General features: G+C 46.2%; 1 protein-coding gene and 1 long non-coding RNA gene across 2 annotated transcripts; both read left to right on the forward strand.

The window, feature by feature from the left end:
- The first annotated feature begins 3,701 nt into the window (after positions 1 to 3,701).
- Positions 3,702 to 124,363, forward strand: LTB4R (leukotriene B4 receptor). Its single transcript, XM_069238276.1, has 2 exons — positions 3,702 to 4,007; positions 117,510 to 124,363. The coding sequence occupies exon 2, from the start codon at positions 117,527 to 117,529 to the stop codon at positions 118,649 to 118,651; it is 1,125 nt and encodes a 374-aa protein (XP_069094377.1). The 5' UTR covers positions 3,702 to 4,007; positions 117,510 to 117,526; the 3' UTR covers positions 118,652 to 124,363.
- A 94,713-nt stretch (positions 124,364 to 219,076) lies between these two features.
- Positions 219,077 to 230,925, forward strand: LOC138301936 (uncharacterized). The gene is made up of 3 exons (XR_011205174.1): positions 219,077 to 219,132; positions 224,333 to 224,425; positions 230,065 to 230,925. It is a non-coding gene; the product is annotated as an uncharacterized lncRNA (long non-coding RNA).
- The last annotated feature ends 57,433 nt before the right edge of the window (positions 230,926 to 288,358 follow it).

Genomic DNA, 288,358 nt, shown 5'->3' on the forward strand with positions numbered 1-288,358 from the left:
TGAGGCCATAAGTGTAGGTAGGTCGTAATGTCAGCACTATTTATAGCAAACTGTTTGTGGTACTTTTTTTCTGTTTGGGGTCGCCAGTGAAAACCTGGCGATGTCGAACAGGAAAATATTGAAAAATGCCTCCCACACCTTGGGAGAAAATTCCAAGGGTGTCCGGGGCAATGATTGTTTTGTTTTTCTCAATCTGTGGTTTGTTTTTGGAAAACAAAAAAAGTGTTTGCTGAATAACTGGCTGAAACATGGTGGCCTCTCACCAAACTTTCAGTGCCTTCAGAAGAGCCGCCTTGGTGAAGGCTCCTCTGCACGCATGAAGATCTCCACAGGGCAGACAGAGATCTCTGGATATGGTGGGCGGTGGAACAGCCAGGGTGGTTATGATAGCCTGATACCATGATGGATGGCGAGCTGCTTACCACGCCGAAAATCGGGCCCTTGGTCTCTCCCCTATTCACCTTTTCTCCTCTTCTCCCTCTCTTTCTCTCTTTGTCGCATTGACTCCTGTTCCTATCACGTCTGACTCAGGGTTTCAAACGTTTCTTCTGTCTCATCTGTATGTCCCTAAATTTGGCATCCATCATGCGCCCAGACCTGCCCTTTTCTCCACCTCAATGCCTGGTCTGCTGTCGCTGGTGTACCATATCTCTATTCCTTTACACCTGGCTACCTCTTTGTCTCCTTTTCTTTATCCCCCACCTCGCTTGCTCCCTTTTCTCTCTCTTTCACACACCACAGACACGGGCATACACGCTCTCTCCACCGCCACCTCCACTCTCTTCTTCTCTTTTTCTATCCCTCTCTCTCGCTCTCCTCTGGCTTCTGCATCCTATCCAGCTCCACACACTGTGCTCAGTCTTATCACCTGGTCTTATTTCCTCCTTTAATACTTCTGCAATACAGTCATCTGCCCAATTGCTTTCCTACTCCTTCTCACTCGCCTTAATCTCCACCTTCAAGATCACTCCAGAAACTGCTCGTAGATCAGGAATCCCTGTAGCTTGAACAGGGCACATTTATCCCCCCCCCCCCTCCCTCAACGACCCCCACCTCACTAATAGCTTGTGACGACTGAGATGTATTGTATACATGGGTGGGTAAAGGCTCTTCACCCTCCCACACAACAGCATCCAATGTCCACTACTGTCCTGTTTACCATATTTGTCATTTTCGATTCTGAAACACTATGTTAGTGCTCCTGATAAATGAATACTCTTCCTCTCTGCAGTCCTTTATGAGTTCTCTCTTTTAAGCCTACATGCCTACCCCCTCTCTATTCCCAGGCTAGCTCTTTCTCCAGTTCTGCAATCTAAGTTCTGTAATGTTCTCTGTGTATCAGTCCATTCCCTTTGAACCCCCCTCCCCACCAACTCCCAGTCCTTTCTTAGTGTGTCTTGCTGCTTACCTTAGAGTTTGTGGAAATGGTCACCCGGAAGTGCTCCATTCTTTAGCAGTTGGACTGGAGAGGTTGTTAAAAGAGTGACTAGTGCATGATACCACAACTGGCCTCAAAACCCAAGCAGATATCATCACAAGAGGAATCTTCTGAAATGTCTGTCGTTATTAACTGTTTTTAGACAGGACTAGGCAAAGAGAACTGTGTTTATTTCTCTACACTACATGGCTCTTTAAGACTGGTGGTGTTTTTGGCACTGGAGAAAACGGACAAATAAACAAATAACGCTTGTGCACTTTGATAGGGCATCAGCACTATCCCTGTTGTGCAGGGGGTCCCCAAGCCTCTAAAGGAGACCCCATTCAGCCCAAGGTCAGAATATCTGAGATATGGGAGACTCAGGGGCCCCTCAGAACATTCTGCAGGGAGCCCCGCCACTTTGCGTTATGCCACTCACACCTACATGCTTACTTCTCTCTCCCTGCTTTCTGCGTGTCTCAGGCTACTGCCATTCCTCGTTTCCATTCCCAGCCTCAAAACGTATTCTCTCTCTCGCTTTCTCTCTCCTTCTTCTTCTCGAGCCATTAACGGAAACGGTTGCAAAGCAAGTACGCAGATCAGCGCCCCTGCACGCTGGCAGTCTGTGCACCGGCTCCCTGTGACAGCATTACGCACTGGCATTCCGGTGCACGGGACGTCTGGCTGCGCCTACGCAGCCCTGTCCAAAGGCAAACATTTACAGAAAAATCTTTCTATGCATGCACTGCACCAGTAGCAATCTGCACATTTCTGTACACTCTGAAAACAGCAGAAGGGCAGACAGGTATGTGCAGGAAGCCATGCACACTGACAGCTCTGCTCATGGCTGCAAGGCATACTGCCACCCCTGGGCACTGGAAGCCTTCAGCAGAGCTGTACATAAGAAGTTCTGCCTTCAAGCCATCATGAACACAGGCAGTGTCATGAGCTGGCAGATTTGGGCAAAGTCACCTTTGTACATTGGCGTTGTTGTGCAAGGACGTCTTTGTATACAATCATTCTTGTGCAAAGGCAGTCTTGTTCATAGGTATCTCTGTATAGGGGAAGCATTGTGCACTTATATCCATGTCCTAAGCAGTTTTACAGTCTTGTACGTTGCCATCTTTGTGTAAGCGCATCTTTGTGCAATTCAAGTACCAAGGCACTTCAAAGTCGGCATAGAAGTGTATTGGAGAGGAGACTATCATGGAAGCAGACAAAAGCTGAAACAAGGTAGGAGAAACTGGTTGTCAGTATGGGATGTAGAGGAAAATGGGGGTTTCAAGTGTAAATAGTAAATCAGTTGGAATTGGAGTGGTTTTATTGAAGTTAATGAGAAGCTTCAGAAGAAACTGGATGACAAATTGACAGCAGCAGGAGACAAAACACAGAGTAATGAGGTAACAAAGAAAATATTATGTCTGATAAGGAGACAGACTGAATGAAAATCCGGGGGCCTAAGAGTGAGTATAAATAGAAGCAGAAAGAAGCCACAGCTGTGTTTTGTGAGCCATGGTGAGATCAGCATCCACCTTCGCCATCAGAATCCGATCTACATTCTCAAGTACTGGACACAGCAAAAGAGGGCAAAAAGAGAAGTCCCAGGGCTATCCACGGCCACCAAGGGACTGATGAGACTACTCATATTTAAAGATTTTATTGCCAGGAAGTGATTAATAGTTTGAGATATTTTATCAATATCTGAACTTTTTGAAAGGGGTGGATTGCAAGGTGACAGGCATGTGAGTGACTTGTGGGAGTGGGCTGAGAAATGCCAAGCACTTGACATGGGTTGTTTTAGAGGGCAGGTGTTGAGGGACGATGCTTGGAGCGAAATCGCTGACTCGCGCTTTGCAAATTCCTCGAGTGAAGCACTAAACCTTTATTTTTGTAAGAACCTTCTCAATTATTTCCAGTATGTGCGCAGTTTACTTACCTGTTTCGCATAATAGTTCTCAACTATCCAAAAATGATGGGTGGCGCTATATGAAACTTGTAGCCATGAAAATAGATGTCGAAATATCATAAATAGGTAACTAAGCAATGTACTCTGAAACCTTGTACTGTGCGAATCTTGTTACCTCGTGCATAAAAAAGGGAGATGCCGACTTTTTACACACCTTCAATAATACTGCCTAACGTTATAGTGAACAGTACCAGCCTAGGCGCTGTTTAACAGACATTCTCAAATAAATCCATCGAGTTTACATCACCGACCAAATTATGACTGAACAGGCCCAAGGGGGTTAACTCGTGGGCTGCGGTAACACACTATTTCCGCAGCAGGTCCAGTCACCCACTGAGATACCTCGCTGGCACTGTCAGTGCCAATCTTGCCCAGCATCCCTTCCCTGCCAGGCCCTAAGGTGCCAGCAGAAGAGCCGCACCTGGAGCGCTGCCGGGGCTGACACACCCTGCGCCAGAGATGTGGCAAGCCTATCGTGAGTGACTTCCTCAAAGCACTTATCAGAACATAAACCAGAAGCAAGCGGCAGAGAGCGCGAGCTAGCAGAAGACTACCATCGGTGCGCGAGGGAGCCGCCCGCAGGACGACGCGAGTTCATCTTTCACGCGCAAGGAGGGCAGCGAGGTAAGTCTGGGGTCAGAGACCTGCACGTGCTCGTTTCTGTAGCCCTGGGTCCAGTGCACATCGTCGAACTGCTTCGAGGCACTGGCCCAATCTTCGCTCGGAGAACACTCATAAATTGATGATGGCACGTCACTTGGAGTGTGCATGTTTATGCGCAACATTGAATAGGTAACCTAGCGTGGCTTGGGTTCAGGTTTGGAAATTAGAGCCCCAGGCATGGGTTAGAAAGGTGACTGACAGAGAGACGTGGGAGAGTCCCTTTGGTCAGTTGTAAAGCATCCTAGAAATCGCGGGCGAGGCAGTTTAGTGTCCAGTTCTGGTGGCCTCCTCTTGCGCTTAATTATGGATGCCTATTCTGCATGTCCAGGGCCACTGGAATTATGCGGCAGGGAAGGCCATATTATGTGGCAGGGGTTAGTAAATTATGGGGCAGGAAAAGGGATATCGTGTGGAATAAGAGCGGCATATTTAGTAAAAGTATTACTTCATTATCATTTTTAGGGTTGAGCCTGCGAGAGCATGTGCTAGAGCATGTGTCTCACATGCAAGACTGTTGTGTACAGTAAGGGGTTTAGAGCCCGCTTGTGGCTCACAATTTGTTGGTTTGCATGGCACTCTTCTTTACAGCCTCCTAATTAGTCAAGGCTCGTCTGGCATCATTTCCGGTCCTCGATGTGGAGCAGGGAGGAAGCACTGATTGATTAAACTTAATTAGTGCCCATTCCCTGTTTTGTGTTTTTTAACTTCTAGTGCCCTGCAAACAGAAGGCTTGTGACTGGCAAAAACGTGCCCAGCAGGGCTGTTGGACTTTTGCTTATGCAGGGTCATCCCCAGTCTTTTTGCCTCCTGCCTCCTATTTTTTTTCTGACCTGTTGCTGTTGGCTTTTCAACTCTGAGCACTTTACCACTGCTAACCAGTGCTAAAGTGCATATGCTCTCTGTGTAAATTGTATGTAATTGGTTTATCCATAATTGGCATATTTGATTTACTAGTAAGTCCCTAGTAAGAAGCACTAGAGGTGCCAGGGCCTGTAAATCAAATGCTACTAGTGGGCCTGCAGCACTGGTTGTGCCACCCACATAAATAGCTCTGTAATCATGTCTCAGACCTGCCACTGCAGTGTCTGTGTGTGTATTTTTACACTGTAAATTCGACTTGGCAAGTGTACCCACTTGCCAGGCCTAAACCTTCCCTTTTCTCACATGTAAGGCACCCCTAAGGTAGGCCATAGGTAGCCCCAAGGGCAGGGTGCTGTGTATGGATAAGGTAGGACATATAGTAATGTGATTTATATGTCCTGACAGTGAAATACTGCCAACTTCGGTTTTCACTGTTGCAAGGCCTGTCTCTCTCATAGGATGATATGGGGGCTACCTTTAAATATGATTAAAGTGTAGATTCCCCTAGAGAGTAGATGGACATGTGGAGTTTGGGGTCCCTGAACTCACAATTTAAAAATACATCTTTAGTAAAGTTGATTTTGAGATTGTGCGTTTGAAAATGCCACTTTTAGAAAGTGAGCATTTTCTTGCTTAAACCATTCTGTGACTCTGCCTTGTTTGTGGATTTCCTATCTGGGTCAGTTTGACTGTTGGGTTGTTTTTCACCTCACGCTAGACAGTGACACAAAGGGAGCTGGGGTGTAACCTGCTTTTCCTGATTAGCCATCTCTGCTAGGAGGGAGGGGTGGAGTGGTCACTCTCATCTGAAAGGACTGTGTCTGCCTCTGACAATGCAGACTCCAACCCCCTGGTGTGTGTCTGAGGCCTTGCCTGGGCAAGGCAGAATTTCACAAGTAGGTGTGAGTCCCCTTTGAAGAAAGGTGACTTCAAAGACTAAAATGGGTATAAGAAGGGCACCCAAATCTACAGACTTTAGAAACACTTCTGGAACCAAGAGGAACCTCTGCCTGGAGAAGAGCTGATAGCTGAGGAAGAAGTGCTGCCCTGCCTGTGACTGTGCTTTGTGGAGTTTTCCTGCAGTGCTGCTTCTGCCAGAGCCTTCCATCTTGTGAAGACATCTCCAAGGGCTTGATTTAGAGCTTGCCTCCTGTTGTTTGAAGTCTCAGGGACAGCAAAGACATCTCTCTGCCAGCACCTAGAGTCTCTGGAGAGACTCCTGCTCTGACAAGTGGTGCCCTATCCAGTCCCTGGGCCCTTGAAAGGAAAGCTGGTGGAAATCCAAGGAAATCGACTTTGGACGACTCCGGACCGACGCCGCTGCTGAATCCGGTAACGCGCCTGCATCCAACGGCGTGACCCTCGCTGGAACGCGATGCTCTTCGCAGGCCCGACGCCGCTGCAGCCCCGCTGAAGTCCGCGACTCTGTGGAAGTCATCGCACCACGTTGTGACCGACGCCGCTCGAAGTGCACGGATTCAACGTTTCGCACAGACGCCGCGATCCCCGACTTCGCGCATTGGCTTGTTTTCACTCTTCACCAAAAGTACTGTACTTGGGGGTCTACACGGTCCGTGTCCAGCGCCGCTGGTGTCGGCTTGTTGGGAACGACTCCGTCACGACGCCGTGTTAACATCTCATCGAAGCATTTTTGTTTCTAAGCACTATTTTTGAGTTTAATCTTTAAAAATTCATAACTTGACTTGTGTATTTCAGATTTTAGTTGTTTTGGTCTTGTTTTGTTTAGATAAATATTTCCTATTTTTCTAAACTGGTGTTGTGTCATTTTATAGTGTTTTCATTGAGTTACTGTGTGTGTTGGTACAAATAATTTACACCTAGCACTCTGAGGTTAAGCCTACTGCTCTGCCAAGCCACCAAGGGGGTAAGCAGGGGTTAGCTGAGGGTGATTCTCATTTACCCTGACTAGAGTGAGGGTCCTTGTTTAAACAGGGGGTAACCTGACTGTCAACCAAAGACCCCATTTCTAACAAGGGCTAACACAATTCCAAAGTTTTATTTGTTAGAGTCAACTTTCTTTTATTTTGCTAAGTTGTCTTTTCACACTTCCAACTCATGTTTTCTTTTGTTTGGTGAGTGCTTGTCTCAAAAGATGGCAATTAACTTGTTCCAAATTTTGCAAAGCTACAGTGTTTCTTTATTATGTGTAATCTCTGAAATGATGAATTAACACATAATTGTGCAGTACACCCCAATCCACCCCACTCCAATCCACCCCAATCCATCCCACCCCAACCTAATCTGCCCCTCTCCAATTCATCCCACTCTAATAAAAAACAATCTGCACCAATTCAAAACAATCTGCCCCACTCGAATTCAAAACAATCTGCTCCACGCCAATCCAAAACAAAATGCCCGACTCCAATCCAAAACAATCTGCTCCACTCCAATCAGCCCCAATCCAAAACAATCTGGTCCACTGCAATCTGCTGCACTGCAATGCAAAACAATCAGCCCCACTCCAATCCAAAACATTCTGCCCCACTCCAATGCAAAACAATCTGCCCACTTCAATCCAAAACAACCTGTCCCACTGCAATCCATTTCAATCTGCCCCACTCCAATCTGCCCTTCTTTAATACAAAACAACCTGCTGCACTCCAACCTGTCCCACTACAATCACAAACAACCCACTGCAATCCAAAACAATCTGCCCCTCTCCAATCCAATCCACCTCACTTTACCCCAATCAAACCCACTCCATCCCAATTCACTCCACTCCAATCCACCCCACTACAGATCAGTCAAACCAAATCCAGCCTAGTCCAATCTACCCCACTCCAATCTAATACCCTGACCCCAATCCACCATGTCCCACTACAATCACAAACAACCCACAGCAATCCAAAACAATCTGCCCCTCTCCAATCCAATCACCTCACTTTACCCCAATCAAACCCACTCCATCCCAATTCACTCCACTACAATCCACCCCACTACAAATCAGTCAAACCGAATCCAGCCTAGTCCAATCTACCCCACTCCAATCTAATACCCTGACCTCAATCCACCATACCCCAATCCACTCCAGCCCAATCCACCCCAATCCAGTGCAATCCACCCTTCTCCAATCCAACTCACCCTACTCCAATCCAACCCACTCCACTCCAATAATCCCAACCACTCTAGTCATCCCACTCCACTCCAACCACCCCATTCCAATCCTACCCACCCCATTCCAATCCAATCCCCCACTTCAATCAAGTTCATTGCTACCCAATCCACCTTACTCCAATACAATCCACTTTTATCCACCCCACTCAGTCCAGTCCACATTAAATCACCTTAATCCAGTCGAGTCCACCCGCTCCAAACCACCTTAATCCACCCCACTTCAATCCAGTATACCCCTGTTCAATCAATCTGCCCTACCCCAATCCAAGCCAATCCACCCACACCAATCCAATCTACACCACTCCAATTCAATCCACCCTCCTCCAATCCAATCCACCTCACTCCAGTCCAATCCACCACAATCCATTCCACTCCAATCCACCCCAACCCAAGCCAATCCACCCCAATCCAGTCCACCAACTCAGTCCAAACCACCCCACCACACCCTAATCCACCCCACTCAATCCATTCCACCCCACTTAATCCAATCTACCTCACTCCACTCCACCCCAATCCGATACACCCCAATCCGATACACCCCACTCCAGTCCATCCCACTCCAATCTATCTAACTCATGTCCACCCCACTGCAGTCCAATTCACCCCACGCCAATCCAATTCACCTCACCTCAATACAATCTACCCCTGTCCAGTGCATCCCAGTCCAGTCCAATCCACCTACTCCAGTGCATCTCACTCAGTCCACCTCACCCCATTTCAATCCACTCCACCCCTCCCCACCCCACTCCACTCCACCCCACTCCAATCCAATGCACCCCACTCTACCCCAGTCCATGCCACCCCATCACAGTTCAGTCCACCGCACTCCAATCCAATCCAAACAGCCTACCCCACTCTAATCCACCCCACTCCAGTACAATCCACTCCACTCCAATTCACTGCTACAATCCACCCCAGCCCAATCAAATCCACCCCAGTCCATCCCAGTTCAGTCCACCCCATCCCACCCCACTCCAATTCAAGCCATCCACCTCACCACAATCCAATCCACCAAACCCAACCCAACCCACTCCAATCCAATCCACCTCAACCTGCTCCAATCCATTCCACTCAACCCAACCACAATTCAATCCAATCCACACAACCCAAACCCACTCCATTCCAATCCAGCTCACCGTGCTCCAATCCAATCCACTCATCTCCAATCCAGGCCACCCTACTCCGATCCACCCACTCACCCGAATCCACCACATTCTACTCCAGTCCACCCACTCTATCACAATCCAATCTACCCCACCCTATCCCAGTTCAGTCTGGCCCACCCCAGTCCATCCAGCCCACCCCAGTCCAGCCCACCCCACCCCACCCCAGTCCAATCCACCCACTCCAATGCAATCCACTCACTCCAATGCATTCCACCCCACTCCAGTCCAATCTAATCCACCCACTCAAATCCAATCTAATCTGCCCCACTCAGTCTAATCCACCCCACTCCAGTCCAATCGAATCCACACCATTCCAGTCTAATCTAATCCACCCCACCCTCATACATTCCATCCTACCCACCCCTATCACTCCAGTCCAAACCACCCACCCAATCCAATCTAATCCACCCCACTCGAACCCACCTCACCCCATTTCAATCCACCCCACACCAATTCACCCCACTCCACTCAAGCCACCCTACTCTAACCTAATCCAGTCTACCCCATTCTAAACCTATCCAATCAAATTCACCCCACTACCTCAATCCACTCCAACCCACTCCATCCCATTCCACCCCACTCTATGACACTCTAATCCTCCTACTCCACTCTATGACATTCAAACAAATCCACACTGCAACACTTGACTCCCACACTCCACTCTGACACTCCACGCCACTAACTTTCAGCCATGCTGCACAGGAGCTACAATAGTGTAACACATGGCAAAACACATTGCCAAATGCTCTTGTATAGGCGAGACCTATGCTTTGCCAATGCTTGTTACAACTGTTAACTCCGTCTGGACATTGGTTGTAACTCATTATCACCAGTTTAACACCAAAATATAGCAATAAGCAACAGAAAAGTGATCAGTCAACCTTTGCGAAGGGCCTCCCAGTGTGCAACAATTAGCGTCCCTGTGTTTTTAGTGACTTTTGAACTGTTTGAACCAGAAACAAATGTTCTCATAAAATCTGCAGATTATTCAGCAGATGGTGGGTTATGTGGCAAATGTGGAGAATCCATAAGTATGCAAGAAATGTAGCAGCCACACAATCACATAATTCCAGTGGCCCTGTATGTCACGCCAACTGCTATGCATCCATTTCTTGCAGTGATGCCTGTAGTATGGGATCTAAAATCTAAAGGATATCTGTAGGGCTAAAACCAGTTCTGGATGATTCATCTGATGTGTGTACAGCTCGATTTCCAGTCCTGCAGCACAGAAAATGGAGAATTGTTACAAGTTTTTGAGAACACCTCTGGGGTAATGTGTTGGGTTCTACAGTCTATACCATGAGTACTGTATTGTATTGCAACATTTATATAGCACTTACTACCTCTATGTGTGGGTCTGAAGTAGTAGCCGATATGGGTAGTGTGCTACATGGAGGATGTGTGGTTGGATGTGTATTGTCTTTGTTTTGAACTTATGTGGGACGTGTTTACATGTCGTGAGTGATGACTACCAAGGTGAAGTTATTGTATTAGGGGGTGCAGTGCTTAATGTGATGGAGGAAGAAGTCTGATAGAAAAGCACTAAGTTTATGGTGTTCACTAAACTGGCACCTTTGAATAAATCTACAGGTCCTTTCATGCTGTTTCTAATGATCACAGTCCACTTAACTGGTTACTACATTGGAATGTCCATTCTGAGATATTTTGTTTGAAGTTCATGGTCCTGAGCAGGCATAGGTTTGAGGGTGAAGTGGAGACATCTGCTTGGATTAAATTTGGTAATGTCACATATCAGACTGTCATTGCAAGATGTCTAGAAGTGTGGCTTTTTGGGACCTGCAGTGATGGACTTATTTAAAGTCCTCTGTGATATTTCTGTTCAGTTATTCCTGACTCTTCAGTTGGTGTTGAGTGTTTTATTGCTGTGGACTGATACAGGACTGGGAGATGGACATGACCTGTAGCAGTTTCATTTTATAGAGGGTGAGTGTAAAGCAGTGTTAGGAAATTATTATGCTGCCTGTATGACCTACAATCAACTGCCCAACTGCTAAGTGTTATGGTATTAGTATTAGTGTGGACCAGGAGGGTCATACATTGTATTGTAATTGCATTTAAATAGTACTTACTACCCCTGATGAGGGGTTAAAGCTCTTTACCCTGGGCACCAAAGGTTGGTTGGGCTTTTTGTTGTTTATTGGGATTAGGCTTGTCCTCTTAAGGAAAGCATTCCAAGCATGCATGCTAGTTTTTATATGGAAGATTAAAGTAATAGTAGTAAGATGTAATCTTTAGTGGGAGCGGGTTGTGAATTCATTAGTTGGCTGGCGCAATTAATAGATGTGCTACAGGAGATTAGGTATTGCTAGGTTGCATGGGTATGATCCTTCAAGGAGAGCTTGCGATTTTTAGATGAGGTGTGAGCAAATTGCAGAAATTCAATAATATGGGATTAAGGCAAACATGATTTATAATAGGCAATGCTCAGAGAGAGGTGGAGCATTCAGAGGATGGAAAATAAGGGGAGATTAATTCGTACAAAACGAGAAGCAACAATCATATGTACTAAATCAAAGTCAGTTTTCATTGGAATACAGAGGAGGCTTTTATTTTTAAATTTCATGTAATGTTAGGATGTAAATTGTTAACAAGAAAAATTATTGCCCCGTGAGTTAGTACTATATTAGGCTCTTTTGATAAGCACTAGAATCAGGTGAAAAGCTGATGCCCCTGGAAGGCTACTGCTAGACCACTGTTTTAGCATGAACAGCTAATGTGTTGAAGGGCTTAAAGTATGCATAGGGAAACATTGAGAGGTATACACTGTGCTCAAAGGCTGCAATAAACTCATGATCAACAAAAAAGAGTATAATGTATAAATAATTAAAAAATTGAAAAAGAGATTATGTGGATGTCTTTTGATATTTACCCTTACACTTTGCTCACATTATTGATTACAAAAGCAAAATGAGCTCCATTTTGGTTGCCCCTGGTTGTGGCAAGACACAAGATGGGGATGAGGGGTGAGTATGAGTTTTGCCTGTATTCCTGTCCCTGGAAGGTGGAGATACAGACAATGAAATGAGCAATATGTACACAGGGCTGCCTTTAGCAAGTATGCAAAACTTATAACCATGGGGATGATGATTAGTTTTTCTTTAGCTCTGCTACTTAGTAGATGGTAGGGGCAAAGGAAGAGGCTGTGGTTTCTGTTGTTTAAGATGAGGAAGTTTTTAGGACAGGCCTACCCTTTGAGTGTCCCTAATTCCTGATTCAGAAGGGTTAATTAAAGCCAGGTGCAGAGATCTCACACTTCATTGTGCTCATGTTATGGGTGCTCCTTTCTTGAGCCAGTGCTACTGGCTGTAAGAAGTATCACTTTACACAAAGGCAGAGAGCCTGAGTAGGACACTTGAAAAGTACTAAAACAAACTGGTTCTTCAGCATGAGACAGCCATAGACTGTTGGAAAACCACCATATTTCCTACTGTGGTAAAAGCCTAAAATTGTGGGGACTTTTGCTTTAAAATGTCTGGCTTTTTGTTTTTGGCTGTTATTGTTTTTTGTTCTGCACTTTCAGAATTTCTGATTTGGTAAATCAGAAATATATTCTGCACTCACTAGGTGTTAGTTATAACATCCTGGGACTTTTGACTTGAAATGTTTGAAGTGATTTCAAATCCAGTTGCTTCTGTTACAGTCTCTAGGTATGTATTTAAGAACCTTGGGGCCTCATTTACAAGGCCTTAGCGGCACATTGCACAACCGGAGCATCATTTTTTGTTATGCTCCGGTGGTGCAGTGCACCAGCCCATTTTTACATGGTCACACAATGCCACCTTGCATGGCTTTTCATTGTCCTGTAAATATGGATCCTTTTCACACATAAAACTGCATGAAAGTAGCATTCCATGGGTGTTGCTTGGGGTGTCCTGCAAGTCTGGGAATGCATCAGATTACTGTGCCAGCTCAGGGGTGGTGCAACACCTCTTGTGATTATTGTTGTGCAGGAAGGTGTCTATTTCTGCACAAAAACAATCATCCTCACAATGCAGGCACCCTTGCGCTGTGGTGCAAGGGTGACTGCATTGGCGCATGGCAGCAATTTGTGCACCAGCACAGGGGGAGAGGACATAAATGCGCTGTATCTTGTAGATATGGCGCATTTCTGCCCTTTCCCGGTGGTGCAGTGCAGCGCAGCAAGCCACTTGCTGTGCCGCCCTGCACCACGGGCCTTGTAAATGAGGCTGTTAATGCCTTGATGACTGAGATGAAATCTCATGGCTCTATGTTTAAAATATATAGACTCAAGAATTTTGGGTGTGATATCTTTGAGTTCCGTATTCAGAAACCCACTGTGTTTGGAACTGAATCTCCAGGTATTTATTTTGAATGTCAGTTCTTTTAATTTAAGATTGTTCTTTTTTTGTTTTACTACTTTTGAACAGTTTTTATTTGTTTCACATAACAAAACCATAAAAAAAAAAAATTGAAAACTATTACGTCATTTAATTGCTTTATGACAATGTGTTCACTAATTTGAGAATTATATATATTATATATCTTAAACCTTTTTAATAGAACACTTCTCTGTGGCTTCAAGCAGTACAGCAACTCGAATATCCCCTTCTTGGTATCTGTAAAGAGGCATAGCCATCAGTAGCTGGAATATAGTTTCTTGCTTGATATGAAAAAGCAGCAAGCTGGGAACCCCTGTGTAGCCTGACTATGTGCCAGTAATGTCTAGCAATAGTAACCAGCCCAGGTTTAACAATCTCAAAACCTCTTTCCGTCAGGAAATGTTCATATGATCCCGAATTCCCATCCAAAGGTAGTGTCAATGTCGGTAGAAGAAAAGCATCTAATCATCATAGTCACAGCTGACTCTCAAACTCATTTCTCTAAGTTCAGCCTTTAAGAATTTGTAAACTTCAATGTGTTTTCAAGTTGTGTTTTTGTTAAGCTTTTTCAAGAACAGACGTGTTGGGAAATGTTTCAGGTCGTCTAGAGATGATATTACCTGTAGAGTCAGTACACATCAAAGATAAGACTCGGGACAAAAAGTGGTCATCATCCTTTTAAATCTCACTCAAAGATGCACGTCTACCCACGTATCTAAAATGGAATGAGCAAGGACTTGGATGCTGGAGGAAATACTATTGTTTTCAACTTTTGCAAAGGTCTGAGGAAAACTTTCCAGTTTCACTTACTTTGCAAACGTCTTCGCACCCGGACATCCACAAGAAGCCATAACAATTTATGTTGTGTTCATCTTTGATTAACACTAAAAATGTTTCTGCAGAGACACACTTTACTGTTAACCCGTTCACCAGGGCTGTGGAAATACTGATGTAGTATTTCTGCACTCACAATTATAATAACGAAGTTAGTGTTAATTCTGGAATGCAGGATTTCCGTGGTACACCAAGTATTCCCAGGCACCAGTCCGAAATTGGGAATTATCGAAGGATTTGGGAATATCACATCCGATTTCCATGTTAACTCGGAACATTTTTGCCCCATTTTTACTTTTAGATTTCATTAACATTTAGCTGTGGAGTAAAGATGCGAATTATTAATTTGGAAATCTGTGCAAACCAAAGTAACCTTGACGCCACTGGCGAGATACATTTTTTGTTTTTCCCTTTATTTGTACAAACAGTAGCCAAGCGTGTCTGGCTCTTAAAAGCACCTACATCGAGCTCAAAAGACATACCTGTGTATTATCATCACAAGCCAGTAGTACTCGCCACATGCAATGGGTACCCTGACAGAAGTAAAGGAATGACACCATAAACGCTGGGCAACAGACCTAATGCCACAGCATCAATACTTCAAATAACATATCTTCCTTTTAATTCCAAGAAGGCCTATATTTTGCAGAAAAAATGCCACCATATGACATGGTTACCATTAAGGGTCGTATAAAAACCACGGAAGTCACCGTGCATCTCCAAAACACAGTCAGTAGTGCAGCCAGCCAATCAACTGTCTCAGTAATTGCAAAACTTCACGTCTGCCAGGCCCACTAAACCCCCAATCAGTCATCAAGTACAGTGCCATCAACTATTTGTTCACTGGGAAGGTAAATACAGTCAGAGCTCATATCGATAACACCAGACAGCCAGTCACCTTCCTTCCATTTCCTGCCACTGGAGTGGAGTTCACTTCCATGAGAAGTCATTGACCGCTTCTGGCACTGAATTCACCAACATCCTTAACTCTCTCACATCCACCACTATAGAAATGGCATTATATCACACTTCACGTAGTTGATACACGATTACCCCACGTTGGGTGAATGTATGTCAGAACAATGCATGCTAAAACAACGCATGCCTGAACAACGAGGTCAGAACAACGACCGCATTGTTACCACTAATGCCTTTACCACGAATGCCTTAACAACGATTTTTCGTTGTAAAGGCATTCCTGGTAAAGGCATTAATGATCGGCATGCATGGTTCCCGCATGCGTCCCCCCTTGCCCCCACCCCCACCCCCAAAAATTACCGCAATCCCCCACCCACTTCCCTAAAACCACACCAACACCCCACCCTTGCCCCCAAAACTACCCCAACCCCCACCTCATCCCTAAAATTACAGCAACCCCCACCCTGCCCCTAAAACCTAAAACCACCCCCATCCCCCACCCCGCCCCTAAAACAACCCCATCCCCCACCCCATCCCTAAAACCTAAGCTACCCCAAAATCTAAAACCACCGCCCCTAAAACTACCCAGAGCCCCCCACCCCGCCCCTAAGACCTAAATCTCACCTAACCCCCCACCCCACCCCTAAAATTACCCGACCCCCCCACCCACCCCTAAAACCTAAAACCACCCAACCCCCACCCCTAAAACAGCCCCAACCCCCCCACCCCATCCCTAAAACCTAAACTACCCCAACCCTCACCCCTAAAACCTAAAACCACCCCAACACCCCCACCCCTAAAACTATCCTGAGCCCCCACCCCGCCCCTAAAACCTAAAACCCCCCCAGCCCCCACCCCCCTCAAAATTACCCACCCCCAACCCACCCCTAAAACCACCCCAACCCCCACCCCATCCCTAAAACCTAAACTACTCCAATCCCCACCCCTAAAACCTAAAACCACCCCAACACCCCTGCCCCAAAACTACCCTGTGCCCTCCATCCCGCCCCTAAAACCTAAACCCCCCAGCCCCCTGCCCCGCCCCTAAAATTACCCGACCCTCAACCCACCCCAAAAACCTAAAACCACCCCAACCCCCACCTCTAAAATTACTGCATCCCCTCACCCAACCCCTAAAACCACCCCAACCCCCACAATTAAAAACCACCCCAATCCCCCACCCCTAAAAACCGAAACCACCCTGACCCCCCAGAACTAAAAATCCCCCAACCCCACACCCCGCCCCTAAAACTAAAAATATCCCGACCCCCCCAGCCCCTAAAACTTCCCCACTTACCTGATCGCGTCGTCCTCCTCAGCCGACTCCCTTCTTTTGTGCCTTAACCACACATGTGCGTGGGTCAGCACATGCGTGGTTAAGGCACCACACAGCAAAGTCGTGGTTAACGAAAGCGTTGTTCCGCTTTCGTTGTCCACGACTTCGTTGTTACGGAGTCGTGGTTAAGGCCGCTTCCCATGTCTGTTGTTTGAGTCACATGTGATTTTACTTTTTTTTTCGCAAAATGCGTCCTCATGTCTAAAATGGACGAGGTTGCATTTCATGCTAAAAAACTGTGCAAAATGTCTGATCAGCCCTTTGCGTAACAACATGTGCTTTTTCTAATTTTTGGGACTTGCTGTGTATTTTCCGCAAAATAAATTACACAAATTTTACCCAGGCCTAAGCCAATACCTGAAAAGTTAATTTGGCTTCACCAACACAGTCCTGCATTGTTTAAGAAAATCAAGAGATCACGTACATGCTGGAAGAAGAGTCACAATGTTCGTACCTAGTTAACTTCAGAACAACAATCCGTGCCTAAGTCTTAGCTCACCTCGATGGAGGTAAATGCTCTGCTCTGTATTTTCCCAGGAACCTCACTGTTTCCCCTAAAAGGCATCCTGCACACTGCAGCAGGTCTCATCAAAAGCCAAAAGAAGTTCGACCACATCACATCATCACTGAAGGAGCAACACTGCTGGTCTTTAAAAACATACTCTTGCAAACCTGGCTCAGAAAATAACCACTTCACGTGGACAGCGCCACACCTGGAGCCGGGACATCTCTAGAGTGGAAACTACAAAGCAAAAAATATATTTAAAAAATAAAGCAGGATTTTTCCATCCATGATCAGCAACAACTTCACCATCAACATCAGAACTGACCCTGACCCTCTTGAAATCTAAAAAAGAACCGATGACACATCTGACTGGAGAACACTACCTGTAAACACAATAGGAACTTAATAACCCCAATATTGTCCATAATCGTAAGCAATCATGAATCACATTCTGAACCTACCACCACATGTTCAGTTGATCTTCAGTTAGGTTTGCATTTTGTAAACACCATTACATATATACGTGCCTGTGCCACGGATACTGAAACATGTCGAGGCACATTGTACACCAGGTTTGAATGCAGTTATGTCAGTGATGACCTATGCTATGTCTAAGATGAGTATCATTATGTAAGGGATGGCCACTATGGTTCCCAGGGTGATTACTTTACGTCAGGGCTGCCATTATGTCGGAAGTAACCATCATATTGGCTAGAGATGGCACCATAGACCAAGGTTGCTAACAGTATGCTTTGGCCACCTATATTCCTGTTGTGTCCTACAATATGCCAAGGATTCACACTATGTGTAAGGGCCACTTTCAAGTGATGGGTGGCATCACAATGGCCATAATGTTCTATGGTCAATTACAATATGCCAGAACCTTAATGTCCATGGTAATCAACATGCAACCAGAGATGGCCTCCATAACACTATGAGGCACTGTATGCTCTGGATTTCCAGAATTCGATAAGGTCACTAATATTTTCCCAAACGCCAAGGAGACCCTACACATCCTTCACTGGAAACAGACACACATCACACAAACATGCACACATACATTCACACTCTTCTATGCTCAAACGCACACACACAAACGGTAAACCTCTCCACTTACTTGCATATTGGCAGTGTTGATAGCACTGCGTGCCATTGGGATCCTGGTAAGTGGAGAAAGTAGGAATGAGGAGTAAGGATACTGTCGCTTTTTCACCAAAGCCAAGTAACATTATACTAGGGCTCCATGGTGCTCAGGAAGGTTTTTTGCTACCTAAAGTTAAAATATATGCAGAAGTAGCTGCTGTTTTTAGGGTCAAGCCTGCCTTGCATGTGCTCGTGCATGCGTATCGCAGCAAGATGCTTTAGTTATTAGAAAAAAGCTCGGAGCCCTGTCGACGTCACGTCAGTGTTTTTCATTGGTTCGTGGGCTTGCCAAGTAAAATCTGCTTGCTTTCATTAGTCGAAGGCATGCATACGTCATGCCTTTTCCGGTGGCTAGCCCTCCTCGAGCGCATAGACCAAGTACAGAAAACATGCGAGGCTCGCTTTTTTCTTTTGGATCGTGGACTACTTTTTCTCTATTTTCCTAGCGCGATTTCGCTTGGCAGAAGTCGAGCGCTTTACACAATTAATTTCACTTTTCGGGTTACGTACATAAAAGCACTTTTGCCGATAGATGAAAAGTTGGGTTAGGAGTTTGCAACGCGATCAGCTCTAACATGAGCAAACGCGAGACCCGTTGCATTGCAAATGCTTGTTTTTCCAGTTGTGGGTTTGGAGCGCATTTTAAGGCGACATGCGCAAGGAAGACCAAACTGTTAGCCTCTAAGGACAAAATACACTTGCACAGTTTTATACAGAACATCTAGCACACAAAAAATACTTTAAGGTGGCATAGGCTAAAGACATCAATTATATTTGTTTAAGTAAGGTGGAGTAAGTGATGCTCAATATTAATAATAAACATGTGGTTTGATGTTCCTTGAGTAAAATCGTGGTCAAAGATTACGTACTAATCATCACATACGTTTATATTAATACAGTAGAAAACAAATGAAAGCCTCTATTTAGTCGCGAGGCAGCAGAGAACTTAGATCAGCCAACATGAGTGTGTCTGTGTGTGTGTCATCCACATAGCTGCGGTTGCACACACATTCTGACATGAACACAAGACCTATCGACCCCTCAACTTACCTGCAAAATGAAAATACTGATCTTGGATTTGCAGTGTTTCCTATAGATCATGAAAACACCACAAGGTGTCATCGGGTCCCAGGATGCATGAAGCAAGTGAAGGAGTCGATAGAGAGGAGGCGCAGTTCCACCACAGCCACAGCCACAGCCACGCAAAGCTAAGCTTTTTGGATTGGAGAAATGCTTCCAGCAGCTCTCTCTGACGCTTGATACCTCAGAGTTTCTGCTAACAATACCCACGGTAGCAGCAGGCAGGCCGTGGGCTACTGGATGCAGGGAGACATTTGCTATTTTAATAGCACTGTGGCACATGTAAGCCTTTTGTGATAGCACGAAAGGTGAAACCGCAAGTCACTGAAATCCGGACTGACTGACAGTGAACACGATGACGTGGAATCTGCTGGCAAATATGCAGCAGTATCCCTGCCAAGAGTCTACCAGAATGAGGTAGCCAAAAACTACAGTACCACAGTCAAACCCAAGAAGGGCCTTTCTTGTCCCAGCTGTGGTCTGTTCACTGTTTTAAGGAGAACTGCACAAAGATGGCCTGGCTGTTTGCCACTGATGACAAAGAGCAGTTGTGCTATTTTGAACACTTAATTCACCCCCCACACAAGCTGATTTCTGTTGGCATAAACCAGAGGTACGTGGTGAGTGAATATCCCCAAACAACAGGGTAATTCTAAACGTAAACAATAGGCCGTTGTCATGCTTGATTCTACGTTAACTCCACTCCGAGAGTAACCATCATTCATGCACTCATTCGTCTTACCCATTCATTTATCTATGCACTCACAAATTATTCACCATTCATCCACCCAACCACCCGTCCATGCATTCAGTTATTGCATCCACCTATACACTACACACCCATCCATGTTCTCACTCATTATGCATCAATGCTGTTACTCACACAAAATAAATTGCCTATCAATAGACTTTCATTTAAAAAAAGCCAGATCCATTTGATTTGCAATATTTATTGGATGCAAGAATTGAAGAAATGAGGATAGCTGTACCGATTTTACCTCGGTGGTCAGAAGAAGAGAATATATTTATTTACCTCTAATAACACTTCCACCTTGTGCTAAGTACCCAAGAACCTAATTTTGCACACATCCAACCATTCTTCTGTCGCTCAGGAGAACAAGCGCCTTCTAGTCTCCAAACAGATTTAGACAAAGATGCACGCTGTTGGTTCCAGAGCATCTTTCAAAGAGAGAGGCTGCTGGTACTTAAACCTTGCGGTTGAAAGTCATAGCAGTGGACAAGAGCGCTTCTTCAGTTTCCCTTATTACTTCCTCTGCTTCTTGTAGATTTTGTAATCTTTCTCTGAGCTAAAATCAGCTTCCCTTCAAGCGACATATAGCGGAAAGAGATATTTCGAAAGATATTTCATGAACTGTTTACATTTTATTCACTGTGCTGCACTCATGCCTCGTTGAGCAAGTACCCCATGTAATGTTAGGTGGTGGGTTGTGCTGTAAATGACTAGCGTCATCCAGATCATAGGGCCTCATTACGACCCTGGCGGCCTGCGGTAAGCTGGCGGTAACACCGCCAACACCGCCGTGGCGCAATAGCCACGGCCATACTGCCGGCCCCTCCACTATACCGCCAGGCTTTCACCTGGCAGTCATAATGCTGCCCTGGGGATTATGAGTCCCTGACCGCCAGCGTGGCCCGGCGATAAACACCGCCATGGAAAGGCTGGCGGTAAGGGGGACTTGGGGTGCCCCTGGGGGCCCCTGCACTGCCCATGCAAATTGCATGGGCAGTGCAGGGGCCCCCAGGCATAGCCCCATCGCGCATTTGCGAGACGGGTGCTACTGCCTCCACTGCACATCAGCATTGCCGCCGGCTCTATTACGAGCCGGAAGCAGTGTTTATGTGACTTTTCCACAGTGGAAAAGTCATAATAGGGAGCCAGAAATACCTCCGGCACTGGCGGTATTCTGTCTCCCGCAGCCTCGGCGGTCTTTTTGTAAGACTGCCGAGGTTGTAATGAGGGCCAAAGTGTTCTGGACCAGATGCATAGAACCAACTTTCACTGGTGGGTGCTTGCCTGAATCCCTGCACTTGGCCACATGACGCAGTGTGTGAGGACAGTGGGTCATTTTATGAAGTATTTAGGCCAGTGCAGTGTCACACAAAGAGATGCAAAGTCTTGAAATAGAATTTACATCCAGCATAAATCTTGATTTTCTACGGGAAGTAGCCTTAAAGTAATGTACAGAAGTGCTTTGCGCTACTTTATGCTACTTTACATCAAAGGGGCATCCATAGATACGTATTCCAATACAACCACGCGTGGCTTTTTTTGTTGCAAAGCCCTAGCTACTAAAAAAAAGATAGGGCTGTGCATCAAAAACCTACACTCTCCTTGAGACAGGCGTAACGTTTGATAAATATGTTTCTTTTCTCCAAATTGTCCTACCTCTGCATGACGAAGTAAAACATTTTTTGATCCATGTCTAAGAAGTAGGGCCCTCATTACAACCCTGGCGGTTGGTGTTAAAGCGGCGGTAATACCACCAACAGGCTGGTGGTAAAAAAATGGTATCATAACCACGGCGGAAACCCCCAACACATACAGTCACTTTAACACTCTGACCGCCACGGTGGTAGCAACAAACACTGCAGCGGTCACCGCCAACAGACAGGCGGGAGACAATGTACCGCCAACCCCATTACAAAACGCCCATCCGCCAGCTTTTGCGGGGTGGTAGCAATGCCATCAAAAGCACAGAGGAAACAGTACTTGGAAAGGAAACCACTCACCTCTCAACACTCAACAAAAACCAGAACACCATGGAGCCCGAGCTGCACGTTCTGCCCATGCTGGTGTATCTTCTCATATATCAGGAGCACCAACGGCAACGACGACGACCACAGTGAGTACAGCACCTAGTAGACAGGGGAGGGGGGAGATAAAAGAGAGTGACACACACACGCAACACGCAACATCCCCACCCCCATCCTCACCCCCAACACAATACACACAAACACATGCAACAACATTACATATACAGCCCGTAACCCTCTGGAAGAACGCAAGAACAAAAGGAATTGAGTCAAATTAGTGTAATATTAGAATCCAAGAGAAATACGCTCATAAATAAATAAACAGTATGTACAATATATACAGTATATACAAAGTGAGGGACAATGTCCACATAAAAATAGTCTGTGGCCCACTGGACCATAACACATAGGCCAAGCCCTTAGTTGACTCCTGCCTCAAAATAGAGAGAACACTGCAGGGGCATCAGGTCGCAAACACATAGGCACCTCAGGGGGACGGGGAAGGGGGGCACCTCAGCCGGAAGATGGTACAAAGCCACTGTTCCTGGATGGGGCTCCATGGCCACAGCGATGTCCTGGGGAGTGCATGGCCACAGTCTCGGAAGTCTCTTCAGTGGGTGATTTGCCCACTGCCTGGTCCAGGGGAGTGCAAAGCCACAGTCTCTCAAGTCTCTCAAGTGGGTGGTTTGCCCACTGCTTCGTCCTGGGGAATGCAAGGCCACAGTCTCTCAAGTGGGTGGTTTGCCCACTGCTTGGTCCTGGGGAGTGCAAGGCCACAGTCTCTCAAGTGGATGGCTTCATCCACTGGTTCTGGAGGGGGCATTGTGCCCAGTGTGCTTCATCCTGCCAAGGATAGGGTGAGTGGATGCATTTCTCCACTGGTTCTGGAGGGGGCTTTGTGCCCAGTGATGCAGCACATGGGGGGTGCCAGGTCACAGTCCCTCACCTGGGTATCAGACCCATGAGATTTGCAGTGGTCAGGATGCATGATAGTCCATGGAGGCAGGGCTACAGTCCATCCGCCGGTGGCTACGGCTGCACATTGGTGGTAGTGGCGGTGCTGATGGGGGTGCTGCCAGTGGTGAGGTTAGGCTCCAGCCTTTCCCCTGCAGCCTCAGACGGCTGCCTGCTGGGGCTGCTGCTGCTGGCAGTGGTGCCACTTTCAGCGGTGCAGGTGGCGGTGCCGGCCGCGGTGGAGGTGCCGGTGCTGCCAGTGGTGGGGGAGGCTCCAGCCCTTCTCCTGCAGCCTCGGACGGCTGCCCACTGGGGCTGCTGCTGCTGACAGTCGTTGTGCGTGTGGCGGTGCAGTTGGCAGTGCTTGCGGCAGTGCTTGCGGCAGTGCTTGCGGTAGCGCAGGTGGAGGTGCAGGTGGCAGTGCTTGCGGTGGTGCAGGTGGCAGTGCTGGCCGCAGTGTAGGTGACGGTGCTGGTTGTTGTGCTGGTAGCCACCAGGCCTTCACCTGCAGGCTCAGACGGCTGAAGTGCTTTGGCTTGTGTTTTCTGCCCCTTCCTGCCCATGGCAGATGGTGGAGTCACCTTGGCTCTGGCAGCTGGAGTCTTTGAGGTGGCCTTGCAGGGTGGTTGTGACTCCTTTCCCTTACTGGATGCTGCCCCTTTCTTCACTTTGCCAGGTGGCAGAATGTTCTTTGCCTTGGCAGGGGTTGGTGGCACAAAGGCTGGCCTGACGGGTGCCCCCTCTGAGCCTTCAGGAAACACAGCGGACGTTGACTTGGTGGCTGAGGTGCTGGGCTGGGTTTTGGCTACCCTGCCCCAAGGGGAAGGACGGGAGGAGGGAACAGGTCAATGTTGGCTAGCAAAATCTTCTTAGGGACACTGGGGTGGGAAGAGGGTGAAGGTTTGGGAGTGGAGGAAGCGGGAGTGGTTGTATGAGGTGTCAGGCTGCTGTGTTTGGGTGCAGGTGCATGAGCTGGATGCTGTTGTGAGGTGGATGGCTGGTGGGTGGGTGTGTGCTTGCGTTTGTGGACTTAGGGAGTAGGGGCCACAGACACAGTGGGAGAGGACACAGGGGATGTGTGAAAGGATGTGGGGGTGGTGACTGCCAGTGAAGGGTGTATAGTGATGGGCATGATGGTGATGGAGGTAGTGGATGAGGATGTAGTGCATGCAGGTGTGAGTGGAGACAAAACTGGGAGGGAGGTGGAGGGTGAGGCGGAGGGGGACACAGTGGAGGCAGTGGCTGTTGGTGTGTCTGCATGGGGATGGTGCTTGTGTGAGTGCCTGTGAGATGAAGTATGGTGCCTGTGTTTGCCTGAGCCACTATTGTGTGTTGATTTGGGTGAATGCTGGTCTGAAGGTGTGCTTGGGATAGGCTGGGGTTGAGGGGATTGGGACTGGGTAGAGGAAGTTGGAGGGGGGAGTCCAGAGACAGGGACAATGGCTGCCATCAGTGCAGAGGCCAGAGCCTGAAATGCTCTCTGTTGGGCCGCCATGTCAGAGTGAATGCCCTCCAGGTATGCATTTGTTTGTTGCAAATGCCTCTCAACACCCTGGATGGCATTCAGTATGGTTGACTGCCCAACAGTGAGGGATCTCAGGAGGTCAATAGCCTCCTCACTGAGGGCAGCAGGGCTGACTGGGGCAGGGCCTGAGGTGCCTGGGGCGAAGGAGATGGCCACCCTCCTGTGTGAGCGGCACGGGAAACATGCTGAGGGGCTGCTGGGAGGGCGGTGCTGGTGGGGGGGCGGCGGCTGTACTTGGTTTTGGGGTGTCCGCCACGGAGCTTCCATCAGAGGAGGAGTCACTGTCTGTAGTGTCCCATCCTGTCTCTGTGGTGGTGCTCCCCTTGCCCTCCGTCCCACTGGTGCCCTCACCGTCAGTGGATTAGGCCTCCAGGCCCATGTGGGATGCAGCTCCCTCCTTTGCCTGTGCCTCTGTTCCTCCGCCAGATGATGCTAATGCACACAAGGACAGGGTGACAAAACAAAGAGGGAGGGGAGAGACAGAGGATACACTTGGTCAATGCCAGCAACAACACTACCGTTGGCATACACAACACACAGGGAGCTGCCCTATGCACTAGGCCATGCACTACTAGTTACAATGCTAGTCACCAGCCATGGGGTACATGGCATAATGCCATCAGCTGCACACCTGAAACCCACCGGACCCTGCCCAGTAGCAGATGCCCACTGTAAGGAAATGCCTCCTTGGCATGGTTACCCCCTAACTTTTTACCTTTGGTGATGCCAAGTTATGATTTGAAAGTGTGCTGAGGCCTGCTAACCAGACCCCAGCACCAGTGTTCTTTCCCTAAATTGTACTTTTGTCTTCACAATTGGCAGACCCTGGCATCCAGGTAAGTCCCTTGTAACTGGTACCCCTGGTACCAAGAGCCCTGATGCCAGGGAAGGTCTCTAAGGGCTGCAGCATGTCTTATGCCACCCTGGGGACCCCTCCCTCAGCACAGACATACTGCTTGCCAGCTTGTGTGTGCTGGTGGGGAGAAAATGACTAAGTCGACATGGCACTCCCCTCAGAGTGCTATGCCAACCTCACACTGCCTATGGCATAGGTAAGTCACCCCTCTAGCAGGCCTTACAGCCCTAAGGCAGGGTGCACTATGCCCCTACAGTGTCTAAGCAAAATCTTAGACATTGTAAGTGCAGGGTAGCCATAAGAGTATATGGTCTGGGAGTCTGTCATACGCGAACTCCACAGCACCATAATGGCTACACTGAAAACTGGAAAGTTTGGTATCAAACTTCTCAGCACAATAAATGCACACTGATGCCAGTGTACATTTTATTGTGAAATACACCCAGAGGACATCTTAGAGGTGCCCCCTGAAAACATACCCGACTTCCAGTGTGGGCTGACTAGTTTTTGCCAGCCTGCCACACACCAGACATGTTGCTGGCCACATGGGGAGAGTGCCTTTGTCACTCTGTGGCCAGTAACAAAGCCTGTACTGGGTGGAGGTGTTTCTCACCTCCCCCTGCAGGAACTGTAACACCTGGCGGTGAGCCTCAAAGGCTCACTCTCTTTGTTACAGCACCACAGGGCATCCCAGCTAGTGGAGATGCCCGCCCCTCCGGCCATAGCCCCTACTTTTGGCGGCAAGGCTGGAGGAGATAATGAGAAAAACAAGGAGGAGTCACTGGCCAGTCAGGACAAGCACTAAGGTGGCCTGAGATGAGGTGACTCTGACTTTTAGAAATCCTCCATCTTGCAGATGGAGGATTCCCCCAATAGGATTAGGGATGTGCCCCCCTCCCCACCGGGAGGAGGCACAAAGGGGGTGTAGCCACCCTCAGGGCTAGTAGCCATTGGCTACTAACCTCCCAGACCTAAGCACACCCCTAAATTGAGTATTTAGGGGCCTCCAGAACCGAGGAAGATAGATTCCTGCAACCTGAAGACGAAGAAGGACTGCGGATCTGATCTGAACTTTGCAACAAAGAAGCAACTTTTAAAGACCACACGTTTCCCGCCGGATGCGTGAGACTTTCCACTCTGCACCCGACGCCCCCGGCTCGACCTGCGGAAAACTAACTCTACAGAGAAGACTCCCCTGCGACTGCGAGCCTGTGAGTAGCCAGAATTGACCCTCCTGAGCCCCCATAGCGACACCTGCAGAGGGAATCCAGAGGCTCCCCCTGACCGCGACTGCCTGCTTCAAGGAACCCGACGCCTGGTAAAGACACTGCACCCGCAGCCCCCAGGACCTGACAAAACCAAACTCCAGTGCAGGAGCGACCCCCAGGTGGCCCTCTTCCTAGCCCAGGTGGTGGCTACCCCAAGGAGCCCCCCCTTGCCTGCCTGCATCGCAGCAGAGACCCCTGGGTCTCCCACTGAAATCTATTGCAAACCAGACGCTTGTTTGCACTCTGCACCCGGCCGCCCCTGTGCCGCTGAGGGTGTAGTTTCTGTGCTGATTTGTGTCCCCCCACGGTGCCCTACAAAACCCCCCTGGTCTGCCCAACGAAGTCGTGGGTACTTATCTGCTGGCAGGCTGGAACCGGGGCACCCCTATCTCCATTGAAGCCTATGTGTTTTGGGCACCACTTTGACCTCTGCACCTGACCGGCCCTGAGCTGCTGGTGTGGTAACTTTGGGATTGCCGTGGACCCCCAACGGTGGGCTACCTTCGACCCAATTTTGAACCCTGCAAGTGCTTTACTTACCTGTGAACCTAACAAATACTTACCTTCCCCAGGAACTGTTGATTTTTGCACTCTGTCCATTTTTAAAATAGTTTATTGCCATTTTTGCCAAAACTGTACATGCTATTGTGATGATTCAAAGTTCCCAAGATACCTGAGTGAAATACCTTTCATTTAAAGTATTGTTTGTAGATCTTGAACCTGTGGTTCTTAAAATCAACTAAGAAAATATGTTTTCTATATAAAAACTTATTGGCCTGGAATTGTCTTTGAGTGTGTGTTCCTCATTTATTGCCTATATGTGTGTACAACAAATGCTTGACACTACCCTCTGATAAGCCTACTGCTCGACCATACTACCACAAAATAGAGCATTAGAATTATCTCTTTTTGCCAATATCTTACCTTTAAGGGGAATCCTTGGACTCTGTGCACACTATTTCCTACTTTGAAATAGTATATACAGAGCCAACTTCTTACACCCACTAACACCATTGGGTTTGGAGTGCTTCAGACCCTGCCCAACGAGGGACCTACCCTGCCATGTTCGCCCTGGTCTAGGGGCACCCACAGTCCACATCCCCGACCCAGATGAAACCTTAATGAGCGCCAACTCATGAATCTGAATTTGCACTCACCCCTTTGTGGCTGCTGTGATGCCCTCAAGTGCTCATCCAACTCCGGATAGGCCACGCCAGGATGCAGAACATCAGGGGGGTCAGGGCACGATGGGCACCCCTTCCTCATTGGGAGGCCAGCCCCAGCTGGGCCTCCACCGTCTTCCTTGCCCAGCAGCGCAGGTCCTCCCACCGTTTGCGGCAGTGGGTGCTCCGCCTGTCAAAGACCCCCAGGGTCCGCACCTCCTTGGCGAGGGCATGCCAAATACCCTTCTTCTGATGGGTGCTGACCTGCAGGAAAAATAAAGCAGAAAAGGGATTAGTAATACCATCCGGACCGTCACACTCATGGCCCACCATATCCCTCCCATCCACTAAGGCACATACATTGACCACCATACATGCAGCACTCTGCCCAGGTTGGCATACACACACAGCATTCCATACATTCATGGCCCACGCATCATGCACACAGTGTACTCACCTGTTTGTCTGAAGGACTATAGAGTAAAGTGTACTGGGTTAGGACCCCATCCACCAGTCTCTCGAACTCCTCCGCAGTGAAGGCAGGGGCCCTTTCCCCAGACACAAGAGCCATTGTCGCTTCCAGACACAGGTCACAGCAGCTCTTGCAGTGTAGGTCCTCTCCTGTTGAAGGTCAGGTAGCAAGTGAGTGAAGAGATAGAAAATGGCGGTCACTGTCACCACCGGCGTACATCACCATTGGCTCCTAGAACCCATAGGGCCCAATGATAACCAAAGCGAAATTGCGCGGCAGTCGTTGACCGCCTACCGCAACGGCGCACTAAAATAGCAGAATTACCTCATTTCCACTTTTCCCTCCTTACAGGTCAGGCAGCCGCCATTTCAGGGGGGCACAGGCGATGGCACCTAACTGCGTCACAGCAGACATTGGCACATCAACTGACTCTCGGATTCACATACTGGTTCTGTAAATTAAGAGATGCATCATTATTGCAATTGATGTGTGAATATGACCCTCTGCTCACCGTTTTCCTCCCTAGGCTTCAACCGGTGAGGATGAATATGAGATGGAGACATCCTCCAGTGTACAGACCCCTGGTGGACCTAGCGACAATGGAGGACAGACACATTATCCTAACATACAGACTTGATCAGGCCACAATCTAAGAACTGTGTGCCCAATTGGAGCCAGACCTGATGTCAGCTATCCACCAGCCCACAGGTACAGGTCCTGTCAGTGCTCCATTTCCTGGCAAGTGGTTCCTTGCAAACAACTGTGGCCATGGCATCAGGGATGTCTCAGCCAATGTTCTCCAACGTGTTGACCAGAGTGTTGTCTGCCCTTCTGAAACACATGCGCAGCTACATCGTATTCCCCCAGGTGGAGGATTTGGCCACAGTGAAAGCTGACTTTTATGCCCTGGGACATATCCCCAACATCATTGGTGCCACTAATAGTACACATGTAGCATTTGTCTCCCCCCCCCCCAGAGAAATGAACAGGTGTTCAGGAATAATCAATCAATCAATGCATTTATAGAGTGCGCTACTCAACCGAGAGGGTCTCAAGGCGCTGGGGGGGGGGGGGGTGAGGTTACTGCTGCTCGAAAAGCCATGTCTTGAGGCGCTTCCTGAAGGCGAGATGGTCCTGGGTAGTTCTTAGGTGTGCGGGGAGGGAGTTCCATGCTTTGGCTTCCAGGTAGGTGAAGGATTTTCCTCCTGCGGTGGTTCTGCGGATCCGTGGGACGGTGGCGAGGGTGAGGCTGGCTGAGCGAAGCTGGCAGGAGGGCGTGTAGAACGAGAGGCGGCTGTTGAGGTATTCGGGGCCCATGTTGTGGAGAGCTTCGTGTGCGTGGGTGAGGAGCCTGAAGGTGATCCTCTTGTTGACAGGGAGCCAGTGCAGGTGTTTCAGGTGGGCGGATATGTGGCTGTGGCGAGGGATGTTGAGGATGAGGCGTGCGGAGGCGTTCTGTATGCGTTGAAGACGTTTCTGTAGCTTTGCGGTGGTCCCTGCGTATAGGGTGTTTCCGTAGTCCAGACAGTTTGTGACGAGGGCATGGGTGACTGTCTTTCTGGTTTCGGTGGGGATCCATCAGAAGATTTTTTGAAGCATGCGTAGGGTGTTGAAGCATGATGACGAGACGGCGTTGACTTGCTTGGTCATAGTGAGGAGGGGGTCCAGGATGAATCCGAGGTTGCGTGCGTGGTCTTAGGGGGTTGGTGCGGTGCCCAGAGCCGTGGGCCACCAGGAGTCGTCCCAGGCGGAAGGGGATTGTCCGAGGATGAGGACCTCCATCTTGTCTGAGTTCAGCTTTAGGTGGCTGAGCTTCATCCATTCCGCGACATCTTTCATTCCTTCCTGAAGGTTGATTTTGGCGGTGGTTGGGTCTTTGGTGAGGGAGAGTATTAGCTGGGTGTCGTTGTCGTAGGAGATGATGTTGATGTTGTGTTTGCGTGCGATGTTGGCGAGGGGGCTCATGTAGATATTGAAGTGGGTTGGGCTGAGCGAGGAACCTCGGGGTACGCCGCAGATGATCTCGGTGGGTTCTGAGCGGAAGGGCGGGAGGTAGACTCTCTGGGTTCTGTCGGCGAGGAACGAGATGATCCAGTCAAGGGCCTGTCCTAGGATTCCAGTGGTGCGGAGGCGGGTCAATAGGGTGCGATGGCACATGGTGTCAAAGGCAGCCAAGAGGTCCAGGAGGATGAGGGCGGTTGTTTCTCCGTTGTCCATCAGAGTTCTGATGTCGTCGGTGACTGTGATGAGGGCGGTTTCTGTGCTGTGGTTGGCCCGAAATCCTGATTGGGAAGGGTCGAGCGAGTTGTTAGCTTCAAGAAAATTGGTCAGCTGCTTGTTGACGGTCTTCTCGATGACCTTGGCCGGGAAGGGGAGAAGAGAGATGGGGCGGAAGTTCTTCAGGTCATTGGGGTCAGCCGTGGGTTTTTTCAGGAGGGCGTTGACTTCTGCGTGTTTCCAGCTCTCGGGGAAGGTGGCAGATGAGAACGAGCTGTTGATGATGCTCCGGAGATAGGGGACGATGATGGAGTCAGCTTTGTTGAAGATGTGATGGGGGACCGGGTCCGAGGGGGAGCCGAAGTGGATGGTGTTCATGGTGATTCTGGTCTCCTCAGAGCTGATGGGGGTCCAGGCGTTGTGTAGTGGTGGGGGCTGTTGGTACGGTGGTGGGCGGCGGGGTCTGGGGTCCGAAGCTGTTGTGCAGGTCTGCGATCTTTCGGTGGAAGAACGTAGCGAGGGAGTTGCAGAGTTCTTGTGAGGGCGTGATGACGTTGGATCTGGCGCTGAGGTTGGAGAGCTCTTTGATGATGTTGAAGAGTTCTTTGCTGTTGTGGGTGTTGTTGTCTAGTCGCTCTTTGAATGAAGTCCTTTTGGCGGAGCGGATCAGCTGGTGGTGTTCACGGGGGGCGATCTTGAGGGCTGACATGTTTTCTGTGGTGCGTTCTCTGCACCAGGTTTTTTCGAGGGTACGGCAGGATTTCTTGGATTCTTTGAGGGCGTCCGTGAACCACGGGGGTTTCCTGATGCAAGTCCCACTTGGGTGGCTTTTAAGTGGAGCGAGTTTTTCGGCACAGTTGGTGATCCACTGTGTGAGGCTGAGAGCTGCGTTGTTGGCACCAGTGGTGATGGCTGGTGGGTTTTGGTTCAGTGTAGAGAGGAGCTGCTCTGTGGAGATTTTGCTCCAGTGTCTGCTGGGGATTTGTTGTGTGCGATGGTGGAGGGTCTCCCGATTGAAGGTGAAATGGACGCATCTGTGGTCGGTCCAGTGTAGTTCAGAGGAGTGGCTGAAGGATATGTGGTTGCTGGCGGAGAAGATGGGGTCGAGCGTGTGGCCAGCAATGTGGGTGGGGGTGTTCACCAGTTGCTTGAGTCCGAGGTTGGCGAGCAGGGTGGCGGTGTGGTTGTCATTGTTTTTCTCCAGGTGGAAGTTTAGGTCCCTGAGGATGATGTAGTCTGGTGAGGCTAGGGCGTGCGTGCTGATGAAATCTGTGATGGTTTCGCTGAATTGGGCGCGTGGGCCCGGGGGCCTGTAGACAAGAGTTCCTCTGAGGTTGGTTCTGGGGTCGGTGTGGATCTGGAAGTGTACGTGTTCGGCGGCAAGGGGGGTGTCTTCGGTGGTGGTCGTGATGTTGATGGAGTTCCTGTAGATGATGGCGATTCCTCCACCGCTTTGGTTGATGTGGTCCTTCCGGGCGATCTGGTAGCCGTCGGGGATGGCTATGGCGATGTCAGGAGCTGAGGAGGCGTTTATGCAGGTTTCTGTGATGAAGGCGATGTCTGGTGTTGTTGTGTCCAGGAGGTCCCATAGTTCGATGGCGTGCTTGTGGACGAAGTGTGTGTTGAGGAGGATGCACTTGAGGTGGTTGTTGGCGCGGGGGCGGGTGGGAGGTCTGCAGGTTCCGTGGAATGTGTACTTGCAGGCTTGACAGGTGAAGGGTCCATGAGTACGTTTAGGGCTGGCTTGGTAGCAGGTGGCTGTTCGTCCAGGGTTGAGGGTGTTGAGGGAGGCGGCGTCGTATCTTAGTCGGGTGTTTTGAGCGCGGTGGGGGCCAGGGGTTCTGGCGCTGGGCGCGGTCCATGCACAGACGGGCGCAGACAGGCTTGCCATAAGAGGGTAGGGTGGGAGGAGGGGTCAGCTGGGAGGCGGGAGGGAGGACAGTGAATGGGAGCAGGGGGGCAGGGCCGCATGGGTGGCAGCGGCGGGAAAAGCGGGGAAAGTGGGAAAAAGCGGAAAAAGCGGGAAAGCGCACAGAAAAAGAAAAAAGAAACAGTGGAAAGCAAATAGCACAAGAGAAATGGCACGAAACAGTGGAAAGCAAAGAGCACAAGAGAAATGGCAAGAAACAGTGGTAAGCAAAGAGCACAAGAGAAATGGCAAGAAACAGTGGAAAGCAAAGAGCACAAGAGAAATGGCAAGAAGCAGTCGAAGGTCAAGAGAAGAACCTGAAATACCTGAAAAACCTGAACACCCTGGGCAGGCGGAGTTGCAGCGGCGGGGAAGCGACCTACCCGAGGGTCAAGGTAGGGTCAAGAAAAAGCTAGGGTCAAGAAAAAGCTATCACTCTCTGAATGTGCAGATGGTGTGTTTGGCTGACCAGTACATCTCCCATGTGAATGCCAAGTATCCTGGCTCTGTGCATGACGCCTTTATCTTGAGGAATAGCAGCATCCCATATGTGATGGCTCAACTCCAGTGGCACCGGGTGTGGCTGATAGGTGATCCCAAGGTCCCCACCCAGTATATGTTGGTGTCTGGGTATGGGTTGTCCCTAAGGGTTAGTGTGTGTCTAACAGTTGTCCCTCAATATTTGCAGGTGACTGGGGAATATAGTAGTGAAGATTTGACCTACCAGAGTCCTGCCCTCCTGCCACTCCTGCGAGGCCCTCAGGGTGCATTATTTCCAAGACTTGCTCCTCCCATGTTGTTAGTTGTGGGGGAGGAGTTGGGGGTCCACCGCCAGTCCTCTGTACGGCTACCTGGTGTCTTGCAACCACGGAACGCACCTTCCCCAGTAGGTCGTTACACCTCTTCCTGATGTCATCCCTTGTTCTTGGGTGTTGTCCCACGGCGTTGACCCTGTCTACTATTCTCTGCCATAGCTCCATCTCCCTTGCAATGGACATCTGCTGCACCTGTGAGCCAAATAGCTGTGGCTCTATCCAGATGATTTCCTCCACCATGACCCTTAGCTCCTCCTCTGAAAACCTGGGGTGTCTTTGGGGTGCCATGGATGTGGTGTGAGTGGTATGTGTGTGGATGTGTGGGGTGATGTGTTGGGGTGTGTGCTGTGAGGTGTGTGGATGGTGTATGAGTGATGGTGTTCTGTGGCTCAGATTGAGTAGGTGCTCCTGGGTTGTCTCTCTCTCTGTTCACAATCTTTTTTTTCATTGAAAGTGTTGTGGGTAATGTTGGTGTGTGCTTTATAGTGGTCTGAGTGTGTGGTGTGTGTATGTGTGTCAGGTGTGTGTAGTTTGAATTGTCCAATGTGGTGTAGTTTTGTAAGTGTGTGTGTATTTTGAGTGCGGCGGTGTGTACCGCCAATGGTTTACCCTGGTAGAAAGACCACCACAGTGATTCGTGGGTCCTGATACTGTGGGCGTATTCCTGTTGGCGTAACGGTGTGGGTTTTGGTACCACCATTTTATCACTGACCTTTGGTCTGGCGGACTTGTGTGGGTGTCTGTATAGTGGCGGATTTCTCTGTGTGGGTCATAATACCCATAGCGATATACCGCTGCAGTCACGGTATGTTGGCGGCTGTCAGCATGGCGGTAGGCGACATTTACCGCCAAGGTTGTAATGAAGGCCTATGTCTAGTATTTTGTACTGGAAGGATACCCTTCCATTCCAAACCCTATGCTGTATGCTGCATTTCCTGCAAAGCACATTGTAAGGAAATTAACAAATATGCATCCTACGATGCGCTTACATAGTATGTTGACACTATATATGCTATGTACATATATACAAAACAAATAAAGTGCAATGTGGGACAGTGTACATTTTGTAGACAGGGTTTTGTGTTTTCAATGTTTAATTTGATATGCTTGAAAAGATTCATTGGTGGGGGAGTGGCTTGCTGCGAATGGCGTAGGATGGAGGTCCGAGAGCTCCGGTGCACCTGGCCCCATCTTGGCCAGGTATTTTGTGCAATAAAGCTCGGGGTTGAATCCCAGTACCCATGAGAACATGCAGCAGTCACTGAGGAGGCCATAACTGTGGATCCATTCAGTGGACTGACCTCTCGGTCGAAGGATCCGGAGTAGGAGGGCACCTAAGATGGCACCTGTGGTGTGGCACTCCTCCAGGGAGGGTGGCCCGCACTGATTGCTGTAGGCTGGGAAGTGCTGTGGGTGTGGTCGGTGTGGGCCGAGGACCCCAGGTAGCTGCCTTTGTTTCAGAGGAGTGGCAATGTCCCTGTGGGGGACGCAGGAGCTGGGGGCCGAGCGGAGGCCGTGGGACTGCGCCCATTAGGCCAAGGCCGCGCTGGGAGATGGCAACGGCCTGGCCACCCTATGGCGGAGGTGGGGCCTGCCCCTTTGGTGATCTGGGGCCTGCCAATGGGCATGCTCACCTGGATCTGCTGGGCACCTAGAGTGCGAGGAGACCTCTGGGGGACTGAATTCTGGAGAACTGCAGGATTGGACTGGGCTGGGTGGTCTCACTGAGGGCTGCAAGTCCCAAGACCAGGCCCTAGGAGTGTGGTATGGGTGGGGGCTCTCGCTGGCCAGCCCCCCTAAACAGCTCAGGAATAGCACCTTCGGCCACCCCAACTGCAACAGCAACAGGAGGTGAGGGGGCGGTGGGAAGGCATGTTGAGTGCAGGGGGCAGCTTTGGGATTGTCTGGTGCTGGGCCCTCGAGGCATGGGTGGTGGTGGGGAAGCCATAGGGTCTAGCTCCTGTTGCCCCTGACATCAATATATTGAGCCAGGGGCACCACGACCAGACACAGCTGCGGTAGCCTTGATCTGTCTATGTGGGGTGCCCCAGAACTCACTATCCTGTGGGGATCCAGCTGCAGCTGAAGGGCGATGGGCCCACGGACCGTGATCGGTGGGAGGGTGCCCACTGTGTAGGGGAACTGCATGGGCCGAGGACAAGGACCTACACAGAGGCAGCTGGTTCACCTTGTGTGATTTACTACTCGTTCACGATGGCAGTGACAGGAGGCATCTCCTTAAGGGCCACGGGAGTGGGTGTAAACTCTGTCAGTCAGTGAACTGCTGTTACCCCATGTAGCTCCACCAGCAAGTGCAGCCCGTGTCTGACAGAACTCTGACCCCGGTCAGAAGTTTGAGGCCCTCCGCCACCCGCAAGCACCTGCCTGTTCCTCATTCCTGGTGTCTAGTGGGAGATCTTTGCTATTCTGCTATGCTGCCCACCGGCCCTCAGCCTCTTTTCTCTGTTTTTATCCCTTTCGTGCTCTTCTGCTTACTGCTTTGTGCCCTTGCGCTTTCTGTGCTTTTTATATCTGATTCATTTTTTTGTGTGCTTTTGACTATGATTTCACAACTTTTCTTGCAGTTTCGCTCATTTCTCTTACTTTTGCTTTTTTCCACTTTTTCCATCTCTCTCGCTTCCCCCTCCCCCCTGCTGCTGCCCCTGCAGCCCACCCCCCTTTTTCACGCTGTTTTTCCTGCTCCTGTCTCCCAGCTGTCCTTTCCACCCCCTCTCCCTACTTAATGGTGGCTGTTGTGCGGCCACTCACAGCGTGCACCATCGGCGTGCCGAATGTGCGCCAAAGGCAAGCCTGACCGTGCCCGACCGCGACCAGCGCCAGGACCCCTGGACCTCCTACCCACCACCTCTACACGCCAACAGCACTCCACGCACTCAACCCACGACGCAACAACAACTGCAAGCTCTCATCACCAGCCGACACCCACTGACCCTTCAGCTGCCTCAGTTGCCTCCAATCCTACACCACCAAGACCTGGAACCTGGCGCAACCCACCCGCAAAAACATACCGAAACCGAAGACCCGGAAATGCATCCTCCTCAACATCCTCGCCCTCCATAAACATGCTACAGAAATCTGGGACCTCCTGGACACCACCACCCTGGACATCACTTTCCTCACCAAGACCTGGACTAACACCACTTCAGGCCCTGACATCGCCATCGCCATTCCCTAAGGATACAAGATCACCTGTAAAGGCCCCCTCAGCCACCCCAGGGGTTGGGGGAATCGCCATAGTCCACAAGTCTAACATCCATCTGAGCATACACTCTCAAGACCCTACAAGCCTGATGGAACACTTTCATTTTAAACTACAGACCAGCCGGATATCTACCCTCAGGGGAACCCTCATCTACCACCCACTGGGATCCTGCGCACCCTTCTCCGACTCCATCACTGACTGCACCACTGCACAAGCCCTTGCAGCCACCAACTACACCCTGATGAGAGATCTCAACCTACACCTTGACAATCTACAAGACCCCAACACTGCATCCCTCCTAGACAACCTCTACAGCATGGGGCTCCGACAGATCTTGATGGAACCAATGCACTCAGCAGGACATAACCTCAATCCCATCTTCACAACAGAAACCTACACTACCTTCAGCCACATCTCCGAATTTCCATGGACAGACCATTGATGCATCCACTTCACCTTCAACACACCCACTTTCCTCAGACCGCAGCACCAACCATCTCGTAGAACCTGGACAAGAATCACCGATGACCAGATCACTGCCACTCTCGCCAACTCCACCCCCTCCATCGCACACAACGACGACCCGAACACCGCAGAAAGCACCTTTCACAAATGGATCGCCGACTGCGCCAACACCATAACGCCCCTCAAAAAGAACACCACCACCCACGCCAAGAAAGCCAGCTGGTTCACCTCAGAACTCTGAAAATCCATACGCACTTATCAACGCCTTGAGAAAATCTGGAGAAACACCAAATCCACAGAAGCCCAAAACAATTTCAGAGCGTCCACTCCCGCACACCACCAATTCATCAGAAGCACCAAAAAGAGAGCAATACAAGAGAGAATCTCCTCACACTCACACAACAGCAAGGAACTCTTCAGCATCATCAAGGAGTCACCCAACCCAACAGTGAAACAACAGACATCCCACCCTCACAGGACCTCTGCGACAGACTCAACACTTACTTCCACCACAAAATCAAGACCATCTATGACTACTTCAACAAGGACAACCTATGCGCAGAACCCCCTCCACTGGAATCCGACACCAACAAACCAACGATCACCAACTGGGTCCCACTCACCATCGAAGATACTATGCAGACAATGAAGTCCATACACTCCGGGGCCCCCACTGACCCATGCCTCCACCACATCTTCAACAGAGCCCTGACAACATCGCCCCCAAGCTCTGCCTCGCCATCAACCACTCCCTAGCTGACGCCTCCTTCCCCGACGACTGGAAACATGCCAAGATCAACCTCCTCCTCAAGAAACCCTCGGCAGACCCCACCGATCCCAAGAACTTCAGGCCCATCTCCCTTCTCCCATTTCTAGCGAAAGTCATTGAGAAAGCCATCAACAGTCAAGTCTCCACTTTTATCGAAGACCACAACATCCTCAATGCCTCCCAATACGGTTTCAGAAAAAAACATAGCACTGAAACTGCCCTCTTGGCCGCAACAGATGACATCCGTTCCCTGCTGGACAAGAGAGAGACGGCAGCACTCATACTGCTAGACCTATAGGCGGCCTTCGACACAGTCTCTCACCACACCCTGAGACACAGACTTCCCGAAGCTGGCATCAGAGACAAGGCCCTCGACTGGATCCAATCCTCTCTCTCTGGCAGAACCCAATGAGTGAGACTCGCCCCCTTCCTCTCAGACCCCACACCTACCACCTGCGTAGTTCCCCCGGGATCCTCCCTCAGTCCCACGATGTTTAACATCTACATGGCCCGCTGGCCGCCATTGACAGAAGCATCGGAATCAACATCATCTCCTATGCCGATGACACCCAACTCATCCTCTCCCTATCCAACGAACTCAACACAGCCAGACACAACTTCCGCGAAGGCATGGGAGCAGTTGCCAAGTGGATGAAAAACAGCTGCCTTCAACTCAATGCAAACAAGACAGAAGTACTCATTATGGGCCCTCAACCCGACGTGTGGAACGACTCCTGGTGGCCACCTACCCTCGGAAGCCAGTCCACGCCCATGAACCAAGTCTGCAACCTTGGGATCATCCTGGACTCCAAACTCAACATGGACTGCCAAATCAGCTCAGTCACATCCACGCGCTTCCGCACCCTCCGCCTCCTACGCAAGACCTTCAAATGGATCCCCCTCAAACAAAGAAAGACCATCACACACGCCTTCATCACCAGCAGACTGGACTACTGCAACGTGCTCTACACCAGGATCAACAAGAAACTCACCCGCAAACTACAGAACATCCCGAACACCGCTGCCAGACTAGTCCTCGAAGATACTATGCAGACAATGAAGTCCATACACTCCGGGGCCCCCACCGACCCAGGCCCCCACCACATCTTCAACAGAGCCCTGACAACATCGCCCCCAAGCTCTGCCTCGCCATCAACCACTCCCTAGCTGACGCCTCCTTCCCCGACGACTGGAAACATGCTAAGATCAACCACCTCCTCAAGAAACCCTCGGCAGACCCCACCGTTCCCAAGAACTTCAGGCCCATCTCCCTTCTCCCATTTCTAGCGAAAGTCATCGAGAAAGCCATCAACAGTCAAGTCTCCACTTTTATCGGAGACCACAACATCCTCGATGCCTCCCAATACGGTTTCAGACAAAAACATAGCACTGAAACTGCCCTCTTGGCCGCAACAGATGACATCCGTTCCCTGCTGGACAAGAGAGAGATGGCGGCACTCATATTGCTAGACCTATAGGCGGCCTTCAACACAGTCTCTCACCACACCCTGATACACAGACTTCATGAAGCCGGCATCAGAGACAAGACCACCAACTGGATCCAATCCTCTCTCTCTGGCAGAACCCACTGAGTGAGACTCCCCTCCTTCCTCTCAGACCCCACACCTACCACCTGAGAAGTTCCCCAGGGATCCTCCCTCAGTCCCACAATGTTTAACATCTACATGGCCCCGCTGGCCGCCAGTGACAGAAGCATTGGAATCAACATCATCTCCTATGCCGATGACACCCAACTTATCCTCTCCCTATTCAACGAACCCAACACAGCCAGACACAACTTCCGCGAAGGCATGGGAGCAGTTGCCAAGTGGATGAAAAACAGCTGTCTTCAACTCAATGCAAACAAGACAGAAGTACTCATCATGGGCCCTCAACCCGATGTGTGGAACGACTCCTGGTGGCCACCTACCCTCGGAAGCCTGCCCACCCCCACGAACCAAGTCTGCAACCTTGGGATCACCCTGGACTCCAAACTCAACATGGACTGCCAAATCAGCTCAGTCACATCCACGTGCTTCCGCACCCTCCTCCTCCTACGCAAGACCTTCAAATGGATCCCCCTCGAACACAGAAAGACCATCACACACATCTTCATCACCAGCAGACTGGACTACTGCAACTTGCTCTACACCGGGATCAACAAGAAACTCACGTGCAAACTACAGAACATCCCGAACACCGCTGCCAGACTGGTCCTCGACCTGCCTTGACACTGCCACATCTTTCAACACCTTCACACACTACACTGGCTTCCCATAGAGAAAAGAATCACTTTCAGGATCCTCACCCATGCATACAAAGCCCTCCACAACACCGTACCAGCCTACCTGAACAGGCTACTCAACTTCCACATACCCCACAGGACCCTACGCTCAGCCCAGCTCACTCTCGCCAAAGTACACCGCATCAGGAAAACAAGAACAGGGGGATGCTCTTTCTTCCACATCGCAGCCACAGCTTGGAATGCCCTTACGTTCCACCTCAGACAGACTAACCCCCTCCCCAAGTTCACGAAGGAGCTGAAGACGTTTTTTTGAAGAACCACCTCACTGATGGGTGCCCCATGCCACCCCCCCCCCCCCCAGCACCTTGAGACCCCTGCGGGAGAGTAGTTAAGCTTAACAAACACTGATTGATTGAGATGCACTACTGGGACTGACTAGATAGCATTGTGGTGTGTTCACTTTGAGGAGGCCCCAGAGTGCCTAGCTTGTTTGTTGTGCGCTGTCCTTACCTATGGCCTTGTATGCCTCTGCCTAAATACTACCCCTGCTTCAGCCCTGGAGTGAACTTTGGGATATAGCTGGCACTAGACTAATGAATGACGTCAGTGGGTGCAACACTAATCCTGATCCCCATGCTCGCAGAGATGAGGTACGTTGAAGCCCTGCAGGCAGATCTTTCTCTTTGATCATTATACGAGGAAAGTGACCCCCTGGGGATGGCACTGTAGGCAAACTGACATCCTCCCTTTGTAACTGTCTGCTTGCACACAACAAACAACTGACTTTGAAGCCTATGCTGTCCCTCTGCCGCTTCTGTGTAGTTGTTCACCATGGGCAAGAGTACAGGAAAGTGTAACATGGACAGAGGTGTCCGCCCATGACCAGATTTGAGCTCTGACCAGCTCGGAGATATGACCTTCCACAACACTAGGAACCCGTTTACAACTCCCACCTTATAAGACATCCTTGGGTGACTTGTGGGGCTCTCACCAGGTTCCGTTACCCAGAATCCTTTGCAAACCTCAGAATTTGGCCAAAAAAACACTTTTTCCTCACATTTCGGTGACAGAAAGTTCTGGAATCTGAGAGGATCCACAAATGTCCTCCTAGCCAGCGTTCCCTCAAGTCTCCCGATAAAAATGGTACCTCGCTTGTGTGGGTAGGCCTAGTGCCCACAACAAGAAATGCCCCAAAACACAACCTGGACACATCATGTTTTCCCAAAGAAATCAGAGCTGTTTTTCGCAAAGTGCCTAGCTGTGGATTTTGGCCTCTAGCTCAGCCGGCACCTAGGGAAACCTACCAAACCTGTGCATTTTTTAAAACTAGACACCAAGGGGAATCCACGATGGGGTGACTTGTGGTGCTCTCACCAGGTTCTGTTACCCAGGTTCTGTTACCCAGAATCCTTTGCAAACCTCAAAATCTGGCAAAAAAACACTTTTTCCTCACATTTTGGTGACAGAAAGTTCTGGAATCTGAGAGGAGCTACAAATTTCCTCCTACCCAGCGCTCTCCCAAGTCTCCAGATAAAAATTATACCTCACTTGTGTGGGTGGCCCAGGTGCCTGCAACAGAAAAAGACCAAACAGCTGTAGAGATTGAGGGGAAGGCACAGAAAGTTGATAAGCATATATTTATCTTTTAAACATCTTTAGGCTGACTCTGCTTTGGGGACCCTCACAAGTGAGATATCATTTTATTTGGGAGACTGAGGGGAATGCTGGGTGGTAGGAAATTTGTGCCAGAGCGGTGATCCTACTAAGAAAAGTGAGTAAAATATGCTTTTGTAAGCAACTTTTGAGGTTAGCAGAGGGGTCTGGGTAAGAAAATGTTGGGGGATCCACGCAAGCCACACCTCCCTGTACTCGTTGGGGTGTCCAGTTTTAAAAGATGTCTGGGTTTGGTAGGTTTCCCAAGATGAAGGCTGCACTTGGGACCAAAAACATAGGTGACCTCCCAAACACAGGTAGTTTTGTAATAGATCATTTTGATGTGTCCACATACTTCTGTGATGTTCCAAACACTAAAACTGTGAAAAGAAACGCACTTAGGTTATGTGAAAAAGACCCCTCACCCACCAACCAAGTTGGTGGCATGCTTCATCATCGGGGTCCCACCCGAGACACCTAGCGTGTCAAGGGTGTGCTGCGACGCCTGATTACAGCAGAGCAGGTTTAATCATTTTTACAAACATGGTTCAGTAGATCAAATTTTATTAACAAGAAATTTCACAAAATGAAATGCACTGTTAATAACAGAAAGGCCAAAAAACTGAACCAATGACTCACAGCTCGTGAGCTGTAAAGCAGCGACAAGGCACCAACCGCTTTACAGTCAATTCACACACCTTTCATACAAGACATGCACAAGACCATTCAAGCCGCCAGCCACGGGCCCAGCACATCACAACACTCGCATTAACAGACAGCGCCACTCAAGGGCCCATCAGTTTCATACGCCCACATGCCTGATACAGCAATCACACCAGCTGATGGGAGTGTGTGGACCGGTGTACGGCTGGCACCTTCAGCCAAGCGCCACTCCACGCACACTGCCATCACTTTTTTCTGTTTTGAAACAACAAAGAAACTACTAATTAATTATAAATAAGTACAAAACTACAAACACAAACGCTCTAACTGAATACATGACAGTAATGCCAACAGTGAAAGTGAACATATGAAAATATAAAACAGCAGTTTATGCTGATGATAGTTCCCAATAATTCTTCTGTGTGTGGTAACTCCTGAAACAGCCTGCCACACACAGCCCAGGCTTTGAAGGACTGTCTGGGCAGTACATCCTTCTGGCTTTCCCTCTGGATATCTCTTCGGGCACAGACTCTACATTTCTTAGCGGGATAGTCTTTTTTGGGAGTGGGAGGAATCTGATCAGGAAAGTGGCGATCTTTCAATCGAGCCACATCCTCCACAACTGCTAATCTAGGAACTCTTGCATCATCCACCATAAGAAGGCTCTCTATCACTGACTCCTGAAATTTAACACATTTCATCCTTGACTAAGGGGAACAATCCTTAAACACAATAACAGCATTAAAAGTTGCTAGATTGAACAAATAAATAGCCAACTTTTTATACCACATGTAAGACTTACGAACAGCAGTGTAGGGTTCCAACCTCTGATCTACTCTATCAACACCACCTATGCGCTTATTGTAATGTAAAATGCACACAGGTTTGCGCACTTCAGCATCTTGACCCCAAACAGCCACAGGTGAAGTACTCTCATCATGGATGGTAGTTAACATGTATACATTCCTCCTATCTTCAAATTTCAGAGCTAGCAGCTCATCATTCCGCAAGGCACTGCACTGTTCCTGCTCAAGTTTTTTTTACAGACAAGCACCCTTGGATAGCCTTTCCGGTTAGAACGGATTGTGCCACAAGCAACAGTGTCCACTCTGAAAAACTCCTTGAACAACTGAACTCCATTGTAGAAGTTATCTACATACAAATGGTGACTTTTGTTAAACAGTCGTCTACCAAGTTCCCACACAATTTTCTCACTAACTCCAAAAGTGGGTGGACAACCAGGGGGGGTCAAAACTGAAATAACTACCAGTGTGGACCTGGAAATTATAAACATATCCTGTACTACTTTCAGACAGCATATACAATTTAATTCCAAACCGTGCCCTCTTGCTAGGAATGTACTGCCTAAAAACCAAACGACCCTTGAACAGGACCAAAGACTCTCCACTTATTTCTTTGCCTGGCACATAGACCTCTGAAAACCAATTTACAAAAGGATCAAGGACAGGCCTAATCTTAAAAATACGGTCAAAATCGGGGTGATCTCATGGCAAGGCTGAAGCATTGTCTAAAAAATGCAGCATCCTAAGAAGAAGCAAATACCGATTACGAATCATGGTTGCAGGAAATGTAGCCGTTGCCATCAAGGGACTAGTAGACCAATAAGAAGCCAGTGATGGCTTCCTTATCAACCCATCCAAAAAATCAAACCCAATAACTTTTTCATCTCTTCCAAATTTGTGGGAATCCAATGGGTAGGTCTAAGTCTGGCAGAGTTGTCCCTCAAATACTGCTCCGCTTACAAATTAGTGTGCTCAACAATCTCTTCCAAAAATACATCATCCATAAACAATAGGAAAAATGTTTTCTACACCCTGGGAGACTAGTAAAGGCAGACAACTGTGGCTGCTCCATGTTTGGGGAAACCCAGGTGTCAGGTCTTCCAATGGGAAGCCTTTCAGCCACTGGCTGCTGCACCATTGGCACATCAATGTCCTCCTCGCAAAACAGGCCCTTCATCTGCAATGAGAGTGGCTTCCTCATCAGAAGACTCCTCTTGGACAGAAAACTCACAACCAGCACTGTCTAAAATAAGTAATGAACAAAGTGTGGCTTTATCACAAAGAGTTATGTACTCAAAAACTATACCACTCACTTGCCTGAAAAAGCTAGACTCACCTGCAACTATTCTGCATAGACACAGCAATCACCAATGCTATCCCACTAAAAAGAAAAAAGAAAAACATATTAGACATAAGACAACACAAATATCATTGTGCACAAATCTAAGGACAATTTCACACACAATCCTGTATTTAGTACACCACCTACAAAAATGTCATTCATGAATGGCAACAATACTCCTTTGGAGTAAATTTACGTAAAACATGCTACTACGTAAACCGCAAATGTCTAGTGGTCTCTGGGGCAGATGGGCCTGAAAAAAAAGGCTGATCTGCCCACCGGGGGGGGGGGGGGGGAGGATAACTGCCCAAATGTGTTTCTCCCCCTTTGGGGGGCCACCCCCCACGCAAAAAAAACAAACCGCACAACATCCCTGGTGCCATTGTGGCTTCTACCCCCCCGTGGGCAGATCGGCTTAAAAATAATGAGCCAGTCTGCCCCCAAGGGGGACAGAAACGGCATACAATATTATGCCCCTTGGGGGAGCGGTCCATGCCCAAGGGGCCGCCCATCTTCACAAAAAACACACACACACAGAAAGACAATCCCTGGTGCCTAGTGGATTCTGCCCCGTTGGGGGCAGATGGGCCAACAAAAAAAGGCCGATCTGCCCCAAAGGGGGGGTAGAACTGCCCAAAAGTGTTTCTCCCTGTTTTGGGGGCGATCCTTGCCCAAGGGGCCGCCCGCCACACAAAATGAACAAACTGTAGAACATCCCTGGTGCCATTGTGGCTTCTACCACCCAGGACAGATCGGATTAAAAAAAAAGGAGCCGATCTGCCCCCAAGGGGGGCAGGAATGGCATAAAATATTATGCCCCCTTGGGGAGAGTGGCCCTTGTCCAAGGGTCCGCCCCGCACAAAAAACACACACACAAAGAAATCCCTGGTGCCTAGGTGATTCTGCCCCCCTTGGGGACAGATGGGCCCCCCCAAAAAAAGGCCAATCTGCCTCCTAGGGGGGCAGAAGTGCCTAAAAATGTTTCTCCCCCCACATACCTGGTGACATCGTGGCTTCTACCCCCCCCGGGGGCAGATCAGCATTAAAAATAATGAGTCAATCTGCCCCCAAGGCAGAAATGGCATAAAAGATTATCCCCCCTTGGGGGAGCAGCCCTTGCCCAAGAGGCCGCCCCTGCACAAAACACACACACACACATAAACAAAATACCTGGTGCCTAGTGGGCATTCCTGCTGCCCGATCGCATTGCGATCGGGCAGCAGGAAGGCTAAAAGAGGCATTGAGGGAAAGGAGAACCCTTTCCTTTCCCCGATGCCGCTTTTGAAGCAATCGTCTCCACCCGGCCGAAAGAGAAACTTACCTCTTCCTCCCTCAACGTGCTAGAAGCAGATGGTTTCCAGTGGGTCGGACGGCCTCTAATGATGTCAGCGTGCGATTGCGCACTGACTTCATTAGATGGGGGCGGGGGTGGGGGTGGGAGTGGAAAGGGAAGCGATTCCCCTTCCACCGCTGCCCTGGGGGGTGGGAGGGAGGCCCTCGGGGGGAGGGCCAGAGCTTCCCCCGAGGGCCGGGTGCAGGATGTAACGGTGCTGCCCAGGACGTAACCGTTACGTCCCAGGTACCCCAGGGGTTAAAAGTTACATGTATCTGGACGGTTGGTCCTATGGGAGCCCGGCAGTACCGAATATTTCTAAAATATGGCCTTCTGATTGGCTTTTACTCTTATCAGCAATTCTGGTACAATGCGACTGGGACTCAGTTCCATGGTACTGAGTGATCTGATTGGTTTCCGCAACTCTGAATTTTTTTTTACAGCCACTCTCACAGAACTCAGGGACTTGGTGCGTATGCCCTGAAAATGTTTTTTAAAGTAGTATAGGGGTGCAGGACACCAGGCACTTCTTCGGGCAGGAGCACAGACAGATGTTTGCAGTTTAAAGTCACAGTGCTGTGATTCAAGACTCCTGTTAATCATATATGAATATTCTAATAAACATGATTACTTGGTCAAGGTGTTTGTAGATTGTTTTTGCCCTTTTGAAAATCACAATTAAACTTCAGATCACAGCATTTGTGCTGTTGAAAAAAATGATCCACTGGAAACGTGAGACACTATTACAACTAACTGACCTCAAGGCATTGGCAGGCCAAACACTGAGATATGGAAATGAGAATAATTGACAAAGAGGAGAAAACTGCAAATGATTCACGCTTCAAGATGTGATTTCAATCATGGAGCAGCCATTTTGAGTAGCATATTGGTCCCCCGATTTAGTGAAAAAAATCACAATTTGAATTTGAGGAACTAAATTCTCAGAGGGTTAAACACAGGTGTAAAAGACAGATGGGGTGACAAAGAGCGGGATAGAGCCAAAGAGAGAAAGGGAGCTGGACAGAGACAGACCAAGAGAGTTTGATACAGAGACCGAGTGAGAGAAGGAAGTGAAAGGACATACACATTGAAACCCCTGTTTCACAAGTTATGGCTTACGTTAGACCTCCCATCCTTTGGGAGGTCTTCCCCAAATTCCTTAATCCTTTTGTTTGTGCTGATTTTGTTTTTGTAGGCCTTAGGACTCAGCGCATGTTATCACTGCTAACCAGTGGTAAGGTGCTTGTGCTGTCTCCTCTAAACATGGGGAATTGGCTCAAACCAAATTAGCACATTTAATTTACTGGTAAATCCCTAGTAAAGTGGGACTACCTGTACCCAGGGCCTGTAAATTATCTGCTTCTAGTGGGCCTGCAGCACTTTTTGTGCCACACACTTAAGTAGCCTTTTAAACAAGTCTCAGCCCTGCCATTGCAACCTGTATGTGCAGATTTAAACAGCCATATCGACCTGGCAAAACAAACCTTTTGCTAGGCATATGCCTCCCTTTTTAATACATATGTCATCCCCTAAAGTAGGCCCTAAACAGTCCATAGGGCAGGGTGCAGTGTATTTAAAAAGTTGGACAGGTACTTCTAAGTATAACATGTCCTGGTAGTGAGAAACTCTTAACTTCGTTTTTCAGTACTGTGAGGCCTACATTTCTCAAAGGATAACATTGCATTAACATATTACATTCAATAAGTGATAGCTTTCAATTGCGAGCAGATAGATAGGTCAAATTTGGTGTCTTAGGAATTTTAATTTAAAACCCTCTCTAATGGTAGAGCCAAATTTTAAGTCACAATTCTGAAAATGCCACTTTTAGGAAGTTGACATTTACTTGTGCCAACCATTTGGTGCCTGCAACCTGGGTCCTGGGTCACATGACTGAGTATAGCTGGCAGTTGGTCTTTGTGTATTACTTTCAGACAGTGAGAGAAAGGTGTAATAGGAGTTGGCAGGATGGGCTATCTCTGATAGAGGAAAGGAACTATCGCCTATCACACTTGCACATCACAAAGACTCAGCACACTCACAAAGGGTTTCACACCAGTCTATTGTGCCCCCAGACAAGATGGGGAGAGGACAGGGAGGCAGGAAATTCCAAACACCCCTGGGGGATGAAACCTTTAGAATCTTCTCCTAGTTCAAAGCTGGAACCAAGTATAAATATTGGACCCTTAGACTCAACTCTTCAGTACAATCTGGGACCCGTGGATACTACATAGGGACGCCCTGCTGCAGTGCTGCTTGAGGCCTGCCCTGGATGCTGGAAAGTAATACTGGACCTGCACCCTTCATCCAAGGCAGAAGTAACTCCAAGGATCAACAGAATTACCTCCTGTTCCGAGCTACCGGGTCACAAGAAGCTCCAGAGGCTCACTGCATCTGCCCTTCTGCCTGGACCTGCAAATGGAACTGCCAAAGTCCTGCTGGCCTCTGCTGGAATGACTTTCTGATCCCCAAGAGGTGTCCCTCAAGCCCTGGTCCCTTGGGGTGGCATCAGTTGAAACTCCTTACCAAAGAAAAGGAGAAATCATGAAGTTTTGGGCTCATCGTGACCATGAACAAGCCTGTTTGTGCCAAGGTCTTGCCTTCTGCTCCAACCACCAATGCAAAGCTCCAGTGAACCCCCACTCTTAATATTACAGTAACCACCAGTGACAACCGACAATGCAAGATCTGCATCTCACACAGCAGCATCAACAGCCAGAGGTCACTGTCAATAAGAATCTTAAGCCACGGCCGTCTGCGACGCTGAACAGGATCTTCGTGCTACAGCCACGACCTTCGGTAACACACAACCTTCTGTTTACTCTAGAGTGACAATCATCTGTGACACTCTCCTTGCCTCTCCTGACTCCCTCCTCCGCGTACCAAACTCTTCACATTAGACTTTCAAAGGTAACTCTTTCAGATGGACTAACCTGGTCGCTGTTTCCAGCCCGCACCTCATCATGGTCGGCCTGAACTTGTGACTTTTAACCGGTCTCAAACGAACAGATAGCTGCTAGTGGCACTTTGTGCTTTTAGGTGCTATACTTACCCAAAATCTTTAAAATAGTATTTCTCCAGTTCTACTGATCTACCTTTTGTCATTCTGATGTGAAATAAATGTACTCTATTTTTCTAAATTGATTTGGGATTTTTCTGGTGTGATTTCACTTTATTACTGTTTAAAGTGCTTCATAAAAACTTTATAGATTGCCTCTAAGTAAGCCTGATTGCCTTTGTGCCATGCTATCAGACACGGGTTGCCCCCTCCAACGATTAACCCATTTTTAGGTTTTCCGTGGACACGTGCATGTGCGCATGCTTGTTAGGTTTCACTAGCACGCACGCTTCTACGCACGCTTGCGAAATCTTTTGTTAGTAAAAAAAAAACACAACTTTACCTGCTTTAGATTGGCCAGCACATCATCTTCACATCTCTTCCTGTTGTCACCTTCGTCTTCTTCGCCGATCTTACCGTCTACTTGCCTGTGGACCAAGTGCGCTTTCTGGTTACATCCTATTAGACAATGGCCAGTGTCCTTTCTCTGGCTGCGACACTGAAGGTACTTCTCTTTTCTTCTTGCATGCCATTGTCTTTCTTTGCTGACATCTTCTTTCTTTGCTGCTGTGTTCTCTGTCTTCTTTCTGCGTTGCTGTCTTCTTTTTTCTTACAGCAGGCCATCTTCTTACTTCGCTGATGTCTTCTTTCTTTAAAGCTTTCTTCTCTGTCTTCTTTCTTCGTTGACGTCTGTCTTCTTTTTTATATCTGCATACTGTATTCTGTCTTCGCTGTCTTGTTTACCACATGCTGTCTTCTGTCTTCTCAGATCTGCACTCTTCTCACATCTTCTGTCTTCTTCGGCCTTCTGTCTTCTTCGGCCTTCTATCTTCTTCCGTCTTCTGCTGTCTTCTGTCTTCTGCAGTCTTCTCTTCTTTCTTCTAACATGCATGCCAATACGTTTCACATTTGTCTTTTCTTCTATGTAACTGGCTTACAAATATTAGAAAACTGTTCTAACAATGGTTGTTTTTAATTTAATAAAATAAACATTAGTATAACATTTCTCTAATATTTGTAAGCCAGTTACATAGAAAAAAAGACAAAGGCGAAACTTATTGGCTTTGCCAATGCTTGCTCTACAGCTTGCAATATCTCACAGCATCCAGTATGCACAGTGGACTTTGTTACCAATGGTGAGTAAAAAGTGACAATCCAAAAGACTGAAACATGGCCAGAGGCATGAGTTAAGGCATGCACTGTATTCCATGCGCTTGTTGATAAAATTAATTCAAAAGAAAAGAAACGGTTCTATATAGAGATGGTCAAACAATAAGATGTATAAAAAATACATATTTAACAAACATATCTTTAGAAAGATAAAAGGACCACAACATAAAAATCACTAAAATGTACCTGAGATCTTACTCACGTACTCCTAGTGACCTCACACATGCTGTCACAGTTGACAACATCCATGACATCACTATAAATTTTTTCAGTGTTTCATTTGGACTTAATATGCTGTTATTTTACTTTGTCCAAAATATCAACTGGGCAAAGATCTTAACTATGCCCTTTGCCCAATCCTCTGCCACTCCAATGTGAATGATAGTTGGCACAAGGGTAGAGCAAGGACTTAGGTATTCTGTGAGCCCCCCCAGTGCTCTCACAGTCAGCTGCATATCAACTTCAGCCATGCCTAGTGTTCATTAGCAATATCCATACCACAAGCTCACTGCCGACCACCCACATATTGCACCTAACCACAACAAAGATCTCTGAAGTCAGCTTTCAGGCATATGCAGCAGGCCCTGGGTGGTAGGTACTGAACTTTGCCAGACTCTGAGCTCAGTTATTATTTTTTTCAATATACCGCTAGGCATGGCCATGCTGGACTCGCTCCTCATGCCCTCAGAGCCGAATGGGAATAATGTCTGTACGCAGCAAGTGCTTGCTAAAAGGTGTGGGGTAAGACCATGCATTGTGCCCAAACCAGCAGTCCTTACTACCTATTTGGTCACTGAAGATATTTTAGTTTATTTGTTTAAACATCGAAGACCTCAAAATGAAGTTTGCAAACCTAGGTCGTGTTGATTTGAACCTTGTTAGGTTTATAAATCACTTTAACCCTGCATGATGACTAAGTAAGTTAACCGCCTTCTATCCATTCAAATAATGGTACAATGAGTACCTTAGAACTGGTTACTGGTAACATATGTTATTCACTGCACTTAAAAATGACAGAAATACGGTTTGAAGGACTCTATAAAAAATGCCATTATTAAAGATCCTGCATGATATTATTTTATATTGTGCACAATTATTTTACAAATTATTGTGTCCTGAACCTCGATCCATAAAGTTATTTTCATGGAGTATAGCGGGGGCCAATAAATTGAAGCATGACCCAAGCCTGGAACAGTTCTTACGTAATTTTGATATCATCTGCCTCTAAGAAACCTGGTGTGAAATTGAGAATAGAGTTCTCAAGCACAGTGGAAAAGGCAAAAACTAAATGTCATCCAAAAGGAGGACTATTAACATGTATTTAACCAGCAAAGTACTCAACGTTAGTCAACTAGATCTGAAAGTAACCACATGCTAACAATCATTATCAAAAATTGGGAATCAGGGCTGAAGCAGCCTCAATTATAATATTAAACATTTACATCAATCTGAGTGCTGCACAAAAACAAAATCTAAGTAATTCCATGGAAAGCAAACTATTAAATCTACAGGTGACGTATGGCAACATTCCATGGATCGTTACAGGCGACTTCAATATAAACATGGCAAATCATGGCAAAAGAAGCTCACGAGAAAGACTCCATGACCTGGGGCTGGGCATTCTGCCTGAGATATCGCATTTTATGACAATCAACAAAGGTGCTCATCTGCTCCAGCAAGCCTTGGAGGCCCTAGGGCTAAGGGCGCTTCGTGGCGTATTTGCAGCAGACTCGCTAATGGCCTCAACTCAAAAGGCAAGGAATACAGGATCGGACTTGGACTACGCTTTCATCTCAGCCTCGATATTCCAGGACATCCAGGGTTTTCATATAGAGGTCAGATGTGAGAGTGATCATAATCTCCAGGTCACGGAAACATCCAATACAAATCAGCAAGCGGATCTTTGAAGAATGTCGGAACACAGGATCTGAGGAGCCACTGGCTATATATAAGATGGTCCAAAATATCCATGGAGACCTACAAGGCATGGAAAGCAACCTTACCAACAGAGCAAATGAGAAATCGGGAAGCTTTTTCAAACTGGGAGGATATGTTGGCTTAATTGACAAAATAACTCGATCCCCAACAATGGCAATCCTTTTTGCAGGGGGCCTGTAAAAAGCAGTGGTACTGATGACGCAGAAATAAAGGGTTTACATTTATTGACGCTTAAACGTAGTGCTGCAATAATCAAGAGTGACTTTAACCGAACTAATAAAGATTGTACGGGGACAAAATGTGCCCTCAGAGTAGTTTGCCAACATTTATAAGCGTGCTTTATATAACGTGATGTATTAGAATTTTATGAATCTAACATAATCGTAAACGTGTGCTATGATTTGCTTGTTTGAAATGTTTTAGCTTAGCATAACTTTAGTGCAGGCTTCGGCCTAGTTGTCTGGTCTCACGATTTAGATGCTCGTATTTTTCCAATGTGCTAATAAACGTGTATTTCTGCTTGAAGCTGTACTTTTCCACTGAGATCGTTCACATGCTTATCTTAAGGTTTCGTGCCAGCCTGGCATTTTTCTCTTTGCTCCAAGGTCAATCTGCAGGTGCGGACAATGGAAGCTCTGAAAATGAGTTAATTGGTATAAAATGTTGCAACTTGCGTACCCGTCTCCAAGGATAATGTATGCTTAAGTAAAAGCTTGAGAACTGTTGTTTTTGATTGGATAATTTGAAGCCAACCTATGAACCCTCCAATGGAAGACCCTACTGGATTTGAACTGTTGTCTATTTAAACCAGGTGCACGAGAAGAAAGTAGCTATTACCCGACATTGCACCCATTGCGCCATTTTATAGCTATTATGGCCCATCTTGCTACGACGCCATTTTGAAAGAGACTTTGATGCTTTCTCTAATTGAGAGAAAGAGACTTTAATGATTCTTACCCTAGAGACTTTAACTTTGATCCCTTTGCATGAAGTAGTAGTTTTATCTTGCCGCCGTGAGGCAATTGCCCCGTCCACCTTGCCCCTTTGCCCCGTTCCATGCTGATCGAGAAACGGTACCTGTGAGACGAAGACTTCCTTGAATGCTGATTGAAATTGGTAAATATGAAAGGACATTGTACAATTGCATTGTGTTTCTTTTAGGTAACCAACTGCTGATTTTTTATAAGATCCCTAGCTAGGAGTTTTCCAAATTAATGTTGCTAAATTGTTTTGCATGAAGTCCCACATGCCGATGCTAATTTGAGGTTAGATGAGGATTCTTTTTGTTGCACGATGCAATTTGAGACCTTGTTATGCTGACTAAATGTATGCAATTAGTTCATTACAGATTATAGTTTTAGTGATTTGCATTGCTATTATCGAATGCCTTGTTATTCAAATGCTGCATAGATTGCATCTTTTCCGCCGTTATGGACAGCTATTAATGTTCATTTACGTTTATCATTTGGTGTTGAGACACATCTATATCGTGCTAGCTTTGTTAATATAGGGAAATAAATTCATTAACTTTGAATAAACTGGTGTGGTTATTCATGACTGAAAGGTCATGGTGCGCCGAAATGTATTCTGGATTAATTGTTAAGTGTTATGTTGATCATGGCATTGCTTATGTTCGTTATTGATTATTGATTACATTAAATTGACTGATCTCGGGTGAAGAGAGTTCCACTTAGCCAAAAGATTCATCGGCCTAAAGAGCGTCCAAAATACAGGTAAATTATTAGTATGGAACGCTCTATCAGTACTCCCAGGCACTAAGGCAACAGAGGCAGAAACTCAAGAAAGCAGCCAGAAGCCTAAAATTCCACAGTACGGAAAGCGCACAGTTCAAGCTATTCTTGGTAATACGAAAGGAATATAGAAAGGTGATATGGTAGGTAAAACAGGCCTGCAATGACTAGGGGTGGGTGAGATTGGTAGAAGCTTGCAAGGCAAAAAACAGCAAGCTTCTATGGTCCATTATCAACCAACTCGAGCGACGGTCTACTGGAGACCTAGGAAACACAGTGACAGAGAAACAGTTGGTGGAGCATAGCTCTAAATTGTACCAGAATCAAAACTCAGTAGAGTACCACACTTAACTTATGCGGCACAAAAGATCAAAGCCAGATTACGATCCTGCAAAAACAGTGGAGCTCCAGACTTAAACCCAGTATTAAAAAATGACAAAGCTTTGTGAAGTAGTGAACTAACTAAAATGTTCAACTTTTTTCTAAGTGAAAACAAGATACCAGATTCATGGAAAGGGGCAGGCATTCGTCCCATCTATAAAACAGGCCCATATGGGAACCCCAACAGTTACAGCATGGTCCCCTTGGTTTAAATTGATGCAAATATATTTGCAGGCCTATTATTAGAGGACCTGGAATCCTGGGCATCAGAATCAAATCTAATTCCTCTGAATCAAACAGGCTTCCACCCAACATCGAGCACCAATGACAACTTGGCAGCTCTAGCCATGTTGGCAGAAAAATACACTAGTCTGCACAATTGCAGGCGTGATTTTAGCCATGAAGGGTGAATGCCATATTTTATACAAGGTAGTATCCAAAAGTGTGAAGTGAGTTCTTCTGATATGTATGGGGACCATTTATTTTTCAAGTTATGAAGAAGATGTGCTCTACGGGGGGTTGAGTAATTTATAGATGCGTGATGCAGTGAGACTAAGCTTTTTAAGATTCCCAAGAAGGCTCTGTAGGTCTGGGGTGTGTGGTTCTGGCAGCAGTATAGTGGCTATTTTAAGTTTTAGAAAGTTTTAGAAAGTTATAATTTTCAACTGGGGAAATGTCGTAACAAGAGTTTAGTTCAGTGAAGGGTGTGCCTTGGTCACCTACTGAATTTATCCCCCTTTTAGACCACTGTTCCCAAAACAGAGTTTAACCATTTAATTTAATTTTGTGGTTGTGCCAGAGGGAAGATAGAGTGGAATCATTGAAGCAATTTTTTAGAGTTTTATCAACTCGCAGGAGGGCGGAAGTTGTGGTGGTTATTGTGGCGAGCAAGTGGGCCAGGGGAAGTTTCTGAGGGTTTCTAATGGTAACTGTTGCACACAGGGGTAGCTGGGACAGCAAGTGGGACTTCATTTTAAGACAGGGTAGAGAAGGTCATCTATCTCTCTGAACCACCAGCTGCCCTGTGCTGCTAGGAAGGCTTTATGATATCTGTGGAAGACAGGCATGTTCAGGCCACCCCTGTTCTACTTCAGTTTGAGGGTAGGTCCTGCGATCCTGGCTCTCTTCCCTTTCCAGCGAAAACTCGGGATGAGTTTGTCCACAGCTTGAAAAATAGAGGTGGATAGGTTTATGGGGCGCATACACAAGAGAAAGTTGATTAGTGGCCAAACCCAGTAGGAAGGTCCTGAAGCCCTGGGGTACCACCAGCATACGAGCTGACCCCGGCTCAGGAACCTTAGGCTCACTATACAGGAGGCCATCCTCCCAATAAATCAGGTGAGTACCTGGCGCCCCGCCAGCCGCCTGGGCTGCAGCCTGCTGCCGCAGTCCCTCAAGAGTAGGGCATTCCTTCTGCGCTGTGCAGAATACTTCCCTGGTGGGTCCCCCTTCCTGCTGCCACTGCGACAGCTCAGGGACCTCCCCCAGTTCAGCCACCTGTTCCCCTGTAGGTTCCGGGGCATCACCCTCAGGCTCTGCCTCCTCCCGGACCGTGGGAACTTCTGGGGCGGGTTTCCCGCGCCTCCTGCCTTTCCTCTTCTTGGCGGTCCCCTGGGCCACTGTTTCAGGCTCCAGGGGTTCTTGACTACCCTGATTGGCTGCCATAGACCGGGTGGATACGCATACCCACCCAGGCAGACCCAACATCTCCAAGTGAGACCTGTGTTCCACCTCCTTCCAAGGGGAATCCTCCAGGTCGTTGCCTAGCAAACAATCAACAGGCATGGTTGGACTCACAGCTACTTTCCAGGAACCTGAGACCCCCCCCCATTCAAAGGGAACCTGCGCCACTCTGCAGAGGCGCTCAGAATTGTCTACTGCAACTACTTGGTGAAGTACCCGGGGATCAATCTGCTCTTCAGACACCAGGTGACTCCTCACTGTAGTCACACTGGCTCCTGTGTCTCTTAGAGCCTCCACCCTCTGTCCATTGATGGTCACCCATTGCCTGTACTTCTTAGTGTTATCAGGCACTAGGTTTCTCTGGACCATCTCACTGTCCCCTAGTGAGACAAGGGTCATTTCTGCTGGTTCCCACCCACCTGAAACCAACTCCTCCCCAAGCGCTACACTGGCCAAACCCTGGGACGGCGCACCAGTGGGTGCCGGTGTACTTTTGGGGCATTTGGGGTCCCCCCTCACATGACCCACCTGGTCACATGAATAGCACTTACGTAGGGGACCACCTGCCATTGGCTTCCCTTTGGAGAACCATGTCTTCTTTTCACTGGGGGGTTGGGAATCCTTACCCTGGGAATCAGTTTGGGGCCCTTTAGAGAACTCATCCTGTTTGCCCTTACCCCCCCCTTTCTTCTGAGAGGGACCCTGCCCACCCTTGGCGTGGTCTCCCCCATACCTCTTTTGGACCCTGGTGCTCTCCCAGCGGTCCGCTTCCTGTGCAAGCTTCCTGGGGTCAGTCAGCTTGCTGTCAATGAGGTGCTGGCGCAGCTCTGGAAAACATAAACTGTACAAGTGCTCCCAAGCAATTAAATTGTAAAGCCCCTCATACGTGTTTACCTTACTGCCCTTCACCCAACCATCCAGTGACCTGCAACAAGAATCAACACATTCCAACCATGTTTGGGATTCCTTTCTCTTGTAGGATCTAAACTTCTCTTTGTACTGCTCAGGGGTGAGACCATACCTGGTAAGTAAGGCCTCCTTCATGGCAGGGTAGGTGAGACTCTGAGCATCCCCTAAGGCCGTCAGTGTGTCCCTCCCCTCTGCCTCAAAATGTTTCCACAGGGCTGCCCCCCAATGAGCTTCAGGGACCAGGTTCATGTGGAGAGCTGACTCATAACCCTTGAACCACAAGTAGATATCATCCTCCCTCTTATAATCCCTCACAAGGTCTTTTGGGATGTGTACCCTTCTCTCAGGCTGCACTGTAGAATTGCTGCCACCATCCCTACTGGACTGGCTTCTATGATCTATCTCTTTCAAGCTAAGCTCATGAGCCATTGTTATCTTCTTCTCCTCAAGGGCTAGCCTTCTCTGCTCCAATTGGTACTCCCTTTCTGCCTGTCTGTCCTGCAACTCTTCAGGTGTCAGACCCTTGGAGGATACACTGCTACTTGCCCTAGAGATTCTCCCTTGAGACATAGCAGGCCCACCCACTACATCAGTGTGAGTGACTTGCAACTCCTCTTCCCCCTCTGGCTCCTCATCTGTGTGCCCCTCAGCTGCTTTGGCTGCCACCCAGGCCCTCAGCGCCTTTTGCAGCTCAACCTTCTTGGATGAGCTCTCAATGGGACAGCCAACATTCCTACAAAACTGCTTCAACTGAGCCACCTTGTAGCTCTCCAATTTCTCCAAATCAAAAGCAGTTTCAGCTAGGGCATCTCCAGACTGAGACATGATGAGAGGTTAAAAAAAAATATGCACAGTTCCAAAAACAGAAAAGCAAGTTCTCAAATGAAGTTTCAGCAAAGTCAATCCCGGGATCAGCGAAAAAAAAAGAAACTGAATGCAGAGAAAAACAGTCCAAGTAAAAAAACAAAAATCACAAGACTAGTAGTATGTGGTCACGTAGTGGTCTGAGATCAAAACAGTAGTGTACACTTAATTACTGTATGTCAAGTACAAATACAAGTCCAAATCCCGACCGCTGGTCACCAATGTTAGAAATGGGGTCTTTGGTTGACAGTCTGGTTACCCCCTGTTCAAGCAAGGACCCTCACTCTAGTTAGGATAAAAGAGAATCACCCTCAGCTAACCCCTGCTTACCCCCTTGGTAGCTTGGCAGAGCAGTAGGCTTAACTTCAGAGTGCTAGGTGTAAAGTATTTGTACCAACACACACAGTAACTTAATGAAAACACTACAAAATGACACAACACCAGTTTAGAAAAATAGGAAATATTTATCTAGACAAAACAAGACCAAAACGACAAAAATCCAACATACACAAGTCAAGTTATGATTTTTTAAAGGTTTAAAATAAAAAGAGTCTTTAGGTAGTTGTAACACCACACTAGCGCTGCTAGCGTGAAAATGTACCTGGTTTGCGTCAAAAATAACCCCGCACGGGCGGTGTGCGTCGAAAGTAACCCTGCACGGCTGTGTGCGTCGAAAACAACTCGGCACGGCGGTGCGCGTTGAAAAAGCCAGCCACACGACGATCCGAAAGTCCCGCGGCGCAGGGTGCGATCTCTCAGCCTCCGTCAGCGATGCTGCGCGTCGTTTCTCCTGCTCCGGGCGTCGGTTTTTCGGTCGCGTTTCCTGCGGCGTCGTTTCTCAGCTGCGGAACCGGCGTCGCGTCGTTTTCTCAGCCGCGATCGGATTCGCGTCGATCTTTTCTCCGCACGGTGCTCGGTGCGTGTATTTTTGTCCTTAGGCTGCCAGCCTCTCCTTTCAGGGTCCCAGGAACTGGAAGGGCACCACAGAGCAGAGTAGGGGTCTCTCCAGAGACTCCAGGTGCTGGCAGGAAGAAGTCTTTGCTATCCCTGAGACTTCAACAACAGGAGGCAAGCTCTACATCAAGCCCTTGGAGATTTCTTCTTCAAGATGGAAGGCACACAAAGTCCAGTCTTTGCCCTCTTACTCAGGCAGAAGCAGCACTGCAGGAAAGCTCCACAAAGCACAGTCACAGGCAGGGCAGCACTTGTTCCTCAGCGATCAGCTCTTCTCCAGGCAGAGGTTCCTCTTGATTCCAGAAGTGTTTCTAAAGTTTGTAAGTTTGGGTGCCCTTCTTATACCCATTTTAGTCTTTGAAGTCACCTTCCTTCAAAGGGGACTCACACCTTCCTGTGAAATCCTGCTTTGCCCAGGCAAGGCCTCAGACACACACCAGGGGGCTGGAGACAGCATTGTCAGAGGCAGGCACAGTCCTTTCAGATGAGAGTGACCACTCCACCCCTCCCTCCTAGCAGAGATGGCTAATCAGGAATGCAGATCACACCCCAGCTCCCTTTGTGTCACTGTCTGGTGTGAGGTGAAAAACAACCCAACTGTCAACTGACCCAGACAGGGAATCCACAAACAAGGCAGAGTCACAGAATGGTTTAAGCAAGAAAATGCTCACTTTCTAAAAGTGGCATTTTCAAACGCACAATCTCAAAATCAACTTTACTAAAAGATGCATTTTTAAATTGTGAGTTCAGGGATCCCAAACTCCACCTGTCCATCTCTTCTCTAGGGGAATCTACACTTTAATCATATTTTAAAGGTAGCCCCCATATTATCCTATGAGAGAGACAGACCTTGCAACAGTGAAAACGAAATTGGCAGTATTTCACTGTCAGGACATATAAACCACATTACTATATGTCCTACCTTATCCATACACTGCACCCTGCCCTTGGGGCTACCTAGGGCATACCTTAGGGGTGCCTTACATGTAAGGAAAGGGAAGGTTTAGGCCTGGCAAGTGGGTACACTTGCCAAGTCGAATTTACAGTGTAAGAATACACATACAGACACTGCAGTGGCAGGTCTGAGACATGATTACAGAGCTACTTATGTGGGTGGCACAACCAGTGCTGCAGGCCCACTAGTAGCATTTGATTTACAGGCCCTGGCACCTCTAGTGCACATTACTAGGGACTTACTAGTAATTCAAATATGCCAATCATGGATGAACCACTTACATATAATTTAAACAGGAGCACTTGCACTTTAGCACTGGTTAGCAGTGGTAAAGTGCCCAGAGTAACAAAAACAGCAAAATCAGAGTCCAGCACACATCAACAACCTGGGGAACAGAGGCAAAAAGTTAAGGGAGACCACGCCAAGGATGAAAAGTCTAACACGTGTCCCCCCCAGCTAAAAGTGGGGAGCAACTACCCAACCTCATGGGAGTTCTCATCACTAAGGCGGAAGAACCTGGACAGACCATCAGCATTGGCGTGCTCTGTACCGGGTCAATGTTCCACCGTAAAGTCCATCCCCTGTAGGGAAATGGACCACCTCAACAGTTTTGGGTTCTCACCCCTCATCTGCATTAACCATCTGAGGGGTCTGTGGTCGGTCTGAACTCGGAAGTGAGTCCCAAACAAGTAGGGTCTTAGCTTCTTCAGTGCCCAGACCACAGCAAACGCTTCACGTTCTATGGCACTCCACCTACGTTCCCTGGGTAGTAACCTTCTGCTAATGAAGGCTACGGGTTGATCTAGGCCCTCTTCATTTAGCTGTGAGAGTACTGCTCCAATACCATGCTCTGAGGCGTCTGTCTGTACAACAAACTCCGTGGAGTAGTCAGGTGCCTTCAGCACCGGTGCTGTGCACATGGCAGCCTTCAGGGCATCAAAAGCGTTCTGGCAAGCCTCTGTCCAGATCACTTTCTTGGGTTGCTTCTTAGAAGTCAACTCAGTTAAGGGGGTAACAATGGTACCATATCCCTTAACGAACCTCCGATAGTATCCTGTGAGACCTAAAAAGGCTCTCACTTCAGTCTGGGTCTTGGGAGGCTCCCAAGCCAGAATCGTGTCAATCTTAGGCTGTAGGGGTGCCACCTGGCCACTCCCCACCTGGTGTCCTAAGTACACAACAGAACCCTGCCCTATTTGGCACTTGCTCGCCTTAATAGTGAGGCCTGCCTTCTGCAGGGCCTCTAACACTCTCCAGAGGTGTTGCAGGTGTTCCTCCCATGTGGAACTAAACACAGCAATGTCATCCAGGTAGGCGGCACTGAACTCATCCAGTCCTGCCAACACCTGGTTGACCAACCTCTGAAAGGTGGCAGGGGCATTCTTCATCCCAAAGGGCATCACATTGAAGTGGAAGTGCCCATCGGGGGTAGAGAATGCTGACCTCTCCTTTGCCCCTTCAGTTAAGGCAATCTGCCAGTACCCAGATGTTAAATCAAACGTACTGAGGTACTTGGCAGCTCCTAACCGATCAATGAGCTCATCAGCTCGGGGGATGGGGTGTGCGTCAGTCTTGCTGACCGCATTGAGACCCCGGTAGTCCACACAGAACCTAAGTTCTGGAGTGGCACCAGGAGCAGTAGCCTTTGGGACCAAGACCACTGGGCTGGCCCAAGGACTGCTGGAGTGCTCAATAACCCTTAGGGCTAACATTTTGGAGACTTCCTCCTTAATGCAAGCCCTCACCCTGTCAGTCACCCTGTAAACCTTATGTTTAACAGGTGTACTGTCCCCAGTGTCCACATCATGTGTGCACAGGTGTGTGACTCCTGGGATCAGGGAAAACAGTGAGGCGAACTGTCCCAGCACGTGGCGACAGTCCCTCTGCTGTTCCTCAGTCAGGGAGGGGGAGAGGATCACTCCCTCCACAGACCCATCTTTCTCTCCTGCAGACAGGAGGTCAGGAAGAGGCTCACTCTCTTCCTCCACCCCGTCATCTGTCGCTAGGAGCATGGATAGCTCAGTTCGCTCAAAGTGTGGTTTGAGGCGGTTGACATGTAGGACCCTCAAGGGGTTCCTGGGGGATTGCAAGTCTACCAGATAGGTGACCTCGCTCTTTCTTTCCACCACCTCAAAAGGCCCAGTCCACTTATCTTGGAGAGCCCTAGGCTCTACTGGTGCCATGACCCACACTTTTTGTCCAGGCTGAAACTCAACCAGAGTGGCATTCTGGTCGTACCACCGTTTCATGTCCTCCTGGCTTGCTTCCAGGTTCTCCTGAGCGAGACGCCTGAAGCGGGCAGTCTGGTTTCTTAGTGCCAGCATGTAGCTAAATACATCCTGGGGTGGTTTACTAGGAGCTTTCTCCAAAGCCTCCTTCACCAGACTGAGCGGTCCCCTCACAGGGTGGCCATAGATGAGCTCAAAGGGGCTAAAGCCAAGTCCCTTTTGAGGCACCTCCCTGTAAGCGAACAGAAGGCATGGCAAGAGGACGTCCCACTTACGCCTCAAGGGCTCTGACAGGCCCTGAATCATGCCTTTCAAGGTGCGGTTGAATCTCTCAACCAGACCATTACTTTGGGGGTGGTAAGGGGTGGTGAACTTGTAGGTTACCCCACACACCTTCCACAGAGACTTCATATAAGTGGATATGAAGTTTGTACCCCTATCAGATACTACCTCCTTGGGGAACCCCATGCGGGTAAAAACCCCCATCAAGGCACGTCCCACCACGGGGGCGGTGACCGTCCTTAGAGGAATAGCTTCTGGGTACCGTGTGGCATGGTCCACCAAGACCAGGATGAACCTGTTGCCCAGGGCTGTCTTGGGATCCAGAGGCCCCACAATGTCAATTCCTACCCTTTCAAAGGGAGTACTGACTACCGGTAAAGGTTGGAGGGGAGCTTTGCATTTCCCCCCACTCTTGCCACTTGCCTGACAAGTCTGACAAGATCTACAATAAGCAGCTGACTGCTTGTTCATCAAGGGCCAGTAAAAGTGGGAGACAAGCCTCTTATAGGTCTTGTCCTGCCCTAGATGTCCTGCCAAAGGCACATCATGAGCCAAACCCAGTAGGAAGGTCCTGAAGCCCTGGGGTACCACCAGCATACGAGCTGACCCCGGCTCAGGAACCTTAGGCTCACTATACAGGAGGCCATCCTCCCAATAAATCAGGTGAGTACCTGGCGCCCCGCCAGCCGCCTGGGCTGCAGCCTGCTGCCGCAGTCCCTCAAGAGTAGGGCATTACTTCTGCGCTGTGCAGAATACTTCCCTGGTGGGTCCCCCTTCCTGCTGCCACTGCGACAGCTCAGGGACCTCCCCCAGTTCAGCCACCTGTTCCCCTGTAGGTTCCGGGGCATCACCCTCAGGCTCTGCCTCCTCCCGGACCGTGGGAACTTCTGGGGCGGGTTTCCCGCGCCTCCTGCCTTTCCTCTTCTTGGCGGTCCCCTGGGCCACTGTTTCAGGCTCCAGGGGTTCTTGACTACCCTGATTGGCTGCCATAGACCAGGTGGATACGCATACCCACCCAGGCAGACCCAACATCTCCAAGTGAGACCTGTGTTCCACCTCCTTCCAAGGGGAATCCTCCAGGTCGTTGCCTAGCAAACAATCAACAGGCATGGTTGGACTCACAGCTACTTTCCAGGAACCTGAGACCCCCCCCCATTCAAAGGGAACCTGCGCCACTCTGCAGAGGCGCTCAGAATTGTCTACTGCAACTACTTGGTGAAGTACCCGGGGATCAATCTGCTCTTCAGACACCAGGTGACTCCTCACTGTAGTCACACTGGCTCCTGTGTCTCTTAGAGCCTCCACCCTCTGTCCATTGATGGTCACCCATTGCCTGTACTTCTTAGTGTTATCAGGCACTAGGTTTCTCTGGACCATCTCACTGTCCCCTAGTGAGACAAGGGTCATTTCTGCTGGTTCCCACCCACCTGAAACCAACTCCTCCCCAAGCGCTACACTGGCCAAACCCTGGGACGGCGCACCAGTGGGTGCCGGTGTACTTTTGGGGCATTTGGGGTCCCCCCTCACATGACCCACCTGGTCACATGAATAGCACTTACGTAGGGGACCACCTGCCATTGGCTTCCCTTTGGAGAACCATGTCTTCTTTTCACTGGGGGGTTGGGAATCCTTACCCTGGGAATCAGTTTGGGGCCCTTTAGAGAACTCATCCTGTTTGCCCTTACCCCCCCCTTTCTTCTGAGAGGGACCCTGCCCACCCTTGGCGTGGTCTCCCCCATACCTCTTTTGGACCCTGGTGCTCTCCCAGCGGTCCGCTTCCTGTGCAAGCTTCCTGGGGTCAGTCAGCTTGCTGTCAATGAGGTGCTGGCGCAGCTCTGGAAAACATAAACTGTACAAGTGCTCCCAAGCAATTAAATTGTAAAGCCCCTCATACGTGTTTACCTTACTGCCCTTCACCCAACCATCCAGTGACCTGCAACAAGAATCAACACATTCCAACCATGTTTGGGATTCCTTTCTCTTGTAGGATCTAAACTTCTCTTTGTACTGCTCAGGGGTGAGACCATACCTGGTAAGTAAGGCCTCCTTCATGGCAGGGTAGGTGAGACTCTGAGCATCCCCTAAGGCCGTCAGTGTGTCCCTCCCCTCTGCCTCAAAATGTTTCCACAGGGCTGCCCCCCAATGAGCTTCAGGGACCAGGTTCATGTGGAGAGCTGACTCATAACCCTTGAACCACAAGTAGATATCATCCTCCCTCTTATAATCCCTCACAAGGTCTTTTGGGATGTGTACCCTTCTCTCAGGCTGCACTGTAGAATTGCTGCCACCATCCCTACTGGACTGGCTTCTATGATCTATCTCTTTCAAGCTAAGCTCATGAGCCATTGTTATCTTCTTCTCCTCAAGGGCTAGCCTTCTCTGCTCCAATTGGTACTCCCTTTCTGCCTGTCTGTCCTGCAACTCTTCAGGTGTCAGACCCTTGGAGGATACACTGCTACTTGCCCTAGAGATTCTCCCTTGAGACATAGCAGGCCCACCCACTACATCAGTGTGAGTGACTTGCAACTCCTCTTCCCCCTCTGGCTCCTCATCTGTGTGCCCCTCAGCTGCTTTGGCTGCCACCCAGGCCCTCAGCGCCTTTTGCAGCTCAACCTTCTTGGATGAGCTCTCAATGGGACAGCCAACATTCCTACAAAACTGCTTCAACTGAGCCACCTTGTAGCTCTCCAATTTCTCCAAATCAAAAGCAGTTTCAGCTAGGGCATCTCCAGACTGAGACATGATGAGAGGTTAAAAAAAAATATGCACAGTTCCAAAAACAGAAAAGCAAGTTCTCAAATGAAGTTTCAGCAAAGTCAATCCCGGGATCAGCGAAAAAAAAAGAAACTGAATGCAGAGAAAAACAGTCCAAGTAAAAAAACAAAAATCACAAGACTAGTAGTATGTGGTCACGTAGTGGTCTGAGATCAAAACAGTAGTGTACACTTAATTACTGTATGTCAAGTACAAATACAAGTCCAAATCCCGACCGCTGGTCACCAATGTTAGAAATGGGGTCTTTGGTTGACAGTCTGGTTACCCCCTGTTCAAGCAAGGACCCTCACTCTAGTTAGGATAAAAGAGAATCACCCTCAGCTAACCCCTGCTTACCCCCTTGGTAGCTTGGCAGAGCAGTAGGCTTAACTTCAGAGTGCTAGGTGTAAAGTATTTGTACCAACACACACAGTAACTTAATGAAAACACTACAAAATGACACAACACCAGTTTAGAAAAATAGGAAATATTTATCTAGACAAAACAAGACCAAAACGACAAAAATCCAACATACACAAGTCAAGTTATGATTTTTTAAAGGTTTAAAATAAAAAGAGTCTTTAGGTAGTTGTAACACCACACTAGCGCTGCTAGCGTGAAAATGTACCTGGTTTGCGTCAAAAATAACCCCGCACGGGCGGTGTGCGTCGAAAGTAACCCTGCACGGCTGTGTGCGTCGAAAACAACTCGGCACGGCGGTGCGCGTTGAAAAAGCCAGCCACACGACGATCCGAAAGTCCCGCGGCGCAGGGTGCGATCTCTCAGCCTCCGTCAGCGATGCTGCGCGTCGTTTCTCCTGCTCCGGGCGTCGGTTTTTCGGTCGCGTTTCCTGCGGCGTCGTTTCTCAGCTGCGGAACCGGCGTCGCGTCGTTTTCTCAGCCGCGATCGGATTCGCGTCGATCTTTTCTCCGCACGGTGCTCGGTGCGTGTATTTTTGTCCTTAGGCTGCCAGCCTCTCCTTTCAGGGTCCCAGGAACTGGAAGGGCACCACAGAGCAGAGTAGGGGTCTCTCCAGAGACTCCAGGTGCTGGCAGGAAGAAGTCTTTGCTATCCCTGAGACTTCAACAACAGGAGGCAAGCTCTACATCAAGCCCTTGGAGATTTCTTCTTCAAGATGGAAGGCACACAAAGTCCAGTCTTTGCCCTCTTACTCAGGCAGAAGCAGCACTGCAGGAAAGCTCCACAAAGCACAGTCACAGGCAGGGCAGCACTTGTTCCTCAGCGATCAGCTCTTCTCCAGGCAGAGGTTCCTCTTGATTCCAGAAGTGTTTCTAAAGTTTGTAAGTTTGGGTGCCCTTCTTATACCCATTTTAGTCTTTGAAGTCACCTTCCTTCAAAGGGGACTCACACCTTCCTGTGAAATCCTGCTTTGCCCAGGCAAGGCCTCAGACACACACCAGGGGGCTGGAGACAGCATTGTCAGAGGCAGGCACAGTCCTTTCAGATGAGAGTGACCACTCCACCCCTCCCTCCTAGCAGAGATGGCTAATCAGGAATGCAGATCACACCCCAGCTCCCTTTGTGTCACTGTCTGGTGTGAGGTGAAAAACAACCCAACTGTCAACTGACCCAGACAGGGAATCCACAAACAAGGCAGAGTCACAGAATGGTTTAAGCAAGAAAATGCTCACTTTCTAAAAGTGGCATTTTCAAACGCACAATCTCAAAATCAACTTTACTAAAAGATGCATTTTTAAATTGTGAGTTCAGGGATCCCAAACTCCACCTGTCCATCTCTTCTCTAGGGGAATCTACACTTTAATCATATTTTAAAGGTAGCCCCCATATTATCCTATGAGAGAGACAGACCTTGCAACAGTGAAAACGAAATTGGCAGTATTTCACTGTCAGGACATATAAACCACATTACTATATGTCCTACCTTATCCATACACTGCACCCTGCCCTTGGGGCTACCTAGGGCATACCTTAGGGGTGCCTTACATGTAAGGAAAGGGAAGGTTTAGGCCTGGCAAGTGGGTACACTTGCCAAGTCGAATTTACAGTGTAAGAATACACATACAGACACTGCAGTGGCAGGTCTGAGACATGATTACAGAGCTACTTATGTGGGTGGCACAACCAGTGCTGCAGGCCCACTAGTAGCATTTGATTTACAGGCCCTGGCACCTCTAGTGCACATTACTAGGGACTTACTAGTAATTCAAATATGCCAATCATGGATGAACCACTTACATATAATTTAAACAGGAGCACTTGCACTTTAGCACTGGTTAGCAGTGGTAAAGTGCCCAGAGTAACAAAAACAGCAAAATCAGAGTCCAGCACACATCAACAACCTGGGGAACAGAGGCAAAAAGTTAAGGGAGACCACGCCAAGGATGAAAAGTCTAACAGTAAATATGAAAGGACATTGTACAATTGCATTGTGTTTCTTTTAGGTAACCAACTGCTGATTTTTTATAAGATCCCTAGCTAGGAGTTTTCCAAATTAATGTTGCTAAATTGTTTTGCATGAAGTCCCACATGCCGATGCTAATTTGAGGTTAGATGAGGATTCTTTTTGTTGCACGATGCAATTTGAGACCTTGTTATGCTGACTAAATGTATGCAATTAGTTCATTACAGATTATAGTTTTAGTGATTTGCATTGCTATTATCGAATGCCTTGTTATTCAAATGCTGCATAGATTGCATCTTTTCCGCCGTTATGGACAGCTATTAATGTTCATTTACGTTTATCATTTGGTGTTGAGACACATCTATATCGTGCTAGCTTTGTTAATATAGGGAAATAAATTCATTAACTTTGAATAAACTGGTGTGGTTATTCATGACTGAAAGGTCATGGTGCGCCAAAATGTATTCTGGATTAATTGTTAAGTGTTATGTTGATCATGGCATTGCTTATGTTCGTTATTGATTATTGATTACATTAAATTGACTGATCTCGGGTGAAGAGAGTTCCACTTAGCCAAAAGATTCATCGGCCTAAAGAGCGTCCAAAATACAGGTAAATTATTAGTATGGAACGCTCTATCAGTACTCCCAGGCACTAAGGCAACAGAGGCAGAAACTCAAGAAAGCAGCCAGAAGCCTAAAATTCCACAGTACGGAAAGCGCACAGTTCAAGCTATTCTTGGTAATACGAAAGGAATATAGAAAGGTGATATGGGAGGTAAAACAGGCCTGCAATGACTAGGGGTGGGTGAGATTGGTAGAAGCTTGCAAGGCAAAAAACAGCAAGCTTCTATGGTCCATTATCAACCAACTCGAGCGACGGTCTACTGGAGACCTAGGAAACACAGTGACAGAGAAACAGTTGGTGGAGCATAGCTCTAAATTGTACCAGAATCAAAACTCAGTAGAGTACCACACTTAACTTATGCGGCACAAAAGATCAAAGCCAGATTACGATCCTGCAAAAACAGTGGAGCTCCAGACTTAAACCCAGTATTAAAAAATGACAAAGCTTTGTGAAGTAGTGAACTAACTAAAATGTTCAACTTTTTTCTAAGTGAAAACAAGATACCAGATTCATGGAAAGGGGCAGGCATTCGTCCCATCTATAAAACAGGCCCATATGGGAACCCCAACAGTTACAGCATGGTCCCCTTGGTTTAAATTGATGCAAATATATTTGCAGGCCTATTATTAGAGGACCTGGAATCCTGGGCATCAGAATCAAATCTAATTCCTCTGAATCAAACAGGCTTCCACCCAACATCGAGCGCCAATGACAACTTGGCAGCTCTAGCCATGTTGGCAGAAAAATACACTAGTCTGCACAATTGCAGGCGTGATTTTAGCCATGAAGGGTGAATGCCATATTTTATACAAGGTAGTATCCAAAAGTGTGAAGTGAGTTCTTCTGATATGTATGGGGACCATTTATTTTTCAAGTTATGAAGAAGATGTGCTCTACGGGGGGTTGAGTAATTTATAGATGCGTGATGCAGTGAGACTAAGCTTTTTAAGATTCCCAAGAAGGCTCTGTAGGTCTGGGGTGTGTGGTTCTGGCAGCAGTATAGTGGCTATTTTAAGTTTTAGAAAGTTTTAGAAAGTTATAATTTTCAACTGGGGAAATGTCGTAACAAGAGTTTAGTTCAGTGAAGGGTGTGCCTTGGTCACCTACTGAATTTATCCCCCTTTTAGACCACTGTTCCCAAAACAGAGTTTAACCATTTAATTTAATTTTGTGGTTGTGCCAGAGGGAAGATAGAGTGGAATCATTGAAGCAATTTTTTAGAGTTTTATCAACTCGCAGGAGGGCGGAAGTTGTGGTGGTTATTGTGGCGAGCAAGTGGGCCAGGGGAAGTTTCTGAGGGTTTCTAATGGTAACTGTTGCACACAGGGGTAGCTGGGACAGCAAGTGGGACTTCATTTTAAGACAGGGTAGAGAAGGTCATCTATCTCTCTGAACCACCAGCTGCCCTGTGCTGCTAGGAAGGCTTTATGATATCTGTGGAAGACAGGCATGTTCAGGCCACCCCTGTTCTACTTCAGTTTGAGGGTAGGTCCTGCGATCCTGGCTCTCTTCCCTTTCCAGCGAAAACTCGGGATGAGTTTGTCCACAGCTTGAAAAATAGAGGTGGATAGGTTTATGGGGCGCATACACAAGAGAAAGTTGATTAGTGGTTCTTCCATCATTTTTGAGGTGTCTGATCTGCCCCACCAAGTTATATGTTTGGGGGACCACAAGTTTAGGAGGTCCTTGATTTTTGTTCGTGTCTTGTTATGTTAATTGTTAGGGAGGACTGAAGGTCCTTTCTGAGCCAAATACTGAGATAGTTGAGTGCAACAGGTTGCCATTTTAGGCCGCAATTGCCCAGGATCGAAGTTGTACAGGAAATGTTCATGGGGAAGACTTCAGTTTTAGAGTGGTTAAGTGTGTAGCCAGAGACCCAGGAGTATGTCCCAATTTCGGACATGAGTTGGGGTATTGCAGCGTCTGCATCTTCTGTAAAAATTAGCATGTCGTCAGCATAGGTCGCGACTAATTATTTGCCTGACTGAAATTAAGTGGGCATTCCTGTTTGGTGCCCCGTTTCAGTGGGAATAGGTCAGGTCAGACAGAATACCATTAATTCTGACCTTCCCTACTGATGCCGCGTAGAGAGCCATGATCATGCAACTGAAGCAAGAAAAGCCAAGAGACCTTGTCAAAGGCCTTTTATGAGTGGCATGCAATCGCAGTTGTTGGGGATTGTGAGGACTAAGCCTTATCAAGTGCATGACAGAAGACCCAGATGTTATCGGCGGCTAAGCAGCCTTTCAGAAAGCCGATTTGGTGTGGGGCACTACGCTTTGGAATCATCTTCTCGAATCTTCGTGCAAGGACTTTGGCATATAATTTGTAGTCGATATTTATTAAAGATATCGGCCTATAGTTTTTAACATCCATAGTGTCCTTGTCTTCTTTTGGTATGATGACTATAGTGGCTTCAGAGCCCGTGCCACTGACACGTCCTATGGAGGCGTGTGATCAAAAGGGGGCTAGGAGAGGGGTAGATGGGAAGACTGAGAAAGTTTTATAAAACTTCACAGAGTATTTGTCCAGACACAGGGCCTTCCCTGACGAGAGGAATTTTATAGCTAGGCAGATTTTATCCACCATGTTTGGGGCAGTGAGGAGGGATCTGTCTTCTGGGGATGCAATTGGGAGAGAGCAGGAGTTCAGATATGATACGCACTTCTCAGGATTTATTGTTGAGCAGAGAATGTATAGGTTGGAGTGGAATTTGTGAAAAGCCTCCAAGATCTCCTGTGGGGAGGTGAGGGTTGCGCCTGCTTTGTTTTTGATAGATGAGATGGTGGATCTGTTTTTGAAATATTTCAGGTAGTTAGCTAAGGCTTTTCCAGCTCTAATTTTGTTAGACAGTTTTTCTGTGTTGGAGATTTCCTCCCATTTCTGCGCCCTTTTACTTAGTTTTTGATTATATTCGTATTGTAATTTGTGTAGTCTTGGAAGGTCTTGAGACCCCATAGAGTGTCTAATGGATTCATTTAGGGATTTAGGGGCATATTTATACTGGTTTTGCGCCAAATGTGCATTTTTTTTTTTTCAAAGTAAATTCGGTGCAAAACTAACTCCATATTTATACTTTGGTGTTAGACCCGTCTAGCGCCAGCTTTATGGAGTTAAAGTCATTTTTTCGACGTGGAAACCTACTTTGCATCAATGAGATGCAAAGTAGGCATTCCTGTGCAAAAAATGACTCTATGGCGTTAGCGCCATATTTATCCCCTCATGTTAAAAGCACGCACAGGAGGGAGGAGGGAGGAGGGAGGAGGGAGGAGGGGCTAAAAATGGTGCAAAGCTTGCTTTGCACCATTTTTTAAAACCTGGGTCAGAGCAGGCGTTAGGGGACTTGTGAGCCTATTTTCATGGTGGAACACCATGGGATAAGCCCACAGGTGCCCTTCCCAGGCCCCAGGGACACCCCCACCCACACCAAAGGGACAGCGGAGGATGGGGGACCCCATCCCAGGTAAGTATAGGTAAGTACAGGCAAGTTTTATTTTTGAATTGCCATTGGGGGCCCAGAAATGGGCCCCCCTACATGGCACTGGGTGCAATGGTCTGCGTTAGTGCAGTTTTGCACCAAAAAGTATACATCAGGGCCAAAATCTCTAGTTCTACTGAATTTAGACATTCATTTAAGGTTTTATTTCTGGTTGCCGAAATATTCACAGGTTGCCTATAAGGCATGCTTTCAGGGCATCCCATGTGACCAGATCCGTAGTTTCCCCTAGTTTGTTTTCTGCCAGAAATGGGCATATAGCTAAAGCAATCTTGGATTTGGAGGTCTAATTTTCCAAAAGTGCGTCATTAAGTAGCCATAGTTTGGGGGATGTTGGTTCGTGGTGGAAGTGAGGTCTAGGATTACTCACACATGGTCACTAATTATTATGGGGTCAATTTTGGGGTTTTGAGAAAAGGGAACAAGCGATTTGTCTACTAATATGTAGTCAAAAGTATGGTGGGGGAGTAGAAAAATGTGCACTCACTACTAGTAGGGTTGAATAGTCTCCAGATATCGACCAGAATATTATTTCTAAAAATAAATTCATTTGATTGTGGGATCTACGGCTGTGGAATTTCTAAGCGGACATCATGCCTAAGACTCCATCCATTTGTAGGTTAAAATCACCCCCTACGATGATGCTTATGTTCTCTGGGATTTCGGAGATATGTTTGTCTAGTTCCTTCCAGAAGTCTACTGAGTTATTGTTCGATACATAGATATTTACAGTGGCAAATTCTTTATTTTTCCTTAAAATTCTGGTAATCAACCAGCACCTCGAAGGCTGTGTGTGTGTGATAGTATTTTTGTTTCAGAGCTTCCAGCAAACAATGTGATTACTCCGTTCTTTTTGTCTTTAGTTGGAGAGAGTAAGGTGTCAACGACCCAAGGGCAGTAGTATCTGGCATGTTTAAAATATTCTATATGAGTCTTTTGGAGCATGATTATGTCCCCCGTTAACATTTTACAATAGTCTGTGATTTTTTTCCGTTTAACTGAGGGTGATAGTCCCTTTGTATTCATGGAAATAATTCCAAGGTCAACCATTTGTTAATGGTGTATTGTTTGATTATTGAAGTGGTGTGGTGGGCAAGTGAGGTAGTGGACAGTAGGATCATGGAGGACTGTGGTATGGTGGTCTTTCTGTGATATGGTAGGGATTGTATGTGCAAGGTGTGGATTACATACGTTTGGAATCCAGCAGTAATTGCTGAGCATAGAGGTACCCTAGTCGCTTGAATGATGAGGTTGAGTGGACCAAAAAATAGCCAGTAGATCTGCCATGTTTGGTCAGGGATAAGGGAGATAGTGGAGAGAAGAGATAGGAAGATGCAAGAGAGAAACAAATGAAACCCCCTATGAGTAGCCCACCCAACACCCTTACCCATATCCCCTCCTTCCATCTTAAGTACCTCAAAAAGTATAGCGCTGGCTTGCGTCATTCCAGAGCGCCAGCCGGGTGCCAAATTTATGGAATGCCGCAAGCCGGCGCAAAGGGTGGGCTAGATAAAAAACAAATGACGTTAGCTGGGTGGGGGTGGCGGTATGGGGGAATGGAGTTTTGCACAAAAAAATTAAGTTAGGTTGGTTACAGGCAAAAGACCATGGGGCATATTTATACTCTGTTTACGCTGAATGTGCTAGAAACATTTTGACGCACATTCGGCTTAAACTATGACGCCCGACCCCGCGGACGTCAAAAAACCTCTGTGCGTGTCATTTTTTGGATGTGGGAAACCGCCTTGCGCTAATGACATGCAAGGTAGGCGTTCCCGTCCAAAAAATGACTTTAACGCGCTTGACGAGTGGCACCTCTTTTCAAACCTTGGTATCGGACAAGCGCTTGGTCAGGTCTTTGTCAGTCTTTTGCTGCTTATAAATTTTGAATTCCGAATTGAATGCTCCCTTTTAAAACTGTATTTGAATTTGCTGCACCTGAATTTGCTGATAAGGAGCACCTGGCATAGGGCTCCGTGTCACAGGACTCCGTGTTTCGCTGCGATTATTTGAACTTTGTACTTGCTCACCTTTTAACTTTAGCACCGCATTAATTTTTGGTTGCAACGGACCGCCTGGTAAAGGGCTCGGGTTTTTTTTTAGTCTCTCCACTTCTTGCGTCGCTGCTTTTAAACTTTTAAATTAAAAAATTAAAAACCACACTCTGTTTAGTTTTATTTCTACGCACTTTCTGGACCAGCTATTACAAATTTTTCACCTCACCTGCACTGCGTCCCTGATCCACCGCCAATTGTTTGGATTGTGTGGAGGGACTACTGGTGCAACAGGAAGTGATTAACCACTTCCGGGTCGCCCATTAAGTGGAAACTTCACGGCTGATTTTCAGTTTAAATCCAGATGCCTCCCGCAACGCGCAGCGGACGCGCGCGCGCAGCGGGCGCGCCTAAGGCAAGCCCGTCTGCGCTCGTCCGTGACCGTCCGGGGCCTGGGGCCAGAACCCCTGCCCGAAATCCTGTTGTTTATACACGTAACAATCTTTTGATCTTACGACCTGTTTCCAATCCCTTTTGCTCTCTCCTTGTCCCTGATACAGTCCCATACAGCTGCTCTTGCTGCAGCTTTACTCTTCCATCACCCCTTCAATGTAGCTCCCTTAGCTATGAGACTAGTCGTATTCCTTCTTTGGCTAACAAGACCAGCTTATCTCGTACCCCCTTCACTTTCCTCAGCTTAAATTGCCGTTCACTACCTAAGCATAAGGACGATATTCTGAATCTTCTTATGGACCGACAACCTGATGCCCTCTTTTTAACTGAAACATGGCTCAATGACAGTTCTGGACCTGATATGGCGTATGCACTTCCCCCCAACTACACCTATTTTGGAAGAAATCGCACTGACCGAACCGGTGGGGGTATTGCCTTAATTTTTAAATCAGACTATACATGTAAATGGGTAGATCTGGGTTTTAAAAATTGTGAAGCCGGGTTTTTTAAACTTTTATTATCACCCAATATTACTCTTTCCGGGGCCCTTATATACCGTCCTCCCGGCCCCGCAGGTCTCGGGGCAGCGGCCTTCCCTGATCTTATTGCTCCTTTTCTACTAGAAACCACCAACTTTTTGATCTTAGGCGATCTTAACCTTCATTTTAATGATACATCCTGTACTACGAGCGCTACTCTTTTAGGTAACTTAGCTGCATTAAATGTTTCTCTTCACAATTCAGGCCCCACGCATAAGGCAGGATATTTATTAGACCCTATTTTTTCCAATCTTGATACGATTTCATGTAAACAAGCCATTCCCATGCCATGGTCTGATCATTTTTTGGTGGAATTTCTGATTGTACAAAAGCAAGGTCCTATTCTTTCCTCTTCTTCTGCCAAATCCAGTACTTATAGGAATTGGAAAAACTTAGATATTAATACTCTGAACTCGATGTTGAAAAAAACCCTACCTTCAATCACTAGTATAAGAGATGATGGGGTTATTGGTGACTGGCTCACCTTTGCTACTGATGAATGTCTTCCTTTATTAAATAAAAAGAACAAACAGAGTTACCAGCATCCTCCCGCCCCCTGGTTTTCAGTAACCCTTAAAATAGAAAAAACTAAGTGTAAGAACTTAGAAAGGAAATGGCGAAATAACTATGATCCAGACAGGAAATCTACTTACAAATTAGCCCTCCTTAAATATCACCGATCATGTAATATCGCACGCGCCGAATATGCCTCTGAGATTATTTTACAATCCCAGAATTGCCCTAAAGTGCTGTTTGAAGTTGTACAGGAACTCTCTGGTGACTCCCGTCTATCTAAGCCACCTGATCTTGACTCTAAAAAATGTAATGACTTGGCAATTTTCTTTGAGGATAAAATTGACAAAATCTACGCCGAATTCCACAACTACTCTAATCATCCCAGTACCAGTACTAAATTCCAATCCACTTACTTCCCACCTTCTCCTATCACTCAAGAAACAATTCAAGCTAATAATTCTAACTTACTTAATGAATGGCTCCCTATGGATACTGCTTCATTTTCTAATATTCTCACAAGCATTAAGTCTGGTTCCCCTCAAGACCCTATTCCTATTACGGTACTTCAAAAGTTAGACCCCTCCATACTTCTCTTCATTATGCAGTTTCTTAACATGTCACTCATGGAAGCTTATGTTCCTGCATCGTGGAAGCATGCAATGGTTCTCCCCTTACTTAAGAAAATTAACTCTGATCCTGAAATTTTTTCTAATTTTCGCCCAATCTCTCTTCTGCCTGTTTTTTCCAAAATTTTGGAAAAACATGTTAATCTTCAATTGTCCCAGTTTGTAGAAACCAGTAATATCCTCCACCCTTCTCAATCTGGTTTTCGTGCTGGTTATTCAACTGAGGCAACTTTACTGGGTGTGACTGAAAATATCCGCCAGCAAATTGACAAAGGAGAAACAGTAGCTCTTATCCTATTGGATTTAAGCGCAGCTTTCGATACTGTATCGCATTCATCTCTCCTAAAAACCCTTAACATCAAGGGTATTGGCGGAAAAGCCCTTTTGTGGTTGTCCAGTTTTTTATCTAATAGGACTTTTCAAGTTTTCTCTCATATAGACTCCTCTCTGACTCATGCATCCTTTTATGGAGTTCCACAGGGCGCCATTCTCAGTCCACTACTTTTCAATATATATGTCAGTCCTTTGGCGAGCATAGCAGAACAAGCTGGTCTAACTATTTTTTCTTATGCTGATGACACTCAACTTATTTTTTCACTCTCTTCCAAAGAAACCCCTAACCCTTCTTCTTTGCAAATAGGACTATCTAAGATAGCCAATTGGATGCATTTTAATAAACTCAAACTTAATGGAGGAAAGACAGAACTCCTCTTTTGGAAATAATAAATCTCTTTGGGGCCCCCAACACTGGCCCTCTGAACTGGGTACCCCACCATTCCCTTCTCTCTCTGCACGTAACCTGGGCATCATAATTGATGATCAGCTGACTATGAAACAACAGGTGACCAAAGTAGCTTCTACCTGCTTTGCTATCCTGAAGTAGCTTCGTAAAATTCTCTGGATGCTTCCTGTGGCAGCCCAAAGAACCGTGGTCCAAGCGCTGGTTATTTCTAGACTAGACTACGGAAACGTGCTCTATCTGGGTGCGAATAAAGGAGTGCTATACAAACTGCAAGTTGTTCAGAATTCGGCGGCCAGCCTTCTTTGCCAACTTCCCAGAATCACTCCAACTTCTGGTGCACTTCGTGAACTTCATTGGCTAAGAATTGAGAATCGTATTAAATTCAAAGCCCTATGCTATATGCATAGAATTAATACGGGCCTAGCTCCCAACTACCTTAAAATCTTGGTCCAACATTATCGGCCCTCTCGTCCACTTCGATCCTCTAATCAACAAAAATTCCAGGTGCCCAAATTCCGACGTGCTAAATTGGGGGGACGCTCTTTTGCTTTCCTAGCTCCCTCTCTCTGGAATTCTCTTCCTTCTTACTTACGTCATGAAAGGGTGTTCATTAGATTTCGTAAGGAGCTGAAGACATGGCTCTTTAACCAGTAATCATCCAAGCTGCTTTCCTGAGCATGCCTTTGTTTTGCAGTGTCTTAAGCGCCGGGAAACCTTCGGGTAGCTGTGCGCTATATAAAATCAATAAATAAATAAATAAGGCATGTGCGCCTTATTTATACTCCTGCATCATTTTGACGCACAGGAGGGGGCGGGACTTAATAAACGGCGCACAGCCTGATGTGCGCCATTTTCTAATGCCTGGGTGAGGGCAGGCGTTAAGGGACCTGTGGGCTCACTCCCATGGTCTTTGACCATGGAAGCAGTCCAGAGGTGTCCTTCCATGCCCCCAAGGACACCCCCTGCCACCCTCGCCCACCCCAAGAGGACACCCATGGATGGGGGGACCCATCCCAGGTAAGTAAAGGGAAGTTGATGTAAGTATTATTTTTTTATTTTTTTAAAGTGGCATAGGGGGGCCTAATTTGGGCCCTCCTACATGCCACTGTGCCCAATGGCCTTGCCCAGGGGACAGAAGTTCATTGAGCATGGCCACTGGGGAAGGGGGCATGACTCCTGTCTTTGCTAAGACAGGAGTCATTTCAATGGGGGTTGTGCTTAAAAAAATGGCGCAAGTCCGGTTTAAGCCATGATTTTTTACTCAAACCTGACTTGCACCATTTTTTGACGCACAACCCCCATTTTTCCCTACGCCGGCTAACGTCAGTCCTTAAATAAGGCACCCGCATAGCGTGTAGGAATGGCGTTAGCCGGCGGTAATATTTTTGACGCTGGTTTGCGTCAAAAAGTATAAATATGGGCCCATGATTCTAACCAGCCTAGCATCATTTTCTGATGCAAAACCATCCATACCACATGACTCCTGTCTTAGAAAAGACAGGAGTCATGCCCACCACCCCAATGGCCAGCACAGGGGACAAGTGTCCCCTGGACATGGCGATTGCACTCTGTGCCATGCAGGGGGCCCCAAGTTGGGCCCCCAATGGCACTTTAATTAAAAAAATAAAATACTTACCTATACTTACCCTACTTACCTGGGATGGGGTCCCTCATCCTCCGGTGTCCCTCTGGTGTGGGTTAGGGTGTTCCTGGGGCTTGAGGAGGGCACCTGTTGACCCATTCCATGGTGTTCAACCATGGAAATGGGGCCACAGGTCTCCTAATGCCTGGTCTGACCCAGGCATTGAATAAAGGTGCAAATCAAGCTTTGCACTAATATTTAGCCCCTCCTCCCACCCGAGCGTCATTTTAGCACAGGAGGATAAATATGGGGCTATGGGGTTAGCACCATTTTTTTTAGATGGGAACGCCTACCTTGCATCTCATTAACGCAAGGTAGGTGCACGCATACAGAAAATGGTGCTAACTCCAATATTTTGATGCTAGATGTGTCTAGCGTCAAAATATAAATATAGAGTTATATTTGCGCCGACTTTGCATCAAGAAAATGATGCAAATTCAGCGCAAACACAGTATAAATATGCCCCTTAATGTCTTTGTGGGCTAGTCTTTTCACCCCGACAGAAACGCTGCAGTTCCCTGTTGATCTTTCTACGTGCCTTGGCAATGGCACTCTGTTTACAATCCTTGCATCAATTATGCCTAGGCATTAATTCTGTGGTCTCAACCATCATCCCAGCCCAACAAGACATAGGCCCTCATTTTGACCTTGGCGGTATATACCACCGACCGCCGCGGCGACGGCCACCAAAAGACCGTTGCTGCAGCTACCAGCTGTCCACCATATCGTGACCACAGCCGGATTTCTGCCAGAAGGATGGTGGAAATCCTGCTGTCGTCATGCCGGCCGATGGCGGTAAGGTGCTGCAGCTGTCAGCAGCAGCCACACCAGTAGACAGCCGTATTTTGAGAATTAATATGGCCTGGCGGTGTTCTGCTGGTGGACGCTGCTGCTAGCAGCAGCGCCTCGTCCCGTCTCCTGAAGGAGGACCCCCTGGATCCAGGTAAGTGGGTGCTCCAACAGGGGAGAAGGGTGGGGGGTGTTGTGTGTGTGTGTATGACTGTGCATGCGTGTATGTGGGTGTGTGTTATATGTATGTAGGTGTGTGTGTGTGAAGGGTGGAGTGTGATTGAAGGGGGGGTCTGGAGAGGAATGTGGAGTGGAGGGGAAACCTGTGGAGGGGGGCGGGGAAGACCACTATCAGTGACAGGGAAGAGATTCCCTGGCACTGAGAGTGCCTACTGCCATGGTTTTTGTGGCGGTAAGGATGCCACGAAAACCATGGCAGTAGGCGGGGCCATAATCCCGCAGGTGGGCAAGTGACGGCCGCCGGGCTGGAGATTGAAGTCTCCAGCCTGGCGGATGTTACCGCTGTGGTGGTCGGTGTGGTACATTGGTGGTTTGGCTTCAGCCACAACGCCAATGTCATAATATGGAGGAAAGTACTGCCAGCCTGTTGGCAGTACTTTCCTCCATATTGCTGCCAACAGCCAGGGTCATAATGTCCCCATAATCACCTGTAGATCTCTTTTAATTTCCTTCAACAAACCAAGACCTTTCATTCTTAACAGATACTTTTTGCTCAAGTGCAGCCCAGAACATCAGGGCAGCCACCCAGCTTTTGCAGCTTTGCCAATGTGGAGAATAATTCACATCATCTCATGGCCCCTTTACCAAACCATTTTATCTGGAAATGGAGGTCATCCAACCTCAATTGACAGCTGTGTTGTCACCTCATACCTTGCCGTGCCACCCATTTTACAAAAGAGTGTCCACATATTCCAATTGTGATATCCTCAGTGCACCCACTATGCAACCTGGAAACAAGCAACACATAACTGGAAGATTAAACCCACAAAAAACACAAATCTTTTTTATTTTTACTTCAGAACACAGGTTGGTCTGACAAATCGCCTAAAGCAATCAGATTTCCATCGCCAAATCTTTTTATCTGCTCCTCCCTGCAGTCTCTCACATATGCTTCAGCAGCAATGCCTGATCGAAAACAAAGCTTATCAAATTCACGTGCTGGCAAGCCCAACCTCCTCAACAACTTCCGCAAGATAGCTAGGACCTGTCTGCTTGTCAGTCCAGAACTATTCCGATGCTAAAATAAAAACTGACCAGAAATTGGTTTGCTGTTGAAATCCCACAATGGGCCTACCGGCATATGTCAGAAATCAAGTACCTTAACAGTTTCACTCATCTACCCATCCCCCTCTGATCAGTTTTTCCCCTGTTAATCAGAACTTCGATACACTGTACATGTTCTAACACATATTCTCTTTTTAAACCCTCCTCCTGACCAACCTCCTAGAATTTCTGAAATTCAAAAAGTTCCAAAAAACAACCACACCATGAGCATCCTGAAGAGTTGCACCTCATCAACTGTCCAATATACTGAACCCAACAAAGGAATCATCTTTTTCAAAAGCTCCAGCCTGATTCTTCTCCTCATTCTGTGCCAAACCCACAGTCCCATACCCAGCCTTCCAACAAGCTGATGGCTTGTAACCCCCAAAAATCCTACCATAAAATGCAGTGCTCAATAGCTTTCCTGCAATGGATACCGGAGACAGACCTCTGTCCATAAGACCTAAAATGAAAATCACTATATTCTCCCTGTGTTCCCCAGTTTCTCTACCCCAAAAACTCCTTCTTCTCTTCCCTGACCTGTTAAGCTCCATCCAAGCCAGTAGATATGCCTTCCTCAAAGATGCAGACAACAACCCCTCCACCAGATTCATCAGTCTGCACCTCCTACTGACCACCGTTCCATTAGCATAGACATTTTCTACCTGTCTGTATTGGTTGTGAATCCACGGAATCTCCTCCAGTACGAATGAGATAATGCATCCACAATGTCATTGTTGATTCTGGGAATGTGCCTTGCCCGGAATGAAACATTATGCATTAGGCAATGCAAAAAAACACTGCAGACTTACAGTTGCTCTCTCTTCATCATATTTCGATTGCCTCTACATGTGCCTTGGTATTTTTGTTGATGTATACAGCTGCACTGGATTCCCACCCAGTGACAGCAATTGGTACCCCATGTGGCAGGGTGCATACCGAATTAGCACCGAAGTTACCCTTACTAATACTTAACTTCCCATACTTGTAGGTGCTACGTGGGATGTGTGAGCACTTGGGCATAGCCACCTAATGTTTGTATACTGTAATGTGGCAACCCTCATGTTTCCACCCCTTGGGCCAGTCTTCTGCGCACCATCATTCTTGCCAATACAGCCCAAAACCACCAGCGGCACTGGAAAGTATCTGAATTGACCACTCACTCTCCTCACTCACTCCTGCTAGGGGGACACCATTAAAAGTCTCCAGAAAACACATGTCAAATCCGTAGGTCTGCTTTCACTCCCGCGATCAGTCATACACAATGCTGCAGCAAATGCTTGCCCACCAAAGTCGAACCCAGTTTCCTGCAGATCGTTCGTCCCACTTTCACCACATTACAAGCAAAATTAAAGTGCCACAACAATACTTGAATTTCTCTCACTGTTGATTTGTTCTTGGCCGAAATCTCATTTATTAGGTGCACCAGCATTTTTTTCTTGTCCTCAGGTAGACTGGCACCCATTTTCTTTGCTCAATTCTTAGGTATGACAAAACCTGTTGGGGACCAACCATTTGTTCTAGAGCTAAGGAGATGCCTAAATCAGCCATTACCATCTTAAAATTCTTCAACATCCTGTCACAAACCACAGCACCTTGAGTACCCACCAACAAGAAATCAACCAGGTAGTGTGTCACTGACTTTTTTACTGAATAGTGCTCAAGTGCCCATTGCAAGAAACAACTCAATTTTCCAAACAATACACATGAAACAGAACAACCCAGAGGCAATGCTTTATCTTCAAACAAGAAACCTTGACACTGAATTCCCAACAGCTGATAATCGCCTGGATGAACTGGCAGGAGTCTAAAGGCAGATTTAATGTCAGATTTTGCCAAATAAGCACCTTCTCCGGCATGCAATACCAAATCAAATGCTATGTCTGTTGAAGAGTAGGATACTTCTGAAAATTCTTCTGCTATATGATGGAATTAGCCTCTTGCCAGGACAGGTGCTGGATGAAACAGAACTCACTTTTTTCTTTTTTAGAAACTATCCCTATAGGGATTATTATGAGATCCTGCAGTGGCCATTAAGTAAATTGGCCCACCATCCTTCTTTCACTCACCTCTTTCATCAGCTTTTCCATACTACTTCAGGTAATTCCCATGCTGAATGCAAATTGTCTGCCCATCTACCCTTCATCAGACCACTGTAACCCAGACGAAAACCATGCTGGAAACCCTGCCATAATATATGCACCTCCTTGCCTACTTTGCACTGCTGCAACCATATCCATAACCAATTTAACTTAACTGCTATATGTGCCTTTTCACCCAGCAGAGGAAGGCCTACCAGAACGCATTTCCCTGTGGGCAAAGTTGCATGATTGTCCACCTTGACTTGTTGCTCTGTTGGCTGGAACACCCCAATGTGTGACTATGGGGGTCATTACAACCCTGGCGGTCTTTGACCGCCAGTGTTGTTTTGGCGGATTTCACCACCAGCAGGCTGGCGGTGAAATCCTGGGGATTACGACCGCGTCGACCCTGGCATAGGCAGTGCAGGGGCCCCCTGCCACGGCCCCGTCCAGCTTTTCACTGCACTATGCAGACAGTGAAAAGCGCGACGGGTGCAACTGCACCCGTCGCACGGCCGCAACACCGCCGGCTTCATTTGGAGCCGGCTCCTGTGTTGTGGCCGAGATCCCCACTGGGCCGGCGGGCGGAAAACAGGTTTACGCCTGCCGGCCAAGCGGGGATCTCATAATGGCCGTGGCACGAGTGCGGCCGCATTGGCAGCCGCCTGGCGGTCAGACCTTGGTGGGGGGCTTCAAGGTCGTAATGACCCCCTGAGTGTCTACCCTTGCAACAGAGCACTCGTGCCTAGATGTGTAATACTCCCTGAAACAGGAACCCTTATTTAAGTACCAAGATCCTCCTGTGGTCGATGGCTCCCTTGTGTTTCTACCTGCAAGACCAACCCTTGTCTGAGTGGGATGTCCTGGAAAAGAGCAGTATATCAATGGTAGGCCGCTCGCTGTATACATTTCAAACGCTGGGCTACTCAGTGCATTGGTGTGTAGCCATAAATCATTGTCTAACTTGCCTCATTTCCCTTCAGCATCTGCTGATAACCTAGCTCTAAAGCCTTCATCATAGCAGACCCAAGTCCAACCCATAGCCATTATCTGAGCTTTTCTGGTTACATCCATATATTTGAAAAGTTCAATGCAACACTCTAGATACTTTTTGCAATAAACACTGGAATATATTAAAAAAAACACTGCCCAATTTTCAACTGTTACTGACACCCTAGTCCTCCTGACCATATTCTTCACCTTTAGATCCCTCATTTGCTCGCATCTCTCTATGCAGCAACTTGAAACTACCATATACTCCCCCTTCCATAGTTTTTCCTTAGTAGACACCATCAAATGAGATCCAATGGCTTAATACAACCCATTTGGGAAATTCATTTCCTGCTGTCATCTGCACTCCCTGATCTGTCTTGTGCCTTACCTTCTTTCATCTCTACGTATCCTTTTTGTTGTTCTCCATAGCAGCACCTTGGTCCACCACCTACTTTCCCTTCCACAAATATGCTGATGCCTGTTCCCTGCAACACTTTCCCCCAATCCTCACTGATTACACCTTTTTCCCTACCAAATTTCTCACCTGGCCATAAATGTGGGGCCTGTGACAAAGCCATCCGTCTTCCTGTTGTTTGACACATTGTATTGATAGAAGTGTTTGTAGTCCTTGCTTCGTTCTGAAAAACACAAACCTTTCACCTGTTAACCTCCTGCCCTTTCGGTGCCACTCAATCATTTGACCACCACTCTTGTTCATCCTTGTCCTGACCTTTTGTATACTCCACAATTTCAACTTCCTCCAATTCATCCATTTCTTTCTCATAATCCACCAAAGTATACTCCTGTGCAGGCCCATGGGCCTCCGTCATGTCCAAACTAAAACTTGTGCTCAGCTTCTCCCTATTACCTTTTCCACCATCGTCCCAGTCATCAAAACCACGCATATCAATAACAGAACATTGTGCAAGAGGACTGCAGGAAGTCCACCTCGCACTGCACTGTACCTGTCCACTGCTGTCTTCCAGTTGGTCCCACCAAGGCAAGCCTTCTCCTCAGGTCGGTGTAGTGAAAACGCATGAGACCTCACTTGCTGATTCCCAGTCCTTACCAGGTGTTGCCCTTCACATGCTGCAGAGAATTCCAAATTACCCTGGCCACGAGAGACCACTCCACTGCTAACCAGTTGGCTCTCTTCATTCCTTACCTTCTGCACCACTGAGCTATCCCTTTTGGACCTTTAACTGCCAATATAGGGCATTTCCACAAACATGCTTTTTTGGAGTGGCTGGTCAGGGCTCTTGTCTGTGCCCTGAAAATTCCCCAACTGCTGATATGAATCCCCACTCGTTGGCACCACATCCTCGTTTTGAAGCACGGGTTATGAAACCTGCTTAGTTGGAGCATATCCTGGCAGGGAAACTCCCTCATCCACCCTCCCATCCGCCCTCAACCTCATTAAGGCCAACCGCTACCTGAAACGGGGCTCGACGAGAGCTGGGGGCGGATCAGGCCCACAATTCCTGCTCAACATGGCTTCCCTGCTACAGGCTGCATTTTGTTTTTATTGAACATCCCATCTGACTCAAGGGGGGGAAAGCGGGTGTCACATGTCTTCGCGTCAGCTTGTGTGCTGTCACGCACTTCTGCCCCCATGCTCTGATACGGTGTCCGCTGGTGGCCAGCAACACCCACCACACTCTGGGCCTGTATAACTGCTGGGTCTGGCTCTATGAGATTGCTCCCCACTTCTTCCAAACGTGCTTTAAGTGCCTGGCCACTTTTCAAATTGCTCAGGCAGCCCTACGTGGCCTTTCAGCCCTTGTCAGACAGGGTGACCTCCCTTCAACTGTGACCGTCTTCCCTGACCTGGAGGCTTTCTTGCCCTATCCCTGGGCAGCCGATTCTTTTCTCGATTTATTTTTTGGAGGGAAGCACACTAATACCACAGTTCCAACCCCTCCTGCTGTTCTTCTCACTGGGCTACCCTGGACGGCCATGCCTGTTTCGAAACCCCTGGGCTTGTGGAGGTTGGACTGAGCTTCCTCTTGAAGAGCCTTTAGCGCTACCCATACCCTGTTGCCGGACATGACCTTCCCATCATACTTAAGCTTCTGAGCCAAAACTGCTCCCTGCCCACTAAACTGAAATTAGATCTGTGCTAAATCTCACATCCTACTTGGCTCTTGTTGCCAGTTGGATACCTACCAAAGAGGACCCTCCCCTGCCTAAGCCTGCCTTTTTCCCCTTCAAGCCTCCAAGTCTCTTTGACCTTCTCAACTCGCCTGAAAACCCCAGGGGAGAAAGCCTCCCAGCAGCCTTCTCCCAAAAGCCCCATTGTCAAAGCCAATAGGTCCTGCCTATGAAGGCACTATTAGCTTTGCCAATGTGTTTTAGTCATGTTGTACTGTCGCATAGGCTCTCATTATTCTAATGAGACTACTGGATTTGAGCGGCAGAATCGCCTGCAGTGTGGGTGACTGAGTCTAACCCACTACAGGTGACACCTGTCGGCCTAATCCGGGTTTTGTTCTGGCTAACTAGCAGTGCCTCATCTCCACCCAAGAGCAGGGATGATTGGGCAGCCGAGCGCATGACACAATTGACTCCTCAGGGAGATAGTGGTCAATCAGATCTCATCCGTTTCTCTCATTTACATTAGTCTCACTTATACAGGGACAGTCAGATTCAGAAGAAGTTTCAATAAGGTTCTAATGAAGCAACTGCATCTGAGATAATAAAGCATGTACTGCAATAACCAGGACGATGAAGCATGACAGGATTAAAATTGTGACAAGGAGAGTGAACCATAAAAATAACGCTACCATGTTGTCACTAGAATCATTAAACTAATTCCTACCGAGGCTATATTAGAGCACAGCATGTTAAGCTCTAGTTCTGCCCTTCAGGTTCCCCTGGGAAGACATCATCCCTCATGCCTGAGCAAGAGGCCTGGAGTCTGCATAAGCAGCTGTAGTGAAACATTCAGCAATCAGCATACAGTTGTGTCATCTGGCTGGAATCTCCCTCTAATGTGTATGGGACAGTGAAGTGTTTTTATAATAAAACAACTGATGTTCTGAGAAAATGTCCCTCCGTAAGGATGTGTATGTTTCTATGAATACCAGAGACAAAGTGTTACCACGTTTACCAGCAACCTATCTTACTGCAGCCTTGAGAGAAGCACAGAGTGAAAGAAATGCCTTGTTTAAGAACGCAGTGCTGGCCTAGGCAAAGAACAGCTCAATAGAGAGAATAAAACAAGACCGCAAATGTGGCTATTGTTAAGATAATAAATAAAGCTGAATAAAATATATCTAGGTTTAAGTGCACAGTGGCAGGCCTAGTGTGCTAAAATAACGTGCATGGAGCTATAACGAAAATGGCTACACAACACCCTCCCCTTCCCGGTTCAAAGGTGGTTCAAAGCCTAATTATGTATAAAAGCTACTAAAATTCAACCTAAGATATATATATATAAGAATGTCAATAATGACAAGTTAAAAGATACTTGAGCATTTATAAAAGGACAATTTTAAAATGTTAACTTGTGTCGTAAAAGGCCGAGTTTCAAGAGTCAGAGTCATTTTGGAAGTTGCCAATCGAATCCGGGATAATTGAAGACAGGAAATCTTCCACTTCGGCATGTGGTAAAGTAAGAAACTAATCGCTAAGAAGAACCAAGGAGCATTCGTGTTCCAAAGCCTGAGCGTCAGCCAAGGCAGCAGCGTTCCATGGTGTGCTCAATAATGAGTTCGGAGCTGCATCCTCTATGAAGGGTAACTCGTAAGCAGCTTCCTGTACCAAACGCACCCTCAGCACACATGTCTGTTAATGAGCCCTCAGTGAGAACAACAACAGGTCAGCGTCCAATGAAAGCAAGCGCTGCGTAGAAAGGCAAACATTTAGTGCATGTAAGAACGAGCACCAGAGGCACCGAAACACGGGCTGCACACAATGCAAAACTGGTCTGAATGACAGAGACCAGTCACACTCCAATTGCTCCAGGAGTGTTGCTCAGAAGTACTGCATCATGAGTTCATGACACAGGTGCGCTGGTGGGAGCGCTTTCATTTCTCCTTCTGGCGGGACAGCCATTGCGCAGAAAACATAGCAATAGCAGAATGCCACCTATTATAGCCAAAGTTATTGGAAAGCCCCCAAAAATACTTGAGAATATTGAGTGGATGGCTGATGGTATCAAACCAAATATAGAGGAGAAGGTGTGAACGAAACCAGAACCAACAGCCTTAAAGAAATTTGCAATTCCAGTAGTACTGCATGCATTAAATATTCGTCCCACGAGCTCACCTCGGAAAGTTAGTACTTGAAAGAGACTGTATCTCTGCTGATGACCTTGCCACCTGAAGTGCGTAGGTCTTGCGTGCCTTGAGTCTGCTCAACTTGTCAAAATTCACATTAGAAAAAGCAATTGGGCCAAATCTCAGCTACTTCCTTCTGTCGTGTAGGAGGAAAAAGTACGTTCCCGCAGCATATAACAATCTTAGAGACTGAAACAACATAAACTATTCCGTCCCGCATCCCACAACAGTTTTCACTATTGAGGAGAACAAAGCTGCCATTTAAGAGCACCTGGAAAGCAGGTCTAATCATGGGGACTGGAACTCCCTTCAGATAACAAGCCAAGTTTGCTGCCGAAGTGTTACACGACGTTTACTAACCATCGAATGGCTGACAGAAGTCTTGTATTCACTACCGCTAAGAAAGACCTCTTTCATTCCACTGAGACATTTGTGCGAGAAGTTCAGCTCCCACACCTCATGGATGTAACTATCTCCCAGCCTTTCTGCCTACTTGAATGTGTTTCAAACAGGACGTGAATTGGAGTGTTGAAATAGGCAGATTAATGACCCTGTGTATTAACCACTCAGCAGATGGTATTTCAGCCACAGTACAAAGCAACTTTTCTAACTTTTGGATATTTAACATGACATAAGTCGCTTCTTTCTTAGCCATTAGTTGTTGTTGTCGCGTTAAGTTAAATGTAGAAAATATGTCCCTTGCGCTAACGTGTTGCCAGGGAATGCGACCTGCCTTCAATGTTTGAAGTGTCCAACCCAACTGCATAATGGACCTTAGTTGACTGTGTCCATTGTGTAACGAAGACATATCACTTTGTATTATGTCTATTGCAGAAGAAAATGTTGTTTATGGTGTATATCCAGTTGGACAGGGTATTAATCCCATTATCTACAACAGCTAATGCCTTCTGCAAGTTTTCCTATTCTATTTGCCTTAACCGGGCAGCAGCTTCTTGTTGGAAAAGTTTCCAAATTTCATTATATACTGCATATAAGAAGCGTTTTCTGCATTGTTTTCTGGGGCCTAACAGGAAGTCCTGGAAATCAGTGTTATTAGACAGGAGAATGAGGAGTTCTCTACGAGCATCTAGTGAGGAACATTCAATCATCGCTGGCATAGTTTTCCTACACTGTATGTTGTTACTATACCCGCATGTTCGGATGACACATAGCGAGGGTCCGGCCTACTAGTTCTAAAACCCCCCATGGAATTTATAAAACATTTATGACAACCATTGGTATCTATTGGCCACAATAACCACCCGCCAGGACGTGATAGTGAAGCCATTCTGAACCCATTCATCGAGCTGATCTTTAGTTGCATTTATATACTTTTGCCATTTGTGAAATGTTTCAGGCTCAGGAATACTGGGCAAATTCAATTTCTTAATCTTTGCTAAGCCTAAACAACTTGTTTGTTGTACAGTTTAATTTACAAATATCACTTGAACAAGTATCAGGCATGCGCAAAATAAAGCTTCCTTCCCCCTTGTTTGCCAATTTCGTGTTCTCCACACACTTTTTAAGTCAATTGACTTCAGCCAATATTCATAGCCCTCTATAGCCAACTGGGAAACAAAGGAATCTGAATAAATGAATTTCTTTTCTGTCAATAATATTTGTACATTTTCCATTAATGGCAATTTATTATTATATGACTTAGCATATTTAACACTGTGCCCAGACAAATATGCAAACTTTTCAGAATACGTTTTAGAACTCCCTCGTGGTGGAGTTGGACAATGTTCCCATTGTGTGTAATTAAAAATAGTCTTTGGGGTACTTGATCTGTGAATGAAATGGTGTCCATAATAATTATGGCAAAACATATCACCATAATTCTCTTTAGATTGATAAATATCTTCACTCTCAAATACGATAAAATACTGCAATTCAGTCATCATGGAATCAACTGTTTTCACATCCCAGTCATCAGAAACAACTCTGGCTATTATTACATCGTTCATTGAAAAGTTTAAACACATATGGTATTTGAATGACCTCTGTCGGGCCGTATATATCAAATGTAACTTTATCCCAAACAATGCCATCAGGAATTGGTATCGCAGAAATGTTCACGAAAGACAAGTCTCTGTGGACATTGTGAGAAGAAAAATGGGCCTCATTCACCAGTTCTACTGTTGATCTTTCAGGAATAAAATGACCATGTATTAATAAAAAGAATGTTATGACAAAGCCAATCCAAAGGAGGAAAGCTAGTACAATCAAAAAAAGCCACAGATAGTTCCATGGGAAAATAAGGTAATTTGTTTTAAGCCAGTTTATCAGCTTATGTGTTTTTGCAGATCAGATGTAAAAGAGACAAATGAGTCCAAGAAAGTGTCGTTGACGTCGGCAAAGTATCCAGAAGTAGTTTGTGCAAAGGCTGGTGCTGTATTTGTGGGAGGAGAACTGGTAGGGGTCTCCCGCGGTGGTTCATAGTAAATGACGCCATCTGTCTGTGTTGAAGTTGTGTCAAATCGATCAGTACTTTCAGTATTGTTTGTTGTAACAGATGTTAGTGGAACTAATGCAAGATCATTTTCCACCCAGGGGTACCCTGATGAGGGTGGAAAATGATCTTGCATTAGTTCCACTAAAATCTGTTACAACAAACAATACTGAAAGTACTGATCGATTGCTGCTCAAAACTTGTAGAGGGACTTCTTAACGAGTAGTGAGATGGATACTGGAACTACTGGCTGGTCCTCTAGGTCTGCTGTGTAGGATTGGCCACATGGTGTAAATTGACATTGTCGATAGATACAAAACGATTTTCTGTAGCACCAGCTAACGGCAGTAAAATGACAGTTCTGGTACCGTGTATTTCCAAGACTGGGACCAGTGCACAATAAGAAGGACAAACTCCTTTTTCACAACAACCTTTTCACGTACTAGATACCCAACTTTGGGAATCCAGCCTGTACATCCTTAATTCCTGTGGAGGCAGCACTGGCAGCAGCGTTGTTGTCACAGAGCTATTGTAATTCCTGCAAGACAGTGACACGTTCATTTATGTCAAAGGGTGTTTCTGCCACCTCCACGCAAGGACCATCACAATCTGGAACATACATTCGAGTTCCGAACAGGCACTCGTATGAAGTACAAGCTCCCCCAGGGACCTTCTAGGCATATTATTAAGTGCTCAAGTGCTCTATGGACTCCATACAGGTGATTAAGCCAACTACGACCTGTACCTAAGACTCTGGCTGTTAAGGACTGCTTTAAGTCATGGTTTAGTCGCTCCACTAAACTATTTCCCTCAGGATGAAATGGAGACGAGTAATGGAGTTGGACCCCTAATGAAGCCATGACATCCCTGAATGCCCTTAAGGCAAAAGCAGGGCCCTGGTCCAAGTGGAAAGCTGCAACTGCGTATGTACCGATAAAGACTTGCAAATCTTTAATAACAGTCCGAGCGTCAGCTGAGCATTTTGGTCACACCCATAGAAATCTGAAGCATGAGTCAACAGCAACTAAAATGTATTTGTATGCACTATCCGGTATTAGGGGACCACAATGGTCCAAGTACACACATTGAAAAGGTTTATTGGAAATTAGGAGCGCTGTCTGCGGTGGGCGTTTGACGGTGGAACCCTTAATTTGTTGGCAGATGTCACAACAAAGGACCTACTGCTTGGCCTGTTTGTATAGACCTGGTCACCAAGAATGTGCTTGCAGCAATGATAATGTAGCCACCACACAGGCATGGGCAGATGCAACGCCCTCATGAGCTGCTTTAATCAACTCTGATCCTATGTGTTTGTTGGGAATTACTCGAACCCCCACGCCTGGTATCTTTACTTTATCGTCTAGGCAGCCTCCCATTCGGTAGGAATATTGAGCAGGAAATGCTTTTGTATAGGACATGCCTTCAGCCGTGGCTTTTACGGCAGTCGATATGTCATTGTCCGATTTCGTTCCAGAATGGGTTACTGCAGCAACAGCAGCCGCAGCTACTGCTGACTTGGTGGCTTCATCAGTGAGTGTATTTCCAACAACGTGTATTCCAATGCGCTGGTGTCCAAGTGTATGTACAACATGGACGTTTGGTAGTGTTTCCTTCAAATCCGCTACTTTCCCACACAGAAGTCTGTGTTTAATGGTTTTGCATTTAGAATCTCTGAACCCATTCTGGCGCCAGTAATGCAGGTATTCATTGAAGGACTGGACACAGTAGTACGAATCACAAACAATCAGTGTTAACTGTGCAGGATCTGTGTGTTCCATTGCCATCACCAGAGCCTTTAGCTCTGCTAGCTGTGCTGTGCAATCCCCTAGGGTTTGCGTGCATGTATGTTGGGGACAAAATTTATTATCCTCCACGTAGCCACTTACGACTGCGCATGCAGCGGATTATTGATGTTTTGTGCCAATTGCAGGTTGTGCTGAGCCATCGGTATACATGACTCTTTGATATTTATCAATAGACAGTGTATTTGCTGGAACTGGGTATTCTAGTTCTTATTGCAAAAATTCCTGAGTTTGTAATTTTGGGTCAAAAATGTAGTCGACATCAGTGGCTGTCAAAGACATTGCCCATTGGATCTAACGTGGATGTAATGCCTTGGCGTTTGGAACGCTGGCTTTAGTAACTGCCTCAAGGGCTGTGTAAGGAAATGCCTCCTTGGCATGGTTACCCCCTGACTTTTTGCCTTTGCTGATGCTACATTTTGATTTGAAAGTGTGCTGAGGCCTGCTAACCAGGCCCCAGTACCAGTGTTCTTTCCCTAGCCTGTACTTTTGTTTCCACAATTGGCACACCCTGGCATCCAGGTAAGTCCCTTGAAACTGGTACCCCTGGTACCAAGGGCCCTGATGCCAGGGAAGGTCTCTAAGGGATGCAGCATGTCTTATGCCACCCTGGGGACCCCTCACTCAGCACAGACACACTGCTTGCCAGCTTGTGTTTGCTGGTGAGGACAAAACGAGTAAGTCGACATGGCACTTCCCTCAGGGTGCCATGCCAACCTCACACTGCCTATGCAGTATAGATAAGTCACCCCTCTAGCAGGCCTTACAGCCCTAAGGCAGGGTGCACTATACCATAGGTGAGGGCACCAGTGCATGAGCACTGTGCCCCTACAGTGTCTAAGCAAAACCTTAGACATTGTAAGTGCAGGGTAGCCATAAGAGTATATGGTCTGGGAGTCTGTCAGACACGAACTCCACAGCACCATAATGGCTACACTGAAAACTGGGAAGTTTGGTATCAAACTTCTCAGCACAATAAATGCACACTGATGCCAGTGTACATTTTATTGTAACATACACCCCAGAGGGCACCTTAGAGATGCCCCCTGAAACCTTAAACAACTACCTGTGGGGGCTGACTGGTTTTAGCAGCCTGCCACACTAGAGACATGTTGCTGGCCACATGGGGAGAGTGCCAAGCCTGTACTGGGTGGAGGTGCTTCACATCTCCCCCTGCAGGAACTGTAACACCTGGCGGTGAGCCTCAAAGGCTCACCCCCTTTGTTACAGCACCACAGGGCACTCCAGCTAGTGGAGTTGCCCGCCCCCTCCGGCCACGGACCCACTTTTTGCAGCAAGGCCGGAGGAGATAATGAGAAAAACAAGGAGGAGTCACTGGCCAGTCAGGACAGCCCCTAAGGTGTCCTGAGCTGAGGTGACTCTGACTTTTAGAAATCCTCCATGTTGCAGATGGAGGATTCCCCCAATAGGGATAGGAATGTGACCCCCTCCCCTTGGGAGGAGGCACAAAGAGGGTGTACCCACCCTCAGGGCTAGTAGCCATTGGCTACTAACCCCCCAGACCTAAACACGCCCTTAAATTTAGTATTTAAGGGCTCCCCAGAACCTAGGAACTCAGATTCCTGCAACCTAGGAAGAAGAGGACTGCTAAGCTGAAAAACCCTGCAGAGAAGACGGAGACACCAACTGCTTTGGCCCCAGCTCTACCAGCCTGTCTCCCCACTTCTAAAGGCACTGCTCCAGCGACGCTTTCCCCAGGGACCAGCGACCTCTGAATCCTCAGAGGACTGCCCTGCTCTAGAAGGACCAAGAACTCCAGAGGACAGCGGCTCTGTTCACCCAAGACTGCAACTTTGTAACCAAGGAGCAACTTTAAAACAACTTGCGTTTCCCACCGGAAGCGTGAGACTTGCTACTCTGCACCCGACGCCCCCGGCTCGACTTGTGGAGAACAGTCACTTCAGGGAGGACTCCCCGGTGACTGCGAGACCGTGAGTAGCCAGAGTTGCCCCTCCTGAGGCCCCACAGCGACGCCTGCAGAGGGAATCCCAAGGCTCCCCCTGACCGCGACTGCCTGTTTCTCAGATCCCAACGCCTGGTAAAGACTCTGCACCCGCAGCCCCCAGGACCTGAAGGATCCGAACTCCAGTGCAGGAATGACCCCCAGGAGGCCCTCTCTCTTGCCCAGGTGGTGGCTACCCCGAGGAGCCCCCCCTTGCCTGCCTGCAATGCTGAAGAGACCCCTTGGTCTCCCATTGATTTCTATTACAAACCCGACGCTTGTTTGCACACTGCACCCGGCCGCCCCCGTGCCGCTGAGGGTGTACTTTCTGTGTGGACTTGTGTCCCCCCCGGTGCCCTACAAAACCCCCCTGGTCTGCCTTCCGAAGACGCAGGTACTTACCTGCTGGCAGACTGGAACCGGGGCACCCCCTTCTCCATTGAAGCCTATGAGGTTTGGGCACCACTTTGACCTCTGCACCTGACCGGCCCTGAGCTACTGGTGTGGTAACTTTGGGGTTGCTCTGAACCCCCAACGGTGGGCTACCTTGGACCCAAACTTGAACCCCGTAGGTGGTTTACTTACCTGCAAAAACTAACAAACTCTTACTCCCCCAGGAACTGTTGAAAATTGCAGTGTCTAGTTTTAAAATAGCTATATGTAATTTATGTGAAAACTGTATATGCTATTTTGCTAATTCAAAGTTCCTAAAGTACCTACCTGCAATACCTTTCATTTGAAGTATTACATGTAAATCTTGAACCTGTGGTTCTTAAAATAAACTAAGAAAATATATTTTTCTATACAAAAACCTATTGGCCTGGAATTGTCTCTGAGTGTGTGTTCCTCATTTATTGCTTGTGTATGTACAACAAATGCTTAACACTACTCCTTTGATAAGCCTACTGCTCGACCACACTACCACAAAATAGAGCATTAGTATTATCTCTTTTCGCCACTATCTTACTTCTAAGGGGAACCCTTGGACTCTGTGCATACTATTCCTTACTTTGAAATAGTGCATACAGAGCCAACTTCCTACATTGGTGGATCAGCAGTGGGGTACAAGACTTTGCATTCGCTGGACTACTCAGCCAATACCTGATCACACGACTAAATTCCAAAAATTGTCATTAGAAACTGATTTTTGCAATTTTAGCTATTTTTCTAAATTTTTAAAAGTCCTGCTAGGGCCTTGTGTTAGTCCCTGTTAGCATTTCTTTTAGAGTTTAAACGTTTTGTGAAAGTGTGAATTAAGTTCTAGAAATAGTTTTAGATTCTTGAAAAGTATTCCAACTTTTAAAAACATAATGTCTAATGCAGAAGAGAATGTGATGGGACTCGACATCACCCCTTACCTCCATCTTAAGATGAGGGAGCTAAGGTCTCTCTGCAAAATAAAGAAAATACCAGTTGGTCTAAGACCTTCCAAAATACAGCTCCAGGAGCTGCTGGCAGAGTTTGAGAAAGCCAACCCCTTTGAGGATGACCTCCCAGAGGATGAAGCTAGTGACTTGGAGGAGAATTCCCCCCCTCCAGTCCTACTTAGGGAGAACAGGGTCCCTCAAACCCTGACTTCAACTGTAATAGTCAGAGATGCTGCTTTCCTCTCAGGAGGGTCCAGCACCTCTGCAATCACTGAGGATAGCCTCAGTGAAGATGACCTGCTGTTAGCCAGGATGGCCAAAAGATTGGCTTTGGAGAGACAGCTCCTAGCCATAGAAAGAGAAAGACAAGAGATGGGTTTTGGTCCCATCCATGGTGGCAGCAACATAAATAGGGTCAGAGATTCTCCTGACATGTTGAAAATCCCTAAAGGGATTGTAACTAAATATGAAGATGGTGATGACATCACCAAATGGTTCACAGCTTTTGAGAGGGCTTGTGCAACCAGAAAAGTAAACAGATCTCACTGGGGTGCTCTCCTTTGGGAAATGTTCACTGGAAAGTGTAGGGGTAGACTCCTCACACTCTCTGGAAAAGATGCAGAATCTTATGACCTCATGAAGGGTACCCTGACTGAGGGCTTTAGATTCTCCACTGAGGAGTATAGAATTCGATTCAGGGGGGCTCAAAAAACCTTGAGCCAGACCTGGGTTGATTTTGTGGACTACTCAGTGAAAACACTGGATGGTTGGATTCAAGGCAGTGGTGTAAATGATTATGATGGGCTGTACAATTTATTTGTGACTTAACACTATTAAGTAACTGTTCAAATGATAAACTGCATAAGCATCTGGTAGACCTAGGAACAATTTCTCCCCAAGAATTGGGAAAGAAGGCGGACCATTGGGTCAAGATTAGGGTAACCAAGACTTCCACAGGGGGTGACCAAAAGAAAGGGGTCACAAAGCCTCCCCAGGGGAAGAGTGTTGAGACATCCAAAAATAAAAATAGTAAAGAGTCTTCTACAGGCCCCCAAAAACCTGCACAGGAGGGTGGGCCCAGAGCCTCTTCACAATCCAATTTTGGGTACAAAGGTAAAAACTTTGATCCCAAAAAGGCCTGGTGTCGTAGCTGTAATCAGCCTGGACACCAAACTGGAGACAAGGCCTGTCCCAAGAAAAGTACCACTTCTAACTCCACTCCAGCTAACACTGGAATGGCTAGTCTCCAAGTGGGATCAACAGTGTGCCCAGAGCAAATCAGGTGTCACACTGAAGCTACATTAGTCTCTGAGGGTGGGGTGGATTTAGCCACACTGGCTGCCTGGCCCCCTAACATGCAAAAATACAGGCAGCAGCTCTTAATTAATGGGACAAGTGTAGAAGGCCTGAGGGATACAGGTGCCAGTGTCACCATGGTGAAAGAGAAACTGGTTTCCCCTGGTCAATACCTGGCTGGACAAACGTATCCAGTCACCAACACTGACAATCAAACTAAAGTACATCCCATGGCTATGGTAACTTTAGAGTGGGGAGGGGTCAATGGCCTGAGACAGGTGGTGGTCTCCTCAAATATCCCTGTAGACTGTTTGCTTGGAAATGACCTGGAGTCCTCAGCATGGGCTGAGGTAGAATTGAAAACCCATGCAGCCATGCTGGGTATCCCTGAACTGGTGTGTGTCAAAACAAGGGCACAGTGCAAGGCTCAGGGTGAAAAAGTAGAGTTGGAGCCTGGAAAAAGGGCCCAGCCTACCAAGAGAAAAGGAAAGACAACTGGGAAACCAGCTGCAACACAACAACAAAAAGAGAACCTCCCTTCCCAGGAAGAAGTTCTGCCCTCTGAGGGAACTGAGCCTCTGGAGTTAGAACCTTATCATGGAGTTAGAACCTTATCAGGTTGAGCTCTTAGGCCCAGAGTGACCCTCAAGGGAGCAGTTGTGTAAGGGGCAAGAAACATGTCCTTCTCTTGAAGGCCTTAGGCAGCAAGATGCTGAAGAGTCCAATGGCAAGAAAACTGGAACACATAGGGTCTATTGGGAAAATGGACTCCTTTACACTGAGGCAAGAGATCCCAAGCCTGGTGCCACTAGGAGAGTGGTAGTGCCTCAGGAGTTTAGGGAGTTCATACTGACCTTAGCCCATGATATTCCTCTTGCTGGGCATTTGAGACAAACCAAGACGTGGGGGAGACTAGTCAACCACTTCTATTGGCCCAATATGTCCCAGAAGGTCAAGGAGTTTTGTGTCTCAAGTGCCACCTGTCAAGCCAGTGGTAAGACAGGTGGACACCCAAAGGCCCCCCTCATTCCACTTCCAGTGGTGGGGGTCCCCTTTGAAAGAGTGGGTGTGGACATAGTGGGTCCACTTGAACCTCCCACAGCCTCAGGGAACATGTACATACTAGTAGTAGTAGATCATGCTACTAGATATCCTGAAGCAATTCCCCTTAGGTCGACTACTGCCCCTGCAGTAGCCAAGGCCCTCATTGGTATTTTTACCAGAGTGGGTTTCCCTAAGGAAGTGGTGTCTTACAGAGGTACCAACTTCATGTCAGCATACCTGAAACATATGTGGAATGAGTGTGGAGTGACTTACAAATTCACTACACCATAGGGAATCCACAAACTAATGGCCTTGTTGAGAGATTGACCAAGACATTAAAAGGCATGATCATGGGGCTCCCTGAAAAACTCAAAAGGAGATGGGATGTCCTCTTGCCATGTCTGCTCTTCACTTACAGAGAGGTGTCTCAGAAGGGAGTAGGGTTCTCACCCTTTGAACTTCTGTTTGGCCACCCTGTAAGGGGACCACTAGCTCTTGTGAAAGAAGGCTGGGAGAGAGCTCTTCATGAGCCTAAACAAGACATAGTGGACTATGTACTTGGCCTACGTTCAAGGATGGCAGAGTACATGGAAAAGGCAAGTAAAAACCTTGAGGCCAGCCAACAGCTCCAGAAGTTTTGGTAGGACCAAAAGGCTGCAATGGTTGAATTTCAACCAGGGCAGAAAGTCTGGGGTTTGGAGCCTGTGGCTCCCAGGGTACTTCAGGACAAATGGAGTGGCCCTTACCCAGTGCTAGAAAAGAAGAGGCAGGTCACCTACCTGGTGGACCTAGGCACTAGCAGGAGCCCCAAGAGGGTGATCAATGTGAACCGCCTTAAGCTCTTCCATGACAGGGCTGATGTGAATCTGTTGATGGTAACAGATGAGGACCAGGAAGCTGAGAGTGAAGCTCTCCCTGATCTCCTCTCCACAGACCCTAAGGATGGCACAGTAGATGGAGTGATCTATTCAGACACCCTCTCTAGCCAACAGCAATCTGACTGTAGGAAGGTCCTACAACAGTTTGCTGAGCTCTTTTCCCTAACCCCTGGTCAGACACACCTGTGTACCCATGTTGTGGACACAGGAGACAGCATCCCTGTCAAAAACAAAATATTCAGACAGTCTGACCAAGTTAAGGAAAGCATCAAAGTGGAAGTCCACAAGATGCTGGAATTGGGAGTCATTGTGCACTCTGACAGCCCCTGGGCTAGCCCAGTGGTCTTAGTCCCCAAACCTCACAGCAAAGATGGAAAGAGAGAGATGAGGTTTTGTGTGGACTACAGAGGACCTAATTCTGTCACCAAGACAGATGCCCATCCCATTCCAAGGGCTGATGAACTGATTGACAAATTGGGTGCTGCCAAATTCTTAAGTACCTTTGACTTAACAGCAGGGTACTGGCAAATCAAAATGGCACCAGGAGCAAAAGAAAAGACAGCATTCTCCACGCCTGATGGGCATTATCAGTTTACTGTTATGCCCTTTGGTTTAAAGAATGCCCCTGTCACCTTCCAAAGGTTGGTGAATCAAGTCCTTGCTGGCTTGGAGTCCTTTAGTGCAGCTTATCTTGACGATATTGCTGTCTTTAGCTCCAGCTGGCAGGATCACCTGGTCCACCTGAAGAAGGTTTTGAAGGCTCTGCAATCAGCAGGCCTCTCTATCAAGGCGTCCAAATGCCAGATAAGGCAGGGAACTGTGGTTTACTTGGGACACCTTGTAGGTGGAGGCCAAGTTCAGCCACTCCAGCCTAAGATCCAGACTATTCTGGACTGGGCAGCTCCAAAAACCCAAACTCAAGTCAGGGCATTCCTTGGCTTGACTGGGTACTACAGGAGGTTTGTGAAGGGATATGGATCCATAGTGACAGCCCTCACAGAACTTACCTCCAAGAAAATGCCCAAGAACGTAAACTGGACTGTAGAAGGCCTTTGACACCCTGAAACAAGCAATGTGCACAGCACCAGTTCTAAAAGCTCCAGATTACTCCAAGCAGTTCATTGTGCAGACAGATGCCTCTGAACATGGGATACGGGCAGTTTTGTCCCAAACAAATCATGATGGCCTTGACCAGCCTGTTGCTTTCATTAACAGGAGGTTACTCCCCAGGGAGCAGCGTTGGAGTGCCATTGAGAGGGAGGCCTTTGCTGTGGTTTGGTCCCTGAAGAAGCTGAGACCATACCTCTTTGGTACTCACTTTGTAGTTCAAACTGACCACAGACCTCTCAGATGGCTGATGCAAATGAAAGGTGAACATCCAAAACTGTTGAGGTGGTCCATCTCCCTACAGGGAATGGACTTTATAGTGGAACACAGACCTGGGACTGCCCATGCCAATGCAGATGGCCTTTCCAGGTTCTTCCACTTAGAAAATGAAGACTCTCTTGGGAAAGGTTAGTCTCATCCTCTTTCATTTGGGGGGGGTTGTGTAAGGAAATGCCTCCTTGGCATGGTTACCCCCTGACTTTTTGCCTTTGCTGATGCTAAGTTTTAATTTGAAAGTGTGCTGAGGCGTGCTAACCAGGCCCCAGCACCAGTGTTCTTTCCCTAACCTGTGCTTTTGTTTCCACAAATGGCACACCCTGGCATCCAGGTAAGTCCCTTGTAACTGGTACCCCTGGTACCAAGGGCCCTGATGCCAGGGAAGGTCTCTAAGGGATGCAGCATGTCTTATGCCACCCTCGGGACCCCTCACTCAGCACAGACACACAGCTTGCCAGTTTGTGTTTGCTGGTGAGGACAAAACGAGTAAGTCGACATGGCACTCCCCTCAGGGTGCCATGCCAACCTCACACTGCCTTTGCAGTATAGACAAGTCACCCCTCTAGCAGGCCTTACAGCCCTAAGGCAGGGTGCACTATACCATAGGTGAGGGCACCAGTGCATGAGCACTGTGCCCCTACAGTGTCTAAGCCAAACCTTAGACATTGTAAGTGCAGGGTAGCCATAAGAGTATATTATCTGGGAGTCTGTCATACACGAACTCCACGGCACCATAATGGCTACACTGAAAACTGGGAAGTTTGGTATCAAACTTCTCAGCACAATAAATGCACACTGATGCCAGTGTACATTTTATTGTAACATACACCCCAGAGGGCACCTTAGAGGTGCCCCCTGAAACCTTAACCAACTACCTGTGTGGGCTGACTGGTTTTAGCAGCCTGCCACACTAGAGACATGTTGCTGGCCATATGGGGAGAGCGCCTTTGTCACTCTGTGGTTAGTAACAAAGCCTGTACTGGGTGGAGGTGCTTCACACCTCCCCCTGCAGGAACTGTAACACCTGGCGGTGAGCCTCAAAGGCTCACCCCCTTTGTTACAGCACCACAGGGCACTCCAGCTAGTGGAGTTGCCCGCCCCCTCCGGCCACGATCCCACTTTTGGCGGCAAGGCCGGAGGAGATAATGAGAAAAACAAGGAGGAGTCACAGGCCAGTCAGGACAGCCCCTAGGGTGTCCTGAGCTGAGGTGACTCTCACTTTTAGAAATCCTCCATCTTGCAGATGGAGGATTCCCCCAATAGGGATAGGAATGTGACCCCCCTCCCTTTGGGAGGAGGCACAAAGAGGGTGTACCCACCCTCAGGGCTAGTAGCCATTGGCTACTAACCCCCCAGACCTAAACACACCCTTAAATTTAGTATTTAAGGGCTCCCCAGAACCTAGGAACTCAGATTCCTGCAACCTAAGAAGAAGAGGACTGCTAAGCTGAAAAACCCTGCAGAGAAGACGGAGACACCAACTGCTTTGGCCCCAGCTCTACCGGCCTGTCTCCCCACGTCTAAAGACATTGCTCCAGCGATGCTTTCCCCAGGGACTAGCGACCTCTGAATCCTCAGAGGACTGCCCTGCTCTAGAAGTACCAAGAACTCCCGAGGACAGCGGCTCTGTTCACCCAAGACTGCAAATTTGTAACCAAGGAACAACTTTAAAACAACTTGCGTTTCCCGCCGGAAGTGTGAGACTTGCTACTCTGCACCCGACGCCCCTGGCTCGACTTGTGGAGAGCAATCACTTCAGGGAGGACACCCCGGCGACTGCGAGACTGTGAGTAGCCAGAGTTGCCCCCCCCCCCGAGGCCCCACAGCGACGCTTGCAGAGGGAATCCTGAGGCTCCCACTGACCGCGACTGCCTGTTCCTCAGATCCCGACGCCTGGTAAAGACTCGCACCCGCAGCCCCCAGGACCAAAGGGTCCCAACTCCAGTGCAGGAGTGACCCCCAGGAGGACCTCTCCCTTGCCCAGGTGGTGGCTACCCTGAGGAGCCCCCCCCTTGCCTGCCTGCATCGCTGAAGAGACCCCTTGGTCTCCCATTGATTTCTATTACAAACCCGATGCTTGTTTGCATACTGCACCCGGCCGCCCCCGTACCGCTGAGGGTGTACTTTCTGTGTGGACTTGTGTCCCCCCGGTGCCCTACAAAACCCCCCTGGTCTGCCCTCCGAAGACGCGGGTACTTAACCTGCTGGCAGACTGGAACCGGGGCACCCCCTTCTCCATTGAAGCCTATGCGGTTTGGGCACCACTTTGACCTCTGCACCTGACCGGCCCTGAGCTGCTGGTGTGGTAACTTTGGGGTTGCTCTGAACCCCCAACGGTGGGCTACCTTGGACCCAAACTTGAACCCCGTAGGTGGTTTACTTACCTGCAAAAACTAACAAACTCTTACTCCCCCCAGGAACTGTTGAAAATTGCAGTGTCTAGTTTTAAAATAGCTATATGTGATTTATGTGAAAACTGTACATGCTATTTTGCTAATTCAAAGTTCCTAAAGTACCTACCTGCAATACCTTTCATTTGAAGTATTACATGTAAATCTTGAACCTGTGGTTCTTAAAATAAACTAAGAAAATATATTTTTCTATACAAAAACCTATTGGCCTGGAATTGTCTCTGAGTGTGTGTTCCTCATTTATTGCTTGTGTATGTACAACAAATGCTTAACACTACTCCTTTAATAAGCCTACTGCTCGACCACACTACCACAAAATAGAGCATTAGTATTATCTCTTTTTGCCACTATCTTACCTCTAAGGGGAACCCTTGGTCTCTGTGCATACCATTCCTTACTTTGAAATAGTGCATACAGAGCCTACTTCCTACAGGCTGGGATTGGAGAGACAACAATAATGCGTTTGCCTTGAGCTAGAGGTCTTTTTTTATTGATGGCCATCTGAACAGCAGTGAGAATTTTCTCAGTGGGAGCAAAGCGTTGTTCTGCTGCTGAATACAAATGTGATTTGTATGCAATCGGGACTGTCTCACCCTCATTGAAAGTTACATAGGTGAAACCAATGGCACCAGCAATTACTCTGATGACCAGATCTTTTTTGTTGTCCCTTGTGTGTAGGTGTTGTGCTGCTGCTGCAAGCAAGCTCTGAGAATGCATGTGTGTTTGACTGTCCAAAATTTACTTGAAAAGTCAGGATGTATTAAGTCATATAAAGGTTTTATGCATGATGCGTAATCTGGAATGAAAATTCAGCCAAAATTTTGAAAACACAATAGGGACTGAAGTTTTTTAATTGCATTTGGAAGTTGTAACTGTGCGCATATTTCCAAGAATTGTGGTGCTAGGCTCTTTTCTTCACTTGATAGCTCATATTCCAAAAACAGGACAATAAGGAAGGCTATTTTTGTTTTTTTTAGTTTGAATTTGTAACCGAACTCGGCAAATCCCACAACAATGCGAGCTACCCATCTTAAATGAGGCAGCAATTCATCATCCATGAGATAAATATCATATACATAGGACAATGCTTCAGGGTCAATGTTGTGCAATATTGAAGTCAGACGAGCCACAAATAGTCCTGGACTGTTCTTATATCCCTGAGGTAAATGACAGCATTTTTTCTGGGACCCTAGTTCGCTGAAATTTGTCAAGTCTCTACTCTCAGGAGCTATATTTTGGCAGAAGAAACCATTGGAAATGTCCAGTATTGTTTTGTATTTTTTACGCACTATGTTGTGCATGAGTGCTGTGCTATGTGAATTTTGTATAGCATATGTGCTTTTTTGACTGTTTTAATGGGTGTAGTCTAAAACTATTCTGCACGAATGGTCCGGTTTAGCTACTGGGATTAAGGGATTATTCATAGGTGAGACACAGGGTTTGATTACACCCTGGTACTCCAGTTGTGTGAGGATTTCTCTCACGGGTGCTTTTCCATCTTGTTTTATTGGATATTGGGGTTGAGGTTGGGGTTCATTGTTAATAGGGATTACAAGATAGGGGGAATCTTTATCCCATCCTAGGTGGTTGCGATATAACGTGCGTGCCTGCGCCAATGCCCAATCGATGGCATAGGATTCTGCGAGCTCCTCGGGAACAAGGGGCGAGAAAGAAGGTTTGAGAACATCTTCCCCATATGGGCAGGTACGGACAAATTCAGGTGGCAAATCCCCTTCGACCAACAGAATATCATATATGTTTACGACGCAGTCCCAAAAGATTGCATCTATTGTGCGCTCTATGTCTCCTTCTAACTGTAACGTTACTTTATACACCCTATCAGGCATGGAGACACGCATGTCCGCAGTTTCTACTTGTAGGAAGTCATCAGTTGCTTTCACATCCAGATGCTCTAAAAGATTCTGGTGAACTATTGTGACCTCTGCTGCGCTGTCTAATAGGGCTAATGCCCACTTCTTCTTGAGTGGCATGTCGAACTGCAACCGCTGCCACCTTTTTCTTTTTGAATTGTAGTTTTTGTTGAGGAAGTTTCTCTTCTTTTTTGAGAAAACTTCTGTTGAGCATTGTGATTCCTGTCTCGGTTTCATGTACTCAGTTCTTCACGCTGACCGCCCACCTCTCTCACTTCATTTTTCTGGTGAGTCCTGAAGGGAACGAGATTGGCGTGTATAATGATATCTGTCAGGCGTTTTTATATTATCTCTATTTCTGAGATTATATCTATTTTGTGGGGTCTCTGTATGTGGAGATTCTCCCCTTTCTTTTTAGGTGTTTGTTGTTTTTTATCCCAGCGTTTCTTAGTACCCTCAGGAGCTTGCTTTTGTAGAATCTTTATTAGATTTACCTTGAAGTTGTGGTTTTGTTGGTCTGGCCCCCAGACTATCTAGACCAATGCTAGAGTAGGTCAACGTGATAATCTTTGGCAGCTCAGGTACTTGATCCTGTGGAGGAACGTCACGGAGCCTCATGCGCACCGCTAGTGCGACTGCTTCCCCTTTAAGATTACTTAATATTATTGAGGATACCGTGGCAAAGTTGCCCATTAGTTGCATCCCCAAGTCCAGGGCCGGGGCAGCACCGTATTCATCTTGAATTAGTTTCAACACTTCCGGTAAGTTGGTAAGTGTTGGGGTACTGTGTGCGGTAGTATAGAGCATGGCAAATACCGTGCCACAGGTATTACAGTTATCTACAGTGAGAACCATCCAAAATGGCAAGCACATAGTTAGTATTCTGTTTTTATCCTGAGGTCCTGTATGGAGAAGGACTGCTTCCAGCGAGTTTATTTTTTTAGCTAACCAAAATGGAATTTCCTGTCGTTTGGCGGGTACCTTACTCATGATCGAATGTACAGTCGCAGGATTAATGCATGGCGTTACTGCATGTAGTTGCGCTGGTGCAGCACGTGCTGGGTTTGTATTCAGTGTTTGAATTGCATACTGTACTAATCGTCTGTATATTGCCGTCAGATCAGCAAATAAGCGGTGGACTTAAGCTACCGTTAAGTTTGCTGCAGCAGGGTGAGGTGTATAAGTGGCCAATAAAGACCAGGTAGGATCATCATTACTTAGAGGACCTAATCAAACGTGTAAAATTGTGTGGGGTAGGGCGCCATCAAGCCAATTATTATGTTCTTGATAGGGGTATCTCTAGATATGCATATGCTCTGTAGGATGACAGGAATAAAATTGTGACAAGGAGAGTGAAGCATAAAAATAACGCTACCATGTTGTAACTAGAATCATTAAACTAATTCCTACCTAAGCTATATTAGAGCACAGCATGTTAAGTTCTAGTTCTTCCCTTCAGGTTCCCCTGGGAAGACATCATCCCTCATACCTGAGCAAGAGGCCTGGAGTCTGCATAAGCAGCTGTAGCGAAGCGTTCAGCAATCAGCATACAGTTGTGGTCATCTGACTGGAATCTCCCTCTAACGTGCATAGGTCCTGCCTATGAAGGCACTATTAGCTTTGCCAATGTGTTTTAGTCATGTTGTACTGTCGCGTAGGCTCTCATTATTCTAATGAGACTACTGGATTTGAGCGGCAGAATCGCCTGCAGTGTGGGTGACTGAGTCTAACCCACTACAGGTGACACCTGTCGGCCTAATCCGGGTTTTGTTCTGGCTAACTAGCAGTGCCTCATCTCCACCCAAGAGCAGGGATGATTGGGCAGCCGAGCGCATGACACAATTGACTCCTCAGGGAGATAGTGGTCAATCAGATCTCATCCGTTTCTCTCATTTACATTAGTCTCACATATACAGGGACAGTCAGATTCAGAAGAAGTTTCAATAAGGTTCTAATGAAGCAACTGCATCTGAGATAATAAAGCATGTACTGCAATAACCAGGACGATGAAGCATGACAGGAATAAAATTGTGACAAGGAGAGTGAAGCATAAAAATAACGCTACCATGTTGTAACTAGAATCATTAAACTAATTCCTACCTAAGCTATATTAGAGCACAGCATGTTAAGTTCTAGTTCTTCCCTTCAGGTTCCCCTGGGAAGACATCATCCCTCATACCTGAGCAAGAGGCCTGGAGTCTGCATAAGCAGCTGTAGCGAAGCGTTCAGCAATCAGCATACAGTTGTGGTCATCTGACTGGAATCTCCCTCTAACGTGTATGGGACAGTGAAGTGTTTTTATAATAAAACAACTGATGTTCTGAGAAAATGTAGCAACACAAAAGGATGATGGACGGAGTGCTGAACAATGCAAACACTCACCCCCAGTCACAGATCTGGGTTTAATCCATCGTTCTTTTGCTCACTATGCCACCCCAGTTTGGACCCAGCCATATGCAAATCAGTCTTGACCCTGTTCCTCATGGGAACAGTCCAGCCCGAACTGCCAAGCCAGGTCCTCACTGGACCAGAAACAAGCATCCTGGGACCGGTTTCAGGGTTTTACCCTACGTAAGGATGTGTATGTTTCTATGAATACCAGAGACAAAGCGTTACCACGTTTACTGGCAACCTCTCTTAATGCAGCCTTGAGAGAAACACAGAGTAAAAGAAATGTCTTGTTTAAGAACACAGTGCTGGCCTAGGCAAAGAAACGCTAGATAGAGAGAAATAAAACAAGACCGCAAATGTGGCTATTGTTAAAATAATAAACAAAGCTGAATAAAATATATCTAGGTTAAAGTGCACAGCGGCAGGCTTAGTGTGCTAAAATAACGTGCATGGAGCTATAACTAAAATGGCTACATAGCAGTATACCGCAATGGCTTCTGTTCAGCATGGCTAAAAGTTAGTGGGATACAGGAGAATAGTGTGGATTGGAGTAGTGTCATAGAGTGAAGTGGCATACAGCGTGGTGTTATGTAGTGTCTCGGAGTGGCAGAGAGTGTCATGGAGTGGCAGAGAATGGAGTGGAGTGGAGTGTCATGGAGTGGCGTATAGTGTCCTGGAGTGGAGTAGTGTGGAGTGGTGTAGAGTGACGTACAGTGTCATGGAGTACCATGGAGTGTCATGGAGTACCATGAAGGGAGTAGAAAGGAATGGATTACAGTGGAAGGGAGTATAGTGGAGGGACGTAGTGTGGGGTAAAGTGTTGTACAGTAGAATGTTGTAGAGTGGAATAGAGTGTCTTAGAGTGGAGTGGCAAAGAGTGGTGTAGAGTGGAGTGTCATGGAGAGGAGTTCCGTAGTGTGGAGTAGAGCATCATAGAGTAGAGTAAAGTGGTGTAGAGTGGAGTAAAGTGGCAAGGAGTGGTATAGAGGGAGTTGCATACAGTGAAGTAGAGTTTTGCAACGTTGAGTGGCATAGAGTGAAGTAGAGTGGCATATAATGGAGAGTTAAAGTGTCATAGATAGAGTAGAGTGTCAGAGTGAAGTAGAGTGGAGTGGAGTGGCATAGAGTGGAGTGGCACAGAATGGAGTAAAGTGTTGCTGAGTGGAGTACAGTGGAGTAGAGTGGAGTGGTCTAGCGTAAAGTGGAGTAAAGTGTCAGAGTGGAGAGGCTTAGAGTGGCATGGAATGTTGTGGAGTGGAGTAGAGTGGAGCGTTGTGTCATAGAGTGTTGTGTCAGAGTGTTGTGTGGAGTGGAGAGGAATAGAGTGGAGGGGCATAGAGTGGATGGGTGTGTCGTAGAGTAGAGTGGTGTGTAGTAAAGTCACACAGAGAGGAGTGACATAGAGTAAAGTGGCATAGAGTGGAATTAAGTATCGTACAGTGAAGTGGAATAGCAAAGAGGTGAGTGGTGTGTTGTAGAGTAGAGAGGAGTGGAGTGTTGTAGAATGGCCTGTTGTAGAGTGGAGTGTAGAATGGATTGGCATAGAGTAGAGTGGTGTAGAATGGAGTGAAGTGACGTGGAGTGCTGTAGAATGGAAGTGGAGTGTTGTAGAGTGGAGTGTCATGTTGTAGAGTCGTAGGCAAACCAGACAGCTGAACTGTCTGGTAGACTTCGACCTAAAAAAATGTGAACACTCGAGCACAACACAAGCTTTTGTCCAGCTCATCCACTGTGAGTTTCTGGCCTAACGGAAATACATGCCACTTTGAGAATCAGTGCCCTGAGGCCATACCATGATCCTGTTCTCTGCTCTGCGTCCATGTAGAAAGGGTTGGAATGTTTCTTTTTTCCATCTACAGCATGTATATTTACTCTAAAAATGCCTGAGTTAGAGCATTTGTGCTGCTAACAGCATGGCTCAAAAACACAACAGGTTAATTGTCTCTTTGAGTTTCCGAGCTCTGTTGTTTGCCGCACCTGCATTAAACCTGAGTATTTCTCGAGTTCATGCATGTACTTGTTAGAAATGGTCTGGTTGGCTAGGGTAGGAACCTAAGCCAGGCAGGAACTACCACTCTATTCAGGGCATGGGAGTTACACACCCAAGATAACCCCTGCTCATCCCCTTGGTAGCTTGGCACGAGCAGTCAGGCTTATCCCAGAGGCAATGTGTAAAGCGTTTGCAAAACACCCACAACACACGTGACACAATAAATACACCACAAAGGAATTGCTACAACAAGTTATATAAAAATATACTGTATTTCATAAAAGCAAGCTGCTGGACACAGCAATTATTGCTGGTGACACTTCAGGGCACGTTGCAGTGCGTCCAGAGTGCTTCTGGACCGCTGGATAGAGAGACCAGCTCAGCCTCACCTCCGAGCAGGGTGCACATGACCACGCAGGACAGCTGCTCTGAATATAAAGCGGGACTCTTACACGGGCCCATGGGGAGAGCAGGAAGAGTCATCTTCCTGGAGCGGTCTCCCTCACTGGAGGAACGGCTGCTCTTCTGTGCGTGGCTGCCGCTCCTCTCCCGAGGAAAGATCTGGCACCCGACCCATGCGTACCGCAGGCCTTGGCAGGAAGGAACAAAAGACGGCAGCCAGGCCGCTGCAGGTTCTTGTGAGGGAGGGTGAAGCCTCCTTTAATGCACCCCCCTGTCTGGTTGCACAGTCCAGCAGTCACTTTGCCCCGTCAACCATACCTGACAAGGTGCGCGAGCTAGCGAGTTCAGGGTCACCACCCCGGGTTGCAGCCGTGATTGCACCCAGGTAGGTGCATGCTTGTGCCCTGTGGGCACTGAAGGAGTGCGCGCTTCGAGCGTGCTGCACAAACACAAAAGCTGCACTCCTTATCCTCATCCCCTCCAGGGACCAAAACACTCCCAGAGATATGGTGAAATATTCAAGTACCCACCAGGCACTTCTCATCTAGGTACAGTGCTCGCCTTGCGCTAAGAAGTACAAAGCAGGGGAGAAGTTGGGGCACACCACCTAGCCCCTGGGCGACACTGGGGGCACCTGAGCAGGGTGCAGGCAGGCAGGCCAGCACAGAAGGGTGTGATAAGCAGAAGTGGCAGTCCTCCTTGGTGACCTATCAGGTCCCAGATTAGCACATCAGAGAACAGTCCCCAATGGCGTTTCGTAGTAAGTCCTTTGCAGCAGCCTCTGGTGCCAAGTCTACACAGTGTCCATCAGTGTCTCTCCATGTGGGGGAAAGCTCCCTGTACTTATACTTATTTTGAAAAGCTTCCACAACGGGGTCCAACCAGCACTAACTGGTTCCAGGAATGTTCCCTTTCTTCTCCAGCACTGGCCCCAGACATCAGTAGGGGGTAAACAAGCGCTTTGTGTGAGGGCAGGACACAGCCTATATAAATGTAAGTGCGCCCCGCCTCTAACTCTCCCAGCCCAGGAAGACCATTCGGTATGCAGATGTACTCTTGTGACACCTCCACCCTCACTGTGTACAGGCTGTCTGAGAAGTATCACAAAGCCCAGCTGTCACTCTACCCCAGAAGTGGATTGGAGTCAAGCTGCAAAACACCAGAGTCAAGAGCTCAGAGAAATGCTCACTTTCTAAAAGTGGCATTTCTATAATGGTAAGAAGAAATCCACATACACCAGTAAGCAGCATTTCTCACTACCATTATAACCATACCAAACATGCCTATGCCACCCTTCATAGATCAGACAATACCACTTAGACATATGTTAGGGCGTTTCCAATGCAATCCTATGAGACGAGAAACGCTCACAGTAGTGAGAAACTACATGGGCTGTTTGTCACTACTAGCACATGTAGTACATAAGACATATGTCCTACCTTTTACGTACACAGCACCCTGCCCTTAGGGCTAGCTAGGGCCAACCTTAGTGGTGACTTATATGTAGTAAAAGGGGAGTTCCAGGTCTGGCAAGTAAATTTAGATGCCAGGTCCCTATGGCAGTAAACTGCTCACACAGGTTCTGCGGTGGCAGGCCTGAGATAGGTTTGAAAGGCTATTTCTGTGGGTGGTGCAAGCTGCTCTGCAGGGCCACTAGTAGCACTTAATTTACAGGCCCTGGGTATAAGGATACTACCGTACAAGGGACTAATAGGTAAATTAAATGTAAAAATTAGGTGTAAGCCAATCATACCAAGTTTAGAATGGAGAGCACATGCACTTTAGCACTGATCAGCAGTGGTAAAGTGCCCAGAGCCCTAAAGCCAACAAAAAGAGGTCAGAAAACGTAGGAGAAAGGCAAAAGGTTTGGGGATGACCCTGTAAAAAGGGCCTTGTCCAACAGTACTACATACAGGAAGAAAAAGACAAAGGCAGACCCCCTTTGGAATCGATGCAGTGCACAGACCAAGGTCATGATATGACTGTGGATCTTTACCAAGTGGGTGATTTTTGCACATTCTAATACAAATATAGACAGCAAAACTTATAAAAAAGGGGAACTGCTTTAGTTTCTTCATTGTACCAAGTTCAGAAGGTTGTAGTGGAGGGTGAACCAAGATATTAAACTGAGCTGATCCAAGGCTCTATCTGGGACAATAGGCCTGTGCATGGCCCGTGATTGGCCCGAGCTCTGTAAACATTTGCCATGCAAATCATGTAACAAACATTATGTAAAAACATAAAGTTACTTGTTAGCTCTCTAAAAAGCAAACTGCAGCATTTCTCTGTGCGATAAAAACAAGTTATTATGAACTGCTGAGAACAGAGAAGAACAAAGAAAATCAAACTCCCTTTGTCTTCAGAGTCTTGAAATGCACAGTTCACATAGACATCAGTAAGAGAGCTTTAACCTCGACACTATGGTGGTACACATCTGCTGCTGGAGAGGCACTGAACTGGTGCTGCAGAGTGAGTGTGCTTGTAAAAATTACAGGGATCAAAAAAACTTGCCCTTTTCTAGTTCCCCAGGGCACGATGTAGACAAAAATACAGCTCTGTAGGTGGTTCCTCATTTAGACCCAGGGCACAGGTCAGGGGTGTATCTTAGTCAGTAAGATTGGAGTGTGGATGTGCTTCAGATTGCCCAACAATCACACAGGGATATCTTTTTTAAAACATATATGAGAAGCAAAACATGAGTGAGGATTAAGGGGCAGTGAAAGAGAGAGTAAGGCGGGTTGTTGGGGATACTAAAAACACAATATTTTTCAAAATAATCAACATTTTTAAGGCTTTCAAAACAGAGACAAGAGAGTGTGTTCTTGTCAGTGTGGACACTTAGAAATTCCCTGGGAAAATCTGACAGACGCTTCACCATACCTGACTGAATGCGCTTGTACCCAACTATTTAGTACAGAATACATTTTTAGGAGGATGTACGATCTCAAACACCTCCACCCATTGAAGTTACGCCCCTGGCACAAGTTTCAGAGGGGCATCCTGGAATTACTACTCCTGTTCAGTCATTTAGACGCTGCATACATGATCTTGTTTTTCCTTCACTTAGTCCTCCTTCATATCCCTCCCCCTTCCTTCTTCCTTTTGCCTTTGTCCCCCTTTCATGGCCTCTGTTAAAGCAGAAATCTCAGCTATATTTTAGTCACAACAGACTAGATAGTGGATTTCATTCTCTATGTCGATGAACCGAACCGAATCTGCTTTAAAGAAAATGTCATAGTCATCAAATTAAATATTAAGCAATTCACTATACATCATCATAGAACTAATACGACCATTAATAACCACATCAGTTTACTAAGAAGTTAAACATTTATTTCCCTATATTAACAATGCAAAGGTCATGAAAATAACTCTCAAGTTCAATTGGTACATGTAACGAAACAACAAAGACTGATTGAATCTACAAGTGTACCTAAGCTTAATTAAAGCAAATAAGACCAACAGCTCAATAGAGATTATACAGAACCGTAACAATAGAATCTGAGTAAGAGAAATTGAATACACTGAATTAACAAACAAAAACTGTCAATGACCATTCATGAGTTTGGGAGTAACATGTCACTAACGACTAATTAGCATTAACGTGTTGGGCTTCATGTAAAAGATTTAGTAACACAAATTTAGAAAAACATCTATCTATGGCGCTAGCAAAACTAAGCAGTAGTATATATTACCTATCCTTAAGGTAATCAGCAATCATATTATAGCTTCTTCAGAGGGACAGCAACATCAGCATCAGAACAGGAACAAGTAACATTAGTTCAGTATTGAACAGACTTAATAAACTCAGAAAAAAATAAAACACCAGAATGTCAGTAGACTGAATGAGAAAGTATGAAATCACAACAGGTATACGAAGTAAAGTCTCTGGGAACTCAGGAAAGTAAAAAGACCGACTGACTGACTGCAGTCCAACATTATATTAAAATTACTAAACCCTTATGACTGGCTGAAACATAAGGTGAGAAAAATATGCCCAATAGGAAGTTTAACAGATATCAAAATTATATAAAATGTTAGCTCTGTCAGTTTTCATTCGCTGTCATTCCATTGACGAAACTCGAACTAATACAAACATTTCTTGTACATCCTTTTCTCCTGCTGCATCTGTAGACCCATTGTTTGGTACCCTCCGAATACGCTGTTACTGGACAGTTATTACAAAATACGGAAACATTTCTTCTGCACCGTTTCCTGGAGGGAAAAACATAAGCTAGAAACATAAATACAGACAAATATGCGAATACACTGAATGAAGTCTGTTAAGCAACGGAATACACGAGAAACATTTAGTACAGATAATATTTCACAGTGACCTTGCTTCTGCTTCTGCCCAACAGAGGCCACAAAATAATCTTTTATTTCAGCATTTATTTCAGCAAAGAACATGCTCCTAAAGAGACAGAATATTTTCTATCACAGTGCTAACTTAACATTTAGAAAACATATGTAGGCCTTTTTACTCGATGGCGACCTATAAGTAGATCACAGTTTTCGCAAACATAGATTTATAATCAAATTATTACATAAAGACAAAATTATTTACAACAAAATCTCAGCTCTCACACCTCTCACCTCTAATTTAACACCTGAATAGGTGATTGAGGTGAGGGGCAGGGGAGGACCCAACCTGTGAAAACAAAGGTCCCACCATACTCTCCACACGCTAAAATTGACCAAGCCCCACTCCTAGCGGGGGTAGCCCTGCATATACTCTCCCTCCACTCACAGAGCCTGAGGTGAATTTATAGGCAGGTGCGACTGGCATTCATGGACAAAAGGGGCATTGTCCTGCCACCCTCCGTGGAGAGAGAAGAACAGGGAAATAAACACAGAGTAGCCAAATGTAAATCACTGCTCTGAAACAGTGTGCTGAATCTCCTGGGTGTACTCTAGTGAACTTTGCAGATGTCCTACTGCGCAAGTGCCAGCTGGGAGAGATTTTCTTCGACCTGGAGGCACAAGCTACAGCAGAGACATCATCGAGAGGGAGTGCTGAGTGATAGCATAACTGGCTAATTCAGAATGAGTGAGAATGAGTGGAACAGAGTTAGACAGAGTGGGCCAGAGTAGATTGAGTGACAATGCATGAATTAGTAAGACGAGGTAAAACTGAGTAAGTCAGAGTGAGACAGTAAACTTAGTGCAAGAAAGTGTGAGAGAACCCTTAAAAAAACCTCTTTGGAATTCGAGTCATAGATTACGCCCCATCACTTTTAAACGTCACCAGCCAAAGCTGCTTATAGGTCAGCAGCCACCTGAAGGCACGATCCCCAGGGGACACACGACAGCTTGATTGCAGTGTCTGAAGTCTGACCTCACAGGTCTAGATGGTGCAGTAGATGCTGAAGACAACTTTAACATGATGGATGCAACTGAAGATGTGCACTATAGTCCCTTCTGTCTGAAATGTACCTTACATTTGTTGGCGGCAAACAGATGTGAAATACAATTCAGAAAAGAGTAAAATTTGTGTGGAAACAGCCATTGTGTTGCTGGTGTAATGCAACTACCCAATGCACTTCCTCACCTGGAAAAGGAATACTTGGAAGCCACCATGGGAGGAGCCAAGCCCAGCTTGTTTTGGGCTCAAGGACCCGTAAGGACCCAGAGCTGAGCCAGAGCCAGGCACCCAGCTTGAGCTAGACTCAAGTTGCAAGGGCGCATAACACAGCTCCTGAAAATGGTTTGCAGTGAGTTGCATTTGTGCAGCTTATTTGACCAATAGGACCCGCCAACTTCTAATTAAGGTAAGGCCAAGGACGACTGGTGTTCATGGGCAAAAGGGGCATTGCCCTGCTACCCTCTGGGGAGAGGCAACAACACGGAAGTAAATACAGAGTAGCTGAAAATAAATCATTGCTCTGAGACAGTGTACTGAATCTCCTGGGTGAATTCTAGTGAACTTTGCAATGTCTTACTGCGCAAGTGCCAGCCGGACAAGGTTTTCTTCGACCTGCAGGCACAAGCTAAAGCAGAGACATAATCGGAGAGGGAGTACTGAATTAGAAAACAAGTGATCCAGTTGCTTTTGGGGCGCATAAACAGTGGCCATGGGAGGAGTTACAAAACTCCATCCACTTCAATGGCTGGTGAGGTGGGACAGGCCAATGAGACAAGAAGGGAGTAGGTGGCAACAATTTGTTGATCATCACTGATGGGCAGGCTGTAATAAGGGTGCCGGTTTCTGCTCTACTGGCAATAACGCATATTTAGTACTGCATTTGGTTTCACTTTGAAAAAACGTTATGGAGCCGAGCATGACAGAGTGCTCCTTATCTGGACCGTAGAGGCCCAAAATAGGGAAGTAACCAGCTGCGCACAACAATTACACTAGTGGACTGAGAGGTAAGTGTGAAGTTAAGGCTCTGCCTACATCAGGGGCATTGTCAACCCCCGCCCCCTTTAGCAGCTACTGTAGGGTGGGGTTCTTGATGGGCCTCTTCTGTCTGCATCTCAGCAGACAAAGGCTCATAATTAACTTGGGAGAGTGAGTGAGTGAGTGAGTGAGTGAGTGAGTGAAAGGAAGGATGAGTGGATGGATGGATGGATTGATTGATGATGAAAGAAAGGATGGATAGATGGTAGAATGAATGAAAGGATGGATGGATTGACAGATGAGTGGAAGGGTAAATGGACGGATGAGTGGATGGATGGATGGATGGATTGAAAGTATGGATGAATGAGCGAAATGATGGATGAGTGAAATGGTGCATGTAAAGATGTATGAGTAAAGAAATGGATGGATGAGTGAAAGGCAGGGTAGATGGATGTCTGGATGAAAGGATGGATGGATGAGTGAAAGGGTGAATTGATGATGGATAAATAGATGGATGAGTGAGTGAAAGGATTGGTGGCTGAGTGAAAGGGTAAATGGAGGGATGTATGAATGAATGGATGGATGGGACGAAGGGTGGATGGATGGGTGTAAGGATGAATGGCTAAGTGAAAGGGTGGATTGATGAGCCAAAGGGAGGATGATGGATGGGTGGAGTGAAAGGATGGATAGATGGAGCAAAAGTGTGAATGGATAAGAGAAAGGATGGATGGATGATTGAATGGATGGATGAATGGATGGATGAACGGAGATGGATAAGTGAAAGGACTGATGATTGAGTGGATTGATTGGCTTAGTGGATAGGTGTCCCTGGACTAGTAGCTTCTCTTGTTTATGGGCTTCACAGTTTCACTACACCCTCCTTCTTTTGTGGTCCATTTTTATTCTATCAAGAGTGACTGCTTCGGGTCCAGCAACAAACTAAGGAGGCTAGTGACATTGTTTGATTGCTGACAGGGTTTCATGAAGGTGCCTGCATCAGCAATCAGAGATACTGTTCACAGCTGGTGAAATCCTAGCACTGAGAGCATTGGCTGTGTGACCATGTGTGTGAGTTAGCATGAGAGAAGGAATGAGTCAGAGTGAGTGAGAATGAGTGACAGCAAAGTCCAGCATGTTTGAGAATTAATGTGAGTGAGTGAGAGAGAATGACAGTGAGTGTAACTGAGTGTTACTTTGTGTGAGACTGAGTCACAGCAAGACTGAGTAATTCAGAATGAGTGAAAATGAGTTGGACTGAATGAAACAAGGTGGGCCAGAGTAAAATGGGTGAGACTACGTTGGTTAGTAAGACTGAGTGAAACTAAGTGAGTCAAAGTGAGACAGTAAACATAGTGCAAGAAAGTGTGAGAGAACCCTTCAAGAAAAGGTTCTTTGGAATTCGAGCCAAAGATAACGCCCTACCCCTTTTAATTGTCACCAGCCACCACTGGTTAAGGGACCTCGAATGCTGAGTGGATCACCCCCTTCTATTGTACTTTGTGCTCACCATTGTCATATTAAGCACTTCAGTGAAAGAAGAAAGGAATCAAGGGCCAGATGTATCAAGTGTTTTTGCATTCGCAAATGGTGCAAATGGCCGTTTGCGAATGCAAAAATGCCTTTCAGTATGTATGAAAGGCATTCGCTATGCAATTTTAAGGAATCGCTAAAATAGCGATTCCTTAAAACTGCGAGCCCGTTTAGAGAATCACAAATTGCGATTCTCTAAATAAGAAATCACAAATAAGGAATCCTTATTTGCGGTTTCTTAAGCACATGTATCAAACTTTTCCTTAATGCGAATTGGGCATTAAGGAATTGCCATTACCACCAAGTTCAACTTGGTGGCAACTATGTGCAAATTTTTTAAAAAGCATTAAAAATGCATTTTCAAAATTGACATGTAACACACACATGCCCCTTTGGCATGTGTGCACCTTACATGTCCTTAAATAATTTTTTGGGGTGCAGCAGAGGAAGCCTTAGGCCCACAGCACCCTGCGGTTTTGCATTTCCCAAATTGTGAATTCCAGTTAGGAATTAGCAATTTGGGAAATGCAAAAAATTCGCAAATATGGGCCTACAGGCCCATAGGTGCGAATGGGCTCAGAATCGCTATTTGCGATTCGGTAATAGCATTTGCGATTTTTAAGAAATCGCTATTACTGAATCACAAATATGATACATACCATTTTGCAACTCTGAAATAGTGGTTTCTTAAAATTCGCTATTAGAGAATCGCAAAGTGGATTCTTGATACATCTGGCCCCTAGAGGCCACAGAGCCGTATTCAGGCAATGCAGAAACAAGGTTGTTAGCATGCTGGCAGCACTTTCCCCAATTTCCCTGAAGTGTAGAAGCACTGTATAAACACATTCACATGAGTTACAGAAGCCATGCACCCATCGCTTTGTGTTTGAATGCTTGGGGCTGTGATACTTTGCTGCACTTGCAGCTCCACAAGGGATCTGTGAAGCAGATTTACATTTGCTTTGTTCGAAAAAAGTGAGAGAATCCCTTTTCCATGGTTTGACCACTGCATAGAAATGCAAAACAGCAATGAAAATCCAATATTTAGAAAGCGCAAGTCACAGATGACCAACACTAGCACTCAAAGGGTGAAGGACTAACAGTGTAGTGTTTAACTGGAAGTGTGATATGTATAACTAAATCCACTGACTTCTCACAACTCACAGTATCACATTTCTCCCCCAGGAGGAAGAACTAAGACGATGGCCAGCTTTCCTACCAGCTCCACCTACCTCAACGCCTCTTTCTTCAATAGCACTTCGGCGCTGCCGCCTCCAAAAGGACCGAGCTCCTCACCAACGCTGGGCATTGCCATCCTCTCCGTGGCACTGATCGTCGGAGTTCCTGGCAATTTGTTCATCATATGGACCATCTTGGCCATCATGAAAAAGCGCACCGTCACCTGCCTCCTGATTCTGCACCTGGCTGTGGCCGACACAGTAGTGTTACTCACAGCCCCACTCTTTATCCATCTTCTGGCCACGGGCTACTGGGCCTTTGGTGCTGCCATCTGCAAGATCTGTCACTACATCGGTTGCCTGAGCATGTATGCCAGCATCTTTCTCATCGCCTGTATGAGCCTGGATCGTTTTCTTGCTGTGGCCAAGCCGTATGTGTCACAGAAGGTACGCACCAAATTGGTGGTCTTGGAGATCATACTGGGCATCTGGATTCTGTCGTTCCTGTTAGCCATACCAATGCCCTTTTATAGGGTGATTTTCATCAATCCGGCCAATGGTTGGCCAGTCTGCATTCCATTCCATAGCAGTTCCAGACACATCATTTTCCAGTACCTTTTTGAGACGCTATTTGGCTTCATTATTCCCTATGCAGCCATTCTTACCAGTTACATCTATATAGGTCTGCGGTTAAAAAGTGCTCAGTTTCAGCGCAAACGTAAGACTGGGCGCCTTATCACTGTTATTATGCTGACCTTTGGCATTTTCTGGCTTCCCTACCATGCTATCAACGTTATCCAAGTCCTTGGAAATATGGCATCAGGACCTGCTGCGGACAGCCTGAAAGGGGTGGCCAAGAGAGTTCGCCCCACCGTTACAGCACTGGCCTTCCTGAGCAGCAGTGTCAACCCCATCCTCTATGCCTTCGCTGGCAGCTCCTTTATCAAGTCCGCCGGGCTGGGGTTCATGGCCAAGCTCTTTGAAGGCACAGCCTCTGAGGCCTCCAGTATACGGAAGGCATCTCAGGCTTTCCAGCGGCAGCGCAGCAGGAATGATTCTGTGGAGTTGGAGAAAATGGAAGTAAATCCAAAAAGCAGAAACACTTCTACAACCATGTCACGGTCAACCACGGGATGTGGTACTCCCTGATTTCTGCTAACATTACAGATGCCTCATTATTCTCAAACTGAGTTAAGCTAAAGGGTTACCACACTCATAAGCACAGTACATTTAAGAGTAGAGTGAACAGAGGGAATTTCAGTATTGTGTTTGTTTGCCTGTTGGTACCACCATTATACACTGTTCAGTGCTAGTAAAACATTTTGCAGGTACTCTACCAGTTTGCATTTTTCCACTGCTGCCGTACCAGCCACATGTCTGACTGAAATCTGTGGAATGATGCATACATTTCATCACACCATGAACCTGGGACTGCAACTTTCAGCTTTGCTGGACCATCTTTCGAAACTCATATATAATGCACAGCCTGAAATGGTGGGTAATATTTAGTGAGAATTGAGAAAACCCAGTCACAGGCTCAGTATGCCAGAATCCTCCTGGTGAACATCAAGGTTTTCCAGCACATTTCTTGCTCTACCACTGCCATGCAACTTATATAACATGTATATATGACACAGGACCTGAGATCATCAACGTTTGCATCCCAGAACTCATCTCCTGAGCCTCTATTCCACCTTTGTATAAGGCACAAGCTCTGTAATCTGCATGGTATACATTCCAGAGAAGGGCCTCATTAGTCTCTGCATCCCATTTAAAGGGAGAGGGACATGAAAGCTCTACACTGTGCACAGCACGGGCACACTGCACTGGCATCTGTGCAACATTTATATAGAAAAAGTGGCATTAGATCTACATTCTTTACACTCCTGGCACGCCACTGGTTCCTATAAATACATCTATAAACAATAGAGTATGAGATTTATACACAATGTGCCTTGAGACTCACTTCGGCAACATCTGCACAACACTGAGTAGAAAAACAAGCATGGGATATTTATAAAAAGCACTGCCTGTGACTCACTTCAAAGTTTCCTGTACTACAGCTACAGACGGCCTGGGTGTAGAATATCTATAAGATACCCCTAAGGGGGAGGGAGTGCATTGCTTATGAAATGCACTCCCTGGACTCCCCTCACCAATGAAAGTACCATATGTATATTAGAAGCAAGAGCAACTCATTTCTTTTGGTTTTTCATACACAACTTACTGCACCTATCATGAACCACAACTATCAATCTTAGCCTATGATATTAGCGACATACATGTACAATTGTCATTTTAATCGTTCATTTCAGTAACAAATTGCAGTCCAACCTCAATATTAACTTATCTCCCATTCTTTACCATTACTCCAATCTAACGCAACCAGGCAAAAACATGCTTTTCACATCTCTTTCATACCAACAGTAATTACAATAATAATATTCACATTGTTTTAATATCTCACACACACCACGGTTTTGCAGTCTCTAAGTGGTATCAATAAAATATGAGACTGTTACTAGATTTAGTACACAAGAGTTCAACTAAGCCATCCTGGCCATTTAGAGAGAGTGTGCAGCTTTGCATTACCTGATTAAATTCGTTTTTGATACAAAAAACTGTTAAAAATTGGTACATAATAATTTTGGAATATTTAATAATTCCAGTACAAGGCAAGTGATAAATACTGTGATACAAGCCAGTAATTTCTATTTAAAAAGTGTATTAATTCCAATAATTGATTATTTTGAAAGTGAGCATAACAAGCAGATATAATTCATCCTGATAGTGTTCCGGATGCACTAGAAAAGCAAGGCAGACGTTTCATGTGCAATTGCACAGCACCATGGTTAGTTATTGCAGCTCAGCATTGTCGCACTGTTATTCATTGAACATGTAGCACTTACGTAAAAGTAAAATTGCTACGGTCTAGGAAACTCAGGGAGCTATTGATGTAAGCAGCTTCTCGGAAGCTACATAATCTTGATTGTGTATGTATTCCTGATAACTCATTGTAGCCCAGGGTCACTGAGACATTCTATGTAGTGTTTACAAAGAACAAGCTCTAACTCTTGCATATATTAAGAGGGCAAACAGGACCTAGTATCCTGGTCACTCATTGTACAAACATCTAATCCAATTTCATCTTCTATGTCAAATTTCTCCACAGTCAAAAACTTTAACCTGAATTTCAGTATCAAATTCAGCATTAAAGTTATCCCTGATCACAAGCTAGTCATTGATTGTATCAAAAACACAATCAAACCCTTAGTTAAAACCATAAATTCATACTTATCCTTACTGACACTGTTATCCTGGCTTATAGTTTTAATCTCAATATCTCCTTTTTCCACATCTCACTACAAAACCACACTTTAATCATCCATACATTTAGATTACATTTTCACACTCAATCTTGTAACGATTATCTACATTTAGTCCTGTGATATATATTCAGGAAAAAGGATGGAAGAGTTGTTTCTTTATTTACGTCAGACAGTGCTACACTCTAAATTGATGATACTAATGTTGAAAATGCCCTTACCTTATAATTCTGTAAAAATGCCCTTACATTAGAGGTCTACACAGATAAACCCTTAGTGCATCACAATAACATGCAGCCTGTTTCTGATGACATTGCAAGTCTAATATCATTCTCAGTTTCAAGCCAAAATCGACGCCCATTCCCACTTAGCCTTTTCCTAATCTAGCCGAACACTGCTTCAGAAAATCATTCTGAGCCAGATCTCAAGTTGCATCTGCAGTCACACATTAGCCTAAATTTTAATGTCAATGTCTTCCTCATCCAAAGGTTCACTTCCTCCTAGAACTCGCTCTTCATCTCAATTTCTTCCATACAGACTTCTTTCTTAAATACCTCCTACCCCGACTCCATCTCATGCCTAACAAAATCCTCAGCCTTATATTGATTTCCACATTTTCTGTGTATGTTACCTTTCAGTCTATGCTCTTCAATACCATACACATCTGCTCTCCATTCTCTATTTCACTCAATAAGTGTCAATCTATTGCTGATCTCTGATCTCTTTCTACCCCTCTTATTTTACACTTTAGATTGTAATACTCAATAAAATACTATTAGAAAGTTAACTCATTATTTTATTATCCTAGCACATGTGCTTTGGTGCACCCTTCACAAAGAGTTTTGAATATAATATGTGGCCTTTTTGCCAGCCTTATTTTAAATGGTCACCGCCATATCATGACTGATTAGCTCCTCAGTCATGTCTTTAATCTCAGTCTGTATCCTTAGTGTCAATCAGAGGATCAGGTTTACCCCAACCCAGCCCCTATGTAAATTATAGTTGGATATTTTACCTTAAATTAACATCAACTCCTTCTCATTTTATCGTTAATCTTTTTCTTGCTTTTTAATAATACACTTTAGATAAGTATCAGGCCAACTGCCAACCTCAAAGACAACCTTTTATCCCACACTATAATTTCTTACTTACCTAATGCCTAAACAAAAATGTCATCCCTTATTTCAACCATGAACTAACAATTCTCATCAAAATTCCCCAATCCTAACACTCCACTCTTGGCATAGCCTGTACTTTGTCCCTAATCACACATTTATTATCGGCATTAGTCTTATTCCATACATCTTTTCCTCACTTTTGCTTAAATGTTTAAGCATAATCTAACTTTCAAACTCAATTTAAACCTTAGATCCTCAGTTCTACCTGCACCTCGTTCATCAAATTAACATTTCTTTTTAATGTTCAATAGCTTCATTAACATCTTTCACAATAGTATAGAGAAAGAAAAGAGACCAGTTTTTCTCCCATATAATGCTTAACATAGTTTATCTTGAAAAAACAAGTAAGCCAAGACGTACCAAACAAGGATAAGCTTGTTTGTACAAGACAACAAGAGGAAGAGCAAACATGCTTTAAACTCTCTGCTACCCATTGTTTACAATTACTCTATGTTCTGGAAGGCTAAAGACTGGAAGTAGGGAAAGCATTTCAATATACCATAGGAAAATGAAATACTAATACTGTCTATGGTGACAACCACTTTATATACCACAATTAAAATCTATAAACCTCCCAGTGAGGGTTCTGAGCTGTACATGCTTTATCCGGGCACGCTCTGCCTCAATATTAGGCAATAATTCCTAGATTCTAGAATGGAACAGAATCCATATATTATTCACAACACTGCTGTGGTGTAAACTATCATACTATAAACCATCATCTTAACCATCCTACAGCTCTGAACCTTCGTGGCACTAACCTTTTCTTTTTCACTTTTAAATTCCACAATTCCGAAAACTTCCAACTCATTGTGAACCTTCATACAATTCTCAAACTCATTCTCACTCTCAATCCTAATTCCATTTCCCACCTACATTTCACATATTCCCACCTCAATCTCAGTTTTATTTTCACTGTCATCAATCTCCCTTTTTTTCACATTAATCTCTGCCTCCACATTGAAATATCTGTCTCATTAATAGCTGCAATCACATTGCCAACATTTATATTACTGGCCTTCATCTTTCTTTATTTCTCCTACTCTAACTTCCAGATATTATCAACCTCTGTATTTCCCTAAATCTATGTTACTCTCAATCTTATCTCAGTCTCACTGTCAACCTCCTTTTCAACTTCCATCTCACTCTCAGCCTGTATCTCGCTCAAATTCTATTTATATCTCAATGTGCATCCTACTAAGTTAAATTATCCATTCAACTATTCTAATCTTCAGGTTTACCACCAAGTTTGTTGTCACAATAATTTTCATCTCGATCTGGTAGATCTTATTGATTTTACTCCCAGTCCTCTTTCACCTCTGTATAGAGCCATTCAGCATGCTATTATTAGGGAAGAGTATCTACCTGACCCATCAACAAGCAGGTAATATCCAACTTCACCCAAGGGTCACTTCATATGAAAAAATCTCTAATATTAGAGCTTGTTCTTCCCCGCTCAAGTAATCAATGCATTTATGTATATATTTTCAGTCTATTTCCTAGATGTCAGACCCAGTAAGTGGTATTTGCAGGATCCCAGCATTCGTACAATTCAACTAAAAAAGGTCAGAATTCTCAGAGATCTTTACACAAGAGAAGCTCTCTTTCCTATCAAAGACTGGATCCCCCAAGTGTCACTGAAAGAGTTTGTTACCATATTTCAACCTCTTCCAAATCTGTAGATTTTGTACTGGATGCTAAAGTCCCCATGCTGCAGGATGTGACTAAACTGTATCCTATTAGATTCATATGCTCTTCAAAGTTAAGCTGCTTATACTTCCTGACTATGTAAGCTCTGCAATTCTTTTGGTTGTCAATTTCTTTGTGAACTGTAATAACACTCTACTGGCAGGCTGCCTGAAGCTACTGTTGTATTTTTTGAACTCACATTCTGAAGCTCATCTTATCCTTGGTGAAGAGAAATGTGACCACATTAATCCCCTCCTCGTATTTCTTTGTCAATGTCACCCCGTAGTTGCTTGCATGTTATTTGAGATCTCCTGTGTTTCATGCTGCACCTTCAACGTCCCTAAAACCAGCTTCTCAAAGGGCAAACTCAAGCTCACAGTGGAACCTGAAAATCAGGACCTTTGGTATCCCAGAATGAAAGAAAACCCTCACAGAAATTGTTTATTACCTGGATAGCGTCCTCATAGACTGTTTTTTCCATATTACGTTGTACAAATGCTGTGCTCCTATATTCTGTTACACCTTTCCCATCTACAATTTGCCAGCCTGATATGCAATTACATTCACAAATTTTCACTTTATGCCTTTTTGTTTCCACTTGAGCAATCTATTGTTAGGTGCCTTATAAATACATTTAATAAATTAAAAATAACAAAGCTTTATTCCCATCCCCAGCCTCGTCCTCTCTTTTACGTGATATTTGCAAACCTTATCTGATTCCACATCTCCAGTCCCATACTTAGGAGTTGGCTTATTCATAGCCAGAGCCCCGTAGGAAATATCCAGTGCTGTCCTCAACCCAGACTGGTCCTGGGTCCAGATCGGCTTAGTTTTGCCCCTCTTCTGACCCCCCATGCCGATACTCAGTCCATTTTCTATTTATAGCTCTTCTCATTTTCAGTCCCATCTTCATACCCCAAACCCATTCACAGTCACAACCTGAGCCTTAAAACTCAAACCCATCTTTAGCTCCAAGTCCAATGCTCATACTTTAGCATCATCCTCAGCCACAGTCCCATAGATAAAACCCAGCCAGTTTTAACTATTATTGCCACTCTAGTCTAGTCCTTGGGCCCAATCCTACCTGTATCCCTGAGACCCATCCTCAGTCAGATGTACACATTGCCAGTCTCACATTATTCTCCCTTCTAGTCCCCTATCTCTTCAGTTCCGTCCCATCGTCACCCGCCGGTTACATCCTCAGTTGTGAGTCCAGTCCTCTCCCTAGGCACATGCCCTTGTATCATGTTTACACCCAGTTTAATTTTCAGTTCCAGTCCCATTCTATACAATGCCCAGCCTCAGAGCAGTCTTATTATCAACCCCCTGCCAACTGTAGGCCTCCAATCCTCAATCCTACGTCCAATGCTTTGTGCCATGCTCATCTCCATCCCTAGTCCAATTATCTTGTCACCTGTCTGCTCCTTGCCGCATCCCTCTCTCAGACTAATCATCAGCCCAGTTCCTTTTGAGCCCTATCTCATCTGGCCCATGCCCCAGTTTCATCATCAGTTCTTTCATAACATAAAGCCAGGCCCATTTCTCGCCCATAGTTCTATCCTTGGCCTTACTCCATTTCTCAGCTCCAGCTGTCTGACAGATCATGCACAATGTTTTAGTAAGAATGCACATTTTACCTAAATATTGTTTGGACATCCCTGTTGGTGAAGAAGAAAGTTCACTTTGTTAAAAACGATTTTAGCATTACTAACTACATACAAAATATTGTTGATCTTTAGAGGTGATATTGGGGATACTCTACTGACTATTCATTCATTTTTGTCCAAAAAAGTAAACTGTATGATTATATCCATACTTATCTTCGGGTGCATGCCAACGATATCAATGAAATCAATGAAATCAGCCACAAAATGAAGTCAGGTGGCAGGCATGCTCCAATCTGTTTGTTCAATCTGATCTCTGCACCAGATTATTGTGTTTTACAATTATTTATTGTAAGGTTTTTAACTGAGCAATAAACTTGAATACTATCATGTTATGTGTTAGAAATGGGGTCTCTGATTGGCAGTCAGTGTGCCCTCTGTCCAAGCAGGGACCCTCACTCTAGTTAGGGTAAGGGTGATATACAGCTTAGATAACCCCTGCTCACCCCCTTGGTAGCTTGTCACAAGCAGTCAGGCTTATCTGAGAGGCAATGTGTAAAGTATTTGTACAAAACACACACAGTAACCCAGTGAAAACGTCACAAAAGGACTCCACACCAGTTTAGAAAAATAGCCAATATTTATCTAAATTAAACAAGACAAAACAAACAACAAAAATCCAACATACAGAAGCAAAGATATGAATTTTTCAAATAAAAAGTCTTAATCTATTGAAAATCAATGGATGCGTTGTTTTAGCACAAAGTACCGGGTATGCGTAAAAAATAAAGCCACAAGGGCGACGGTGCGTCAGAAAAGCAAGCAATACGTTAATTCCGTACTCGCAAGTGAGCCCGTGCGTCGATTCTTTACTCTCACCAGAGGCTGTCCGTCAATTTTTTTCTCACACGGGAGGCTGTGAGTCAATTCTGGGTGTGCAGCCTCGGTCCGTGCAGGGTTGTTGAAGACTTTGACGCCCATTATCCATGCATGAACATTTTCGACTCGCTGTGAGAAGAGTCTGCAATGAGAACAGGCACTGCGTCATTTCTCCAGCTGCGAAGCAGACACTGCGTCAAATTTTCAGACGTGGGACGGGCCGTGTGTCGATTTTTCTGATGCACACCCAGTCGTGTGTTGATTTTCTCCCGCAGGTTACCAACTTTCACTTCTAAGGGCCCAGGGACTGGATTTGGAACCATATAGCATGTCAGTACTCCCAACAGAAGAGTCCAGGCACTGGCAGATGAAGTATTTGATGTCCCTGAGACTTCATAACAAGGGGCAAACTCAGTCCAAGCCCTTGGAGAAACTTCACAAGCAGGACTTTCCCTCTTCAGGCAGAAGCAGCCGCAGCAGGCCAACACAGCAAAGCAACAGGCAGAGTGGCAGGTCCTCCTCAAGCATCAAGCTCTTCTCCTTGGCAGAGGTTCCTCTTGATCAGGAAGTAATCCAAAAATCTGCAGTTCTGGGTCCACTATTCATACTCATTTCTGCATTGAAGTAGGCAAACTTCAAAGGAAAGTCTCTGTTGTTCACAAGATCCTGCCTTGCCCAGGCCTGGATCCAGACACACTCCAGGGGCTTGGAGTCTGCATTGTGTGAGGATAGGCACAGCCCTTTCAGGTGTAAGTGTCAGTTTCTATCTCTCCACACTCCAGCCCAGGAAACTCATCAGGATATGCAGGACACTCCCCAGCTCCCTTTGTGTCAATATCTAGTGGGAATTCACAAACAGCCCATCTTTCAGTCTGACCCAGACATGCATTCCACAGGCAGGGAGAGGCACAGAAGGGTTAAGCAAATAAAGACCACTTTCTAAAAGTGGCATTTTCAAACAGACAATCTAAACACCAGCTTTACCAAAATATGTATTTTTAAATTGGGAGTTCAGGGACCCCAAACTCAGTATCTCAATCTGCTCCCAATGGGAAACTACACTTAAAAGATATTTAAAGGCAGTCCCCATGTTAACTTATGAGAGGGATAGGCTTCGTAATAGTGAAAAGTGGGTGCACTTTGCCAGGTCGAATTGGCAGTGCAAGTATGCACACACAGACCCTGCAGTGGCAGGTCTAAAACATGTTTACAGGGCTACTGATTTGGGTTGCGCATTCAGTGCTGCAGGCCCACTAGTAGCATTTGATTGACAGGCCCTGGGCACCTCTGGTGCACTTTACTAAGGACTTACCAGTAAATCAAATATGCCAATCATAGATAAACCAATCATTAATACAATTTAGACAGAGAGCATTTGCACTTTAGCACCGGTTAGCAGTGGTAAAGTGCCCAGAGTATCAAAACCAGCTAAAACGACTTACAGCACAGGATCCAGAAGCAGGAGGTCAGAAGCAAAAAGCACAGGTAAACCACAGCAAGAGCTGCCAGGTCTAACATTATGTATCTTGTGAAGGGCATCCATCACCCCTGTGTAGTGACACGTGATTTGCATGAAGCAGGTTTCGATGAGAATGCCAGGCCTGGTGAATCTTAAATTTTAAGTCCCGCTCATTAAATTTGACTGAAAGGGGTTCAGGAGCACAATACGTCTGGACCTGGAAGGTCTGATCATCATTTTGACCTTCCTAAAAGTTCCAGTCTCAATCCATCTCAGTTCCATCCTCAGCCCTAGTCCATCTACAGCTTGAGTGACATCTGTAGCAAAAGCTCTTTACCCATTCTTAGTACCAGTCTAGCCTCAGATCATAGTTCACTTTCAGTCCCAGTTACAACCAAACTCACAGTGCCACCTGTAGCCTCAGACCAACCTATCCCCCACTCACATCCACTCTCCCAGTGGCACCTGTCGGCCAAACTCACTTATCACCAAGTCACACCCCCACCCCCAAGTGCCTCCTGTAGCCTCAGACTCACCTATCGCCCAGTCACATTCCCACTCCTAGTGCCACCTGTAGCCTCAGACTCATCTATCGCCCACTGACATCCTGACTCCCAATGCCCCCTGTAGCCTCAGATCCACCTATCACCCAGTAACATCTCCACTCCCAGTGCCACACGGCATCCCCAGACTCACTTCTCACCCATGGACGTTATTTAGGAGTCGTCAGGGGTCGTAGTTTCCCCTTTCCCCTGGCCTGCCCCTTGCAACCCCCAGCCTGAGAGGTAGCAAGATAGTGAATAATATTATTCACTATTAGCGTAATACAAAATGGAGTACAATTAGATGGAATATGACACTATTTGGCAGCTAAGCTAAGTAAAAATGCATGCAAATGTATGCTGTATGCATGCTTGTGGGTGAGTCTGTTTATGTGAGAGAGTGTGTGAATCTGTGTGTATGTTTAAGCATATGTGTGTCAAAGTAAAGATTAAATGGTGTGTGATGTCACTTCTGCTACCCCTGGCATTTTGGTAAATTGACGCCCATATTATCACCCATTCACCTCCCCACTCCCAGTGCCACTTGTAGCCTCAGACTCACCTATCACCCAGTAACATCTCTACTCTCAGTGCCACCTGTAGCCTCAGACCCACTTATCACCCAATAACATCTACATTCCTGGTGCGCCAAAACTAAACCTGCTCTCAGCCTCATCGTCACCTGCCACTGTCGTCTTCACCACTTCGCCCCTGCTTAGTCCCAGACCCATTTTAGCTCCCTCCCTATGCCCACTGCCACTTTCATTATCAGCATACGTCAGATCGTCTGCCTCAATCCATCCTCAGCCCTAGTCCATACCTCTGCCCTGGCCTCCACAGCTGCAGACTCATCATTAGCCTAAATTTTATCCTGAGCTTCAGTCCTGTCTTCAAACACTGACCCATTTCAGCTCCGGACCAACAGTTATAGGGATTCCATCTGCAGCTCTGCTCCCTTTTTGACCTTAGCAGAGGGACCAAGCCCAGCTTGAAATTGCATATGTTCACCGGTATTACAATGCAGATTTGACAATGTCAGTAATGACTGCAAGTCCTAAAGATCTCTGGTCCTTTGTCTCTGCAGGTCCACAGATGGCAATAGGCTTGTTTTTGGGGACGAGCGCACATGCGCTCTTTGGGTTTGTAACCACGCCCATGTCACGCCTGTCACTTTCATTGGTTTGTGGGCTTGCCATTTAAAATCCGCTTGCTTTCATTAGTGAAAGGCATGCATACGTCATGCCTTTTCCGGTGTTTAGCCCTCCTTGAGCACACCGGGCAAATACTGAAAACTTACGAGGCTCGATGTTTTCAGACTGGTTTTTGCACTACTTTATCTTTTTTTTTATTTTCCACGCACCACGCTCGCGCTGGGTTTTACATAGCACGATTAAGCTTGTTTTTTTTGTTTTCAATTTCAGCAGCAAGAAAAGTCAGGTTCGGAGTTTACAGCACTAATAGCTCTAACTCCAGCAAATGCAAGGCCCGTGGCATTGCAAATGCTTGTTTTGTTCTACCATGGTTCACTCATAAGCCTCCCCTGTGCACCTAAAACACTGTTCATATGTTGACGTGACCGTGCTACCTGAATTCTTATTACCTTATGTCCCCTTCACTGACAGTAGAACGCTGAATTAAGAAGTGTTTCTTGACTGGGGGGAAATTGCTGGCATTAGTATGTGATACTCAACCGTGCTATAGAGTCAAAGACTCGCAGATGTGCAGAGAGCAGCAGTTGAGGTTCTGCACGTCTTCCCAGGAAGGAAGGACAGTGGAGAGGGAGAAGATGATCAACACTCACTAGGCATGGCCAGCTTCAGTTACCGGGGACTTATTACCTACCCTTCGAGGACAAGAGACCATTTAATCTGGCTGATCTGTAATTCAGAGAAGGGAGAAGCCTTATGCTCAGGAAGACTGCAAGAAGCCATTTTAGAAGTATGCAGTGTAATTTCTAGTGCAATAACCAACTCTGGAATTTAGGGTAACTTCAAGATGTAGTAAAAAGAGTTTGTCAGGTCATTTAAGAGCTCGAAATGCACCATGTGAAAAGTTAAAGCACACCCGCCCCCCTCATGCTGCATCATATCGATCCCTGAAATGCCTTTTAAGGAGACTAATTGTTTTTGTGTCTCCTGTATACTTTCATTAATGATTATGCTTCTAAAGCACACTGTTATCAGGGAACAGGACGTTCTGGCGCTGACCTCATGCGGTTTTCGCAGTTTTTAACAGCAGTGTTTGGCCCAAGGGTATTAGAGCACTCTATAACAGAACTAGACTACTTACACATTTTTGTTCTGCTCCAGGCAGAGAAAATTTTAGGGGCCAATTTAGAATTTCACAGACCGAAGTTTGGCAGTTAGGGCAGTGAAGTAATTTACTCCATCGCCTTGACTGCACATCCACTCACCAAATTATGAAATGGCCACCAAACTGGCATTCATTTCTTAAAGCACTGCCATATGCTTTTTGCAGTTTGAGGCACAGTTCCTTCAAATATGACAGGACTGTATGGAAACTGGATTATTTCTTTTTGAAAATAAAAAAGACATTGCTCCCCTGGCCACGGCAGTCCTTTTGTAGTTTTCACTGCCTCTCACCGCAAGGGCTTTCCTGTCGGTGACAGGTAGTGAAAAGTGACCTCTAATTTTGCTCATGTAAAATATGTGGGCAGAAGTAGAGGTCAACCTCTGATGTCCCTTACTCGGTCGTGTTGTCTGAGAGGTTTTAATCATGGCAGCGATGGAGTAGTCTCTGCTATGATTGCACCAACGTTTTATCTGCAAAGCACAGTCTTGGCAATATGGATACTGCGCCACCATTGCGATGGAGCACCCGTATCACCAATATAAGTCATGCCATAAGATTGCACAAAATTGCAGGATGTTGAGCCAAGGCCAGCAATTGCACCATGTTTCCCTTGTTCAAAAGTTAGCAGCACTAGGACATATCTCATCCCTGAAAAACACTAGATGTTTGTTACGAATGTATGTTGGAACAACGCATGCTGGAACCACGCATGCCTGAACAACGCGGTCAGAACAACGACCGTGTTGTTACCACTAATGCCTTTACCACGAATGCCTTAACGATTTTTCGTTGTGAAGGCATTCCTGGTAAAGGCGTGAGTGGAATGGCATGCATGGTTCCAGCATGCGACCCCCTGGCTCCCACCCCACCCCTAAAGTTACCGTGACCCCTCACCCCTAAAACCACCCCAACCCCACCCCTAAAACCTAAACTACCCCAAACCCCACCCTGCCCTTAAAACTACTGCGACCCCCCACCCCACCGCACCCCTAAAATCTAAAATTACCCCAACCCCACCCCTAAAATTACCGTGACCCCGCCCCTAAAACCACCCCAAACCCCACCCGCCCCTAAAACCTAAACTAACCAAACCCCACCCCTAAAACTACAGCAACCCCCCACCCTCCCCCTAAATCCTAAAATTACCCCAACCCCCCACCCCGCCCCTAAAATTACTGCGACCCGCCCCTAAAACCACCCCAACCCCCGCCCCTAAAATTACTGCGATCCCCACCCCGCCCCTAAAACCTAAACTTCGCCAACCCCCCACCCCGCTCCTAAAACCAGCGCAACTCCCCACCCCACCCCTAAAATTACTGCGACTCCCCACCCCACCCCTAAAACCACCCCAAACCCCCACCCCCGCCACTAAAACCCAAACTACCCCAGCCCCCCACCCCCCTAAAACTACCGGGACTCCCTACCCCACCCCTAAAACCTAAAATTACCCAAACCCCCACCCCTGCCCCTAAAATTACGGTGACCCCCCCACTCGGCCCCTAAAACCACTCCTACCCCCACCCCACCCCTAAAACCTAAACTACCTCAAACCCCAGCCTGCCCCTAAAACTATCGCAACCCCGCCTCTAAACCTAAAATTAACCCAACCCCCCACCCCTGCCCCTAAAATGACCACGCCGCCCCACCCCGCCCCTAAAACCTAAAATTACCCTAACCCCCACCGCACCCCTAAAATTACCGTGACACCCCACCCCTCCAATCTAAAACCACCCCAAACCCCCACCCCCGCCCCTAAAACCCAAACTACCCCAAGACCCCACCCCAGCCCCTAAAACTACTGCGACCCCCCCCTAAAACCTAAAATTACCCCAACCCCACCGCTTAAATTACTGCGACCCCCCACCCCGCCCCTAAAACCTAAATTACCCCAACCTCCCACTCTTAAAATTACCGTGACCCCCCACCCCTGCCCCTAAAACCACCCCAAACCGCCCCTAAAAAACAAACTACCATGACCCCCCACCCCTCCTAAATCTACCCCCCAACACTACCCCAGCCCCATTTACCGGACCGCGTCCTCTCCGATCCGGAGTCTGTTTTTCTCTGCCTTAACCACTCATGTTTATTGTTCTGGACATGCGTGGTTAAGGCAGAGGAAAACACGGTCGTTGTTCACAAAAGCGTTGTTCCACTTTCATGAATAACGACCCTTGTTGTTAAGGAATCGTGGTTTAGGCTGCTTCCCGTTTGTTACATGGAGAATAAATTGGGTTGTAGCAGCTTCCTAACATATGAGAAAGAGGCAGCAAAGACAGAATCAGGGGCAGTGCTTTCCAGGATTTGGGCTTGATTTAGTCTTCGGCCGTCACAGCCTTCACAAACGTGACGGATATACCATCCACCATATTACAAGTGCCATATGATATAAGGTGCTTGTAAGACAGCGGACAGAATATCTGTCACAAACCTGATAAAGTTGACCATCAGCCAAAATCCAAATATTCATCTGTTGGGTAAGTGAAGGATCTGAACTCTTCTCCACATGTTACATTTTAGGGACCAGCAGACGTTGAGAGGAAGTGGGGCACACAGTATGAGAAGGGCAGTAGAGAGAGACCACAGACTGGCTATAGGATGTACTACGTTGATCCAAAGTGTAATGACGATTTGAACATATTGAGTTTTGTGATGGGCTGTCAATGAACGGACTTGAGGTGTGAGGAGACGAAGGTGCGTTTCCTAAGTCCCACATTGAGATGAGTTGCTAAATTTTGAACAGATTGTAGGAGGTACAGCAGGTATGTCGGATGTTCAAGAAATAGATGTAGTAGTATAGACTAGAAATAACCAGGGCCTAACCATGGTGTTGTGAAAATCACAAGAAAGAAACCGTAGAAGCATCGTCAGAAGGAAGCAGGTTGAGCTAAGTTTAGAAGTGTATTCTGTTAAATTCATGAGAAGCAAATATGACATCAAGCTTGTGTATAAATACACATGTGAAGGGGTTGTTGCCAAGTCAGTAGGCAGCCAGCAAAGACCCATAGAAGAGCACTGCGAAAAAAACAACAGTTCGGTATTGGAAGGGTTTGAGCAGAGTTTGAGTTTTCTAAACATTTTGCAACTGAACTTTGCATTATCTGAATTGTTTCTAAAAAAAAATAGCTCGATCACTTGCAAGATGGAAAATAGCTTGTATATGAAAAGAAGGATGAAAGACAGCCCGAGGTGCAAGGTAGAGTGCGAAAAGAGTGCGACTCAGAGCAGAGCCCCTAGGTACCGCTCAAGCAATGAATGTTTAGCTTGATTGGAAGAGGGACAGTGAGAATGACTGAGTATGATCCTTAACAAAATAGGTAAGCTTAAGACTTAACCTACTCCTTTCACCTCACGTACTTAGTTTGAGCCGGTGTTTACCGGTGGGGGACACGGGCTCTCGTTTTCCTCATTGGACATTTGCTAAAACCAAAAGAGAGAAAAACGCACAAAGGGTAAACAAAGACAAAAAAACTGTCATAAAGGGAGAAAGCGGGATCCTGCAAGAGTGAGATAAATGGGCAGGAAGAGTCTGATAGTGGATAAAAGAGGCAAGAGGTTGATTCTAGAATGTACAGTCTTGGTATTCGGCGCGCTGCCATTGAAATAGTGCTGGACGCGGGCTTCTGACTTGAGCTTTGTGCACCGCCACTCATTTTACAAATACAGCACTGCCCAACTATCTCCGTGCCAAAAGTGGAACGGAAACTGATCGGTTGTTATCTAAGCAGAAGTTGGACTCGAAAAAGCAGATAGTTGCAAAATCAAAAACTTCCCCACAAAAGACTGGCGAATAATAAGTAAAAACGTTGGAACTGGCGGAGGGCTTTTGTAAAAGCGAAATCACAGGAGCTTTCTTTCAAACAAGTAGAACTGTTCAAGAGGAAAGGGGGGTGTTACATAAATCATTTAGCACAGGAGAAACATTAATTGCAAACTGTTCCAGTAATTTTACAGGACACGGTTTTTTGAGGACACTCAGAATATAAAGACGGATTTTTAACAAGTAACTCAGCTTCAGCTTATCTGGGTTACAAACACCTTCACATGAGAGGGGCATCTTCATGTGACTTCTACTGGAAAGCTTTGAAACTTCCCCCAAGTTTTCTTTTACAACTTTTGCATGGCTTTAAGGCATACAATAAGCATATTTATAAAACCTTTTGTTTGAGCCTCTCCGCACCTTATATTTATTGGGTTCAAATGTTCTTAATATATGATTTTCAAAAGAAAACAAATGCAGTTACTTCACAAGGCAGTAACAGTCAGCCGTGCCATTTCCTTTATTCACTTGTACAACAACCTCCTTCTATCACTGGTCCGGTATAAAAACCTAGAACGGATATTACCATTGTTGGTACAGAGACCTGCAAGTGGAACAAAGGAAGAGAGGTGTGCAACAGGCACTTCCTACAATCAATGATGGAAAGTCAGATAAGCGTGCCTAGAGCCACCTGAGTCATCTTTTTTTATTCATCACATCCTCCTACTTAGATGAGAAAACCAGCAAACGAAAATGTAATGAAGTTTTGTTTCTGAGGATAACTTAGCAAACAAATCTGCGGAGAAACAGATACAGCAGACCCCGCCCACTTTTAACTTTTCTGGTGTAACAATTTTATTTAGCAGTTTCATAAAAAAAGCTTTCCATCATCGCAACTGAAATCCAGAAGGGTTTGTGATTTTCTGAACTTTTAACAGCTTTTGCTCCTTGCCTACGGGTAAAGGTGGGAAGGATAGAATGAGGCTTTGCGTGGTCTGCTTTTGGTGCTCATTTTTGGTATCACTACACATAGCTTAAGGTCAGCCCGCTCCAGTCATGAAAGGGTTTCGGCAAGCCCACTACGGGCACTGTGTCAAGTCTCTGAGAAGACAGACCCACTGAGAACCGTCTGCCATCCCTGAACCTCTCAACAGCGTGATGAGGAATACAACAATGCCAACAGAGAGACCAGAAGACGTCAGAAAAAGAGAAATAGGAAAAACAGTGGGAGAAGACCGGAACTGGACTTCCTCAGATTGTAATTATCTGGCTACTGCATACAAGCCCTAGTTCTCAGGATTCCTCATATAGGAAGACAAATAGGGAAACCAGCCATTTCTTTGGAGGATGGTGCTGTGACAAACCTTTGACTGCCTGGGTATCAGCCAAAGACCCCTGGATGTCAAAACAATTGAAGGTACCCGCTGAGAAGGAAGCACAATTATAAATACACATAAAGAGCAAGAGACCAGCATTAAGTGTAGAGAGGATTTACAGCCTAAACTGAAGAGAACCTGGAAGGAAATAAGAAAACATAGGTGTGGCAACAAATATAGGAGTGAAATCAAATGAACTTTTTCGGTGAACCTTTGACATTTTCTTGATGCTTCGTTTGTACCAAACATAGATAAGATGCTTTCTAAAAAACCTGTAGATGTGGAAGCAAACATGTGACGGTTGTTACAGTGGATGGAAGTCATAATTCTGGCAGGCCACATTTGAGGATGATATCCACAACTACTATAGAAGGGTTCCCACAGAGATACATAGATGGAGCTGTTAAAGGTGAATTATGCTTGTACTAGTCACCTACTTCAAGCATCAAATGGTTCATAAGGAAGCACCTCAAGTACTGTGTGATTGATTGGTTTATTTGGTCAGTCTGTCCATCCATTTGTGGATGGTAGTTGGTAGACATGAAATGTTTGGCACCTTCCCTTTTCATCAGCTCTCTCCAAATGATGACAGTAAGTTGTCTGCTTCTGTAATTATGATTTCTATTAATTCATGTAAACAAAAAAACTTTATTAAAAAAGATTCCAGGTAATTGCATGCTCCAGGTAGTTTTTTCAATCAAATGAAATTACCGATTTTGGTAAAATAGTCGACAGCCACGAACAAGGTGGTTTGGAAAGGGTCTATCTACTATAATGCCCATAGATATCAAATTCCATGGTTTGGTTGAGTCAAAGTAGGTAAGGGTTGTAGCAGAGCTGACTGAGACCTGATGGGATGCTGTGGCTTGAGCGCATTTAGAACACTGCTGTCATATTGGTGACAGTTTGCTTTAGTTTGGGCCACCGAAAATGTCAACTCAGAAGGTATTTTATCTTCCTTGGTCCATTATGTCCTGCCACAGGAAAGTCATGGAACCACTTCATCACCTGTTGTTGAATGGCAGAGTTAGAGATTTAGGTTTACATTTATTTAAAACAAACTGTACCCTTATTTAAAATCACAAATCTCTGCCATTAAATAAAACTAAAAATCTAATGGGGTGAACATTCAATTAAAACATTTCAATAGCTGACCACCAATCATTTCCCATTACAAATCATCCAGTTCCACTATATAATGTGGATTAATTACAGGACCACAGTACTAGCGTCCCACATGCAGAGGTACACATGCAAGACAAATAAATTGAACATTTGTTAAGTAGCATTGCAGAAGCCAATCACTGGACCTATGGCACTGGTATTAAAAACGTAATTATATTATCTATTTTAATTAAAGGACTTTGTTTGCATAACAAATCGAGTGCATGGAGGTTTGAAAACCACATTAAAACTTAAAAATTAGTGCTTAATCCGAGGGATAGCCGAGGCGCACTTGTCAAATTTTACTAATTGAATAAGATAAAAAGGAGTAATAAAAAGCTGAGCTGTGCTTGGCACCAAAGGAAAAGGGGAACAAATTCCCAGCTGCAGTGGGGAATTTGAAGTGCTGTGCGTACAATACCATTCTGATAGGACCTGGGCCGCACTCAACAGCTACCAGATGGATGTCTGCTGCACTAGCTGCTAATTAAATTGCTAATTAAAGTGCAAATTAAAGTCTCCAACATGCTGTTTAAAATGCGGTGAATGCTAACCCTGTATCCCGGAGCTGGCTAAAGGAGACACCTAACTGCTGCCTCAGTCAGAAAAGTGCTTTTAATAATTGCCATTCCCCCTATGTCACAGAAAATCAGTGCCGCAGAGAAATTCAAAGCTCCTAGGGCAGGACTAAGCCAGACTTCAACTGAACGGGAGACCACGAACCAGCTCCTTTAGTGGTTTAAAGAACATGAACTGCGCTCGAGAGCTACCAGATGGTCTGCTGCTGTATTAGCTGCTGATTACAATACTAACTAAAGTGCAAATTAAAGTGCTTCAACATCCTGTCTAACGAGCTCAAAATGCCAACCCTGTTTCCACGGATTTAGCGCAAATGCCTAGCCGCTGCCACAGTTAAAAAAGCATTTGCAATGCAACGGGTCTCGCATTACGTTGAGTTAGAGCTATTAGCGTTGTAAACTCCTAACTGGACTTTTCTTGCCACATTAAATCAAGAAAAAAATACAGCGCAACAGCGCTGTGTTTGGCGCTGCAAAATAAAGAGAAAAAGTAGTCCAGAAACCATGCTGAAAGCATGAAGCCTCTTATTTTTCCAGTAGTTTATCGGTGCTCTCGAAGAGGGCCAAACACCGGAAAAGGAATGACGTATCCATGCCGTTCACGAATGAAAACATGCGGATTTTAAAAGGAAAGTCCACGAACCAATGAAAGTAACTGACGTAACATGGGCGTGGTTAAAATCCCCCTAAAGAGAGATTAGAAGAGGGACGGAGCACTTTGCGCTTAGGCCAAAGCGCTCTGTTTAATGTGGCAAGAAAAGTCCAGTTAGGAGTTTACAACGCTAATAGCTCTAACTCCATAAAATGCGAGACCTGTTGCATTGCAAATGCCTTTTCTCCTTTGTAACTGTGAACCGAATTAGGAATGTAAATTCTTTAATCCTTTGCAACAATTTTCCATGAAGTTTCCAGCGCTCTGATTCCTATTGCATTCTTTGCTGTGGATGTATGTTGGATTGAGCTTGTACCATGGGTTCTAAGAATGTTTTCAGTTCTAGATCAAGCTGGTGGGACGAATGTTAGGAGGATTCATTGTAGGTTTAATGTTTTTTGATTGTCTTCACAAAGCATCTGCTTTTCATTGACTATTGCCTTTATGGTACATAATCAAGTAGTCAAAGCGGGAGAAGAAAAGTGTCCATCTAGAATGCCCAGTACTAGTACATTTCATGGAAGTCAAATAGAGCAATTTTTTGTGGCCAGTCCACATAATGGTCTAGTGACAAGCGCCTTCTTGTTAAAACCTTCAGTGTGACAAGGCTTCTTTTCTGGAAAGGAATTCCAGATCATATGTGGTATAGTTCTTCTCGGTTTCAGTCAAACTCTGTGAATATTAGGCCACCAGCAAATGTAATTCTTTAAAAGTAAAATTGTATTTATTTCCAAGAATTCATCTTATGGAAATAATAAATAAATATTTATAAAACCAATATAGGCTAACAGAAACGTCATAAAAAGCAAAGAAAAATCCTACAAAAAGTCCTAATTACTGCTATTTATGCACGTTTATATACCTCATAGGATTAAAAACTAGATCACATTCACGTCAGAACATATCTAACAATCCCATCAGTAAAAAAAGGTGCACTATGGTACAGCATCCAATTATCTTTTTATTAAATAATTCATAACTATGTATAGAATCCAAACATATAAAATCCATATTTAAATTTACAAATATTGACAATGGCGAAAGATCATTCGACCTAAACTCTAGGAAGTAATTTAGGGGTTAACAACACCATGGATCAACTAAATAAAATCTATAGGCTTCACATCCATGTGTACAAGAAATATAAATTCAAGTTTGGAAGAATAAATACATCAGTTTATTCTTTTGCTTATACTTCTAGAGTTTCTGGATAGCATTAAATAACATTGACAAGAAACAATGACATCAAAATTCTTCATAAAAAAAAACTCAGTACCTTTTAAAATTTGGGTGAGGAATCAATTTTCTTACTTCTTCGAAATTAGAATTAAGAAGTAAATGAGCACAAGGACAAAGACCTTGCATTTTGTGAATTAAATTCCAATGAGAAGAAATTCTCCATATCTGATTAATACCAATGTGAATAAGTACAATTTGGTGTATCATTCTGTCACTGGGAAATTGTGGATAAATAGGGGAAACCCCTGGGTTTCTAAGGTGTTTAATAGAATAAATTACTGATCTTTTGGTCAGCAGATAGTCCCTATCTGCCAAAAGGCTGAGAGCTATTGCAGTTTTGGTAAGTATGGATTTTACCTTTCCCATATTCATTGATTTATCATTATTTTTTACAACACACTTTGTTCAACAAAATCAGAATTAACACCAAGCTCAGGCTGTGGGGGCTACGATTAGAAAACCCATCAGTACATGCAATACAAGCGAGTTATACACAGCAAATATTACAACATATGTCTTTGGAGCAGTAGCAATCATGGCACTTTAAAATGGAGAATGAAAATAAGTTTGGCATTTATCTGTGATCTCAACCAGTTTGTCCCTTATTTCTGGTCCACCCCCCCATATTTATTCATATTTCTGTGAGATCCCTGCACCTTATACACCAGCTTTTCCATCGCCGTGCAGGAGTCCATTCCTCTGCCCCACTCCTATGTTGGCAGGTGCCTCTGCTCATTCCTCCAGTTTCTGTCCAGGTTTATTTTGGCCACTATGTATGCTGTAGCAATCAGGGGGGTGGATGACTCTGGAGTCTCCCACTAAGTCTATTATTCCCAGCAGAACAATCTTGGTATCAAGCACCAGGGGTATTCCTATCCACCCGCAGGAAATTATTATTGATGGCCGTCCAAAATGCTTGCACCTCCGAGCAGGTCCAAATCGTGTGGTAAAGGGAACCTGAGGAGAAATTGCACTGAACTGAATCAGGTGGAGCCACATGAATATAGCATGTGTCCTCAAGGCCATTTTCACCTCCACCTATTCTTTGTCCTCAATGTGCCACACATCCTCCTCCCACCTGGTTCTCAGTATCAGTAGGGGGTCAGCTGTGTGTATGACAGGAGATTTATAAAGTCTGGATACTCTCCTCCCCAGCTTGTGAGTTACCAATTTACATTTGATCGGGTTGAATTCTGGTAGAGCCATCAGCCTGTGTCTATAGCTCTCCAAAACATGTTGAAGCTGAAGATGACGGTAGAACGTAGGGGAGTGTTTGCTAAATTCTTCCATTAGGTCCTAAAAGGATCATATGTGTCCACCTCTCCAGATGTTTTCCAATATAGAGAAGTCTATCAACTTCCACTGCAAGAACCCAACAAAACCCGCTGTTTGCACCAGATACATCCCATGCCATAGAGGGTTGTCATATACCATTTTGTGTGGTGGAGTGCAGCATATCAACAGCAAATTGGGACCCACATAATCAGTGGGAGGGAGTGTGGGGGCGCCCAGCCATATAGTGATGTTAGCAGTCTACAGTTGTAGAGAAGAGCTAGTTCAAGCTTGCAGGCTGGGATACCCGTCCACCTGGAACCAGCCATAAGTATTAACCAGTTGTGAGGCACAGTAATATAGCCAAAGTTGGCCCATCAGAACCTTGTGTCAAATGGGGAGGTATGGCAATTTTCGGAAGATACCCAGGGTGTCTTCCCTGCCCAAAGAAAGGTAGGGATGTGTGACAGCAATTAAGTAAAGAAAGTAGGCCGTAGGGGCATTGCTGTAGCACATATAGGAAGTCGGGGAGAGACACATCTCAAAAAGTGTCCCATAGCCTGATATTGATAGCGGCAGCTTGGACCACTCGTCCATGTCCTTCCATGCCCTGGTCACCGGGGGCTCACATTTTGGGTCCCAGTACCTTGATTTAGACAGGGCTACCATCCTACCAAAATATTGAAACTGTTCCCACTATCCGTAGTCGAAGATCCTCCCAGACCCCAGCCACCTCCCGACAGATAGGCACCAGGATAGATTTATTCCAATTGACCTTGAGTCCGGGCCTCTGGACAAAGAAGAGCATGTCATCCACGTATAGTGAAACCCATACTTACACCGCCACCTCCCCGTCAAAGCTGTAGATTCTGGCATCAATTTAAATGAGTGGAGTATCGATGGACCACAGAAGCCAAGCACGTGGCCAACATCTTGGCCAGGAGCTTTACTTACAGGTTGATATATGGGTCTGTATGACCTGTGGGTCTCTGGGGTTTCTCGGGTTTCAGGATAACCATGATAGTTACACCCCTCAGTTCATGCAGAAGTCTCCCTCTGTGGAATGTCTCCTCATATAACTCCAGGGTATCAACAGGGGCACGTACCATTTCTAGAGTTCCACCGGGAACCTGTTGGGGCCTGGGGCTTTCCCCGAAGGCATGACTGAAATTGTATGTTGGATTTCCTCTGCAGAGAGTGACTCATCCATGTCCCTGCTCTCCTGGGCCGATAGTTTCCGCACTGACAAATCAAGGATTATGGGCCTATAATACTCCCTGGTGAGGGGCTCCCAAGCAATGTATAGGTCCCTAAAATGGGAAGCGGAGCCCCGCACTATGCCTTCCGCCCCATGTCGGCTGTCACCAGCCCTCCTTGACCTCCGTCTCAAAGATCCAGCTTTGAGTATAAAGGCGACTCAGCCTTGCGGAGTCCAGGTGCTTTGTAGCTGTGGTCAGGCAGACTTGGGCCATCCTGCACTTCTCTACCTGCATAGAGAGAGTCCTGGCAGCACCCTCCAATTCTGCAATTTCGCTCTTCTGATGCAGCAGTTCCTCCTCACTATGCCTAGTTTGGCCACCTATAGATGAAAATGCCGGCCTCTGAGGACCATCTTGAATGCCTCCCACAGGTTCACCAAAGAGGTGATAGAACCCTTGTTAAACTTGAAGTACTTTATAATAGTTCCTCTCATCTCTTCCACAAAGTCTTCATCCTCTAACTACCACATGTTCAGGTGCCACAGTCCCTCTTTCCTCAGTAGCCTCCACCCATTAACAGCAACCAGGGGCAGTGGCCCAAAAGAACTCGGGGGAGGATGTGGGACCGTGTAACCAACCCAATATCTGAGAAAGAGAGGAAGAAATAGTGTAGGCCGGTGGATGTGCCATGTGGGTGGTGGGGGGGAGATAGGTACTCTGCCTCTTGGTGCGGTGCTAGAATCTCCGGGCATCCAGTAAACCTAGTGTATCTGCCCAGGATCTAAGGTGGGTAGTGCAGCGGGCTCCTGGTGCGGATGTCGTGGCAATCTCCAGGTCCATGATTGCGTTAAAATCTCCCCCCAGTAATGTGAATCTGTGGACAGCCGGAAGCGCCCAACTACTGCTTCCAAAGTCACCCCCAACAGTCGCAGGAGTGCATACATTCTCTCCAGCATCTATGCCACGCTGTCCAGTATCCAGTGCCGTATTAGGAATCACCCCTGTGGATCATTATGTACCTCACAGACCACCAATGTTTGTTTCAGTAAAATGGCCACCTCGCTGGACCATTCCTTATAGCTTGAGTATTATACTGTATCAAAATCTCCCCAGGAAAGAATATCCAGTACCCAGTAGGTGAGTTTCTTGTAACAGGATGACCAGGCCGTGCCTCTTTCATACGCCATAATTGTTCCCACTTGATCCTGACATTGAGATCAATAATGTCCCAATAAATAATCATATATTTCCCTTTGTGACCTGCTACTGCCTTTAACCACATGTGTTAGACCTGGTAAAAATGCTTGTGTGTGACTCTTATCATTGAGTTTGTAAAACTGAATAGTAAACATGTAAACGCCCCAATCTGCTGCTGGAGATGATGCAACTAGCAGCCACCAAGCTCCCACCCCTCCATACACTCTATCCGTTGAAGCATCTGTTACCCTGAAAATGCCAACAGAAACTCCCCAACAAAGCAAAGTTTCCAGAGGGCTCAGTTCCTCTGGCCCCCATTCATTAATGATAATTCAATGCGTTTTGAACACCAAATGACCAGAAGAAGGTCCATCTCGCATTTGGTAGAAGTCATTACACCCCCTCTCCGTCTGAGACGGGGGAGCCCTCCACTGAGGCTGACCACAACTGCTGCGGGTAGCATGGAGTCATGTCTTCTGATCTGTGTCATCTTCTGTTTTTCTTGTGCTGTTGAGGTAGCGGCTCTCAGGCAGCAGCCGTTGAGTCTCTCTGAGGTGTGGGAGACTTTTCTCGAGACCCCCCGGGCCAAGAACCGTCCGTTCCTCTATCCATGCACAGGAGCTCTTCGGGTATCTAAGAACAATGTGAACTTATTATGTATGACTTCAAGTGTGCAGCATGTATGTGATCTGGATCGGGCAGAGCTTCTCCTTGACTGCCTGGAAGGTACACCTCCTATACCTGCTACACATTTAGCGTGTAATCAGGAAGGAGCATTAGCTTGTGCCCCCCCACAGAGCAGTTCACTCCACCTCTGGGCCTCTCGGAGTATAGCATCTCTATTAACAAAGTTAAGGACCTGTGCAATAAGCGGTTGGGGGATCCCCCTTGGTGGCCTCACAGCCAGGGACCTGTGAACTCTCTCCACCACGAAGCAGGATGGCAGCGAGGCCTATGGGGCCCATGAGTGGAGCCATTCTGGTCTGAAGGTGGTAGGCCAAAGCACCCCTGTTCTCTCCAGGACCCCCACTATGTGGCTATTATTTCTTCCGGACCCGGCCTCGGCATCCTCCGCCCTGGTTTCCAGAAGGCCAGAGCATTGTCAGTTCAGACTGGAGAGACGTAGCTGTGGCCTTAACCTCAATTAGCTGCCCCCTGCCTCAGTGACACTTTCCACCATATTGCGGAGATCTTGGTGGAGCAATGAGAGGTCAGTACTAAGTTCCTGTCAACACTGGGACAGTGCGCGCTCTACGGGCATCTGGAGTGCAAAAGCCCAACACTCGCAAGATAATGTAATTTATGCATTGTGATGGTATGTTATTGTTTGACCTTTTGCATTGCAGAATTCTATCCAAAAGATTCATTTTTAAGGTGCTTATAAATACTGTGCATTTGCGGTGTGTTGCTGCGGACATTCAGGGTGTGTTAGGGTGTGGTCCCTTTCCGGGGCCTTCTGGAGACTTTCCCTGCAGCATGCCAGGGCGTGGTTCTGGGCTGGGCCGAGACTCTGTGGGAGAGAGTCAGCCCAGCTTCCGGTGCTCGCTGTTCGGGGGTCCCGGTGCGGGGGCAGCGGCTTCTTCCTGGACTCCTGTCCCGGCGGCCTATTTGGATTTTCCAGTCTTCTGCACTCATCTCTCATTGGTGATCACTGTTTCCAGGCGGTAAGACAGTGTTTGGACATTTCCCAACACCGTAATTGAGAATTTTCATATTCTTAATTTTAATTCTTAAATGAATAACAGATTACTTGTGTGCTGCCATTTTTTGACATTTGTATGGTGGTTTTCAAATAGGGAGGACGCGCAATTTATTCCATAAAGATTTGACTTCGTTATTACATTGTTGTTCATTGCGCGCTGATATTTCTTGACATTTACATGATGTTTTACGAGTTGGCAAGACGTGCAACTCGTTTCATGAGCATTTAACTTTGTTGTTCATTGCGCGCACGCTACCTTTTCTTGACATTTACATGGTGGCATTCGAATCGGCGAAACGCGCGATTCACTTCTCGTGTGTAATTCATGCTGTTCATTGTGCGCTACCATTTTCATGGTGGCATTCAAATCGGCAACACGCGCAATTCTTTCCTTGAGTGTTTTTTCATGTTATTCATTGTGCGCAACCATTTCTTGGCATTTGTATGTTGGCATTTGAATTGGCAAGACGCGCAATTCTTTCCTCGTGTATAAATAATGTAAATTACTCTGCGCTACTATTCTAAGACATTTTCTTGGTAGCATTTCAAGTTGACACGTTGCGTGATTTATTCCTTGAATCTACGTTGTGTGATTTCATGGTGCAAAATCCTTTATGGTGTTTAATGCTCATATAAAAATCTGCAATGTGCGCAATTCACTTCCCAATGTTTTTTCTGAGATGAACACAACAATACCAGAGTTTTAGATGTAATGCTGTGTGTTCCTGATATATATTCTTAAAAGGAGATTCATATGGTTGTTTAGAAATTGCTCAGAGTGTTTCCTGATTCTCATGCTAAAGAAAGTACTTGAATCTGAAAGTCCTATTTAACTTTTCCTGTTTCCTCCTCAGGCATTCGCTCATCTAAAGCCTAGTCAGTTTTAGGACTATTCTAGGGTTGTTCATGTTTTTCGGAAAAGACGAAGCTTAGAGTTGTAGCATGGTACTGATTTCATGAGATGTAATTTTGATGTTGTGTTTTAACCTTTTGCTTCCTACAGGTCTCCTTCCCAGCTGTTCCCGTCCTAATCCCCTTTTCCCCACTTGGACTCTCTTAGACTCTGTGATAAATCTAATCAGAGTATTGGAGCTGTCTTGTGGTGGAAGTGTTGGGAACGTGCACAGACCCCGAGGATCTGGTGACTCTGACAGTTCCCCTATGTTAGACCTGCCAGCCTTAGGATGGTCTTCCCCCAAACATTTTGCCGGTTTACCTTCTCCTTTTGCTGATTCTTTTTGTTGCCTTTAGGACTCTGACCACTTTACCTCTGCTGAACAGTGCTAAAGTGCACATGCTTCTCCCCTAAAACCTGGTAACATTGGTTCAGCCACGAATGGGATAGTTAGGACCTGATTCAGATCTCAGCAGAGGAGTTACTCCGTCACAACGGTGATGGTTATCTCGTCAGCTAAATCTAAATATCATTTGTTTTCTATGGTATTTAGATTTTGGCGGATGAGATATCCCTCACTGTTGCAATGGAGCAACCCCTTCGCTGTGATCTAAATCGGGACCTTAATTTATCTGTAGGTCCCTAATAGAGAGCACTGCCTGTGCCCAATTAAATGCTACTAGTGGGCCTGCAGCACTGACTGTGCCACCCACCTAAGTAGCCCTTTAATCATGTCTCAGGCCTGTCACTTCATGACCTGTGTGTGCCGTTTCACTGCCATGTCGACTTGACATTTAAAACCCATTGCCAAGCCCTAAACTCCCCTTTTATTACATAGAAGTAACCCCTAAGGTCGGCCCTAGGTAGCCCATAAGGCAGGGTGTTGTGTAAGTAAAAGGTAGGATATATACTTTTAAATTTTGCATGTCCTGGTAATGAAAAGCACCTGCGTTTGTTTTTCACTACTGTGAGGCCTACTCATCTCATAGGTTAACATTGGGAATTCCTTATTACACTCTTAAGCTTTAATTCGTGATTGAGAAGGAGTAGCTCTGTCATGTTTCATATTATTGGAATGGTAATGATAAATCCTCTTTGCTGGCAAAGTTGGATTTAACATTACTATTTTAGAAATACCACTTTTAGAAAGCTGTTATTTCTCTGCTCTTTAAGCTCTATGCTCCTATAGCCTGCTTCCAATACTTGTCTGGGTTAGATGACAGGTTAACTTTCTGCATTCCCTCTAGCAGCCACACCAAAGGAAGGGTAGGCGTGTCTGACTGTCCATCTTCATCCTGGGCAGGATGGGAGGGAGGAACTGACACTTATGCCTTTAAGGCAGAGTCCAGTCCCCACACAAAAGGTATATTACCCCTTGCAGTGAGTCTGAAACCAGGGTTAGGATAAAAAGACCTCTTTGCACTTCAAAGACCCTTCTTTGAAGTCACCCCCACTTCAAAGGCACAACTGGGCATACATACTGGGTCTGTGACCCCATCAAATCAGACACTTCTGGACCTGTAATGAAGCTCTGTCAGAAGGAAGCTGTGCTGCTACAAGGAGTGTCACACTGCTGGACTGCTGGTCTGGAAGAACTGCGTTTCTACTGTGCTGGCCTGCTGCTCTCTGACCCTGCTGAGGGAGCTTGTTGGCTTGCCTCCTGTTGATTGAGACTCAGGGATATCAAAGTCCCATCACCTGCTCCTGTCCCTGAACCACGTGGAGTGGACCCAGGTGCTTAACACAGTTGAACCTACACACCTCCTGTCTTCTGGAAGCAGAACCGAAGCATTGGAAATTTGTCATTTTGGTCTTGATTTATTTATAAAATTATAATCTATTTTTCTAACCCGGTGTGGAGTCTTTTTGTTGTGTTTTCTCCATTTGAATATTTATTCACTGGAGAAACTTGCAGGCATCAGATTCGGCTGCTGATTCTGCCCGCAGGGATTACTTGCAATGTCTACAGGTCGCCCGTTTACCAGGAGTGGTCACAGTCTCACTCCTCGCACCCCTAGGAGCCTACAGCCCCACTGTCTATTCTGTAAAGTTTAAATTACCTTGGGGCACCTCCAGGTCACTTTTGGTGGGTCATTGTGCTGCCTTATCTTCCGCCAGAGCCCAGGTTGTGGCAGGATCATCTGCTGGGCCCCAGATAACTTTCCAGACAGTGACCGCAAAGAAGGAGCCAGCCTGTTGCACTCTGTGTTGGAACCCTCAAAGGCCTGCTTTTGGCCAGCCTCCCTAACTCAGGCAGGCCACATGGACCAGGGTCCTCTGCCTTCTCTGCATTGGTCTCTACCTCAGGTACGGAGACATCATCTCTGCCCCTTCGGGTGCAGCAACTGAACGGGCCTTGTCTGTGATCCCTATAAGGGATTCAAGACTTGTCCCTGTGAGGCTGGGTCAACCACTCTAGAGCCTTTATGGGCTCAAGCACTCACGAGGACTCTGCCAATCTCTGTCTGCTGCAGTCAGTGCCTCTCAGTGCTGGAATCCTTCCCTTCTTGACTATGGGTAATTTCCCACTACCGATCAGGCCACAAGGTACTGGGCCCTCCTTTAGCCCTCATCTCCACAGGGCCAGGGCGACTGTTCCAGAACCTCTGCTGGCTTGAGATCACTCCGTTGGCTCTGGCAGCCCCTCCTGGGACCCTGCCCACCAAGCCACTCGTTACAGTGTGGCCTGTGGCTTGGCTTATCTCCTTCCTCTCTGCACGGAGCGGGGCTGCCGGTCAACAAGTTCAGCCACATTTATTGTCACCCAGGAGGGGACCTGTGACAACTCCAGTGTCTCAGGTCCCAGTGGGGGGGGGATGTTACAACATTGGATTTAAAAAAAAATGTGTGAGAGGCAGGCGTGGAACTCAGAGTTCCCCTCTCACTGTTTGTGTAGAAAAGTTGGGTATTAGCCCCATTCTTGATAAGAGAAAACAAAATGTTAGAGCATTGGATTCAGCAAGTAAGATCCAGGGGATCTACTTACTTTCAACCGCAAGGCTTGAATCATAGCTCTCTGGGGAGCAGGGAATAACTTCTTCAAACACAATTCTTTCCAACCCACCCCAACTTACAGTTATCAATGTGTAACAATTCTGCCCATAAACAGCTTAGGTGACCAATCGACCTTGTATTGCCTTTTACAGTGGTTCCGCTGAAAATCCACCCTATTGCGCATCAAACCTCTTCAAGGCATTTACAGTTGCAATTAAAGAGGTATTTAACATGCTCAAATGCTTGTCCCAATGGCCGATTATCAGAAAAATAAAGGCCCAAATACCTGTATACCCTAACCTGCTCCAAACAGACATGGTTAAGGAACCAAGCAAATTCCTTAGGTCTTTTTTAAAAGAGTAAGGGCCTGATTTAGATATTAGCGAATGGGTTACTCTGGCATAACGGTGACGGATATCCCGTCTGCTGAAATCTAAATTGCAGAGGATATCATGGGTTTTAGATTTCAGTGAATGGGATATTCATCCCAATTGTGACGTACTAACCCATCCTCCAGTATCTAAATCAGGCCTTAAGATTTTTGTTTTGTCTGTATTAATTGTAAGCCTGTTACTTTCACAGTATGTGAGCATCGAGAGTGTTAAGTTTATGTTGCATGCCGACTGGTGTGGACATCATCAAGATCATCAGCACACATTAGGAATAGGGTGTGAGGACCTCAGATTTTTGGGGAAAAAGCTTATTATTGATAGTTTGCTTGGGAGGTTGCAAATAAAGAGGCTAAAATGAAAGGGGGCTAGAACACATCACCGACACAGTCCATTTTTAACAGGGATTCTATTTGATGAAGTACCTTCTTGTCTAAGTCTACTTGAACCCAGTTTTGCGAATGAAGCTTCTGTATTGATGAAATAGATCTTGAGAAAATACCCTTTTCTTTTAATTTATTCCAAAGATTGCATCTTTGACCAGGTCAAATGTGGCTCTAAAGTCAACAAAACATGATGAGGAGGTTGATTTGGTCCCTCACTTGAGGTCGCCATTCACCAAGTGGAGTTTAGATCTAGCAGCAATTCTGATGCATGCCCAAACCCTGTTGAGGTTGTAGACCTTATGTGGGCTTTTATGCTTTCCTGGAGAGTTCCGCCTTAATACTTTCAAGTAAAGCAACTTGTATGGCTTCCTGCAAAGTACACAAAACCAAAGCCTTCAGCGTTCCCTGGAATGTCGTTTGCATAAGAGAGAGCTTATGTAGCAAGGAAAGTTCAGTAGTTCCACCTTGATCAACTGAACCTGACACTGAAAATCCGATCTGAAATTGATTGCAGAATTGACGTAGTTCTCCATTTGAATATTTATTCACTGGGGATGAGGCCTGATGGACATTTAAGGACAGGTGATCTGAAAGGGAAGAGAATCTTGCCTTCCTTGATTGCTCCTGGGCGACTCTCTTCTCTAAATATTGACATGGGCAGGAGGAGGGGCCTGGACCATTCCTGCCTCTAATCTTCAAAGAAAGGTTAGAGAGAGAGTTAACAATAAACTCAGTTACTTCTTTTACAAACTCAATAGAGTTTCCTGGTTTACTGTCAGGAAACTGCCCAGAGATAAAAGGTGAGGTCACAAGAGACTGATCCTACTGGTCCAAAATCCATCTAATATAATCGAATTACTGGACTGGACACCAGACGCACTGATATGCCACGTGGAACAAAGACACTAAACAGCTTCCTCCGATACTGATAATTTGACTCTCTGTGTTATGGACTTCTCATCGCTAACTCTGTCGGCTTTGGTTCAGCATTTGCTGCTACTTTAAAATTTGTGGTCACAAAGTTGCACAGAGACACAGAAAGCAGTCATTTATGGGTCACCAGGGGTCGCAGGTGTGACCCGTGGCTTGCCCTTTGCTACCCCTGACCCTGCCTTTGCGACCTCTGGCCTCAGAGGTGGCAAATTCAGTGGCAAGAACACAGCGGCAGCTCGTCCTAGTTGACGTCAGTTAGGGCTCCACTCTGTTTCCTGTCAATTTTTTTATCACACTAATACTGAATAATAATATATTATTCACTATTAGTGTAAGAAAAATGGAGTACAATTAGATGGAAAATGCTCTTCCATGGCAGCTGAGGTAAGTAAAAAATGATTTTAAATGTATGTTGTGTGCGTGCTTGCAGGTGGGATTGTGTTTATGTGAAACAGTGTGAATTTGTGTGTATGTATAATTTTGGGTGTGTGAGTGAAAGTGGAGGTCAAAGGGCGTGTGATGTCACTTCTGCTACCCCTTGATGAATTGACATCCATGACAGAAAGTAGTGAAGAGAAGGAGCCAGGTTGCACTTCTCTACGCGTTTGACCTAAAATTATGATAGCTCGTCCACCACAGTAAGAAAAGTAAGGCAAAGTCACTTGAGCAGGTGCTGAGCAGGTGCTGTACCGGCATATTCTCCAGACTCTTCACCTGAACTAATACCGGGCTATTGAAACAGGTGACCATAGTATTCCCTCCCACCACCCCCACCAATTTGAACGAAGAGTCCGCAACATTTGTCCTGGAATGCTCAGCTAACCATGACGATTGAAGCTACTACTTTTAATAATTGAGACCCTTAGCTGGTCTTTAGCTTCTTTAAAAAGTTATGGGGTGACTCCAGAGAGACTGTCCTGTAAGAAAGACCAACAGAAACATACACACATATGCACGAGTGGCAGGAGGTTATCCTCCGAAACAGTTAGTTTAGGTAAGAATGACTCACCTGCTCAACTAACTGTTTTCGCTAGAGCCACCTGGCTGCGCACTCTCTGGAGAAACACTTGAGACCCCTGTACTCAAGAAGCAGTTACCTTTTCCAGGCACCCCTCTCCCCACCCCCACGCATCATCCCCTTACTGCCTGACTCCTTGGGCTCTTGTGTGGGCTTCTTGGGAGTAGGTATTAGGGGACGGGGTTCCATGCAACCACCATCTGCGGAAAAGCAGAAAAAAACATAAAGGAAGCTACAGAGTCAGACACTACCACACCAGCTGCGACTTCATAACTATGGGCAATCCGTGTGATCAGATAGCCACTGCTCTGTAATTCAGAAATCTGCAGGCAATGCACAGGTAATGCAAGCAGCATGTTACAGCACCCACCACAGTGTTATGTCTGGCCCTAGCGGGATGCTGGCCACCGCTGCTCCTCAATACATCAGCGAGGGTGTGTACGTAGTTGGGCCTACAACAAATCACACTAAGATGTGGTACTGATTGTGATGGGTCCGAGTGAGAGTGGTCTCTGAAACCCACCTGCTTTATTAGTTAGGCCCCACGTGACACAGGGGCTGCACCATTTAGAACAACTTAAGAACACCCTTGCGGATACTCTGTGTGGGCTGTTAACCTGCACGTCAGTTATGTCCCTGGTGAGACATTACACACAGCTCAGGTTTGAAATTCTAAATTTGGCTCAGCAGACCTATAGCAGGGGGGCCGAGAGCTGGGAAGCCAAGAACTCAAGACGTTGCACCCCTCTTCAGACCTAGTAAACGGGCGAGGCTAAAATTATGGCATTTGTACAACCAGACCTTGCCTTGCTGCTTAGCCCTCCTCACCCGCTCACACCAGCTCAACCCCCACACCTGTGTATCCTCTGGTGCTTCCATCCTAGCTCACACCACTTTCAATCATGAATCTCAACCAACATTCACTGTCCCCCCAGCATTCAGCCAGTACTAACCTTAGTCTTGTCATCTGTCTGAGCTACAACAACTTAATGACAAACGAGTTGGCGACCGTTTCTACAATAAACGGGCAACGTACGTCAGCGCGTCTCAGAATAGGTGAAGGCCTTCTTGGACAGTAACCCTTGTTCCTAGTCTTCTTTCATTCCTTTTATGATTAGTTGGATAATGGATTGTATAATGATTGAAAGGTTTTCAATGATCTGCAAATATAAATTGCCAAACGACACACGTCTCTGCACCTCTTTGCAATGACAAACCATTGATATTCCAGGCCAGAGCAACAGAAGGTAACTAATGAGAAGGAAGTTCAATCAAAGGGCAAGTAATAAGTACTAAGGGCAAAGAGGATTTGAGGCCTAAACCCACGGGAACTGGAAAGGAAGGAATACAACAAAGGCATGGGAACTAATACAGGTGCAAACTCACTTGTGTTGTGTAGCCATTTTAGCTATAGTTTTACACACGTTATTTTAGCAAACTAGGCCTGCCGCTGTGCCTTTAACCTAGACATATTTTAGCCAGCTTCGCTTTTATTATTTTAACAATAGCCATCTTTGCGGTTTTGTTTTAGTTTCTCTATCTAGCTGTTCTTTGCCTAGGCCAGCACTGCGTTTTTGAACAAGACATTTCTTTCACTCTGTGCTTTTATCAAGACTGCAGTAAGATAGGTTGCCGGCAAAAGTGGTACGATTTGTCTCCAATCTTCACAGAAACATACACACTCTTACGTGGGGATCCTTTCTTGGAACATCAACTGTTTTATTTTTTATTATAAAGACACTACTTTGACCCATGTACATTAGAGGGAGATTCCAGCCAGATGGCCACAACTGTATGCTGATTGCTGAGTGCTTCGCTGCAGCTGCTTATGTAGACTACAGGCCTCTTGCTCAGGTATGAGGGATGATGTCTTGCCAGGGGAACCTGAAGGGCAGAATTAGAGCTTAACATGCTGTGCTCTAACATAGCCTATGTAGGACTATTCTTCACAATCGCAGTGATAATATGGTAGCGTTATTTTTATACTTTACTCTCCTTGTCACAATTTTAATCCCTTCATGCTTCATCGTCCTAGTTATTGTATTACATGCTTTATTATCTAAAATGCAGTTAGTTCATTAAAACCTTATTGAGCTATATTCTGCCTCTGGTTGTCCTTGCATATGTGAGACTAATGTAACTGAGAGAAACGGATGAGATCTGAGTGACCACGATTTCCCTGAGGACTCAATTGTGTCACGAGCTCGGTTTCCCAATCCTCCCTGCTCTTGGGTGGATATGAGGCACAGCAAGTAAACCGGAACAAAACTCAGATTAGGCCGAGAGGTGTCACCTGTAGTGGTTTCAGACTCAGTCCCCCACAGTGCAAGTGATTCTGCCGGCCAAATCCAGTAGTCTCATTAGGATAATGGGAGCCTTCGTGACATGGCACTGCCAACGTTTGGTCACGCACTAATTTTCAGGTCCTCCTGAGTATCTCTGTCTCACTACATGCAACGACACCTCAGTACTATATATGGAGACATCCGTGCCATTGAGGATTTTCCTCCTCTGCTAAATAGGGAGTACTTAACTAACGCTGTAGGTTGTTCAAGCTGTAACTCTCAAAGGATAATCCCCATTTGGTGTGCTTATCTCTGAACAAAATGTACCATTCATCATGGCAAACCTGCGATAGGTAGCAATTGCAGTCAATATGCAACCACCCCTTACTGCACATTTATTGACATATGGCCTAATGACCCAGGGGGGTCCTGTTACATTTGTTGTTGAGACTCGTCCAGCCTATAGAACAGAATTTTTCTATTCTTGGGTCACATTTCCAGCAGCCGACGGGAACACAAATACATTTCATCACTATATACCTGCAAACATACCTGCACAATATAACGCATATACATATCTAGAAATACCTCTATCGTATCAAGAACATAATAATTGGCTTTATGGCACCCTACCACATACAATTCTGCATGTTAGGTTAGGTCCTCTAAGTAATGATGGCCCTACCTGGCCTTTATTGTCCGCATATACACCTCACACTGCTGCAGCGACCTTGACGGTAGCTGAAGTCAGTCGCATATATGCTGAGCTTACGGCAATGTACAGACGATTAGTACAGTTTGTAATGCAAACATTAAATACAAACCCAGCATGTGCTACCCAGGTGCAACCACATGCAGTAACGCCAGGCAATAATCCTGCGACTGTATATTCGATCATGGGTAAAGTACCCGCCAAACGAGAAGAGATTCCGTTTTGGTTAGCTCAAAAAATAAATGCATTGGAAGCAGTATTTCCCCATACGGGACCACAGGATAAGCATAGAATATTAACTATGTGCTCGCCATTTGGGATGGTTCCCACAGTAGATAACTGCAATACTTGGGGCACAGTATTTGCCATGCTCTATGCTAGCACACACAGTACACCAACACTTGCCAAACTACCAGAAGTATTAAAACAAATTCAAGGTGAATATGGGTCTGCCCCGGCTCTGGACTTGGGGATGCAACTTATGGGCAATTTTTCAACTGTATCTTCCATTATACTGAGTAATCTTAAAGGGGAAGCAGTTGCACTAGCAGTGTGCATGCCGCTCTGGGATGTTCCTCCACAGGATCAAGAACGTGAGCAGCCGAAGATGATCGTGGAGAACTACTCTAGTATTGGTCAAGATAGTCTGGGGGCCAGACTCACAAAACCACAGTTTCAGGGTAAATCTAATAAAGATTCTACCAAGCAACTCCTGAGGGATCTAAGAAACGCTGGTATAAAAAGCAACAAACACCTAAAAAAGAAACGGGGAGAATCTCCGCATACAGAATAGATATAATCTCAGAAATAGATATAATATAAAAACACCTGACAGGTGTCAATATACTGATACACGGCAATCTCGATCCTTTCAGGACTCACCGGAAAAATGCAGTGGGAGAGGTGGGCAGTCAGAGCGAAGAACAGAGTACGTGAAACCGAGACAGGAATCACAACGCTCTACAGAAGTTTCTGTTAAAAAAAAAAGAGAAACATCCCCAACAAAAACACCAATTCAAAAAGAAGAAAGTGGCAGCAGTTGCGATTCGTCATGCTACTCAAGAAGAGGGCTCTATTGAAGAACAGGAAGTGGGCACTAGCGCTGCTAGACAGCGCGGCAGAGGTCACAATAGATTGCAGGAATCTTCAATAGCATCTGGAGGTGAAAGCAACTGATGACTTCTTACAAGTTGAAACTGCAGACATGCGTGTCTTCACGCCTGACAGGGTATACAATGTAACGTTACAATTAGAAGGAGACATTGAACGCACAACAACACAATCATTTGGGACCGCGTCATAAATAAATATGATATTCTAATGGGCGAATAGAACTGGCCACCAGAATATGTGCGTATTTGCCCATATGGGGTAGAGGTTATCAAACCTTCTTTCTTGCCCCTTGTTCCCGATGAGCTTGCAGAATCCTACACCATCGATTGGGCATTGACACAGGCACCCACGTTATATCGTAACCACGTAGGGTGGGATACAGATTACCCCTATCACATAATTCCAATAAAAAATCATCCTCAACCCCAGTATCCAATAAAACATGATGCTAAAGCACCCGTGAGGGAAATCCTCACACAACTAGAGTACCAGGGCGTAATCGAACCCTGTGTCTCACCAATGAATAATCCTTTATTCCCACTAGCTAAACCGGAACATTCGTACAGAATAGTCTTAGACTAAACAGTCATACACGCACATACGCTATACAAATCGCTCACAGCACAGCACTTATGAACAACATAGTGCTAAAAAAAAAAAATACAACACTGGATATTTCCAATGGTTTCTTCTGCCAAATATAGGGGGTGATTATGACCTTGGCGGACGGCGGAGGCCGTCCGCCAAGGTACCGCCGCCAAATGACCGCACCGCGGTCAAAAGACCGCGGCGGCCATTCAGACATTTCCTCTGGGCCGGCGGGCGCTCTCCAAAAGAGCGCCCGCCGGCCCAGAGGAAATGCCCCTGCAACGAGGACGCCGGCTCAGAATTGAGCCGGCGTAGTTGCAGGGGTGCGACGGGTGCAGTTTGCACCCGTCGCGTATTTCAGTGTCTGCATTGCAGACACTGAAATACACAGTGGGGCCCTCTTACGGGGGCCCCTGCAGTGCCCATGCCATTGGCATGGGCACTGCAGGGGCCCCCAGGGGCCCGCGGCACCCCCTACCGCCATCCTGTTCCTGGCGGGAGATCCGCCAGGAACAGGATGGCGGTAGGGGGGGTCAGAATCCCCATGGCGGCGGAGCGCGCCATGGAGGATTCCCCCGAGCAGCGGGAAGTCGGCGGGAGACCGCCGACTTTCCGCTTCTGACCACGGCTGAACCGCCGCGGTCAGAATGCTCATGGGAGCACCGCCAGCCTGTTGGCGGTGCTCCCGTGGTCGGTGGCAGCCGCCAGGGCCAGAATGACCCCCATAGTGCCTGAGAGCAGAGACCTAACAAGTTTCAGCGAACTAGGCTCCCAAAAAAATTCTGTAATTTACCACAGGGTTATAAGAACAGTCCAGGACTGTGCGTGGCTCGTATGACTTCAATATTGCACGACATTGACCGTGAAGCATTGTCCAATGTAGATGATGTCTATCTCAGGGATGATGAATTACTGCAACAGCTAAAGCGGATTTGCCGAATTCTGCAATAAATTTCTCCCACTGAGAAAATTCTCACTGCTGTTCAGATGGCTGTCATCAAAGAAAGACCACTGGCCCAGGGGAAACGCATTATTGTCGTATCTCCAATTCCAGCCATTTAGGCTGTTACCAAAGCCAGCGTTTCAAACGCTAAAGCATTACATCCACGTTGGATTCAATGGGCAACATCTTTGACAGCCACTGATGTCGACTACATTTTTGACCCAAAATTACAAACTCAAGAATTTTTGCAATATGAATTAGAATACCCGATTCCGGCAAATACACTGCCCATTGATCAATATCAAAGAGTCATGTACACTGATGGCTCAGCACAACCTGCAATAGGCACAAAGCATCAATACTCCGCTGCCTTGTGCAGTCGTAAGCGGCTATATGGAGGGTAATAAATTCTATCCACAACATATTTTCACGCAACCCTAGGGGATTGCACTGCACAACTAGCAGAGCTAAAGAAACTGGTGATGGCACTGGAACATACGGATCCTGCACAGCTAATACTGATTGTTTGTGATTCGTACTACTATGTCCAGTCCTTCATGAATTCATGCATTACTGGCACCAGAATGGGTTCAGAGATTCCAAAGGCAACACCATCAAACACAGGATTCTGTGTGGGAAAGTAGCGGATCTGAAGGAAACGCTACCAAACGTCCATTTTGTACATACACTTGGACACCAGAGTGTTGGAATACACTTTTCTGGAAATACACTGGCTGATGAAGCAGCCAAATCAGCAGTAGCCACAGGTTCTGTTGCTGCAGTAACTCGTTCTAGCACGATGACATATGAAAGCCATGGCTGAAGGCACGCCCTTTCCAAAATCATTTCCTGCTAAATATTCCTACTGAATGGGAGGCTTCCTTAATGCAGAAGTGAAAATACCAGGCGTTGGGATTCGGATCATTCCCAATAAAAACCTAAGACCAGAGTTGAGTAAAACAGAGCATGAGGGGGTTGCTTTCGCCCATGCTGGTGTGGCGGCTACAATATCATTATTGCAAGCACGTTATTGGTGGCCAGGTCTATACAAACAGACCAAGCAGTATGTCCTTTGTTGTGACATCTGCCTACAAATTAAGGGGTCCACCGACAAACGTCCACCGCAGACACCCCTCCTCATTTCCAACAACCCTTTACAATGTGTGTACTTGGACCATTGTGGTCCCCCAAAACCGGACAGCGCATACAAATAAATTTTAGTCGCTGTCGACTCCTGTTCCAGATTTCTATGGGTGTGGCCACAACGCTCGGCTGACACTCAGACTGTTATTGAAAATGTGCAAGTCTTTATCGGCACATATGCAGTTGCGACTTTCCAGTGAGACCAGGGCCCTGCCTTTGCCTCAGGGGGATTCAGGGATGCCATGGGTTCATTAAGGGTCCAACTCCATTATTCGTCTCCATTTCATCCCGAGGGAAATAGTGTCATGGAGCGATGAAACCATGATTTAAAGCAATCCTTAACAGTCAGAGTGTTAGGTACGGTCGGGGTTGGCTTCATCACCTGTATGGAGTTCACAGAGCACTTAACAATCTGCCTAGAAGGACCCTGGGGGCGTCGTACTTCATACGAGTGCCTGCTTGGAAATCAAATGTATGTTCCAGATCTTGATGGGCCTGGCGTGGAGGTGGCAGAAACACCTTTTGACATAAAGGAACGTGTCATTGTCTTGCAGGAATTACAACAGTTCCGTGATGATAACGCTTCTGCCAGTGCTGCCTATGTAGGAATTAAGGATGTACCAATAACATCTACCGGCTGGATTTCAAAGGTTGGGGATCTAGTATGTAAAAAGTTGCTGTGAAAAAGGATTTTGGTCCTTCTTATCGTGCACCGGTCCCAGTCCTGTTAATACACAGTACCAGAATTGTCATTCTACCATCTTAGCCTGGTGCTAAAGAAAACTGCTTTGTATCTATCGACAATGTCAAATTACACCATGCGGCCGATCCTGCACAGCAGACCAAGAGGAGCAACCAGTAGTTCCCTAAACCCTCTCACTACTGGTCAAGATGTCCCTCTACAAGTTTTGAGCAGCAACGCTGACACCTCACTGAGCTTAGGGAGGGTGGAAAATGATCTTGCATTAGTTCCACTAACATCTATCACAACAAACTGAACAGAAATTGTTGATCGATTTCACTTGTTTTCTACAAAGATGGATGGTATCATTTACAGTGAACCACTGTGGGAGACCCCTAGGAGTTCTCCTCCTCCGAATAAGGCTCCAGTTTTTGCACAAACTACTTCTGGATACTTTGCCGACATCAGTGACACCCTTTCTGGCTCATTTGCCTCTTCTACACCTGAACTGCCAAAAACATGTAAACTTATAAATTGGCTTAAAACAAATTACTTTATTTTCCCATGGAACTACCTGTGGGTTTCCTTGACTATATTAGATTTCCTCCTTTGGAATGGCTTTGTTATTACTTTCTTTCTACTAAGACATGGTCATTACCTTCATGAAGTATCAACAGTTGAACTGGTGGATGTGGTCTTAAAACCCCATTTTGATTCTCACAAGGCTCTTGGGTGGAGATGAGGCACTGCTTTTTAGCCGGAACAAAACCGGGATTAGGCCAACAGGTGTCACCTGTAGTGGTTCAGACTCAGTCCTCCACAGTGCAAGTGATTTTGCCGCCCGAGTCCAGTAGTCTCATTATGATAATGAGAGCCTACGCAACACTCAAATACGACTGAAACTCAGCAACAAATGCAACACTTTGTCAAGCACCTATATTCTGTACAATGGATTCTAAATACTGGTACTACTACTCAGGTCCCGGAAGTGTTCCCCATAACCAGAAAGTGGGGTCTAAGTGTTAAGGGCATCCTGTTTCCAACTCCCCATTCTCCAAACTCCATACCTTCACTACCCTACAATGCATTTGTTGTCTGCAGGTCTTCTAATAGTGACACCTTAGCTGAAAGGCTTTGTGTTTAATTTTGGGTCAGCCCCTGGCATTTCAAGGATGCCTACATGTCCACTTTGTCAAAATGTAGCTCTCCTGTAGAACCGTATACAGTGGCAGGGCTACACACAATAGATTTTACCTGGGGTCTTTTTTGCTCCTTATAAACACTGTGGAACATGTTGGAAGTTGCAGGAGCACTGAGGGGCAGATTTATGAAAAGTGGCGCTGCACCGAGTGCAGTGCCACCTTCTCTGTGCCCTTTAGCCCCACCACCGTCACTATGTGTGTGCCGTTTTTAAAATACGGCGCACCATGGTGCAGGGTAGGGTCATCTTTCATGACGCTATTGATGTACTCTGCAGGATTAGCGCCAAAATATTGGTGCTACTCGTCCAGAGTACATAGGGCCCCATTATAAAGAATGGAAGGCCCCTTTTAAAGCCTGCTCTTGAGCAGGCGGTAAAAGTGCGGTAAAAAATGGAGTAAGGAAATCTCATAGATTTCCTTACGCCATTTTTCAGGCTCCCCTAACGGAGGAACGCCCCCTTTGCATACATGGCTCAGGCATAATGTAACGCAAAGGGTTACAGAGTGGCGCAATGCACACATTGCGCCACTCTGTAAATACGACACAGGAATTTTGGCTTTGTTTGGCCACATTAACGTCAAAATAAATAACATTAATGCAGTGCAAGGTGGCGCTTGAGGCCTATAAATATATGCCCCTGAGTCTGTTATGAAAAAATTGCACCACAACTTGAGCACTGCAAAGGACTCTGTGGGCCATTCATGGTTGGCAAGAGAAAGGACCCTGCAGGCCATTCACAGTTGACAAGAGGCCCACACTCTTAACAATTAAAATATGAAGTGCTACCAAAGACACTGGAAGCTGTTGTTCCTCGATTCAGCAGAAGCAAAAACAGTGATATTATTCCAGGGCTAACACATAACCATGAAACCTGAATTGTACATGAATCAGAGTAAAATTGGTTTCTCAGTGAATATGAATAGTAAACATGCTTTGAGTAAACATTTCTAAGCTGTCTTTATGTGTTCCTGTATAAGAGCAAGTATACGTTATGGCACATAGAGTACTTAAATTACATACATACATACATTTATAAATATAAATATCTATCTATATATATATATATATATATATATATATATATATATATATATATATAAATGTACACACACATATGTTACCTACTGGCAGTCTCCAGCAGTACGTAGTTGTAGTAGTTAGGACCTAGTTTCCATAGAAAAAGTGTTTTTTATTTTGCTAATAACTTTGGCGCTGTTTGATGAACCATCACGAAAATTCCAATGAAATTAGGACACTTAGGGTTGCATGTAAGTAGCATTTTGCACATCGCAAACAGCAAATCGGGCCGTTTGCGACGTGCAAAATGCACTTTGGTATGTTGAAACCCATTTTTGCAATTCAATAAACTATTTACTGAATCGCTAAAAGGGGGTTGCGAGTCGCAATTAGGAAGGGGTGTTCCCTTCCTAATTGCGAGTCGCAGTCCCATGTATGATTGTTTTGTGACCGCGAATGCAGTCGCAAAACAATCGCAGTTAGCACCATTGTCACACAGGTGCTAACCCATTTGCAAACGGGAAGGGGTCCGCATGGGACCCTTTGCCCTTTGTGAATGGCAGTAAAAACATTTTTTCAGAGCAGACAGTGGTCCTACTGACCACTGTCTGCTCTGAAAAAATGAAACAAAAACATTTCATTTTTTGTTTTTTAAATGGATCTCGTTTTCCTTTAAGGAAAACGGGCTGCATTTAAAAGAAAAAAAAACTGCTTTATTTAAAAGCAGTCACAGACATGATGGTCGGCTGTCTCCAGCAGGCCACCATTCCTGTGAGGGCGGCCATTCCCAAAGGGGGTCACAAATTGTGACCTACCTCATAAATATTCATGAGGTAGGGCATTTCCGACCCCCTTGCGAATTGCAAACAGTGTCATTGACACTGTTCAACATAAAGTTTTGCCACTCGCAAATTGTGAGTCGCTCTGACTCGCAATTTGCAAGTCGCAAAACAATTCTTTTGTACATGTAGCCCGTTCTTCAGCTGCTGTCTGGAAAGTTTCTGGATGAACCGTCAAGCGGGGGATGAGAAAAAGGGGGGGTGTCAAAACATGTTGTCCCCATTCATTTTTCAATAGTGATTTTGAACAGGACAGGACAGAATTGCACCAAATTTGGCAGAAAGGTAGCTCTTGCTCCAGAAAGCGCCCTTTTTGTTACACACACACATATAATACCTACTAGCAGTTGCCAGCAGTACATAGTTATAGTAAGGACCAAGTTTCTATATATTTGTTTGCTAATAACTTTGGTGCCGTTTGATGAACCATCACAAAAATTCCAAAGAAATTAGGACGCGTACTTCAGCTGCTGTCTGGATAGTTTCTGGATGATCCATCAAGCGTGGGCTGAGAAAAAAGTGGGGTGTCCCAAAATACGTTGTCCTCATTCATTTTTCAATAGTGATTTGAACAGTACTGGACAGAATTACACCAAATTTGGCAGAAAGGTAGCTCTTGGTCCACAAAGCGCCCTTTTTGTTATTTGGTGTAAATCCATTCAGTAGTTTTTGAGAAAGTAAAGAAAATCCAAACTTGTATAGATAAGGAGGCAAACGCACCACAAACCCTCCTGATCTTGTGCTGAAATTTGATTGACTGCCAACACTTCAACAAGGAAATCTTTCATTGTCCCTGAAAAAATGAAAAATATAAAAAATAAGAAAAGGGGCCAGGGTAGAGTCACCCTGACCCAGTTATCTCTGTGCTGGTTAAACCCTATCACCCCCCAGAGCAAAAAAGCATTTTGTTTAATTTTCAGCGTAGAGTTGGGTGGATATAGGAGGGTTCCATGCAGTGGTGGTTCGATTAAAGTATAGTAATGAAAATTACTTTACATTAAAAAAAACCTTAGAAATTCACTTAAAAACAAAGGTTACAAGGACATTATAGTTAGGCTCACATTTTAAACGTACCAATCATAGAAATGTTGTAGTTAGAGTTATCTCAAGTAACTATAACTTGTGCTCTAAAGCAAGATTAACTTGCGCCCTCAACATACCCCACGCTAATTATCCCACAAATTTCGGCACTTAGGACATCTTTGATAACATCATTGGTAACATCAATGTAATATTTGCAGTGACATTTTTTTATGAAAACAACTGTATAGCGGGGCAGCAAGTTATAGTTACCTTAGGGCACAAGTTATAGTTACTTGAGATAACTCTAACAGGGGAATTTCTATGGTTTGGTATGTTTAAAATGTGAGCCTAGCTATGACGTCCCTGTAACCTTTGGGTTTTTCAGTGAATGAATATATATATATATATATATATATATATATATATATATACACACCTATATATATATATATATACACACCTATATATAAAACGGTCCTCATTATGGTGCGCATTTGATGCCGGTGCATGTGTGAGGAATGGACCTTTCCTCCAAGTTAAATTCAAAACAAACAGCTGACAGAAACTGTAACGCCGCACTCCAGGAGAGTTGTTATACTCTTTCAATTGCAGTCATATAAATCACCAACCATCCCCACCAACGCGTTTCGACCTGCTGGTCTTGTTCAAGGTATCTAAGTGTTTTTTCAATGTCCATTATTTATAGTCTCTACCCTATTACCCAAACCAATGCACTCTGGTAAATGTAGTGAGCTTTAAAATCGAATTTTTCAAGTGAAAGGATACAACATCTCACAATATTCCAAGTAGTTAAATATAGAATATAGCACCACATCTATGAAGAGCCTACAAAATACATGTTTGTCCACGTTTACAAGACCATATATAAGACCCAGAGGTAGATTCCCATATTATAAACTTTTGTTGATTATTTTAACAGTAGTCCCTCTCTATGGCGTTCACTCATCCAACCACAATTAATAATCACAAGTATTTGAGTTCCTCCACCATCTCTAGATGTTATTCATATTTCCACTTTGCTATTCAGTAACACATATTTGAGAATATTTCAGTTCTTCCCAAATGTATCAATTTATATTTCTCTAATAAGCAGTTATATATCTACATGGTATGTGATAATGTGCAAGTTGTTACAGCCTAGATTATAAATGATAGTGTAATTCCTCATCCCCATTGAGACCTCTAGGGCTCTTGGTTCTTAGCTGTATTATAAATCGCGATTCCAACTGTCTTAGTTTCATCTCTCAGTTTCCTCCCCTCTCATTACTATCAATGCTCGCATTTCCAAATAATTTCATATCCGTCCAGCTAGCTTCATCATGTGTCATCAGATGCTTGGCCATGGCATAGGTCAGATCCTTATTTTGCACAGCTCTGATATGTTCTAAAACACGTTTTTTAAGGGGGCAGATTGTGCTGCCCACATAGTGTAATCCACAGGGAAATTGAATTATATAAACCACATAACTGGTGTTACAAGTGATCCTTTTGTTAATCATCAGCTTTTTGCCTCGATAATCAAGGAATTCCTTCATGTTAGACCCTACGCGACATGCTTTACACTTGCCACAGCATACAAAGCCAGTTGTTTGGGATGTTAGCCAGTTTGGTTGCTTCTTCATCTGAAAATGGCTGTTAACCAATAAGTCCTGTAGAGATGGTACCTTTTTCTATGTTACGATTGGCCTATCTCCAACCATTTTGCCAACATCGGGGTCCTTTCTTATCACGTCCCAGTACCTATTTAGGATGTTCAAAATTAGATGATTCTCCTTGTTGTATGTCATCACCAATCTTATGTTGGATTCATTCTTTGGTGCATTACTCATTTGTTTATTTAGTAATTCCTCTCTTGTCCGAGATCTCGCTTTTAATTCACCAGATCTGATGTCTTTTTATTTATATTTTCTCTGAATGAATCTTTGTCTGGTTTCACTAAACTTTTGTTCTATTTCTTGGTCGGTGGAACAGTTTCGTTTGATCCTGATAAATTCTCCATATGGTATGCTTTTCTTGAGGGATGTTGGGTGAAAACTATCTCCATGCAATTGTTATCAATTATGTCACGGAGCATGTCATGAGTATTGTACTATGTTAGGTCATAAACAGTGCATGGCAAGGGTGCAAAGTATAGCTAATTGAAATAACTATAATTGTTAACTTTCAGTTTTTCAGCTTAAAATGTTACATTTAAGCTGACATTTTCACATAAAAATAACATCACTTTAACCTTTGCCTTTTTCAGTGGATTTCTAGTGTTTTGTTCAAGGTAAAGTAATTACTATATGTAAGGTCAATCCTCTGCCACAAAGCAATCAGGCGCTATGCCCAAGCACCTTCAGACATTCAGCCTCCCCGCTGTACACAGCCTTCGCGTGTTTGTGACAAGCCACTCAGTCCCGCCCCTTTAAAAAAAATTAATTCCAGCAGCGAGGGCCCTGCTTTCCCATGGGACTCCCATGGGGATTCCAGGGACGCGCTGGCTCACGGGGATCATGGACAAACAAAACAAAATCTGTTCTTGGGGGTGGGGGAGGGGAGTCCCTTTGTGACCCCAACAAAGTTCAAAGGATCAAGGTATCGCTTCCCTACCCCCTTGTATCTTATTTTATTTTTTTGTTTTCAGGACACAGAGACTGAGTCCCCTTGCCCAGAAATGGCAGCCACAATATTTCTCTTCATTTTGCGACCAGCCAATCACAGAGCGAGCTTCTGTTGGAGTTCACAAGAGCCTCTCCCTCTTGCTGGAGCAAGGCAGCTGACAGGAAAAAAGACCCGTTAGTCAATCAGATTGCTCTATTATTTGGAGTTACATTATTATGGGATTCTTACAAGCCTCCCACAAACCAAACCATCTAGGTATACATAGTTTGTGAACCTTAATTTCTCAAAAACTACTGCACGGATTTACACCAATTCACAGAAAAGCATGCTTTATTGGCCAAGTTCTAGCTTTCTGCCAAATGTGATGCATTTCCATCCAGCAGTTTTCGTTGTATTGCTGTTCAATTGAAAGGGGGAAATTATGTTTTGGGACCCACCTTTTTTCTCAGCTGCCGCTTGACAGATATCCCCAAAACCTTTCAGGAAGGAGCTGGGGTGGATGAATTTATTTTTTGGGAATATTTTGTGAAGATTTGTCAAACAGTGCAAAGTTCTTAGCAATATATTTGAAGAAACAAGGGAAACCCACGTGCACTCAGGGACCAGGGGTTAAAGTAATTTAAAAGGAACAGTGGTCCCTCAAAAGGAATTATAGGAATTAATGTAACATAGAAACACAATGGGTCTAAATGTAAAATATTGTCCATATATTGAATTTAAGACATTATGGTGGGGAAACAGAACAGGCAAAGAAATAACAATAATCACAACAAAAGCAACAAAGTAGAATTCTCAGGCATTACATGCGTGATAAAGAATGCACTTCAAAAATGAAGTCACAATACAAAAGTATCCATGCTCCTCTCAACCTAATGGTATATAAGAAATAATGAGTCACTGTATTATAGTGGACGACATTTCGATCCTCTAGTACAATGCTGGGATAAACATCAGGACATATGATTATGCCAGAGGTGAGGGAGTTACTGAATGTGTAACCAGTTGCCTTCTACAAAGAAACAGGAAGGGACAAGGAAGAAAAAAGAAAGAAAAGAAAAAGGCTTGCAGTACTGTTTTTTCTAAAAAAAAAAGATTATAAATACATGTCTATACAAATACACCCTAGGAATGTGCTATTCCAAAGCAGTGTACAGTGCCTAGTGCACAACATGCAATAAGTGTTCAACGAGAAGTCCAAATTAGTGAGAAAATAAGTGGAGAAGGCGTATACATACACCGATAAGAGATGTATAAAACAATAATTCACTACAAGGGTGAAAAGGGTAAAATTGTGGTTGGTGTGAAGAGAAACACACAAAGTCAGGGAATCTTATAGTGGGGTAACCTGTGGGAGTAAAGCATGGGGTCCCACAGGAATCATATGAGAGGACGCATCTGTGTAATTTCAGACTCGAAGGACAACATCCGATTTTCTATGCCAAAAACAAATTACACAGAGGTCGATAAATAGACTACATGTACACTTAAAAATTACAGAGTGCCTATGACCAGTCTGGACCAACCTGAATTAAAAACACTCAATATGCCAGAGGCGGACACGTAAGCTTCAAGACGTCATCGGATAGTCAAGAAGTAAGGCCTAAGTATAAAGGGGAAATAAAGCTTATGTTACAGTGAACCAACACTTCAACCAGTGAACAGTGCTATGAAAGACTACTCGTGTAGAAAACAGGGAAACATGGCAGAGTCCCACGCAAGCGCAGTGGCAAAGGAGCCTAGCTCAGAGTATGCAGGATCAAAGACTGGGGGGGATGTGCGGCCTAAATGTAAGAGGGTATAAAGTTGAATAAAAAAAAATTCTAGCATTCGCATTAAGAATTTTTTTGCTCTATTAAGGACACAGAGGCAAGGATTATGCTTCTGTTTCTATGCTTTTATTTTTACAGCAGCCAATTAGAAAGATTTTTTTCAATATACTATATAACCCATGATCCCATGTTTATCACATGACCAACCATAGAGACAAGCCCTATAAAACCTGAGGAATAACAACACACTTCCTCTTTCTTTGCAAAACAAACACAGTTAATTCACTGACTCTGGAAGATCAACAAGAAAAACAGAACCTTAAAGTCCAGCAGAAAAACACCTTCTTGAATCAAGAGACAGGACCAACCTATCGACGTCTTGGGCATAGCAGGAAAAGTCCACAAAGAAAATTCCAGAGGCACTTGAGGGTAGAAGACCAAATGTCCTTTTGCCTTGAAAAAAGAAGAGGGATGAAAACCAAACATCCGTCTGAATCCGTAGAAAAATGCGCTTTAAACACGTCAGAGTTATTTGTCTTCAGTGCCTGAAAGAAAATGAAAAAAAAGCCAAGCCATAAAACTAAACTAGGATAAAATAATCCTATAGGTAGTAACACGGAGGGAAAAGCACTGGAATATGGTAAAAATTTGAATGAAACAGTAATCAATTATAAAACCAATAGAACAATCACAACAGTGATGGGTGGGATATTCCTCGCCTCAGTGTCTTTACAAGAATTAAAAGATTCTTAAAGATTCTTAACGCGAATACTAGAAATATTTTTATTCTATGTCAGGACCGGAGGCTCCGATTATGCTTGTTTAAAGCTGACCCACCACCACCGATGCAATATCCACATATCCACATATCCACAATAGGTTTACAATAAAACGATTTGAAAGTAGATTCAGATGACCAATCTGCAGCTCTTAGAAAGTCTTCTAGTTGGGAACCCAAGGCAAAAGGTTTTTAGGTTAAGGCCTCTCTAGTGCCAAATTTAGAAATATCAATGCCCGCTTCAACCAGGAGCTAGTGAACCCATAAGGCCAAACATGGTGATAGGGTTTAACCAATGAAATCAATAACTGCCCCCCCCCATATCAGAATGGAATGCTTCTGTACTTACCTCATAAACTCTGAGACACTGTTCTACACACAATTTGGGATTATCCACAATACTAGGATAAGAAACAGATTTCAAATTACACTTAGTATGATGAGAAATAGAAAACGTTACTCCCTCAGGGGAGAAAACCCTGCCTGCTAAATCCAGGTGTTGAACATCAGAAACCCGCTTGCATGATATTAAACACCTAACATAGTGAGTTTGGCCAAAAGTTGCTTCCCGGAAAGGAATTTATTATCTGGCCAAGACTCTAAAAATCGTAAAACAATATTCACATCCCAAAGGGTAGAATAACGAGGACGAGGGGGATTAGCCAACCTCATACTTTTTAAAAGCTTACAAACGATGGGCAATTTTCCCACAGGTTTACCATCTATGACTTGCCGAAATGGCTGACCGATAATTATTAACCGATCTATACGCCAAAACAGATGAAGCTAGAGACAGCAGAAAATTCAGGACTAAACTACAATCCCCTGAAAGAGGATCAGCGTTCTGTGCACTGCACCAAGAACACCATTGGTTCCAAGTGGAAGCATATCTCTTGTGGGTACTAGAAGACTCCTGCGAAAGGCCTGGGACACTCTATCTTTCCCTGAAAGACACCAAGCCACTAGGGCCAGTTGTCCAGAAAGAATAAGAGGATGAGGAAGGCCCAGAGGATCTAGAAGGAGGTTCTGCCAGAACGGGATTAAGAGAGGATGATCGCAATTCAATTCCAGAGCCACGGGAAACCATACCTTGGACCTACTGATAGGAGTCACCAGAATAAGATCTGCTTGTTGACAACGGATCTGAGCCAACATCCCGTGAATCATCAAGTAGGGCGGGAATTTATATCCCTGATCCAGAGACCAACCCTGGAGGAAGACGTCTGTCGCTAATGCTTCCGGATCCGGCCTCCAACTGACAAATCTCTTCATTTGCCGATTGAGGTGGGAAGCAAAAAGATCTATTGTTAAAGGACCCCACCAAGGCGTGGAGAGCTCGAAAAACCTTGGGGTGAAGCCTCCAGTCGCTGAAATCCCAAAGGTGGTGAGAATTCCAATCCACAACTGAATTGCTGCTCCCTGGCAGATACTCCGCCACCATCGAGATTCAGTGATGAAGGCAGAAGTGCCAAAAATCCTTGGCAATCTCCGCCAGAATGCGAGATCTGGTTCCCCCCAATTTTTGGACATATTTCACTACTGAGATATTGTCCATTCGAAGAAGTATACAGCAATTCACCTTCAGAGGGGACAAACTCCTGATTGCAAACAAGCCCGCAAAAAGCTCCAGACAATTGATATGAAGGTCCAGTTCCACTTTGGACCACTGACCCCCTGTAGAGATGGACCCGAAACGGGCCCCCCATCCCCAAAGACTGGCATTGGATTTTTTCACAATCTCTGGGGAGGAAATGAAGATGGCCCTGCCATTCCAAGCCTCCATGTGGTCTAACCACCACCCCATCTCCGACCGAGCCTCCTCTGAAAGAGGAACCTGGTCTGCATATCTGAGGCCTCTCTGAAGATGAGAAATCTTCAACCTCTGCAGGGCTCTGTAATGTAGCAGCCCCAGGAATATTGCCTGGATGGTGGAAGAGAGCAGGCCCACCATGCGGGCAATCGCCCTCAATGATACAATCTGTCTAGACAAAAGTAACCTCAGTTCTCTCCTGATTAGATGAATCTTCTGAGGGTGAAGGATCAAACTGAGCTTGGATGGAATCTACCCGAAAGCCCAGAAAATCCACCTGCTGAGACGGAATTGAGACCGACTTTTGGGCATGGATTATGAACCCCAGACCCTGAAGAAGGGAAATGGACCACTCCAGATGAGAGAGGACTAGACTGGGACAGTGAGCCATGATAAGAATGTCACAGAGGTAAATTATTAGATGCACCCCTCGCACACGGAGGGACTTAACTACCGTCCGCATCACCTTTGTGAAGCACCAGGGGGCCGAAGAGAGGATAAAAAGGAAGAACCTTGTATTTGTAACAAAGACTGACCCACCGAAACAACGGTGGGGAGGGAATATAGAAATGGTCAGATAAACATCCTTTAAATCTAGACAAACCATCCAGTCTCCTTCCTGAAGAATATTTCTCAATAAATGGATGCCTTCCATCTTGAAATGAAGATAAATCAAGTATCCGTTGAACTCTTTGAGATTCAAAACAAGACGGGAACCACCCCCTTTCTTGTCCACTAAAAACACAGAGCTGAGAAATCCTACAGGATGCTTTAAAACCTCGAAAATAGCGCCTTCTTTCAAAGGCGATGAGATTTCTGTGGAAATTAAGGGAAAAATATGTTGGATGGGGAGAAAATGACTAAGAGGGGGACTCGTAAAATTCAAGCTTGAAGCCCTGAATGGTCTCCAGGAACCAAGCATCGCAAGTGATCTTGCACCATGCATCCAGAAAACTTTTTGGCCCTCATTAAGACCATGGTAGTAAAAACCGTCTACCGCCGCGGCGACAGCTGCCAAAAGACCGTCACCGCAGCTACCAGCCGTCCGCCATATTATTACCACAGCTGGAGTTCCGCCACAAGAAGGGTGGAAATCCGTCTGTGGCTATACTGGCGGGTGGCGGTAAGGTGGCGTTGCTACCACCAGCAGCGCCACGCCAGTAGACACAGGGTTGTGTGTGTTTAGTGTTGTGTGTGTGTGTAGAAGTAGGTGTGTGAGTGTGTGAAAGAACCTGTATGAGAGTGTGTATGTATGAAATGTGAATGGGTGTCTGCATGTATGTTTCGATGTGTGTGCGGATGTGTGCGTGGATGTCTGTATGTGTGCGTGTATGTATGTGTGGATGAGTGTGTGTATGTGTGTGTGTGTTTGTGTGTAGGGGGGCATGGATCTAGAGGGGGTGTGGGTGCTGGGGAGTGTAGGGAGTGTGGGGACCTCCTATCAGTGACAGGAAAGGAATTCCCTGTCACTGATAGGGCCTACCAGCATGGTTTTTGTGGCATTACGAACGCCACGGAAACCATGGCAGTAGGCAGGGTCATTATACCGCCGGCGTAACAATAGCGGCCGCTGGGCTGGAGATGGTTATCTCTAGCCTGGAGACTGCTATGACCATGGCGGTCGGGGTGGTACTACCGCCACATTAACACATACCGCCGCGGTCATAGTGACCCCCTTTGTCATGCCCCCTAAAACAACATCTGAACTTACAATCAGGCTCACCAGTAGTTCCTGTATCCTGGGAGTAGGACTGGGAACCTCTAGATCTCCCTCTGCGGAACCTGGAATGACCCATTCTCGGACGGGAGAGGTAGAAGGTTGAGGCGGAGGAGTCGTAGTTTTGGAAACCACCTCGTCCATGTTGATAGTAACCTCGCTGAGGGACTTGTTGGCTGAAACGGTCAAAAGCACACCCTCTGTAGCATCTGGCCCCACGAAAAAGTGGGCGAAGAACCCTTTTGATAGACCCTTGGGCCTTGTCCAAATTGGCATAAGTTGCCGCACATTTTGAAAGTTCCTTAAGAAACGAGAGCCAAAAAGCAAGCCCTGAGCCAATGGACCTGATTCAGATGAAGCAAGGTCTGCTAATTTAGGATCCATCTTGATCAAAATTGAACAACAACGTTCGTTTGAAATCACACAGTTAGCGTTCCCCAGAAAGCACAGTGCCCTTTGTGCCCAACCCACCAGAACATCGGGGTCAATGGGCACACCAGACTCCTTGGCTTGAAAACCCAACTCCAAAATCTTGGTCAAGGGACCAGTCATGTCCAAAAGCTTGTCCGTGCAACCACGCCAGGCACGATCTATGCCCTTCTTTGGGTCTTTAGAACATTTTTTCAAATAAGTGACCAGAGTAGATCCAGTTCAGGGGTTTCAGTAACTTTAGAGGGAAAATCAGGTCATGGACATTTCAGAACGCAATCTGGAGCGAACCTCCTTCTCAAATCCATGTCTAATATGGGATTCTACATAGTCAGCCACTTCAGCTGGAGGCAACCATAGGGAAGATCGGGGATGAATAATGTCTTCTGGTTCAAAAGTAAGGACTTTTGGAAGCAGAAATAGGCTCTTCCTGGTGGCGTGACTTCTTTTTGCGCTTCCTCAGGGGATCCTCCCCTTAATCAGAGGAGTGGTCAGCTAAATCCTCCTTGGACTTAGACTTCTGGGAGGAAACAGCATTATAGTCATGATCCCTGGTCAGTGACCTGATAAGGCTCTCAAAGTCTGCTGCATGTGGATTGTTACCCTGCTTGAGGGCTTGTGAACTGCCAGACAAGGAAGGCTCTGTGATCGCCTGAGCCCCTGAGGGAGCCACCCATCCTTGCTGCTCAGCAAAACCAATAAGGTGGTGTTTAATGTGCCTGACAGCCTGAGCCAAGGCTTGATTGACTGTATGACGCACCCCAGCGTCTAAAGCGTAAACAAGGTCATGCTCAAAGGATTTAACAGGATCATCCACATAATACTCATCACCTCCTTGGTCATCATAAGCATCCATGCTGACAAGAAACAGAGAGGCCTCCAAAGAATCAGAAAAAATAGGTGATGCATACCAAATGGGGCAGAACATCAGCCCTGAAAAGGACAAATATCTATATATATATTTAATAGTTAAGATGTGGAGGGAGCTCTGCCCAACAGAAAACAGGCCCAGCCTGTAACAAAATTATTGCAACCCAAAAAATATCAACTTATGGCGTAAATCGGGAAGAGCACAGCCAGCAAAGGTGAGGAGACCAACACATGCGTCTAAGGGTGCTAAAAAAGCACTTGCTTCACGCATAAGCGCTGACCAAAGGCTGTAGAAATAGAAAGAGGACTGCGCAGCAACGCTGCACGTCCTCGCTCCCCTGCTCCCACTCCACTGACAGGGGAAGCAAGCCGATCAGCCGCCCCGGGAGGAATAAACGCTCCCAAATGCAATAAATGTCACAATCCACAAATGTGCATGCCGCGCAAACACAATGCCTAAAGAAAACACGCAATTAAACAATCATGAAAAAACGAAAGCACTTAACTGGCTACAAAACAGCAAAGAAAGAGGAAGTGTGTTGCTATTCCTCGTGTTCTATACGGCTTGTCTCAATGTTTGGTCATGTGGTGTACATGGGTTCATGGGTTATGTAGTATATTGAAAACGTTCTTTCTAATTGGCTGCTCTAAAAATAAAAGCATAGAAAGAGAAGCATAATCGGAGCCTCTGGTCCTAACATAGAATTACAATGGACACCCACCCTAGAAAATATAGAGTGCTGGGTAATGTGTACTCAAGTGGGTTGCTTCGTTGCAGGGTCCCAGCCACGAGCGCAGGGGCAAATATGTAGATTTCAAGGAACAGGCAGGACAGTATGATGCTCGTTCATGGCAATGTGATGAGACAGAATGCTCATAAATAGTTAAGGTATCCTACAGCCCAGGTGAAGAAGGTGAATCTCGCTCAATTTAAAGGAGAAGTGCGCATGCATAATAGACAACAAGGAGTGCAGTGGCAGCAGGGTGAGAAGAGCGGCAGACATTTTTAGTAATCTCTGGAATATGAAACAAATCTTCTGAAACGACCCCAATCCAACCGTGGCCTACTTACGACAAGACAGCATACAGAGTGAATACAGCCTAAGGTGGTCATTACACCCCTAGCGGTCGGTGTTAAAGCAGCGGTAAGACCGCCAACAGGCCGGCAGAAAAAAAATGGTATCACGACTGTGGTGGAAACCGCCAACAAAGACAGCCACTTTAACACTCCGACCGCCACGGCGGTACAAACAAACAGCGCGGCGGTCACTGCCAACAGACAGGCGGGAGACAATGTACCGCCCACAGTATCACAACCTACCAATCCACCACCTTTTCCGGGGTGGATTCACCGCGAACAAAAACATGGCAGAAACTGGACTTCAAAGGGAAAAGGCTCACCTCTACACCTCCCACGAAGGACCAGGACGCCATGGAACCAGAGCTTCACATTTTCCCAGCCTTTATCTTCTTGCTCCTCTACCAGGAGCACGAACGCCGGCGGCGAAGACAACGGTGAGTACTGCACCTACGACACAGGGGAGGGGGGAGGGAAAAAACAGGGACACACACATGCAACACGCTACACCCCCGCCCCCACCCTCATCCACGACAACACACACACTAATACAGCATGATACATTACAGTTACACCCCCCAATCTCCCCCCGGGGAAGAATGCAAAGACAAAAGGAAATGAGTGTAACTATTGTAATCTATTAAAATCCAGTAAGTTAAAATATATATACACTATAAACAAATATATACACCAAGAATAGAAGTCCAGGTATTGCACCATTTAAGTCTGTGGAACACTGGGCCCACACTGCATGGGCGAGGCCCACACAAGATACCCGAACATGATGGAGAGAACACTGAATGGGCATCAGATAGAAATAAAACAGGCACCTCATGGGAAAGGGAAAGGGGGGGCACCTCAGCCGGTTGAGTGCACGACGCCAAATCCACGAGGGGGCCACATGCCCACTGTTCAATCCTGGGGAGTGCAAAGCCACAGTCTCTCAAGTCTCTACAGTGGGTGGTTTGCCCACTGTTCAATCTTGGGGAGTGCAAAGCCACAGTCTCACAAGTCTCTACAGTGGGTGGTTTGCCCACTGTTCAATCCTGGGGAGTGCAAAGCCACAGACTCTCAAGTCTCTACAGTGGGTGGTTTGCCCACTGTTCAATCCTGGGGAGTGCAAAGCCACAGTCTCACAAGTCTCTACAGTGGGTGGTTTGCCCACTGTTCAATCCTGGGGAGTGCAAAGCCACAGTCTCACAAGTATCTACAGTGGGTGGGTTGCCCACTGTTCAATCCTGGGGAGTGCAAAGCCACAGTCTCACAAGTCTCTACAGTGGGTGGTTTGCCCACTGTTCAATCCTGGGGAGTGCAAAGCCACAGTCTCACAAGTCTCCACAGTGGGTGGTTTGCCCACTGTTCAATCCTGGGGAGTGCAAAGCCACAGTCTCTCAAGTCTCTACAGTGGGTGGTTTGCCCACTGCTTTATCCTGGGGAGTGCAAAGCCACAGTCTCTCAAGTGGATAACAGTCTCCACTGGTTCTCGAGGGGGCTTTGTGCCGAGAGTGCTTCATCCTGCCAAGGACTGAGGTAGTGGATGTAAATCTCCACTGGTTCTGGAGGGGGCTTTGTGCCCAGAGTGCTTCATCCTGCTTGTGGCGGACTCAGTAGCTGTCACGTTGTAGATGCTCCTCAGACTCGGTGTGATGCAAAATAAAGGTCCACCTCCTGACCCCACCAAGTCACCGACAAAAACCACGGTGCATTGGAGTAATCAGGTGAGGGAAGGTAGGGGAAGGAACAGCAGGGACGGGATAGCTGTAAAGAAAAATACACAGTGTTAAATATCACATTGCCTGTCTATTCTCGTAATGTCTCACTAACACACCAATGACCGTGCCTGCCCATAACTCATGAGGGCAGAACTAGTCCCATGCCTGTCTATGCTCCATCTGAATCATAGATGGAGGCCACAAGCCAACAACGGATACCAATAATCACTTAAGGGTTTCACAACACCCACTCATATGCAAGATAGTCATGTAATAACGATGAAACAAAAACAAAGAGAAAAAATAAGGATGGCAAAAACCCTATCTCGTACTACTGTCTATGACTCAGTTAAAATACTAAGCCTCATGTTATTGTCACGTAACTTGTAGAAGTAACCAGGTCCCACTCCACTATATCCTAAAAAAGAACAACTTGTCCCGACTGTTTAATTCCTGCAAAATTAACATTAATCCTGAGACGCCGCCAATTGTATCTATGTTCTGGCTCCAAAGACCGTCGTCCGTGTTTAAATGGTAGTTAGAATAATAGAACGCCGTACTACGGAAGATTCCAAACAATTTGGCCGAAATGTACAAAAAAGAAAGGCGAAAGACTCCGGTACTAATTCGTTTCGCCGCTTACCACCTCTTTCTGGTGTCAGGTAGTACATGGAACCCTCTGCTATCAGAATGTCCAATTCTCCGTGGGAACCCAGAAGAAATCAGTTCTTCCTCTCAGACGCTAACATTTCCCCCTTGGAAACGCCGTCCACATAGCCCTCGTTGAGCCTTCGACTTGGTTGCATGAAATGAATAACGCACAATACTTCCTGGATGGGCGTGGATTTATGCGGCCTCTTCCGCGATGGCGTCATGGGATATGTAGTCCATCAGGACTACAAGATCCTGATCGGCAATGTAGGCGCCGGCTAACACCTGACAGTAGCGTCAGTGCTCTTGGCGCTCATGGGCCAGCGGTGCTGGTGGCGGCGGTGTCCTTGGCAGCGGTGCTGCTGGCGGCGGTGTCCTGTTCAGCAGTGCTTGTTGCGGCGGTGTCCTTGGCAGCGGTGCTGGTGACGGCGGTGTCCTTGGCAGCGGTGCTGCTTGCGGCAGTGTCCTGTTCAGCGGTGCTTGTTGCGGTGGTGTCCTTGGCAGCGACTCAGCTGCTGGCGGTCCTGTCTGGGCCTGCGGGGCTGGTGGTCGCCTCCTGGCCAGTGGGGCTGGTGCTGGCGGTCGACTCCTGGCCAACGGGGCTGGTGCTGGCGGTCCTGTCTGGGCCTGCGGGGCTGGTGCTGGCGGTCCTGTCTGGGCCAGCGGGGCTGGTGCTGGCGGTTGCCTCCTGGCCAGCGGGGCTGGGGCTGGTGGTCCTGTCTGGGCCTGCAGGGCTGCTGCTGGCGGTCCTGTCTGGGCCAGCGGGGCTGGTGCTGGCGATCCTGTCTGGGCCAGCGGGGCTGCTGCTGGCGGTCCTGTCTGGGCATGCCGGGCTGCTGCTGGCGGTCCTGTCTTGGCCAGCGGGGCTGCTGCTGGCGGTCCTGTCTGCGCCAGTGGGGCTGGCGGTCGCCTCCTGGCCAGCGGGGCTGGTGCTGGCGGTCCTGTCTGGGCCTGCAGGCTGCTGCTGGGGTCCTGTCTGGGCCAGCGGGGCTGGTGCTGGCGGTCCTGTCTGGGTCAGCGGGGCTGGTGCTGGCGGTCCAGTCTGGGCCTGCGGGGCTGGTGCTGGCGGTTGCCTCCTGGACAGCGGGGCTGGTGCTGGCGGTCTTGTCTGGGCCTGGGGGCTGGTGCTGGCGGTCCTGTCTGGGCCAGCTGGGCTGGTGCTGGCGGTCCTGTCTGGGCCAGCTGGGCTGGTGCTGGCGGTCCTGTCTGGGCCTGTGGGGCTGCTGCTGACGGTTCTGTCTGGGCCAGCGGGGCTGGTGCTGGCGGTCCTGTCTGGGCCTGTGGGGCTGCTGCTGACGGTTCTGTCTGGGCCAGCGGGGCTGGTGCTGGCGGTCCTGTCTGGGCCAGCTGGGCTGGTGCTGGCGGTCCTGTTGGGCCTGTGGGGCTGCTGCTGATGGTTCTGTCTGGGCCAGCGGGGCTGGTGCTGGCGGTCCTGTCTGGGCCAGCGGGGCTGGTGCTGGCAGTCCTGTCTGGGCCTGCGGGGCTGGTGCTGGAGGTCCTGTCTGGGCCTGGGGGGCTGCTGCTGGCGGTCCTGTCTGGGCCAGCGGGGTTGGTGCTGGCCCTCCTGTCTGGGCCAGTGGGGCTGGTGCTGGCGGTCCTGTCTGGGCCAGCGGGGCTGGTGCTGGCGGTCCTGTCTGGGCCTGCGTGCCTGCTGCTGGCCTGATCCTGGGCAGCGGGGCTGATGGCGGTCTTCTCCGCCGTGCTGCTCTTCCCGGACTTGCCGGGTTTCTTGTGCCCCTTCCCCACCTTGGAAAGTGTCGCAGCCACACTCCCACCTGTACCCCTGGGAGCGGCTTTGCTGGCTGTTGTCTTCCCCCTCTCCCGCCAGGCAATGGCCAACTTTTGAGGCTTGACAGGTGGGGGACTGTCCATACTGTGGCTCCTTGCCACACTGGCTGCCCTGCTGCCTGGTGCACACCACTGGTCCCGCCGCTGTTGTGGCTGAGGTGCTAGGTTGGGACCTGGAGAGTCGGGCCCTAGGAGACTGACGGGGTGGGGAGGTGAGGGAAAGAGGTCAAGGGTGGAAAGGAAAGGTTTTTTGGACACACTGGGACGGGTAGCTGGAGGGGGTTTGGGAGTGGAGGAAGAGGTTGTGGTTGTAGGAGGTGTTCGTTTGGTGACTTTGGGTGAAGGTGCATGCGCTGGAGGCTGTCGTGAGGTGGATGGCTGTTGGGTGGGTGTGTGGCTGTGTTTGTGTACCTTGGGAGGTGGTGTCACAGACACACTGGGAGAGGACACATGGGATGTGTGAATGGTAGTGGGGGTGGTGAGTGCACGTGAGTGGGGTGTGGTGGTGGGTGTGCTGGTGATGGAAGTAGTGACTGTAGATGTAGTGCATGCAGGTGTGAGTGGAGACGAGACTGGGAGGGAGGAGGGAGGAGAGGAGGAGGGGGACACAGTGGAGGCAGTGAGCTTCCTTTGTGTGTTGAGGTGTGTGCATGCTGGTCTGATTGTGTGCTTGGGGTAGGCAGAGGTACAGGGGATTGGGTCTGGGTGGAAGAAGTTGGAGGGGGGAGGCTAGAGACAGGGACAATGGCTGCCATCAGTGCTGAGGCCAGAGTCTGAAAAGCTGGCTGAAGGGCTGCCTGACCAGAATGAATGCCCTCTAGGAATCCATTGGTTTGTTGCAACTGCCTCTCTACACCCTGGATGGCATTCAAAATGGTAGACTGCCCAACAGTGAGGGACCTGAGGAGGTCAATGGCCTCCTCACTGAGGGCAGCAGGGGTGACTGGGGCAGGGCCTGAGGTGCCTGGGGTGAAGAAGATGCCCACCCTCCTGGGTGAGCGGGCACGGGGCAAAGGCTGAAGGGCTGCTGGGAGGGCGGTGCTGGAGGGGGGGTGGCGGCTGTACCTGTAGATGCGGGGGTCCACAGATGAGGCCGCCACCACAAGGGAGCTCCCATCAGAGGACGAGTCCGTATCACTGGTGTCAGCTCCTGTCCCCGCCGTGGAGCTCCCCTCGCCCTCCGTCCCACTGGTGGCTTCAGACTCCGTAGTGTTGCCCTCCCGGGCCATGTGGGATGCAGCTCCCTCCTGCTCCGGTGCCACTGCTCCTCCGCCTGATGATGCTAATGCACACATGTACAGGGAGACCACAAAAAGGGGGGTGAGACAGAAGAAAGACATGCTCAGTGCATGCTTTACCGCTACCGTTGGCGGACACGACAGACACGGAAGCCCCCTGCACTACGCCGCGCACTTGGGGTCCACTATACAATCCCTGGGACATGGCCTACAAGGCTATGGCCGATATCTGCACACATGGATGTCACAGGATCCTGACTAGGTGTAGTTGGCACTGTACCCAGGTGGGGTGGGGTGCCACAGGGTCTGCTTGAAAAAGGGGACTTAACTAGCACACTCGCCCTGGCCTAGGGAAACACACAGCCCACCTCCCCCACCCAGACACCTTCACTGCTCACTGAATCAGCAGAATGAGTGTATTCACCCCCTTGTTGCTGCTGTGATACCGTCAAGCACCCCACTGCCAGGATCCTGAACAATAGGGGGGTCATGGTGCGACAGGCACCCCTCACACGTTGGGAGGCCATCCCCAGCTGGGCCTCCGCCGTCTTCTTGCTCCAGCGGCGAATGTCCTCCCATCTCTTACGGCAGTGGGTGCTCCGTCTGTGATAGACCTCCAGGGTCCGGATGTCCTTGGCGATGGCACGCCAAATATCCTTCTGCTGGGCGCTGACCTACATGAATTGTACAGGGGAAAAAGAGAAGTTATTACCAACTGCACCATCACAGTCATTGGCCCGCATCCCTATCCTTGCCATGTGGCACATGCACTCTCCGTCGTTTCAGGCACGCATCATTCTCCCCATCCCTATCTTTCATCCGCACCACTCCAAACAGGCATTGCCCATACAGCATGCGTACCGTCACCGCCGGCGTACATCGTCATTGGCTCCTGGGACCCATAGGGTCCAATGTTAACCAATGCAGAATTGCGCAGCGGGGTTGACCGCCTACCGCGATGGTGTACAACGCCAGTGCAGTTACCTCACATCCCATTGTCCCACTTTACAGGTCAGGCAGCCATCATTTCAGGGGCCCACATACCTAGGCCTTGCCTCAACACTCATACAGGCAAAATTCGGTTTATGAATGGTTTTCTGAGTAAGCTGTGTTTACGTACCTCTGAGATGGTTGACTCTGTGCTCGCTGTAGTCCTCCATAGGCACTGTCCGCTGGGACATGTGAGGAGATGGCGGCATCCTCCGGTGTACAGACCTCTGGTGGACCTGTCAACGTGATCATCACCTACAGGCTTGATCGTGCCACAATCCTGGAACTGTGTGTCTAGTTGGAGCCAGACCTGATGTCAGCTATCCCCCATCCCACAGAAATCCTCCCTCAAGTGCAAGTGCTGTCAGTACTCCATTTCCTTGCAAGTGGGTCTTTTCAAACAACAGTGGCCATAGCATCAGGGATGTCCCAGCCTATGTTTTCCAACATGTTGTCCAGAGTGTTGTCTGCCATGCTGAAACACACGCGGAGCTACATCGTTTTCCCTCAGGTTGAGGATTTGCCTACAGTGAAATGTGACTTCTATGCCCTGGGACATATCCCCAACATCATAGGTGCCATTGATGGGACACATGTGGCCTTGGTCCCCCCCGGAGGAGTGAACAGGTGTACAGAAACCAGAAGAGTTATCATTCAATGAATGTGCAGATGGTGTGTTTGGCAGACCAGTACATCTCCCATGTTAATGCCAAATTCCCTGGCTCAGTGGATGACGCTTACATCCTGCGGAATAGCAGCATCCCTTTATGTGATGGGGCAACTCCAGAGGCACGGTGTGTGGCTATTAGGTGAGCACCTGGAAGCAAGTCAGTGGGAATAGTTGTCGGGGTCTGGGGATATCCCTACAGGTTAGTGTGTGTCTAACAGTTGTCCCTCAACATTTTCAGGTCACTCTGGTTACCCCAACCTGTCATGGCTACTACCAGTGAGGAATCCCAGGACAAGGGCAGGGGAACGCTACAATGAGGCCCATGGGTGAACTAGGAGGATTATAGAGCGGACCTTCGGCCTCCTGAAGGCCAGGTTGAGGTGCCTCCATATGACAGGTGGTTCCCTATTCTACTCACCAAAGAAGGTGTGCCAGACCATAGTGGCCTGCTGTATGCTTCACAACTTAGCTTTGCGACGACAGGTGCCTTTTCTGCAGGAGGATGGTCCAGATGGTGGTCTTGTGGCAGCTGTGGAGCCTGTGGACAGTGAAGACGAGGAAGCAGAAGAAGAGGACATCGACAACAGGAACTCGGTGATCCTGCAATACTTCCAGTGAGACACAGGTAAGAAGACAAACCTGCCTACTACATGTACTTTAACACTACTACCTCTACTGTCTGTCCTTTTCACCCAGTGTATGGTCACTGAGTTGCCACTTTCCCTTATGATTTCACAGATGTGGGTCCCACTGTGTGACATCTGTTTTGTTTCCTCATGGACTAGAGCTGTGTGACATAGGTATGTTGACATTTCTGTTGAAAGAGCATGTTGTCACTGTAATTGCTAATACACTATTTCGAAATAGACTCCAATTTGTTTTGTGCTTTAAGGGTGTTTATTTAAGTGCTCAATATTGGAGGGTGCTGTAAAATGGTGATGGGTGATGGTGGAGGAATGTCCATGGCAGAGTCCAGTCTATTAGTCTCACAGGTGCATTGCCCAAAGGGGCATAGGAAGTGGAGCTGGGGCAGTTTGAGGATGGACAGGGTGACAAGGTGGGACAAAAGGATGACATTCAGGGCGGTCTCATTTCTTGGCGGGGGTCTTGGCATTGTTCTCTGTCTTTGTCCCGGATCATAGGGACCGTTTGCGGGGTGGTTCTCCCTCTGCAGGGGGTGGGGTGCTGGTGTGGTGGTCCTGTGGCGGTGCCTCCTGAACACTAGCGCCGGCGGAGGCGGTGGGCAGTTAATCGTCCAGGCTAGTGTCAGGGGCCCCTTGTTGTGCCACATTGTCCCTCCTGGTGTTGAGGACTTCCTTCAGCACCCCTACGATGGTGCCCAGGGTGGAATTGATGGATCTGAGTTCCTCCCTGAAGCCCAAATACTGTTCCTCCTGCAGCCGCTGGGTCTCCTGAAACTTTGCCAGTACCGTTGCCATCGTCTCCTGGGAATGGTGGTATGCTCCCATGATGTTGGAGAGGGCCTCGTGGAGAGTGGGTTCCCTGGGCCTGTCCTCCCTCTGTCGCACAGCACCCCCCCCCCAGTTCCCCTGTTTCCCTGGGCCTCTGTCCCCTGAACGGTGTGCCCACTGCCACTGCCCCCAGGTCCCTGTTGTTGTTGGGGTGGTGGGTTAGCCTGGGTTCCCTGTAGTGGTGGACACACTGCTGATTGACGTGTCCTGGGGACAGAGGTATGGGCCCGCTGGGTGGGTGCTGTGCTAGTGTTTCCAGAGGGGGGAAGCTCTGTGGTGGCCTGTGACTGTGTGAGGAGAACCGACTGTCCTGAGGTCCCAGATGGGCCGGGCTGGTCATCTAGATCCAGTTGGACAGAGCTGCTGTCATCACTGTGGGCCTCTTCTGTTGGTGGTGTGGACATGTGTGGACCCTCCTGTGCGGTGACGTTGGGTAGAGGTCCTGCAGGGGTGTAAAAGCATGATCATTGCATCTGTGTGTACCATTGTGTGCAATGGGTGGGTGACCGTGTACCCCAGTGCTTGCATTCCTGTGTGGGACCTTGTGTGATGATGGTTTAGGGGGGGTGTATGGGTGTGTGCCGTTGCCATGCATTGGTGATGGGTGTCCATGCTTTGGTGTTGCATGCAGGGCTTGGTGTTGGGATGCGTGGTTTGTGATATTGGGACATTTGTGAGGAGTAGGAGTGATGGGGTGAGGGCGAGGGTGGGGGTATGTGATGGCATGCAGGTAGGGTGGGGGATATAGAAGTTAAGGTTTGACTTACCAGAGTCCATTCCTCCAGCTACTCCTTCGAGGCCCTCAGGATGCAGAATAGCCAAGACTTGCTCCTTCCATGTTGTTAGTTGTGGGGGAGGAGGTGGGGGTCCGCCGTCATTCCTCTGAACCGCAAGGTGGTGTCTGGAGACCATGGAACGCACCTTCCCCCGTAGGTCGTTCCACCTCTTCCTGATGTCATCCCTATTTCTTGGGCGCTGTCCCACTGTGTTGACCCTGTCCACTATTCTGCGCCATAGCTCCATCTTCCTAGCTATGGAGGTGTGCTGCACCTGTGATCCGAATAGCTGTGGCTTTACCCGGATGATTTCCTCCACCATGACCCTGCGCTCCTCCTCAGAGAACCTGGGGTGTCTTTGCCGTGCCATGGGGTGGTGTGGGTGATGTGTGGGGTGGTGTGTGTTGTGATATGTGGGGTGATATTTAGTGGTGTGTTGTGTGGGGTGCGTGGATGTCATGTGGGTGATGGTGTTGTGTGCCTGTGGATGCTTGGTTGTAGATTGTAGTGTCTCTCTCTCTGGCCTTCAGTTGCAATTGTGGTCGTAGGGGTTTGTGGGTGATGTGGGTGTGTGTTTTATATTGTATTGGGTGTGTGGGAGTGGTGTGTGTATGTCCATCAGGTGTATGTATTTCGAATTGTCCAATGTGGTTGTGTTTTATAAATGTATGTGTATTTTGAGTGCGGCGGTGTGTACCGCCAATGAAATACTGTGGTTGAAAGACCGCCGCGTGGATTCGTGGGTCGTGATAGTGTGGGCGTATTTCTGTTGGCATGAAGGTGGAGGTTTTGTTTTCGCCAGTTTATCACAGACCTTTGGTGTGGCGGACTTGTGTGGGTATCTCAATTGTGGCAGATTCCGAGCTGTGGGTCATAATGGCCGTGGTGGATTTCCGCGGCCGCGGCGGTGTGTTGGCGGTCTTCGGCACGGCGGTAAGTGGCTTTTACCACCAATGTTGTAATGAGGGCCTAAATCTATTGGCACACCTGTCACAATAAAGCTAAGTATAATACACAAAGGGGGTGATTCCAACCCTGGCGGTCCGAGACCGCCAGGGTTGGGGACCGCGGGAGCACCGCCAAGAGGCTGGCGGTGCTCCCATGGGCATTCTGACCGCGGCGGTACAGCCGCGGTCAGAAACGGAAAACCGGCGGTGTACCGCCGGTTTCCCGCTGCCCTGGGGAATCCTCCATGGCGGCGCAGCTTGCTGCGCCGCCATGGGGATTCCGACCCCCATACCGCCATCCTGTCCCTGCCGGTTTTGGCCGCCAGGAACAGGATGGCGGTATGGGGTGTCGTGGGGCCCCTGGGGGCCCCACAAAGATATTCAGTGTCTGCCATGCAGACACTGAAAATTGCGACGGGTGCAACTGCACCCGTCGCACCCCTTCCACTCCGCCGGCTCCATTCGGAGCCGGCATCCTCATGGAAGGGTGTTTCCCGCTGGGCTGGCGGGCGGCCTTCTGGCGGTCGCCCGCCAGCCCAGCGGGAAACCCAGAATAACCGCGGCGGTCTTCTGACCGCGCAGCGGTATTCTGGCAGCTCCCGCCGGCCCTGCGGTTACCGCGGCCGGCGGGAGTCAGAATGACCCCCAAAGTGTCAGAAAAAATTTACCTCGCTTGATGTTAAAGGAAATGTGCACATGCTTGATAGATAAAAAAGAATGCAGTGGCAGCTGGGTGAGAAGTCCAGTGGCCATTTTGGAGTGGTAGCAGGGCGAAAGAAGGTCCCTAAATATTGCAACAAATCTGCTAAAACCATGTAACTGCACTCGTGAACAACTTGGCACATGACAGCATACGGTGTTGAAACACCCGAAATCATTAGGCAGACCTGTCATATTAAAAGCAAAGTGAAAATTACATAACCTTCTATACAGCATTCAAAACAATCGGTTCTGAGACGAATATAATGCATGATGGAATATAAACAAAAAAGAAAAATATACATTGCTGAGGAAGGCCTAACTCTACCCCCTATCACCCTAGTAGATACAGTTGATAGCCACTATGTATTACATATATTCATGGGATTTTCCAGAGCCCTTTAGCTTAAAATAGGAGGTCATCAACACAAAGTAAAAATACATCATGACCAAAGTCCCAAGGAGGTCAATTGTCTTAGTCCCAAAAAACTTAAGCCAACAAGGTACTGTGTTAAAACAGTCCAATCCTCCATCTTTCTCAAGCCAGTGTTAAGGTTATTGGTCCATATTATCAATTTCAGTTCTTCCTTGTTTAGTAAGGCATTGATATTGGCTCCTCTTGGGGGGGGGGGGAGCTTGACAACTGAAATCACCTGAAAGCGAAGATCGTTTTCACTGTGCTTCAACTCCGTGAAGTGGTCCTCCAGGGGTGAGTTAGCCACTCTGTACCGTAGGCAGCTTCTGTGCTGACAAAGACGTATGTGCACCTTTTATGTCCAATGTAAACCGTGTTGCAAGGACAGGTATTTGCATATACAACATTTTCAGCATTAGTTAGAAAACTGATTCAGCCTTATTCTAATACTGCCGTACACACACTCTTTAGTATCCACAGTAAACTGGTATACGCTGCAATTCCCACATTTTGTATGTCCTACTACAGAGGGAAGTCCCAAGAGGGTGGTTAATGTGCAGCTGGGCTTAACAATAGGGAAGTTGGCTCTAACCAAGTGATCTTTAAATTTTTACCTCTGTGGGATGCAAACAGAGGATGTTCATGGTTGAGGCCGGCCGCATTAAAGACTGGCCATTGTTTGCAAATGCACTTCTTCAAATGGTTAGAAACCGGAGAGAAAGTGGTGACACAAACCAGATGTTCATTATTTCCTCTAGTCTTAGGGGTAAGCAGTACTTCCTTCGGGCAATACAGGCACGTTTACGAGATTGTCTGACTAATCTCCGAGGATACTCTCTGGCATACAGTTTTTATGCCAAAACATTGGCCTCCCTGAAACAATCTTGATTAAACAAACAATTTCTCAGAATCCAGAGGAATTGGGAAAATGGAAGGGAGTCCCTTAGGGCTCGTGGATGATTGCTATTATATGGAAGAAAGGTGTTCTCTTCAGTCCATTTACGATACAAACATGTGAGAAGTTCACCCTCAAAGGTTTTAATTAAAAGGTCCAAACAATAAATCTTTGATCTGCTATGTGAAAGTGTGAATTTAAGACCCCTGTTGTTAGTATTAAGCCACTGGCAAAATCCAATAAGGGTCTCTTCAATGCCATGCCAAATCATAACAATAACGTCAATATACCTTTTTCAGATGGTAATGTTGCCATGAAATAGGTTACGATCTGAGACAATTTTATTTATCTCTAACTTCGCCATAAAAGTATTGCAAAGTTAGGGGTGAAAACACCCCCCATAGAAGTACCTTTGATTATCAAACTAGAAGAAATTACAGAGAGGCATATTTCAAGAAGTTCTATAATGAAAGAAGTAGGAACCGAGTGAGAGTGTGTCCTGGAATCAAGATTACTTTCAATAACTCTAATGCCCTTCTCCTGAGTGATATTAGTTAAAGCAATTCTACATACAATATCCAAGGTAGGCTCCTTTTCCACCGGGGTTGCATGGGGCTCTGCCTCATTTCCTTGTATTCTACAAAACCATAGAAATTCAGCAGTTATAGTTAGAGTTATTTCAACTAATATAACTTACAGCCTAAGGTAACTGTAACTCGAGCCCTCACCCCTGCACTGCTAATTACACAGGCTTAAATACTATATTTCTGTGTTTTTAAACTGTTCGACTCATACTGCATCCTTCCTGATTTCTTCTCACCTATGCACAAGCACTTTTTTCTAAGCACTGGTTTTTCACACATTGGAGCAACCACTTTGTGATAAAGACGTATTTGGATGTATTTATTTTCAAAGCAATTTTGAATTAATTTCAAGTGAATTGTTGTGTTATTGTGATGTGATGAGTGTATACTGTTCCCTTTATGAAAAAATGGTTGATTCCGCTCTCTCCTGGGTTGGGGTTGTTGGACTACTATTATAGAGTCAGGATAGGCCAAAGTAGTTGCTATATCTTTAGACTACCCATCAGGACCATTTGTTGTTTGTATCGCACAGTACCCATGTCCTACGGTTTACTGAGTTATCCGACCGGCAAAAAAACAAAGTAGACTGCTTATGTAAAGTTTCAGAACTACTACAAGAATAATTAAAGACACATTTATGGTCACATGATTATTTAAACCAATAAACAAAACACTACCAAATACCACAGATAAAAGGAAATAAATCACATTAAATCCAAATGCCACCCTGTAGTCATAGTTAGTGTTCCCCAAGATCGGAATTTCGTGGATATTACCTTCCTAATAACTTTTCACCCATTTGATGAATCACCATAAAACTTTCCAGACCTATAGCATTTTCTTCATTTTGAGAGGATTTACATTTTTTTGTGGTGAATTGTTAAGGAGGTGAAAAGACAAAAGGGTCCCAAAACGCATTTTTTCACCAACGAATTTTCCCTAGACTATTGTATTTGACCTTGTGCGAAAATGGCTAAAGGGATTTACATGAACTTTAGCAGGATTATACATAATGGTGCAGTGATCATGCTTTTTGAGTACATCAGTTTATTTAGGGTGAGTATTTTTTAAGTTATAAAGCATTTAAACTTAGTGACATCAGTCTCCGTGGTACTTTCGCAGCATTTTACATTTTGTGGAACTACTGCGGTACATGGCTGCAAACCTATTTATTTATATTTATATATGTATATATAAGTAAATGTCCCAACCAATTACCACTTTAATAAAGTGTTAATAGGTAGGGACCTACTACTTGGCTATATCTAAGGCCCTGACACTGAACACAGCCAAAGTGTAGTAAAAAACAATATGGCAGCCTTTTCATTCTAACAAAAGAGATATTACCCAATTACATACTGGCTTGCTATCACCATGTACCACACTATACTGCAAGGTTATCATGGTATGCCATGGCCGAAAAATAACTCAGGCCTATCTGAATTATTGGATTGTAGTACCCTTGTGTCACTCATGGTGTCCCAGGAGCAATGCAGTACTTAAGTCAGACTTGAATGCAAAGGAATGCAAAGCCACTGTGCTTGGCCCTTCATTGCTTAGTAAATCTGCAGAAACGCAAGGCAGCACAATTTACTGTTTTGCATTACTCAGTATACCATACTCTACATTGCTGCTAAATTTCACATAGATCTGTATGCCACACCACTGTACACCACTCCAGTCTATGCTACTACACTGTACGCAATGCCACTGTATGCCACTTCAGTCTATATCACTCCACCATACACCACTCCACTGGACCCTGCTCCACTATACACTATTCCACTTCATTCTATGCTATTCGATTGGACCCCACTTCAATGTATGTCACTCCACTGTATGCTACTACACTTTACCACATGCCACTGTACGCTACTCCAGTCTTCACCACTCCACTGTATGCTGCTGCACTATACACTATTACCTTCTATGCCACTCCACTGTACAACACTCCGATCTATGCCACTCCACTCTATGGTATTAAACTGTACACAACTCCACTCTATGTCATTACACTATATGGAGCTCCACTCTATGCCTCTTCAGTGTACACCGCTCCAGTGCATAGTACTCTGCTACACTCTACTCCACTATATGCTATTTCACTCTATGCCATTCCACTGTATGCCACTACACTCTTTGCTATTTCACTGTGTCACTCCAGTGTACGCTACTCCACTCTAAGCCACTCCAATGTATGACACTCTGTCCTACGCCACTTCATTTTATGCTATTCGACTCAACCCCCGTTCCAATGTACGGCACTCCACTGTCTGCTACTACACTCTACCTCACACCACTGTATGCCACTCCAGTCTACACCACTCCATTATATGCCACTACAGTGTGCCCTGCTCCACTATACACTGTTACACTCTACACCACTCCATTGTACAACACTCTGCTCTACTCCACTCCACTCCATGCTATTACACTGTATACAACTCCACCTTATGTCAGTCCCCTCTACGGTATTACACTGTATGACCCTTCACTATACACCTCTTCAGTGTACTCCACTTCACTGTTTGCTACTTCACTATACGCTACTTCACTATATGCTATTCCACTGTACACCATTCCACTGTATGCCATTCCACTCTATGCTAGTCCACTGTATGCCACTCCAATTTACCCCACTCCATTATACGCTATTCCATTGGATGCCACTCCACTGTATGCTATTATTCTCTACCCAATTCCAGTGTATACCACTCCAGTATACACCACTTCACTGGACGTCACTGCACTGTATGGTACTCCACTATATTCTACTCCAGGCAATGCCACTCCACTGTACACCACTCTACTCTATGCTATTTCACTGTATGCCACTCCATTATTTGCTGCTCCACTCCATGCCACTCCAGTGTACACCGCTCTACTCTATGCCACTCCATCCTATGGCAGTCAATTGGATGCCAGTCCACTCTATGCCACTCCACTATATCCTATTTCACTCTACTCCACTCCACTGTACACTACTCCAGTCTACACCACTCCACTGTACGCCACTCTATGCTAGTCTACTTTAGGCAATTCCAGTCTATGCTATTCTACTGTATGCCACTCCACTGTACTACACTTTATGCTATTCCACTTTATGCCACTCCATTCTATGCAATTACACTGTACACAACTTCAGTCTTTGCCCCTCTAATGTATGATATTCCACTTTACCCCACTTCACTGTACGCCACTCCACTGTGTGCTATTACACTCTACCCCACCCTACAGTACACCACTCCAGTCTATATTAATGCTCTGTACGGCATTTCACTGTACGCTAATACACTATATACTATTACACTTCACTCCCCTCCACTGTATGCTACTACACTATACTCTATTACACTCTATGCCACTCCATGGTATGCCACTCCACTCTATGCTAGTCCACTCCAGTGTATGCTACTCCAATCTATGTCACTCCAAAGCACTCAACTAGATTCTACTCCACTCTGTCCCTGTACACTACACTGTCCAAATTTGCACTCAAATCTATGCCTGTACACTCTATTGTACAACACTCTACTCTACTTTACACCAGTTTCCAACACTGTACAATACAGCACTCCACTCTACTGTGTGAGACGCCACTCCAAGTTCTGAGAGTTTCCTAGACTCTACACTATGCCACTTCAAGGTATGCCACCCCATTCTACGCTTATCCAGTGTACCCTACACCACTCTATGCTATTCCACTTTATACCACTCCACTCTTCTACACTCCACTTTACAATATTCTACTGTATGCTATTCCACTGTGTACTGCTCCATGTTATGGTAATACACTCTACTCCACTACAGTGTATGTCACTCCACTTTATGCCACCCCATTGTACAACACTCTCCTCCTCTCTATATAACTCCACTCTATAAACGTCTATAGCACTTCTTGGTACTCTACAACATTCTCTACTCCACACTATCCCCGTACACTCCACTGTCCAGCTATATACTCCACTCTTTTCTCATACACTCTAATGTACAACACTCTATTCCATTGTACAACACTTTTCTGTATGACACAGCACTCCACTCTACAGTGCTAGACCTCACTCCAATTTATATCAGCTTATGACCTACGCTACACCAGTACACTTAACTACATGCCACTGTACCCTACAAAACACCAATACACTCTATTATACTTTACTCAACACTACACTGCATAACTCAACTCAACTACACTGTACAAGAATTTACCTCACTCTACACTACTACACAACAACCCACTCTATGCAGCTCCACTGTTATACACACTACTGTACTCTATGCAACTTCACTCTACAACACTCTACTATGAGGTATGCCACTCTCTGACACTTTACTCCTGTATATACCCCTTCACTCCACTTTACAACACAGTCCTATGCTGTATGGCACTGTACAACACTCATCTCACTCTACTCTACAATAATCTAGTCCACTGTTCAACTCAGTAAGCAACCCTGCAATGCAATTGCACTCTACTTTATTCCACTCTACTCTGACACAGCACACCACTCTACTCTGCTACTCCACTCTATGCCACTCCATTCCACACCACTCAATGCCATTGTGCTCTATAACACTGTATGCCAATCCACTATACCACACTCAACAACACTGTACTGTACACCACTCCACTCTACAAAAATCAACCGGACTGCATACCACATTACTCTGATGTAGTCTATATCACTTTCCAAAACTGTATGACATCCCACTATACTCTACCACTGTACAAGACAGTACTCCAATTTATGACACTTGACTTGACTGTTTACCACTTCACTCTATTGCACTCCATGCCACTATAGTCTACAACAATCCACTCTATGACACTTTAATCCCCTCTATACCACCCCACTCCAGTATCCTCCACCCCACTCTACTACACTTTATTCCACTCTACACCACTGTACTATACTCCGCTCTAAGCCTCTCCACTGTCCGAAACTCTCCACTGTAAGCAACTCCACTCTATAACACTGTACTACACACTATGCTGCTCTGTGACACTTTACTCCACTCTATGCCCATCCACTCTCTGCCACTGTACTACACCTTATGACACTTTATGACACACCACTCAACTTCTTTCTATGATACTCCACACCACTACATGAGACAGCAATCCACTCGACTACATTCTCCACTGTACTCTATGACACTCCACTTGACAATACTTCACTCTGACACTCTTCTTTACCCTACTCCACTCAAAAACACTCTACTCCAATCTATGACAGTCTATGACAGCTTTCTCTACTATTCGACACGTCACTCCACTGTACAACTCACTGCTGTAGTCTATAATACTTCACACCACTATATGAGAAACCATGCTACTACACTATATAACAATTTACTACACTGTACAATATGCTACTACATGCTACTCCTCTCCACTCTATTCCAATCTATAATACTCCAGTCTATGACAATTAAACCATGAGCCAGGATCCCAAATTTAGGCCATTGGTACGACTCGGATGATGGTTTCTAACATGATTTTTCTGCAAGGTATGGATGCCTAGAGATGGAAAATATAAGATAGTAAGTAATCACTTTTTTTGGCTTTTGGCTGATATCATCATATTTTTTATTACTAGCATAAAAATTAATCCGAATATGTGGAAAAATAAATCTAATTCCATCAGATTGGTTAAGTTTGATATAATTTAAAAATAATTATGTTAATCAATAGTAAGAATCACAATATAGCCCTTAAAATAATAACAATAAAACTTCATTGTATTACTTGTATATTGATATAGATTATCTGCATCATTTTCACTTACCATTTCCAACAATAATAGTTGTCACATCTTACATAGGCAATTTATGTCATGAGTCAACATAAACACAATTTTATCATTCACTTTCGTTATCATCATCTTCTTCATCTGAATAGGTGTCATCATTTTCTGCATCTGTTTGATTTTCACAGGCTGGATGTCTGCACGTCAGTGCACTTGAGGTCATTTAGACAGCCGACACATGTTGGCAGTTTTCAGTTCCTAATGTAGTTGCAAGCTAGTAGATCTAACACACCCTGAGGTGCTGGCTGCCCCTCCATCCAGTCCACTACCAGTTGCTCTGCTCCCTTCGGTTTTTCCAACTTCCACCCTCTCCCAAAAGGACTAGGTGTCTGTGGATCATTCAGAAGACATCTCTTGCTTATAGCAGTTTGGTAATTTGCACATTCAGCATGTTTCTTCAGAAAGTCCATGCAGGATGGAAGTTGATGACTGCCTATCTCACCCTTCTTTGCACAGAATAGGTGATATCTCAAATAATTAATGTGATGAACCAAATATTTCGTGTATACAGCAAGCACAAGAATTGCTAGAATGTGTCCATTAGTTCTGAGAGATCCTATTAATCTCTGAGCTGTGAAAATGTTTCTGTGTATGTCTGTTGGTACAGAAAGGAAGTTTCCCCTTCAAATGAACTAATATGCCACATCGTTCACTCATCCAATTAGCAAACAAACATCCAAATTTATTCTTCTAAAACAAATTGTTACCCAGTACCACAAGAATATCAGGCTCACAACTCTATCAAAATAAAAATATATTTAATAGTCCAATTTGTGATGCTCAGTGCAGTTAATGACACATAAAAATGTGCCATATCATGACACATATAGAGAATCACTTACAATCCCAACATAAAAATCCCCAATGCATACAAGGAAATAGTTAAAAACCACAACCCACCCAAATAAAGCACAAAGTATACATATGCAACAAATATAATGGGAGGCATAAACTAAAATATACTTTCTATCACTGACCCACACATTTTTTTGCATGCTACTTCCAAAAACTTTTTTCAATCAATAGTAACACACTGTATATTAGATTCAGTTTTATTTATACATCAACACGTTTCAGAGGAGCACATTAACACCATCTTCTTCCGGACAAAATCAAGGTATTCTCCAAATCCCAGTCACAAATTATCCGTAAAAAGATAATATTCCAAGAATAAAATACTCTAATACCCCCACAATTCATTGCTCATAATATAAGGATACACATCGAAAGAATTAACATCCGCCATACTGTAGTGGTACTGTAACATTTCACACCAAAAGCTTTTAACTACATCCAACTTTATATCACTCTCACACTAACAACCGTGCTCACATCATATCAACCAAACCAAAAACTTGTGGACCACACATTTTTGCAATCATAACCCCCATTACCTTTATAATGCATCCACTCACCAAGGACTTCTCATTAATTTCTCAATAATAGAGATGTTATTAATTCACTCCTCCAGGTTGGGCTTACTAAACATTTAAGATGTCCCACTGTATAGTATGTGGAGTTCTAAAATGATAATCATGTGCATTAAAACAAATTCCTCAACTTCATATTCTCCATCTAATAGGGCCCGTAAACATTAATAGGGTACCCATACTTTTATCAGCACACTATTTTTATACCAAGGTATATCTTCCTTCTGGTCTCTCGTCCATCCCATTCCAGAGTGATGCGGAAACCCCACACACTTACCCAACAACGATTGAACCACAAACGCCCCTGGTTGCATAAAATCAATTCTTCACTGTTATCTACCCCAAGACTTACATGGGACAATATTCACCCTGTATATGTATAACTCATGCCTGTTCATCCAATCTGAATTTCGCGAGCCCAGGGACACGTGGGCTGCCGCATCTAATTAAAATGCCAGCAAGGCACTTTCAGGCTCCTTGTCTCAGCGTCCACCTGGTAATTCAAGAAGAGAGTCGGTATATACCACCAACTAGACTTCTGAAATGAATGAACATCTCACTCCAAAACTTTGTTTTTCCTTTTCACTTCATGACAACTAATCACAAGAAATATAAATTGTGCCGTACACTCTCTGGCGTTCACTGACTGCCTCTTTTGTTAAAATCGCTCGTGGGATTATGCTAATTGCGTGCCTTGATGTACACCTAATGGGTACAACAACATTTATTCTCAGTACTCCTCTTCCAATCACTTTTCAAACACTTGTGCTGCAGAAATCCTGCTAGTTAATAACAGCAACCCAAAACATACAAAAAATAAACAAAAAATCCTAGACACCACTCACCATGTATATAGAAGTCTTCAGGGCTAACCAGTGCTTAATTTGTAAATAAAAACGTGCTGGTGCTTAAAGCCCTCCTCTTAAACGCGTGGCTGCTGCAATTAAATGTGTGAACACGGAATACTGAAGCAGCGTAATCCTGAAGCCATCTCGGGCTCTTCAATCCATTTAACGCCATTCCCTGCCCCTTCAGCTCAGTCTTTCAGCTTTCTGCTTTCTACCTTTGTGACGCTTTTTCGTTTTTCTCTTCCCCTTTGTTTCCCATATGTGCCTTTTGCTTGCAGTAAATGCTTGAGGCTGAAAATTAAGCGCCGGCCCTCAAAAATAAGTGCCGGTGCTCCGCACCGGAAACAAAAAGCACAAATTAAGCACTGGGGCTAACTATCCGTACCTTGAAACAAGGCAGCTTCCAGACACACCAATAAATAGCTCTCTCATAGGCTGACCGGGGTATCTTTCTACCACTCATGCAACTCATTAATTTCTAGTCTGCCTGTAACTGCCTTAACTATTGGATTGTCCTGCTTTACAAACCCGGTTCCTTAAGAATATTCCAGTGTCTCGCAATTATCGGCACTCACAATAGTGGAGAAGGTGACATTTCATCCTCGCCATATTTAGTGAGTCAAAATCAAACCTTTTTCCTCACAGCTTGAAGAATAAGCCCAAATCTGAGCTTTCTCCTCATAGCTGAAAAATGAGTGAATTAATAGAGTTCCCAGCTCACCATGATAAAAAGGCACAACACCTCCTTACTATCTCAGATCCTAGGTGTTACCTCCCTCAAAAAAGCTCCATAGAAAAGATTGTAGATAGTCTGAGAAATTACCTATCAGGGGGCACTTCTCCATCTCATCCTCTAATAGGCAAACTACCAGTAATCTGATCAAATGAAGAAGCAAGCAAAAATTGCATTCTACTATTTCATCTAACTAAAAGCAAACTCACTCCCTTTCTATTCATTTTTCACAATCCTCTCTACTATTCAGTCCTTTTTAACAGTTAAAACGCTTCATAAACCACTGTTCTTTCATTTTACTCCATAACTTCACATTACCACCTCTCTTCTTGCACTTGATTTTCTCCAAAACGAACCATGTAAGGTAAAAATTTGTATGACCCTTTTCAACAAAATGGTTCACTAAAGGAGCATTCCATTTTTTTTTATTTTAGTGGCAGATTTATACTCACCAATACGTATTCTCACCGCCTTATCAGTTTCACACACATAGCCCAGACCATATGGGTAAATTAGCAGGTTTACCACATTACTATTCCAACAACTACTGAAACTATTTGTCGTGTACTTAATCCCCTGACACTCTACAGTTTTGGTAACTATGCACAGATCACAAATGCTACAATTGTTGCACTTCTAGTTACCCACTACTCTAGACCTTACCAAATCCACCTATACATTTTCTCCTGGCCCCCTATAAGTGTGGACCAATATATTCCTCAAATTCTTATTGCGTCTAAACGCATACAGGGGTGGCATTAACTTAGTTCCTTCATCCTCATTAAGGATGTTCCCATGTTTATTGATTACATCCTTGATCCGATTGCGAATTGCTAAGCATTGGCTGACAAAAACTATGCTATCCATCTTCCTGACTTTATTCTTAGGCATTATTGGGATCTCATAGTTACAAAATCATGCCCTCTTAAAAGAGTGATTGATCAGATTTTTAGGATATCCTCTATATCTCAATTTGCTCTTAAGGATGTCTGAAAGATTATAAAAGTCTTCCAAAGTGGTACAATTTCTTGAAGCCTCAAGAATTGTCCAAAAGGAATACTGTCCTTTTGTGATCTCGGGTGATACCTCGAATAATAAAGAAGAGTATTTTTGTCTGTGGGTTTTGTGAATATTTCTACTTCTAATCTACCGCCCTCTTCTTTGATAGAGATATCTAAAAAATCCAACTTTTTTATTGCTGATATGGGCCGTGAAATTAAAATTTTGAACCCCCAAATTAAATTTTTCTTTTCCCACACATCCAGTAAATGTATGGTGACCTTTCATAGCTCATCAAACATTTTCACCAAGTGTTGAAGCTATTTTCCAATGTCAAGGACTCACCTGCGTATTTTAGTACCACATTTCAGAAATCATTTAACCATGATTCTATCATGGAATCTCAAACACATAATAAATACATTGGTGTCATCTAAGCTTATCATTGCTGCCTCATAACCCTCGTTGGCAGTGGGTGCAGCATGCAGCAACAAGCTACCATCTGCTTCTTCGTGTGTACTGTTGAGACTTTGCACTTCATGACTCCCTTCAGATGTGATTTTGTAGCATTTGTCTTCACAGTTTGCGAACAGGGTTTTATTCTCAAGTTTTACAAAATACTCTGATTTCCTCCATTTGTTAACAGGAAATGCGATGAGAGTTGTTTTTTTTTCCTTATGTGGCTCAGGAATTTCCTCCACTGTCTGAAAATCTGGAAAGGTGAGATCAGTGCTTAATTTGTAAATAAAAAGGTGCCGGTGGTCAAAGCCCTCCTATTTAAAATGCGGCTGCTGCAATTAAATGTGCGAACACGGAATACTGAGGCAGAGTAATTCTGAAGCCATCTCGGGCCTCCTCAATCTATTTAAAGGCACTCTGTCCCTTCAGCTCACTCTTGCAGCTTTCTGCTTTCTCCCATTGTGACGCTTTTTCTTTTTTCTCCATCTTCCCATTTGTGTCTTTTGCTCAAAGTAAATGCTTGAGGCAGAAGAATAAGCGCTACCCCTAAAAAATAAGTTGGGGCTGCCAGGAAAAGCTCAGAAGGCTGAAATGGCAAAACAGGGGGTCCTCCAAGGAGCCCCCAGAGTGCATGGAATCATACAACCAATGTTTGCAATAGCCTGGGGGTATGATTCCAACATGTTTGATACCAAACATGCCTATGTTTGGAGTTACCATTATGTAGCTGGACATAGGTATTGACCTATGTTCAGTACACGCGTCAAATGGCGTCCCCACATTCATGAAGCTGGGAAAATGGTCATGGAGGTGGGGGGCACATCTGCTAGTGCAGGGGTGTACTCACACAGGTACTTTGCACCCTGCCCTCAGGGCTGGAGGGTCTGCTATAGGGGTGACTTATAAGTGACCTGGTGCAGTGTAAATGGCAGTGAAAGGGTGCTTGCACCTTTTCACGCAGGCTGCAATAGCAGCCCTGCAGAAGCCTTTGGATGGGCTCCCTATGGGTGTCAAAATATATGCTGCAGCCCATTGGGATCCCCTGGAACCCCAATGCCCTGGGAACCTAGGTACCATATACTAGGGACTTATTAGGTGGCACCAGTATGCCAATTGTGGGTGAAATATTGTGTTAACAGTAAGTAACAACCAAATGTAAGGGAGAGAGCATAACTACTGGGGTCCTGGTTAGCAGGATCCCAGTAGACACAGTTAAAAAACACACACTGACAAGCAGGCCAAAAGTGGGGGTAACCAAGCTAGAAAGAGGCTACTTTTCTACAGGACACAACATTGCAAATGGTGCCAAAGGTGGCCATTGAAATATGATTCTGTCGTACAATGCTTCCACACGATCTCAGTTGCTCTTGCGTAAAGAGCTTGATCCGTGACCACTACCGCTTTCACTAAATGCAGTAACTCCCTTATCAGCTCTGAATGTTTCAAAATTTCCGAAACTGTTGTTAGCTCAATTGCAGGGGCATTAATGTTGGGCAAGTGGCCAATGGAATCCTGTGATACACTAAGTAGCTCTCTAGTACTGATGTTAAATCCTGTCCAACTTGGTATTAGCTGTGTGAGGCTCGCATCTTGTCTTGTAACAACTGAGATGAAGTTTGTATTTTGTGCAAGCTTCAATTGGGCAACACATTCCGGCATGACTTCAGTACTTGTCATCAGTGGCTGAGGCCTAGCTCGTTCACCAGAAACATACATGAACAATTCTTCATTATTTGTGGTGGTCAATGTTCTTTGCTTTTGTTTCTCAATGTTTGGGAGAGGAGCTTTGAAAGGTTGTGGTTCAAAAACTTGGGCTGCATAGCTATACCATCGATGAGTTGTCCCCTTACCAGTAAGAGTCTCTTCCAGCCTATCAATGTTATCCCATGCTAAGTTAGTGAAGACATGAGGCCAAAGGTTGGCCGGAAATACAATTTGCTCACTTAAAGTAGCAGCAGGTTTCTGAAGACACATGGCGGTATCATTTTCTTTTAGTTGTGAGTATGAAATCCCATGACCAAGTCTGTTTAGGACTGCACCTACTTTGCGCTGCTTTGCCTCGCCCCAAAAGCCGATATATATTCAATGTAAGAATCAAAGGTTAAAGCTTAGCTATACTATAGGGACAGATGGCTGCAAGTCGGAGAAAGGCCTCTCATGTGGCAGCTTGCGCAAAGGCCTGTCAGAGTAGAGGGGCGCATGTGGGTACGGCTGCACTGCCCATGGCCTCTGCTCCTGTAGCAACTACTGCACTGCCTTAGGCCTCCCTACTGCATGACTGGGGTTAACCTCCCCCCCCTGGGGTTTCCTGGTGTTCAGGCAGGTGGGGACGGCTGATCAGGCTGCTGACCCTCACATCAAGTAATCAAGTACAGGGGCCTCATGCGGCACAATGAAGGTGGGCGGTGCAGCCCAACATCATTAAATACAACCCTATTCCAAGCAATAGGGCCACACATGCAGCCGGGATGGTGGATTTTGGCAACTCCTCACCGATGAGGGCAAGTACCAGTGATACATGCCTGATCCAATTGACTGTAAACAACTCACTGCCTGGAGCCCTGGTAATCTCTATACCTTTGGTGGCACTCTTCAATGCAACCTGTGCAAACCCCTCCCTCTGCACTTGGGCCTAGTGAGAGGCACTCCGAATAGGACCCCTTCAAACGTACTATGGTGGTCAGCTCTCAGTAATGTCCTATTTTGATGGTGGTGGATATGGATTGTCCTCACTAACTGCCTATGTAACACTCAGCTGATTCACCTGACTGCCCAGCAACTCAGGGTGGAAGTTCCCACAAAGTGGTTTCCCTCAGGCAGTGATTTTTGGGGTTGTTCAGCCACACAGTTCCTATCATCATGGGCAAGATGGACATCAGACACACTCGTCTGATGTTTGAATCAAAGAAACAAGCTAAACGCCCCACTCCTGATGACTCTCAAGGCTTGGACAGGGAGGACACAGCTATGGGAGAATCTCTCTCGCCAGTGGACATTAAGGCCCTCATTATGAACACGGCGGGAATCCCCGTTGTGTTTATGCTGGCTGTCTGAACACAGACCGCCAGCCTGTTGAGGACCCTGCTGGCGCAATAAAGAACATTCCGCTGTGCTGGTGACCGGAAACAGTGTTTCCGCCCGCCGGCCCAGCGGAATGCTGGGCCTAGACATTGCCGATGGCTCCACATGGAGCCGTTGTCAATGCCGCAGTGCGGCGGGTGCAGCAGCATCCGTCGCGCATATCACTGCCCGTAAATTGGGCTGTGACCTGCGCGACAAGGCTTTGCACGCGGGCCCCGGAGCACCCCTTCTGCCAGCCTTTCGCCAGGGAAAAGCTGGAGGAACAAGGGTTCTCTATCTCTTGCAGCACTGCCTTGCCGGATAGAGAAATCCGCAATTGTCAGGCTGTCTGTGGGCGGAAGCCTGGCGGCGGCGGAGGGCCACATGTGGTGGGCTTCCCTTGTTTATTATATGGCGGTCCAGACCGCCATGCCAGCATGGCAGTCTTGACTGCCATATTCATAATGAGGCCCTAAGTCACTTCTGCTAGACGTGAAGTCCAGCCTTGAAGCAATAGACCTCAAGGTAGATTCACAGATGCAAAGAATGGATGACATCTGGGATCTGCTTGATAAACAGCACACATGTGTCACATCTGTTTAGTAATGGATTTGTGACATTGAGGATAATTCTGTGCAACAAGCCAAACTGGTTAAAGGGATGCATGAAGAACTTTATCAGATACATCTAAAAAATGAACATCTGTAAGCCAGATTGAGATGAAACAATGAGCGTTCCCTAGGTATCTCAGAATCCACTGCTAGGGGCGGCACTGAAGAATATATTGAAAACTTGTTGATTTCACTCTTCAGCGTCAACAACTTTTCTAGGACTTTTTTGATTGAGAGACCAAATCAGTCCCTGGCTCCTAGACAGGTTCCGGTTATGCCACTGCATCCTATCATTGCCAGGTTCCTCCTCTACAGAGATTGAGACCAACTGCTGCACCTAACTCAGGAGTCCAAAGAAATGCACTATGAATGAATGCAACTATCCTTTTATCCAGATTTCATTTAGGTGGTGCAGGATGCTCAGAAAAAATTTCTCCCAGTGAAGAACAGGCTGCAGGAAAGGGAAACTCCCTATACCATGCGTTATCCTGCAAGACTCAGGGGGTGATTCTAAGCTTGGAGGGCGGCGGTAGCCGCCCGCCAAGCGGGAACCGCCAGAAGACCGTACCGCGGTCAAAAGACCGCGGTGGTCATTCTGGGTTTCGCACTGGGCTGGCGGGCGACCGCCGAAAGTCTGCCCGCCAGTCCAGCGGGAAACACCCTTCCCACGAGGACGCCGGCTCAGAATGGAGCCGGCGGAGTGGGAAGGTGCGACGGGTGCAGTTGCACCCGTCGCGAATTTCAGTGTCTGCAAAGCAGACACTGAAATTCTTCGTGGGGCCCTCTTACGGGGGCCCCGCGGCACCCCCTACCGCCATCCTGTTCCTGGCGGGAGACCCGCCAGGAACAGGATGGCGGTAGGGGGTGTCAGAATCCCCATGGCGGCGGAGCGCGCTCCGCCGCCATGGAGGATTCTCAAGGGCAGCGGGAAGTCGGCGGTACACCGCCGACTTTCCGTTTCTGGCCGCGGCTGAACCGCCGCGGTCAGAATGCCCAGCGGTGCACCGCCAGCCTGTTGGCGGTGCTACCGCCGACCTCCGCCATGGCGGTAATTACCGCCAGGGTCAGAATGACCCCCTCAGATTCGCTTGGAAAGGTATTCTCAGACACTAGAGAAACTTTTACTTTCTCCAGCATAATGCACCACCTTGAGCTTCGGGGTCATCCTGCATGCGGACTGACATTGGCTCATCCATGGACGAAGTCAAATGTGGCACGCTTCCTTTGATCTATCATCCCCTGACTGTCTGAGGTGGTACAATTTATGGTATGCTCAATTTAATTGATCAGTAGCTATGACTTGTTCAGCTGTGTACTTGGCTCTGTGTGTGGCCATATGGCCCGCCCCTCAATGTTGGTCTCTGATATAATATCACTGTGCTAATAGGTGTGTTACAGGTTCATGGATAATATTTGATGCTTAATTTCACTATAAATAGCTGTGTCTGTCCCCGACTTTCAGCCATTGCAAGTTTAGCTTTAGTCACCTAGACACATTAATTGGTGCGCATCTGTGTTTTACGGTGTAGATTGTTTGGGGGTTCCACTGGGAAGTTAGGTTCTACTGTGAGTGGGGGCAGGGACCCGGTAGTTCATTAAAATGAGGCAGTGTTCCATTTAGTACATTCTGTTACAAGGTAAATGTTATGCTTTGTACCTGGCGAACACTATGTTGAATGATTATTGTGGTTAGTAGCAGCAGTTTAGGTCAAACCATGATTAAAATGATCACACAGAATGTAAGACGACTCAATAACCTGAAGAAATGCAGACATGGCCTTGCTTATTTAAATATGCATGCACTGAATATTTTTTTTTTTTTTTTACAGGAGACGCACCTGCTACATAGACAAGGGCACACTTTTGCCTCCACATGGGGAACACACAGATATTATTCCTCATATTCCACTTACTCCAGAGATGAGTCCATTCTTATTCATAAATCGGTTCTATTTTAGTATATCAAAAGCACACTAGAGTCAGAGGGCAGGTTTATTATTTGGCAAAGCCTGATCAATAAACTCATATCAATCTTATTGACATGTATGGCCCGAATATGGACAGCCCTGTGTTCTTCCTTACTGTCATGAAAGAGTAATGCGATGTAATGTAATGCAGAGTCGGACCTGAGCACCATTATATGGAGTGTTGATCATAAAGCTATATTGGATCCGGCTTTGGACTGCTCAGACCTGAGGGGGTTTGGCAGCACTCTAAGGCTCAGGTGGCGTTTGCAGTCACAATGCCGGGCAAAGTGAAAATACACTTAACACTTACTGGTTCGCAATTCCTCTTCATGAATAGACTTCTGGTTTTGATCGCAAGATGTGGTAGGCCGGCGTGGGAGATAATCCATCTCCTCAGGACCCTATTGAACCACTCTGTTGGTTGTGCTGTTGGTTCTTGATTTGCCTTCCCGATGGAGGCAGACATATTTATGGCATCTCTCATGTAAGAATCTATTAGATTCTATACATAGGGAGGAAACCTTTCAAGCCATTGGGGACCATCTAGACGTCTGTCTATAGGGGCTCAGTTAACTGTCTACCCTACGGGACACCCTTGAGGCTGTTATCCATGGGGAATATCTAGCCAAAGTTAATGGATCCTAAAGTCCATTAGAGCCCACCTTAATAGTCTGGAGAGTGATTTACACACACTGGAGCAACAATATGATTCCCTTCAGGATAGGTCTATTTTAGCCCCTATGCAAGCTAAATTGACAGATTTTAAGGAAAAGGCAACCAGAGAGTTGACATTCTTAGGCAAATAAGCATTAATGCATCAATATGGGGAGGTAGATAGATCGAGTTGCTTGTCATGCTCCTCACATACCGACATCTGAAGACCATGACCTACATACACCTTGTGCCATTGTAGACACTTCAGCATTCTACATCGATTTGTACACCTCCAAATTACATAGCCACATCCCCGCTATCCTTATTTACCTAGGGAGGGCTACATTGGCCTGCTTGGGGCTCGAGGACTGCAATATATTGAATCAACCAATCACAGTAGAAGATATCAACTCTGTGATATGGCAGATTAAGGATGGAAGTGTCCACAGTGGGATAGCCTCCCTGCAAAATTTTATAAAGAATATACAGTGGAACCTGCTCCTTTGCTTCTGTCAGTATACAAGGAGGCATAGGAGGATGGAACACTCCCAGAGTTCATGAGGGAGGCACTTCTTAAGCGTGACAAGCCCTGGAGCAATGTAATTCTTATCGGCCTCTATCCCTTATAAATGTAGACAGTAAGGTCTAGCTAAAATATTGACAAGCAGATTGTTGCCCCTTATGCCACAACTGTTGTGACCAGATCAATCTGGTTTTATTCCAGGGTGCTCCACCACTGGACCATTGTTTGCTCTCACGAGTCAACCTAACCCTAGTCTTAAAGTTGCAGCTGAATTTCTTGATGCTGCCAAGATGTTCAATACTTTAGAATGGCCCTTCCTCCTAGGGGTGCTGACTAGGATGAGACTGCGTGACACCTTGACAAGATTGATCTCAGCTCCTCTATACTGACCCCCTGGCCCGAGTTTGGGTAAATGGAGGGATACTCCCCATTCTTTACGGTTGAGCGCAAAGCGCTCTGTCCATAGTGTAATCACTCGGTGGGCTTTTAACCACGCCCATGTCATGCCCATCAGTTTGGTTGGTTCGTGGGCTTGCCTTTTAAAATTCACTTGATTTATTTAGTGAAAGGCATGCATATCTCATGCCTTTTCTGGTGTTTAGCCTGCCTCGAGCGCACCGGCCAACTGCTGAAAACATACGAGGCTCCATGTTTTCGGTATGATTTCTGGACTACTTTTTCTCTTTATTTCGTAGGCAGCGCGATATTGCTTTTAGAGCCGGTTAAAAGGAAAATTGCACTTTTGCCGGTTACATGGATAATAGCACTTCTGCCAATATGTTTCAATGCGAGCGAACTTCTGTTTCATTTTGTGTGTCAGTTTTGCACTCATGATGGCCGTCGGCTCACTTGCATGAAACTTTTTTACTTTTCATTTCGTGGCAAGTAAAGTCCAGTTTGTTATGTGAAACTGTTTTACTTTTCATTTTCAGTTTATGTGGCAAGAAAAGTCTGGTTAGGAGTTAACAACGCGAATAGCTTTAACTCGAGCAAATGCGAGACCCATTGCATTGTTTAATTTTGCTTGCTTCCCCGGTATATAAACATAATTTCCCCATTCGCTTTACATCAGGACCTGACACATAAGATGTAGCCAATAAACCACCTCAGATATGCATTGGAATCTAATGAAGATAAAAAATTAAAAGTTTTTTTAATTAGGCGCATGACGTGTTAAGCCAGATCATCTTTTGCCATTAGTTATTGGAAAATTGCATTAGGTTTTCACTTTTCAGTTTTGTGAAATATGTCAGTCACAGGCTTCATTTTTTAAGTTTCTTAAAAACAAAAGTGACTATGGACAGCCTACTAGGTTTCATGTAACATTAGTAACTATAGACCAGAACAACTTGTTTGGCGATCTTTATTTGCACAAGATAACACAACAATGTTTTGACACTTCAAATAGGCCGGAACGGACTACTGACACAATAACCTTGGGCGCATAAGAATCGACTAAATAACCACTGCAGCGTTATTACCAGCACAATAAATGACAGGACATTATTACTGGCATGATCACTACGTGAAAAAATTATGATGGCTAAATAATCGATGGGGGGGTTGTTTATTTGGATGTTAGCACCTGGATGGACATCATTACTGGGCAGAAGGCATGTGTACCGACACAGTCATTTTGTGGACATAATTAGATATTACTTAATGGGAGAAAGGAGACTGGCAGTTTAGTTAATGGCACGGGTAACAGCACAGCAACTGAGGTCAGCATAATCACTGGCAGAGTAACAGATGATGATTTGATCACTAACCATTGAAACTGATGAGGGTATTACAATGTCTAAACAAACAGGGAGAGTACAATCACTGGGACCAGATGGTGAAGTACCACTGACCCAGAAACTTGAGAATCATGGTTACTGAGATGAACAGCAATGAGCGGGGCTTCATTATGAGCACAAACTGTCTGTCGGACAAACCTGGAGCTCCATCTCTATTGCACAAGGCGGATTTTATTGCCCTAAGACACTTTAACATGCTGTGAACTTCATCATCATTTGTGAAAGGCATGCATACGTCATGCCTTTTCCGGTGTTTAGCCCTCCTCGAGAGCACTGGCAAAGTACTTTAAAAATATGAGGCTCCACGTTTTCTGCATGACTTCTGGACTACCTTTTCTTTTTATTTCCTACGCAGCACGAGCTCACTGGGCAGTAGTGTAGCGCTTTGCATGACATCGACGCTGTTACATACATAATTGCATAACTGCTGATACGTTTGACTGCTAGCAAACTTCTGTTTCCTTTTGTGTGCTCCTTTACGCTCATGCTCATGGCGTGGTGCTTTAAATAAGCTCATTTATGTAAAACTGTATTACTCTTCATTTTCAATTTATGTGGCAAGAAAATTCCGGTTAGGACTTTACAATGTCAAACAACTGTGAGACCATTGCATTGGAAATGCTTGTTTAATTAGTAGTTGCACCCACCAGGGCTGCCCCCCCTCTACTATTTGTCCTGAGTGTGGAGCCCCTGGCATGCCTCCTTTGGGAGTTCTATTGTAGGCACAGGATCAATCTGGGATATTGATATATATTATAATACATGCATGCAGATGATGCTTTACTGAGGGTACAGGACTCAGACATTAATCTGGGCCCTATTATAAATAAGATTATACAATTTGGCCACCGGGTGTGCTTTCAAATTAACTGGTCAAAGTCCATTCTAGTCCCACTCACAAGCGCTACCACAGAGCCCTTCCTGACCTACCCACTGAAGTAGCAAACGGGACCGGTCTGCTACTTAGGTATCCTATATCATTCTGATCCACAGACAATCCTACTTGAGAATGATGGAACATATGTTGAGTGTCTACTTGCACAAGTGGAATGTTGGATATCACTCACTCTGTTCGTGGTGGCAGAAAAGCTCAGAAGAAAATGATATGTGTCAGAAAATGATATATATCACAACAGTCGCACTCCATTGAACAAGGATCTTTTTAACCAGTTGAACTCACTCATGATTCAACTGGCCTGGGTGGGCAAGCAGCCTTACCTGAGCAGGCGCAGGTTGTGTTTGCCATTTGACAGGAGAAAGGAGGGTTTGCAGCCCCTCACTTTAACGTATATTACTTGGTAGCCCAGGTTCAATGTATGCTTAATTGGATTCATAATTGCGGACAGGCCCACACCTCATTCTGGAAAAGGCACCTCGTTCCCATACAAGAAGCCCTCTATTTCCAGTTTGCCAGGCCAACGCAAGAGATTCACATGGTTAGATGCATTGTCTAGAGTGGATGCATTATGTGGGGTCCTTGTGATATACTCCCCAGTCAACCCTATTAAACACTACGGCCCTTTAAGGTATAGACCGCTCCTCAGCTCTGATGACTCGTCTCCGCAGCAAACATGTCACTACATGGGGCAATCTTTTCCAGAACCAGGAATTTAAACACTATGAAGAGTACCTGGGAGAGATAGTGAACTCACTTATGAATACCATTACGTTCGACACACTCTACCCTGCTACTCATAGGCATTATCCCATGTTCCCTAAGGAACTATCGGACTGGCAGGTAATGACCTTTCTTTTGATGAACTGTGGCCCATTAAACTTGTATTGTGCTTGTACTCCACAGTTATGTCCCTGATAGACTGGTTGTCAACCCGGGTACAACTGCAATGGGCTGAGAACTTGGGCTTTGAAGTCACAGGTGTGATGTGGAAATATTGCTGTCAGCAGACTTGAGAGGTCTCCCCCAACAGTAGATATAGGTTAATCCATTATAAATTCATACAACGGGCATTTTTTACCCCGAAGATTCTAGCTAAGTACACTCCTACTGAGAATACTAGATGTAAAAGATGTGGTGTCTGGGATGCAGATTTCCTTTATTTAGCATAGAACTGTCCGGACTTTGCTTCATTTTGGGACCAAATATTGCAAGCTGTGGAGGCCATGACTCCACTTGGAATCCAGCTCTCTGTTGAAATTGTTTATAAGGGCATGCTAAAAATATTCCTAAGACCTTTCACAAGCTTATTTACACTGTGATTTTAATGGGTAAGCATAGAGTTGCCATGGCATGGGGTGGTGTTGGTCCCCTAAATTTCAGGATTGGCTTAAGGTCATGACTCTTTGAGAAGAATGGCCGGACAACTCTTCTACACTTCCAATCGTGTCAAGACCTAGAGACTTCTGGGAGAGATCCCGGACTTACCTGCGCACTCTTGCCCCAGACTGAGGGCCATGTCTTTGTTGAGCTTTGCCCAGATGAGGGAGTTGGGAAGTCATCTTTACTGAGTCGATGGTTTTTTTGTATCATCACTTCTATCATTGCAAAGGAATGTTGCGTCATGTTTCTCTTGCTTTTTCCATTTCTGCTCTGTTTTGCTGCTGTAAGTTTGATTGCCTGCCATGTATGCTGTATTATCCATAATGTTTCACTAATCAAGTGGACTTGTCTTGTATGTATTGGCCTGCCTCGACAATAAATAAATAATTTGGCTATAGACATCTTGCCCACACCGAGGAGGTGACAGTGGGGGGGGGGGAAAGCCAGACACCCCTCGACAAGAAGCAGCAATAGCCTGCAGGTGGATAGGAAAGAAAGCCTATGGTGCAAAGCAACATTCGAATAAACAGCAACTCTATTGTAATTACTGGAGAGAAGGGACATTTCTACCCATTACCTGTGACCAGGCATTGGCCTAACTGCGGTGCAGACTGTTTACGGTGATTAATGAGCCTTATTCACATGAGCACGGGCGCCTTCTAGTATATTCAATTATGAATTGGTACACCCGGCCAGCTAGAGGCCACGCGGTTCAAAGTTTCAAGCGAAAGAACTTGAAGCTATGGGCCTCATCTATGTGATTCGCCACCCTGGTTTGTCCTATGGTTTCATGTGAAATTCCCTTTGTGTACCATGTGTTAACTTCAGTACACAAAAGAGTCCAACGGTCTCAGAGCTATCTATGACTAGTGGCGTAACTTTCATTAGTGCAGCAGGTGCGGTGGTAACTGGGGCGCAACGGGACAGCTGTGACCAAATGATGGCTAATTGTTATTGCACAGTAAGGGAGCCCATTTTCGTTGATGTCATTAGGGTCCAACGCACACTACTATTCATGGCATCACGGTACCTGGTTCAATAGGATTGTTAAGGAGCATCTTGTTTGCAACTGAGGTGGTCATTCTGACTTTGGCAGTCTTTTCCTAAGACTGCCGAAGCTGTGGGCACCAGAAGAACCAGAAGACCGTCTTCCGATCGCCATATAATGAGTACAGAAGGATTTCCACCCCAATTTGGGTGGAAATCCTTCAGTAGCTGTGCTGGCGGTCGGAGTCGCAGAGGCGTTTTCACCGCCGGCCCAGCTCCACAAAAAAGGAGTCTGCCAGACGTATTACTACCTGAAATATGGCATGGCGGTGTCCTGATGGCGTGGCGCTGCCGGCGGTGGAAGCGCTGGGTCGTGCCCCTTCAGGGAGGAGCACCTCGTTGGATGAGGTAAGTGTCCTCTGCAAGGGGAGGGGGCGGGGTGTGTGAATGGATGTGTGTGTGTGTATGCGTGTCATGAATGGGGGGGCGGGAGGGTGTTTGAACGTGCGTGCGTGTGTTTCTGTGTGTAAATGTGGTGATGGCGATGCATGTGTGGGTGAATGTGAATGCTGGGTCGGGGTGCATGTGTGCATGCATGTAGACAGGGGTGGTGGTGTGTATATGTATGTTGAGGAAAGGAGGGGGTGGGGCAATGGAGTGTGTATGCATGTCAATGGGGGTGAATGTAGTGAGTGCATGTGTGAGTGGGGGTGTTGTGCGTGTATGTGTGTGTGGATTTAGGGGGTGTTGCATGTGTGCACGTGCATGAGTGTAAGGGCGTTGCAAGTGTGAGTGAGTGTCACGGTGTGTGTGTCTGTGGATGCGTGTAAGTGCCTGTGTGTATGTGGAGGATGGGGGTAAGTACAGGGATCGGGGTGGCGTGTAAGTACGTGTATGTGGCGGGGGTGGGGGGTCACTACTGGGAGCAGAGGGGTGGGAGGGTTACTGGGGGTTTGGGTAGGTGAAGGGTGGTAATGTTGTAAGGGAAGGGGGGTTGAGGGACTCTTGGGTAGATGGGGGATGGGGAGTTGTCTACCGGTGACAGGTATGCAAATTCCTGTCACCTGTAGCCTTTCCGCCAGGGATTTTCATGGCGGAGAAATCCCTGGTGGAAAGGGGACTAGTGATACTGCCTGAGGCATTGGGTGGACTGCCGGATTAGAGATGCTTATCTCCGGCCCGCGCCGGTCTGCCCGCCCTGGCGGTAAGCACAGGAAAGTGGCGAATTGATACAGGCCAAACCGCCACACTCGTAATGTGACGATCTTCACCGCCGGTCCATCGGCAGTGAGACTGCCACTGCGGCCCTGGCGGTCTTTGGACTGCCAGGGTCGGAATGGCCACCTCAGTGTTTTTCACTGCTTGCAATAGATGCAAATATTTTCATAACAAGCATGCTTTCTCTTCCTGTCTGAAACATGTCATCCAGAAAATAAATATGTATGTTTGGAGGCATAAAGTTGATTTTTTTTAACAAACACAATCATACTGAGTACATCAGAGGCAATGTTTTCACTCCCGGTGCCATGGCGTTAAATGGATGTTGCTGTATCATCACACATTTCGATCCCCATGAGTGATACAAACCTGTATTCTATGCAACGGGACTTGTACAACATTGGTTCTGTGAGCCGGAGCGTTATGTAGGAAAAATGCAAAACCAACATGCCTTTGGGTAGGAAACATCACTTACAACGCGGTAAATGCAACTAAATGCATTTATGATGATGCATTTACAAAGCATATGTGTTTACCATGCATGGCTTTACCACGCATGCCTCTACCACGAATATACCTTTACCATGCATGCCTTTACAACGAATTTCGTTGTAAAGTCGTGAACGGTAAAGGTGTATGCATGGTAAAGATTTTGAAGGTAAGTACAGGTAAGTATTGAGTGGGTTGAGTGCTATATATATATATATATAAATATAGTGTTTAGGGTGGGTAACAGTTATTGGTGGGTAATTGCATTTTTAAGTTTCAGGGTGGATATGGGCTTTGGGGTAGTAAGGGCATTTTTAGGTTTTAGGGTTGGGATGGGTTTTAGGGTGGTAAGGGCATTTTTAGATTTTGGTATGGGCTTTGGGGTGGTAAGGGTATTTTTAGGTTTTAGGATGGGTATGGATTTTGGGTGGTAAAGGGCATTTTTAGGTTTTAGGGTGGGTATCGGATTTTGGGTCGTAAGGGCATTTTAAATTTTTTGGGTGGGTATGGGTTTTGGGGTGGTAAGGGCATTTTGGGTTTTAGGATGGGTATGGGTTTTGGGGTGGTAAGGGCATTGTTAGATTTTCGGATGGGTTTTGGGGTGGTAAAGGCATTTTTAGATTTTAAGGTGGCCATGAGTTTTTATGTGGTAAGGGTATTTTTAGATTTTAAGGTGGGTATGGGTTTTGGGGTGGTAAGGGCATTTTGGGTTTTAGGATGGGTATGGGTTTTGGGGTGGTAAGGGCATTGTTAGATTTTCGGATGGGTTTTGGGGTGGTAAAGGCATTTTTAGATTTTAAGGTGGCCATGAGTTTTTATGTGGTAAGGGTATTTTTAGATTTTAAGGTGGGTATGGGTTTTGGGGGGTAAGGGCATTTTTTTTTTTTTAGCGTGGGTATGGGGTTTTGGGGTGGTAAGGGCATTTTTAGGTTGGGTATGGGTTTTGTGGTGGTAAGGGTATTTTTAGGTTTTAGGGTGGGCATGTGCTTTGGGGTGGTAAGGGTATTTTTAGGTGGTTTTAGGGTGGGTATGTGGTTTTTTTGGGGTGGTAAGGGGTGTTTACGTTTTAGGGTGAGTATGGGTTTTGGAGTGGTAAGGGCATTTTTAGGTTTTAGGGTGGTTATGGGTTTTGGGGCGGTAAGGGCATTTTTAGGTTTTAGAGTGGGTATGGGTTTTGGAGTGGTAAGGGGTGTTTAAGTTTTAGGGTGGGTATTGTTTTTGGGGTGGTAAGGTAACTTTTAGGGTTTAGGGTAGGTAGGGTTTTTGGGTGGAAAGGTGTGTTTGTGTACATATATATATATATATGTATATATATACACACGTACATATATATGTATATATATCAATTTATATAATTACATAAATGTGTGTGTGTGTGTGTATATATACATGTATGTATATATATATATATATATATATATATATATATATATATATATATAATATGTTATACTTACCTCTAGTTTTTACCATGCATATGCCTTTACCAACTATGCCTTTACTACGCAATTTTCATGGTAAAGACATTTGTGGTAAAAGCATATGCATTGTAAAAACATTTTGTTGTAAGTGCATGCGTGGTAATGACCATGCATTGTACTTACTGCGTTGTAAAGGCATGCGTTGTTCCATCATACATCCCCTTAAAATAAAATTAACCATTAAAAACGATAACCACCACTCACCTCCAAGAAAGCCAGTACACAACATCCACACTGATACATATAGATACTTTCCTTAACATCCACTGTCTCTAAGGTTTATATTTCTATATAGATAAAAAGAAACCATCAATCCATTGTCCATCATAACACAGAGGCCAGAACACCATGTGATAACCCATGTAGTGATAAAAAGTTCCTCCATGCTATCCTTCACCCATAGGTGCATAAAAAGTGTAAAAAAAATATATATATAATTTTTTTATTTACACTAAAAACAAAAAAGAGACTCCAAATCTATATATGTCCCTCATACATTCCAAAAATATATCTTTAATTTTATAACATAGCCACAATATCTTCAATTTCATGGCATGCATTACTCATAGTCATGGGACATACCATGGAGTCCAAATATATTCAGAAAAGATAGGTCAGAACCAAAAATTAATCAGCTGGTTCAGGCCTTAATTCTACAATGAGAATTAGAAATTTTAAATTACAAGGTACACCAGTACTCTCAAAATTAATTAAAGCGTAGTTCAAGAACCGCCCTATTATTGTGCTACATAAAGTTCAGAAAACTAAAACTGAACCCCTGTGGGTCCCCTGATTTCTATAAACCTGTTCTTAATATGTAGGCTGATCCCATCTTATTAGGTTCTATATTCAAACTATATTACTAAGTTATGCAAAACCAACGGGTCCCCTCATGTGTCGGCTTCTCTCTCACACGGTATTAAATTCTGTACTCTAGTTATATCCCTAGACTCGGAAAAATCAGAGCCTCTCCTCTTCTATAAACAGTTCCCACAACTTACCTTAAAGTCAGAGTTCCTATTTTTATTTAAACTCTTAACTTTTTATTCGTAAAAGCCGGACATGCCTGACCTCTGTCTTTTTCTAGTGGGTGCTCGCTCCATTCAAAGTAGGGAAGGTAATGAAATCACTTCCTGTTCCTTCAGGTTCACTTCCTGCCCTCCACACGCGAGACCCGAACCACTAGAATGTAACTCTCAGCAACACATCGGCGCCATATTGGAGTATTAGACTATTCCGGCCATATGCCCGATGTACTGATCTGCTGAAACAAAGAATAATTAAGGGGACAAATACAGCACCAAATTCTTATTTATACTGCAAATGTGAACGACATTATGAGCATCTAGATGACACAATGCTTATTATGGACTAGGGAGCAACGCAATACCAAAAGTATGCAACTATATTCGATTCAACAAAAGCGTAACTCACTAAAAATGTTTAAAAGGGCTAAAAAATTCATTAATCAAATTTAAAAAGGCTGACAATCCCCCCATTGATTAATAAAAAATATTTTATATATAAACACACAAGAGCCTTTATCTACCCCTTATTGTAGTAATAGATGGCTATCTCCTGGGTACTGGAGAAGCGCAATGAGCCTGAATGACCCACTGAAACAATCCACAACAGCCTATTCATGGTCAAAATCCTTCCTCTTTACAGTTTAAGCCAGATTCTATGGTGTTGAAACTGGTAATATACCACCATTCACGTTTTTTCCTAAATAGCTCACAGTTTCCACCTCTCTTCCTCTGAAATATTTTTTCTAAAATTAACCACTTAAAATCTGTTCCTAAATGTTCACTTCTCATGAAATGTTCCACCAAAGGTGCATTAATCTTTCTGGTCCGAATGGCGGATCTATGTTCGCATAAACGAACCCGCAATTCACGATCCGTCTCTCCCACATATCCTAATCCACAGGGACAAAGAATCAGATACACCACATTCTTGCTGCGGCCGTTGTTCAAGGTTTTCGAGATAATATTTACTCCATTGAGTTCAATGCTTTTCTTCTCTAAACATTGATCACAACAACTACAATTGGCACATTTGTAGTTGCCTCTAATTATATTACCAGTTAACCCCAGCTGTCCAAATTGCCGATCCTCCCTGTATGTATGGACCAACCTATTCCTCAAGTTCTGGTTACGTCTAAATGCGAAAAGGGGCTTTTCCAGCCTCATTTCGTCTATAGCCTCCAATAGATGCCAGTTCCTGTTTATCACATTTTTTATTTTATTACTAAACGCACTAAATTGGCTGACACAGACTATCCGTTCATTGTTTTTCCGTTTTCGATCCTGATTGAACATACTGTCCCTATCATAAAACCGGGCTCTCTTAAAAGGAATGACTAATAAGTTTTTTCGGGTAACCCCTGTTCTTCAATTTTTGTTTCAACACATTAGAATGTTTATAAAAATCTTCCAAAGATGTACAATTTCTCCTCAATCTTATAAATTGTCCAAATGGGATACAGTCCCTTTGGGCTTTAGGGTGAAAATTCTTATAGTGAAGCAGGGTATTTTTGATGGTAGGTTTGGTAAATAACTCTACCCCTAAGTGTCCATTGTCATCTTTAATAGAGATATCAAGAAAGTCCACCACCGTCTTGCTGGTGTGGGCTGTGAAGCATAAAATCATATCTCCCAGGTTCAACTATTCGAGAAACTCCTGGAGCGTCTCCTCTGGTCCATCCCATATAAAAAATATATTGTCAATAAACGTAACCAGACAATAACATTTTCATAAAAGGGTGCCTTGACGTATATATGCTTATTCTCAAAATCACCTACGTAAAGACAAGCCAAACTAGGAGCACAAGTTGCTCCCGTGCTTGTCCCTATCAATTGGAGGTACAAATCATTCTTAAATAAAAAATATTGTTTTTAAGAACCAAAGTGACACAATTAATGATAAATTCACTGCTTGCGCCTCTAAGGTCCGTCTCCTCTATACAGTTCCTAATTACTTCTATAGTGCGATCCTGTGGAATGTTAGTGTACAGGGCCTCTATATCTAATGTCACTAGGAGCTGAGTATCACTATTAAAAGGTTTGCCCTCAACCTTTACTATCATATCAGCAGAGTCCCTGATGTCTGATTTCTGTTGTAAAACTAAAGGTTTTAAAAAACTATCTATATACTTACTCAAAGGTTCAAGCAGAGACCCAATGCATGAAATGATTGGTCTCAAGGGAGGATCTTAGGTATTCTTATGAATCTTAGGCAGTCCATAGAATGCCGGAGTAATAGGGAGCGCATGCTGCTGTAAAACTGCACATTTTAAGCGTTAATGCTAAGCATGACTGCACAGTGCAGGAGCTGCTACCATCCGCTATGTGGTGAACTTGAAATCTTGTGCCCTTTCTTCGTGCAAGTGCAAATGATGCCCAGCTGCCATGTTAAAGGAGTAGGCGTAATGGTTCTGAAAAAAACTGAATTTTTCGATCACGCAAACAATTTACTTGTGAAGCTAAAAGAACGTGGCTGTCCAAAGCAGCTTAAAAAAAATTCCATGAAAAGAGCATGGCTCTCTCCTAGCAAAACCCTACTGGTGAAGAAAGAAAAAGCAGAGTTGGACTGCCTGGTGTGTGTAACAGCATTCTGCCCACAAACCAGTCACTTAGTTTTGCAAGAATTGGCACCTGCTCTCCAAACTGAATAAATCCTTTGAACGCCCTCTGTTCGCCCTTAAAAAAGATCCAAGTATTGGTAACCAGATCATCAGAGCCTATACGCCACCAAGAACATTGAAGAGCAGTTTAATGGAATTTTGGAACTTGTCATCGATTCAAGGTCACCACAAGTGTGGGACCTGTTCCTGCTGCAACCTCACTATCGAAGGAATTGAATTTACTTGCATATGAAAATATTAGCTGGAAACACAAAGCATTAAAAAAAATGTTGTTAGAAATTGAGTCTTTGGTTGGCAGTCAGGCTACCCCCTGTTCAAGCAAGGACCCTTACTCTAGTCCGGGTAAAAGAGAATCACCCTCAGCTAGCCCCTGCTCACCCTCTTGGAGGCTTGGCACGAGCAGTAGGCTTAACTTCAGAGTGCTAGGTGTAAAGTATTTGTACCAACACACACAGTAACTTAATGAAAACACTACAAAATGGCACAACACAGGTTTAGAACAATAGAAAATATTTATCTAAACAAAACAAGATCAAAACAACAAAAATCCACAATAAACAAGTCAAGTTATTATTAAAAATGCAAAAAGAGTGTTCATGTATTTTTAAACACACACTTACGCTGTTAGCGTGAAAATGTACCTTGGGTGCATTAAAAATAACCCTGCACGGGCGAGTGTGCGTCAAAAAGGGCTTGCAATATGTCGATTTCCCTCATGAGCGAGACCTTGCGTCATTTCTCCTTTAGTCGGGTCGGCGTGCATCGTTTCTTCTCTCCGCAAGAGAGCGATGCATCGATCCTGTCAGCACTCTCGGGTTTGGGGAGGCCTTGCTTCGTTTTTACATGCCCAGCAGTGTTTGCATCAGAAATCCTGACGCATGATGATCTGAAAACCATGCAGCACGGGTTGAAATCTCACCAGCCTCCGTCAGCGATGCTGTGCGTCGTTTCTTCGGCCCCGGCATCGATCTTCGGGTTGCGTTGCATGCAAGCGTCGATTTTCAGCCGTGAAGCCAGCGGCAGGTCGATTTTTCAGCTGCAGAACTGGGTTGCGTCGATCTTTTCCCCGCATCGCGGTCTGTGCATGGATTTCTCACTCTTGGGCTGCCAGCTTCTCCTTTCAGGGTCCCAGGAACTGTATAGGCACCACAGGGCAGAGTAGGAGTCTCTCCAGAGACTCCAGGTGCTGGCAGAGAGAAGTCTTTGTTGTCCCTGAGACTTTAAACAACAGGAGGCAAGCTCTAAATCAAGCCCTTGGAGATCTTCACAAGAAGGAAGGCAACACAAAGTCCAGTCTTTGTCCTCTAGCACAGGCAGAAGCAGCAACTGCAGGATAGCTCCACAAAGCACAGGCAAGGCAGCTCTTCTTCCTCATCTCTTCAGCTCTTCTCCAGGCAGAGGTTCCTCTTGGTTTCCAGAAGTGTTCTAAAGTCACTGGTTTTGGGTGCCCTTCTTATTCCCATTTTCTCCTTTGAAGTAGGCCTACTTCAAAGCAAAGTCTCTCTTGATTGTGAAATCCTACCTTGCCCAGGTCAGGCCCCAGACACTCACCAGGGGGTTTGAGACTGCATTTTGTGAGGGCAGGCACAGCCATTTCAGGTGTGAGTGACCACTCCTCACTTCCCTCCTAGCACACATGGCTCTTCGGGAAATGCAGACTACACCCCAGCTCCCTTTGTGTCACTGTCTAGTGAGAGATGCAACCAGCCCAACTGTCAAACTGACCCAGACAGGGAATCCACAAACAGGCAGAGTCACAGAAATGGTATAAGCAAGAAAATGCTCACTTTCTAAAAGTGGCATTTTCAAACACACAATCTTAAAATCAACTTTACTAAAAGATGTATTTTTAAATTGTGAGCTCAGAGACCCCAAACTCCACATATCCATCCGCTCCCAAAGGGAATCTACACCTTAATCATATTTAAAGGTAGCCCCCGTGTTAACCTATGAGAGGGACAGGCCTTGCAACAGTGAAGAATGAAATTAGCAATATTTCACTGTCAGGACATATAAAACACATTACTATATGTCCTACCTTAATCATACACTGCGCCCTGCCCTTAGGGCTACCTAGGGCCTACCTTAGGGGTGCCTTACATGTAAGAAAAGGGAAGGTTTAGGCCTGGTAAGGGGGTACACTTGCCAAGTCGAATTTACAGTTAAAACTGCACACACAGACACTGCAGTGGCAGGTCTGAGACATGATTACAGAGCTACTTATGTGGGTGGCACAACCAGTGCTGCAGGTCCACTAGTAGCATTTGATTTACAGGCCCTGGGCACCTCTAGTGCACTGTACTAGGGACTTACAAGTACATCAAATATGCCAATCATGGATGAACCAATTACATACACATTTCGTATAGCAGCACTTGTACTTTAGCACTGGTTAGCAGTGGTAAAGTGCCCAGAGTAACAAAAACTGCAAAATCTGAGTCCAGCACACATCAACAACCTGGGAAACAGAGGAAAAAAATTTAAGGGAGACCACGCCAAGGATGAGAAGTCTAACAAATGTCAAGACTAAAAATGTGGTGTACGGTTTCTGTGCCCATTCAAAAAATGTTATATAGGGAAACCCAATCAAGAAATCCGGCAAAGAATAACTCAACATAAGTCAAAGATTCGGCGCAGGGTTGTAACCGCTCCACTGGTCGAACACTTGGTTGAGAAACAGCATGTGGGGATTGATCTAAAGTGGACATTGCTGGTGCCAGTGCAATCCGACTTTAGAGGAGGGGGGCTTGGAAAAGTGTTCAAAACAACAAGAAGCATATCTCATACTTCCTTTTAACACAGCCACAAATGATCTGAATGCAATGACTGAACTACAGAATTTATGACATAAAAGTCCAAAAGTGTCCCCGGCAAAGAAAAACACAATGGTGAGTTTAAACACGGAAGGTTGAGTTATAGTTTCAAGTCACCACAATTAACTTATTTTGGAGAACGATGTGAATTGAAACTGTTCAGCAATGAATGTGACAAGAATTCAATCAAGTTTCACACAATTTTTTTCAAGAAAGTGTATTTACTTAATACTACATGTTCCATGAAGATCATTACAAGAACCTTTGTTAGGAACATTTCATAACCTCAAAACTGTACCCCACTTAAGAACTCAATCAGGTTTACAAGTTTGTTTTTAAGATATGGTCTTCTAAAAACCACGTTTTATGAAGATAATCACAGGATCGTATTCCTTACCATATGATTAATGGTAATATATGTGTTGAATACATTTAGTTGACTCAATCAGTATCTTCTTCTATCAGTGCGTACAAGGTAAACTACATGTCCCATGATGCCTCACTAAATGAGCAGAATCCCCAGCAGCATCAATAATAGCGCTCCAGCTTTCCATTATTTTTTAACACAGGACCTGGAATGTGGGTAAAGGAAACTCACTTCAAGATTTACTCTTTACATACAAGTAAGCATGTGATAGCAAGCAGTATGCAGTTAATTTTAGGGAAAATAGATTGTTGTGTTTAAATCCCCACCCAGGCGTGCACCCAGCCCCTCACGCTTAATAGACCAGCCGCCTTAGCTGAGCGGCTCAGTGGTCACATTTCTAAAATGTAGCCCAGTAAGGTCGGAGGCGCATTGGTTACTTTGTAGCCAGCTATGTCGTGGTTATTTATATTTCCAGCCGGGCTTCTTGATTCTAGAGTGGCGCTCCTGTTCTTAGAGTCTTTCTTTCCGTAGCAGGCAGCGCTTAATTAACCTTTAGAAAAGACGACATCTGTATTGAAAATCCCCTCCCTAGTGCCCACGCAGCACTTCTACCTTGAAGTAAATTGATCCGTGTCAATCATGCGGCGTGTTAGTCGCAATGCAGCCAGCTCCCACTTCTTCTATCTCTAAGCCAAGTCAGGCCGGCGGCGCGTTGGATGCTTTGGAGCCATCTTTTGGGTGACCACGGAAGCACTTGAGTCACGAAACTCCTGCGTATTACCCGTTACTTAGAAGCCTGATCCATTACAACACGTAGGCCCCCCTTTTCATGTTTTCAAGCATTCGAGGGTTCGGCTGCAAAAACTTTTTTGAGTACGAATCTGTGTAATTGAGTTGTAAGACGTTTTTGATCATTTTCGGGAATTATCGCCAAATTCAATGAGAAATAAGACCCAAAAGTACTAAATAGGTGTATAGGAGCCTGTCTCCCCGCTGAGTGAGTTTACCTAAGTGTCCCCGCTGTGTGGTGATCATTATTGTACACTTCATTACAGCGCCTTGAGACCCTCGCTGGTGAGTAGCGCGCCTTACACATGTACTGATTGATTGATTACTTTGGAGTGTTCCACCAGGTTTCCTTTTCTAATAAGTGTTCCCTCCTGTGCTCCCTAGCTTCCTGCCCATGCCAGAATGACAAACCTGAATTTACCAGTAAAGTAGTGCGCTATTGAACGTAAAATACAAAGCGAAGGCTTTAACCCAATTTGTCCTAAATCTACTGCCATACAGAGAGCTCCTAATGTAGTTCGATACAAAACTTTCTTTGTTTTGTCCTGTTGTGTATTTTAGTTTACACCAATGCTATGTCCTGAGTAGGCCCCATGGAATGAGGAGGGGGTGGAAATGCATCAACAGCTATTCCCAACCAGGGATTGGAACTCAAAGAATTTTCTGGCAGATGGGGGATGGGTGGACTGAACTGTAAAAAAGACACACACCCCTAGGTTTCACCAGTTTGAAAGAAGTGTATCAGCACCCTCAGTACGTTGGCTCAATTTGAAAAGGGTTACACATTAATCTCTAAATTAGAGGAACCCTCATGAGCAGACAATTAATGTGGTTACTTTTCTATTTTTTGATGTTAAGTTCCAGTTTTCCTTGTTGTGTTGTCCCGCGATGTATGACTTGTTATTGCATTGTGTGCGAGCGCAAAGAGAGGACAGGAATGTAGTGTATAATGATAAATATGATACATTCCTTGCCCTTTCCCTCTCACACGGCACAGCGCTGCGAGGTGGCTTGCTGCACTGTGTAAAATAATGATAACTCTGCCCCTCAATTTATCTCTCACAGAGACTTGAATGAAAACGCAAGAGAAACTGCCTAAAAATAGAATGTTTTTAAAACGTAGTACTGCAGTAAACTAAACGTGCACTGGTATGATTAGAAAAATGTGATTAAAAAATGTGAAAAAAGCACTTATTGTAACTTCAAAAATGTGTGCCATCTCGACAGGTTGCATATTAGAACAGTACAGGGTGGCCCGAATTTAGAGACAACTTATCTGGGCTAGCACAGTAATATCACCTGCTTGGGCCTCTCCGGGGCCTTGTAAGTGTCTTGCTTGGCTACACTCCAGCTGAATCAAACAGAATTGGAACAGCTGCACGTTGCAACAGCTGCAGTCTAGAGCAGTGGTTCCCAATCTTCTGACTTCTGTGGACCCCCACTTTATCATTGCTGGAATCCAGAGACCCCCATTGAATCATTACTGGAATCCGGGGACCCCCCCCGACTGAGTCATTACTTAAAGCTGGGATCTGTTAAGATTATTTATATTTCTAAAAAATTGTGGACCCCCTGAGGAGGCTTTGCGGACCCCCCGGGATTCCTGGACCACAGATAGGGAACCACTGGTCTAGAGGAATGCTTCCACGGAGCCTCCGCAGAATTTTGCACATCCAAATGCTCTTGTTGTTCTCCTAATAGTGCTGCCTCTGCCCCCTTTTAGACTAGGGGTTGCAAGGACAGTGCCAAGGGCCACTGTTGCGACCCCTAGAGAACCCCAAATTACATCCACGCTGAGTTATCTTTCTAGGACGAAAATTAGGACTTCCTCAAACCGCTGAGCTTTCCACAGAAAGAGAGAACTGCACATTCAAAGTTTCATATCTCCAATTTAAATATAGCTGCCTTCACTTTCTCGTGCAGTTCCACCTTATCACTAAACTTCCGCTGTGAACCAGAGCACTTCCGGAAACAACCACTCACCCAACACAAGCTGTGCTGTATTTAACTTACTTTGAAAACACCTCTTCCTTCCCTGTTGTACCCTAGCATCTGCTAACATTGTGGCAAGTCCCTCCTGCAGGGGCAAGGGTTTTCGTTTCATTTCAGGTAAATGAAATGTGGGCTTTATTGAAGGTTCCTTTGCTTTTCGTAATTTACTTAATTCGTTTCTTTGCCAAAGGATGTTCACTTTGGATGTCAAGTAAGCCTTCAAAATCGTCTTCTCTTTCTGTGTCATAGAAACTAAAAAAGAAGTATAATGAAGGTTCTCTTTCCCGCCAACCAAAATTAAAAGAGAAAAAAAGAGGATGGTATTGAAAATAAGGGAGGCTTTAAAATATCCACATTTCGTTTCTAGCTTTAACGTGCTTATGCTGTATGTGATAGCACATTAAACCCACACCTTTTGGCTTTGCCAATGGCTGTCTATATTTACTGACTTTACAGGTTTCAGATAACTTTCTTTCTTGGTTGCCACAATCCACATGAATATACATATTCTGATAAAATTGAAGGAGATGATTATTTTGTTTTCCTTTTGGCAGGACAGTCCAAAAATGGGTCCAAAATAACTAGATTCACGCTACATCACATTTTAGCCCAGCCAGCTTCTATGTATTTGAGCCTTGATTAGAGTTATTGTATGAAATCTATATTAAGTGGATAGCCTAAATATATAGCACAGATCTCACATTTCTGGTCACCACTGCTCTTGGGTAAAATCGCCCACCCGTGTCTTAAACTAATGTAGGCACACTTGGGATTGTCTAGGTTTTAGTGTCCAGGGCGATATTATACATGCTCAAAGTATAGAGAAGACTGCCCTTTGGTATGCTAAAACATGTTCTTGCCTCCTTACCGTGGTTAATTTCTTAGGTGTCGTTCTGAATCAAGATGGCTGACTTCCCAATGTAATCCACTCCACTTCTCTGATATGAGTGGGCAGTAATTTAACATTCCACCCAGCTACCACCTTCACCTGCCTCACTTATCCCATTTCTGGCATTGAAATGCAACTGTCCTCTATTTTCTCCTGTCATATGGTCCTTGTATACCAGATCCCTGAACTGAAATATGCTGAGGATCCTTGTGGCAGTGAAGATAAATCCACCTTAATGGTGTGTTGGCATCTCTGAAAGGGCGCTGCAAATTTCCTACCCAACAGAGGCAATAACAGGAGGGAATAAGTAGTTTTTAAGGGTTAGAATATCTGGGCAGAAAATATAACTGTACTGGTATAGTTAACAATTTAATTTAAAAGGTACACCATAGTAAAATGTAAGAACAATAATAGCTATATACAAACACACCAACCAAAATTCCAGAGTACCTGCTCTATCCAAAACACATAATATTCATCATATAAAAAGCTTGAAATTAAGAAATTCTGAAAATGTGTAGCATCTAATCCAAGGCATGATTCTAAAATCTGATACAGGTTAATGGTACAACATGTCAAACTAAATATAAAAAATAAAACTTCCAAAAATGTAAACTCCAACAAATAAAGAAAATCGTGAAAATAAGAGGAAATTACAATATTTACAACAATTTTCTTAACAAATATTTATTCATGGAACTATAAAATTAGTCCCAAGGAAAAGTTGAGCAGCCCCTGGAGAAAAGCATGGCATTTGAAACACCCACCTAGCCCAACTCATAGTAAAGCAGTCATCCAAAATAAACATACATACCTAACCAGAGTTACTTATCTTCTGAACTACTCTAGAGAAATCACAATACCCACTTTCTACATATCTAAACCCTGACCCATACCTGAAACAGCACTGAACAACATATACATTATATAGATTATGCAAAATAAAAAAGAATGCCTAAAATGAACTATCCCTACCTAGTACACGTAAAATAACAGCCCTAATGTATAAATCTTCACAAAATGACAAAACTAGGTCTCCTTACCCAAATTTAGTGAATTGTAACCTGCATCTACACTCATTGAGGGCTACTAAATAGAAGCACAGATAAAATACAATACACAATAAGAAATAGAAACAAAATAAAGGGAAACTCAAATTGAAAGAAGGTTAAATAAGCATGAAAACAACTGAATTATATTTAAATATACAAAAACATTTAAAATATTGCTGAAGATGGTACCCTGTGACAGTTGGTCAACGTTCCCTCTTGATTGCTTGTGGAAAGACCACCCAGCAGCCACATTGCCTCCCCCCACCTAATAGTGAACATGAAAGGTGTCAAATATCTCCTTAAGAGCATTCAAGTTAGGAGTAAAAAGCCACAGAGGCCAATAGCTCCTTGGAACTTTTGTAGCTTTTGAACGAAGATGAAAAGTAATGAAAAAGTAGATCAAAAAGGCACCAAATTCTTCCTGGTGTAAATGCAGACAAACAAGCCGTGCTAGAACATCCACAAGGAAATCTGACTGAAAAGAGAAACAATAACAGCCAAAATAATAGCAAGTGGGTGATAAAGGCAAGTATAAAAAGAGAATGCATGCATTCTGGAACAACCATCACTCATTAATGGCACCTTCATCTATGGTTCATACAGCAACTGACATGACAGGTAAAGACTCAACCTCATCTTGGATTGGGAAGATCACACAGTAATTCTTGGGTAGACCATCGTTCGGGAAAAGGCATTTCAAACGGCTTAACCACTTCCCTTACTTCCATAAATAGAATTGACAAGACACAGAAAGAAGAACCAAGTTTGACAACTTTTATCCAAAGCTGAACTCCACCGTCTAATTGCCATGCGCTGTCTTCTGCATGGTAAGCATACCGTTGTCTCTGTCACAGTCACCACATCAGGTAACCTCTCAGTATGTATGTACCATTTTAAAAAAACCTTTTGACAAATCTGCAAAAATATTTTTTTAAATGTTCGTCCATTTTGGTTTTGGCATGACAGGCTTAGTGCAGATCCACTTGGCATGAAAGTAGAACTTTACTCAAATAACTGCCATTGCGTACTTTGTTGTAAATCTATTCAGTCATTTCCAACAAATTACCATTATAACTATGTGGTTTTTTTGTGCCTCACAATGAGCTGAGATGTCAATCAAGACAGAGATTTCTGGACTATTAATCTGAGAATTTGCTTTGAAGCCGGGTTTGCAGACCATTTACGGGCCCAAATTTTAACAATTGAAAGAATCTGATTGAATAGAGGAGCTTTTCCCCCATTGCCCATTTAGGGTGCACAAATCCAAACCTGGGTTAGTGGCCCAAAAGCTCTATGAATAATGGCTGTGACATGAAGAAACATGTTACGACTAGGGGTACTTTTACAAAATGTCATAAAGGGAAGTTTTTATTCTTGCATTAATTTTATTTATACTTAAAAATTTGTGAAGATAAAGTTCAATTATTTAACAATGTAACACTTTCATTTTGTAAGAAAACTATTAGCAAAGTACTATATTTCTAAAACACAAAAAGTATTTTCAGTGCAATCCTATTAACATTGGGTAAAGGGCACACATTATATGGAGGAGTGCAATTAACCATTCAAATGCCTTGCCTACGAAGATTTGGGAAAAAATTACAATGGTCTGGTGGTAATTTCCTATACTAACCTAATTCCCTGTAATATTGGCATGGCATAAATCCTGGGTAAGATGGTGGGGCTAACTTGCTCTTCTAACACTTGTTGTTCAAACATTTGGAAAAGGGCATACATAGGTTATTTCTAATTCACTCTTCTAACTCTAGTTCTGAAAACATTGGAGAAAGGACAAAAATCATAGAGTGGCTAATATGCACAGTCCACTGTCATAAACATTAGTCAAAGGGTGAAAATCATATGATGGTGTGCTCATTTACTGTTCTGATTCCAGTAACCTTGGGTAAAGTATACAATTCACAGGATGGGCTCCAACTTTCTACACTAGCTCTTATCTCATACATATTAGTGAAAGTGAATGAATCAGGTGTGTTTATCTGCTAGTCTAACTCCACCCCCAGAAAGATTTGGGAAAATGCAAACAATTTGAGGTACTGATTGCCTATTTTAACACCAGTCACAGAATCATTCAGTGAAAAGAAATACTTTGGGCCAAAGAAAACCCAGAAAAGTAGCATGAATACCAATGGATATCAGAATATCCTACATTTCACTGCTAATTATCTGCCTCCAAACTGAAAACCCTACTGTAACTCTATATCATCACCCAGTTCCTGCATCCCACTACTAACACTGTACACAACACAATAAAATGAAAACACATATGTATACTAGGCCTTCAAAGAAACAACAAAACCTAAATAGCCCTGGAACCCCAAAAATTGCAAACATACCCCAATATTATAAACATATATGCACAGTCGCCACTAAACTCTTAATATAACACACAACCCACTAAAACTGAAACTGTGCCAAAAAAGGAACATAAAATTAACATTAAACGTTTGCAAAACATTTTTATTAACACATTACCTATTCTTTGCATTAGTACAACCTAAACACCCCCAACAAAATATACATCCCCAACACAACATCTTGTAGTGAAAATAAGTATGTTTGACCACTGACTTTGTGTTTCACCACTGTGCAGATTAGTTGTTCAATGTTCTCCAGTAGCACATTACATTTTGCATTCAGTTTAGCTGCCTATTGGCTTTAAAGTGGCGTTAGACATTACATTTTGTATTCAGTTTAGCTGCCTATTGGCTTTATCGTGGCGTTGGACATTACATTTTGTATTCAGTTTAGCTGTCTATTGGCTTTATCGTGGTGTTAGACTTTGCAGTTGAGACATTGCAGATGAGTTGTGTTTTTCCACATGGTAAACTAAGCTTGTGTTTTTCATATTTTCTCCTACCAAATACGATAGCATGATAAGGAAGCGCATATTTTATGTTTTTCTATAGTGCAGAAAACAGATTGACATTGAAAGGCATGTCTCGAAACGGTGGCCAGCTTTCAACACATTCCTGTCAAGGTTTACCTAAAGAAGCCAGCATGTTTTGAATATGCACATCTGAGAGGAAATGCCTTTTAGAAGACTTTTTCCCAAGATTATTCAATCTATAAAAGGTTTCCCTGGGCAGCATCGGGGGGAATTTTCTGAGACTTATGTCATGAGTGGACGTCAACTGCCTGACCTCCTGTGAGGGTGGAAAAAACTCTTTCTCGCAGTTGAACAGGGGTCATCAACTTGCTGGCATGAGAAAGATGAAGAGCAGTGACAGTCCCTACGGTGATGAATTTTGACTTTAATCTTTGCTTGGCAGTTATGTTATAATATAATCACATATATTTGCTGTGTACATTGCAGTTGAGAATCACTTTGATATATTTTCCTTTCATTGCTGTGACTGTTTTTAAACGTGTGCCTCCAACCTACTAATCTCCTCTATCAGGAACCTCGTGGTGAAGTAATAATAAATGTCTTCTTTAAACTAGGAAGTGCATTCCAGAGATTTTCGTCAGCTCGGTCATTAGTGAAAGCAAAACATTTTGGCGTGGAGTCGTCAGTCTAGGAGTGGAATTGGAGATTGGAAGTGCACGATTTAAAAGTGTAATTGTTTTTGTTGTTTAGAAACTTGAAGGAAGCACCGAAGACCATGTTTGAAAATGCATGTGAAGTTAAAAAGCCTTATGGTGCTGTGACAAACATGTTTTCTTGTTTATCAGGGCTTTCTAAGTTTTGGGATGAGTGCTTGGATAAAACAAAAGCGTTTTCATATTTAGAAAATGTGCTTTTTGAAATAAATGATGTCCCTTGTGTTCTTGACAGAAGGGTTTGGATACTTTTGTCTGCTTACAGAAAAATACATGAGAGATGTAAACAGTTAGAACATGAAAATAAGAATTTACATGAGCAAATTAGCCAGAACAAATTATTGCAAGATAAAACTGAAATTTACAAAGCTGTTACAGGAGAATCTGTCTTTTCACATTTCAGTAAAGAGGAGGTTAAAAAAGGTGGGGGCCAGTGTGAGCCTCATGAGAAGAGCGTAGTTCTCTGTGCACAGAGCAGCCCACAGTTTTTGGCAGGAGTTGAAGTGCATTCTTTAAAAGATTACACTGAGCAATAAGTTGAGGATGTTACCGGTATATTCAGACCACTTTTGCAGAGTACGATGTGTATAATTAATTCAGACAAGACAGAGGTACTGTCGCAAAATGTGCAGTTTCTGGGAATTCAGTGGAATCCAGAACATAGAGAGATGTTGTTACAGGGAAAACAAAAGATTTTAGAGTTACTTACTATTTGCACTAAGCAAGAGACACCGAGTTTCATAAGCTTGTTTTATTTTTGGAAACAGAATAGCCCTCATCTGAGTAAAATCTTAATGCTTTGGTACAAAGTGACTAGGAAAAAACATGAGTTTGAATGCAGTGAGGAGCTGCTGTGTGCTTTTGATATGGCAAATGAAATAGTTCAACAGACTTTAGATTTGTGCACAGTGCAAGAGGGAAAAACTGATTTACATGTAAATCAGGGACAATATGCCAACTTGAGTATATGGCAGAAACAGGGGAGGACAAGGGCGCCCCTGGGGCTTTGGATTAGAAAACTATCTGACTTTGTGGAGCGCTATACTCCTTTTGAAAAACAGCTTTTGGCTTGTTATTGGGTTCCAGTGAATACTGAGCAAATCACACTAAATTATAATGTAATCCTGAAATCTGAAATCTCAATCATGCAGTGGGTGATGAGTTCACCTAAATCTCACCATATAGGACATACACAAGAGGCTCGTATCATACACTGGATCTGGTACATACAAGATAGGGCTCGAGTAGGACCGGCAGGCTCTGCAGCCCTACATGAACAGGTGTCTCAAGCCCCTGTACAGGATGAGGAGAGGGTGCAGGGAGTACCACAGGTGAAAGAGTCACCAGTGAAATGTAGTGCACCATTTGAATTATTGTCCCCTGGGGATAGAAAGCGTGTTTGTTTTTACTAATGATTCATTGAAATATGTGGGTACTAAAAGACATTGGAAAGCAGTGTTATACAATCCAGTTACTGAAACGTTGTTGTCTACCACAGGAGAAGGAAAAAGTAATCAATATGCAGAGTTGTACAATGTGTGTCAGACTTTAAAGCAAGAGCTGCCTGAGACATGTTATTTTTACTCTGATTCTTGGTTCACTGCCAATGGATTAGCCGTTTAGCTTTCCACATTGGTTGCACATAACTGGTTCATTCATTCAAAGGAGGTGAGGAGCAAAGAGTTTTTGCAGGAAATTTGGGAAATGTTAAAACAGAGTAAAGTCATAGATGCTCATTGTCCCATTGACTCATTAGAACGCTGGCTCAATTCCCTTGCAGATGTTCAAGACAAAAGTGCAAAGGCAGAAGTATCAACCCAGGATTCTGACTTGGTGGGGATGAGTAAGTGGGCGCTCCAGAAATGTGGACACCTAGGAGAAAAAGCCACTTGCAGGTGGGCAGAGATTAGAGGGATGCACGTTCCCCTAGATTTGATAAAAACTGTAATTTTGCAATGTCCTATTTGTCAGCACACACAACAGAGATCTGTCCCACAAACAGTCCAAGATCAGTTGGGGAGAGGAAAGTTACCAGGACAGATATGGCAAATTGATTACAACTGTTCTCAGCACAATATTGAGTGGATATATCATATTCCTTATTATCCACTGGCCTCAGGACTGATTGACAGAATGAATGGTTTACTGAAAGCTCAGTTGCGAAAGTATCTGATGAAACTTTGAAAAACTGGAGAGAACACTTAAATGAAGCCCTCCAGATTCTGAACAATAGACCATTAACAAATGCTGAAACACCTCTGATGTGAATGTTAACCCCAGCTTTGCAAATACAACCACATGTGGCCACTACTACCATCACATACTGGAAAATAAAACCTGGAGTGTTAGCTCCTTACAGAGTCACACCTGAATGTGCAGGTCTTGAATTACATGCTTTACAAGCTTACAGACTAAAACCACTAGACATAGCATTGTGTGAAACAGGTGTTGGAGTACAGATTCCCCCAGAGCATTTTGGATTGATTGCTTCCAGATCTGTGTGGGCCCTTAAAGGTATTCAGGTTTTAGGGGGAGTGATTGCTGCAGATTACAAGGCGAAATCAAAGTAATTCTGATAACTAGTAGACAATCTGATTCATTCATACAGATTGGAGACAGAATTGTCCAATTTTTCATAAGTGCAGTAAATGGAGGTTTGGTAAGGAAGGTGTCTGCCCCAGCCCTTCTGACAGTGCAAGAAAAGGGAAGCTGTGGTGCAGCAGATAAAAACTTCAGTGCTAAGGTGTGGGTTGACCCCCCAAATGGCCCTCTATAACCTGCAGGAATTATAGCAAAGGGTCCCAATAACGTCCTGCTGCTTATAAAACAAAGAAAGGAAAAAGGAGCGCCCATTTCAGATGACAAATGTTATTTGCAAGAAAAATCATACTTTTTTCTTTTGCAGATCCTTCTACGACTCGCCACTGACCATGATTGTGCTGTGTGGTCTCCCTTCAGGCGTTTGCGTGTGGGGTCAGGAGAGGGACCGCACCCGCAACCAGAACCTGATTGACAACCTTTGTGCAACACTCCTGCTGCTTAAAAAAAAAAAGTACAAAAACCTATGGGTCCATTTTTGCGCAACTGGCGCCTCCGGTTCAATTCCTACATGGGATCAATATAGAGTACCATGGATGTTCTGTCAACTTGTTTGATTACATTCTTCCACTCGTATTAACTTATGGTTTATTAGCATCTGATGACTGCTGCCAGTCTCATTAAGCAATATTGCCAGTTAGCTGTTTGTTTTTTGTGTGGAAACCTGACTTTCACTTACATTCCAGCAAAACTTTGAGGTGGACCGTGTACCTTTTCATGATTAGAACTCATGATGTTTCCATCTAATTCTACACCAACTTGCTATATTAGAGAAACTATTCAATCAGTTCAGTCTTTTCATTGTAGGTGCATCTGATTTGAAAGTTTATAAGATCAATACGTTAATCCACTTCTATTGCTTTACAGTGATTGCTTTTATCATTACATTATGTTGCTATATACAATGCAAACCTGATTTGATTATAATGTTTTAGTTTTTTCTTTGAAATAAGAGAAAAGTAAACAAAAGTCATTGGTCAGAGGGTGGAGATGTAGTGAAAATAAGTATGTTTGACCACTGACTTTGTGTTTCACCACTGTGTATAAAAGTTGTTCAATGTTCACCAGTAGCACATTACATTTTGTATTCAGTTTAGCTGCCTATTGGCTTTAACGTGGCGTTAGACATTACATTTTGTATTCAGTTTAGATGCCTATTGGTTTTATCGTGGTGTTGGACATTATATTTTGTATTCAATTTAGCTGCCTATTGGCTTTATTGTGGCGTTAGACATTGCAGTTGAGACATTGCAGATGAGCTGTGTTCTTCCACATGGTAAACTAAGCTTGTGTTTTTCATATTTTCTCCTACCGAAAACGATAGCATGATAAAGAAGCACATATTTTGTGTTTTTCTTTAGTGCAGAAAACAGAATGACCTTGAAAGGCGTGTCTTGGAACGGTGGTCAGCTTTCCACACATTCCTGTCAAGGTTTACCTAAACAAGCCAGCATGTTTTGAATATTCACAACTGAGAGGAAAGGCCTTTTAGAAGACTTTTTCCCATGATTATTTAATCTATAAAAGGTGTCTGTTAGACTTTTCATCCCTGGCGTGGTCTCCCTTAACTTTTTGCCTCTGTTCCCCAGGTTGTTGATGTGTGCTGGACTCTGATTTTACTGTTTTTGTTACTCTGGGCACTTTACCACTGCTAACCAGTGCTAAAGTGCAAGTGCTCCTTTACAAAATGTGCATGTGATTGGTTTATCCATGATTGGCATATTTGATTTATTAGTAAGTCCCTAGTACAGTGCACTAGAGGTGCCCAGGGCCTGTAAATCAAATGCTACTAGTGGGCCTGCAGCACTGGTTATGCCACCCACATAAGTAGCTCTTTAATCATGTCTCAGACCTGCCACTGCAGTGTCTGTGTGTGCAGTTTTAACTGTAAATTCGACTTGGCAAGTGTACCCACTTGCCAGGCCTAAACCTTCCCTTTTCTTACATGTAAGACACCCCTAAGGTAGGCCCTAGGTAACCCCAAGGGCAGGGTGCAGTGTATGGTTAAGGTAGGACATATAGTAATGTGTTTTATATGTCCTGACAGTGAAATTTTGCTAAATTTGTTTTTCACTGTTGCAAGGCCTGTCCCTCTCATAGGTTAACATGGGGGCTACCTTTAAATCTAATTAAAGTGTAGATTCCCTTTGGGAGCCGATGGACATGTGGAGTTTGGGGTCTCTGAGCTCACAATTTAAAAATACATATTTTAGCAAAGTTGATTTTAAGATTGTGTATTTGAAAATGCCACTTTTAGAAAGTGAGCATTTTCTTGCTTATACCATTTCTGTGACTGCCTGTTTGTGGATTCCTTGTCTGGGTCAGCTTGACAGTTGGGCTGGTTGCACCTCACACTAGACAGTGACACAAAGGGAGCTGGGGTGTAGCCTGCATATCCTGATGAGCCATCTGTGCTAGGAGGGAGGGGAGGAGTGGTCATTCACACCTGAAAGGGCTGTGCCTGCCCTCACACAATGCAGTCTCCAACCCCCTAGTCAGTGTCTGGGGCCTGGCCTGGGCAAGGCAGGATTTCACATTCCAAAGAGACTTTACTTTGAAGTAGGCCTACTTCAAAGGAGAAATTGGGTATAAGAAGGGCACCCAAAACCACAGACTTTAGAAACACTTCTGGAACCAAGAGGAACCTCTGCCTGGAGAAGAGCTGAATAGCTGAGGAAGAAGAGCTGCCCTGCCTGTGACTGTGCTTTGTGGAGCTATCCTGCAGTTGCTGCTTCTGCCAGAGTAAGAGGGCAAAGACTGGACTTTGTGTGCCTTCCATCTTGAGAAGAAATCTCCAAGGGCTTGATCTAGAGCTTGCCTCCTGTTGTTTGAAGTCTCAGGGACAGCAAAGACTTCTCCCTGCCAGCACCTGGAGACTCTGGAGAGACTCCTACTCTGCCCTGTGGTGCCCATCCAGTTCCTGGGACCCTGAAAGGAGAAGCTGGCAGCCTAAAGACAAGAAAGTCCACGCACAGAGCGCCGTGCGGGGAAAAGATTGACGCGAATCCGATCTGCGGCTGAGAAAAATGACGCGCCGCCAGCTCCGCAGCTGAGAAACGACGCTCGCAGGAAACGCGACCGAAGAATCGACGCACAGAACAGGAGAAACGCCAAGCAGCATCGCTGACGGAGGCTGGGAGATCACAACCTGCGCTGCGGGATTTTCAGATCATCGTGCGGCTGGATTTTTGACTTGCGTACCGCTGTGCGGAGTTATTTTTGACACACACCCGCCCGTGCGGGGTTATTTTTGACGCTCACCAGGTACATTTTCACTCTAGCAGTGCTAGTGTGTTTTTAAAAGTACTTAAAGACTCTTTTTGATTTTTAATTGATAACTTGACTTGTGTATGGTGGATTTTTGTCGTTTTGGTCTTGTTTTGTTTAGATAAATATTTCCTATTTTTCTAAACCTGTGTTGTCATTTTGTAGTGTTTTCATTAAGTTACTGTGTGTGTTGGTACAAATACTTTAAACCTAGCACTCTGAAGTTAAGCCTACTGCTCTGCCAAGCTACCAAGGGGGTAAGCAGGGGTTAGCTGAGGGTGATTCTCTTTTACCCTGACTAGAGTGAGGGTCCTTGCCTGAACAGGGGGTAACCTGACTGTCAACCAAAGACCCCATTTCTAACATTGGTGATCAGCGGTTGGGATTTGTACTTGTATTTGTACTTGACATACAGTAATTAAGTGTACACTACTGTTTTGAGTGCAGACCACTACATGACCACATACTACTGGTTTGGTGATCTTTTGATTTTTCTCTTTGGGACTGTCTTTATTCCAGTCCATTTTGTATTGCTGATTCCTTGATTTTGGGAACTTGTTTTTCTGCCTTTGGAACTTTACACTTGTTTTTAAATCTTCATCATGTCCCAAGCTGGAGATGCATCAGTTGGAGCTGACTTTGACCTTGAGAAATTGGAGGGTTATACCAAGGCTCAGTTGAAGCAGTTCTGTAAAAGTTTTGACTGTCCCATTAAGAGCTCATCCAGGAAGGAGGAGCTGCAAAAGGCACTGAGGGCCTGGGTCACAGCCAAGAGCACTGAAGGACACACAGAGGATGAGGGAGATGAGGAGGAGGAGGAGGAAGAGTATTCAGTACACAATGGTATTGTAGGTGGGCCTGTTTTGTCCAGGGTGAAGGTCTCCAGGGCAGGTAGCAGTGTCTCATCCAAGGGTCTGACACCTGAAGAGTTGCAGTACAGACAGGCAGAAAGGGAGTACCAATTGGAGCAGAGAAGGCTAGCTCTTGAGGAGAGGAAGATACAGATAGCTCATGAGCTTAGCTTGAAAGAGATGGATCATAGAATCCAGTCCAGTAGAGATGGTGGCAGCAACTCTACAGTGCAGCCTGAGAGGAGGGTGCACATTCCTAAAGACCTTATGAAAGATTACAAGAGGGAGCATGACATATACTTGTGGTTCAAGGGGTATGGGTCTGCTCTCCACATGAATCTGGTCCCTGAAGCTCATTGGGGGGCGGCTCTGTGGAGGCACTTTGAGGCAGAGGGGAGGGATACACTGACAGCCTTAGGGGATGCTCAGAATCTCACCTACTCTAAAATGAAGGATGCCTTGCTTACAAGGTATGGTCTTACCCCTGAGCAGTACAAGGATAAATTTAGTTCCTACAAGAAGAAGGAATCCCAAACATGGTTGGAATGTGTGGATTCTTATTGCAGGTCACTGGATGGATGGGTGAAGGGCAGTAAGGTAACTATGTATGAGGGGCTTTACAATCTGATTGCTTGGGATCACTTGTACAGTTTATGTTTTCCAGAGCTGCGCCAGCACCTGATTGACAGCAAGCTGACTGACCCCAGGAAGCTTGCGCAGGAAGCGGACCGCTGGGAGAGTACCAGGGTCCAAAGGAGGTATGGGGAGACCACACCAAGGGTGGGCAGGGTCCCTCTCAGAAGAAAGGGGGGGTAAGGGCAAACAGGGGAAATTCTCTAAAGGGCCACAAACTGATTCCCAGGGTAAGGATTCCCAACCCCCCCAGTGAAAAGAAGCCATGGTTCTCCAAAGGGAAGCCAGTGGCAGGTGGTACCCCACGTAAGTGCTATGCATGTGACCAGGTGGGTCATGTTAGGGGGGACCCCAAATGCCCCAAAAGTACACTGGCACCCACTGGTGTGCCGTCCCAGGGTTTGGCCAGTGTAGCGCTTGGGGAGGAGTTGGTTTCAGGTGGGTGGGAACCAGCTGAGATGACCCTTGTCTCACTAGGGGACAGTGAGATGGTCCAGAGAACCCTAATGCCTGAAAACACTAAGAAGTACAGGCAATGGGTGACCATTAATGGACAGAGGGTGGAGGCTCTGAGAGACACAGGAGCCAGTGTGTCTACAGTGAGGAGTCAGCTGGTGTCTGAAGAGCAGATTGATCCCCGGGTACTTCACCAAGTAGTTGCAGTGGACAACTCAGAGCGCCTGTGCAGAGTGGCGCAGGTTCCCTTTGAATGGGGAGGGGTCTCAGGTTCCTTGAAGGTAGCTGTGAGTCCAACCATGCCTGTTGATTGTTTGCTAGGCAATGACCTGGAGGATTCCCCTTCGAAGGAGGTGGAACACAGGTCTCACTTGGAGATGTTGGGTCTGCCTGGGTGGGTATGCATATCCACCCAGTCAATGGCAGCCCGTCAGGGTAATCAGGAGCCCCTGGAGCTTGAAACAGTGGTCCAGGGGACCGCCAAGAAGAGGAAGGGCAGGGGGCGCGGGAAACCGCCCCCAGAAGTTCCCACGGTCCGGGAGGAGGCGGAGCCTGAGGGTGACGCCCCGCAGCCTACAGGGGAACAGGTGGCTGAACTGGGGGAGGTCCCTGAGCTGTTGCAGTGGCAGCAGGAAGGGGGGCCCACCAGGGAAGCATTCTGTCCAGCACAGAAGACATGCCCTACTTTGGAAGGTTTGCGGCAGCAGGCTGCAGACCAGGCGGCTGGCAAGGAGCCAGAATCACACCTGATCTATTGGGAGGATGATCTCCTGTTTAGCGAGCCTAAGGTTCCTGAGCCTAGGTCAGCCCGTGTGCTGGTGGTACCCCAGTGCTTCAGGGCCTTACTACTGGGGTTGGCTCATGATGTGCCTTTAGCTGGACATTTGGGGCAAGACAAGACCTCTGAGAGGCTTGTCACCCACTTTTACTGGCCCCTAATGCGCAGGCACTCAGATGCACATTGCAGGTCTTGTCAGACTTGTCAGGCAAGTGGCAAGAGTGGGAGGAAATGTAAAGCTCCCCTCCAGCCCCTTGCCTGTTGTCAGTACTCCCTTTGAGAGGGTAGACATTGACACTGTGGGGCCTCTGGATCCCAAGACAGCCATGGGCAACAGGTTTATCCTGGTCTTGGTGGACCATGCCACCCGGTACCCAGAAGCCATTCCTTTGAGATCAATCACTTCCCCTGTGGTGGGTCATGCATTGATGGGGTTTTTTACCCACATGGGGTTCCCAAGGAAGTGGTATCCGATAGGGGTACCAACTTCATATCCACGTATATAAAGTCTCTGTGGAAGGAGTGTGGGGTAACCTACAAGTTCACCACCCCTTACCACCCCAAAGTAATGGTCTGGTTGAGAGATTCAACCGCACCTTAAAAGGCATGATCATGGGCCTGTCAGAGCCCTTGAGGCAGAAGTGGGACGTCCTTCATATCCACGTATATAAAGTCTCTGTGGAAGGAGTGTGGGGTAACCTACAAGTTCACCACCCCTTACCACCCCAAAGTAATGGTCTGGTTGAGAGATTCAACCGCACCTTAAAAGGCATGATCATGGGCCTGTCAGAGCCCTTGAGGCAGAAGTGGGACGTCCTCTTACCATGCCTTCTGTTCGCCTACAGGGAGGTGCCTCAAAAGGGACTTGGGTTTAGCCCCTTTGAGCTGATTTATGGCCACCCTGTGAGGGGACCTTTGAGTCTGGATAAGGAAGCTTTGGAGAAAGCTCCTAGTAAACCCCCCCCCAGGATGTATTCAGTTACATGCTGGCTTTGAGAAACCAGATTGCCCGCTTCAGGAGTCTCGCTCAGGAGAACCTGGAAGCAAGCCAGGAGGATATGAAACAGTGGTATGACCAGAATGCCACTCTGGTCGAGTTTAAACCTGGTCAAAAAGTGTGGGTGATGGCACCAGTGGAGCCTAGGGCGCTCCTGGATAAGTGGACTGGGCCATTTGAGGTGGTGGAGTGCAAGAGTGAAGTCACCTATCTGGTGGACTTGCGGTCTCCAAGGAACCCTTTAAGGGTCCTGCATGTCAACCACCTTAAATCTCACTTAGAGCGGACTTAACTGTCCATGCTCCTTGCGACAGATGATGGGGTAGAGGAGGAGAGTGAGCCTCTTCCTGACCTCCTGTCTGCAGGAGAAAAAGATGGGTCAGTGGAGGGAGTGATCCTCTCCCCCTCCCTGATTGAGGAGCAGCAAGGTTACTGTCGCCACGTGTTGGGACAGTTTTCCTCACTGTTTTCCCTGATCCTAGGAGTCACCCACTTGTGCACACATGATGTGGACACTGGGGACAGTACACCTATTAAACAGAAGGTTTACAGGGTGACTGACAGTGTCAGGGCATGCATTAAGGATGAGGTATCCAAAATGCTTACCCTAGGGGGTATTGAGCACTCCAGCAGTCCTTGGGCCAGCCCAGTGGTATTGGTCCCAAAGGGTGCTGCACCTGGTGCCACCCCAGAACTCAGGTTTTGTGTGGACTACCGGGGACTCAATGCGGTCAGCAAGACTGACACACCCCATCCCCTGAGCTGATGAGCTCATTGATCGGTTGGGAGCTGCCAAGTACCTCAGTACGTTTGATTTAACATCTGGGTACTGGCAGATTGCCTTAACTGAGGGAGCCAAGGAGAGGCCAGCATTCTCTACACCAGATGGACACTTTCAATTTAAAGTGATGCCATTTGGGATGAAGAATGCCCCTGCCACCTTTCAGAGGTTGGTCAACCAGGTGTTGGCAGGACTGGATGAGTCCAGTGCCGCCTACCTGGATGACATTGCTGTGTTTAGTTCCACATGGGAGGAACACCTGCAACACCTCTGGAGAGTGTTAGAGGCCCTACAGAAGGCAGGCCTCACTATTAAGGTGAGCAAATGCCAAATAGGGCAGGGTTCTGTGGTGTACTTAGGACACCAGGTGGGGAGTGGCCAGGTGACACCCCTACAGCCTAAGATTGACATGATTCTGGCTTGGGAGCCTCCCAAGACCCAGACTGAAGTGAGAGCCTTTTTAGGTCTCACAGGATATTACAGGAGGTTTGTGAAGGGGTATGGTACCATTGTTACTCCCTTAACTGAGTTGACTTCTAAGAAGCAACCCAGGAAAGTGATCTGGACAGAGGCTTGCCAGAACGCTTTTGATGCCCTGAAGGCTGTCATGTGCACAGCACCTGTGCTGAAGGCACCTGACTACTCCAAGGAGTTGTTTGTGCCAACAGACGCCTCAGAGTATGGTATTGGAGCAGTACTCTCACAGCTTAATGAAGAGGGCCTAGATCAACCCGTAGCCTTCATTAGCAGGAGGTTACTACCTAGGGAAAGTAGGTGGAGTCCCATAGAATGTGAAGCGTTTGCTGTGGTCTGGGCACTAAAGAAGCTAAGACCCTATTTGTTTGGGACTCACTTCCGAGTTCAGACCGACCACAGGCCCCTCCGATGGTTAATGCAGATGAGGGGTGAGAATCCAAAACTGTTGAGGTGGTCCATTTCCCACAGGGAATGGACTTTACGGTGGCACACCGTCCTGGTACAGAGCACGCCAATGCTGATGGTCTGTCCAGGTTCTTCCGCCTTAGTGATGAGAACTCCCATGCGGTTGGGTAGTTGCTCCCCACTTTCAGCTGGGGGGGACACGTGTTCGACTTTTCATCCTTGGCGTGGTCTCCCTTAACTTTTTGCCTCTGTTCCCCAGGTTGTTGATGTGTGCTGGACTCTGATTTTACTGTTTTTGTTAATCTAGGCACTTTACCACTGCTAACCAGTGCTAAAGTGCAAGTGCTGCTTTACAAAATGTGTATGTGATTGGTTTATCCATGATTGGCATATTTGATTTATTAGTAAGTCCCTAATACAGTGCACTAGAGGTGCCCAGGGCCTGTAAATCAAATGCTACTAGTTGGCCTGCAGCACTGGTTGTGCCACCCACATAAGTAGCTCTGTAATCATGTCTCAGACCTGCCACTGCAGTGTCTGTGTGTGCAGTTTTAACTGTAAATTCGACTTGGCAAGTGTACCCACTTGCCAGGCCTAAACCTTCCCTTTTCTTACATGTAAGACACCCCTAAGGTAAGCCCTAGGTAGCCCCAAGGGCAGGGTGCAGTGTATGGTTAAGGTAGGACATATAGTAATGTGTTTTATATGTCCTGACAGTGCAATATATTGCTAAATTAGTTTTTCATGGTTGCATGGCCTGTCCCTCTCATAGGTGAACATGGGAGCTACCTTTAAATCTGATTAAAGTGTAGATTCCCTTTGGGAGCGGATGGACATGTGAAGTTTGGGGTCTCTGAGCTCACAATTTAAAAATACATCTTTTAGTAAAGTTGATTTTAAGATTGTGTGTTTGAAAATGCCACTTTTAGAAAGTGAGCATTTTCTTGCTTATACCATTTCTGTGACTCTGCCTGTTGTGGATTCCCTGTCTGGGTCAGTTTGACAGTTGGGCTGGTTGCACCTCACACTGGACAGTGACACAAAGGGAGCTGGGATGTAGCCTGCATATCCTGATGAGCCATCTGTGCTGGAAGGAGTGGTCATTCACACCTCAAAGGGCTGTGCCTGCCCTCACACAATGCAGTCTCCAACCCCCTGGTGAGTGTCTGGGGCCTGGCCTGGGCAAGGCAGGATTTCACATTCCAGAGACTTTACTTTGAAGCAGGCCTACTTCAAAGGAGAAATTGGGTATAAAAAGGGCACCCAAAACCACAGACTTTAGAAACACTTCTGGAACCAAGAAGAACCTCTGCCTGGAGAAAAGCTGAATAGCTGAGGAAGAAGAGCTGCCCTGCCTGTGACTGTGCTTTGTGGAGCTATTCTGCGGTTGCTGCTTCTGCCAGAGTAAGAGGGCAAAGACTGGACTTTGTGTGCCTTCCATCTTGAGAAGAAATCTCCAAGGGCTTAATCTAGAGCTTGCCTCCTGTTTTTTGAAGTCTCAGGGACAGCAAAGACTTCTCCCTGCCAGCACCTGGAGTCTCTGGAGAGACTCCTACTCTGCCCTGTGGTGCCCATCCAGTTCCTGGGACCCTGAAAGGAGAAGCTGGCAGTCTAAAGACAAGAAAATCCACGCACAGAACGCCGTGCGGGGAAAAGATTGACGTGAATGCGATCTGCGGCTGAGAAAAACAATGTGCTACCAGCTCCGCAGCTGAGAAACTACGCTTGCAGGAAACGCGACCGAAGAATCGACGCACGGAGCAGGAGAAACGACGCGCAGCATCGCTGACGGAGGCTGGGAGATCACAACCGACGCTGCGGGATTTTCGGATCATCGAGCGGCTGGATTTTCGACTCGCGTACCACCGTGCGGAGTTATTTTTGACACACACCCGCCCGTGCGGGGATATTTTTGACGCTCACCAGGTACATTTGCACTCTAGCAGCACTAGTGTGTTTTTAAAACTACTTAAAGAATCTTTTTGATTTTTAATTGATAACTTGACTTATGTATGGTGGATTTTTGTCATTTTGGTCTTGTTATGTTTAGATAAATATTTCCTATTGTTCTAAACCTGTGTTGTGTCATTTTGTAGTGTTTTCATTAAGTTACTGTGTGTGTTGGTACAAATACTTTACACCTAGCACTCTGAAGTTAAGCCTACTGCTCTGCCAAGCTACCAAGGGGGTAAGCAGGGGTTAGCTGAGGGTTATTCTCTTTTACCCTGACTAGAGTGAAGGTCCTTGCATGAACAGGGGGTAACCTGAATGTCAACCAAAGACCCCATTTCTAACAGTGTCCCTGTGCAGCAGCGAGGAGAATTTTCAGCGACTTCAGTCAGGAGTGAACGTGAACTGCCTGACCTCCTGTGAGGGTGGAAAAACTATTTCTTGCAGTTGAATAGGGGTCATCAACTTGCTGGCATGAGAAAGATGAAGAGCAGTGATAGTCCCTACAGTGATGAATTTTGACTTTATTCTTTGCTTGTCAGTTATGCTATAATATAATCACATATATTTGCTTTGTACATTGCAGTAGAGAATCACTTTGATATATTTTCCTTTCATTGCTGTGACTATTTTTAAACGTGTGCCTCCAACCTACTAATCACCTCTCTTAGGAACCACGTGGTGAAGTATTAATAAATGTCTTCTTTAAACTAAGAAGTGCATTCCAAAGATTTTTGTACCGCTTGGTCATTAGTGAAAGCAAAACACATCTGCAACCCACACAGTACTCATCCATTTCCTAAAATATCGCTCAATATTTATCATGAATTCCAAAGCTTACAGTCAACATCCTGTAATATTAAATTAAAATTGCTACCACCCTCAACCATCAGTATAACCCACATTCTGTATGAATAAACATGTACCCCTAATACAAATTTATGCTAAATCACCACACTCCCAAATCCTTAAAGCTATATACATACTTCCTAATATCACAAAATTAAATACCATCCAAATTACATTAAAACACTATCCACGTATTCCCCAAGTATTAACTATATTCCCTACAAAGAAACCAGTACCTTACTAAACTACTATCCACCAAACCAATAAGGCAGAGCAGTGCTGTTTATAGATAGCTGAATATTTATCTGATATGAACACACATTTCTAGTAGCTAAAGATTCAACATTAGAATAGGGGGAAATACTGAATATTAGAAGATGCCAAACTGAATCACAGAAAAAAGCCACATTTTTGACACTGTATTACTAGGTAAAAGCTGTTGTCTTTATGCTCCCAAATATTTATAAAGATTTAGAAAATCCACCATTCCAACTAAACGTGTTAGATATAATATCATTTTTTCACCCAAAAACACAATCCATAGATTAATTTTAACTATCACTGGTTAAGACAACAACACCAAAAGTCACACACTTCATCAATACGTTTACAGGATTAAGTTTTGATCTAATGTATAAGAAAGTGAATTATTAATTGGGATGGATCATAGTCCAACTATGGTACAGAACAGACAGTGTTCATTTAGAGAAAATATGTGAAGCATTAGGAAATACCAAAACATTTAAAAAAAGTCAAATACACAACACAATAAAAACCACACTCTAATTTATAAAGAGAGAAAAAAATGTGATAAGCAAAATTTAACCCAAACAACACTAATCCAAGAAGGAAAACCAGAGGTATACATTTTTAAAGATTTAGGGCCTGATTACAACTTTGGCGGAGGGGGTTAATCTGTCCCAAATGTGACGGATATCCCGCCCGCCGTATTACGAGTCCATTATATCCTATGGAACTCGTAATACAACGGGCAGGATATCCGTCTCATTTGGGACGGATTGACCCCCTCCGCCAAAGTTGTAATCAGGCCCTTAGTGCCAAAAAAAAAGAAACACCCAAAGTAAGTTAATGGATGCGGTAGACCTGGAGTAAGGTGCAATTTCAGGTCAACCTTGATGGTGCCTGGGTTGGATACAGCAAGTGGACTGGTCCCGGTGAAAGTCTGGAAGTGAAAAAGTCAAAAAGGTTTTTAAGCCACAACGTAGAAATTGACTTTGTGGCATTTCCCAAGATAAAAGTTGACATTTTGTTATAGGTCCACCACAGAAAAGGGCTTTGTCACTTTTCTGATAAGAAACGTCCTCCCTGAACGGATTGCCACTGGAGCTATAGCCGCTGCTGTGGAACCGAAGGCTAGATACCTGAAGCAGGCTGGTCCTACAGAGCTTTGGAGCTGAAAAGATAACTGACCCTTGGAGTACACTTCTTTGTCCTGCGTACAAATGTGTGCAGGTTCAGACCTTCAGGCCCCCTTACTGGTCTCAAGTGGCAGGCACAATTCTTCTTCTGTTCGTCCACAGGCCCAGAGAGTCATAAGGATGGCATCTTAGGGTGCCATATTTATGCCTAGCACCAGCTAGGAGGTAGGGGTGACTCCTGTCTCTTCCCTAACCAATTGAGTAAAGATTTGCTGGGAAAACCCTATCCACTTTTGCCACAGTGCTTGTTTGCAAATAAAGTCTCACAGTACACCTTATCCCTAAACTTCTAAATGGACAACTCGTGCATTGTGCATAGCATGCATACCCACCCAGAGGTTTGTCAGGATAATGAGCAGTCCCCTCCTCTGTGGTCACTCAAAAAAAGTTCTCGGCCAGCTTTTCTTCTTGGTGTCAGTCTGACTTCCAAGTTTTAGCTACCATTTATTTGTGACAGGGCAGGCCCCTTTGAAATTAATTAGATTCCTGGCCCCACTGCAACTGGTCTTCCTGCCAGGGTAAGAAATCACCTTCCCATTCCTAGGCCATTGTCCCTTCTGTGAGAGCAGTTTTCACACTTCTTTCACACCTCAACCAGGACACGTACAAACTGGGCAGTGGCTGGAGAGATACACTATTTAACCCCCAGCAGTTTCAGGCAGATTATAGGTACCTTTCTGAAAGGTATATTTCACATATATCATAAAAATCTGACTTAAGCATTAGATCGTATTTTTATTAAATATAAAAATAGGTCTTGGAGTCGAGTCTGTAACAGGTGAAAGCCAAAAGTTCTGGATTAAAGTGTCTGATCTATACTTTGACTTTTCCTGTTACAGTCTGATCAGTGACAATGTCGTTTTAGGCCTAGTCAGTGGGGAAACATGAGATGGGGTGGGTGGAGCTCACGGAGTTCTACACCTTGGAATTCCACAGAGGTGGCTTAGAACTCTGTGGAATTCCACAAAGTTCCGTGTGCTGCAGGGTACCACCTGCCCTACTGCCACCGTGGCCCGAATGCGCCTGATCTCAGAAGCGCTAAGCAGGGTCGAAGCACTAAGCAGGATCTGGCCTGGTTTAGAGATCCAAAATCAAGCACATTCAGGTCAGGGCGCTTGGCAGTGAAAGCTGCAGTTTCAGGCCACTTGTGCTGACACAGCCCACCAGTCTCAAGCCTGCTGCTCCCCTTCACCAAATGCCATCCTTCACAAACTTGCTAGGGATGGCCAAGCACACCCCCTGTCTTGCACCAGCTTTGCATGCCACGTTTAATGTCACACATGTTCCACTCTTAAATATTATGCACCTTACCTTGTAGGTAGCAAGGTATACTTAGGGATGCCCTATTTAGTGTTTAGATTTTCCCACCGTTCAAAATTGTGATTTTGACAGGTCTGGGCAGCAGGGTTCAAGCTAATGCTGTCAGACTACTCGGGGTAGGCCTGGAGCCATGTTTTCACTTATCACTCTAGTGTATGGCACAACAAGTGCTGGACTCTACTGCTGACATTTAACTTTCCATTCCATGGATGTAGTTTTTACACCATATACTATGTTGTTATTGGAGAGTTAAATATGCCAATCAGGGATTAACAATTTTTGCTTGTTTTAGGAGTCAGAATACTTACACTGAGCATTGCACAGCAGTGCCCCACTTTGCAGAGACTAAACAACAGCAATACAATTCAACAGAAATGGGGTTCACCACATAAAAAGCAGCATTTTAGCACACAATGTGCTTTGATTTTAGTAAGTTTCTACACATCTATGTCACATTCAGAAGATATTGAGAACATTATTTTGGGGAAAAAAACGTGAACATTTTTCAGTTGCAATATTCAAATGAGAGGAAACCTTTGGCAATGAGTTTTTATCACCCACAGAATATGCAGACATTTACTACCCTCAAGGCCTGTTATCGAGTGCTGTGTGCCATAGAAGGCTTGAATACAACTCAGGAGAAGGGAAACCAGTCTGCCCTGTTATAAATGGCCCTGTTTTTGTGGGTGCCATAATGTTATATTTTCTAGTTCTAGAACCATAGAGTTCTATTTTTTAGACCCCCCTGGCACTAATGACTTAATAAATGTACCTACCCCAATCAGAAAACTAGTTGGACTGCAACCAATACACAACCCACTGATGCATGTTCGAGCATGTATTTGTTTGAGATGTGTTTCAGTTCCAAGAGGCCTGACAGGGACAGTTAGTGAAACACCAAATGCCCTTTCATTAATGGATAACACACTCAAGGACCATAGAAAATGGAAATTGCTATTTAAAATGTTTATTTTAAAATCAAAACCCTAACCTAGTGTACACTACATCAATGGTAACCACAATAAAGATGAGCATTATTGCAACGTGAAGTTTCACAAAAAGTGCAATCAACAAATAAAACACTAACATGTTTTCTATGTACTTATAGCAATACTACCATTGTTCTACTGCTTCTAAGTGCTATACTAATTCTAGCACATTAGCATGCAGTGGCTATTTTCGAGTTCCAAAGATGGTTCACACTCTCATACCTGTTTTGCGCAATAAGGCTTTATTTTCAATTGCATAGCAAGTCTGCTATTCTTGTTCAACATGAGCAGCTGTGTATAATAAACACAGCCAGGCAGAAACTTTGCAAAGGCCAGCTGTCTCCCAGCAGCCTTCAGTTAAAGGAGGTGCTGCAATTGTGCCTAGTTTATCTTGATGCCACTTAGTATGAAAGTCCTCCCTAATTCCTAGCTCCGTGTCTGGTTTTTAAAAGATTATTTACCAGTAACTTAAAGCTTTGAGAATAAACAGTTAACATAGTTGCATGGAACATTGTAATTTGTTTTCATTTTACCAGGTTGTGCTATTTTTAAAAGACAATAAAATCTAACATGTGATTAGGAACCTTCTAGAAATTCTGCACATCATTTCATAACAATTGTTTTAAGAAAATAATGATCAGCTTTCAGAAAAAATGCTACAAATATATTCATTTAAGCTTGACTATAACCTTTGCAGAACATAATAACATAAACTAAAGTGTGCATTCTATTAACAATATATTTGCTTTTGATTAATTAGAATATGTAAGTCAAACAAGAATAAACCCTGAAGACATAATATTCATTAGAAGAACACAAGATCCTGTTTTAACAATAATATTATCTGGTCAGTAAATTTGTAGAAGGATTGAGCTGCAATCGCAGTCTATTCCTGGCTCCCGCAGACCCCTTCCAAGGGTGCAGTGAGAACATGGAATGCTCCCCCTGCCATCCCACAATCTTCCCTACCAACTGTCACCATTTCCACCTCAATATGCAAGTCCATTCCCTGCTCCCATTTACCAGCTGCTTACATTAAGAGTTAATGAGTGTGATAATCAATACAAAATAAGGAATTCTGTAAGGAGTTTCACTCTGGAAAGTTGGGTCCTAATGGCTATTCTTCATTCCATGGATATTAGTTTATATGAGCCAGATACAGGGGTGAGGTTTTTGATTTCAGAAATTATTACCAGACATATCGTATTTCTGCACATAATTCCGGGGCAAGAGTGGGTTTATTACAGAGACCAGAAAGCAGCTGTTTATGCAGTGATGTGATGCAGGAGACTAATCCCTCATGAAGTCTTTCCAAACCTAGGGGGTCATTACAACCTTGGCGTTAAAAGGCGGATACCTCTGTCAGAAGACCGCCAACATACCGCCGCGGCCGCGGTAAACCGCCTCGGTCATTCTGACCCACAACACGTAAACCGCCAAAATACAGCCATCCACAAAAGTCCGCCACACCAAAGGCCAGCGAGAAACTGGCGATAACCAAACCGACACCGTCACGCCAACAGAAATACGCCCACACTATCACGACACACAAATCCACGTGGCGGTCTTTCACCTGCGGTATTCTATTGGCGGTACACACCGCCGCGTTCAAAATACACACACATTTACAAACACAGCCACATTGGACAATTCAAAATACACACACCTGATACACATACAAACACCACTCCCACACACCCAATAAAATATAAAACACACACCCACATCACCCACAAACCTCCACTCCTAGAGAATCGGACCACGCACAGAGAAATAGAGATCCGAGCACCCAGACGTGCATATTACCATCACCCAGCAATATTACCACGCACTTCACACAACACACCAATACACATCACCACACTTAGCACCACACAATCCACCCCACACATCACCCACACCACCCCATGGCACCGCAAAGACACCTCAGGGTCATGGTGGAGGAAATCGTACGGGTAGAGCCACAGCTCTTCGGAACACAGGTGCAGCACAACTCCATTGCCAGGAAGATGGAGCTATGGAGCAGAATAGTCGACAGGGTCAACGCGGTGGGACAGCACCCAAGAAGTAGGGATGACATCAGGAAGCGGTGGAACGACCTACGGGAGAAGGTGCGTTCAACGGTATCCAGGTACAACATCGTGGTTCAGCGGACTGGCGGCGGACCACCACCTCCTCCCCCAGAATTTACAACATGGGAGGAGCAGGTCTTGGCGATCCTGCATCCTGAGGGCCTCGCAGGAGTATCTGGAGGAATGGACTCTGGTAAGTCTCATCTTCACTACTTCATCCCCCACACCCCACCAGCATGTCAACTCATACCCCCACCCTCACCCTCACCCCCATCACACCTACTCCTTGCAAATGTCTCACCATCACAACCCACCCATCCCAACCCCAAGCCCTGCATGCGACCACAAAGCATGGACACCCATCACCAAAGCATGCCCACTGCACATCCCCATCCCCCCCCAAACCACCGTCACAAAAGCCCCCACACAGGAATGCAAGCACTGGGGTACAAGGGCCCACTCCTGTGGGGGGGAACCAAAGCCACATGGGTCCCATCAATGGCACCTATGATGTTGGGGATATGTCCAAGGGCATAGAAATCACCCTTCACTGTAGGCAAATCCCCCACCTCAGGGAAAACGATGTAGCTGCGCATGTGTTTCAGCAGGGCAGACAACACTCTGGACAACACCTTGGAAAACAGAGGCTGGGACATCCCTGATGATATGGCCACTGTTGTTTGAAATGACCCACTTGCTAGGAAATGGAGCACTGACAGCACCTGCACTAGAGGGGGGATCCCTGTGGGTTGGCGGATTGGTGACATCAGGTCTGGCTCCAGCTGGGCACACAGTTCATGAATAGTGGCTCGGTCAAGCCTGTATGTCAGTATGACATGTCTTTCCTCCATTGTCGACAGGTCCACCAGCGGTCTGTACACCGGAGGATTCCTCCATCTCCTCGCATGTGCCAGCAGACGGTGCCTATGAAGGACAACAGCGAGCACAGAGTCAATCAACCCACAGGTACGTGACCACAGCTTGCACATAACACGATTCTCAATCCATTGAATGGTTTGTATGGGTGTTGATGCAAGGCCTAGGTATGTGTGACGCAGTAAAAATTAAGCCATGTGGGCCCCTGAAATTTCGGCTGCCTGACCTGTGAAGTGCGACAATGGGATGTGAGGTAAATGCGCTGGCGTGGCACACCGTGGCGGTAGGCGGTCGAAGACCGCGGCGCAAAGCAGCATTGGTTAACATTGAACCCTATGGGTCTCAGGAGCCAATGACGATGTGCGCCGGCGATCGCGGTACGCACCGCCGCGGTACACACCGCCGCGGGCGTGACCGCCATTTTCTATCTGCTTAATCACTCGATACCTGATCTTCGACAGGAGAGGACCTACACTGCAAGTGCTGCTGTGACCTCGGTCTGGAAGAGACAATGGCTCATGCGACTGGGGAAAGGGCCCCTGCCTTCACTGCTCAGGAGTTGGATAAACTTGTGGATGGGGTCCTCACCCAGTACGCGCTACTCTACGGTCCTCCAGACAAACAGGTAAATACACTGGGAGCATGCTTCATGGGCTATGCCTGTGTTGAGTGGGGTGGATGAAAGATGGTGGGGAGGGGAGCGATTGAGGCATGCATCAAACGACGGTGAGAGCATGTGCCACATGGCAAGGGTAGGGATGGGGGGCCAGTCACATTGAGGGTGCAGAAGGTGATGACTATTCTTCTCCCCCTGTACATTTCACATAGGTCAGCGCCAACCAGAAAATCGATATTTGGCGTGCCATCGCCAAGGACGTCCGGACCCTGGGGGTCCACCACAGACGGGGCACCCACTGCCGGAAGAGATGGGAGGACATCTGCCGCTGGAGCAGGAAGATGGTGGAGGCTCAGCTGTGGATGGCCTCCCAACGTGGGAGGGGTGCCAGTCGGACTTTGACCCCCCTGATGTCCCGGATCCTGGCAGTGGCCTACCCCGATTTGGATGGGCGCGTGAGGTCATCACAGCAGACACAAGGGGGTGAGTACACTCTCTTTCTGTTGACTTTGCGCGCAGTGGAGGTGTCTGGGTGGGGGATGAGGGCTGTGGGTATCCCTAGGCCAGGGCGATTTCTGTAGGCTAGGCCCCTCCGTAAGGCATGGCCCTGTGCCCCGCCCCCCACCTCTGTAGGGTGCCAAGTACAGCTATTCATGGCCCTGTGTCATCTATGTGTGCAGATGTCGTCCATAGGCTTGTAGGCCATGTCCCACGGATTGAGTAGTAGACCCCAAGTGCGCGGCGTAGTGCAGGGGGCTTCTGTGTCTGTCCTGTCCACCAACAGTGTCGCCAATGCATGCACTCAACATGTCTTTATTCCCCCCCCCCTTTTTTGTGGTCTTCCTGTTCATGTGTGCATTAGCATCATCAGGCGGAGGAGAAGTGGCATTGGAGCACGAGGGAGCTGCATCCCACATGGCCATGGAGGGCCACGCAACGGACTCCGAATTCACCAGTGGGACGGAGGGCGAGGTGAGCTCCACAGCGGGGACTCGGGCAGACATCAGTGACACCGACTCGTCCTCTGAAGGGCGCTCCCTTGTGGTGGCGGCAACATCTGTGCCCCCCGCAACAACAGGTACAGCCGCCACCCACCGCACCAGCACCGCCCTCCCAGCAGCCCCTCAGCGTTTGGCCCGTGCCCGCTCACCCAGGAAGGTGGGCATCTCCTTCGCCCCAGGTACCTCAGGCCCTGCCCCAGTCACCCCTGCTGCCCTCAGTGAGGAGGTCATTGACCTCCTGAGGACGCTCACTGTTGGGCAGTCTACCATTTTGAATGCCATCCAGAGTGTAGAAAGGGAGGTGCACCAGAGTAATGCATACCTGGAGGGCATTCATTCTGGTCAGGCTGCCCTTCAGCGATCGTTCCAGACTCTGGCCTCAGCACTGATGGCAGCCATTGTCCCTGTCTCTAGCCTCCCCCCTCCAACTTCCTCCACCCATACCCTATCACCTGTACCTCTGCCTATCCCAGACACACCATCAGACCAGCCTGCACACACCTCAACACCCAAGGGAAGCTCAGCCAGACATAAGCACCACACATCACACAGGCATTCACACAAGCAACATCCACATACAGACATACCAACACCCACTGCCTCCACTGTGTCCCCCTCCTCCTCGTCTCCCTCCTCCCTCCCTGTCACGTCTCCACTCACACCTGCATGCACAACATCTTCAGCCACTACGTCCCTCAGCAGCACGCACACCAGAACCCCCCCCGCACACGTGCAGTCACCACCCCCACTGCCATTTACACGTCCCCTGTGTCCTCTCCCAGTGTGTCTGTGACCCCCTCTTCCAAGATACACAAACGCAGGCAGCCACCCACCCAACAGCCATCCACCTCACGACAGCCTCTAGCCCAAGCACCTGCACCCAAAGCCACCAGACTTACAACTCCTACAACCACAACCTCTTCCTCCACTCCCATACCCACTACACCTACCCGTCCCACTGCTCCCAAAAAGTTGTTCCTGTCTAAACTCAACCTCTTTCCACCAACTCCCCCACCCCGTCCATGTCATAGGACTACAGTCAGCACTTCAGCCACGACAAAACCGGCCCCTGTCATCACAGTCTGCCATGGACTGTGGAGTGCCCCACCCTCCAGGACAGCCAGTTTGGTGCGAAGCCAAGGCACGGGCAGCCCACCCCCGGAGAAACATCCCAAGATAGGCAGTGGCCGGCGCGAGAGGGTGAAAACACCAGGGACTAAAACCCCTACCATGGCTCCGGCAGGAAGTGTAGAGACAGCTGGCACACCGCCCAAGGTGGGGAAGGGCCACAGGCGATCAGGGAAGGCTGGGAAGGGCAGCACGCCCGACAACACCGCCATCAGCCCAGCTGGCCAGGAGGGCCCCGCCAGCCCCATCCCAGGTGTGCAGGAGGCTACCAACAGCCCCGGCACAGCTGCCCAGGAGGGCCCCGCCAGCCACAGGACAGATGGCCAGGTGGGCCCCGCCAGCCACAGGACAGGTGGCAAATGACCTCCCCGCCAACGCTGGAACCGCTGAACTGGGCCCTTCAACTCAAGTACCGTTGCACTGGGCACCGTCGTCTCAAGTACCGCTGAACTGGGCCCTTCATCTCAAGCACCGCTGCACTGGGCCCTTCATCTCAAGTACCGCTGAACTGGGCACCGCCGTCACAAGCACCGCTGCACTGGGCACCGCCGTCTCAAGTACCGCTGAACTGGGCCCTTCATCTCAAGTACCGCTGAACTGGGCCCTTCATCTCAAGTACCGCTGAACTGAGCACCGCCGTCACAAGCACCGCTGCACTGGGCACCGCCGTCTCAAGTACCGCTGAACTGGGCACTTCATCTCAAGTACCGCTGCACTGGGCCCTTCATCTCAAGCACCGCTGCACTGGGCCCTTCATCTCAAGCACCGCTGCACTGGGCCCTACATCTCAAGTACCGCTGAACTGGGCACCGCCGTCACAAGCACCGCTGCACTGGGCACAGCCGTCTCAAGTACCGCTGAACTGGGCACTTCATCTCAAGTACCGCTGCACTGGGCCCTTCATCTCAAGCACCGCTGCACTGGGCCCTACATCTCAAGTACCGCTGCACTGGGCCCTTCATCTCAAGTACCGCTGAACTGGGCACCGCCGTCACAAGCACCGCTGCACTGGGCACCGCCGTCTCAAGTACCGCTGAACTGGGCACTTCATCTCAAGTACCGCTGCACTGGGCCCTTCATCTCAAGCACCGCTGCACTGGGCCCTTCATCTCAAGTTCCTCTGAACTGGGCCCGTCATCTCAAGTACCGCTGCACTGGGCACCGCCGTCACAAGCACCGCTGCACTGGACACAGCCGTCTCAAGTACCGCTGAACTGGGCACTTCATCTCAAGTACCGCTGAACTGGGCTCTTCATCTCAAGTACCGCTGAACTGGGCACCGCCGTCTCAAGTACCGCTGAACTGGGCCCTTCATCTCAAGCACCGCTGAACTGGGCCCTTCATCTCAAGTACCGCTGAACTGGGCACCGTAGTCACAAGCACCGCTGCACTGGGCACCGCCGTCTTAAGTACCGCTGAACTGGGCACTTCATCTCAAGCACCGCTGCACTGGGCACCGCCGTCTCAAGTACCGCTGAACTGGGCCCTTCATCTCAAGTACCGCTGAACTGGGCCCTTCATCTCAAGTACCGCTGAACTGGGCACCGCTGTCACAAGCACTGCTGCACTGGGCACCGCCGTCACAAGTACCGCTGAACTGGGCACTTCATCTCAAGTACCGCTGCACTGGGCACCGCCGTCACAAGCACCGCTGCACTGGGCACCGCCGTCTCAAGTACCGCTGAACTGGGCCCTTCATCTCAAGCACCGCTGAACTGGGCCCTTAATCTCAAGTACTGCTGAACTGGGCACCGCCATCACAAGCACCGCTGCACTGGGCACCGCCGTCTCAAGTACTGCTGAACTGGGCCCTTCATCTCAAGCACCGCTGAACTGGGCCCTTCATCTCAAGTACCGCTGAACTGGGCACCGCCGTCACAAGCACCGCTGCACTGGGCACCGCCGTCTCAAGTACCGCTGAACTGGGCACTTCATCTCAAGTACCGGTGCACTGGGCCCTTCATCTCAAGCACTGCTGGCCCATGAGGGGCAGGGGCTGGCCAGCATCTGTGTCGGGCAGGGCTGCACGAGGCACTCTGGGCACCAGGCCCCCTCCAGAACCCAGAGGAGACTGTTATCAACTTGAGAGACTGTGGCTTCGCACTCCCCAGGATGTAACAGTGGGCAGCCCACCCACTGTCTGGACTTGTGAGACTGTGGCTTTGCACTCCCCAGGATGTAACAGTGGGCAGCCCACCCACTGTCTGGACTTGAGAGACTGTGGCTTTGCACTCCCCAGGATTGAACAGTGGCCATGGAGGCCCCTCGTGGATCTGGCGTGGTGCCCCCCCTTCCCTTCCCCCTGAGGTGCCTGTAGTTTTGATATCTGATGCCCCTGCAGTGTTCTCTCCGTTGGAGTCAGGTATCCTGTGTGGGCTTTGCCCATGTGATTTGGGCCCAGTGGTCCACGAACAATGCCTGCTACAATGCTCGGACTTGTACATTTATGTATATGAGTTTTTGATGTGTATATATATTTTTTTGCCAGTAATACAATATATTCCAATGTTTAGAATCATTTACTTTTGTATTTGCATTCTTCCAGGGGGTTTGGGGGGTGTCACTCTGATGTGTTGCTATACATTGATGTGTGTGTTGTAGTGGGTGAGGGTGAGGGTGGGTGTGTCGCGTATGTGTGTACCCGTAATATTTTCCCCTCCACCCTCCCCTGTGTCGTAGGTGCAGTACTCACCGTTGTCTTCTCCGCCGGCGTTCGTGCTCCTGGTAGAGGAGCAGGAAGACTATCGCTGGGAGTATGTGGAGTTTGGGTTCCATGCTGTCCTGATTCCTCGTGGGGTGTATGGAGGTGAGCGTTTTCCCTTCGAAATGGCTGTTTCCGCTGTGTTTTTATCGGTGTGGCTACCGCCCCGGAAAAGGTGGCGGATTGGTAGGTTGTGATACAGTGGGCGGTAAATTGTCTCCCGCCTGTCTGTTGGCGGTGACCGCTGCGCTGTTAATTTGTACCGCCGTGGCGGGCGGTGTGTTGACGTGGCGGTCTCTGTTGGCGGTTTCCGCCAGGGTCGGAATTCCATTTTTTTCCCGCCAGCCTGTTGGCGTTTTTGCCGCCGCTTTAACATCGACCGCCAGGGTTGGAATGACCCCCTTAGTCTTTTAACCTCCACAATCCTTGTTTTTACCTATTACCGCAACCGTTTTCTTCTCTGTTACTTGGATTCAAAACCAGCGTGAAAGAGTGTCACATTTGCACCAACCGACAATCTTGATCCAATAGGAGCAATGCTAATATTCTTCCTTGAACACACTGACATCCATTGAGAGGATTCTATGTTGGTCAGCAATGCAACCAGGGAAAGCAGTATGGGACAAGAGATAGCAACAGAAACTCTGGATATCTTCACTCTACCTATTCTTACTGCTGTGCTCAACCTGCTCTGACACTGCACTGACATCTAATACAAGAGTTAATTCATTTATTATGTCAGCATTGAAATTCCGAGTCACTCATCATATTATGACATATATACCTGATGATAATCTATATTTCCAACTCTCTATAGGTGGTTGAAAATCTGATACTTCCTAGTGCTCAAATACAAATATTCCACAAATGTTGCAAGGAAATACCTGAACTACAACAGTTGTTTCTATAATGATAGCTATCCTCGCTGACTTGTAAATTAAGTCTATGTTTGGAAGGATTCCTAATATAACAAGTTCATCAACTGTAACATAATGAATACACATTAGTACTGTACCTTTTCCTTTGCAACAAGCAATGACTTGCCCCCCTCTATTGTCAATATCTTAATACAATAGAGTCAAATGAAAATACATTCAAGTCTGTACAGGTTGAGAAGTTTCTCTCATAGACTATAAGTTTGATCAGAGTTCATGATCCTTTAAAGAATAACTCCGGTAATAATGTGAAAGTATCAAAGTCTAAAGGCCCGATTACGAGTTTGACAGAAAGGGTTCTGCTATCAAAACAGCACTGGTTTCCTTGGCCATCAACTTGGCGGTCTGCCTGCCTAATTATGAAGCAGGTACATAGATGAAAGACAGCAATGGCACTGCTGTTGCAGCCAGGAAATCATGACTGCAACGATGTAGGTCAATATGTATGTCAAAGGGCGGACCGTAAGTTTCCCTGGCGGTCCAATTATGATGCCCCTTTTCGCTGACATGACTTTGGCAGCCACACAAACTGGTGGAAATGGACAGATATAAGGCAGAAACTCACCTTTACTCTACTGCACATGTCCTCTGCAGACATAGAGCTGATCATACAGGTCCTGCTGCTACTTGAAGACATCCAAAACTTACACTGTTGTGGACGCAACCAAAAGTAAGCCACAATCTTACCCATTCCCTTTGACTCCTTAGTTAACAGATGCACAGGCAGGTACAACTTAAGGTGTATGGGGGTCCTGGGCCAAAACTATTTTGTGGGTCCCTGTTCAGAACAGCTTCCAATGTATGATCCTAGGTCAGCTTTTTGATGCCCTCTTTGGCCTGGTCATTGACACTACACAGACACACTCTTCTAAATTCTAAATGTGTACACAACTAATATTCAGGAATAGGGATGTGTGTCTACAATACTGTAACAAAACAGCAGGTCCTCACTAACATCACAGCAAATAATCACCTCCACCTTCTCCCATGTTAGGTCCTGTTTTAACTGAGAACAAACTTAATTAAGGATGTTGTGTCAAACAGAAACACACCTTCTCTACAAAATTACTGTAATAGACTGTCACACATCATTCACATCGAAAAGTCATTTTTGGAAAATGGAATTTAAAACAATCTGCCAATGAAGTATTGCAAGGTCATCATGGAAATGATCTCTATAGAATCTCTATAGAACAGGTTTGGATCAATCAGGACCCCCCTGAAAGGCTGGGTCCATGGGCCACAGTCCACTTTGCCCATGCCTCCAAAGGTTTCTGTGCACAGCCCCCCTGGCTTAAACTATATCAGGGACAACCTATAGCAGCTCCAAGTGCCATTCATGCATGTGTGTAGTGTGTAAGTGCAAAATATTAAAACAAACACACCAGTAACTGCATTCTTCACATACAATTTAAGTAGATATAAGGTACACACAAAACAATGGACACATGTCACAAAAGAAGACAAAAGGGCATGACAACAAACCACCCTTTAGGTTTGGATAAACAAATGACTAACTTGCAGACAGTCAACACATGTCAAACATATATCATAGGGTGAAGTGTAAGCAAAATGAGGTTGACACAAGACAATCTTAAACCTTTAACATTTGAAATACCACCCAAATCAATGCCTGGCCCAGTTTGGATACATCCCACATATCCATCCATGGAACAGTCCCCCTTGACATGCGTAAGCCGTGCACTGGTCCCAAACTCTAAATATACTAACCTGGTCATATTGATCACCAATCAGGGTGAAAATAACACACCTGTGGTCTCACATCCCAATGTATCAAAGCACATCAATTAGGTGGTGCACGTGTTCAGCACCATGATGAATGCCTGCCCAGAAAACCCAATCACCAACACATACAATTGCAAATTGTACATGTCAATAAAAAAGTATACTAAGAACATGGTGAATGGATGTGATGGTGGATGGGGGGTGCATGTGGGTGTGGTGTTGTCTGTCTTGGCTGTGGATGTGGTGGGGTGTGGTGGGTGCACGTGCGTGTACTGTCATATACACTGTGTGGTGATGTGATGGGGAGTGGTGTGAGTACATGAATGTGGTGTTGTCAGTGGTGGTTGTGGATGTGATGGCAGTGGGGTTGTCTGTGGGAGTAGTGGTGGGTGCTGTGCTTTTTTTGTGTTTGTGCTTATGTGTGGATGGTCTGCTTGGGTCTGTATGAATGGGTGTGTGTAAGTATCTGCCCGTACTTTGGATAGGTGTGGGAATAGGGTATTGGTATAGGAAGGGGCCAGGTGAGGGAAACAAGGTTCAGGGGAATGAAAGGCTGCGCTGAGGGGGGAGGTCAGGGCCTGAAAAGATCTCTGTAGGCCAGACATTGCACTGTGAATGCCTTCTAGGTAGGCCACCATCTACTGCAGATGGCTGTTCTGCCCCTGGATGCCATTTAGAATAGAGGTCTGACCCACAGAGATGTTTATTAGGAAGTCAATAGCCTCCTCACTCTTTGCAGAAGGGGGAAAGGGACAGAGGCTGAGGTGCCTCTTAGGGGAGCGAGCCCGGCCAACTGGGTGGGGAGCAACAGGCAGGGTGGAGTTGAAACTGGGGGTGGTGTACAAGGAGGAAATAGGAACAGATCTTGTGGGGTCTGCCATCACTCAGGAGTGTCCACTGGGGGATGACTCGGGAGATGACATAGAGCTTGCACCCTCCGTGGCACTTGCCACACCCTCTTGCCACAGGATCCCTTTGTGTCAGTAGTCATAACCGGAACCACTGTGGCCAGCTGCTTCCCCAACGAAGTTGGCCCTGTCTCCTTCGCTTCCCTGGGATGATTGTGAAATGAAACATAAAATGGTTGATTGCATTTGCATGAACACACCCGACCATGAGATTCAAACACACAACATTCCAGAAGGGCACAGATGACGCCAGCTTCATGGTTCACTACATGGGCTTCAACATTAGCATGAGCACGTGCATGCATACTACATGAAAACAGTTGGTGACAATGGTGTAATACCCCCAAAAAGTTCCTATACCATCAATTAACTTGTCTACACTTCATCCTCATGTTTATACTAGGACAGTTGATCACAATGTATTCTTTGGCCCTTGTGGCATACCACACTGAACTGATGCCACAAATTACAATGTCTACCAAAATTACATTTCCACAGTGTCCACACAAGCCCCTGAATTCAGCAATGCTTATTTACCTGAAGCAACATCATGATGTGATGATGGGCAAATCTTTCAGCAATGTAGCTTCAGTAAGGACTGTACAGAAATCATGTCACATGCGAAGGCTCAGTTCACTCTGATGTTATTTTTTCCTTGATACTTCCGCATATGTCGATTGTCAAGATAGTAAAATGAAAGCTGTACTGAGGTAACTCTGCTACATGTCACATATAGCATAGAAAAGTGGCTGGAGAGATTCAGGGCCAAAGTATTGGGAGATATATGCTACAAATACATACATCATATTAGTCCATATAGCCCTATAAACATCCATAATCCTTCTTTGTACTAATGAGAACACTATTCTTAGATTGCATTCCTAAAAGCCAATACACCTTTGAAGTTTGTTATATGTCAGTGAATATCTATGACATGAAGAGATGAACACACTTCAGTCCTAGTGGGATGGCACATCACAGTGCCATTTAGTACTGGATCAGCCCATGATTCCTTTGCCATGCAAAACAGCACTGTACCCCAGTTGATGTCACAACTACTACCAGACAGGCCAAGCCTTGTTGGTAAGTATGATCTGTCCTAACTTTGTGGAGTAATGTCAGGTAGTATAATCAGGAAGTGTGTAACTTTCATTATTGCACCTATGTCTGTCTTCCATCTAGGAAACTCAGCCTATCCCAACCGGTCATGGTTGTTGGCCCCGCTGAGGAATCAAACAACGCCAGGAAAAGCTCACTTTAATGAGGCCCAAGGAAGGGCAAGGGAGCAAGGTGGGCAGGCTTTTGGGCTCATGAAGGAGCCCTCCTCTACTCACCCAGGAAGGTGTATCAGATCACCGTTGCCTGCTGCATGCTCCATAATCTAGCCCTGCAACAGAACATCCCCTATATCTCAGAGGATGGAGACCATGAAGTGCCACCGGCTGAGGATCATGGAATGCCAAATGATGATGATAGTGGTGAAGAGGAAGGAGCTGACTTGCATCAAGATCTCATCAACAACTTCTTCTCTTGAGTCACATGTCATAACTTTGACTGTTACTGCAACTCTTGTGATTATGAGAGGAGTATGTTGGGGAAAATATCAGGGAGGGCAGCTCTGGGTAATCCAGGTGAAAGATGTTTGTTAAACAAAATTACTATGTGTCATAACCTTGTTTATGTTGCTTTGTTTTGCTCAGATTTTTCTCATGGACTGTGTTTTCTAGGATTTGACTGTGAAACCCTGGCAGTCGGTGTTAAAGCAGCTGTAATACCGCCAACAGGCCGGCGAAAAACAAAAATGGAATCACGACCATGGCGGAAACCGCCAACATAGACAGCCACTTTAACACTCCGACCGCCACGGCAGTAGAAACAAACACTGCGGCGGTAACTGCCAGCAGACAGGCGGAACACAAGGTTCCGCCCACAGAGTTACAACACGCCTATCCGCCACCTTTTCCGTGGCGGAACCAACGCTAACAAAAGCACGGCAGAAACAGTATACGGAAGGGAAACCACTCACCTCTCGACACCCACCGAGGAACCAGGACACCATGGAGCCCGAACTACACATCCTGTCCATGCTGGTCTTCTTCCTTCTGAATCAGGAGCAGGACAGATGCCGTCGACGACCACAGTGAGTACTGCACCTACAACACAGGGCAGGGGGGAGGGAAAAGAGAGTGACACACACATGCAACACACAATACCCCCACCTCCACCCACAACACCATACACACAAATACATGCAGCAACATTACATATACACCCCCTCACCCACTGGAAGAACGCAAGGACAAAAGGAAATGACTGTAACAAGTGTAATCAATAAAAATCAGTATATACAAATATGTACACCAACTACAGAAGTCTGGATAGTATTCCAATCATTGTCCGTGGACCAGTGGTCCCAAAATGCATGGGCGAAGCCCACACAAGATACCTGACTCGAAACGGAGAGAACACTGCAGGGGCATCAGATCGAAATTAAACAGGCACCTCGGGGGAGGGGGAGTGGGGGCACCTCAGCTGGATGAACGAGTGGGCTCCATGCCCATTGCTGTATCCTGGGGAGTGCAAAGCCACAGTCTCTGAAGTCTTTCCAGTGGGTGGTTTGCCCACTGCTTTATCCTGGGGAGTGCAAAGCCAAAGTCTCTCAAGTCTTTCCAGTGGGTGGTTTGCCCACTGCTTTATCCTGGGGAGTGCAAAGCCACAGTCTCTCAAGTCTTTACAGTGGGTGGTTTGCCCACTGCTTCATCCTGGGGAGTGCAAAGCCACAGTCCCTCAAGTGGATAACAGTCTCCACTGGTTCTGGAGGGGGCTTTGTGTCCAGAGTGCTTCATTCTGCCAAGGACTGAGATAGTGGATGTCAATCTCCACTGTTCTGGAGGGGGCTTTGTGCCCAGAGCGCTTCATCCTGCCAAGGACTGAGGTAGTGGATGTCAATCTCCACTGGTTCTGGAGGGGGCTTTGTGCCCAGAGTGCTTCATCCTGCCAAGGACTGAGGTAGTGGATGTATCTCTCCACTGGTGCTGAAGGGGGCTTGGTGCCCAGAGTTCTTCACATGCAGTGTGGCTGGTCCCATTACCTCACATGGGTGTGTGTGCCACGAGATTGCCTAGGAACAGGTAGCATGATACGCCATGGAGGCAGAGACATACCCCACCCTGCTGCGGCTTCGCCTGCCACCTGCAGGTGCAAACAGTGATGAGAGTCATGCCTCATGGAAGCTGGGCAGGGTCCAGGAAGTCTCCTCCAGCCTCGGACGTGGTAAGTTCCCATGATGTTGGAGAGTGCCTCGTGGAGAGTGGTGTCCCTGGGCCTATCCTCCCCCTGTCGCACAGCAGTCCTCCAAGCTTCCCTGTTATCCCGTGCCTTTGTCCCCTGAACCATGTGCCCACTGCCACGGACCCCAGGTCCCTGATTTTCTTGGGTTGGTGGGTTTGCCTGGGTTCCCTGTAGTAGTGGACACACTGCTGATTGATGTGTCCTTGGGACAGAGGGATGGGCTCGCTGGGTGGGTGCTGTGGTGGTGTTTCCTGAGGGGGGAGATTCTGTGGTGGTTTGTGACTGGGTCAGGGAAACCGACTGTCCCGAGGTCCCTGGTGGGCTGGTCATTTTGATCCAGGCGTGCAGAGCTGCTGTCATCACTGTGGGCCTCTTCTGTGGGAGGACTGGATATGTCTGGCACCTCCTGTCCAGTGACGATGAGTATGGGTCCTGTTGGGGTGAGAATGCATAATCTTAGTATCTGTGTGTGCCATCTTGTGCAATGGGTGAGTTAACCTCTACTCCTGTGCTTGCATTATTGCCGTAGCCCTTGTGTGATTGGTGATTTTGGGGCATGAGTGAGACTCTCTACTGGACATGCTTTGGTGATGGGTGTCCATGCATTGGTGTTACATCCAGGGCTTGGTTTTGGGATGTGTGGGTTGTGGTAGTGGGGTATCTGTTGGGTGCTGGGGTGATGGGTGTGAGGGTGGGAGTATGTGATGGCATGCAGGTAGGGGGGAATATAGTAGTAAAGATTTGCCTTACCAGAGTCCAGTCCTCCTGCTACTCCTGCGAGGCCCTCAGGATGCATGATCGTCAAGACTTGCTCCTCCCATGTAGTTAGTTGTGGGGGAGGTCCATGCCAGTCCTCTGTACAGCAATCTGGTGTCTGGATACCACGGAACGTACCTTCCCCTGTAGGTCGTCCCACCTCTTTCTGATATCATCCTGTGTTCTTGGATGCTGTCCCACTGCGGTGACCCTGTGGATGATTCTCCGCCATAGCTCCATCTTCCTAGCAATGGATGTCTGCTGCACCTGTGTTCGGAATAGCTGTGGCTCCACCCAGATAATTTCCTCCACCATGACCCTGAGCTCCTCCTCTGAAAACCTGGGGTGTCTTTGAGGTGCCATGATGTGGTGTGGGTGATGTGTGAGTTGCTGTCTGTTGTGATGTGTGAGGGGATGTGTTGGTGTGTGTTGTTTGAGGTGCGTGGATGTTGTATAAGTGATGGTGTTGTGTGTCTGTGGATGCTGGTGTTGTGTTAGCTAATCTCTCTCTCTGGCCTTCTTTCAAGTTTTTGGTTGTAAGGGTTTGTGCGTGATGTGGGTGTGTGCTTTATATTGGATTGGGTGTGTGGGTGTGGTGTGTGTATGTGTATCAGGTGTGTGTACTTCAAATTGTCCAATGTGGTTGTGTTTTGTAAGTGTGTGTGTACTTTGAGTGCGGCGGTGTGTACTGCCAATGGATTACCTCGGTTGAATGACCACCGTGTTGATTCGTGGGTCGTGATAGTGTGGGCGTATTCTTGTTGGCATGACGGTGTGGGTTTTGGTATCGCCAGTTTATCACTGACCTTTGGTGTGGCGGACTGACGTGGATGTCTGTATTGTGGCGGATTCCGAGCTGTGAGTCGTAATACCTGTAGCGGAATTCCGCCGCTGCAACGGTATGTTGGCGGTCTTCAGCACAGCGGAAAGCGGGATTTACCGCCAGGGTTGTAATGAGGGCCTATGTGTCTTTTGTTTCTGGTTTAGGTACCTTCACCATGACCTCCTCAGTTGGACCTATCAGAATGTGACATTTGTGGGTATATGATGCCGTCTGGCAGTACAATGGGGACCTGGGATGTTTCTGGGTATGACAGACACAGACTTTGGGTGTATAAATATTGTACCAAGACAGCTTGCACAGTGATAGGATGGAAGTTATGAGGACTCCATTGGACTTGTTTCTTGTCACGTGGTGGTCCAAATGCAAAATGTGTGCCATCATGTGCTCCAACAAAATGTTGTTGTGGGGCCAAATCATGTTATTCTGCCTTCAGATTGGCTAAATCCTCACTGAGTGTAATGTGTATGTAGCTGTTGATGTGCCTCCTCATAGTAGGGTAAAGTGCTTGTGGCACAACACAGATATGTGTTGGTGACATTACACCAGATACCAGAAAAATGGATTGGAATGATCCTGTGATCAGAAAATATAGTACCGCCATGTCTTTGTCTATTGGTTTTATTGATGCTGGATTTCCTTTATGGGCTAGGCGATATCGCTCCAGCTGATGACACAGACACATTTTATTTTGCCTATTCAATAGGAAATTGTCAGATGTATCCCTCCTTCCATGTTGTTAAGGTCTGCAAATACAAATGTGACCATTGGCACAGATTACAAGTGTCATATATGATTTGCTATGTTTCTGACATAGTGCCAGGCTATTGTTGGTGCCATATATGAGAACACAATTGTATGCCTTGGTGAGACATGCTTGTGATCCTGAGCTAAACATTGTGTAAATCCAATATATCCATGCTTACACAAGTAGATATTTATACTATTGTCAAGTTCATATGGAAGTACATAAATGCATTGCAAGATGTGAGATATACTGCAGCAGGCAATGAGTTTCAGACTAGTAGATTTATTTAGGTGAACAAGGAGAAAAGAACACTGTGAAAAACAAACAGGAAAAGTGAAGAAGTCAGTCATGGTGAATGAAACCATAATTGTAGATGCACAATTGTTTGGAGTCCAATTTCCAAAATACTGCTGCCATCAGAAAGGTAGATTTGGCCAGAAATAGTCCACAGAGTGAAAGTTCTACACGCACTGGAGGAAATTAGGTTCAAGGTTTCTTGCTGGTGGTGGTGGATGTCTCGCCATCCGCACCCTCTGGTAATTTGTGTGACGTCCCCACTTGCCAGTGCGGGGGGGAGGCGAGATCCACAGCTGCAGGGACAGGGCCTGCCTTGTTGGTAAGTTGGTGTAAGTTGGTGTCTGCAGTTGTGTCTTCCTAGGGCAAGGCCTCCCTTCCTGTGGCTGCAGCAGATGCTGATGGCCCTGCTAGATAGATGGTGCTGGTAAAGCCCTGCACAGATGTGTGGATGTCCTGCAGCACCCCAATTAGGGAGCCCATGTTATAGTTGTGGGCCTCCATCTGATAGTGTATGTCCCTCTGCAGATGCTTCATCTCCCAGATTTCAGTGAGTACCTGGCCAATCATGTCTTGGGACTCATGAGAAGCTCCCAAGACTTGGTTGATGCAGTTCTGGGTGTGAGTGGCCCCAGTGGCCTCACTCTGCTGGCCCACAGTTACCCTCTAATGACCCCTACCACCACAAGCCTGTGCCCTTGGCCCAGGGTCCCACTCCAACTGGTTCCTGGCTCCTCTGTAACTGGGGTGGTGATTGACCCATCAGGATCCAGCACGGGGGCATACAATGGTGTTACTGTGCTAGGTACACAGGTTGTGGTGAATGATGGTGGCTGAGGTGTTGTAGCCTGGGTGGGAGAAGTTGTTGTGGGCCCAGTGACACTCACTGTTGCTGTCTGCCCAGGCTGACCAGATGGACTAGCGCTGTTATCCTCATCACCAGGAATGCTGTAATTCCTGAAGGCTTTGTCCTGGGGTGGAGTGGGTGTCTCTTCTGTGTCCATGCTCTGGTCAGGTGCTCTTGTCTGATGAATCGGTTGCAAAATAGAGAACATTATTATTGGTGGAAGTGTGGTATCTACATCCTAATCTTGAGTGACACAGTAAGTAGAAACCTGGAAAAAGACAAATTAGGTAGCGATTACCATTGTGATATATTTCAGTGGTATTAAAAAACTTGTTGACAAGTCATTTGTAGACATTAAATACATATACTTGAATTAAGCAGCTCATTAGATGTCCTGAGATGTTGTTTTTTGGATTAAGGGATAAACATGACATCTCCCAAACACTCAAGACAACACAGTGGAGAGTTAACATGTGTATTTGACCATTTTCCATTAGTATAAAACAGGCACACAACTTGGTTGTGTATTTTGCATTGGTGATCATGTGAGCAGTGCAGAGTCAATGGATCACCTGAAACTGCTAATGTACTGAGTTAACTTTATGTCTTGCAAATATTTGGGTCACACACTTGGTATAGTGTCACTCATTCATCAAGTGTTTCAGATGAGGAGACCAGGACAACATAAAGTAAAGTAGGCAGAAAAGTCTCTGAGTAGAGCCATTGTATGTAGAGTGCTCACTCCATGAGAAACATCAGTTGTGATATATCAGACAAGTGAGAATGGGCAAAATCCCAATTTTGTTTTTGTTTTGAGTTGCAGAAACAGGGCCTCGTGGTAGTTGTAGTAATTTCAATCTCTACTTGCCAACACTTATAAAAGGGTTAGTGTAACATACCTATTCACAAAATGCAATTGAAATGGACTATATATTTACATATTGATACATATTGTAGGTCATGAAATTATATTTTTGTAAGACTTCACTTACAGACACCATTACAACATGTGGCATCTGATGGAGATTGATACATGTTACGTTATATGCAACAATACACACTGACACAGAAAAATCAACATCTCTGATACTTTGGGGATTGCATGTTAGGAAACTTGGTAGACAACACAATGGTAAAAGCTGAATTGGGAACCAATAGGACATTGAGGTATAGTGACAGTTAATAAGATGTAACTTACCAGACTCTACGTCGCCAGTTATTCATGCCAAGCCTTCAGGATGTAGGATCTGGAAGACCTTCCACGCCCATGGAAACCATTTGATTGGGGTGCTGGGAGGACCACCACCATGACTATTGGCCTCCAGGTGTTGCTTGGAGGCCAGGGAATGCAGCTTCTCCCTCAGGTCACCCTACCTTATCCTAATTTCCTCCTGTGTGTGCAAGATGGTATGTACAGCATTCACACTATCTACTATTCTGTACCACATGTGCCTTTTCTGACTAATCTAAGAGGACCACCGCCATTGCAGACTTGTGAGAGTTGAAGAACAAAATAAAAATGCTACAGCACCCTTAACGTAACTATTTAATAATTAAATTTGTATATGTTTGTAATAAACGTTTAAAATAAAAAATAAACTCTGGCCGCAAAAAAGCCCATTATTTAATATGCATTAATACTTATTAAAACTGATACATAAGATTAATTATAAATAATTTAGTTATATTTTCATAAAAGTTATTTTTCCAATAATGTTTACATTCAAAATGCAGTATTTATACATAAATAATAAATATGCACTATTTTTATACATTTTTAACGTGAAATTATATTTATTTAAATTTGGAACTCTTTTATTTATATTTTGAATTAAATTTAACATTATTTCCATAGGGATTTTATTTGAATTGCCTACCTCCATTATTTTCTATTGGATGTGCTGCAGTACCAGTAGTTAGACATGTGTGGTGCTGGGCTTACTATTGTTTTTTTTTCAGTAGTAACTTACACTCAGAATTTTGGGATAAGTAAAGAGTAATGTACATACTCAAAAGTGTAAAATTACTTAAAATCACTCAAAAGTGTAAGCTGTCTTTGTGAATCAGGCCCTGTGTGTTTCACAAATGTATGCCTGTTATGTGCATGTAGCTGTTATCCCTCAAATTTAAAATGGAGCATTGCATTTGGGGAATGAGCAGAATCAGACACAATTGCAGCAAGGAGGGGATTTTGATAAAGAACAAGCAATAGTATATATTCTTGAATGTCCTTGTGGCAGCTGGTATGTTGGGAACACTGAGTTGCCTTTAAAAAAGCACATTTAAGAACATCAAAGGGTGAAACAACAGAGAAGCACTAGAATTTCTGCAGAGAGGCGAGCTGCTTTGCCTGCAAAAAAACAGGTCACTGGCTCTGCTACTAATCCCAGGTTTTGCAGAAATCCAGCTCCCCGACAAACGGCCCAACCTGTTTGGCAGACCTTCTGGGGGCCTATTTATTTATTTCAAGCTACAATTGGTCATAACAACAGCAGAAATCACCCTATTCACAGATATTGCACATACCATATTACTGTCGGGTCTGAAGATGAGGGGGCACTCCACAGCGATACTGTTAGTAAATGTGCACTCCAACTGCAAAGTTAGTTTGAGGCAAGGCAAGATTAAAGAATTTGTGGGTAACCTGAAATGCACCAGTTTTCTGCAAATATTACATTGATATTATCAAAGATGTCATGAGTGCTGTAATTTGTGGGGTAATTAGCAGTGCATGGCGAGGACGCGAGTTGTAGTTACCGTAGGGCACGAGTTATTTGAGATAACTCTGTTATAGCTGAATTTCTATGGTTTTGTACATTTAAAATGTGAGCCTAACTAAAATGTCCCTGTAACCTTTGTTTTTTTCTGTGAATTTTTTTTTTTTTATTCTATTTCCTAACTATAACATCCCTCTAACCTTTTGTTTTTTTCAGTGAATTTCTGTTTTTTTTTAACGTATAGCAATTTTTCTTACTATACGTTAATCCAGGCTGAGCGCTGCGCGGTTGGCCACAGGGCATGGCCTGCAACCAGACCCTGAGGCCATCCCCCTGTAAGTACCCAACGTTCCCCATGCACGGCCTTTGTGTGTGCACAGCAGGGATTGTCTGCAAGGCCTGGCCTGAAGCCAGACCCTGCGGCCAACCCCTCTAACCACCCAACCCTTATACGGCCCTTTGGTCGTGCACGGTGGGATTTGTCTGAAGACTGTCTCTCTAGGTGTGAGAAAAGGTGCAACAGGGTGTATCTGGCAGTGAGAGTGGCTGTGAGAGTCTCTGCCTGGGTGTGAGAGTGCGTGCATCAGTGTCTTAGTGGGTGCATCAGTGTCTGGGCAAGTCTGTGAGTGGGTGTATGAGGGTGTCAGTGGGTCTGTGAGTGGGTTTGTGAGAGTCTGAGTGGGTCTATGTTGGAAAGTGGGCCATTAGTTGTGTGGTCTGCACAAGTAATGGGTCTGCACTCAACCACTACTGTAGCGCTTGACTTTCATAGGGTAGTGTTGCAGAGCAGTCCAAGCCTCACTCAAGGTAGGTCGTGTGGGTTAGTAATCACCATTCACAAGCACACAGGAATAACATTGTCCATTCTGTGCTTTTTCTTATGGTGAAGTAAAAGTACATTTATTACACACACTACTCAGTACTATGAAACAATTTACAAATATACACAAGTTGATGAAATTACTTTTGGCTGATATTGCATAATCATTTTGGTCTCCCCTTGAAGGGAAATACAATCCAACAACCCATATGGCAAAACATTTACTTGTATCCCAATGCAATATTTGACTGTAACTTGGAGTGAGTGCACCTAAATCTTGCAGTAAAGTATATCTACTTTGATCAGTGGTGGCTGTCAGTCTCATTACTGAAATAAGCATGAACAAGAACATGTATAGGAATAATTTGTGCTGTTATGATTACTCTCAGATTACTTTCAGATTACTCACAGATTATTCTTCACAAACGTGGCAAAACCATCCTGCTCCGCCAGAGGGTGCCTTGTCATATGACCTTTCACAAGTCATACCTTTGGCCTCAGTACTGGGGTCACACATTCTCAGAATACATTTAGCATAACATGCTACCATTTCAACTATTGCTGAAAAAACAGTTGCAATTACAACCTCTAGCCCCTAGAGGGTGCAGCTCTTAAAGTCAAGAACAAAAGTTCCAGCAGGGGAATGGTCACAAATGCATTGAGACCCTTTGAGGGTCATCATTTTCCAGACCCACCCAACCTTGGGTGGGGACACAAAACTCTTTGTTGAGGGGAGGCTGCGCTGCTCCTGCAGCTCTCCCTATTAATGAGTGTTCTGTTGGCAGTGACCCCATCGTCCTGGGACCACCACCAGCTAGAAAAGGGGCCAAAACCATGTTGTGCCTCGCAAGGCATTGTGGGGTGATGTGCATATGAGATGAGCGGCCCTCCCACTGTGCTGGGAAGAACTGAGATACCGCTGTGGATGGTTGCCCGCCTGGGGGGGCCCGGTCCCACCCAGACATCCCTCTTCACCCCGGTAAGAGGTTCCTCATTGGGACGTGGCTCAGGGAGCCTACTCCTGGCCACTCCTGCCAGCTCCCAACACGGCTAGTACCTCCAGATGCTGCTGTGGGAGCCTAACTTCCATTTGGTGTCTGAACGCAGGCAGTCGCATGCAGCTGCTGCAGCCGGACGGGCTGCTTGGGGGACACTCCCCCCTACTCCTCTGCAGCATTGGGGCCCCAGATGTGGTCTGGGGCCCCTCCTCACCTTCACGGGGAGCGCAACGGTGCTCCCCTACTTCCTCCTCTTCATGAGGCCCCAGGATGGGATCTTGTTCGCAGGGAGCGCAGTGGCATTCCCTGGCTTCTTCTTCGGCCGCTGGCCCCACCTACAGACAGCGGCCATCTTTGCAGGGGCATGCTGGTGTCCCCTGCCTTTGCCTTCTCTGTGGGGCCCTGGGATGGGGTCCAGAGCCCCTTCCAACACCTTCTGGGGGGGGGGTATGATGGCTCCTCCATCTTTGTTTTGGGCCCGCAGCCCTGCCCATATCTTTGCGGGAGCGCTATGGCGCTCCCCGTGTTTGCTTCGTTGTGGGGCCCTGGGATTGGCTCTGGGGCTTCTCAGCTCATCTTCGCTTTTCCTCTTTCGGGTCAGCCGACGGGCCCACGCATATCTGCGTACAGGGAAGACAGATGAAAACTCCGCTTTTTCACAGCGGGACCTGTTTGACAGATCCCTCTGTCAGAAAGCAGACTTTGGCGGTCATTCTGACCCTGGCGGTCAAAGACCGCCAGGGCGGAGGACCGCGGGAGCACCGCCGACAGGCCGGCGGTGCTCCAATGGGGATTCCGACTGCGGCGGTAAAGCCGCGGTCGGACCGGCAACACTGGCGGGCTCCCGCCAGTGTACCGCCGCCCCATTGAATCCTCCAAGGCGGCGCAGCTTGCTGCGCCGCCGAGGGGATTCCGACCCCCCCTACCGCCATCCAGATCCCGGCGGTCCGACCGCCGGGATCCGGATGGCGGTAGGGGGGGTCGCGGGGCCCCTGGGGGCCCCTGCAGTGCCCATGCCACTGGCATGGGCATTGCAGGGGCCCCCGTAAGAGGGCCCCTAAATGTATTTCACTGTCTGCTGCGCAGACAGTGAAATACGCGACGGGTGCAACTGCACCCGTCGCACAGCTTCCACTCCGCCGGCTCGATTCCGAGCCGGCTTCATCGTGGAAGCCTCTTTCCCGCTGGGCTGGCGGGCGGCCTGAAGGCGACCGCCCGCCAGCCCAGCGGGAAAGTCAGAATTACCGCCGCGGTCTTTCGACCGCGGAACGGTAACCTGACGGCGGGACTTTGGCGGGCGGCCTCCGCCGCCCGCCAAGGTCAGAATGAGGGCCTTTGTTTGCTTTTGCTTGGTAGGAGCGGTCAGTACAACCTGTAATATGGCCTGGCGGTGTCCTGATGGTGGGGCACTTCCGGCGGTGGGAGTGCTGGGTCCCGTCCCCTTAGAGAGGACCACCTCATCTGACGAGGTGTCGCCCTCAAGGGAAGGGGGGGGGTGTGAATGGATGTGTATGAGTGTGTGTGTTCGTGTCATGAATGGGTGAGGGTGAGGGGGAGTGTTTGTGTGTGTGTGTGTCTGTAAATGGGGTGATGGCAATGCGTGTGTGGGTGAATGTGAATGCTGGGTCGGGGTGCGTGTGTGCATGCATGTAGACAGGGGCGGGGGTTGTGTGTGTGTGTATGTATGTTGAGGAGGGGTGGGGCGATGGAGTGTGTATGCATGTCAATGGGGGTGAATGTAGTGAGTGCGTGTGTGAGCGGGGGTGTTGTGCGGTTATGTGTGTATGGATTTGGGGGGTGCTGCTTGTGTGTGTGTGTGTGTGTGCGTGAGTGTAAGGGTGTTGTGAGTGTGAGTGAATGAGTTCCAGGGTGTGCATGTCTGTGGGTGAGTGCGTGTATGTGGGGGATTGGGAGTAAGTACGTGTATGTGGAGGGGGTCATTACTGGGAGTGGAGGGATGGGAGGGTTACTAGGGTTTCGGGGAGATGGGGGTGGGAATGTTGTTAGGAAGGGGGGTAAGGGACTCTTGGGTAGATGGGGGTGGGGGAGTCATCTACTGGTGACAGAAATGCAAATTCCTGTCGCCGGTAGCCTTTCCGCCAGCTATTATTCGTGGCAGTGCTACCGCCACAAAATCCCTGGTGGGAATGGGACTTGTGATACCACCAGCGGTATTCGGTGGACCGCCGGGTCGGAAATACTTATCTCCGGCCCGCCAGTCTGACCGCTATGGCGGTAAGCACAGGAAAGTGGCGGATTGGCACAGGCCAAACCGCCACACTTGTAACGTTGCGGTCTTCACCGCCGGCCTGTCGGCGGTGAAACCGCCACTGCGGCTCTGCCGGTCTTCGGACTGCCAGGGTCAGAATTACCACCTCAGTCTTTTTCACTGCTTGCAATAGATGCAAATATTTTCATAACAAGCATGCTTTATCTTCCTGTCTGGAACATGTCATCCAGAAAATAAAGGTGTACGTTTGGAGGCATAAAGTTGAATTTTTTTAACAAACGCAATCATACTGAGTACATCGGAGGCAATGTTTTCACTCTTGGGGCCATGGCGTCAGGTGGATGTTGCCGTATCATCACACATTTAAATCCTACTGATTGATACAAACCTGCCTTCTATGCAACGGGACTTGTAGAACATTGGTTCTGTGAGGCAGAGCTTTATGTAGGAAAAATGCAAAACCATCATGCTTTTGGGTTCGCACAGGGAAAAAAAAATCAACCAAACGCCCCTTTGTCTGCTCTCACCTGTGGCGCTTTCCATCAGGAGAGTTAAGTATATATTTCAGCTTAATTATACAATTGTTATTTGTTCCGTTATCTCTCCCTTAACTCAGGTGATGGGCGACCAAAGGCAGAATTAAGGGCAGGTGGTGATAACATGTCTCAGACACATCTCTGGAAAATTGTTTACTTGGGTTCGATGACACTATTTCTAATGAATGTGACTCTCTGTTCATTGCTGGGTATTCACAATTGTTCAAAAAATTAGATTGTTAGAAAAAATAACTTGCGCCTTTACAGAAAGTGCTAAAAAATATGAAGATCTTGCTAATATATCGAGCAATACATAACTTTACTTTTCCCCCGCTGAGTGGCCTTCTTGGATGTAAGACATCCTGGCAGTGACCTCTGGTGGAATTTGAATGTAGTGGGCGTACAGGGTAAAAGCAATTAATGCGTTACCGTTCATTTTCATTACTCTGAGTCCTGGACTTTTCCTCGCCCCAGTATGGTTATTTTGTAAATACTGGGGCGAGGAAGACGGACGATGAGGTAATGAACTTGAGCACACATGCGAGCAAGCTGGAAATTTTGGGAGAGTTCAGTGTTTCCTCGCCATGAGAACTTTTTTTTAAACTGGTGTAAAATGAGTAATTTTCCAGCACAGTTTCTATGACAGATTGACCAAAAAACACATTTCATAGGTATGGTAGGAAAACTTTAAAAACATTGCACCTAATTTCTGACTTTCCAAGCTCCAAATTTGAGTGGTAGAGGTGGGTGAGCCATTAAAAGCTGTCTGGCTCTGGCTCAGTTCGAGGCTCTTTTTGACTCTCGAGACCAAAACGAGCTGTCCCTTCATGTGGCACTTTCCTGCTGCCCGTGCTCTGATCTCATGTACCAAGAGTGAAAGACACAACATTAACATTCAGTGTAAAGTAGGGCAGAAAGAGTTGCACACCATGACACCAGAAAACCAGAGATCAATCCTGGCTTCCCTACTTCACCGAACTGTATGGCACCTGGTTCTGGCTTTTTGGACCTGACCCTTTTATAGGGTCATTCCCCAGACTTTTTGCCTTTTGCCTCCTTATTTTTCTGACCTTTGTTGGCCGACGTTTTGACTCTGAGCACTTTTTCACTGCTAACCAGTGCTAAAGTGCGTGTGCTCTCCCTTACAAAATTGGTATGATTGGCTTATACCTAATTGGCATATTTAATTTACCCTTGTAAAGTGGTATCCCTATACCCAGGGCCTGTAAATTAAATGCTACTAGTGGGACTTCAGCGTTGCTTGCGCCACCCACTGAAGTAGCCTGTCAAACCTACCTCAGTCCTGCTAGCGCAGGGCATGTGTGCGCAGTTTTCTGCCACAGGGACCTGGCATCTAAATTTACTTGCCAGGCCCAGAACTCCCCTTTCACTACATGTAAGTCACCCCTAAGGTATGCCCTAGCTAGCCCTATGGGCAGGGTGCCATGTATGTAGGAGGCAAGATGTGTGCCAGGTTGCGTGACCTGTCCTGGTAGTGACAAACAGCCTAACTTGGTGTCTCACTGCTGTGAGTGCTGCCTTCTCATAGGATTGCATTAGAAATGCCCTGCCTTATGTGTAAAGGGTATTGTCTGATTTATGAGGGGTTGTGTAGGCATGTTTGGTATGGTTGTGATAGTGATGAGAAATGCTGCTTACTGGTGTAGGTGTATTTTTTGTTACTATCAGAGAAAGGCCATTTCTAGAAAGCGCGCATTTATCTGTGCTTATGACTCTGGTGTTTTGCAGCCTGCCTCCAATCCACGTCTGGGCAGACTGACAGCTGGGGCTTTGTGCACACTATTCAGACAGTCTGTACACAGGGAGGGTGGAGGTGTCACAGAGGTGCATCTACATATTGTATAGCCTTCCTGGGCTGAGAGAAGGGAGATGCGGGACACACCTGCATTTGTAAAGGCTGTGCCCTGGCCTCGCACAATAGGGTTGTTTACACCCCACTGATGTTTGGAGCCTGTGCTGGAGGAGAGAAAGGGCACTCCCAGAACCAGTTGTAACTGGTTGGAACCCTGTCTCCTCCCCATTGTAAAACACACTGTAAACCTAGTATGAGTACAGGGGAATTTTCCACACAATCTAGACATCATTTTGGACATTCTTGGGACCCCTGGAACCTTACCTGGAGCTGGAAAGGACGCTATTGAGAGGACTCACCAGGGCCACCTTGAACTGATGCTCCTGTGCTGACCTGTGACCTGCTTGGTCACTAGGAGGAACTGCCACTGCTGACATTCCCTTGTTTGCTGGCCTGTAGTTGGGGTCGCCAGCCCTGCGCCCCTTATTTACTTTGTTTGTCTCAAGAGGCAGGGTGCTGTGGCCCCTGACCTCCGTAAAACTTATTGTAGCCCAAAGAGTGCTGCTGTGCTGATGAAGTGCTGTTTGGATTGCTCTCTGTGCCCAGGAAAATCACCGCTGCCACCCGGGCTGCAGATCTGGTCCCAGCGCTTTGAAAAGTGCTCTTTGGATGCCCCCAAATCACCGCCGCAGTCCGGGCATCCCCTATACACAAAGGGCGAGGATCACACATCTCCTAGTGCCCCCGGGGCACTAGAGAAAGGAAAACAGAGCAAGCGTGCTCCTATTGGCACCCCAGGGGCACGGTCCGCTCCTTGGAGCGCCCCCGGGGCACCAGCCACCCTCTACTTTCACTGGATCACCGCGGCAGCCCGGGAACCAGTTAGAACACTCGCGCACCACATCGGGTGCAAGTGAGTGTGTCTTCACGGGCCCCAGGAGGTGTCCGACTCCTGCACCTGAACAGCAGGACTCTGGGGGGAAAGCAAGGGGAATACCGCCTCCCGCCGGTCTCTGCCGCAGGAGCAGGACACTCCTTTTTTTTTTTTTTAAATCGGGCACATTTTCTTTGGAAATGGGGAAGGGAGACCTCGATGGAGGCTCCCTTTCTCTCACCCCCATAACTGCTTGTTGGGCCTTGCCTGGCCCCACCCCGCGTGCAGGGTGTGTGGAGGCCGAAGGAGGCCCCTACCAAGATCGCGGGCCCCAGGAGGGGCCTGTTTCCTGTATGGGGAAGGTGCTGACCGCCCCTGTCCCCCAGGAGCACCACATGGCCCCCGTTGTGCGCATAGGAGCACCAGGGGCCCCCCCATGCTCTTCTTCTAGGCATGAGGAGTGCCTTTTCTTCAGGCACACAGGTACTTTCTAGGAAATATTTGCTCTGTGAGCCTAATATGGACCTTGGGGGGTTTATATGTTCCTACCTGCTTTCATGACAGTACATATAGGTGCTGATGTTCCTTTTATGGGCATGACATGCTATTTTTTATGACTTGTGATATGTTCTCTAATGTTCCTTTTATGGGTAATTACAAGGTATTCATGACAAGTGCATAGAATTCCTACTGTAATTCCTGACTACTGCTTATGTTGCAGAATCCTGAGTACTTACGTGTTCTAATGTGACAACTGCGCATTTTTGCAGAGTATTAGTAACTGGTGTAACGTTCTGAAACTGCTAAAGTAGCAGGGTATTACTAATGAGTAATGTTGGTCTAGTTATGTTTTGTGCAATACAGTTTATTTTTACATAGCTCAGTGTTGTGTTTACTTTGTGGTGTACATTGTGCATCACGTGTGTTGTGTGTGTTGTGCAAACACTTTACACATTGTCCCCGGGTTAGGCCTGACTGCTCGTTCCAAGCTACCAAGGGGGTGAGCAGGAATTATCTTGGACGTGTAACTCCCTTGCCCTGACTATAGTGAGTGGGTGGGTCCTGCCTGGCTTAGGTGCATACCCTAGCCAACCAGAAACCCCATTTCTAACAAGGCTCTTGCACTCAGATCAGGATGCCCCTAACACCTCCCCATACTTGCACACAGACCCCAGGGCACCCACCTGTACTCTACTTCAAGCACAGTGACCAGTGAGTCACAGGCACTCTCCTGCAAAACCTCACTTTTAGGGTTAAAGGTAAATACACTTGCTGTGCATGTTGCTGTAAAACTGCACATTTTAAGCTTTAATGCTCAGCATGACTGCACAGTGCAGGAGCTGCTACCATCCGCTATGTGGTGAACTTGAAAACTTGTGCCCTTTCTTTGTGCAAGTGCAAATGATGCCCAGGTGCCATATTTAAGGATTAGGCGTAATGGTTCTGAAAAAAACTGAATTTTTCATTCATGCAAACAATTTACTTGTGAAGCTAAAGGAACGTGGCTATCCAAAGATGCTTCAAACAGTTCCATGAAAAGAGCATGGTTCACTCCTAGCGAAACCCTACTGGTGAAGAAAGAAAAAGCAGAGTCGGACAGCCTGGGGTGTGTAACAGCATTCTGCCCACAAACCAGTCACTTCATTTTGCAAAAACTGGCACGTGCTCTTCAAACTGGATACATCCTTTGAACGCATTCTGTTTACCTTTAAAAAAAGATCCACGTATTGCCAACTAGATCATCAGAGCCTATACGCCAGCAAGAAAATTGAAGAGCAGTTTAATGGAATTTTGGAACTTGTCATCGATTCAAGGTCACCACAAGTGTGGGACCTGTTCCTGCTGCTACCTCCCTATCGAAGGAATTGAATTTACATATGACAGTATTAACTGGAAACAAAAATGATTCAAAAAATGTCAAAACTAAAAATGTGGTGTACGGATTTTGTGCCCATGAAAAATATGTTATATAGGGAAACCCTGTCAAGAAATCCAACAAAGAATAACTCAACATAAGTCAAAGATTCGGCGCAGGGTTGTAACCGCTCCACTTGTCGAACACTGGGTTGAGAAACAGCATGTGGGGACTGATCTAAAGTGGACAGTGCTGGTGCCAGTGCAATCCGACTTTAGAGGAGGGAGGCTTGGAAAAGTGTTCAAAACAACAAGAAGCACATCTCATACTTCCTTTTAACACAGTCACAAATGATCTGAATGCGATGACTGAACTACAGAATTTATGACATAAAAGTCCAAAAGTGTCCCTGGTAAAGAAAAACACAATCGTGAGTTTAGACTCGGAAGGTTGAGTTATAGTTTCAAGTCACCACAAGTAACTTTTTTTGGAGAACTGCATAGCCTTTTAATCCTACGATGTGAATTGAAACTGTTCAGCAATGAATGTGACAAGAATTCAATCAAGTTTCACACATTTTTTTCAAGCAAGTGTATTTACGTAATAGTGCATGTTCAGTAAAGATCATTACACGAACCATTCTTAAGAAAATTTCATAACCTCAAAACTGGACCCCACTTAAGAACTCAATCAGGTTTACAAGTGTGTTTTTAAGATACGTTCTTCTAAAAACCACGTTTTATGAAGATAATCACAGGATCATATTCCTTGCCATATGTTTAATGGTAATATATGTGTTGAATACATTTAGTTGACTCAATCAGTATCTTCTTCTATCAGTGCGTACAAGGTAAACTACATGTCCCATGATGCCTCACTAAATGAGCAGAATCCCCAGCAGCATCAATAATAGCGCTCCAGCGTTCCATTATTTTTTAACACAAGAAGCTGGAATGTGGGTAAAGGAAACTCACTTGAAGATTTACTCTCCACATACAAGTAAGCATGTGATAGCAGTATGTAGTTTATTTTAGGGAAAATAGATTGTTGTGTTTAAATCCCCACCCAGGCGTGCAACCAGCCCCTCACTCTTAACCCCTTCGCTGCCAGGCCTTTTCCCCCTCCTGTGCCAGGCCTTTTTTTGCCTATTTGGGGCAGTTCGCGCTTAGGCCCTCATAACTTTTTGTCCACATAAGCTAACCAAGCCAAATTTGCGTCCTTTTTTTCCAACATCCTAGGGATTCTAGAGGTACCCAGACTTTGTGGGTTCCCTTGAAGGAGGCCAAGAAATTGGCCAAAATACAGTGAAAATTTGTTTTTTTTAAAAAAAAATGGAAAAAGTGGCTGCAGAAGAAGGCTTGTGGATTTCCCCCTGAAAATGGCATCAACAAAGGGTTTGTAGTGCTAAACTCAACAGCTTCCTAGCTTTCAGGAACAGGCAGACTTGAATCAGAAAACCCAATTTTTCAACACTATTTTGGCATTTTACTGGGGCATACCCCATTTTTGCAATTTTTTGTGCTTTCAGCCTCCTTCCTGTCAGTGACAGGAATGGGCATGAAACCAATGCTGGATCCCAGAAACCTAACCATTTCTGAAAAGTAGAGAAAATTCTGAATTCAGCAAGGGGTCATTTGTGTAGATCCTACAAGGGTTTCCTACAGAAAATAACAGCTGAAAGAGAAAAATATTGAAATTGAGGTGAAAAAAACATCAATTTTTCTCTACGTTTTACTCTGTAACTTTTCCCTGCAATGTCAGATTATGGAAAGCAATATACCGTTACGTCTGGTGGACTCCTCTGGTTGCGGGGATATATAGGGCTTGTAGGTTCATCAAGAACCCGAGGAACCCAGAGCCAATAAATGAGCTGCACCCTGCAGTGCGTTTTCATTCTATACCGGGTATACAGCAATTCATTTGCTGAAATATAAAGAGTAAAAAATTGCTATCAAGAAAACCTTTGCATTTCCAAAAAGGGCACAAGATAAGGTGCTGAGGAGCAGTGGTTATTTGCACATCTCTGAATTCCGGGGTGACCCTACAAGCATGTGAATTATAGGGAATTTCTCAAATAGATGTCTTTTTTACACACTCTCCTATATTTGGAAGGAAAAAATGTAGAGAAAGTCAAGGGGCAATAGCACTTGTTTTGCTAATCTATGTTCCCCCAAGTCTACCGATAAAAATGATACCTCACTTGTGTGGGTAGGCCTAGCACCGGCGACAGGAAACACCCCAAAGCGCAACGTGGACACATCCTAAATTTTGGAAAAAAACGGAGGTGTTTTTTGCGAAGTGCCTACCTGTAGATTTTGGCCTCTAGCTCAGCCGGCACCTAGGGAAACCTACCAAACCTGTGCATTTCTGAAAACTAGAGACCAAGGGGAATCCAAGGAGGGGTGACTTGCGGGGCTCGGACCAGGTTCTGTTACCCAGAATCCTTTGCAAACCTCAAAATTTGGCTAAAAAAACACATGTTCCTCACATTTCTGTGGCAGAAAGTTCTGGAATCTGAGAGGAGCTACAAATTTCCTTCCACCCAGCGTTCCCCCAAGTCTCCCGATAAAAATGATACCTCACTTGCGTGGGTAGGCCTAGCGCCGGCGACAGGAAACACCCCAAAGCGCAACGTGGACACATCCTAAATTTTGGAAAAAAACAGAGGTGTTTTTTGCGAAGTGCCTACCTGTAGATTTTGGCCTCTAGCTCAGCCGGCACCTAGGGAACCTGTGCATTTCTGAAAACTAGAGACCTAGGGGAATCCAAGGAGGGGTGACTTGCGGGGCTCGGACCAGGTTCTGTTACCCAGAATCCTTTGCAAACCTCAAAATTTGGCTAAAAAAACACATGTTCCTCACATTTCTGTGGCAGAAAGTTCTGGAATCTGAGAGGAGCTACAAATTTCCTTCCACCCAGCGTTCCCCCAAGTCTCCCGATAAAAATGATACCTCACTTGCGTGGGTAGGCCTAGCGCCGGCGACAGGAAACACCCCAAAGCGCAACGTGGACACATCCTAAATTTTGGAAAAAAACAGAGGTGTTTTTTGCGAAGTGCCTACCTGTAGATTTTGGCCTCTAGCTCAGCCGGCACCTAGGGAAACCTACCAAACCTGTGCATTTCTGAAAACTAGAGACCTAGGGGAATCCAAGGAGGGGTGACTTGCGGGGCTCGGACCAGGTTCTGTTACCCAGAATCCTTTGCAAACCTCAAAATTTGGCTAAAAAAACACATGTTCCTCACATTTCTGTGGCAGAAAGTTCTGGAATCTGAGAGGAGCTACAAATTTCCTTCCACCCAGCGTTCCCCCAAGTCTCCCGATAAAAATGATACCTCACTTGCGTGGGTAGGCCTAGCGCCGGCGACAGGAAACACCCCAAAGCGCAACGTGGACACATCCTAAATTTTGGAAAAAAACAGAGGTGTTTTTTGCGAAGTGCCTACCTGTAGATTTTGGCCTCTAGCTCAGCCGGCACCTAGGGAAACCTACCAAACCTGTGCATTTCTGAAAACTAGAGACCTAGGGGAATCCAAGGAGGGGTGACTTGCGGGGCTCGGACCAAGTTCTGTTACCCAGAATCCTTTGCAAACCTCAAAATTTGGCTAAAAAAACACATGTTCCTCACATTTCTGTGGCAGAAAGTTCTGGAATCTGAGAGGAGCTACAAATTTCCTTCCACCCAGCGTTCCCCCAAGTCTCCCGATAAAAATGATACCTCACTTGCGTGGGTAGGCCTAGCGCCGGCGACAGGAAACACCCCAAAGCGCAACGTGGACACATCCTAAATTTTGGAAAAAAACAGAGGTGTTTTTTGCGAAGTGCCTACCTGTAGATTTTGGCCTCTAGCTCAGCCGGCACCTAGGGAAACCTACCAAACCTGTGCATTTCTGAAAACTAGAGACCTAGGGGAATCCAAGGAGGGGTGACTTGCGGGGCTCGGACCAGGTTCTGTTACCCAGAATCCTTTGCAAACCTCAAAATTTGGCTAAAAAAACACATCTTCCTCACATTTCTGTGGCAGAAAGTTCTGGAATCTGAGAGGAGCTACAAATTTCCTTCCACCCAGCGTTCCCCCAAGTCTCCCGATAAAAATGATACCTCACTTGCGTGGGTAGGCCTAGCGCCGGCGACAGGAAACACCCCAAAGCGCAACGTGGACACATCCTAAATTTTGGAAAAAAACAGAGGTGTTTTTTGCGAAGTGCCTACCTGTAGATTTTGGCCTCTAGCTCAGCCGGCACCTAGGGAAACCTACCAAACCTGTGCATTTCTGAAAACTAGAGACCTAGGGGAATCCAAGGAGGGGTGACTTGCGGGGCTCGGACCAGGTTCTGTTACCCAGAATCCTTTGCAAACCTCAAAATTTGGCTAAAAAAACACATGTTCCTCACATTTCTGTGGCAGAATGTTCTGGAATCTGAGAGGAGCTACAAATTTCCTTCCACCCAGCGTTCCCCCACGTCTCCCGATAAAAATGATACCTCACTTGCGTGGGTAGGCCTAGCGCCGGCGACAGGAAACACCCCAAAGCGCAACGTGGACACATCCTAAATTTTGGAAAAAAACAGAGGTGTTTTTTGCGAAGTGCCTACCTGTAGATTTTGGCCTCTAGCTCAGCTGGCACCTAGGGAAACCTACCAAACCTGTGCATTTCTGAAAACTAGAGACCTAGGGGAATCCAAGGAGGGGTGACTTGCGGGGCTCGGACCAGGTTCTGTTACCCAGAATCCTTTGCAAACCTAAAAATTTGGCTAAGAAAACACATGTTCCTCACATTTCTGTGGCAGAAAGTTCTGGAATCTGAGAGGAGCTACAAATTTCCTTCCACCCAGCGTTCCCCCAAGTCTCCCGATAAAAATGATACCTCACTTGCGTGGGTAGGCCTAGCGCCGGCGACAGGAAACACCCCAAAGCGCAACGTGGACACATCCTAAATTTTGGAAAAAAACAGAGGTGTTTTTTGCGAAGTGCCTACCTGTAGATTTTGGCCTCTAGCTCAGCCGGCACCTAGGTAAACCTACCAAACCTGTGCATTTCTGAAAACTAGAGACCTAGGGGAATCCAAGGAGGGGTGACTTGCGGGGCTCGGACCAGGTTCTGTTACCCAGAATCCTTTGCAAACCTCAAAATTTGGCTAAAAAAACACATGTTCCTCACATTTCTGTGGCAGAATGTTCTGGAATCTGAGAGGAGCTACAAATTTCCTTCCACCCAGCGTTCCCCCACGTCTCCCGATAAAAAAGATACCTCACTTGCGTGGGTAGGCCTAGCGCCGGCGACAGGAAACACCCCAAAGCGCAACGTGGACACATCCTAAATTTTGGAAAAAAACAGAGGTGTTTTTTGCGAAGTGCCTACCTGTAGATTTTGGCCTCTAGCTCAGCTGGCACCTAGGGAAACCTACCAAACCTGTGCATTTCTGAAAACTAGAGACCTAGGGGAATCCAAGGAGGGGTGACTTGCGGGGCTCGGACCAGGTTCTGTTACCCAGAATCCTTTGCAAACCTAAAAATTTGGCTAAGAAAACACATGTTCCTCACATTTCTGTGGCAGAAAGTTCTGGAATCTGAGAGGAGCTACAAATTTCCTTCCACCCAGCGTTCCCCCAAGTCTCCCGATAAAAATGATACCTCACTTGCGTGGGTAGGCCTAGCGCCGGCGACAGGAAACACCCCAAAGCGCAACGTGGACACATCCTAAATTTTGGAAAAAAACAGAGGTGTTTTTTGCGAAGTGCCTACCTGTAGATTTTGGCCTCTAGCTCAGCCGGCACCTAGGTAAACCTACCAAACCTGTGCATTTCTGAAAACTAGAGACCTAGGGGAATCCAAGGAGGGGTGACTTGCGGGGCTCGGACCAGGTTCTGTTACCCAGAATCCTTTGCAAACCTCAAAATTTGGCTAAAAAAACACATCTTCCTCACATTTCTGTGGCAGAAAGTTCTGGAATCTGAGAGGAGCTACAAATTTCCTTCCACCCAGCGTTCCCCCAAGTCTCCCGATAAAAATGATACCTCACTTGCATGGGTAGGCCTAGCGCCGGCGACAGGAAACACCCCAAAGCGCAACGTGGACACATCCTAAATTTTGGGAAAAAACAGAGGTGTTTTTTGCGAAGTGCCTACCTGTAGATTTTGGCCTCTAGCTCAGCCGGCACCTAGGGAAACCTACCAAACCTGTGCATTTCTGAAAACTAGAGACCTAGGGGAATCCAAGGAGGGGTGACTTGCGGGGCTCGGACCAGGTTCTGTTACCCAGAATCCTTTGCAAACCTCAAAATTTGGCTAAAAAAACACATGTTCCTCACATTTCTGTGGCAGAAAGTTCTGGAATCTGAGAGGCGCTACAAATTTCCTTCCACCCAGCGTTCCCCCAAGTCTCCCGATAAAAATGATACCTCACTTGCGTGGGTAGGCCTAGCGCCTGCGACAGGAAACACCCCAAAGCGCAACGTGGACACATCCAAAATTTTGGGAGAAAACAGTGCCTACCTGTGGATTTTGGCCTGTAGCTCACCCGGCGCCTAGGGAAACCTACCAAACCTGGGCATTTCTGAAAACTAGAGACCTAGGGGAATCCAAGGAGGGGTGACTTGCGGGGCTCGGACCAGGTTCTGTTACCCAGAATCCTTTGCAAACCTCAAAATTTGGCTAAAAAAACACATGTTCCTCACATTTCTGTGGCAGAAAGTTCTGGAATCTGATAGGAGCCACTAATTTCCTTCCACCCAGCGTTCCCCCAAGTCTCCCGATAAAAATGATACCTCACTTGTGTGGGTGGGCCAGGTGCCTGCAACAGAATAAGGCCCAAAACCTGAAGGGATAGAAGGGATAGCACAGCAAGTTTATAAGGGCATATTCTTTTATACATCTTTAGACGGACTCTGCTTTGGGGACCCACATAAGTGAGGTGTCATTTTACTTGGGAGACTGAGGGGAAAACTGGGGAGTAGGAATTTTGTGCTGGAGCGGTGATCCTACTAAGAAAAATCAGGAAAATATGCTTTTTTATGCAAATTTTGAGGTTTACAGAGGAGTCTGGGTAAGAAAATGTTGGGGGAGCCACAAAAGCCACACCTCCCTAGACTCCTTGGGGTGCCTAGTTTTAAAAAGTTTCTGGGTTTTGTAGGTTTCCCTACATGACGGCCGCACCCAGGACCAAAAACATAGGTGGGCCCTCCCCCCCAAACACAGGTATTTTTGGAATATATCACTTTGATGTGTGCACATACGTCCGTGATGTGCCAAACACTAAAATTGTGAAAAGAAACACACTTAGGTTATGTGAAGAAGACCCCTCACCCACCAACCAAGTTGGTGGCATGCTTCATCATCGGGGTCCCACCCGAGGCACCTAGCGTGTCTCAAGTGTGCTGCGACGCCTGATTACAGCGGAGCAGGTTTTGTCATTTGTACCACACATACTGGTTGGATTTGGCACGAGGGTGAGTGATGGTTCAGTAGATCAAATTTTATTAACAAGAGATTTCACAAAAGTGAAATGCACTGGTAATAACTGAAAGGCCAAAAAACTGAACCAATGACTCACAGCTCGTGAGCTGTAAAGCCACGACAAGGCACCAACCGCTTTACAGTCCATTCACACACCTTTCATACATGACATGCACTAGACCATTCACGCCGCCAGCCACGGGCCCAGCATATTACAAGACTCGCATCCACAGACAGCGCCAGTCAAGGGCCCATCACTTTCATATGCCCACATGCCTGATACAGCAATCACACCAGCTGATGAGTGTGTGGACTGGCGTTTGGCCGGCACTGCCAGCCAAGCGCCACACCACCAGCCAAGCGCCACCCCACCCACACCACCAGCCAAGCGCCACCCCACACACACCGCCAGCCCAGCGCCACCCCACACACACCGCCAGCCAAGCGCCACCCCACACACACCGCCAGCCAAGCGCCACCCCACCCACGCCGCCAGCCAAGCGCCACCCCACCCACGCCGCCAGCCAAGCGCCACCCCACCCACGCCGCCAGCCAAGCGCCACCACACCCACGCCGCCAGCCAAGTGCCACTCTACACATGCCATCCCCTTTTTTTTGTTTTTAAACAACAAAGAAACCACTAATCATAAATTAGTACAAAACTACAAACACAAAAGCTCTAACTGAATACATGACTAATGCCAACCGTGAAACCGAACATATAAAAATATAAAACACCAGTTTACGCTCACGGAATTTCCCAATAATTCTTCTGTGTGTGGTAGCTCCTGAAACAGCCACCCACACACAGCCCAGGCTTTGAAGGACAATCAGGGCAGTACATCCTAGTCTCCTTCCTGATACCTCTTCGAGCACAGACTCTACATCTCTTAGCAGGAAAGTTTTTTTTGGCCGTGGGAGGAATGTGCTCAGCAAAGTGACGATCTTTCAATCTAGCCACATCCTCCACCACTGCTTCTCTAGGAACTCTTGCCTGTTCCAGCACAACAAGGCTAGCTATGATAGACTCCTGAAATTTCACAAATGTCATCCTTGACTCTGGAGAACTATCCTTAAACACAACAAAAGCATTAAAAGTTGCCAAGTGGAACAAGTGAAGCGCTAATTTCTTATACCACACATAAGACTTACGAGCAGCAGTGTAAGGTTCTAACCTCTGATCTACTCTATCAACACCACCCATGTGCTTATTATAGTCTAAGATGCACACAGGTTTGCGCACTTCGGCAACCTGACCCCAAACAGCCACAGGTGAAGTACTCTCATCATGGATGGTGCTTAGCATGTATACATCCCTCTTGTCTACAAATTTCAGAGCTAGCAGCTCATCATTCCGCAAGGCACTGCACTGTCCCTTCTCAAGTTTTTTACAGACAAGCTCTTTTGGATAGCCTTTCCGATTAGAGCGGATTGTGCCACAAGCAACAGTGTCCACTCTGAACAACTCCTTGAACAACCGAACTCCAGTGTAGAAGTTATCTACATATAAATGGTGACCTTTGTTAAACAGTCGTCTACCAAGTTCCCACACAATTTTCTCACTAACTCCAAAAGTGGGAGGACAACCAGGGGGGTCAATATTGGAATCCCTACCAGTGTAGACCCGGAAATTATAAACATATCCTGTACTACTTTCTGACAGCATATACAATTTAATTCCATACCGTGCCCTCTTGATAGGAATGTACTGCCTAAAAACCAAACGACCCTTGAACAGGACCAAAGACTCATCTACAGATATTTCTTTCCCTGGAACATAGATCTCTGAAAACCGATCTACCAAATGATCAAGGACAGGTCTAATCTTAAAAAGACGGTCAGAATCAGGATGATCTCGTGGCAAGGCTAAAGCATTATCTACAAAATGCAACATCCGAAGAAGAAGCTCATACCGGTTACGACTCATGATGGCAGGAAATATAGCAGTTGCCATCAAGGGACTAGTAGACCAATATGAAGACAGCGACGGCTTCCTTATCAGCCCCATCAAAAAAGTTAAACCCAAGAACTTTTTCAACTCTTCCAGATTTGTGGGAATCCACCGGCTAGCTCTAGAGTGTGGCCTAAGTCTGGCAGCGTTGTCCCTCAAAAACTGCTCTGCATACAAATTAGTCTGCTCAACAATATCTTCCAAAAATATATCGTCCATAAACAACTCAAAAAAGTTGACGGGCAAAAAGTTTTCCGTATTAACTCGACACCCTGGAAAACCAGTAAACGCAGGCAACTGTGGTTGCTCCATGTTTGGTGCAACCCATGCGTCAGGTCTTCCAATGGGAAGCCTTTCAGCCGCTGGCTCCTGCACCATTGGCACATCACTGTCCTCCTCTAAAACAGGCCCTTCATCAGCACTGAGAGTGGCTTCATCATCAGATGATTCATCTCTGACAGAAAATTCACTTCCAGAATCCTGCACTTCCTCCTCTGCCTCAGATGCAGAGTCAGTCTCATATTCATGGTCAGAAGATGACTCAAAAAGCACACTAACAACCTGCTGAGCGGTCATCCTACGGCTGGCCATGATCCTTCCTACAAAAATTAACTGGACAAATACACCACCAACAACCAGCACTGTGTAAGATAAGTAACAAAGTATAGGTTTATCACTAAGAATTATAAACTCAAAAACTATACTGCTCACTTGCCTGAAAAAGCTTGACTCACCAGCAACTACTCTGCACAGCCACAGCAATCACCAACGATATCCCACTAAAAAGAGAAGAAAAAAAAGCAAATTAGACATAAGACAACACAATAATCATTGTGCATAACTCTAAGGACAATTTCACACACAATCCTGCATTCAGTACACCACCTACAAACATGTCATTCATGCATTGCAACAATACTCACTTGGAGTACATTTATTTACTTACCTAAAACATGCAACTACGCAAACCGCAGGACAACTACTGCCAAAACTGCAACAAGCCACAGCAAAGTCAGCAAAAGCTTTGAACTAGAACAAAAAGGAGAAAAACTGTTATTATCATAAAAGCAAATACTTCGCCAGTTGACAAACACTCCGCCACTAACCATTTTTTCATTTTCCCTTGTGTCTAGTCTTCTCTGCTTGGGGGAAGATGGGCCTAAAAAAAAATAGGCCAATCTACCCCCAAGGGGAGGGGGCAGAAATCGCCCAGATTACATTGCACCCTTTGGGGGGGGCCACCCTTGCCCAAGGGGCCACACCCCCACACAAAGCACACACACACACACATATAGTATCCCTGGCGCTATGGGGATTCTGCCCCCCTTGGGGACAGAAAGGCCTAAAAAATAGGCATATCTGCCCCCAAGGGGGGCAGAACTGCCCAAAAATACATGTGGGCCCCTGGGGGCGACCCTTGCCCAAGGGGCCGCCCCCCAACACAAAAAATAAAAACCAACAATAAAATCCCTGGTGTCTAGTGGCTTTCTGCCCCCCTTGGGGGCAGATCGGCGTAAAAATAGGGCCAATCTGCCCCCAAGGGGGGCAGAAACGACGATAAATACATTGCGCCCTCGGGGGGACCGACCCTTGCCCAAGGGGCCACCCCCCAACACAAAGCACACATACAAACATATCTTTCTGGCGCTATTGGGATTCTGCCCCCCTTGGGGGCAGAAAGGCCTAAAAAAAATAGGCCTCTCTGCCCCCAAGGGGGGCAGAACTGCCCAAAAATACATGTGGGCCCCTGAGGGCGACCCTTGCCCAAGGGGCCACCCCCCAACACAAAAAATAAAAATCAACAATAAAATCCCTGGTGTCTAGTGGCTTTCTGCCCCACTTGGGGGCAGAAACAACAATAAATACATTGCGCCCCTGGGGGGAGCGACCCTTGCCCAAGGGGCCACCCCCCAACACAAAGCACACATACATACATACTATTTCTGGCGCTATTGGGATTCTGCCCCCCTTGGGGGCAGAAAGGCCTAAAAAAAATAGGCCTCTCTGCCCCCAAGGGGGGCCGAACTGCCCAAAAATACATGAGGGCCCCTGGGGGCGACCCTTGCCCAAGGGGCCGCCCCCCAACACAAAAAATACAAATCAACAATAAAATCCCTGGTGTCTAGTGGCTTTCTGCCCCCCTTGGGGGCAGATCGGCCTAAAAATAGGGCCAATCTGCCCCCAGGGGGGGCAGAAACGACGTAAAATACATTTGCCCCCAAAGGGGAGCGACCCTTGCCCAAGGGGCCGCCCCCCAACACAAAAAATACAAATCAACAATAAAATCCCTGGTGTCTAGTGGCTTTCTGCCCCCCTTGGGGGCAGATCGGCCTAAAAATAGGGCCAATCTGCCCCCAGGGGGGGCAGAAACGACGTAAAATACATGTGCCCCCAAAGGGGAGCGACCCTTGCCCAAGGGGTCGCTCCCCCACACTAATATAACACACACACACACACATACTGAAATCCCTGGTGTCTAGTGGGCATTCCTGCTGCCCGATCGCATCGCGATCGGGCAGCAGGAATGCTCAAAGAGACATCGAGGGAAAGGAAAACCCTTTCCTTTCCCTCAATGCCTCTCTCAGAGCACCCCCACCCCGCACGAAGGTGAAAAACTCACCTTCTCCCTTAGACGCGCTGGAAGCAAATGGCTTCCAGCGCGTCTTTCCCCCTTTCCATGAAATCAGCGTGCGATCGCGCGCTGACGTCATGGGGGGGGGGGGCGGGGGGGTGGGCGTGAAAGGGGAAGGGATTCCCCTTTCAGCCCTGGCCTGGGGGTGTTGGGGGGCGGCCCTCGGGGGAAGCGCTAGCGCTTCCCCCGACAGCCAGTCCCAGGACGTAATGGTTACGTCCATGGCGCCACACGGGCGCTGCCATGGACGTAACCATTACGTCCCTGGCGGGGAAGGGGTTAATAAACCGAGCCGCCTTAGCTGTGCGGCTCCGTGGTCACATTTTTAAACCGTAGCAGAGTAAGGTCGGCAGCGCATTGGTTACTTTGTAGCCAGCTTTGTCGTGGTTATTTATATTTCCAGCCGGGCTTCTTGATTCTTGAGTGGCGCTCCTGTTCTTAGAGTCTTTCACTCCATAGCAGGCACCGCTTAATGAACCTTTAGAAAATATGACATCTGTATTGAAAATCCCCTCCCTGGTGCCCACGCAGCACTTCTACCTTGAAGTAAATTGAGCCATGTCAATCATGCGGCGTGTTAGTCGCAATGCAGCCAGCTCCCACTTCTTCTATCTCTAAGCCAAGTCAGGCCGGCGGCGCGTTGGTTGCTTTGGAGTCAGCTTTTGGGTGACCATGGAAGCACTTTGATATTTGAGCCACGCCACTCCTGCGAAGCCTGATCCTTTACAGCATTTGGGCCCCCTTTTTAATTTTTAGGGTCGAGCCGTGTTC

This window comes from Pleurodeles waltl, chromosome 6, assembly GCF_031143425.1.
Source record: "Pleurodeles waltl isolate 20211129_DDA chromosome 6, aPleWal1.hap1.20221129, whole genome shotgun sequence".
In the NCBI taxonomy this organism is placed as follows: domain Eukaryota; kingdom Metazoa; phylum Chordata; class Amphibia; order Caudata; family Salamandridae; genus Pleurodeles; species Pleurodeles waltl.

Coding starts and splice junctions, on each gene's coding strand:
- LTB4R (XM_069238276.1), top strand. CDS start 117,527: ATGGCCAGCTTTCCTACCAGCTCCACCTACCTCAACGCCTCTTTCTTC.